This window comes from Daucus carota, chromosome 5 (assembly GCF_001625215.2).
Source record: "Daucus carota subsp. sativus chromosome 5, DH1 v3.0, whole genome shotgun sequence".
NCBI lineage: Eukaryota > Viridiplantae > Streptophyta > Magnoliopsida > Apiales > Apiaceae > Daucus > Daucus carota.
Window position 1 is genome coordinate 9,152,839 of NC_030385.2, and position 224,379 is coordinate 9,377,217.

Genomic DNA, 224,379 nt, shown 5'->3' on the forward strand with positions numbered 1-224,379 from the left:
ATTTCATATTTGCATGATGCATGACATAATATTCTCCTTTTAAAAGAAGGTAAAAGCTGGAATGAACATGGAAGATTGCTTGATCGGGTGCAAAGTGTAAAAGCTTTTTAAAACTTGCAAGTTTCTTAATTAAAACAATACAAATCTGAGTGCAACTTTTTACTCTCAGTAATCTGAAATCATCTCCAATGAGTTTGACTAAATTAGATGGCATTTTATAAAATTTACTCAAATTGTAGGACATTGTGCTTCAATGATATTGACTATATTGGTTGACTAAAATTTAAAAATAATATGTTATTAATATTTTAAAATTTTAAAATAGAATATTAGCTCAATATGGTAATAAATGATTGTGCTTACAGGCCTGTGGAGGTTCGATAGGATTGGTTAAAATTATACATAAGGGTTGGGTATGGTTGGAGTGTGCTTTTTTTAAGAGATCGGCTATATTTTTTAGTTTTGATATGGCAGCTCACTTTTTATAAAATTTACTCAAATTGTAGGACATTGTGCTTCAATGATATTGACTATATTGGTTGACTAAAATTTAAAAATAATATGTTATTAATATTTTAAAATTTTAAAATAGAATATTAGCTAAATATGGTAATAAATGATTGTGCTTACAGGCCTGTGGAGGTTCGATAGGATTGGTTAAAATTATACATAAGGGTTGGGTATGGTTGGAGTGTGCTTTTTTTAAGAGATCGGCTATATTTTTTAGTTTTGATATGGCAGCTCACTTTTTATAAAATTTACTCAAATTGTAGGACATTGTGCTTCAATGATATTGACTATATTGGTTGACTAAAATTTAAAAATAATATGTTATTAATATTTTAAAATTTTAAAATAGAATATTAGCTCAATATGGTAATAAATGATTGTGCTTACAGGCTTGTGGAGGTTCGATAGGATTGGTTAAAATTATACATAAGGGTTGGGTATGGTTGGAGTGTGCTTTTTTTAAGAGATCGACTATATTTTTTAGTTTTGATATGGCAGCTCACTTTTTAATTATGAGTTTTCTGTGATCGGAGATATTCAAAAAAATACAAAAACAAAATTTTTAAGATTGCAAGGTGAGATAAAATTCCCACCTGACGGAAAATCCTAATCGGGTTACCGCTTTTTCTCAGCAAGTATTAAAATATAATTTAATAAATTATTTTAAATTCTCTTTTAAAATAAAATTTTTATTTTTATTTAAAAATAAATTTTCTAAATATTAAATTGTGCAACTATATATAGTTTATAGATACCCGTAAAAAAACTATACATTAGTGTATAAAAATAAGTGTGACGGAGGAGTATTCTCCATCAAAACAACTAATATATCCAATATATCCTGCTTAAAGCGAGGTTGGGGTTGAGATGTACGGCCTTCCACTCAGTAAACAGATCAATGAAGAGGTTGTTTCTAGAAAAAAAAACTCAGCTTATGTGTGTGCGTGCCCAAACATGTAAAGACTAAAGAGTGTGAATTATAATATTATTATAAAATAAGATATATAACATATATGCATAAACACATAAATTGATCATATAATTTAAAAGTAAGCAAGACATACATGAGCGAATGATTCTTCACTTCACATGATATTTACTAATAATGTTAATTCCTCCGTCGGTAATTGTGCTTGACAATATACTAATGATAACTTTAATGCGAAATCCTTCTCACTTAATTAGTAGGAGATTATAATCATGAATTAGCACGATTAATGGCTCCAATACTAAAGAAAGAAAGAAAAAATACTCATACACCAGAAAACTTAGAGAAAAACACATATCAACAATTTGTATAATAAAACTATATACGCTACATTATTATCACACAAATGCTTAAAACGATTATAATAATGCAACATATATATATATATATATATATATATATATATATATATGGTGTGTATTAAAAAAAATACATGATTTTTTTTCTTCATTTATCACAAAATTGTTAATAGTATTATTCATTAGCAATAACAAGTATCATCTACAAAGTCATCCTAACAGTCATGCATATTGGGGACAAACCTTAACACATATAACAAGACAATATCAGACTCTCCAAACAAATAACCTAATTACACTATCTAGTATTCTAATTCATCACTTAAATACAGCACTTCCACGCACTCCTATCTAATATCATGTCTCCTGCAAGGTTAAAATTCCTCATATCTATTATAAGTAGCTCTTCTCAAGTCATTATTTGTCTCCCCCTCCTCCTCGACCCTGAAATCACCAAACTCCCAATCTTTCTAACAAGGACAAACACTCTTCTTCTTCAAACATGACTAAACCACCATAATTTGCCTTCTTTTTTTTATTTGGAAGAGGCAACACGTAATTGATTACGAAAGAAAATAATCGACAATCTATGAAACATAGCATGTCCACAAATCCATCTTAACATCCTCATTTCTGCTACCTCTAATTTTTGTTCGTGGACCTTCTTTATTGCCATCATTCTGACACATAAAGCAAAACTGGCCGAAATGCAGGATAACAGAATTACCTTTTAATTTAATAGAATCCTCCTTTAAATAATACTTATATAGCCGCGCTCGTTTTGAACCATCCTGACTTAATATGATAAACGACATCATCATTTATCTTCCCTTCCTTTTGAATAATTGAACCTAGATTTTTGAAATTATATTTTGGACAAAGAACTCGTTCGCCAATACAAACATTTATCTCTCCTTGTTAGGTTGAGTGCTAAAATTACACCATAAATACTCAGTTTTCAAATAACAAAACTATCTATTGTTGTAGTTTCTCGTTCACCGGTTACCTTGACTCAGAGACAATAATTATATAATCTGAAAAAAGCATACATCATGGTATATCCACTTGAGTCCCTTCAGTAAGGAAATCGAAGATAATCATAGAAAGGAACGAACTCATAACTCATCCTTGGTAAAGACCTATCCCCACTGATGGAGAAAAATAGCGAGGGTCAACAACAGGGGGTCTAACACGGGTTCTTACATATAAATATATCCCATGTATCGCCCCTAACATATATCCTATGCACTCCCTTATTCTTTAAACTTTCGGAATTTTTAGTTTCTTTTTTCTTCTTTTGAAGTGTTTAATCGTTTGGGATACAAAATTATAGTCTAGTGCCAATTCCATTGATCTTAAGAAAAGCGATTAAGGTTTTGTGAATTTATATACTTGGAAGTTTAATCTCTTGCAGAAAGATAAAAGTGACATGTGTTATCACTAGTAATATGTTGGCAAGAGGAGTTGGAATTCAAATAATATTTAAATATGTGAAAAAAGTGGGAGTTGTAAAGAAATTTATGTAATCAGTGAATTAGAAGATGTAATTAGGGATGAGTATGAGGGCACTTTGGGATCGGGGAAAATGCTATCTCCGCCCTCGAATTCAATACCGGTACCCCAACCCCGAATGAGGATTCTTTTCTACTCCGATCCCCGCCCTGAACGGGGGTCGCCGCGGATATTCGGAAAATTTGATTTTTTAGTAAAATAATAATAACTTTATAATATAAAATATATACCATAAATAAAAAACAATATACTAACTCGTAATATACTTATAAAATGAAATTGTTGTATAAGTTTGTGGTTACTGCTGTGTAGTTATCTAAGACCAACTCCAACCATAGATCCAAATTTGGATCACTAAATGATCCAAATTCAGGGTGAGATCCAAATTTTATTCCAACCATGTGATCCAAATATAGGTCCAAATTCACTCATCCTTATAATATTCATATACTTTGATTTTAAATATTTTAAAAAATATTAACTAATTTCATCATTAATTATAATAATACAATTAACGACTAGACAAAGATAAAATATTACAAAATAATTCGAAAAAGTTAAAACGGTACGTAAAAATAAATTAAAAGCATTAATGATTATATTAAAATACAAATTCTCAGAATTAGTATATTTTTCCCACAAATGCTCAATAAGTGTATTTCAACGGGTTCCTACGTTAAAAAAAAAAAAAAAAAATTTCAAGATGGGCAATATTTATCTTTGATTTTTCTGTAGGGATTAATAAATTGTTGAAATTTTAAGTTATAATTAATTGTTGTTTTAATTATATTCTAATCTTAATTAATCTATTTTTAATAACATTAACAAAATTATCAAATAGTAAAAGTAATAATATTTTAATGTTAAAAAGATTTGAATCAGTGAATAATAGTGATCCAAATTTGGACTTGTACTATTTATTGATCCAAATTTGGATCACTTTTTAGTCCACGGTTGGAGTGATTTAGAGCAAAACTGTCCAACATTTGAATTTTTGGATCACGGTTGAAAATGATTAAGATGATATCAATAATAAGAATTCTAGTTTAAGATCAATTGACTTTTAAGGACAAAAAGTTGGTAAGGTAAAATGACTCGCGAAACTGATACATAAATTTCCACTGATGATAATATCAGTTAAAATAAAATTTATAGAGATATGTATATCAATTATAAATGATAATATTAAAGAAATGTCATTCAAACATGACAGTTTGACGAAACTTAAAAATATTTAGGTTTGATATTTTCAAGTGTCACTCTCGTAAACTATGAGAATAAATGTTACTATTATTATTCATAATTCTACTCTATGAGAAGTGGGAAGTGGAAGATATGAAATATAGATATTTATTATTTCCTCTGTCTCGGTGATTGGTATACGTTCACTGTATGTATGTATTTTGGGACTCTTATAAAATTTAGTTTTATAAAATTTTATTTTTTGATAAAAGTTTAAACATCAAATTTTTATTTAGTAAAACAAGAATTTAAAACATATTATGACACCATCTTTAAAAGAGTCTTAAAAATCATGCCAAAAAGTAAACGTATACAATAGAATCAGACATAGGGAGTAAATAAGTCAAAGTGGAAGACTGATTGATTTTCTTTAACAAATATAAAAAGAAAAAGATACGTATATTTTGAAAAGAATAAAATATATAATCATCTGGACTTACACTGTTACACATTTGTGAATGACAGGAATAATACACTTATTAGATATCAGCTGTTCCAAATCAAATATTAATCGAGTATATAATGTGCGGGTGTTGCATATCAAATGTGAAGGTTATATATGCTAAATGGGAGTAACATAAACCTATTTCTAGATCGTTAACTATAATATTATTTGTTAAAAAAAATTCATTGATTGATCGAATACATGTCATCTTTATGCATTTTTTAATATTTATTGTGAGACACTGTTTTCTTTTCTCTCGTTTGCAGTAACTTGGAGCATCTCCAACCAGGAAAAACTCTTAACTAAAATTTTAATTAGCATATTAAAAATAATATATATAGTCAATTTTACAAAAAATCACACTCCAATCATACTTACCGCTTGTCAAACTTCTCTACATGTTTATAAGAAATCTGTAAAAAAATTACACATCATTTATTTTCATATTAAATTTATATATTCTATTTTAACTATCTAAAATATTGATTATACTATTTTTAAATTATAATCCGTCAATATCATTGAAGCACGAGCAAATTATATCTTAAGGTCCACTGTATCAGGCGGGCATTCTTATACTACGTCACTACTATTATTATAATTATAAATTTGACTTCTTTCCACTCCCAGGCAAAAGCTTGAAAGAAGTGTTGAGGTGGATTAAAGATAAACAGTGGCATAGTCACAGAGTTGCCGGTGCTGCCCAGCAGTTGATCGAGTTTGAATAGTTATGCTGTCTTCTTATGATTTGCTGCTTGAAAATCATAAAAAAGCAACATTGTTTGTTTTACTAGATTTTTTAAAGCGTTCTACAGCATAACTGGGACATCTTGTTATTCTGCCGATAGTAGATGATTAGGTTCGGTGCGAGTTGTGCTTTATTTGAATCACTACTATCCCCGGTAACGGATGGCGTAATAGTGCAACAATAGTTTACATCACTTATTGTTATACAATCTGTGCAAAAAACCAACAATACAGTACGTGCGTTCGTGTGTGTATGATAAAACAGTAGGCGTAAGGAGACAAAACAGAACGAAGGATATAGGCAATGCAAGACTTGTGCGCTACGCTTCACAATTAATTAAAACGCGTTTAATTAATTTACGCGGTTATAAATTAAATCCGAAATCAAATTAATTTAAAACCAAACAATTAATCCGAAATCAAATCGGAATTAATTTCAGTCAATTTAATTGAGCCCAAGCCCAGTGGAAAAATAAATTCAGCAAAACTAGTCCGTAATTCTTCGGGCCCAGATTTTGCTGCATTCGTGTCCGCAGGTCGCACACGCGGAAAAGCCCGAGGCTTGCGAAGCCACGAAATCCCACAATTTGCACCCCCCCTGCGCGCACGTAGGTGGTGGAGCATAACACACTAACACAAGTTAAACACTACAAGAGTGTTCTACTATATAAACCCATTAAAGGCCCATATTCTTTTCTATGTGGGATACTAGTTCTCTTTTCCATTTTTCCACTACCAAGGAAGCAACTTTGGATCATCACAACTCATCCATTCCTTAGTCGTTTTGAGTGAATAAACATGCGTTGGAAAGCTCTCTCGGAGGAGAACATAATCCAAGCATAACCCGCTACGAGCACGTAGCCGAGCCTCACTCAAATTGGTGCTCAAAATGACAAATTTCCAACACTTATTTCTGAAAATATATGTGTCAAATCATTTTATTTCTCTGAAATACATCCTTATTTTTTTTGTGAAATAACAAATATGAAACACGTTTTTAATTTTTATATCCAGAAAAATTATAAGACATTATATATTTTCATAAAAAATTACTGTAAACACTTATTTTTTGAATGCAATAGTGCTGAAACAGGCCTAATATCAATATAGGGCAATTATAAGCAGAGAAAATATAAGTCAGAGTAGCATAAATAAATCAAATCTGTGAAACAACAAACTGTAAACACCTAATACAATACTAACACAAACAAAGAACCGCTCCTGTAATAAATCAGAAACAGGCATCCAGGACGCAACAACAGCACAAGGCTGCACAACAACCTTTCCAAAATCCATCGCCTCTTGCCTGTGTTTCCACTGCTCCTGAAGACACTGGAAGTGCCTCGCCTTCTTTCGTCGGGTAGCCTGCCGGTGGCGGAGCTGAATATGGGAATTTCGCTACTGCTCCTGCTGCTAAAATCAACACAAAACAGGGGTACACAAATTAGTAAGTATCGAAAATTTAAATACTCACGCATTCTCGACAACTTATTAGCCATACGGATATCAGAACAAAATTGTTCAGATGAAATAGTAACAACACAAACCTTGTGTCTGATTTTGATCATTCTTGTCCATTTCTGGTCTACGAAGATTTTTAGATGCCAATTAATATAAGGGTGTTAAAATCGCCAAATGATGGTATCGAGAGAGAAATGAAAGTAAATTGTTGAACAAATGTTTAGAAAGGTCACGTTGCTGAGCTGATGTTACTATGGTATTTATAAGGTTGTGTTGTTTAGCAGGCTAAGGAACAGAGGTCGAGAACTATCAAACGGCAAATATACCGCGTGTATTTATTTTGGGCTTATACAGTGCTTGTTTGGCTCATGGGAGCAGAAGCTTCCTTCACCCGTTTGTGTAAAAAAATAAAAGCACTTTTAAAAAATTGACAATCCTAACTTCTCTTTCATAGTTTTTGTTTTTTTTCTAAATACTTTATTAACTTATTTACTTTTCACTTTTAGTCTACTTTTTAAATTTAATCAAGAAGTCCCTTCTTTTAAGCTAACTCAAATGACCCGCAATTTGTTTGTAAGCTTATCTTCTAGAGAGACGTACGAAAGCAGCCCAACCAGACCGGACCCCACGCGTTTATGCAAGTGCCGTTCTGTTCTTGTCGCCACCTCATGCTGTGCGGTGTTTTTTAAGTCAAAGCTTTGCTGTTTGCCTTGCCGTATATGACCTTGTAAAAGCACTTGTTTAGTTCTTTTCTTTTCTTCAAAGAAAATAAATTTTCTTTGTGCACCTGTACCCGTTTTCTTTCGTTATGTTCATGTATCATCTGTTATATCTGCCAGGATTTGTTGCCAGCTTGACATTATGCCGAATTTAATAATTTTCTTCTTTTAGAAGATAGTTTTATATGTTTACGTAATCAAGAAAAGAGGAAAGTTCTATGAGATCGCTATTTCATTAAAAATTTGGAGACTATGTATTTTCTGCAATCAAAATAATATAAAATATATTTTTTTGTGAAATATATGCAAAATGTGTATGTCCTGCAACTGAACCAATATTCTACAAATTAAACCTATTTGGTAAAACAAAGCATTTTGTAATGTTCTGCATGTAAAACATATATGATGTTTAAAATTTTGAACAAGATAATGATCTTTGTACAACATGATTCGCAAAATTATATGTTTTGTAATATTTTCAAGTAATATTTTACTTGCAGAACATAAATGGATTCCACGGTTTACAAAAAATAAATGGTCTCTATAGAACTTAATTCAGAAAGAAAATATTAATGCTGGATAATTAATATTTAAACATCTTTGATTATGGGTCGAGGATGAAATATATGTTCAGCCGTTATCAATTAGCCCGGCCTCGTTAATGATAGCTTTTTTACTTTTATAAAATATATTATAATATTTGTTTATAATTTTTATGAATTTTTATCAAAATTTTAAGATCTAAGTATTGAAAAAAAAGTAAATTATTATATGTAAATATTATTAATTAAATATACTTGTTACATATTCCTATTTTGTTAACAGATTGAATATTATCTTCCAACTGCAAATATATTACATTTTTCAAATATAAAAATTATTAAATATAAATATCTTCTTTCCGATCAAAGATTTCTCGGCATGATCTAACGGCCGGATGTTGATATTTAATAATACTAAATTAAAATATTATTATCACTCTAAAATTATAATATCAAAAAAATTCTCAAATCATTTATATTATTAAAATAATTGATAATACTATTTAATTTCTCATGATTCATATTATTTCAATATTTTTTATTTATAATAAATATAAAATAGAGTTAAGTTCTACGGGGTCCACAATTTTATTAGAGTCCTCGGAGTCCATTTTATGTCCATGCAAATAAAATATCTTGTAAAATGTGTTATCGAGTTGGGTTCCTTGGAAACCCACTCTCTTTAGAGTTGTTGGAGTCCTAGTTTCCTACCCTTAGATTCTTCTTAGAAGCAACAGCCACGATTTAAAAGATAATATTTTATAAATTGTTATAAAAAAACAATAAGCGCAACATAACTTTTCTTATCAAATTCTGTAGATTTGAAATCCTCATGTCCAACATCTTAGAGATCTTTACGTTTTTGAAGACCCAACATCATCCTAATCTTCTACTCAGTTTGTCGAACTGCTAGAGCAATTCAAGAATGGAGCAAAAGTCCCAATTGACATGTTTAGGTTTCATATGAATTTGGGGATCTAGTTGAGAAACACAAGAACCATCGATGTGAATGAAGGAATGTGATGGAGGTTAGGGGTGCAGGATATTTGGGGCATATTGTACTGCACATTGATTGAGAATGTTTTGTATAAATAACTGCAGGACAAACATCATCCTAATCTTCTACTCAGTTTGTCGAACTGCTAGAGTAATTCAAGCACCGAACAAAATTCTCAATTGACATGTTTAGGTTTCATATGAATTTGGGGATCTAGTCGAGAAACACAAGAACCATCGACATGAATGAAGGTATGTGGTGGAGGTTAGGGGTGCAGGATATTTGGGGCATATTGTACTGCACATCTGCGATTGAAAATATTTTGTATAAATAACTGCAGGACAAGCATTTATTAAAACTAAACCACATTAGAGGCTAGTATTGCGTACTGTACTGTGTAGCAATTCTTCAGTGCAGGATATTTTACATAACACACATCTGTAACTGCCCCATGATTTTAGCCAACCACGTGCATAAAACGTTAAAGGCATAAAATACGCGCCTAACCCATTAGCAAAAAAAGTTTTATTAGATTTAAAATTTAAAAAAACTATAAAAACCAACCATTGGATCAATATAAAACGAAGGGTCATGATCAGGACTCCAATAAAATATGGGACTCCACATAACTTTCTTCACGTGTTATCTTGCAAAAGATATTTCACAAATATCATTAATTCAATAAAATCTTACAAATGTCATTATAAACTTATTATATAATAAGCGTAATGAAGATAATTTGGTTGCATGATCGCATGGTCGTCTTACTATCATAAACTTATCATCCGTTCGATCGTATACGAAACAAATAAGCACTGTTAGATTAGATATAAATATTTCCTACCAGATGTTTATGATTCAAAATAAATATTTCCTACCAGGTTTAATTGTAGAAGCATATAAATCACACTGTCACAAAATTATTATTTTTTTCTATATATTTTCTTAAGCAACATACAAAATAAAAATAATATTATGCACAATATTAAAATTAATAAGCTGAATTTATGTGAGGAACAAACACAAAAACCTTTTCTTAATCCAAAAGAAGTTTAACTTTTGCTTGCATGCTTATGATTCATTTTCTTAATTCAAAACAAATTATGTTTACCAATTTTAATTCTAGAACCATATAAATTTTTAGAAAAATAAATAAATTACATTAGAGCATCTCCAACCCTATGCATCTGTTAGCTATATTATCTAGCTGGCATGCTGTATACCTAATAAGTCCAAAAATGGGCCACTCCAACGGGCTCACCTGTTAGGTATTTTTTTACCTAGCGCCAAACAAGTACGCTGAATGAAGGGGCGTCATCTATATTACATCCACGTCAGCTTCCTCACAAACTTATACATAAATTCTTATATTTAATAATTATATTAAGTATATTACTAGTTTAGTTTTATATTTAAATTTTATTTTAAATTTAAATGTGTATTTTAATAAATTTAGTTATTAAGTTAATAAAGTAAATATAATTATAACTTTTTGAAGTTATAAGAAAAATATTACATATATATATATATATATTTTAGATACAATATATATTTCTCATTTTTAAAATTTACATCAATTTTGAGCTATATGAAAATGTATTTTTTTATATGAAATCAATTTTATATGTTAACTTATCTAAAAAATAAAAAAGTTTATTTCAAAACAAGAATAAAAGGTGAAAACATATAAGTCGGTCATATAATATTATTTTAATTATCATAATTAAATATATATTTGTATAAAAAAATCAGCGTAAAATTTACACCACGTGTACACACTTGTTGGTACCTAATTTTTAAATTTATAAAATTAAAATAAAATTTTAATTAATTAAATAACATATATTCTTGTAGAAAAGCTTCACTTGATTAAATTCAGAAAATAATTTATTTATTAATTTTATTTACAATACATAACTACTATGTGAAATTTAGCTATTAAAATGTGAAAATAGTCAAATAATAGATTTTTAAATGATAATATCATTTCAATTAATTAGAATAAATTCAGAAAATAATTTATTTATTATATTTATATAAAATATTTATTTAATTGTATTTATAAGAAAGTCATTCAAGAAACTTATTCACAATAAGTAATTATTATTTAAAAATATAATTATTAGAATGTGAAAATAACAAAAATAACAAAATTTTAAAATATAGCTAACCATTATAGCTAACACCGCTGGAGCAAAAAGCTTACAGGTTCAGCAAATTTTTACCTAATCATTTATATTTACACTTTTAACTAACAGTTATAGCTATCTCCCTTGGAGATGCTCTTAGGTATCATAATTATGAAATCCCACTGTATCATAATCCTCCTGGTCATAGTATAATTCACATATCTCTTAATAGATCATATGATATGACATTTTGAACTGACAAGTGTCTTGAAAATTAATCATATTGACACTTATTTGTAATGTAAAGGTGTAATATCGACTCAAGAACTTGATTTGATGACTTGTATATGACATGATCGCAAGAGATTTTTATAATTGGCATGATTACTGTACATTTGAGTTTTTTACAAATGACAAAAATCCGAATTATCACAAGTTGAGTTGAAAAAAATAAATTGTGATATAATATCAAATAATATATAATCTACTTAAGATGTATTTATTATAATAATGTACTAAAAGACAGTAAATGAATAAGAACTATGAGACAATATTACCTCTCAAGTAAGCAACCCTAATGCAATGAAGTATTTTACTTCAACTAAGTCTCTAAACAAGTCCATTACATTTTTATGCAACATTAACAATATCCACGATGTCTCAACACATTTACAATAACAATCAGACGTATTTTCAATCAATGAATGACTTAACTTTATTAATCAACATAAGACGAACACATAGTACTTAATCATTTTCCGTCACAAAATCACAAATTGAAGACAATAATAACATTTCTACTTTGTCATTATTTTAGTCATGAAAACAAAAAACATAAACATCAGAACATTTTTCCTTAGTCATTGTTTCAATTACAAAATCAAAAATACATATATAATGGAAGGTTTTGATTTGGTCATTATTTCAACACAAAATCAAAATATATAGACAATATGAATATTTATGATTGGTCATTGTTTCATAATGAAAAAGATACTTAAACAACATAAATACGTTTACTTAAATATCATTTGTCACGAATCCAAAATACTTAATGAATGTGAATATTTTTATTTTAAACATTATTACAGTTAATTCTTTAAATAAATGATACATTTTCACTTAGAAAAACATTTCATTCATAATCTGAAATATATAGATAGCAAACAATTAAAACTTGACGAGATTCTTGATTTCTCAAATATATGTCTATCGAATTTTATTTAATAAAATGATAAAGACTATGAAAAAATTCAAATACCAACTAGAAACTTATAATGAATATATAATATAAAGATTTCATTCAAATTAAAGGTTTAGTCTTACATAGCTTTTATGCTAGTTTAAAAAAAAATATACATATATATTACAAATAATATTAAATAATCTAATATAAAGAATTATTCAATCGAGAATCTTAAGGTATTAGAGGAGAACTCTTATATGGATCTTATCCTTATATTTCTAACACTAATAAATACCGCACAAATATGCAATTTTATTTTAAGTCATTGAATCTTTATTTTCTATCGGGAGCAGAAATTCATGTTCATTTTATGCGTGTGTGAAATAATACCGGGTGGGGGTGCGGGCATATCCGTATAAATGTGATAACCGCGAAAATAGAAAGAAAAAAGATATTTAGGGTAAAAATCGAAAGTTTTAAACTCCATAAAACTGTGGTCAAAGCCCTAACTCTCAGAGAGACTGGGAGAAAGAGGGCTTTACTCGTGTAAATTCTCTTCTGTATGCATCAACAACAACAAATTACAAGACAAAAGTAAGAGAATCGAGGAATTTGAAGAAGAAGAGATTAGGGCACACTTCACTCTACTCTGTACTCTCTCTCTCTCTCTCTCTCTCTATCTCTCTGTTTTTATGTTCCTTTTTATTTGATTTGATCTTTAATTCTTATATTTATTCATATATATGAACCGCATTCTGGCCATTTTTTGTATGCGTGTGTAATTGATTTGTGTTCATATGTGTGTGTGTGGTGCTCAATTGTATTTTGTATTTGTAAACTGGTTTGTGAATTGATTTTTTTCTTCCCTGAGTGTTGTAAGCTCAATTCAATTGATGCATTTGTTAATTTTTTTTGTGGTATGATTCTGTACACTTATATATCAGGTAATTGGTAGAAATTGGGTATGTATATTAAAAGTTGCCAGCAACTACTAATTTCTTTTGTGTTTGGTAGAAGAATCATTTGAATTCGATGAAATGCTTAACTATCCATTTAGTGATTGATATAAATTAGGCTGTCATAGTGTCTGTTATCTGTTTGTTGTATTTGTTACATTTGTATCTGTTTGTGCTGATAGATAAATTAAGTCGTCAAAGCACCTATGGGATTTATTTCACACAGGATTTGTGGTTTTGTAAATATTATTTTTGATTATAGTTGCTATTTTTGAAGGTGGAGGTTGTTTATTTTATGGTTTTTGGGCAGATAAACCGGATACTGTTAATATATGTCAAAATAAATTATTTCCTTGTGGATGTTGTTGCTCTCTCTCTCTCTCTCTCCCCCTGTAATTTTGTTGCAATGTAGATTTTTAGTTTTATTTCCGCTGAATACATATCCTACATGACCTGCTTGAGTCTGAATGATATGTAGGTTTCCTGTGCATGATAAGACATAATTAGCAAGCTCGGTGACTGCCAATGTATTCAAAAGAGTCTGGTCAAGGTGATGGGCCAGTGCGCACAAGTGATAGAATACGTAGAAGTCCAAAACAATATAGCCGTTTCGCTAATTTCTATACAACACATAAAAAACATGCTAAGCGAAAGAAGACTAGAACGAGGACTGCGGCTTCTCAAATTGCAAAAATCATTGCTTCTGGGAATAGATCTGGGGTGGCTTTATCAGCAAATGTATGTCTATCTCTTGTTTCCTCTTCAAAACATTAGCTCATATGGGTTGTATATCAATTGATATTAATTTCCTAATTCTTTCTATAATATTCCATGGAGACATGGAAGACATTGCTGATGTCTATTGTCATTGGCTTCATATAGTGGTATAATCTCTAGGGTCTAAATATGAAGCTAATGTAGACATTAAGAGCATGCAACATGTGTATCTACTTCTTTGAAAGTAGCATTTTTTGCAAGTCTGTTGAAAAAGTATTTTTTTTGTTCTCTCATTACATACAGGAGTGTTGTTGAGACACAAGGCAGAATCATTAAATTTTTTTAGTCTTGTAGGAATTTCCTATTCAATTTTGTATTAAGATCTGGATAACACATGCATACTGTAGCAGCATGACTACTCTATGATGCATTGTATTACTTGTTATGCATATTTTCTTCCATTTGATGGCTTTCCCTTGTAGCAATATAACCATTCTTAGACCTAAACACCACATATTGGGTGATATTCTATCATGATGTAATCTCTGTACAATTCTTGTTAAGTGATTTTTGACGTGGTGTTATATCTGTAGAAGTAGTCAGATGCTGATGCTTATCCTAAAAATGATAATTAACTTTTTAAAACTATCCTCCTTATCTATTTCAGTCAGTTGCAACCAATCTTCGTCGTTCTACAAGAAAAAGGAGGATGACTGTTAATCTAGAAGACTACACTGATAGTTCTGGAACGGAGGATAATGATATGATGGTGAGATTATATCCTCTTGCAAGCATATAATATAAGTATGGTAATATGTCTCCATTGCTATTCTGGATTACATAAAAATAGTGGTTATATGCTGTGCTCTTTCATGCTTGAGGTTTCTCTTCTTGCAAGGCGTGGAACCCATGTTTTGTGGTTGGTTTTTAAGCACCATTGATGCAATTGTGCATACTAATTTCTGTATTGTAGTTTTATTTATGCATAGATCAGGCCTGGTCTTGTATTACCATTAAATTCAGGTATCAGGGTTGTTACAGCATCACGAGTGGTGATCATAATGTTCGGGGCACTAATTTTTCTTGATGATGTTTCTTCAGACTCCCAGTTTTGGAAGGTCGAGGAGCCGGAGCAATAATAGGGCAAATCAGGATCAGTCATTGCCTCGCCGTGAACCTCGTCGTGCAGGACTAAGACCTCGACGTGGAAGACCAGCTCCTAGAGAACAGGTAAATTTAGAATTTGTTGATGATGAAGAAGTTTCTTCAGAGGAGGAAAAGGTCAGCCAAGATGGGGAAGAAAACAGGAATTCGGAGGATAATGATGTTGATGACGGTGAGGATGAGGTTGATGGAGATGGTGACCGCGAAGATGAGGGCGAGGGCGAGGGCGAGGGTGAGGGTGAAGATGATGATGAAGGTGATGAAGGTGAGGAAGATGGTGATGATGAAGAGGGTGAAGAAGAGCAGGAAGGCAGGAGAAGATATGACCTTCGCAACAGGGCAGAAGTACGCAGGCATTTAGAGGAGAGTAAACAAAGGCCAAGATCACCTCGAAGAGTTCTGCAGCAAGGAATGGGGACTAAAGTTAGCAGGGATGCGAGGAGAGGTGGATCCAGAGTTCATAAACGTCATCGCTCAACCCGAGCTGAAGATTCAGATGACTCCCTTCTCGTGGATGAGTTGGATCAAGGTCCTTCCATGCCCTGGGGAAGAGGTGGAAGCAGGGCTGGGCCACCTTGGCTTTTGGGGGGACTAGACATGCACGGGACATCTGCTTGGGGTTTAAATGCTGCTGCATCTGGTTGGAGTCATCAGAATGATGCTATTTCTAATTTAACGTCTGGGATTCAAACAGCTGGACCTAGTTCCAAGGGAGGAGCTGATATTCAACCATTACAAATTGATGAAAGTATAAGTTTTGATGACATAGGTGGCCTTTCTGAGTATATTGATGCTTTGAAAGAAATGGTTTTCTTTCCGCTGTTGTATCCAGATTTTTTTGCGAATTACCACATAACCCCCCCAAGAGGAGTCCTGCTTTGTGGCCCCCCTGGTACAGGAAAAACACTAATCGCAAGAGCATTGGCATGTGCTGCTTCAAAAGCAGGGCAGAAGGTTAGCTTTTATATGCGGAAAGGTGCTGATGTGCTTAGCAAATGGGTTGGTGAGGCTGAAAGACAATTGAAGCTACTATTCGAGGAAGCTCAAAGAAATCAACCTTCTATTATCTTTTTTGATGAGATAGATGGACTAGCTCCAGTGAGATCTAGCAAGCAAGAGCAAATTCACAATTCCATTGTGTCAACCCTGCTTGCCTTGATGGATGGTCTTGACTCTCGAGGACAGGTTGTTTTGATTGGAGCAACCAACAGGATTGATGCCATTGATGGTGCCTTGAGGCGCCCGGGTAGGTTTGATCGCGAATTCAATTTTCAACTGCCTGGTTGTGATGCACGTGCTGAAATACTAGACATTCACACTCGGAAATGGAAACAGCCTCCTTCAAATGAGCTTAAGTTGGAGCTTGCAGCTAGTTGTGTAGGATATTGTGGTGCTGATCTAAAGGCTTTGTGTACTGAAGCTGCCATTCGTGCGTTTCGTGAAAAATATCCCCAAGTTTATACAAGCGATGACAAATTTGTGATAGACGTTGATTCAGTGGAGGTGGAAAAATTTCACTTCATCGAAGCCATGTCAACAATTACTCCTGCTGCTCACAGAGGTTCAATAGTGCAGTCTCGCCCTTTATCATCAGTTGTTGCCCCATGTCTACAGAGACATTTCCAGAAAATCATGAGTACCATATCAGACATTTTTCCAGTCGTATCGAGTTCTGCAGAACTAAACAAACTGTCTAAGCTCTCATACGGTTCTGGTGTTCCTCTTGTATACAGACCTAGGCTTATGCTATGTGGTGGTGACGGTGTTGGGCTGGTACGGTTTTGCGGAATTTAAGCTATTTATTATGCTAACTGGATTTGGCAACTAAAATTTCAACCTCCTGGATTTTTCAGGATCATCTGGGACCAGCAATTTTGCATGAGTTAGAGAAATTTCCTGTCCATTCTCTTGGTCTTCCATCGTTACTTTCTGACCCTAGTGCTAAGACACCAGAGGAGGCATTAGTGCACATATTTGGCGAAGCAAGGAGAACTACCCCGTCAATACTTTATTTACCTCAATTCCATCTTTGGGTGCAGAATGTGAGTCACCCTTTTAAGATTTGTAGTTTCTCTTCCATTGAATGTCATTATATCTTTTTTTTTTTTTGCTAAAAAACATCTAATGTCGTTAAATCTTAATGCAGTGAACAGTCTCGGATTTTCATATTTTTAGTCACTGCAAAGTTTATTGAGTGCATCTCATATATTCCTTCTATATATTTGTACTGTCAGGCACATGAGCAACTTAAGGCTGTCCTGTGGACACTTCTGGAGGAACTGCCATCCGATTTTCCAATCTTATTACTAGGAACCTGTTCACTTCCACTTGATGAATTAGATTCGGATCATTTCTCAGTATTTCCGCCACATAATGTGTATGTTTTACCTAATCCGACTCGTCTATTAATTGCTTGAATTTGGTGCTGTGTAGCTTTTTCCTGCATTATATATAATTTTTAAGACATATTTATATAAAAAATTGAACATATTCTTAATTGAACTTTGTGAAGTTGATCTGTGACTGCGTTCTTCCTATGCATGGACTTGAGCCTTAACTTCTTAACGTAGCTGCATGTAGCTATGAGTTTATTATGTCTGTGCATGCATATCAGCATATCAGATTTAGTTAAGGTTGTATTGTACATCTAGTCCTCCTTCCTGTTATTAATTGCTATATACTTGCTACTGCAATCACAGTAAAGCATTACCTGCTTATACTTCAATCTTTATAGATGGATAACTGAGCTGACTATCAACATCAAGGGAGGCATTTCCAATTTGGGTTCAGTGACCTTGATCCTCTTTTTTTCAGTTACAAGCAGTGTTTGGTCAAATTACTACTACTTTTACAACTTTTGAGAAATATAAATTTTTAAATTATGTAACATTGATGTTCACATATTATAAAAAAGTCATAATGTTAATTTGGTTTGCCAATTATTATTTATATTTTTTGAGCTTAAACTTGTAACATTATTTTACCCAAAACATGTCAACTTTTTGGGAGAAAACTGCTCCATGCTGCACTTTCCCCAACTGCTGTTTGGGGGTAGCAATGACAGATTGGCCCATGCTATCTTCTTTCTGTTTCAGAAGTTTTTATGCAGAAGAGCCAGCTTCAGTGTATGATGAATCTTGAATTTACCTTGCAAATTTTACTCTAAAATTCTAGAATTACCTGTCCATTTAGGCACTGATCGATCTATTCTTTTTACCTGTTACTAATGGCTTTTCTTTTGGAGTACTGTTATTCTTATAATATTTAGATCTTTAGGTTCTCCTTTTGGAGTACTAAACCATCTTTTCTCATTTTGAATATCTGCGTGGTATTTGACTCTTTGTACAATAAGGCTGCATTCTTAGGAAATTAAATGTCCTTTCAGCTCTCAAAATTTTACTTGGCACAGATGTATTCTGAACAATTTCCTTCTTCCTATATAAAGGGGAAAGCACACATTTTTTGAAGTTATCCAGCAATTTAATGGCAAACAATCAAAATATTGTAGAGACTATAAAACTACCTGTCATATGCGAAGATAGGTTGTTACTAGCAGGGGTAAACTATTATTTTAATCTTAACTTGTAAAACCCATGACAAGGTTCATATATTGGGTCCATATAGCTGTCACAGACTCACAGTTACAACATAGCTTGGCCGTGCAAAACACTGAGTTTGGTACTCTGTGTCGTTATTAATTTCAGTTAGTGTTGCCACTTAATTATTGTTAAGTTCTATTACTCTATCAAGTAGCTTTGGTAAGCACAAGCATGGTATTTCCTTAGGCTTATGCTTGCTAGCAGCTAATCAGTTGTTACTAGTACTTGTCTACCTGTTGTTATTATGCATCGGGTGGATTTGTCATACAGAATTCATTCAAAGCTTTCATTTGTTTGCTAATGAATTTATGTATCTTTTGCCTTAGCGACCTTTTTTTTCTTAAAAAGTGCCCGGACCTATTACAGTAGTTTCACTCTCTAGACCAAGAATTTTGATTTCAACTTGTGTACATTAAACAGCCATGTCGTGCACGTACCAACAGATGAGGACAGGTCTTTGTTCTTTGATCGTTTGATTCAAGCAGCGTTGTCAATATCAAATGATAGCAAAACAAAGAATTCTCGAAAACCAGATTCCTTGCCTGAACTACCCAAGGCACCAAAGGTGGACACTGGCCCCAAGATCTCTGAGTTAAAAGTTAAGGCTGAAACTGAAGGACATGCCCTTCGCCGGCTGCGGATGTGCCTCCGGGATATTTGCAATAGGTGAGCTTATTATGACTTCCCATTTTTTCTAATAATATGTTGTCTATTATTGAGCATTTATCCCTGGTATGAGTTTAGTATTACACAATCATGCAAAATTTGCTGCAATGTGGTATTAATTATTATAATGAGTTTTCACATAATTTTCCTGCACACAGTGGTATCGATATTGGAATTGGACATCTTCATATTCAAGATTAATGTGTGTACCAGATAATCACATGATATTCTGCTTGGTTATTAGATGGGCACTACAATTTAAGATTCTAATATTCCTAATTTATGTATTCATTGCAGGCAATAGTAGTGGTACAACCTTACAGATATGGAAATAATACAACATGCATTTGAATTTTTTCTTGTTTGAATTGATTGGAACTTCTGATTAAAAATAGTTTGGGTAAAGGCATGCAAGGCTAGGGTATCAGACATAAATAAGCAAAGGAGAAAAAGAGAAGCACATAAAATTTCCAACTTAATACTCCCTGAAGAGCCTCCTAACCAAGACTGAGATTAAGGACTTCATGCAACTCTAATACTCCCTCCGTCCTTCTCATTTCTTTACATATGAGTTGGGCACTGAGGTTAAGAAAAGTGTTTAAAGTTTGTATAAAGTAGCGTGGAAGAGAAAGAAAAGTGAGCAAGTGGTAGGACCAATCAAAATTTAATTGATAGATTTGAACAAGTGGATGAAAGCAGTGGTATGATTAATTTTTTATATAATAAAAATTTACTATTTTTGTAAAGTTTTGTAATATAAAGAATTGAGAGGGACATCCAGAAAAGGGAAGTGTAAAGAATGGGTTGGGACGGAGGGAGTATTATTATTATACAATTGTTATTCGGGAAAATTAATTCAATAGTCCCTGAAGCTGTTTGTTGTCTAGGTGCCTATCCTATTTTAATCATTAATAAGATCCTTAAACATTTGAACTTTTCTGATTAACATTTTGACTAACAGGCGTTAGTCAAGGTTTATGTGGCAAATGGAAAAAATTTTAATTGAAACATTAATACCTGATGTGTAACCTTATGTGACAAAGAAGTCACATGTTTCTCACATGATATCAATACTAACATTACAACACACACACACACACACATTACACACAATTAGAATCTAGGGTTCATGTATTATCTTACACAATTACAATTAGGGATGAAGGGATGGAAATGAAATCCTTGCAAGTGAACTTTCCGCCGTGATGAATCCGTATGTTCACATGGTTAATCCCATCTGCCCACATACATGCAGTTAATTATACTATCTAATACAGAGAAATGCATGTGTGTATATTGTATGTATGTATATACCTCATATGATGGAAGGGATTTTGTTTAATCGAATTAATTTGATGGAAGAATGAAAATCCTAATTTCCAAAGAACCCTAATTTCACCCGCACGCCACATAAGATTACAAGTTAGATATTCATGTTTTAATTTTAATTTTTTTTTTTCATTTACCACATATGCATTGACTAACATATGTTAGTCGACTTTTAACGGAAGGATGCGAACTAGAAAATTTTGAATATTTAAGGATCGCATTATTGGTACAAGTAGGATAGAGACCTAGATAATAAAAGGCCTATAGTTCAGGGACTAGTCAATAAATTTTCTCTTGTTATTATACTTATCCGCAGAAGACTTGCTACCCAACACATAATTATCATGATATTTTTGCTTCTGCTGTGTAGGATCTTGTATGACAAGCGATTCAGTGCTTTTCATTATCCAGTCTCAGACGAGGATGCACCAAATTATCGCTCAATAATTCAGAACCCCATGGACATGTCATCTCTGTTGCAGCATGTCGATAGTGGGAAATACATCACCTGCAAAGCTTTTTTGGAGGATTTTGACCTTATTTTGATCAATGCAAAGGTGTGTGTGTAGTGTGTATGTATTTTGGTGATTGTGCTTGCAGGTCGTTAGTGGTGCTCTTTGTGCAGTATCATATTGACATATCATGTATATACTAGAAACTGGAGTACTTTTTGTCAGTTCTTGGTATCTTCATTTCCTTAAAAGCACTTCTGTTATTTAGATAAGAAAATTGATATGCGCCAGATTAATTTTAGCATGCGGATATTACAAAACATTTATATTTTATCGACAAACTTTTATAAAGGAACATTGGGGCAATTTAATCTGCACAGAAAGGTTACTATTTATTTAAACCCTTATATGTAGTGCTAGAGAAAGGCCACGCCTTCCTTTTTTTGCAATAAAATGTTTGTTTTCTCTAAGAGAATATTAGACATTTTAATGCAGCAGTTAATTACGTGAGTAATAACCTAAGACAGATATAGTTACTGTACTTCATTTTGTAACTTCTGTGAACAATCGAAGGCACTTGTAATATAGCTTCTACTGAGATATTCCTTTTGTGCATCATCTGGAATCTTGTCTTGCGCGCAGAAATATAATGGAGATGATTACAATGGAGCTAGAATTGTCAGTAGAGCTTGCGAGCTTCGGGATACAGTACGTTCATGCTATAAACTGTTTTCCTCCTAAAAATTTGGAACTATTTTGTATAAAGATTTTTGTGGCCATGCTTTTTTCAGGTGCATGGAATGTTGTCACAAGTGGACCCTGCATTGGCTGCCTTTTGTGAGAAAATTGCTGCAGAAGGCGGTCCAGTTTCCTTGCCTGATGACTTGGGGGACTCTTTAATCTATCAAGCTCCTGTCGTTCAGATGGCAACTATGACTAGAGCAAGTGCCCGTCTTCGTAATGTCCAGCCAGAGGTTAATCTGGATCAGAGCTATGAAGCCCTGAAACGAACAAAGAAAACTTCTGATGTTGCACCAACAGGTATTACTCCCAGGCTGCTCATTTTTTTCTCACTCGCGCTTCTTGTTGATTACGATTTCAAACCCCTGATTTTTCATAAGAGCGAGGGGGATACCATTAGACTAACTGCTTGTTGCACATAATCAGTACTTCTGTTCTATAGCATCAAAAGCTACCTATTGGGTCATCAGTCATCAACTGATTTATTCTACCCCATAATAGGTTTGGCATGGCTATCTTGCTCTATTACCTGAATATGTATGTAGTTGAAGCGAATGGGGCAAAAAGTAACTATATATTTACTGAAACTTTCTTCTAGAAATAATGTCACTCTGACTAGCATCTCAATGTGTTAAAACTAAAAAGATTGCGCCTTACTGATTATTGCCACACAAAAGATTGTCTTGGCCTATTATTAGTAATTATGTGAGTTTTAAAATTGCTTGGTCATCTTAGTGCTTGTTTAGGTTACAATAACAATGTGTTAAACAATAAAAAGATTTCTTGAGCAAACTTGATTGAAAATTTGACATTTATCTTTTTCTGTTTGAAAATCACACCTAAAATTTAGTCTGTGGCACAAAATTGAGTTTCATTTGTGGTCTGCCAATGTTGTAAAATAGTCAACTGTATTTAGTTAGGTAAATGTGTAATCAGTATTTAGTTGCTTATCTTGTGAGTGATTGTTCATTTTGGTAGTTTTTGTTTGATCTTTGTTCATTGTGGACTATTGGTTCATAATAAGGCTGATAGTTGATATATATTGTCACTGGAGAATATGATTTCTTGGGATGTGAATCTCTATGCCACTGAGATTGGAACTGAAATTGACTAGCTGTAATCATACCCTAGTTCTTTTTGATATTAACTTTGATATGTGGAACTTATATTGGATGACAGTTGAAACTGGAGAAGAGAATTTAGTCCCCCAGGAATCGGTGCATTTAAAATCCCAAGAACCTGAAATTGTTGATTTAAACCAAAGAGTAGAGAGCCCGGATGCTGACAGTAATCGGATGGAAGCACCTCGTGAAGCATGTGAATCCAGATCTCCTGATATTACCATGTTTGAAGCTGAGGATACCAGCAAAATAGAGGATACCAGCAAAATAGAGTCCCTTAAGCAGCGTTTGGTGGAGCATAGTGCAGATTATGGCATTCCGCAGCTTGAAAGGCTCTATGCTCGGGTTATAAAAGGTGTCTTTGACGCTAAAACTGGTAAAAGTAAAGATGTTATTAAGGAATCAATTCTGAGCTATTTGTTCAAGTTTGTTGAGGACAAAGCAAATTTTTGATATGACAACAATTTTAGTCCTGATAGGAATTTATCTAAATTATAAACGTTGAATCTGGTGGTCAAATCATTCAATTTGTACATCTGTACCTGACCAACTGATCGGAAGTCATTACAAATATGGAGAACTTTTTTCATCTTAGTGTAGAATAGAGATGAATTATAAGATTGATAATTCGAATATTTAATCTTACCCAACGGCAGATAATTATTCACAACCAACAAGATGGAATTCATATTATTAAATACCTTAGCCTATTGGATATGACATTGCAAGTTTGCAACTTAATCAAGGGTTGAGGATACGAGAAAAGGGCATCAGAGACACAATTTGAATATACAATGCCCTCACTGTCACTGTCTAGGCCCTCATTGTCACTTCAAGTTGCGTTTTACATTTGAATATACGATGTTTTGAATGTCACTGTTAAGTCCCCCACTATCATATCAAGTTGTGTTTTACATTTTGCAATAAAATGCAACACGAAGTCACGTTTTGGTGTTTTCAATTTTTAAATAAGCAGTAACGTAACACGAAAGTTATGTTTTGATGAATAGAAACGTAACGAAGTTACATTTTAGATATTTATTTACAAAAAAGTATTTGAAATTAAATTGACTGACGTTTAGGGTTGAGGGTTTAGACTCTAAACATCGAGCCTAAACCTAATTAATTCTAGGTTTTAGGGCCGTGAGACCCTAAAGTCTAGGAACAGTATAATGAAGTTGATATTAGAACGTAAATTAACAGTTGTTAACATTTTAGAGTTCACATTTAGATTTTAGAATGATTTATTTATACTTTGAAATTAAATCGGATGACGGTTAGGGTTTAGAATTAAAGGTTTAGGCCTTTAGGCCCTAAATCCTAATTAATTCGACACTTTAGTGTCGTGAACCAAATTAAAAAATTAATTTAAAAACATTGATTATAATTTTTAATATTTTAGAGTTCATATCTGGGTTTTAGAATGATTTGTATATATTTGAAATTAAATTGGTTCAAAAAAAATTAAAAAAAAATAATATTCAAAACGCAACTTAGCTGTATGACACAACCTAAAATTGCGTTCTGACTTTTGAGGAGCCGAAGTTGTGTTTTGACCTAGACACAAGTCGAAATTGCGTTTTTCGGTGAAAGTCAGGGCCATTAGGAGCAATCGTGACATTGAGGACATTTTCCTTCCCAAATGTGACACAAAGGTCCAACACCTCGAGGATACAGGGTGTTTGGCCCTGGTTGTCACAGATCTTAAGAAAATGGCCCCAATGTTGGAGAATCGTTGTCAGCTATTATTTTACAATTCAGAACGCTAGATCGTCTAGCGTTTATCCCTCTTTTTCTTTTTAACACTAGATGATTTAACGTTTTTACATCCTATACCATGTAGCGTCTTACTTTCTGAACACACGATCGTCTTATGTTTTGTATGATTTTTCAAACCAAAACGCAACTATTTTTACTGTTACTAATGATATTTGAAGTCATTTTTTCCAACTATATTATTTTGGACATTACTTCTCAATTTTGTGATATGAGGCATTTTCTCGAGGATAGAATCAATTGCATCTTTTTCCAGTCCATTCTTGTATTGGCTTCACAAAGCCACAGACCATCACGAGAGGAAAAGGATCCCCTGCATCTGTAAGTAGACAATAACCAGCCCGGAACCAACGTTTGTTTCTGTAGCAAAATGAGTTCGACTCGGAGAGAACGCCAATTGGTCCAACAAGACCAAGAGAAGTAAGTTTCAGCAGTTTCATAAGGACTTCCTAACAAGTGTTTTAACTCAACTTTGTTGCTGCTACTGTTTTTACATTGACAATCATTATAGCAAAGATGCTCTGAAAAATATCGACATCACCAATGAGATTGATATAAAAGTCATTTTGTCCGGAGAAGGTTATAGCACTGAAAATTATGCATGAAAATGCTCCAGCAATTATTGAGACAGTGCTCAGTTGTTGCATCCAAACAACTAATTTCAGTTTAGTGATAATCATGTCTGAACTGAAAAGGCTAGTGTCTAGTCTACAACAAAGCACTATTAAACTCAAATGAGTGACTAGCCATATTAAACAAGCAAATCAGCTATTACAGCTTAGAATGTCCCGAAACACAGCTCTTGACTTCGAAAAGAGATTTGAATATATGGGCACAAAGTCCAACATTATCGACCCTCTACCTTTCATGGTAGGTAGGAGCGGGTCGAGACCATATCATCTATTCAGCCATTCATCCGGTGACTTCGCCGTCGCCAAAGCCCCAAGAAGCTGCCTAATCCCAGTCTTGTGATTTCACAGTTGAAGCCAACCCTTGAACTGTGCCTAATATTATTTTGTTTGCAACTTAATCACCAGCTTCTGCACATGATGCTACAATAAACTTATAGATTGGAAAATATTTGTCACTTTATATTTCCACAAGTGTTCAAATATTTTTTTCTAAATTCTCTAGAGCTTACAGAAGCAAAGTATGAGAGTGAAGGTTCTCCGTACACAGGACGGCTAAATGAGCTGCACACAAGTTCAAGACATCAAGCAGCTTCAGCAAAAGAGCAATATGAGCGCTTAAATTTAAAGGAAAGCCTTTTCTTACATGATTAAAATTTGAACTGAATCATAAAGCTAACATGTTCTTATGCCTTCATACAGTAAAGGTGTATATAAATTTGAATCTCTATGCTACAGGAGTTGATTATTTAAAATATCAATCAGCCGATAAGTTCATCAGCAGAAATAAGATCAAGTTCTTGCGGAAATAATTATATATAGTTGTTTGAGAATATAGGTAAAAATAGCCAAACCAAAATTCCAACCGACTACTAAGAGGAACTTGATTCTACGTGATCATGCTTCTTAACAATTCTGAAGCATCATGTGTAGCAAAGATACAAATTTACTAATACATTTACGGGGTGTCGAGGGTTCAAACCTTGTCAAGACAAGGCGGGTGTCTGAGTGTGTTTAATTATCTAAAAGAACTTAGACGTCACTAAAACATCAGAAGTAGCTCGACCCTTGAACCCTTTGATCAGAACAAAGGACTCCATGACTTAAAAACCTCTTCATCTGGAAGCCTAAAAGACTTGAAGTCTTTCTGTCTACAGTCATAAAAGAAGTGTATAAAACTATCTTTTCTAGCACAAAGCAGCCCACCACCCAATGACCCAAATATGAATATACCCATTTTATGTCATTGAAATCAATAAATTTCTGAATCCAAGAGACTCCTCCAGGATTGTTTTCCCAGTGTATACAGACTAATTCCTGATCCTGACCAATGACATATTTTACAAAATTATGACAACTTGGGAGATATGGTAAATATTGTCATTATCTGCTAACCAAGGACAACTTGTTTGATTCATCCAACAATGCATAGCCATTAGCTGTATTTGAAGAACAAATCCATTGATGGAAAGGACTAGGGATATAGATATAGCAAACTTCAAATTTAAACATACAAACCATACTCACAAGTAAATGTCAAGACATCAGGGTCTTCCTCTTATGAACAAAACAAACATCACAGTTTTGTCCAATCGTAACACATTCGCAACATTCCAGCATTTCTTGTCGCTTCCCAGTTCCCCATGCATGATCCTGCAGAAGATTAATAAAATGTGAGTGCAAGTGTGCAGAACCAGGTGGAATTATATTATTAAAACAGTTCCTAATTGACTAGTTCCTACAAGGTCTAGAAAAATGGCTCAAGATCATACAATATAAAAGGACATTTCTACGATGTATAACTTAATCACAATAATGAAAAAGTGAAAGAAAATCTTTTGAAATTATGGTAGCAGCTTTGAAACCAAAAAATGACTACACAACCAACGATCAACAATTAAATTCACTTCAGGATCATATATAGACTCTCAGTTCATATTAGGCTGAAACTAACAAAAGGAAGCATTGATAGAGAAGAAAATGACTAGGAAAGGGAATATAAACTTTTCTTAAGATATTGGTCAAGTAAACAAATTTGACATGCAAAATGACATATGCTAATGCTAAAGTCATAAAAACTAACCCGATGCAAAGAGAGTAGACTTTGACCACTTTATCAACTCATCTTGTTAATGATAGGCCAATTTCAACCCCGCTGTCTTAATCCATCCGGAAGTGATATCAACATTAGTGAATTTTAATCGTTACAGAAGCAAATCACGTGCACATGAGCAGCCCTCCAATCACTCTAACTGAGCATTTAGTCATTATTACGAACCACTCCATGCCTCTATTAATAATGCCAAGATGGCTTCTTGAAACATAATAAACACTATGAGAACTGCCAACTAATTTCAAGCAATGTGATTCCCTGAACATATTAGTTAACCGCACATTGAGCTTTTAAGCATTATATCCACCACACTGCACTGTATCCATAGTGCCAATATGAGTATATGACTGATTGAATCATAATAAGCAATTAGTAAATCAACCACCAATAATTTAGGTCAATTTAATTCTCGAACGCATATTAATATATCATATAAATCATGTATGTTCATTCTTCAGACTCATAAATCCATTCTACAATTCAGTAGAAGGCCTATAGCCTGCATCCTTCATATTTATACCTAATTCTTCCAGCGACGTGTATATACTGTCAGATTGAGGGTGCTTTTGATCTCTAGAAACAAAATAGTTTATGTAACCTGCAACATCGATCCAGCTGCAGCCAACTTCCTTACTCAAACCTTTTTCCTGCATCCCTTCTCTAACTCCATTAACAGACTCCCAGTTTCCTTCTTCTGCATAGATGTTGGAAAGTAGAACATGATAACCTGACATGTTATTCATTTTCTCAATTTCATAAAACTTTTTGGCAACAATTCTACCCAGTTGAAATTCTCCATGAGTTCTGCAGGCTGCAAGCAGCGATCCCCAGATTCCCAAAACATTACCCTCTTCACCTAAATCTGTGACAAACTTGTAGGCTTCAGCAACCCTGCCTACTCTCCCTAACATGTCCGTAATGCAACAGTAGTGTTCAGAGGATGGACGTATACCGTACTCTCTCTCCATGGATTCAAATATTTGAAGACCTTCATTGACCAACCCAGTATAACTGCAGGCAGACAATACTGCAACCATGGTTATTGGATCAGGACTAACATCATGTTCCCTCATTGAGAAAAATAAAATTAGAGCTTTCTCACCCATTCCATGTTGACCATAACCCAATATCATGTTCGTGTATGAAACAGAATTTCTTATAGGCGAATCAGCAAAGACATGTTCAGCATAGTTGATTGATCCTAGTTTAGAGTACATGTCTACTAGAGCAGAGTCCACAAAAACATTGTGGTTCAAGCAGTTGCGCATAGCATATGCATGTAACTGCTTACCAAGAGCCAGACTTCCCAATGGATTGCAGGCAGGAAGAATCGATGCCAAGGTCACTGCATTTGGAGCAACAGTTTGATCAAGCATCCGCCTAAAGACGATGAAAGCCTGCTCGATCAGTCCATTTTGAGTGTTCCCAGCAATCATAGCATTCCATGTGGCTAGATCTCTATCACGTGTGCAGCTTGTTTCGAAGAGTGCTCTTGCATTTTCAACTAATCCAGATTTAGAATACATGTCAATGAGATAACTTTCCATTCCTTCAAATTGAATTTCATGCCTAAGAAGATAGCCATGAGTTTGTTTACCAGCTTCTTGGTTTCTTAAATTTGATGCTGCTGAAAGCAAAGAAGTTATAGTCACATGATCAATCACAAATCCTTGCTTCTGCATCTCATGAACAAGCATCAATCCTTCCTCGTCCAAACCATTTTGCACCAAACTAGAGATCATAGTATTCCAGGAAACATTGTCTCTTTCATGCATAATACTAAATATCTTAAAGGATGTCTCGACAGAATTGCACCTTGAGTACATTACAACAATTGCATTAAATATCATGGTAGATATATCTGATAAATTCTTGATAGAATATGCATGCAACCTTTTAGCAAGACTCAGCTGCTGCAACTGGGAGGCTGCAGTCAGGGCTGAGAGGAATGACACATCATCTACGATAACAACATTATGCTTCTCTGACTTTCCAGAAGCTTCCATAAACAGCTCAAGTGCTTCAACTGGACGATTATTCTGAACATAGCCACTAATCATAGTGTTCCAAACCTCGGTATTCCTCTCCAAACACTGATCAAAAACCTTTCTGGCAGAATCAAGCTCACCAAGCTCAGAATAAACAAAAACCGCAGAACTGACTGCAAACATATCATTGACATACTCAGTACCCATTTTAATAAGCATCCCATAAAGAACATACACATCACAAACCTCCCTTATAGCCGGAAACACATTTACAAAACTTACAACAGTAGGCTTCAATCCCGTTTTCAACAACATAACAAAATGCCGAAACGCTTCCAAAAACCTCTCCCTTTTAACATACCATGAAATAATAATATTCCACGCAACCACATTTTGTTTCTTACGAATCGTATCAAACACATTACACAGCAAAGAATCATACATAGAACTCCCACAACAACTGCAACAAGTGACATACATATTCAACAAAGAATTACAAACAATTCTACTAGGCGGGTGAACGGAACGAGACCGTAAAATATGACAATGTACAGCTCTACCTACCTTAAGCTGTCGAGTTTCAGCACAGGCTTTAAGAGTAGAAGAGTAAGTATAAGAATCAGGCAATAAAGTAGAAGAATTCAGCATTCGGGCATATAACAGTATAGCTTGATCAGACATGTTATTACAAATAAACCCAATAATTATAGTGTTCCAAAGAACTGTAGTTGGGCGTGGAATTTTATCAAACAGTTGGTATGCAACATGGGGTTGGCCTTCTCTGCATAACTGGCTCAGCCGATAACGAACGGTCTTGGTTAGGGTGGTTTTCGGGGTTGGTTGTGATGAATAAGAGGGAGTGTTGGAGTTGGATGTGATTGAAATTGGAAGAGGGAGAGATGAAGATGAAGACATTTTAACCATTTTGTTCCAAATGATCACTTGAAGTTTCTGCTACTGCTAGCATGTGGATAGAATTTTCAGGTGGGAGATTTTGCAGCATTCATTGGGTACTTTTCCAAGGGAGTAAATAAAGTTAAAAAGATATTTGTCCCGCCTAATAAAAAAATTTATTTATATTTTGCATCCACTGATTTGGGCTAAAAATAAAATGTGTAACATAATTTGATAAAATTTAGTTCACATTCACATACTTCTAATCTCGCAGTAGATTGCACCTTTTTCGTCTATTTTGATCTTTACTATCAGTTAAACTTTATTCGCGTGCTGAAGTGTTCTTGAGTAATTTTCAATAATTATCTTTTCAAATTGAATCTTGCGCTGTATATTGTCGATATCCATCATCGAAACCATATAACTGATAATCAAAGAATGATCAATTTAAATTTTAATAATTGGGGATTTTATATTAACTTTTCAATTATTTGCTTTTAAATTTCAATAGTTTCTGATCTTCAAGAACGTAACCCTCATTTGACTAATAGTAAAAGTCAAAATAGACAAAAAAGGTGCAATCTGTTACAAGATGAAAAGTATGCGGATACAAACTGAATTTTGTCGAACTACGTTACTCATTTTACATTTAGCCCAAACCAAGGGAATGTAAAATGCAAATAGTCAAGAAAATGATCGTAAGCGTCATCATATACCAATCAAATAAAATTTAGGAGTTTTTTTACAAATATTCAAGTCTAGAATATTTTTTGTAAATTACTTTTTTAGAAAAATTGTGAAAATACAATTTTCAAAATATAAATTGTAAATACATATATTATTTTTCATTTTTTTTACAAATATAAGACAAGATTTGCAACCAGATCTGCAATCACAAATGTAATTTTAAAAAATTTGTTGAAAATTACATTTAAATGCACAATAAGTAGTTATAAATGTCTGAAAATGAATGTCCCTATAAAATCAATACTAATATAACAAAAATAACATAAAAATCAACTAAAAAAAATCAAAAAATCAAGCACCAAACTCGTTATACACTTTCTCCGTTTCTCTTCCTTTGTGTCTCTCCATCAAACATTTTTATCTTCTCTCCCCATCAATCATCGTCACAGTGATGGCTCCTCCGACCACCAACCACGTTCCAAACATCAATCCTAGTATCCTACAACTATTACTTCGCTCATACATACTCCCTCCGTCCCACCATGATGTTTTTTTTTTGCTAATTTCCGTCCCACCATGATGTTTACGTTCACTGTTTGCACGCATTTGGAGGCTCTTATAAAGTATAGTATAATAATGTTTTTTTAACTTTTTTTTTGAATAAAAGTTTAAACGTCAAACTTTTTTTTAGAATTTTAAAATATATATATATATATATATATATATATATAATATAAATATACTTTATAGGAGTCTTAAAATACGTGTCAAAAAATAACGTAAAGTGCACACCATGCCTATCAAAGTAATGCGCTGATAATAAAATTATAATTTGCAGAAGATTTAACTAGAGTCTTCATCTTCATCTACAATAGTCAGACAACCCATTACTTCACAAAACTTTAACTACCCGTGATTGTAAACCAGGAGGTTGTGATGACTTGTCTGACTATCGTAGATTGTAAGTTTCTAGATGCTTAACTATTTAACTGAGTTTTTTTAAACATAATCTCGCGTTCAGTTTTTTTAAAACTTAATTTCATGATTGTAAGTTTCTAGATGCTTAATGATTTAACTGAAAGTGTATTTCACTCGGTGCCGAAAGTTTTAGACTTTTAGTTGAGTACGGTTATGAAACACAGCACTAATCCCTCCAAAAAAAAAAATGGCAACTAGAAAGGATAAAAGTACTATTATGAAATTGCCAGACGAGAAAATCACTTGTAGGATGCAGATGCAGATCCCTAAAGGAGAGTCTAACATTAATGTCATCGACTTACATATGGGTCTGGGTCTTGAAGAATGCCATCCTGACAAATTTAAATGACTGCATAATGTATCAGGGAAACTGGTTATGCAGAACATTCGAGTTTTTGCTGCTTCAGCAATCAAAATAGCCATACAAATATAGGCTCAATGAAATCTACATAGACTTCTTCCTAGTGAATCTCCTTGTAGGCACCTTACTGAGCACACGAGCATCTAGTTTACGGTAATTATGCTGTAGCTGCCCCAGCACCTTGTAAATGAAGTTATCAATTTGGTCATCATATCTCTCATATAGAACTGGTAGGGTGTGGGCAGCAACAAAACCTGCATCAAAGAGTGATTTTTTATATAAAATAAAAGCATACTTACATGCTATAAAATGAACATATGACATGCTAGAACTACTGCAGGGAATTTCTTCACTGTAGTCATGCAATCTTGGAAAGATCCTAATTCCTAGCAACTGGTCCATGCAGAAGTGCTAAATCGCAATAGAAGATGCAACATACAATAGATATGACTGGATATCATCTAGTTTTCTCCAGACACAATCACACAGGGTCCTCGGATCAGTTCCAATCTATTTGCGTTCCCAGATCGTATGGGGGTTATTTCAGTCAACTCAGAGTTTTTATGCACCATAATATCTATACTATATTATTGAAGCTAAACATGCAAAAGTTTGGTCGTTGGTTTGTAGTACGGTACTATGCATTATAACCGTTGGATCACTTGAATAATATTGATTAAAACCATTAGATTAAATTTGCTATATTTATGCTACTAAAGGTGTAAGGTTGAATCCCATCAAAAACATATTATAATAATTATTAATTGAAACACACATAATAAAATTATTAATTACCAAAAACCATCTGTGCATCGCACGGGTTATAGGCTAGTATAGTATTATTTATAAATAAGTAAATATTGGAAAGTCCCAAAAAAAACCTATCTAGTAACCATTTCCGAAATCAAAAAGTTTTACATTAACATAATACAATATGCAACACAAAAGTGATATATGTGGTGTTTATTTCATTATTATATATTGACCAAATATCAGCATAACAGTGATTCCCGCAGACACGTTCTCAAGAGTCACTATAAGTTATGTCTGGTGCTCACAAGTCATATGGAAAATTGAACTTATTTAAATTGCTACATAACATCACTGCCACCATCTACATAGCTCTTCATTCAACAACTTAATTTAATAAAGATTTTATATCAGAGCCTGTGCTTGCGTAAACGATAGTATTTCTTACCAATATACAGAACAGTGAGGAAATTGCACCAGCTTCCAATAATGGCAGCAACAAACAAACTTCCTACAACCTTCAAAAGAGTATAAATGTCAAGAGTCTGTTATATCAAAATATATGCACTTGAATGGCAGAATTCTTCGTACATAAAGTGTATAAATAACTAGAAATAGAAGAAGCAGCTTAAGGGGTATCACATCAATCAGTATAAACCAGATTATTTAGTCAAGGAAATTTTAACAAATTTAATATATTGAAGATATATTATTCTCTTCCATTCATCAACACATTGAGGGGAACTTATGGTATAAATCCAAAAGCCCATATCACTTTTAGCTTATCTACACACAAATTTCCAAGAAATTACAACTGTCACCAGATTTCAGAGGAGGAATGTGTATCTAGAGGACGGTAATATGTTCCAAAAACACAATTAAAATTCAAGACTGCTTTATGGTGAAAACAAATCAAGACATACAGTAGCAATGACTATCAAGAAGCTTCTGCAGTTTGAAGTTTTGAAAACAGAGTGAAGAAAGGTTCAGTTGTGATGTTTAAGAATTGTATCAAGCTATTGAGAGAAGATTGACAAGTATACCCCAAGAAATTGCCTAATATCTCCTCTGCAAGCAACATTTTGAAGGAATCCCAATCCAACGTTGACCTCGGAGCCTACAAAGGAGCCGATGTTGACAAATACATCTTCAGGCAGAACCAAACGAGGAACTTCAGACGGAGATCTATTACCAATGATAAATCAACAAATAAATATGACCACAATTAGCATAAGCTAATACTATGAAGGAATTACTAGAAATCTGTTGTGTACCTGTTCAAGAGACCTGATGCATTTGACAAAAGAAACTGAGCAACCATACCAATAACCAGGGCAAAACATAAGAGAGAAAGAAAATTGTAATTGAGCCATTCAAAGAGCACCCAGACTACAGTAGCACTGGTTAAAACACTTGCCGAGATCTTCTTGTTCCTCCACAACATACAATCAGCAGCTACACATAGTTATGAATTTAAAATTAGAGAAGGCTGAATCATCTACAACAGGATAAAAGAAATAACTTTATGGCCTGTTTGGGAACTTGAATTTCATTCTGGATCTGACAAATGACATGTTTAAATACACAAAAAAAGTTGGACCGGATTTCATATGAAATCCATGATATTCAAATACTAGTATAAAGTTGAGAATTTGAAATGACACCCCAAATCATGTCATTTGAAATCCAAAATTTGAAATGAAAGGCATGTTCCCAAACGCAATCTTAGGGGTCTTGGTTGTGTCTCGGATCTACATACATGTATACCTGTTAAGGTCTCATAAAGATAATAACTACACCTTTATAGATGTTGTATGGAACACAATTGAGACGGGGCATATATATACTTAGACCCTCAAACATTTAAAATAGACTCTTCTGATAATAAAGAATAGATACAGTACGTTTTCCACCCCCCAAAACATGGTGAACGGGTTTCTGGCGCCCAAAGAGTTTGTTGAATTGAGAAGAGACTGACTTTGAAACCTCCTCCTCAAAAAAAGACCCAGATTTCTGTCTTGAAAGACCATCTGCAAGTGTGCCCATGACATTATGCAAGAGTCTCTCAGATGTTATCTCCTCAGGCATGGCTCTGACACTTCATAAAGGTAGTGAGATTACAGTTAGATAAAAAGTTCAGACTTCTGAGCTTTTCTCTTAAACTCTATATTTGACAAACAGCAAAGCACCTACACTACATTTTAAAAATTCAGCAGGGTTTATAGATATAAGTTATAATGACAATATCTAAAGACAAAGTAGACACAACCGGAAGCACAAGAACCTTTGATATATAAAGAGACGAAACCTAAACAGATAGGAGATTGCATTACGATATTTTGCACGGGTTTGTCTTTCAACAGTAGCAGTGAGCAAGCAAAAAGACCAAATATTGTCAATATAGTAGCTTAGACCATAAATTCATCTCCTACGCACCGAGAAACAAGTGGATGTCAGGATGGTGAAAGTCTTGATTTTTTGGACTTGCATAATATACTAAGCCACTAATTCAGTCGGATTTCTATAAGTATTCACTTCTAAATTTTTCAACAAAAGAAAGTACAAAGATCTATCAGGTGATAAAACAGAAACAAAATACATTGATTAGAACAATACCAAACAATTAGAGTGAGGTGAAATGTACAATTTTTATCGAACCACTACACTTGTTAACAGTTTGTCCTGATGCTGGAAACCAGGGAACCGATCCAGAAAAGAAACCAAGTTCATGAAATATAGAGAGTTCCACTATCCATAACACACACACACATAGAATTAAAAGTACTTGCTGAATCATCAATCATAGATAGGGCTACAATCAGAATTAAAAAGTGACATCGATAATTATGATGTGACCTGGGTTTGGGTACATGATAAAAAGGTGGAAAATGAGAATCAATTTATCACACTTTCCACACACACACACACAAAGCAAAAGCGCAAAGAGGTCTCCCCCTGGAAAGCTTAAAACTTTAAAACCACGCTAAGAGCACAAAAAAGTCTACTCATAATAATATGGGGGATTTGTTCCACTTATTATGTTCATTAGTTCAAAGAGTCGGAGACAACGAATTCGAAGTAAATCAGAAGCAAACTGAGGATCTAAACCAGACACAATAATATAGTATACCTGACCAATCAACACCAAAAATAATAAGAAATAAATAGCAAAAACCCTCATGACATCAAAGGTCAACTCAAGCAAATATTATAAATGGCCAATATAATACACACACATATATATAAGTCAAGAGAATAAACAGTACCAGAATCAATAATCATAAACGGGTCAAAGGTTCAGACACAAATTTACACAAGAAAGCCCCAAAACGAACTTCACTTGCAAAAAACTGACCCAAATATGTACACGCTCATAAATAGAAAAAAGAACACACAGGCAAAAACCAAACAATAAATATCAAAGCAAATCAAAGTCCTTTAAGAAAAGAAAAACGCTTTAATCATTAAAATCTGGCCCTTTTTTCAACTCGAAAAGAGTATAGATACAGATTCTAAAAGTTAAAGAAGCAAATAGTATTATAGAAAGCCGATAAGATGAACAAGAACTTCTCACCAAGAACAACAGAGGTTGATTAATCACCAGTGTTCGAAGGAAGATGTAGTAGATAGAAGTTCGAGAGCAATAATTACACACAAACTACGAGTGTTTTTTGTTTGTTGAATATTCACACACGAGCGGATTAGTGAACTGCTGCTGGGGAGTAGTATTTGTTTTGTTTTACATTTATTTTTTTAAAGACAAATAGTTTGTGGACCACCAAGGATTTCTTGATGTGTTTGTCTAGATTTTTTTTTCTTGATAATGTTTGTCTAGAATTTTAAATATGCCTTTTCATTAAAAAGGTAAGATGTGCTTCTTAGTTAATGCATTTAAATGAAATTTTAATGAATTTTATATAAAGGGAATTTTAATAAATTGATATTATTTTAGTTTTATGTGGAATTTAAATAAGCTATCATAGAAGTATGAGATTAAATACAAATCTCATAGATTTTAGTGATATTTCGTATAATTTAAAATTTATTGAACAATCTCATAAAATCTATCATTTTATGAAATTTAAAAAAATTATTAATATTCCAATATCAACAGATTTCAATAGACTTAAATAATTTCAATCAAATACCATTAGATTTAAAGTACAATTTAAATTCTTGATTGATTATCAACAGTTTTGTAACATAACTTAAAATCATAATTGAATATTCCAAGATTCTGATACATTTTATAAATTTCGAATTGAATATTCACGGATTTCATAATTAAAAATCTCAATTGAAAACAACTTTTACAGCTCCCGCGGTTACACCGTTAAGAACATTTTTTGTATTATGTCATGAGTCCATGTCATGTAATAGCTTTTTACAGCAATATTGGCATGGTATTTATTGGAGGAAGCATGATTATAAAAATTAGGATTCGGAACTAATTAGTAAATCTATGGATTCAGGATTTATTGAAGATTTATTAGAGATTTGTTTGATAAATTGAAGAAGTTTAGTCAAATTGGAATACAATTGATAAATTGCTAAAATATTTTTTTAAATTAATTGGGTTTTTAAAAATAAATCGGGGATTTTTAGAATACTAGACGGAAGATATAATATCTTTTTTTATGTGCATGATTAGGGTCAAGTTGTTTATCCACGGTTTAGACATTCATTCTATGATTTTGAATTAAATTTTAATGAATTTTATATAAAGTGAATTTAATAAATTTATATTATTCTAGTTTTACGCGGAATTTAAATAAACTATCGTAGAAGGATGAGATTAAATACAAATCTCATAAATTTAAGTGATATTTCATATAATTTAAAATTTATTGGACAATCTCATGAAATTTATCATTTTATAAAGTTAAAAAAATATTAGTAGTTCAATATCAACAGATTTCAATAGATTTAAATAATTTCAATCAAATACCATTAGATTTAAAGTACAATTTAAATTCGTGATTGATTTTCAACGGTTTTGTAACATAACTTAAAATCTTAATTGAATATTTCAAGACTTTGATACATTTTTTAAAATTCGAGTTGAATATTCTCGGATTTCATAATTGAAAATCTCAACTGAAAACACCTTTTACAGCTCACGCGGTCACACCGTTAAGAACATTTCTTGTAATCGCACAAGTTTTGTATTATGTCATGGGGTTATATATCAAACAGGCTACCCATTACATCAAAATATCTCACTTTAACCACTCATCTCATCGTGGACTCGTTTAAGCCACTATAAACCAAATATAAATCATTTTACCCACATCGCTATTCATACTTTTTCATTTAATCATTTATCAAAATCAACCGTTTATTTTTTTGCTACAAAACCACTTCGAGTAGCTTCATAATTGTCTCTAATATTTATCAAAATAATTTAGGAATTTCTAAAACAACATAGTTAGGGTGATCACATAAATATATACTTATAACTAAATATATTTTTTTGAATACATAGCTATGTTGCTTTATTAATTCCCAAATTATTTTGATAGATACTAGAGACAATTATGAAGGTACTCGAAGTGGTATTGTAGTAAAAAAACAAACGGTTAATTTTTAATAAATGATTAAGTAAAAAGGTTTGAATAGTAACGTGGGTAAAATGATATATATTTTGTTTATAGTGGCTTAAACGAGTCCCCGATAAGATGGGTGACTAAAATGAGATATTTTTACGCAATGGGTGGCAAGTTTGATATATAACCCTTATGTCATGGGACCGTGTCATGTAATAGCTTTTTACAGCAATATTGGCATGGTATTTATTGGAGGAAGCATGATTATAAAAATTAGGATTCGGAGCTAATCAATAAATCTATTGATTCAGGATTTATTGGAGGTTTATTAAAGATTTGTTTGATTAATCGAAGAGGTTTAGTCAAATTGGAATATAATCGAAAAATTGCTAAATTTTTTTAAAATTAATTGGGTATATTTAAATAAGAGTAGTGCTACATGCACAGAATTTGGTACAGAATTTTGCACAAAATGAGGTGGCAAATGAGGTAGAAAGTTTTAATTGGTGCTATTAATGCATATACATAGGGTCCATTCCAATCAAAAGACATAATCATTATGTGAATGTTTTTGTACCCAATTTTGTGCCTCTAGCATTTTTCTTTAAATAAATCAGGGATTTTAGAACACTGGACGGAAGATATAATATCTTTTTTTATGTGCGTGATTAGGATCAAGTTGTTTATCCACGGTTTAGACACTCATTCTATGATTTTGATCTTTTCGCAATAAAAAATTATAGACAATTTGTTGCCAAGAATCACTTGACGGATCTTCATCCTAATGTTAAACAAACAATCTCTTCATTTTCTTTTGTTGGTCAATTTTAATGTCATACTTTTTGTTTCACAATTTATTTTCATCAATTGAATTATAAAGTTTGTTACATCTTTTCTTACAACTAGCGATCTTGCCCGTTCTACGCACACAGTAAAAGTTATCATTTTAAATTTATTATAAACAATTATTTTTGACTATTCACTCAATCAATGAAACACAACTTACAAATTTTAATGCGTTTTTAGTTACATTCACAAACAGTTATAAGTTTTCAAAATATTTTTTAATGTTGATGTTTTTCAAGCTATAAAATCATCGACGAACAATGGCAAGATAAAAGATTTTGAAAGGCATATGTTCAGCCTATTTGTATTTAAAGAGGTACAACTCAATTCAGATAAGAAAGCTCAGTAAATAGCAAGTCATCGGAATCCGTACGAAGAACGTCAAATGATTTATGGGAATTATATGTCAGATAAATTCCAGGATGCTGCTGCACACCACTGAAAGAAGTTCATTAATATGTTCAAGCCTTAGTGCACAAATAATCTTTTGTGGCACGTCCAGGAGTTCAGAAGATATAAAGTTCTATACTTTATTTCATCAGAAGATTCCATTTAATGAAGATGTACTTACAAGACGAAGACTCGACGAACAAACCAAATTCTTAATGTTTATTTGACAGAGAATATTTGATTTAACTAGATACAGATGAACCAGACAGTACATCTGTGTATCAGTTATTCAAATTAAATATTTGAAGTCAAGCAGAAGTGGTAGTTCGATCGATCGACAATTCAAGAAGAAGTTATTAAAGTTTAAAGAAGACGGGATGCTGTACTACTGAAGATTGGGTGATTTAATATTTAATAGACTATTATTTCACTTCTCAAATAATTATATTAATTGTGTAATTTATTTATTAAATTAATTCACTCTCGAATTAATTTAATTTATGAATTTATATGATTAACTTAATTAAGTGGATAATTTTCTATTTTATATATATCTCAAAATTACATCATTTATCACCTAAATCACCTCAGCAAGACAATCTAAGATTGTCTTGCCGAGTGCACCACATTCTGCCAAGACAACTCGGTTGTCTTACCGAATGCATGTGTAAAGCAGCAAGACAATCTCAAAGAGATTGTCCTACCGACGATTCAAGAAAGCAGCAAGACAATCTCCAAGAGATTGTCCTACCGACGATTCAAGAAAGCAGCAAGACAATCTCCAAGAGATTGTCCTACCGAAGCAATTGCCTGCAAGACAATAGATTGTCTGACCGAGACATGAACTCTTGCAAGACAATTATGAATTGTCTGACCGATGGAAGGCTTCCAAGATAATTCTTGATTGTCTGGCCGAATGGTTCCTGCAGACAATTCTAATTGTCTGACCGAAGGTCATTTGTCTTGCCCTTCCTGTAAATTGTCTTTTTGCCATGCTTTTGGCTTGCTAGGCAATTGTAATTGTCTTGCCCTTGATAAATTGTCTTTTCTACTTGTAATTGTCTTGTCTTTGCATTGTCTTACAAGTACAAAGCTTTGCCTATATATATGGCTTAGCTTCTTCATTTCTAAGTGTTCATCACTTTGTAAAGAAAAGCATTTGTAAAGCCTTCAAGTTGTTTGTAACTTGCTTGATCGTTATATCCACGGTTTTCTGTGCTTTGATAACCCGGTTGTTTTAATCACTAAATCTAGAATATACCCTGTCGAATTTATTCTGCGAACTTTAGTGGACATTAAAACTGAACCATATTAATTATATAACGACTTCAAACATTGTTATATTAATTAATTATAATCTGATTAACAAGTTTTATTCAATCAGATTCACTTCCGCGATAATTTGGTATCGATTGTATTCAACCCCCCCCCCTTCTACAATCGTATCTGGACCTAACAGATTTTAAATTTAATTGTGAATCTCAAATGAAGTAATCGATACTGGAGTCTCAAGTAATATAAATAACAATCATTGTGAGATGAACTAAAGTAAGGCAACTTTAAAGGAGTTATTGAAATAAAGGAAAACATCATCCGAATCCAGTTTCAAAGATTAACAGCAACATGAGAAGCATGATCCCGCGCTTAAATTTAAACAGCTCAAGTAAGCACCAAGATAATGAATAACCTTGCAAAATAAAATCATAAAGAGGTTGTAAAAGAAGCTAACCATTTTCACTCTCTTAATAGTTGATTTTGATGTTCGTGGTGTCACGTCGCCTTCCGAAAGATTTATAGTAGAGGCCTAGATTAAAACATGTAATGCACTTATCTTGTAAGCGTTAAATGAGTAATAGTTATAACTTTTATATCATCAATGAAAATTGTTTGCGACAGACTATTAAGAGATTAAGTTGACGAATCAAACTCTCCTCTCCAATTGCGAAGGGTGTGCTGTTAGTTTTGGATGATGAACACATTGTAGAGGTAGAAGGAATTATATCACATGCATCACCAGCAAAATACAAGTTGCTCTTTGCTTTCACATTATCTTCATTAATCGATATTTTAAGCTTTAGCTCTTTTCCAGTTATATCTTTAATCACTTTAGGAAAATCATCAATACATTTATGGTTAAATTTTGTATAATTATCGTCCAAGTATTTAGAAATCATCTTAATTTTAGTAACCGGACCTTTAGCTTTTCAGAAATCATTTTTGTTGTGGTTGTACCAACCATCCTTTTGACTACTCGATCTATTTAAATAAAATTATATGCCTCAGTGGAGTCCTCGCCAAGAACTACCGTCCTATATCTGATGGACATACAAATTACGTAATTAGTTTTTAAACTCAATATTGGGTAAGTATAGAATTAGATATTTCTCATATTTGGCATCTAATATCACCTATTTTTTGTCACTGGAATACAATATTTTTAAGTATTACAGTTGAGCTTTCCATCTACTTGTTTGACCTCTGTCTCACAACCTTCATAACTATCATACCACCAACTGTTTTCTTCCACGCTCACAACTTTAAGTATGCAGTACACATGCTTTCGCGTCCAGAAATAAATGTTTTCTTAAATGGCTGCCAATTTTTGCATGTTCAAATCCACTGAAAATTGATGTAACTTAGCTCAACAGACCTTTATGTAGTATTTGTTAATCGTCTCGCTAAGTTGATTGAGTGTCATCATCTTCATAGTACGTCGCACAACTTTCTGTGTAAGTGTCGTTGCCTCGTCATCAGTAGTATATTTTTCTTCTTACAACATGTGCATTGATGTAATTCAAATTCATTATTTTGTGGCAATAAACATGTCATCAATATTATGTATTAGAGTATGAGTTTGATTTTTTTGTAATTACCTAGCTCTGACACATAACAATAACTGAATCAATGTCAAGTTTTATGTAAATTTTCGAAGACGGTTTAAATACTTGCAGATACATGGATACATACATACATACATATATACATACATACATACATACATACATACATACATAATACATACATGTGTGCTTGTGTGTGTTTTTAAATACCTTGGCGCCGACCAAAACTGAAATTGACTGGAATCTGTCTACAATCAAAAACTCCTTGACGAATGTTGGAACTGTTTGCTTGACTTGATCAATTCTTCGTTAGATTAATAAAATGATCATTCTCATTGTGTTGACGTTTAGTGCAATGGTCTGGTTCACAAACAACTAACACTGATTTTGATCTTCACATCTTCTTATGATAAGCGACATTGATCAGTCCATCTTTGGTTGTCTTTGCTTCATATTCTAAACACGAATAATCAGCGTGTTGATACTGAAATCTTCTGTTATTTGATATTGAATTGTCACACAACTTTCGTTCCTTATAACGTCTTGAACTTTATTCTTACAGAGGTTTGAACATATTAATGATCTTCTTTCAGTGGATTGTCGCTTCAGTTTGCTAGATTGCATCTTTCCGCATATATTGGATCTTTAACCTGTTGATCCTTGTATTGTTTCCTGGCTTTTTACTGTGTTGAGTTAACACTATTACATTATATGTAACGTTATGCTTTACAACCTTTATTTCACTTGTGAGAATTCCTTGTCTTAAAAATTTATAATTTGGCAACCTATCTATCTATATTATAAAGGCTGTTGCGTAAATACGCTTGAAATGACCATTTCACCCAAAAGTATTTACTTCTATTACAAAAACACCACAACATACGTATAATATATATACGATCCTCAGTATCAAAATCGTTCTTTCCTTCCCCCGTTACACGTGCCACTCATCCCTTCTTCTATCATTCTCTCACCCTAAATAATCTAATACATTTCAAAATTTCAAAATTGATTGGAACTGACGAACTGTGGCAGGTAAAGCTTCGTCCCCGTTTAGTTATGTGCTTCTCTTTACTCTAATCCAAAATGACTCCACTGATTGTATCAGTTCTTCGTTTTTGTAGTTTTTACGATTTGATTGTCTTCTTGGAGTGGTAATTGGTGGATTCTTCGGAAGAGATTCCTTTGAAGTCGCCGCCACCGGACTTTGGTAATTTTTTCAAACCCATCTCTTCCTTTTATAGTTTTGTAAAAGATTTGCTTTGTACATATTTTGTGCTCCTGTAATTACTGTTGTTTCACTATATTTGTTTTGCATCTTTCAAAGCTCATGTTGATAGAGCTGATGTAATTAGTGTGTTTCACTATATTGTTCTCACTATATTACTGTTGATTAAATATTTCGTTGATTTATAAACTAATTTTTTGGATGTAATCTAAAATGTGTGAACTCTAAAATATAGGAATTGTAATTTGCACTCTAATTGTTTGATGTAATGCAAAGGACTGATGTACTTCTGCTACTGATTTTTTAGTTTTGATACTCTAATCCATTCTTTTGCTTTCTTTTAGTTATCAGTACATTCGATAAAATTTTAATCTTTCAGTGTCCAGATCAGTGATACTTTAAATTTCGAATAAATTTTTAGCACCTCGAGCCATGGAGAAACGAAAAAACAGCACAACAATCAAGCTGAAGAACGAGGCGACGGGTCTGATTCTTACCTTTTGCACTTCTTATTTTCAATTGTTGTTTGTTGACTAAACCAACTAATACTCCGGGAGCTGAAGGTTTAATCTTTCACATATATTGCAGGGGTGACATGTTCAAGTGGCCTTCTGGGAAAAATGAATTGCGTCGTGACTGGCTTCTTCGTGACTACAATACAGGTGAAACATTAACTAGAGCTTCGAAGTAAAAACATATGCTGTTAAAAATATATGCCTATTTGTTACCTAATTTATAAACATAATATTTGGTAGATGCGACCCTTGAGAAGAAATTATTGATTCACTGAATTATTTTAAGACAAGCTATCGAGTTATTTATACACCAGTGTACACCTCTTCCCCTATGCACGCACAAATTTTCCACCAGTATAGTGGTATAAGCAACTAGCTTCGAATAAAACATAACTCCTCAACTCTTATTTCATTTGGATTCCAATGGCCTATTTTAGATTATGTGTATATCATTGGAAGATGGAAATGGTCCAGGTATTCACTAGCAGATTATTAGAGACAATGAGGAGATATGGAGGTCCTGAAATATGCACACAAAAGAGTATTAATTGTAACCAATTAAGGCTTCTGAATTTACATCATTAATTCTATTACAAAAACTGATCTAGCATTTTCATTATTTTCATTGGTTTAGTAATGATATGGAGACTGATAAGTCTTTGAATTAAAATGGCTACATCATCCTGGCCAAGTTTCCAATATCTGTTATTTGCTACATTAGTTTATAATATTACATCAGTAAGTTTTAGGATTGATTGTCAAAACTAAGTAGTATATATAGATTCTGCTTTCGAGAGTATAGATTTATGTTCTGGTACAGGTACAGTCAACACACAAATACCTATGGTATTGATGTTATTGTGGAATGTAGATCTTCCATGACAATAATATAATTTGAGGTTTAAATGTCTCTTCTTCTCTGTTTGACTAATTAGATTTGTAAACCAATTAAATCATTCTTAGCTCTAAAGTGCAAAAAAATTGTTGCTACTATACTTGACCAGACATGCACACACGTATATACCAGAAATCTAGGACTCCATCTGATATACGGGATATGCACATGAATTCCAATATGAAATTTATGTTGTGTCCTGATTGGTTGGTTTTATGTGTGAGTGCTTAATGAGGTGTTTCGGATATAGATTGACAGCAGAGTACTGGTTTATATTGTATATGTACACTATTATATCTTAGGTATTTTGGTGATTGTTTGACAATTTAGGATGACCACTTATATTAACAAGACAAAGTGGCCAGAAAAGGCTCCAAAGAGTGAAGAAAAACGGAAGGATTTTATTGCTTCACTTCACAAGCGAAAGACAGAGCTGTTTATGGTCCTCATTGAGAAGAAGTTGCTGCCTCTACGGCCTGGTGTTACAAAGTAAGCTACTGGATTATCTAATATCTGAATGTTAAATTAGATGCAATTGAACATAAGGATGCACTCAAGCATCGGGTGAAATTAATATTAATGTTTTCTGAAGATGATATTTACCCATACTGTTATTATTTTGTATGTTCAAAATAATGCTCATGATTCCAATTCTTATTTATACTTTTAAAATTTTTAATTTGATATTTACAATCAATGTAAATTATCGACTTTGAATCTTACAATGTAGCTTCCAAAATAATATTTGGTGCTCGGACTCCACCCAGACATCCAAGCCATGGAGTAAAGAATTCAATTCAAGCACCAGGTATTTAGCTTCTCAGATGCTGAAGTTATCGAAATGTCTGTTTTCTATGTGCTTGAGTCATCATTGCAGAAAATGGAATGTCAACATTTATTTCTTTTGAATAATAGTCTCTTGCAATAGAGGTATGTTAATGCACGTGCTGAAGCTGCAATTGAGGCACACAAGTTTACTGCCCATGTAAGAAATCATCATCCATCACATAATTGTGAGTATAGCTTAGTAATTGATGTCACTCACTCACCCATGCCTTCACATAAATTATTCTCACATTTGATCGAGATTGGACTATAGAGATTTCTGTGTGGGCCTGATGTTTTATTTACATGATGTAACAGAAAAAGTTTTACAAACTTGGGGATACAAGAAAAACTTGCCAACATGCTACAAAAATTGAAGGAACGATTCAGCCTTCTAAAAAAATGAAAGTGTAATGTGCAAGAAGAGGGTGAAGAGATTACCTCAGTTAAAGAAATGAAAATAAAGAAAGCGGTGATTTGAAAAGAGGTAGACTTCAAAGTGGCATATGGCTTCCCCAAAATGCTTTTACTCAATATCAAACACTTTGTCTAATTTTGTTAATGTCTTTGTCTAACTTTGACTAATTTTGTAAAAATAAAATTATTGATTAAATTTTATTATGTCTTTCAAATACATAATTTTGTACCAATCCTATAATAAAAATTATATTCATTATTGGTTAACACTAAAAAAATATAAATATGCATAGAATGTATATTAAATTCTTTATATTTCAAAACCAAAAACGGAAATTCTAATCGCAAACAAAAAACTCTTTGGCAAAATACAAAAAAAAAAGTTAATAGCAAAAAATAAACAAACAATTTATTAACATAGAATTTACTTATTCATTAATTAATAAATTAGATACAATTATAGATTTATTGTAAAAACTTTATTTTACAAATGTAATTTTTTTTATCGTATTGGAAAAAGAATTTAATTATTCCCCCCACAACGCGGCAAAACATACTAAATAAAATTTTCATCTTATAGAAATGAAAATTTCTATAAAAACATACTTTTCTAGCAATCCTATAATGAAAATTATATTCATTATTGGTTAACACTTAACACTAAAAAAGTATAAATTCTTGACATTTCAAAACCAAAAAACAGGAATTCTATTCGCAAATAAGAACTTATCTACACAAATACAAAGAAAAAAAGAGAAGATACAAAAATAATAGCAAAAAAACAAAATCTATATTAACATGGAAAGTATTCATCAATTTATTAATTAATTAAATATGATTATAAATTTATTGTAAAAACTTTATTTTATAGATATAAAATTCTTTTGTCGTGTTGGAAAAAGAATTTAATTGATTCACCTGCAACGCGGGCAAACATACTAGTCTTTGATATTCTTTGTTAATTTATTATCAACCAGCACATTTATTTAATTATGAAGAGTATCACACACGATTTGCCAAGTCTATAAATAATATTTTATAGAGTTACATGGTTCTCTCATATAAAAGACACAATCATCAAAACACATCTCAGTCCTAAATTTTTTACTAACGATTCTCTTGCTTGTTTCTAGTTTGTCGGTGGTATCGTTCTTCGGTAATGATATTGTAATCCGTTGTATTTCGTAAAACTTTTGTAATACATATATATTGAACAATGATGAGCGAATATGTTTTAAGAAGACACTTTCGTAATGGACTTGGATTCTTTCATACCCTTCATTTTCTTGTCTCCTTCGAGTTTATATTTCATTTTATTATACGCACATCTAGCTGTTTCATAGATTATTGAATAAAAATAACGTTTAATACACGTTCTACCAAGACGATGAATGTGTGTTAGAGGCACAACCATATGTCCCTTTCGCGCTCTAGAGAGAACCAAGGCTTAAAATAGAACCATAGAACCAATTCTCAATCGTCGGATTCATTTGGATTCAATGGCTCAAGATTAACGTAGGGAATCTTAAAAAATAATATGACAATCAGTATAAAATATGTACAATCAATTATAAGGATAGTGATGTAATTTTACATATATTGTCATTTATTGAAAATCAATCAAAATCAATCATAAACAATAGTTACAACTTAGCTGTATGTATTACTTTCAGATTGTTTTTCATATTTTTCCATACACTACATCCCGCGTTCTTTCATTTGGTACTCAATGGAGGGCGTTCATGAAGAAACACGAATGTATACTTACGTCTCTTTATTTTAGGTTCTGCTGCTGCACACCAATTCTTATATATTTTGACAATCTACGTGTTTATCTTACATTATATATGTTGAAAATAACGGATCACAATCTGCTACTCAGCATTCCATGGGAGACTAATGAGCTCAATGAAGATATTTATGTGGATTCGTACAAGTACACATCACCTGACGGAGAAGAATATTGGATACCGAAATGTGATAAGAAGTCCAAGCCATATGTTAATCAGATGTTTCCAGATGTTGAAGCTGCATTTGAATTTTATACTGAATATGGGCGACTATGCGGGTTTGTTGTACGTAAGAGCTCTGCAAAATACAAAGGTGGAGTCATGACACATAAATATGTAGAGTGTGGTAGCGCCGGAAGGTTTGAGGAGAAAACGATTAAACGTAGAATGACTAATACTCGTAACTGTGAATGTGAGGCTAAGATAATTCTCAAGAATTGTCCAACTGGTTACTATATAGGGACTTTTGTATATAGGGACTTTTCTACATGACAACTATATTTTTATACATCAGGACTTTGAGGTTCTGCATTGGATTTTAACGGTTGATGGACCTTCAACTACAATAACCACTCGTACTATAATTCTTACAAAATGAACTGCGCTAATTTTGGCAGCTCTATTATTCTTACACATTTCCTCTTCACGTTTTATAATCTCAGTGTACTTTAAATTTACCTTTACTTGATTTCTTTTTTAAAGTGAATATACACAAAGGTTCTGCTATGGAACCCTTTTTTAAAGTGAATATACACAAAGGTTCTGCTACAGAACCCTTTTTTAAAGTGAATATACACAAATGTTCTGCTACAGAACCCTTTTTTAAAGTGAATATACACAAAGGTTCTGCTACAGAACTCTTATTAATACTTGAAGATTTAAAGGGTTCCTAGACCAAGGTTTCTAAGAGGAACATGATCCCTTGTACCACGATTAGGTAATGAGGAATAAAATAAAAATCTCCAAACATAGTCATCCCACTATATCTATGATTCACAAGATCGAAGATACAAAAATTAATAAAGGTAGCTAATAGAAACTTGTAAGTTTCGCATCGGAAATTTAACTTTGGTGATGATATTTCATTCAAATGATCTGTAATGTACCAGTTTTTTCCCAATGAACACAAATAATCAATCCATCATAACTATGCTTAGTTATTTCGAACAACCAAATTGCAAACTTGGTGGATTTGACTTCTTATAGACAGAGGTTCAACATATGAACTTCAATGTTTGTACCACTTTTTTCCAATTCCACACAAATACTCATCCCACCATAAGTATGCTCAGTCATTTCAAACAACCAAATTGTAATCTTGTTGGATTTGACTTCCTATATACAGAGGTTCAGCATATGAACCTTTATGTGCCGCTTCAGAATTTTAGAATTGTACTAACACTTCAAATTGAACGCTCTCTACATTACAACCTTCTTTTTCATATCAACACCAAAACTTGTTGGTGTTGACTTCCAATAGATAGAGGTTCGTACTATGAACTTTAATGTTTGTGCCACTTTTTCCCCGATTCACACAAATACTCCTTCCACCATAACTATTCTCAGTCATTTCAAACAACCAAATTGTAATCTTGTTGGATTTGACTTCCCATATACAGAGGTTCTGCATATGAACATTTATGTAGCGGTTCAGTTAAGGTGGAGTTTTATGTGCCGCTTTATGTGCCACTTCAGTTATGGTGGAATTTTATATTTGTAATAACAATTCAATTCGAACGCTCTCTACTGTACAACATTCTTTTTCATATCAACAACAATACTCATTCCACGATAATTGTTTTTAATCACCTCCGACAACACACTTGAAAACATAGTGGATACGACTTCATCTAGACAGAGGTTCAGCATGTGAACATCAATATCCCCACTCGTAACTTTAGCTTTGTGATAAGACTTTCAATCGAACACCAACAAATTTTGGTAAAAAATCTAGTCTTAATCTTATCCATTGTGTTGTTATCGCACAATCTTCATTTGCACAGTTCTTCGTGCACTGCAGGTATAATCAATGGTTTCGTTAGTTCATCGACGAGTGTATGTATATATATGTATAAAACTGTTCTCACCTTCTATAGAGAAACTTGATTCGAAGATGCTGAAGATTTGATGATTCGAGAATGATTCGATGCTGCTGATGTAGTAGCGCTGGTGAATTTTGGAAAGTTGTCAATCAAATCAAAATTGAGCGCTGATTTTTATCTTAAATATTTTGGGTCTATAATGCCCTTGGCTATGTAACAAATATATTATATATTTTTTAATTTTAAAAAATTGTGGTTCTATGGTTCTATGGTTAGTGGTTCTCTCTAGAACATGACCCTGTCCCTTAAATATACGAAATAATCATCTAAAATGCTTGTTTGATGACGAGCTTTTATTAATCGTGAAAATCCTGCTAATAATAAAAAATTGAAATTATGAATGTTAGAGATCGTATCATTATATTCACGATTTTATTATATTTTTTAGTGTGTGTGATGGGTAACACTGACAATCTTTTCTTTCATATCCACTCTTTATTTTTTTTGTTTCATATTAAAATATTTTGATTATCAAAATATAATAATTATATAACTAAATATTTTTGATTTTAAATATTATTTATTCTAATATTATAACATTATGATAAATTTATCATACATGTCCAAAACCGGCCATCAATATCGAGGAATCAAAAACAGATTTGTCTGCTAGCAATTCTTATTCTTATTATCAAACATCATCTAAGTGATTATTAATTGGGATAATTAATTTATACGTCTTTGAACTTTGGTCCATTTTTGATTCGCGTCCTTGAACTAAGTTTGTCAATTTACGCATCCTCAAACTTTGTAAATTTCCAATTCAGGTCCTTCCGTCAGTTTTTGACTAACGGAAGTTAGTCAATTAGGGTTTTCAATTTGAGGGTTTTCGATTCGTTCATGGACTGATGAAATTGATAGTATGGGAAGTTTCGGGAGGTCAAACCGAACAGATTAATGTAGGTTTCAATGATGGAGGATTGCCGGAATGGTGGCAATGTCTCCGCCGGCCGGAAAATGGCCATTGATTCCGGCAATCCTCCGCCATTGAAACCTACATGAATCTCTTCGGTTTGACCTCCCGAAACTTCCCATACCATCAATTTCAACAATCCATTAACGAGTCGAAAACCCCCAAATTCATAACCCTAATTACTGACTTCTGTTAGTCAAAAACTGACGGAGGGACCTGAATTGGAAATTTACAAAGTTTGAGGATGCATAAATTGACAAACTTAGTTTAAGGACGTGAATCAAAAATGGGCCAAAGTTGAAGGACGTATAAATTAATTATCTCTTATTAATTTAAATTTAAATATCGTATAAAATAAATCAATAGTAACGGTATAAAATGAAATATAGAATATCCTCTTTCAATTGTTCCATTGCTGAGCATTTGTGATTTGCGGGTTTAGTTGAACCCTAAAGTTATAAAAAGTGAGCGGAAAGCACTAAACCCAAACTGAAGTCGCCGCTTGGACATAAACCCTAAAACTGTAGCTGCAACAAACGTATAAATTGTTGCGACAATACAGCCATAGATATCTCCCACCATTTCCAACAAGAATAGGATGACAAACAATCCTATTGGAGGAGCTACGAGTGAGGCGGCGGCTGAAAATGTGGAAGGAGATGTTGTTGTGCTTGGAGCGAATGGCGATGAGGAGGAGATGACGGATGTTGTTTTGAATTCGAATCGGAGCGGAGAAGAGGTGGAGGTTCAATTGATTGGGAAGAGTGGTGGAGAGGAAGAGATTGAGCCGAAAGCCACTGAGGTTGTGATTAATCGCGAGGTTGTTGGAGGAGTGATTAATCGAAAGATGGAGGATGAGGAGAAGGAGAAGTGTGGGGTAGGATCGAATGGGATGCGGAGTGAGGTGGAGGAGAAGGTGGAGGTTCAAGTGATTGGGAAGAGTGGCGGAGAGGAAGAGATTGAGCCGAAAGCCATGGAGGTTGTGATTAATCGCGAGTTTGTTGGAGGAGTGAGTGATCGAAAGACGGAGGATAAGGAGGAGGTCAAGTGTGAGGTAGGATCAAATGGGATGCGGAGTGAGGTGGAGGAGAAGGTGGAGGTTCAAGTGATTGGGAAGAGTGGCGGAGAGGAAGAGATTGATCCAAAGGCGAAGACGAAGGAGAAGGAGGAGAAGTGTGAGGCAGGATTGAATGGGGTGAGTAGTGAGGAGAAACTAGGTGATAAAAAGGGGGAGGTGGAAGGTAGTGATATTAGGGGTTTGGTTGAGGGCCAAGGCGGTGGAGGTGGTGCGAAGGTGACGAAAGCAGAGAAGAGGAAAAGGAGGAGGATGGCGAGATTAGCGGAAGAACTGACGAATGTCAAGAAGAGGAGAATTAGTGGGAACTACGAGAGAGGAATTAATGGGGAAGTGAATGATAAGATGGACGTAGATGCCGTTGAGGATATGGATTTGGGGAGTATCAAGGTGTCGGCGAGGCAGAGGCTTGTTCGGAGGTCATTAAGAATAGCTAGTCAGATTAAGCTGGGGGGCAAAATAGATTATACACAGCCGGATGGAAATGAGGGAGACTCGACTAATGTTGAAAAGCAGGTTGGAGAAGCTAGCGGGAAGGATGACTTGCAAGAAGACCGGGAGAAAGAAATTAAGGGGGAATTAAAAAATTCAAAACAACCAAAGCAGATAAATAAGGGAGGAAAGAAGTGTAGACCAGCTATGCAAAGGAGGCAGGAGCGTCTGGCGAAACAACAAGCTGCTCGAGATTCTCGGGCTAAATTAATATCTGTACTTAGACGGTTCGATGCTTCTGATGATCAAGGTGAATAGATATCCTGTTTAATTTATAAGGTTTTTTAAAAGTTTTTTCTCTGGGGACAGTATAGTGTCAAGTCAGTTTTGATACCATTATAATGTTCTCTTGTTAATTTCAAGTAAAATACTTCATGTAAATGATAAACAGGTTATAAACTCAGGGTTTTGGTGCTGTTTATTACTCCCTCCGTCCCCCTGAGTAGTATACATTTGGGGACGGGGACGCGGCACGGACTTTAATGCTCTTGTAAAGTGTAGTTGTGTAATTTATTTTTAAAATTTTCTTTTTCTGAATTAAAGTTTGGATGTTATATTTTTATTCAGAAAAAGAAAATCTCAAAAATAAGTTACGGAACTATATTCTATAAGAGCATTGAAATGCGTGTCGAGCAGTTGAAAAGAAACGTATACAATTAAATGGGACAGAGGGAGTAACTTGTATCCGTTTATAGAAATTCACCACAAGCTCCATCTTTAGATGAACTGTTGGCTAATAAATGAGTCGAGACAGATTGCACGACTAGGGTAAGTGCGTAATTCCTTATAGTGGTGTAAGAGATAATAGGAAGTATAACATAGGGGTGCATGGCGACCATATGATGGTTCTTTTACTGTTCGCATTGTGTTGTAGAATATCCAAAAGACCATCTGATGCTTTAGAGTAGATGAACAATTAAAATTCTAGTTATGCTTCTGGCATCTATGAAGTGCCTAATGGCCCTGATCTAAAGAGAACAGTTCTAGACTTCTAGGTTTAGTATTTCCACTATAAGTGCAAAAGTTTGGTAGAATCCTTTTCAAATGGATGTTGAAATATGTATGCATGATATATCATGCATACATTTTGGTTGGTACAGCATACCGAAATTGTTTCTGATGATTATATTTGGCAAAGCAAACTGCTGCCATGGAATTCTCAGATGATCACTAATGTACACGGGGATTAGATGAGGGATAAAATAGTAATACTGTATTTACAGAAGGATTTGGAGAGTGAAGATGTGGAATATGGTACCTATTAAAGTGTTGAAATACAAAATTAGAGTGTGCTTGTAAACATGCAAGAGCCTGTCTAATTTTCCGATTTGCAGGCTGCACCAGTTTTATGGATGTTCGCAATGAATGTTTAAGGAAGTCAAGGGGAAGAGGGCCCATGTAGGCATGACTAATTTTAGTTGGAGCGGTTTGCTTTTGCACGCCCGTTTAGAATAAATATTGACATAGTAACTTGTAAGGCTTGATATCTTAGTGAGGACACAGTTACTCATATGTCAAGGTAAATAAGCCATATTAGGTGATACTTACATTGTTAGTTATCTACTTAATTCAAACGAGTCTCTAGTCTGTCTCTTAGCTATCCTGCTTCTCTCCTAAGTCCTAAGTTTCTCTATATCTACTTCTACGTTATATCACTGTCCTCCCTTTGTTTCTAACATAAATGATAGTTGAATACATTGACGGAAATGATAGTGCTACTTGGTTTATGAGGTTTTCCATATTTATGACAGAATTATCATATCTGGTTACACTATTCTGTATTTTGAGTTGTTTGGTAAATGTATGCAGAGTACAGATTTGATGTCTCTTTAACAAGAGCGGAGCGTAGTGAAGTCCATTTGTTGTGCAGTAAGATGGGTCTGGCGTCGAGAAGCTCCGGGTGAGTAGTCCTGGTTACGTGTAGGACATATTTATGATACATAGTATATTTGTCAGCTATCTGACTGCAGTACAAATTGTAATAAACATAGTATTTAAGTATTTAACTAATTTTACATACTATAAACATCTCAGGAGTTGTTCTCAACTGTCTCTAATGTCAAGATTTTTAGCGATTATACTGCGGGTTATTAACCTTTATTTTTGTAGGAGTGGGCGTGGACGACGCATTACTGTTTACAAGCGTAGAGTGAGGGCTAAAAAGATAAGGGAGAATAATATCACTCGCTTTACGTTATCTGAAGAGGCAAAAGATGTTTCACTGAACTTATTCACACGGTATCCACCATATGATTGTGGATCGGGTGACAAGATGGTTGGGAAATTTGTTGAAAAAACGAGCAGAAGACAAGGACCAGATCCTTTTTTTAGCAGGCCTTTAATGAGCAAGTTTGATATTAAAAGGAAGGTGGAACTACTTACCAATAAACTGGAAAGTGACCCGAAATTGAAAAAGGTTGATATCTTTAAAAAAACTTAATTATGTTTCTTTATTACATCTTCGAGGTACAAAATGTTGATTACTTGTTTTTGCAGATTACTGAAAAGAGGACTAAGCTTCCAATTGCATCTTTTAGGGATGCCATCACATCAGCTATAGATTCTCATCAGGTTTTTGTTAATCAGGCTCTACATTAAGTTGCTTTAAAAAACAACAATAATAACTTTGAAATATATTTACACTGTTAAATGTTATAGCTATTAATCTGATTCTTTTTTTTGTGGCTGAATGGAGCTGACTAAATTCTAGAAAAAAAATTTATTTTCATATATATATATATATTGTTATTCATTCAGCTTATTTGAATTTAAACTATTTTTTCTTCAGTTTTACATAACAGCAGCACATTAGTTAAATAATGGTAATTGGAAATTGTCAATGTATTGATTGTGAAGTGTTATAATTCGAGAAAAATGGCTAGATGAATTCAACTTGGCAACTCATAAATTCTTTATTAAGCTGAGCAGATGTCCTATTAAATGCGCTTGAACTATATTGAATTTTAAGTTCACAGGATTCATGTTATGATCTATTTTTGATTTTTGATGCAGGTGGTGCTTATATCTGGTGAAACTGGATGCGGAAAAACCACACAGGTTTGGTGTTGTTTCTCTGTATCTTAATATAGTTTGCACTTTGCAACATAAATTAGTAGGCAGACCAGGATTTGATATTATATGGCCCTCAATGTATCCAAATTTACTGCACATCTAGAACTAACATTCACCAATTGAGTGATGGCAAGCTTTTGAGTTATTGAAATAGTGCTAGAAACCAGCCTTCATGGTTGAGTGTCGAGTTGGGCAGCATACTAATGTCCCATACTAAACTATAGTAATATCTGGTTAACTGATTACCATGGAACCATTCAGATATCATTTGAACATTTACTGTCTATCTATAGTCCAATTCGAAACTCCCCATATGAACATTCTTCCGTCCTTTGGTGTTATGTCTTTATCCATTCTTTCCAACACAATGAAAAGGTCGGGTCTTCTGGAGGAGAGTGAAACAATTGAGGAGAGTTTGTGCAGTAGATCATTGACTAGTCACTAGTGAAAATGATAAAGTTTTTTTTTATTATATAAAATCAAGTTATAGATTGAGGAAGCTCATGTGAGAATAAATGATGATTTATCAATTGCAATTTTGCCGAATTGAGATAGCGTGACTGATGAGCATTATCCTTAAATGGCAAACAACATAGCCCATAAAATTTAATCCATTCTTCTAGACAAAAAAGATGAAGAAATAAGAGTTCAAAACCAACTCTAATATTTACTAAATAAAGAACGTTGGTGATTAGAATTAGACATACTACAATACAGGGTGAGATTATAGATATCTTGTTAAAGTTTGAAATTCTACCATGATAAGGTCCATGATAGGTCTTAGGTTTGAGATTAGTGTAAATAAATAAGGGTAGGGTATTTGGCTTGTGAATGGACGAATACGTCGAAATTCAAGTTTGTGATTGAATGTTAACATTATAGAAGAACATAACTGTATTGGATCCAAAATGGAGCTGCTTGTGTGAACTCAAGATCTTTGTTAACGTGTTCGCGCCAAGATACAGTAAAATATGTGTGGATGTATAGACTAATTTGATTATTAGATATTTAGATAGGATAAAGGGTTGAAAATTAAGATACAGGAGGAAAGAGTTGAAAACAAATAAAAAAATTCTATTTCCTTCAAAGAAAGACACATAAATCCTCGCATTATTAAATATACATCAAGATAAAAAATTCTAAAATATAGTACAAATTTGTTGATTCCAACATGTTATATAGGAGTAATACCTTATTGGTAATTTATAAGAAGTTAAGTATTTCTAATAGATAACCTATTGCCATGTATCTATTAAATGGCTCTTGACATAAACTTAATTTCTACGATATTTGTTATAGAAAACACAAATATATATATATATATGTGTGTGTGTGTGTGTGTGTGTGTGTGTGTGTGTGTGTGTGTGTGTGTGTGTGTGATAAAGATGCGAAAACTGGACCTCAAGTTTGATGTGAAGCATAACTGAGAACTCCATAGAAGAAGATATGCATGAGAGTATGGCCTCAGATAATTGATGAAAGAACCTGCTGAAGCTAGTTGTAGATATCATTTATAAACTTGACTTTGTTTAAATATTTTTGGTATAACAAAGTCAATGTAGAGTGCTAGGGTAGTTTTTTCCACATCCACAGGTAGAGGCTTAGAATAGATTTTGCACATACTAACTTGGACTTCTGATTTTTCTTCCAAAATATCCTGGTAAAAATAATCATAGCCGTGAAGTCATTTTTTTGCCATCCTTTATTGCTTCACATGACATTTAGGGGTTATGTCATCTTGGTGCTGTCTACTCTTTTTTGACAAACCTTAGGCTTTACAAAACATGTACGTGGACACTCTGCGTGATAAATCTTGACCTTTAATATGTTGCCATATGATTGTTTACATTTTTTCTCCAATATCTTGTACCCCATGTCCCAATCATTAGAGTACTGTCAGTAAGATTGTTATATGCCTAAGAGCATGGATTAGTAGATCAAGTTGCAAATCTGAACCATGATTACTATGAGATTTATGCAAGAAGACACATGATTATGTTCTTTCTTCAATGTTTGACCTTACAATCCAAAGAGTATAGGTAGATTTTGGTTAATTGTGTATTTCATTCATGATATGTTTATGAGTGAAAAATGCCCTGGAACGATAGTGTTTTTAGCTATTTACATGAAAACGACATTGTATATACTGAAATAAGGGGATGGAGGATGTTCTGGTGTTCTACTACCAATGTGATGCAAGAGAAGGTTAAGAAAGGGTTTAAGCACAAAAATATCCTTAAAAGTTATCTAATATTATTCCATTTGCAGTTAATTAAATTTCTGTATGAACTGAATGATTACATCTCCAAATACACAAGCAAAACCTTTCTTTGATATATAATAAATTAATTCTTATAATTATCTAGATTTTTAATAGATGATTATTATCTATTACCATGTGATTTATTAAAAGAAATCATATTATCACTGTAAATCTGAATTCCTAATTGATAACTTCTACAATGAAGTAGAACATATAAAATTTCAGAATAATCATAGCAGATCATACAAATATATATTTCTGCAGTCTGCACACTAATATACATACAAATATATGTTTCTGCAACTAATATACAATATTTGACTAATTTTATTAGTTGCAGACTTGCTGCAAATCAGCGAGGCTAATCAACTCTCTTGACTGGTGTGATTAAAATTTTCTGATGCAGGTCCCACAATATGTGTTGGACCATGTATGGAGTAAAAGTAAGACATGTAAGATAGTCTGTACTCAACCACGGAGAATTTCAGCAGTTTCAGGTGAATAATAGCTGTCTTTGCATCTTCCATATATATTGTAAATCTTTTCAATTCCATCATTGATTGTCAACTATGTGTGAATCTTATATAATAGTGTATGTGTAGTTGCTGGAAGGATTGCTTCAGAAAGAGGCGAAAGTATAGGAAACAGTGTTGGGTACAAGGTAATAACTGCAGCTTAGTCTAGGTCTTGGTGTATGCTTTTGTTTCTGTTTACTTGCTCGGAAGTGGATATTATACTTACTCAAAAGTGGATATGATAACTGTTGTCACGTATGGTGTATGGTATATCAGATCATGATTATTAAGAAAAAAGGGTGATGTGAGGAATCACGTTTCTTAGCATCAATCTCATGCTAAATTTTGCAATGTTGTCTGTAATTGACTTTGGAAGATGTTGTATACTCCCTGATGCATTGCCGTGGTTTTTGCTTTGTGGTTAGCTCAGATAATTATTCCATTCATTGATTCTTTGATTATTATGTATTGACGAAAACGATAATTACAGCATAATGTTAGGTAACTATATTGTTTTTGTAACATTCCTATATAGAAAACAGAGTGTTTAGACATTTATGATAGTCATACTATTTTGATTACTCACTCAAGGTGACGAGAATGCTTAAGCTAGAGGTGCATATGTGAGTGCAAGTAATATTTTTCTTTATTTGCTTGGTCTTCCGCAACTGATTGACCTGAGCAATGAATAAATACTTTAATCCTGGATTTTTTTTCTTTTTGTATCATCATATATGTACACGAGCATGCAAGCGTACCTACTCACAAACATATATACTCATGCTATACATCCTTATCTTATTATGTATATTTCAGATTAAGATGGAGAGTGAAGGTGGGAGAAATTCATCTATAATATTTTGCACTACCGGAGTCCTCTTAAGGCTTTTGGTTAATATGGGAAGCAACAATCTAGGAAAGGAATCTTCCAAAACTAGGGATGCTATTACTGGGCCTGACGGCATAACACACATTATTGTGGTATGATAAATGCTGACTTTAATTGCACATCTCACTTATTTTGAAACCCCCTTGTACAACAAAATCTGGAATTTCTATCGTCGCTTTTTGTTAGGTGGCAATGACAATGGTTAGTGTCTGAGAGTTTTGCAATTTTTTGTTAAATTCCCTTTAAATTTTGTTTTTATGTTTAGTTCACTAGTTCTTGTTATTTTTACTCTAAAGCCTACTTCTGTTTGTAGACTAAAATTGCTGTATTATAAATCAACCACTTACATATACCATTAAAGTCCCTATACAAGTAGTTCAGTCCTACAATTAATTATACATGTTATCAGAGAAAGACTTTGTAAAATCTAGCCACAGTGAACATAATATGTATTTTCTTACTTACTGTACAAAGTGGGAAAATGCGAAAGTGTGATCACATGCCAATTAGCAGATAAGCAGAGAAAAGTAGGCTATGAGGTGTTAATCTCAGTGTTCTATGGTTCATGGGTCATTCGGGTACGTGGTACGGGATTAGGTATCTGGAATGTTACGATGATCCCTTTATAGTTACTTTTCTAATAAACATTATATATTATATAAATGTAATTGCATTTATAGTTAGTTATTATTTTTATATAATTAAAATATTCATTTTACCCAAAAATAGAAAATCTTACAATTACTAAGGTGAGGACTTTCAATATGTATTCTTAAGGGGATTCAAATGTGTTCCCATAATCAAGGCATGTCTCAGTTTATTCTCTTCATCTTCATCATCTTCCCAAGTCCTTCCATTTCTTACTCTTTTTAAAGTTTTAAGTTTCAAACATAATGTCAATCTAGATGGTATAAAGTATTTTCCTTTTAAAAAAAAATAATATTATCTTTATACTTCTCATTTAATATTGGCAGAGTTGGTGAAACTCACCAGTTCTATTAGTAATGTTCAAAACCAATAAGTGTTATACTCTGTCTCATTTTTCATGAATTAGATTTTTGTTTTTGAGCTAAAAAGCTGGGTGTGGCAGTTAGATGTCACCCTATGCATTATCGGGCTGCTTTTTGTATGCAAAACAATATTTCCAACATTTTGAAATTTCACCGAACTTCAGCTTCAGCTTCTTATCTGTAATTGATTGAACTCTAAGTTGGACCTAATGAAGATAAAGTAAGAAAAAAAAGAGGGAAAGAAAAAAGTTTGTGCGGCCTAGTTTTATTACTGGAAACAAGATCAAAATCTTCAATTGTCTATTTTTTCTTTTTCCCTGCTCCGTTGGTTTTTTAACGTGGATATAACCTGAATTTTTATTTGATATCATCTGTGTTTTAACTCCGCCGTCGAATCGATTTCCATTCCACACAGAATAGTCCACATGAGAATTCTCGATCATATATGTTTTTGTTACTGCTATCCCATTTTTGGTTATTAGCCTGGTTTTACCTTATTTGTTTTTTGATATTGTTTTCCGTGTTTATATAGTTCTTAGATTTTGCAGTTAAATTCGTTATGTTCCACACAGAGAGGCGCCCATAAGTCCTTGGTCCTTCAGTTTTTTTGCTCATTTTTTGTGTTGTTTCTTGGCCGTGGTTTCAATTTATGTGCTCCTTTTGTATTTGCTATTCTACTGTCATCTTCTGTTAATACTTCTCTTTGATGTGCTACAGTTAGATGTAGCGGAATAAAATATTCCACTGTTGCTCTTTGTCATTCATTTGGCCAAAATTTGAAGGATATGACCGATGCACATATTTCAATCTTTGTTATGTCCAATGATACCTGATGAAACTAGGTCAATATATACATGGAATCTGGTGACCAATTGGTTTTGGTAGTGGATATTTCCAGATGCACAATTGTTGATTTCAAAAGTTTATTTACTTTTGTCTAGTGGACCCAATTGTAAATAAACATGTCGTAGAATTTTAAATTTCTTTATTTTCTTAAAATGATGATTGTTGTTGTGCTTTTAACATGTAAGTCTTACTTTTGTTATGTTGATGTACGGTATTTGAAGTAAACATTGTGTTTCTATAGTCTTATACTTGATAACAATGTTGTAGGATGAAGTTCATGAACGTGATCATTTCTCAGATTTACTGCTAGCAATTGTCAGGTACAATTTAATCTATTGTCAGTTATTTTTTATTTCCATATTCTTTTTGTTCAAATGTTAAAAAGTATTCTGGTGCTGAAGACATGGTGTATCGATCTAATGGGAACTGAATGTAACAAATTTATACCAATGACAAAACTTGCTTTTAATATATATATATATATATATAGGCTCATGATCAAATAGAAACCACTAATTTATATATAGCATATCTCGCGGATATAAATATATATATACACATATATGCAACGTATATGACCATCATCTTCACCCAAATCGTGATAATGGACCTCTTACCACCATTACCAGACGTTTCCATGACTTGCCACCATTGTCTATCATCACCATTGTCTCTCTCTCTCTCTATATATATATATATATATATAGAGAGAGAGAGAGAGTCATGCTCCCCTAGAAACCTCCTTATCCTAGAAACTAAAAACCCAGCTGGATTATCACTAAACTCTAAGGAGATTATCACTAAATTATCCCACAACCCCACCTTCTCCTCCAACCCAACCTTCTCCTCTTTCACTTCCAGCAACTTCATGCTGCCACCTCATCTATGTCCGCCGCCCATCCATATCCACCGCCCCTCCATGTCGACAGCCTCCCCATGTTTGCCTCACCGTATCTACAACCAACGAATCCAACCCACCTCCACCTTCTCCTTCTTCATCTTCTCCTCTTCCACCACCTCCACCCGCAGCACCTCCACCTCCGTTGTCCTCACCTCCTTCATCTTTCTCGATTTATTCCAATTTTAAAGACCTAATTCTGTCTATTTATCAACAACTACAGAACATAGCAACCTATTGAATCTGCTGAAATTGTTGCTCCATTAACCCTTCCATGTCCACCACCTTCATCTCCACCCCCACCTCCACCATCTCCACCACCAGAATCAAGTACAAGAACAGATCTGCAGATTTTCCCCGAATTCTGGCAATTTTCACCAATTTTTGCAACACAGATCACTAAATTGTAAAGAGAATATCACTAAATTGTACTGAGAATATCACTAAACCTAATTAGTTTTTAGTTTTTATTTTAAGGGTGGTTTCTATTTGATCATGAGCCTATATATATATATATGTGTGTGTGTGTGTGTGTGTGTGTGTGTGTGTGTGTGTGTGTGTGTGTGTGTGTTGAACTGAAAAGTTTCTATTTTTGTTCCAAGTAAGCTTTTTATGTTCAACAAAGATATACCCATAGTGTATCCCTGCTGAAATTAATATATTCAGACCTTAAATAAATGTTTTTGGTACAGATTGAGTGTTGAAGGTTGCGTTTAAAACTTTTAAATTTTGTGATCGAGGGTGCAACTGAAGCAAGCAAATTTGTATTCCTTATTATTAGGCTTATGTATATATATAGCTTGGATAGATTAGTTGTTATAATTTGATTTTGTGGATTATGGGAAAATATTCTAATTTAATAAAGGTTATAATATGGAGAATTAAATAATTATGTTAGTAATTATTTTTACGTTAGAGGCTAATGTATGTGTACTAGATTTTTTTTTTCCTTCTAATTATCTATTAAGAAAATTAGAAAATGCAGATAATTATATTAGTATTATCGTTAATAACACCAAATTAATTTTATGATTATTTCTTGTTATATAGGACAGTGTTCCTAAGCGGAAATCATCTTATAGCAGGATGCTAGTTGTGCAAATTCAAGCTTTTTCCAAGATCCCCTCTATTATAGTTTTCCAAAATCATTTGGTGTTAATCCTCTTATTCTTTATACCCCTGATCATCCAAATCCCAACCTTGAAAAACCTTACCCTTTATACCTCAGGTGAAGTGCCGTCATATTTTTTCAATCACTTGGCAGAGTTATGGGGTTATAAGACTAGAACTTGAGCTAAAGCAAAGAATTTCAGATCGCCCAAGAACAAACTAGAGCAGAGAGAAAATAGGCTTAATACCATTTTAACCACTGAAGTTTACAGAGATATAAAGGATCAACCAGCAAAGTATATAAACGGCCGGTTCACTCATTAATGTTACAAAATGTACACAAACCATTATGGACTAGAAAATAAAGAGTGTGGTGCCTCTGTGGTTCTGTCTATGAGTGTGCGCAGAACTTGTCCAAACAAAAAGAATAGTAACACTAAGCCAACATTCATGCTTTGATACACACACACACACACACACACATTATATTTAGCCAGAATTATGACCATTGCCATCAAAGCATCTCGACGAACAAAAAATGGGACCTTTCTTGTCACACATGGAGACATATAGTAATCCTTAGAACAGCTACTTGGTAGCTCAAGAGTTGTACAGAATTGACCTGTTCTGGTTCTGAATGAAGAACAAATTTTAGTGAAGAACAGTGAGTTGACATCATCACTCAGTTCTGATACAACAAAGTATAGCAGCTGGCAGAAATTGTTTGATACCTTCTTTGTTGTTACAATGAGGAGACTGCGAATTGTAGTCTTCCTGGTCAGACCCTACACAGAGTCTTTATTCTTTATTTTTTTTGCGTATACTCCCTTTGTTTCCTCCCTTTTTCCTCAGATACTATACTTGCACCTTTTATTTCAGGGATACTATGGTACCATTGTATAATTGGCGTTTCCCAATGTTACCATCATATTTTTTGCGTGTGTCTGTGGTAACCTTGTACACTTTTTTTCTACTTATAATACCCTTTATGTTAAGTAAAATTGAGTAAAATGTAATAGAATTGATTTCGGACTGCGAAATAATTTTATATTTGAAATTCTTGAGCAAAAATACATGCAAAATCCCTTTAAATCATGTAAGACGGAGTGAAAATGAGTGAAATATATTCAAATTTGATAACCAAACTTTGACCATTATTATCCCATTCACTTTTACTCGGTTTTACATGATTTAAGGGTCTATTACATGTATGTTTTCACAAAGATTTCAGATATAGAATATGTTTTACAGTCTGCAATTAATTTTTACTGTCCATGCAATTTTTACAAATATTGTCCATGGTTCACTCAAGGTTATCATTACTGCCTTTGATTTCTCATTTCAACTTCTCTTTGGTATTCATATTGATATTGATATCCTTGTCGGTATGTCGAAATAAGAGAATGATGGAACAAAGAATTCAGATGTACAAAACCAAACTGTAGGAAAGTTCCTAAACGTTCCTGCCACCTTTCATCCTTTCTGCTGTAATTTCAATTGCTGGAAGGGCTAGGTTTTTTGGTTTTCATTCCACTTGTAGACCTAAAGCTAACACCGTTCTTCATTCCAGTCAGCCTTGTTTACTGGTATACATGTGCTTGAAAGTGATTTTGAGTTTGAGAAATTCCACTTAGTTTTCGATGTGAGCGAAATTATTCAAGACATTAAGTCTGAATGGATACACAGAATGAAAAATGTAGTTATTTATTTGGGAAGGTGGCAGTCCATAGGCAACCATCATATTGTAGTGGACGAGGAGAAATTCTTTGCAGCCTTAGGTAGCACCTCAAGCTTCTCAGCCTTCAAGGTACCTCGAGAATAGTGCTGCTTGCTGATCAGGTCACAGTGCTTTAAAATTTGTACATTCTGGATTTTAGAGCTTGTCATAATCTTGAGAGGATTTTACATGTCATTGGTTTGCTCAAGTGTCTGACACACTTAGACTTGTCTGAGTGTTACTTCCTCGAAAATAACCCCAAGCAACTTTTCAAGCTTAAGAATCTCCAATTTGTCAAGGGGTTTGCAGTTATAGAGCCTTCGAAGCACTCATGTAGCCATAAAAATTTATCTGAACTGGCAAAACTCAAAAAATTAAGCATCCTCACAGTTTGAAAGACTTTCCTAAAGAGGATTTATTGTAAAATTACATATATACATACATGGTATATAATGTAAATCATTATAAAATTTGTTGATAATAAGACATTTACAAGCAAAAATAAATTATCATAAATAATAAATCAACTGAACTCAGCTCTAAAATTCAAAGTCCATAATCATTTGAAGTCAAATTAACAACAAAATGCATAGCTAGTTCACTATTCTTCATTTTCATCTTCATGCAACACATGTTCGAATATATAATCACACATTCATATCTATAATCAGTATATATAGCTAATAGCTTAGTATAATCAGTGATATATAACTATATTTACCTTATTAAAGTCGTATATTGTTTAATCTATACTAATTAGTGACAAAAATAATAAGACGATAATTATGTGTGTCTAATCATTATATATAGTATCTGAGAGTGTGTGTGTCTATATGTAGTATACTTTGCATCAGTGCGTATAGCCATTATATAAAAATATATTAGTGTGTATATAGAAGAAGTCAGGAAGATGTTATATGTGTTTAGTCGCAGTTCGTATAGATGAAAGGAGGACAAGACTTTCTGTCAGCTGAGAAATAGGGCTTTAGATGACCCAGTTAAAGTTAAAGTCAACATCTGAAAAGTAGTGCTCTTTACCTGTGATTTGGAAGTGGCTAGAAGCCCCACAAGTGGACTGCTTTACTGAAGACCTGTCGCTTGGGAATAGCGATGTGCTTTAGCTGTGGTTAGCATCGCATCTCGTTTTGCTTATGTGAGCTGCTGATATAACTGCTTAAGCTTATTAAATGAACTAGGTGTATTTTATCGAGTTTATTTTGAAGGTTATATTTTGTCTGAACGAAGTTAGTCACTCATAATACTTGCGTTGACCACGTATATTGTATCTCATCCTATAATTCATTTTCTTTATCATTGTTAATCACTGGATAATAATCCCTTGGTCAATATTATGAAACACACACGGGAGTAAATAATTGATGGGACTGGCATACTCTTTGTCCCGTGAAAGAAAGATAGCTGTGTGGTTTTACAAACTTAAAAACCACCAGCCTCAATTTGATAAAACTTGATTGTTCTAGTAATCAGCAGGTCTAGTTGGTGAAGCTACCTTCTAAGCTTTAGCGGGTAATTTGCAAATCGGGGATTAACAGGAACATTGTTCATCATCAGAATATTAATTTAAGTTGGTTACTTATCAAGTCAATGTATTTGCAAATGTGTCCTCACCCTTTTATTTTATACTCTGCCATTTCAGAATTAATGAACTACCTTTTTTTTTTTTTGCACGCTCTTCAAGTTGTTTGAATCTTGTGTATTTTGCTTGGTATAGAGTTCAAGATCAATATTTTTCCTTGACAAACAGAAAGGATGAAATAAGATTAGTTACACGTACCATTTTCACATGCCACAAAGTCCATGAAAAAGGAAATGGCTCATTTATTATGGGATGGAGGTTGCATAACGCAACTGCACTGAACATGTGATTCATAATATCGCGTCCGAACTGTATGTGCGCATACTATGAGAATCCAAATTGATGCTCTTTTTACAAAAGGAGTTTATTTGAACTTGTGATTTGACCTTGTTCATGTAATGTTAGAAATTTATTATTTGCTTTAATCGATAGTACTACAAGAAAATATGTTACTATAGTCATTATCAGATGGATTGGACGGAGAGGGTAGTATTCCATCCTTTTGTGATGATAATACTTTTTGTCATACCCCCATTATCTCTTAGCTGCTTTTATCATATGTCATATCTATCATTGTTATATATGCTTTATACTAGTTTGTTCATTGGCATTGTTATTTATTATTAGCACTAAATTTTCTTTTGTCGGAAAAAATGAAAACATATGTTTTTCAACGTTTTGGTTTCGATCTTTAGTGCAATTCTTATATTCTGATTTATTAGCCGTCCTGAGAGATATGTACAGCATTCTATTAGTTTTGTCCCAATTAATGGTTACATCACATATGATATTTGATGGTAGCTGTTTTATCTGCAGAGATCTGCTTCCTTCAAAGCCTAACATACGTCTTGTAAGTAATATATGAATTTCTTTGTAATATATTAGTTACGATGAAGACTTCTTTGAAATAAATATCCCGCACCCCCTTTTAACCAGCTGAATCCTGGCAGGTACTGATGAGTGCTACAATTGATGCTGAAAGGTTTTCACAATATTTTGGTGGCTGCCCAGTCATAAGAGTTCCTGGGTTCACTTATCCTGTAAACTTTCTTCTCATTTCATGAAATGCCAACCTTCTCAATTTGTTTTCTATTTAAAGTTTTATTTTGTGTTGAACTTGTACCATGGTCTTCAGGTTAAAACATTTTATCTGGAGGATATACTTTCTATACTGAAATCCAATGAAAATAATCACCTTGAAAGTGCTTCAAGATTAGTTACAAGTGAGAATATCTTGTTGTCAGAGGAATATAGAGCTGTTATAGATGACACTATTACTTTGGCTTGGTCCAATGATGAGTATGAGCCCCTCCTTGACTTGGTTACAGCTGAAGTAGGGTTTAATATATTAGATTTTCAGCATTCAACAACTGGAGTAACTCCATTAATGGTCTTCGCCAAAAAAGGCAGAGTTGGAGAGCTTTGCATGACCCTTTCTCTGGGTGCGGATTACTCTTTACAAGATAATGATGGAGCAACAGCACTTGAGTGGGCCGAACGAGAGAACCAGAAGGAAGCTGCTGAGATTTTGAAGAAACACATGGAAAAACAAGTTGCGAATACTGAGCAAAAAGAGTGTTTACTTGACCAATATCTTGCAAATGTCAATTCTGAGCTAGTTGATTTTGTCCTCATAGAAAAATTGTTAAAGAAAATTTGCACTGACTCGACTGATGGAGCCATCCTTGTTTTTCTTACTGGGTGGGATGATATACAGAGAACAATAGAAAGATTAAAGCGAAACTCCTTCTTCAGTGATGCTTCTAAGTTTTTACTTTTAGCTCTTCACTCTAAGGTCCCTTCCATAGAACAAAAGAAAGTTTTTGAAAGGCCGCCACCTGGTTGTCGCAAAATTGTTCTTTCAACTAACATTGCTGAGTCGTCCATCACCATTGATGATGTTGTTTACGTTATAAACAGTGGTAGAATGAAAGAGAAAAGTTACGACCCTAGTATTAATGTATCAACACTCCTTTCTTCTTGGATTTCAAAAGCGAGTGCAAAGCAGCGAGCTGGACGTGCTGGGCGCTGTCAGCCAGGTATCTGTTATCATTTATATTCGAAAATCAAAGAAGCCTCGTTTTTGGATTTTCAAGTTCCCGAGGTTAGGAGAATGCCTCTTGAAGAACTTTGTCTACAGGTATTGATCTTCCTTTCAAATATAGAATATCTAATTATTTTCCAATTGGCACACTTGTGTTTGAATGCTCTGTATTATTGGTTTAGAGCATTGGCTGTGCAAACTAGCTTTCCTTTGTCTTCCTAGTTTAGCATATTTTTGGTTGTCGCATCTTGGTAATTATATTTTTTCCAGATTTGTTAGTAGTAGATGGTAAACTTTTGTAATTATAATATTTGGTGATAGCTGTATTATCATGTATATAAGGAATCTCATTGAGGTTTTATTGTTTTAATTTTCTTCCCTGGCAGATCAAGATTCTTGATCCAGCCCGCAAGATTGGTGAGTTTTTAGAAAAGTTGTTGGACCCTCCTGCTACTCAGAGCGTGACAAATGCGATCAGTATTCTTGAAGAACTTGGGGCCTTGTCACCTGATGAAGAACTCACCGAGCTTGGAAATAAGCTAGGTTCTTTTCCAGTGCATCCAGTACTGACCAAGATGCTTCTCTTTGCCATTTTATTGAACTGCCTTGATCCTGCTTTAACTCTAGCTTGTGTCTCAAGTTATAGAGATCCATTTAATCAACCCATGGATCCTATTGAAAAAAAGAAAGCTATATCCGCTAAATTGGAGCTAGCTTCGCTGTATGGTGGGCATGGTGATCAACTCGCGGTAATAGCTGCATTTGAATGCTGGAAGATAGCCCAGGAAAAGGGTCAAGGAGCAAGTTTTTGTTCAAGGTACTATCTGTCTCCTGGCATCATGAAAATGGTGTCCAGAATGCGTAAGAAATTCCTGAGTGAGTTATATAGAAAAAGGTTTATTCCCAAAGACGGCCCTTGTTGTAGCCTTAATGCCCATGACCCTGGTATACGCAATGCTGTGCTCCTTGCTGGTTTCTATCCAATGGTGGGAAAGTTGCCTCTGAATAAACGTGGACAGAAAGGTATTGTGGAGACTGCTGGTGGTGTGAAGGTTCGATTGACTTCTTCTTCATCCAATTATATGTTAGCTTCTGATGGTTCTGAACCATTAATCATATTCGATGAGATAATCCGTGGAGATGCGGGTTTGCTTGTTAAGAACTGTAGTGTCATTGGTCCGCTTCCATTACTGTTGCTGGCAAAAGAGATTATGGTGGCTCCTTGTGAAGAGGATGATAAAAACAAAGGGGGTACTGCACCTGAATTTTCTGGCAAGGACACTGAGGATGACAATGAAGTGCACAAGCATAAAGACTCCCCTGTAGGACAGACAATTATGTCAAGTCCTAGTAATATAGTAAAGGTAGTTGTTGATCGGTGGCTAACTTTTGAGTCGACAGCTCTTGATGTTGCTCAGATATGCTGCTTAAGAGAGAGATTCTCTTCAGCAACCTTGTTCAAGGTAATCTACACTGTTTGCCTATCTTTTTGTTCAAGTAAATTCCTTCAGAAACCTTTTAATTCTCATTGCAAGTTTTATGCTTTCTAGATTAGGAATTCATTTGGGACTCAGTCGAAGATTGCTGATGACTCCATACAGTCAGTAGCTCGTATTCTATCATATGACGGACTATCTGGTATTCCCTCAACATTAAAATATAAGAACCAGCAGACTTCAGAAACTAGTGCACCTGAAGCTGAACAGTCGGAACTTGTACGAGAGAAAGGAACTTCGAGCCAAGACTTTTGTTTAACTTCTCTTATGCAGCAATACCACTCACAGAATTGCATGCGTCATCAAGGAGATGAAGAGCCTCATCATGGAGTTAAAGAATCTAAATCCGCGAAGCCTCATCATGGAAGTAAAACATCTAAATCCAGGAAGCTTCACCATGGAGGTAAAGCGTCAGGGTCCATGAAAAGGGATAAGTCTGACCAACCTGGTTATTGTCACAAGCAACTACCACCTTCTGAATTGACAATACCAAAATGTATTTAGTATTTGAATCGGACTGCCAATTTTTAGTGACAGATAACCGGTTCAAACCGCCATCACCTGAATCTTGCAAACTCTGACATTTCTCAGTAATTAGAAATTCAGGATTTTTTAAAAAAATTTGTGGTTTGAAAAGATGTACCATCGAGAAAGGCAATTGAATGGTAATATACTAGTATATGTAATTGGATGCTCAGCCAATATCTTAAAGTTGGAGTGTACGTTTTTGAAGATGTTGGCTATAATTTTCATTTTTGATAAGCCAAACTAAGCTTTTAGCTAAGGGTTTCTCATGATTAGAGATGCTCTTAAAACGTTTTTGATGACCAGATAAATTTCTACAAACTGTGACAATCTATATATTGGGAGCATAGATTAATTAGGGTCTGCGGATTTTTTGTTTATACTTTTTTGTTTATACCGTATAATTTGACACCGTCACCCAGACAGTTGCACAACTGGATAATGCAGTAGTTGTATGATTAAATGGTCTATTTAAGGAAATTAATTATGATACAACCAGTAGCCTCCTAACTACCCAGCATTTATAGTACCCAATTATGGAACGGCTGCTTTTGAAATTTTCATCAATCAAATTTATTAAAATCTGCTAAAATCTGTACGTACACACATATATATATATATATATATATATATATAACAAAGTTCTATGTAGTTCACATATTTACTGTAGTACCGTAGACCACGTATGTTCTGCAACTATAGAATGGCATAAAAACATTGCAAAATGTGTTATTTTGCAAATCATGTTCTATAAACATCATTATTTTGTTAAAAATTTTGACAATCCTAAACATTCTACAAGTTAAATAGTGAAAAACACATAATTCTGCAAAACATGTTAAGTTTGCAGAACATATTTACATGTTACAGAACATATGTGTTCTACTTGTCGAACATAAATGATTTTCAATATTTTTCATGAAATAGTGATATTTATAGAATGTATTTCACAAAATAACAAGTTTCATACATTTTGCAATGTTTTTATGCCATTCTATAGTTGCAGAACATACGTGGTCTACGGTACTACAGTAAATATGTGGACAACATGGAACTTAACTCTATATATATATAACGGCTGCTTTTGAAATTTTCATCAATCAAATTTATTAAAATCTGCTAAAATCTGTATATATATACATATATATATATATATATAGGACATTGCTCAAAGAAGAACACCCTTAAAAGAATAACAAAAAAGAACACTTTCGAATCACATATAGAATCTCATTTAAAACTTGAATTTAATTCTAATTTTAAGCTAATTAACCTTTTATTATGAATAATAATAGTATCTAACATGTTTAACAATAAATATGGATTAAAAATAACATGATTCTATGTAATATTAATCGTGCAAAATATATATACATGATTCTATTCTGGATTCTGTTCAGGATTCTATAATATTTCATATTAATAATTTGGATGAGTTTGGATGTTAGATTTCATATATTATGTTTAATTATGAAATTATAATCTCAACAAATCATTTTCTATGAAAAATAAAGTGTTATGATAGTGTTTTTTGTTGTTCTATTTTAAAATGTGTTCTGCGTGAAGCGCAACCCATATATATATATACACACACACACATAGGGTCGCGCTCTATGGAGAACACGTTTTGGTGTTAGAATACTGACAACATTATTATTTTGCTATAGAACAATAGAACATTAAAAAAAACTGTAAAACATTTGTTCTACATTTTTTGAAAAGTACAGAACAACTGTTCTCATTGTTTTCACAACAAAATTGTTCTCACTTGTATATAACTAAGAATTTGTATTTAAATTATATCATCAAAAAATATAACTAATTTACTCTAAACTCTTCGTTTTCGGAAAAAATATTTATAGAAATGAAGTTAAATCTGTTTATGAGAGTCGGAACATGATAATAAATTAGAGACGAAGAGAATATGGTATACGCAATGCACAATAATGTAGTATTCGTATACGGCAATGTATAAGGACGTGTAGTATAAAAGTACCCATGGGAACATGTTTACTGTTTAGTGAGTTTGGGGCAGACTTTGAGGAGCGACAAGCTGGAAAATGGAGTATGGGGAAGAAGAGCCCGTAAGTCCTACCGGACAATACATGAGCAGTTCTGTGCTGAATTTAATCACACTTGCTTTTTTGGAGTTTCAAGTTCCCATTGATGATCTACAAATTTTGGATCTCATCAAGGATCAGTTCCTGCCCATTAATCCACGCTTTTCCTCTAAGATGGTATTCACTCAATTTTTCTTTTATCATCTTCATATGTGCACCATATATGTATCCTTTCCATTTCTTTTTTCTTTTTTGCCGCGTTTCCATTTCATTTTAATGATATTATTTCACATATATTTTTTAATGTTGTGATTTGTTCAATTTTTATAAATTATGATTACGTTAATTTATAAGAATACAACTCAGTCTCCCCTCATTTTATTAAAATTTTGTAGGTTTTGGTAATTACAAGTTTTGAAAATTATATGAATCAGTGATCGTCAACTTGGAAACTTATTTTAAATTTGTCTGGCATACAAAAGGGATTGGGAATTTTTTTTGATAAAGATTAAGAATAATCAGTTCTATATTTTTATTGATTATTCTTAATTAATAATAACAAATCTCGCGTATATATATTAACCTCTTCTATAAAAAAAATTTGGAAAAGAATATATAGGAGCCGTTTGGATAAACTTTAAAAAAGTGCTTTTCGTTTAAATTAAAGAAGTGGACAAAAAGAAATGAGAAGTAAATTAAGACTTGTATTAAACTGTTTGGGAAATATAAGTTTGTCTTCTGACGGTGAAAAATATAAGTTTAGCTTCTTGACAAAAAAAGCCAGATTCCTTGTTTGCCAAACAGGCACAGAATGATCCTAGATAATTGTTTTATGTACTCTAGTTAAATGCTAGATTATCGATTCTGAAGCAAGATCTGTGTATGGTATGAATCATGTGGCAAATATTTTTAGGCAGAAGACGAGAGTGGGCTGAAGAAATGGAAGCGGGTGGAAGTAGACCTCCAGGAGCATGTCAAAATTCCAAAATTTCCGCCATCAGAATTTGTCTATGATGAGTATTTGGATGAATATGTAGCAGAAATAAGCATGAATCCACTCTCAAGAACGAGGCCCCTCTGGGAAATTCATGTAATAAAGTACAAAACAAGCAATGCAGCAGCAACAGTGATATTCAAACTCCACCAAGCACTAGGGGACGGCTATTCTCTCATTGGAGCTCTGCTTTCTACACTCAAAAGAGCTGACGATCCTTCGCTTCCTTTGACATTTCCGTCCCGTCAATCGAGCTCGAAGGTGAACCAAAATAATGCTGTAAATATACTCAAACGGGCGACTAAGGTTTTCTCTGGTATTGTGGACACTGTGCTGGATTTTGGAGGTTTTTTGGTTAGGGGTGAAGATGATCCGACTCCGATTCGGTCAGGTAAGCAAGGGGTGGAGTTTCAGCAGTTGGAATACACTACTCTTACATTTTCTCTTGATCAGATTAGGCAAGTCAAGGACATCTTGAAAGTGGTAAGCTTCAAATCTTTTTTATATATTTATTTGTGTTCTAGATGTCGTATAACTATCAAGACAAGGGAGATATCCACTAGTTCTGAGATCTTCAAATTTTAGATCTTTTGGATAAATTTAATAGCCTGTTTGGGAACGTGGATTTCATTTGAAATTCTGGATTTGATCAAATAACCTGTTTGGGAATATGAATTTGGATTTCATTTAAAATCTAGAAATTCAAATATTAGTATAAATCTAATGTTGTGTTTGGTTGGGGTGAATGAAAATGGAGGGAGTAGAATGAGATTTGAACTATAATTTAGTTAAATGTATAATAATTTCATTCCTCCCACCATTCCTTTCCTACCACCCTTAACTAGATCTAAAGCCTTCCATTTTGTGAAGGAATGCTCCATTCCTTATGATACCTATTTTCTACCCAAATCTTATCATGCAAAATTTGTCCTCACTCATATTTTTCAAGATCCTCCCTCCTACAATCTATTATCTTCTTTCATTTATACTCATTCCATTCCATTCCATTCCATTCACCCCAACCAAACACAACATAAGAATCTGAAATGACAACTCAAATCTTGTCATTTGAAATGAAATGCATGTTTCCAAACACCCTCTAAGTTATTTCTGTCACATTTAATTATAGACGGTCAACGACTTGATAATGGGAATAATCTTGTATGGGATTCGAGTGTACATGAGAGGAGAAAAGCACGAATCCATGAAAGCAGCCGCGACAGCAATGCTGTTGTTTAATACGAGGAGCGTTGAGGGGGGGTACAATTCAGTTTCTGAGATGTTGAAACGTGATTCAGCAATGCCATGGGGAAACCAGATTACCGCTACTCATGTTAACATCCCCAAATTAATGGCCAAGACTAATTCCTATTCAGAGCTCGAAGAGTTTGTACTGAAAATACACGAATCAACCCAAAGAAAGAAGAACTCTTCGGCTATCTTTCTGACTGGGCTCTTTATTGATGGTGTCAGAAAATTTAAAGGCTCTGAGGTACCCTGTTTTATATTCATTTTGCAATCAAATTACTTGTTTAGACGGTGAAAATGCTTAGTCCTTAAAAATCGAATGTCAGGCTGCAGCTAGGTTCATACATTCGGACATCAGGAAGTCGAGCCTAGTTTTATCAAACTTGATCGGACCAATGGAACAAATGGCTTTGGCTGACCACCCTGTGAAAGGCTTGTACTTCACTTTTTCTGGTGCTCCACTGGTACGTGTTCATATATTTGCATCCTAAATCATATCATACAATGTAAACTATTGTTTTGTTGGAGAACAAATTGATCAATCTTAGGCATGGTTCGTGGTTGATAGGCATATTTGAAGTGAATTGATATCTCTAGTTATAATCACGGAACTGTTGATTTGATGCAGAGTCTAGGCATGAATGTTATAAGTTACATGGGGAATTTAAGGGTTGCAATTGCATCAGAGAAAGGTTTCATTGATCAACTGAAGCTAAAGGCATGCGTCCAGGAGGCTTTTGATACCATCTTTGCATCTCTTCTTTAGTAAAATTAACTTGTAATTGCGTTATTCGTTTGTTGTTGAATAGTAACATATATGATCAGTTTATGGTCTCCGCTGAGGCGCTGACACCTTCAGATTTTTGTTGATTATATAGCATGGTATGATATGAGGGCTCGGTTTTATATCAGTAGTCCTACACTCCTACTCACGTAGTCACATTTATTTGATTTAATTATGATCGTACAACCGTCAGTTTGAAGAGAGTGTTATGATCTTTTGGAGTTCTCCGCGCTTTAAAATTTTAAATGCGCTAGTCACTACACAGATGATTGCGGACTTTTTTTTTTTGAAATCAAAAGCTATTTTCTTATTCTATTATAAGTTAAAAATCAAACTACACTTATAGCTATCGCCAAGAGGCATGTTCAGAGCTTTAACTAACTATTTACAGACATCTACAGATTTTCTGTTACGTGTTGTTGTATTATCTAAGCGTATACAGCTTTGGCCCTGTGTCTGGCTTCAGATTGCCCTCGGGTAACTTGACCGCAAGGTTCAAGTAGGCGCTCTGTGGATGTGTGTACTCCTTGAACGGCAAAGCACTTAAGACCTCCACATTATGACGTGGGAGATGATCATCAAGCGAACCAGATTGAGGCCAGTCATTTAACTTGAGCATTTGGGGCCAGGCAGACAAGTGTATACCCTCTGTATAGCCTTTAAAGAACGAACATACACTATATTCCTCCTTGCACCAGCTCAAACAATTTAAGACAAGTGACATCAGTGTGGGACTTATCATGGATTGCTCGAGACATCACCATTGGTTCCCAGCTTAAACCATATGTACTGTCAAGCACACAATAGTAACAATCACTGGTTCCCCTTTTGACCAATGGGTCTGAAAATGCTTCCGAGTTCCGATCCCCGGCTTGAATGTCTATAGAACTTGGAGAGTACAAGTAGTTGTCATCAGAGTTTTCTCGAGGAGCGGCTTTCCTTATTTTCTTTGTGGCCGTGTTATCACGTGCCAAATTATAACAGGAGCACCAGTGTATGGGATCTTCTGACATGCCATCCAGATTATACAGTTCGTATAAGTCTTTAGCTTTCGATATCTTGTTTGAAAGCCAACCATCTGGCAAGACTTGGTTCAGCTTTAGAATCCCTTTACCACCACACCCACCCATACACTTAGGTGGACAAGAGATGCTACCATCCTTGTAGGTCTCCATCATAACAGTTTGCTTGTTGCACTTTGACATCAGCTAACGACAACCCTCGAATCTGAGCCTCCATCTCTTTTTCCAAAATTTGTTCTATGCTAATGGGAGAAGCTGTCTCAGGAGATACTTCGAGTAATATTTTTTGTCTTCTTTGCTGATGCTTGTTCCATTCTTAAATCCAAGCAAACCGAAGCCCCTGAGAAAAATAAAGACACAACTAAAAACATTATAGTGAAAAAAAATGAAGAAGCTAGTAAAAAAATTTAAAGGAACTATAAACCGGAAGCCCTAGTTCCGCGGAATGAAGAAGCCGTCAATCAAACCCCCAATTAAAGACCTCAAATTTGAGGGGAGAGGTTCTCCGATTTTACCTGATCGCTAGTGAGTTTATGCGGAGAAATGAGCTTTAGAGAGTGAGGTGAGTGTGGAGTGAGGCGAGTTTGTGGAGTGAAATGTCGGCGTGTCCCTAAGTGTGGAATGAAAGAAGAAAATGGGGAAACTTTTCTCTATCCAATGTTTAGTAGCAGGGCATGTATGGTTATCATGACAGTAGGTATGGATTAATGCCTCTAATACAATATAATTTTGCAACACTCGTGTTCATACCATTGCAGTAGACATAAATCGTCATCATCGTGATCTATTAACTCATCTTAAAATATTTAAAATATTTTGTAAGCGACGGGCTAAAAGTATACGACTAATTAAATCGCGTGAATCACATGGACTATTGTATAAAGCATGGGAAGCTTTGTCAAATAAAATTACCAGAAATGATTATAATAAATCTCAAGAGAATCGCGAAAGATACCTTCAGGACAAATTAGTCTGATGACTAGGGAGGTGTTGTAAATTTGAAGCATTTTCTTCATTGTTTGTGAAAGTAATCCACCTATGATATTGAAGATTGATATACACTGTGTTACTCCGGCGACCGTACCTGTATCGACACGACACGAGATACGGGACAGATTCGTCCATGAAAATCTCCACACTTCTTTTCTGCCGCCGGAAAAGTTGAAGATCGTCAAAGCATCTAAATCACAGCTCGCTAGAGATAAGTCATGTATTGACAAGAGATTAGATGAGGTTAAAGATCGAAAACAAGAAGAAGAAAGAAGACTGAAAGAGATGAACGGAAAAAGCAGATGAAGAAGACGATGTATATGGAGTATATGCGTGTGTACATATGAGCTCCACAAAATAACATAACGTATCTGGACTTGATTTAGTCCAGGTTCATTTTAAATATAAAGACCCAGCTGGCATCAACTCACAACTTACATTACCTTTTAAATTCATGTATTTTTTTTTGAAAGCATTAAAATGTGTATAACCCACACCACTTGGATATAAGCTTCTCACTAAGGTGGGGGTAAACGGGTAACCGGCTCCTAATTCCATCCACAATGGGGCGCCCCGCCAATACATAAAAATGGGACAATGGCCGTATTTAGAAGGCAGAGGTTCGGATGTTTCAGAGGTTTGGTCATTTCAATCCGCTAATGTTAGTATTTGATAATTAGCGGATTGAAATAGAAATTTAGGCTCAAAAAGTTAATTTTCAAAATTTAACCAAACAATTTTACAAGAAACCGCCGATGCAATCCGCTAGTCAAAACTTCAGTTTCAATCAGCTAGTCAAAACATTTAATTCAATCCGTTAAACTAATTACCAGACAACGCCGATGTCAGGGATTGATTATATTCGATGGGGGTGGATATGGTATTATTATATTTCACATAAGGATTCCCGTTCAGGATAATATTATTTATTTTAATATTCAGGATAATATTATTTATTTTAATATTTGTACAACGTATTATGAAATTTCATATAATATATTTATCTTAAGTTAATTTTTTTCAATAAAATAATTCGTTATATAGTGAGTAAATAAGATTATACATTGTATTGTATATGTTCATACTTCGTTTTTCATTTTTTAAATTATTTCAATTTAATTTTTTTAAAATTGAATTCTAAATATTAACAATATGAAGACTTAAAAGGCACACAGCCATTGCAATCCATTATCCAAAACACAAGTTATTTGTTACTTGTCATCAACAAAATATAAGTGATATTTTCATCACTGTCATTAACCAAATATAAGCTAAATATTTTAGATTATCAAATCTTAGAAAACTACCTCGTTCATCAGTTGCTAATACTAAGATAAAGGGAATAAATAAGCATCTTCGTCATACTTTTCTTCACTCGCAGTCGTCTCTTCCATTGCAATCTCCTTCCCCACTAAATCTGGCTCTGGCCGACTAAGTTGTTAAAATAAATAGATTAGTTAAAATAGGAAACATGTTAAAATAGATTAGTTAAAGAGATCTGAATTTATCTTATGATCAGTGTTTGACATATGCTGACCTTATTAGAATTTGCCATTAGAGATTGTTATTATCATAGGTTGTCAAAGCTAGTTTTTACGAGATGATTAATTCTGTTTAAAGAGATACATTTTGTAGAGATATGTAAGTTTCAGTTTTTTAGTAATTAGTAACTATGAATTATAGGATATATGCTGTAATGCTTAACTCATCGATATAAGAATTGATAGATAGTTGTGCATATATAAACACATATTAGGTATATCTTATAGGTGTTGCTTTTATAATATTATTTTTCGTGTAACCTAACAGTTCTGAAGAATATTTGTTCATGTCTTTGAGCTCCTATTTAGTGGACACAGCTTTTATTAGTTACTACTTCCGTCTCAACCATTTTTTACACTTTTCTTTTTTAGATGGAACATGTAATTCTTTAAATTTTAAAGCTTATTAAATATAGTAAAATTTTATGATATATAATTAAACCAACTCCACTGCTTTTCTCCATTATACTCATTTTATACATTAACTATCAAGTAGTCGATCACTATACTCACTTTTCTCACATTTTTCATCATCACTTTCTTTCTTAACCTTCCTCCCCAATCTAAATGTTTAGAGCAAGTCCAATAGTTTACCTAAATGAGTTCTTAAACTCATATTTCTGTAATGTATCACAAAAGAGGCACTATAACACTATTTTAGTGATTACCTAAATCACTAGCAATACTCAAATATCTTAGTTATTACCTATTTTTAAGTAACCTTTGACCGTTACCTAATTAATAATTAATATTTATGAATAAAAAAATGGGATCTTTTTAAAAATACCCATCTGTAAAATTATTTTTTTAAAAATACTACCATCTTTTTCATTGTTTTTAAAAATACCTTTTCATAAAAAAAAAATTTCAAAAATACGATTTGCAACTTTTGCAACCTCATTTGCAACCTTGGGCGGCGCAGCCGTAAAAGTTGCAAATGAGGTTGCAAAAGTTGCAAATGAGTTTGCAAAAGTTGCAAATAAAACTGGAAAGTTGCAACTGTTGCAACTGCAATTGCAACTAGTTCAACTGAAAACTGTAAGTTGCAAATGAGGTTGCAACTGCAGTTGCAACTTTTGCAACTGCAGTTGCAACTTCATTTGCAACCTCAGTTGCAACTAAATGCAACTGAAAACTGTAAGTAACAACAGATGTATGGTGTGCCCCTGGCGGGGCCATTAGATTACAATAGAATCAACTGAATGCAACCATATGCAACTGAATACAACCATATGCAACCATATATGCAATTACAAATCCTGATTTCAAGTTCCAGTTTTCAAATGTCATTTTCGGAAATGACATTTGAAAACTGGAACTTGAAATCAGGAATTCAGCTGCATATGAAGTTGCAAAAGAAGTTGCAACACGGCTGGCGCCGCCTGTAGTTGCAAATGAGGTTGCAAAAGTTGCAAACAGTATTTTTGAATTTTTTTTTTATGAAAAGGTATTTTTAAAAATAATTCTGGAAGGTAGTATTTTTGAAAACAATAAAAGAAAAGGTAGGTAGTTTTGTAGATTTCCCTAAAAAATTCATCTCCCTTCTTCTTTATTTGTCTTTTCCCTTCTTTCCTCCCTTCTCTTTCAAATTTGTTATTAAAATAATAATAGGAGAACAAATTTAGGGATTGCTATTAAATTTGACACTTAAAATAGATTATCTAAATCACTAATAAGACTCACTAGGGTTCATTATTTTATATTATTAATAGGTAATGAGATAGGTAACTTATTGGACTTACTCGTAGGGAGTAATATACAAGAGCAACCCTAATGCAAGCTCTCCTTACTCATATTTGGTCGAGGTGGACAAGATTTAAGAGTTAGGATCAAAAATCAGTCCTCCAACGCAACTCCCTGTCCCCTAAGGGAGAGAAAACTGATCCCCTTATTTGAGGGAGCAAAAAGCCACCCCCTATGATGCCACATCATCAATATTACCTATATTTACTCCAACTCTACCTCTTTTCACATATATTTTCTTAAATATTGAAAAAATATTAATTTTTAAATTATAGGCAACATGTATAGGTAAGAAAAAATGCCCATAATAATCAATTTTTTAATATTAAATATCCAAATTACAGATATTCGGTAAAAGTGTCCTTTTTACTCACTCACCCTCGCATCATGAGAATGCGCATACAAGAATGAGTAAATCACCTGTCTATCTTGTTTTTTTTCTTCTTTGTCTGATGGATAACTCTTCTTCTTTGTCTGATGGATAACTCTTCCATCTTCCTCTCTCTGTGTGGCTCGTTAAATGTATATATGCATTTACATCCTTTCTATTATCTAGAATATTTAACCTCAAACATATTTACAAGTGGTAGATTTCACACATATGTGTCACGATAGATTACCCATGCATGAAGGAATCATGTTTTGACGGTCCTGTGTTTTAACTGTTAATATAATGCAAGAGCACAACAACATCTATTAGTATGTGTATGAGCCTGATCCCACATCTCCTATATGTGTACTATAAATTATAGAAGGAACTTAATACACGCATGCTGGGCATGCATGTCCACAGTACTCGCATTATGTAAATGCGTGATCAAAATGTGCTCTTAGACTTGTAGTTATACGTATTCCTTGTATGCGTGTTTGTTTGGGTATTTAAGAGATGTTTTAGGTCCGTGGTTATTTTGAAAACTCTCGGTTCAGAAGTGGTTAGATAAGGCATTTACCCTATAGATAATGTCATTGGAGTAAAACAACTTTTTGCTTACTTATTATTTTAGGTAATATCAAGACTGTTTTTATTTTATTTTTCTAAACTTTTTCCCAAACTTCACTTAAATTTCTTAGAAAAAATTTATATCAAAAGTAAAATTTTAATTTCCGGAGCAAACACGTACGAAATTACAAAACTGATCCTCTCAATATAAAAATTTGCACCGGACGTAACATTTGTATATTTGAAGTTTTGGCCCCGCCGCTCCACCCGCCCGCCCCTGTTAATCCGAAAAGAAAATCTATCGGCAGTAGACAAATCCATGTCAGGGATAATGAAGCCGGCGAGTGGTATGACAATTACGCCGCACAAAGTATCCGTCTGCGTGCTGGTTCAAGTCTACGCGCCGCCGGCTCAAATCTCCGTGCCTTTCCCTTTCTCTTCTGTTTCTCAGCACAATCGTCTCGCTCTCTACTTGCTCTCTCTCATTAAGGTAACACTTGTTGCTTTTCACCTTAATCAAATCTCTTTCTTGTTTAATTAACACTCTACTCTTTGTATTAGTCGTGTGATGGCATCTTGGAGCCCACTTTGGATCAACTTATTACTCAATTGAGGCAAGTTGGGGGATTATTCAGTCACTGGATAACTGATCATTTAACTAATAGACTTGCTTCTTTGTCCTCCCCTGATGATTTGTTTAACTTTTTCACCGATTTGCGAGGTAATATTGTTGTCCTCTAACAAACTATGAATCTTTTTTTTATAGGAAATTAAGTGATAGGTGTTTTTTTGTGTTAGGGATTCTTGCTGGCCCCGATACGACTGTCATGGATGATGACCAAATCAACTTGGATCCGAGTAGCACTCTTGGTGTTTATGTCCGCCGTTGCTTGCTTGCGTTTAATTTAATGTCTTTCGAGGTACTGCATTATCAGTTATCACCTTGTTCTTACACCTGGAGATGCCATACGAATAATGTGGTTTTATTGCACATTGTGGTGTTTATGCAGGGTATTTGTCATCTGTTAATGAGTATAGGAGCGTATTGTAAAGAAGCCCTCTCTACTAGTGCTTCCTATGACTTGCCTCATTCAGATGATTTCAGTAATGCTTCTGAGGCTTTAGAATATGAAAACATGGACTTGGAGAGTTTGGTTTTTGACAAAGTCAATGAAGAAATCAAATCTAGAAAGAGGTCATATGAAGGAGTATCTTTTCATAATCATGCACCCCGAGCACTTTTTGGATTGGTTCAAGGTATAATTTATACACGCACAACAACTTAAGTATTAAATGAGAACATCAAATATTTCCTTTTACTTTATCATGTGTTCTATCTTTTATGTAGAATAACTCTAATTGATTGCAAAAATTTATTTATTGATAAACCGCAACTTTTTGAGCATTGTCTTAAACGTCTCTGTTAGCCTCACTATTTGATGTCTACCTTCCACATTCTGTATCTTTTTATTATTTTTCATAATATATGCTCTTTCATTTGAGGTTTATTTCCTAGGTGAGCAGTGTCTTAACTTGCTTAATGCCTCCGTTGGATATTCAAAAATACACTTCGAGTGTTGATATCTAGTAACACTTACCTAAATTGTGCAGATATTAATGTTACAGCTGAACCCAGCCATAAAAACATTGATAAGCCTTTGGAGTGTAGCCCAATATCGCAAAGTGATAAATTAGGGGTTGTCGACCCTTCCGGTGGAAATTTCTTACGTACAAACTGGCAGGTTCAGGGATACTTACTGGAGCAGGCTGATTTAATTGAGAAGTAAGTGACTTGTAGTTCTTATTGATCTTTGTAAATAAATTAAACCTTAATAATAGAAAAATTGAAATCTTATGTTCTGTTGCTTTTATGATCATTAAATTCTCTGGCAGGCAACGCAGCTCCTTTTCACTGAATGCTTTTGAATCCATTTTAAAGCAGCTGCAGAGACTGGCACCGGAGTTGCATCGTGTTAGTTGATGGATACACTTATATTAAATTTAGTTTTTTTCATGGTACAATGAGAAAGAAAGACGGTTCACTGAAGAGGATGACTGTTTCTTGGGTGTTTTTATCTGGTTATTGCAGGTTCACTTTTTGCAATATTTGAATAGCCTATACCATGATGATTATCCTCTCGCACTGGAAAATCTCCATCGTTATTTTGATTATAGGTATTTTGCAATTTTTTTGTTGAGAAAAAGGTATTTGGCATTTGATTGAAGTTGTTAAATGCATATATGAAGCATGTTATTTCTTCTGTGTGGATTTATCAGCAACCAATTGTATTCACAGTTCACACGACCCCATTGTTCATCCTAGTTGATATATAAGACTAAATTTAAAATGTAGAATTTCTGGCAGCTTTGTGTCAGGCTAAGAAATTCTTATTCTCCTGCATAACATAATTCACCCAAGTTAGCATGGATTGGGATTCTAGTTCCTACAAAGCACTTATTATTGTACAAAGGTTGCATCTGCCATATGGTAGTAAAAAGCATCAGTGCCTAAAATTAACAAATATGTGATGCAAGAATATGTGGTTAATAATATCTTGCATCACCAATCCAATCATGTTCTAATGTTATTCGTAATGCGGTGGCTAGAGTGTTTGCCAATACTTCTCCTTGTAGCCTGGATTAGTAAACGACCCCCTCTCCCCCAGCGCCCCTGGCCTGAGGTATAACCTAATTGTGGTTTTCACATATCTATGTTTTGGTCTTGTATTCATCCTTGATTCTTGTGCTTATCATAGAAATATATAACAATGGTCTTTTTGGCCTGGTCACTAAAAATTGTTGGCAAGAAGCTGTCACTTATGTGTAAGATTTTAGCCCCCTCCCTTCCCCTGTTTTAGAGAGTTAATTGAATGATCATAATTGATTTTAGGAGTTGCATGAACTAATTATTATACATGTGTGAATTATGCCGTAGACATATCCTCAGAAGGCCGACTCTTGAGTATATCCTCTACTCTGACTCGTTAACTTAAAAACTTATTAAAAGAAAGTTCTGCCGGTGCTTGACAAATGTTATGAAGTTCTTACAACTTTCTTCATGGAAGACACATAAGATAAAGAGTATGAAATATCAAAATTGCATTGTCAACATCTGTAAAAACTACCGTCTTTTTTTATAATAAAGTAATCAGATACATGGTGGTAGTAAAGTGCAGGGACTGAAGGATGTGAACTTGTTACCCCATCCACCGGCTGCAATAGCCTTGGCAGATATGAAAATGCTTTGTTATGTCTTGGAATGATGCATTTTCACTTTGGGCACCCAAAGCAAGCCTTAGAGGTAAGATGTGAAGTGCTATTTTACTCCAGCACCCACATTAGTCATTTTTGCAGTAAGCATCCAGCAATGAAATTACAAAAATCTTTCACATATTATAGGTCAAGCCATGTTTACACGTCATTCTTTTTTCAGGTCTTAACTGAAGCAGTACGGGTTTCTCAGCAGGTATTTACTTTAATGTAGCATTTATACATGCAACTTGATCGTAGTGTCTAATTAAAAGTTATATTTTCAATCAGTTTGTTCGAGTGTGGTCATATCTCGTTTAAATCCAGCAGAAAACTCACTCTAAGAATAAGTAGATATGCCTTTGCTCTTCCTGTAGTATCACCATATAATTTGACCAGTCTTAGAACATATGGCACGTAACTTGATGGTACCCTACCCTTGGTTCCTCCTTTTGTAATGTACTGATAATTGTTATGCTGGATCTGATACTTTTTGTAGCCAAAAGAACTTGTTGTTTTTACTACCTTCTCTCTCATTTGCTTGTAGTTATAAATTAACTTCTAATATTTATTTTGCGGATATAGTAGCCTGATTAAATGCCCGAGGCATTTATGTTTTCATGTAGTGGGAACTATTATTGTCTCTCAGAGTATTGTTACAAATTGCAGAACGGTGATGACACTTGTCTTGCTTACACAATATCAGCCATATGCAATCTTTTGTCTGAAATCGGCATTTCGAACACAACTGGAATCATTGGTTCCTCTTACTCACATGTGACGAGTATTGGCACTTCACTATCCATTCAGGAACAGTTATTTGTGCTCTTGAGGAGGTCCCTTAAAAGAGCCGAGTCTTTAAAGCTAAAGAGACTTGTAGCTTCCAGTCATCTTGCTATGGCCAAATTTGATTTGACGGTATCGGTTTTCTCATTTTTCTATTTTCTTCATTAATTTAATCTGGTATTTTGTGTCACATAGTGACTACTTTAGCTTATATGCTAGTTTGAGCTTTTCACTCTGGCACTGACTGATTGCAACATCACCCTGATAAGGAAAGCTATGTGAGATTGAATCAGTAACCTGTTCAATTTTTGCTACCTAGAGTAGGTTTGTCACCATTGTGACTGAAACTTTACGGAAAGTCATCCCAGAAAATCACAACAAATTAAGTTTAACTGTTTCGATAAGTTACCCATCATAAGAAAGAGCTTTAGGGTTCTCTACATCCCCATCCTCAGTCTTTACTCACTAGCATTCGGTAGAATGATACTGTGTTAGAGAGCCAGAAAATGAATACAAATGTCTACTCCTTTTCCGGTGAGGCAGTGACACTAGCCGGTACTTCATATCATCCTCACTGACCCAAACTGTAGTCTGGACATCACTTCTGTGGTCTCTCACAGCTTATTGCTGGATTTCTGGTACAAAACACAAATACTTAGATGAGTAGTAAACGCTGTACAAACACATACGCGTATGCTCAAGATTCTTATGTGAATATATTATAGGTGTTATATTGCTCTGTCTACATATGGACATAAAACTCATAGTAATATACTTTTCTCACTGCTTTGGTATTGCTATCACTGATAACTGCTCTTTCATCATATGCAGCATGTTCAAAGACCACTGATATCGTTTGGTCCCAAGGCTTCCATGAAGCTTAAAACTTTTCCTGTCAATGTTTGCAAGGTGAAGTCAGTATATTTATTGGTTGATTCAATATTTCAGTAGTTGGGTCGAATTCTTTTCAAACGGTCTAGTATTAATACTATACAATTTTTACAATGCATTTAATGCAGGATTTGAGATTTTGTTCTCGTTTGATTAGTGAATTTGACACTGAAAGCGAATTGACAATTACTGATGGTGCTATGAGTACCGTTTGGCTTGAGAATTTGAAGAAACCAATGGGTTCATCGGTTTTTATGCAAGATAATGGATCTGGAACCATTAGTGATTGCTTCAGATTCTGTGCACAACCTAGTTCTGTTCCTGCATCTGTTCAGCAGTTAGTGGGTTCCTCATACCTGGTTCGAGCTACAGCTTGGGGGGCATATGGCAGGTGAACATTAATGCATAAACTCTATCTATAGATAAAGAATTTCCAGTCTTATAACTTTTCTTAATCTTTTTGGTTTAGAAATATGTTTATTGTTGTGACCTGTTTTTCTTCATATGTTAAATCATAGGTGCTAGTAAAAGCTGATTATCTTGTGCGGTGTAAACTGAAAATGTAGTAAATGGTAGAGTATAAATAAAGAGAAACAATCTGATAATGAACTGCATGTTATATCAGGGCAATATACTTCTCTTAACCTGCTGCATGCACCTTGGTGGTGAAATTTTCATATTATGGATAAATCATATTGAGATGAAACTATCAGGCATACTTAATTTTTTAAAATTCCGAATCTGTTTAACTTGCAAAAAATTCTTCATGATTTTCTGCATTTCAGTGTGCACTAATTCTAAAAATGCTTATGGGTTTTTTAAGTATTACGTCAATTATATTTGAACTTCTTTTTCTCTGGACAGTGCCCCTCTTGCACGTATATCTGCTCTGGTTTTTGCAACTTGCTTTGCCGAGTCATCAAGGTAAGTCTTCTGTGGGCCCTGTACTTCACCTTAACTAAATTTGGCGCTGTTGCTTGTTACATCCGTATTATGTATGTTACTCTTTTTGTCCATGTATCCAATCTAATCCCCTATTCATTTATATGTACCTAAAACAGCTCAGAGGATGTCGCATTGGCATATGCCAAACTCATCCAACATTTAGCATTGTTTAAAGGGTACAAAGGTCAGTTTAATCTTATTGTGTAAATACTGTATGGATTCTCCTGTATCAAACAGCTTTTCTTTTCCACTAGTGGTGCCACATGACGTATGGGTGAAAATTCTGAATTCCCGCTTCTTGATATTTCTGTCTTGCTATTAATTCATTGGTTACCAGAGAAATATATTTTCCTCTACCTTATTTAAGGCGTCCCGCGTCAGACATCAACATGGAAGCATGATATGGCACAATTATTGAAAGCTAACATGTAGGAGTATATACAAGTCAATCTGGTCTAAGAATGTCCAACGAAAAGCAATTTCTATGTGCATCAAGCACATCTATTATTTTGGGGAAATAACTTGTAAAGGAGTTGGCATGGTCAATATGAAGGGAACACTTCATAATAGTGCTTCAAACAATACATTTTCTCATATATATGTGTGTGTGTGTGTGTGTTTTGAATTGCATTTGCTGACTAGTCAACATACTGTTAAACCATTTACTGACTAAAGACAGTAATATCATATGTTGAAGTATTAAAAGCAGTCTCGGGATTAGGTTCTTTTTGTGGAAAAAATTGTCTTACTATTTGGTAGGTAGACTCATAAGTCAATATTAACTTATGAGTACAAATTACCTTACAGAATCTTTGTCCAAATTTAACATACAGACTGCACAGCTTGGTGTAGTGAACTTTCTATTAATGAACTTATTTTTGCTGTTAAACTTTTCGAATATATTTGGATATTTAAATTCAGATGGAAGTGAAAAGTGACAATCAGCAAACTCCTCAGCAATTCCGACAAAGCTTATAATTAAATAGTTTCATTATAATAGAATTTACATACAAGAGACAGAGTTCATGGTCCCCATCCATTGCCTAAAAAGCCCAAGAAAGAATGTATCACCCTCTCCCCTGTATCTCCTTCAACGACAGGCACTCTTCAATGCCACTGAGTAGCTATGTAATTTTCAAATAAATTATCTATCTATTATTTATGCAGAGGCTTTCAGTGCTCTTAGAATAGCAGAAGAGAAATTCTTGTCAGTCTCCAAGTCACGAATTCTTCTACTCAAGCTGCAGTTGCTTCATGAACGAGCTTTACATAAGTAAGTTAATTGGATAAAAACAAAATGGAAAACACTCAGTTGTTCAAATGTTACATATTGTGTTTACTTAGGTTAGTCATCATGTAGGGGAAACTTGAAACAGGCTCAACAATTATGTGATGAGCTTGGAGTCTTGGCATCTTCTGCAACTGGCGTGGACATGGAACTGAAGGCAGAAGCAAATCTACGGTGTGCTCGGACATTGCTTGCAGCTAACCAGTATAGTGAGGTTATATATTTTGCATTTTTTCTAGTGTGTGAGTGCAACCAAGCAAATGTCAATATGAACAAAATTTCTTCATGCTATTAATTTACAAATGGTTTAAACAATTGCTGTCTTATCCCGTCTCTTGGAAAATATGATATTATTGTGTTGTTTTTGATCAAGTGTACTATGAGTATACCTCTGAAACTAAGATCTAAACAATGAACGGTGGTTAAGTTACTCGATTATTGATCTCATAAGATCGAGCAACCGAAGCTTTTCATATACCCCATTCATGATAATTGTGTTGTAAATACTTGATATTCCTCCTCTTCCTTGACATTGTGCTAGAGTAGAAGTAAATATTTTACTCGTGTTTTAGCTCTGCTTATCTGGAGCCATATAATACTCCTGATCAGTGTACAAATTCTCTACTGACAATTAACTTTACAGGCAGCTGCTGTTGCACACTCTCTTTTCTGCATGTGTTACAAGTTCAATATGCAGGTTGAGAATGCTACTGTTCTTCTACTGCTGGCAGAGATTCATAAGGTAAAATGTTACTATGTCATACTTTTACAGCTTTTTCTCAGGAACCTGTTCTATTTGTATTATTAGTCAACTAGTTTAGTAGATTCATAAGGTAAAATGTTACTATGTCATAGTTTTACAGCTTTTTCTCAGGAACCTGTTCTATTTGTATTATTAGTCAACTAGTTTAGTAGTGATGTTTTTATTTGCATATGACTCTCTATTCATACAAGGTGATAACATGCAGAAGTAACTGAACTTGTACTTGTCCTATTATATTTGTTTCTGTATATGCATTTAATTTCTGTAGTTTGTTGCCCTTTATGTAAGTTTACTATTATTAATGTCACATTTTGCATAAATATAATTTAATTAATCGGTATTTGTTTAAACGAAGGATTTCATGACTCAGTGCTGGTAAAAAGATCCTTCTCACGTTTTTATCATCTGTTTTTGCTTCCATATCGAGCATTGTTGTGACTTATGATAAAGTTCTTTATTTTCTGTACTTGTAATTCACAGAAATCAGGAAATGCTGTTTTAGGAATTCCGTACGTGCTGGCTAGCATCTCATTTTGCCAGGTGTTTAACTTGGATCTTCTCAAAGCCTCGGCTGCTGTGACCTTAGCCGAATTGTGGCTCTCTCTGGGGTCAACTCATGCAAAAAGAGCCCTAACCCTCGTACATGGAGCTCTTCCAATCATTCTTGGTCACGGTGGTCTGGAGCTTAGAGGTCGAGCCTGTATTGCAGAAGCTAAATGTTACCTATCAGACCCAAGCTTTTCAGGTGCTTTATCACTCCTTTTTATTGCAATGGAAATATTTTGTCAAAATCATATGCCTTTTCAGTGGAGGCTGAATCTACTATTTCCCTTGCTTATTCTCTTAACTTTCTATTCAGTTATTGATAATCCTGAAGTTGTACTCGATCCATTGAACCAAGCTTCCGAAGAGTTCGAAATACTGGAGGTGAGTAATTACAGAGTAATGTTTAGAAGTTGAACCCTTTATCTGAATAAGAGTATTACTGCAAGTTCATAAAAGCTAGAGATTTATGTGATTGTGTTGCCTGAGATTTTTATTACTAATTTTGGCTATCTTGGTTAACAGTATCATGAATTGGCCGCGGAAGATTTTTACTTGCTTGCAATTGTATATGACAAGTTGGGACTGTTGGAGGAAAGAGAAAAAGCTTCAGCTTCATTTAAGAAACACATGGTTGCACTCGAAACTCCTGTTGATGAGGAGTGTTTTCTATTTGACATGTTGTAACATTTACCATGAAATTTTTGAGTCTTGAGGTGGGTGGTAGACTTAGGTGCCTCACTAGTTTAGAAAGCGGTTCTTTTGTGAAATCTGTGGACAATTTTCAACTTGTGCATTTTAATATGTGATCTGTGCAGCTATGCCTATGATGTCCCTTGTCTTTAGTTACATGGCTGACTTATGTATATATGCATTACAAATTGTGCAAGTAGCTTCGGAGTGAGATACTGAGATATGCATATTGTTTGCCCTTGACAATTTCAAACTTATAGGTTAAATTCAAACATATAAAGATCATGAAACCTGAAGGTTTAATTCGAACATATTGCACAAGCGGGGATCATGAAAACCAAGGCCAAAAGGTACGGTCAAGGCTCCATTCTCAGACATGAGCCCCGAGCCCCCTGATCATGTACACCAAATCAAACAGGTCATATGATGGATCAGGATTGAGAACACAGTTCACATTATCCTACTCCATGTTGACATGATGGAAGAAGTAAGAAGACTAAATGAAAATACTTGACATGAGATGTTGACATGACTTAACAAGAACAGATGAGGTGTTTAAATAGCAATATATGTGTAAATGCATACCAAGGTGTTGAACAACCGATTGCACTTTGTAGACATTAAATTTAAGGAAATTAAGCTAGGCAAGTTTACTTATCCCTTCCGTTGATATGCTAAAGTTGTGCTGTTATTTTTGTTAAATATGATATTATATGATATTTAACTCTGTATTTAAAACCGCGATAATTCAAGATATTTGACGACTTTGAGAAGATCGTAAAGAGATGGACACATGAAGACTTTTCACTTTGTTCGGACTTTTATAAAAACAACCTATCTTCATAATTCGAGTCCCCTTATTGTTCGGATTGACTTTTATTATTTTGAAATATTAAATATCATTAAATTCAATTATTAAATTTTATCTTTATTCGGGATGTCTATCCTTATCTTGTAGTTCTTGTTTCATTACGGAACTTATATGATATTAGAATCTAACATATTCAAGAAGTTTTGCTCCTAGCCTTGAGTTATTATTTCATTATGAGAATAATTCAACTGAATTACTTCAAACCCCCGATTAATAGCTAATATTGTTATTCAATTATTGGAACTTTATTTCTAATTTTCTCTTCTTTACAAAGTTATATGATTTTGATTTTTTTTTTGATAAATGATTATTCACTCTATAAAATAGCTAAATTGCTCGATTATCGATTTCATCTTTCGGTTCAATTTTCTTATTCTGGACACATTCTTATTCGGATTTCTTGATTTCTTCATAATCTGAGAAGACTTTGATTCTGTATCACAAGGGTGCAGTTGTTCGCATATGAGAAGGAGGTTGGGAATTAATTTGAAGAGAAATGAGCTATCTTGTACGCTGAGAAAAATTCTTCTGGCCAAAACGAATGATTTGCATTCATGATAGAGAAGAAAATATTTATTACTATATGCGGGACAACTTTAAGGGTTGAAAATGATAACCTTATACTAGATTAGAGTGGGGGATCATTCAACAGTCATAATCATACTGTGAGGGTGTTCCATGATTGGTTTTCGCCTAATGGCGGTGATCGAGCCATGGGCATGGAGTGGAGCCACTAGGATGGAGACCGCTATTGATTATTCTTTCTTTTCTTGCAATATGTATATGTGTTTAATTGCAATTCCTCTTTTAAATATGCTTAAATTATTTTATCCAGTTTAAATTCTTTGTTAATATACTTTCTAATGTTTGCAGTTTAATTGTGTACTTAGTGAGCATTCAATTGCTCATTCTTACGACTTTTATTTCCTTTAAACAATAAAGATTGAATATGACACAGATAAAAAGGGCAGTGCGGAATTGCACAACAGCAATGGCAAAGGCAAGGCGTGAAATTGTTTCGAGACGAAGGGTGCTATGACCATATCCCATGATGAGGGTATTTTATATTTATCATATTCATTTGTAACAACCAACTTATTATTGATTTAACATTATGAATTAGTGGATTATCAACTCTGAACTTATGGGACGAGTTATGTGATGTAAGACAAATACGTCGGAATATTATGACGGCCGGAGTCCAAGAGATACGGATATCGAATACGAGGTTGTTATAATAGTTATATGAGACCATTTTTATGTTTGTTATTTGTTTGTTAACTATGTTTTTATATTTCTTGATTTTTAGTCATTTGTAAATCATTTTTGTTGTTATATAGCATTCCAATTTTGAAACGGAAAATCATGTAGCATGTTACACTAAAACACGGGCCGATATAGCGTTTAGATTTTTAAAAAATTTAGTGAAGTCACATTGGACGACGTAGCGTTTTTTTATTAATTCCAACACATTGGACGAAATGCCGTTAATGAGTGATATTTGGGACTATTTATTAGATTCATGATATTTGGGGCATTAATTTTCATTTTGTGATATTCGTGATATTTGACATCTCAGCATTGTCCAGCTACTTCGTGAACTAAACCAATACAATACAATCACATTGATTGCTACACAATGCTACACAGGCCCGGAAAGTATGCTGATAGATAAAAAATTACAAGCTCTGTCGAATACAACTCATCAGGGCACTTACCTTCAAATTTAGTCTGAAATTAATCACTTTTCAATCTAAACATCATGGCCTTGCACATGGCTTTCTATGACAAAACAGAAGATAAACGGTTAAATCAGGACTATTGATTAGTCTATCTTGCTAAACCTACCAATAATAGCACCGGAATGACTAGTTACTACTATTAGGAGTTTACTTGACTGTTTCTTTGTGAAGTTGCTCCCAATTATATTTCCTGATGATATATCAAGTATATTTGGGCCCAACATTGAACTTTGCTATAAAGAAACCAATTGTATCGAGTGATGATGATGGATCAAACCTTTGTACAAGATCTTCTTCACCTGGCCTTAACCATTCCCTGTATTAGAATATATAAGGATAATATTATCACTTGCTGCTATATAAACACACTATCATTATGGAAGAAAAGTTGGATAAAATATAATTTAATGGATTCAATTTTAACTTTTTTTTGTTTTGCAATATTTTTAAAGATCCGACAAGATGAAGATTATGTTCATCAACAAATACAACAAATTACATTTATAAATTGTAGCAGTATGTTCTACAATATAACTAATAAGCAGAACAATTATCTTAATGATTGTTTAAGTTGAAGGACGTAATGATTAATTGATAATGATATTTAAGATTATAACTAATATATAAAATTTTCTAGTCAAAGATATTATCTATGATTAAATTAGAAAATTATAACCGTTAGTCCAAGACTCCAGCATAAATGTGGACTCCATAGAACCTATCTATAATAAGGTCCTCTAGTAATTGATTTAATACTACCCTTTAGACAAAGATGTATATCACGCATTAGGCCAGTCAAAGCCCCTCACATCTCATCTCAACCAGACATATATAATTGATCTGAACTTAAGATTTATGATTAATAACCCAGCTTTATATTAGTCTGTCCAAACTGGTCGTTGTTGTTTAATCTGATAGAAAAAATTCTATATAGGTCAAGTTCAGGATCCAATTTGGTTCGAATAACTGATCTATTACTAAACAAGTGAAAAAGAAAAATGAGTCGAAAGACAACCACAACAGTACACGAATATGACAAAAAAACTTACTCAGCATATCCGTCTGATGATACACATCTACCTACAAGACCAGGTCCTCCAATTTTTGGATGCTGAAAAGTATAACCAACAATTAAAGGAAGTTTTATGACTTGCAGCAAGCTGTGGGTCTTATCAGTTTTAGGAAACTTGAAAATAGCTGAAGTTCAAAACAGTGTGCAGTTTTAATAGTTAGTCAATGATGGCAAACATGATCGGAATAGATGATTTCAGGCAATGAGTGCTAATCTATTTTTCTCTTAAGAAACAATCTGTTCCATAAACATACAAAAAAAAAAAAATCAACAGGGCAACTACTTACAAATCTTTAAATCAAGGGTAATTCCATTCAAGTGAACATTTCTAGTAAAGATGTTTATTAATAACAGAATGTTAAAGATTACCCCAGGGATTTTACTGCTACTATACACCACTAGCGAGCGAAAGAAAGCACACTCGTGCATACTTAATGAAGGATGCAGTAAAACAGAAAAAAAGAGAGTAAGAATTAAAAAAACTTTATAGTCAATATGTCATCTACAGCCTTCACTTTTGAACTTTCAGTAATAAATTTAAATGTGTCAGTAAATATTGTAATGTAAGTTGTTTTATCTTACAAAGATATAATTCAGAATACATAAATATTTGTGACAATTTTATCAGAAAATAAATGATGCACCAAGAAAACAATGTTGCTTAATGCTTAGTGCTTCTAATTTCTGCACCAACATAATTTTAAAAAATATCAACTAATATACTTTTCTATTTAAATATTTATGTAGTTAGCACATGAATTATATATAGTAACTATATTATTAGATACTGCAACCAAGTAACATATGATTTTTTTGGTTTAGCTATCCTGCCCTGTCACACACTTAAATCAATCACTTAATTTGTGTGAGATCCTCTTACCTAAATTTAAAAACTTTCACCAACTATGATTGATATGGGTTAGAAATAATATTTAATTATTATTAGATATTAAAAGCCCAAATATACGAAAGCCCAGTTAATTAGGGCCTGAGACACTTAAGTATTAATTAATTTCGTAATTAATTAATAAGGCCCACTAGTAGGTCCACGAGAGAGCTACTTGGACTGTCAAAGTCCAAGAATGAATTGAGCATCCAGCCCGCTCGAGGTTGGAATCCAGTAACGAGCCCGGTCAAGGCCCGAGTGTATAAATCCTACTCCGAGTAGGAAACTCGGTAGAAGGCTCTAGAAACTCAGCGTTATACGAGTATTCTAACTCTTCAACGATAAACGTCTAGAGACCTAGATAAACATCGAGTCTATAGGATAATTGTCTTATCCTATCGCAAGATAAGAAGCCTACTTCTACGAGGTTTCTGATACATGGAATCACACTTCCATACGGTCTCTAACACCGAGACCGCTATATAAAGGGCTCTACCCCTCCAACCTAGAACTACGTTCAGACTTGATTCTTCACACAGCTGGAGATACGTAGGCATCTCGAATCCCGAGATCAGTCTTAAAAGCACGACGCTTCACCTTCGTTTTTCGATCCATAACATTTGGCGCCGACTGTGGGGAAAAGACAACAACCATGGTTAGACCCGCGAGATTACGCTCAGAAGTCCATCCTCTGTCAACCGGAGACAACACTGCGACCCAAGATCCACCCTCCACTCACGTCACCGCTGGAACCTCCACTCAGCCAATTCCGCTCTCCACCCACACGGCTGGAACCTCGAATCCAACCATCACTGCTCCCCAAAGCACAGCTCCGTTGATATTCGACACGTTGCCCCCTGTGACTAGTCTTGTGGCGACCACTACCGTTACTGGAACCCATTACTCAACAGTCATGACGACCACAAGAGGACAAACGGATGAGTATGAAGTTTACACAGACAACGACTCCTCTGAAGAGTCGGAGAGGGACTATGATTTTCCCCCACGTAGAAGGAGAGACGGAAACCAGGGCCGTGATTTCCAACACCATGCTAGACAAAACAATCCCGAGTCCCGAGGACCTACACATCAGGAATATGAGGCCAGAATTCGAGCCTTCGAGCAACAAATCGATCAATTAAGGAGAGACATGGCCGCCCACCAGGCAAGGCAGCAACCTCCAGAACCGAGGGTTGAAACCCTTCAGAACACAGGTATGACCCGAATCCATCTATTGCCTCCCGGTGACCCGGACAATCCTGTCCCGCCGTTCACTGAGGAGATAATGGCAGCAAGGATTTCCCGGAAGTTTAAGTTGCCCACTATCAAGGCGTATGACGGAACGGGTGATCCCGCTAATCATGTACGGACCTTCATGAATGCACTGTTGTTGCAACCAGTCACAGAGGCCATCAAGTGTTGAGCTTTTCCTCAAACCTTGAGCGGGATGGCACAACACTGGTATAGTCGTCTACCCCCTAACTCTATATCTTCGTTTGCTGATTTGAGTCGAGATTTCATAGGTCAGTTCATTGGAAGTAAGACCCACGCTAAAAGTTCAGCTTCGTTGATGAACCTTCATCAGGGCAGGAATGAGTCCCTTCGAGATTACATGAACCGCTTCACCAAGGAGGCGCTCAAGGTCCCGGACTTGGACCAGAAAGTAGCAATGATTGCCCTGCAGCAAGGAACAACGGATGACAATTTCCGTCGATCACTAGCCAAGAGGACCCCGGACGATATGAATGAGCTCCAGGAAAGAGCCGGAAAGTATATCAAAGCTGAGGAGAGCTTGAAGAAGTCTCAAGTTGCCCAAGGGCAGACCTCGAACCCTAAAAAACGTGGAAACGATACCGAGTACAATGCAAATAGCAAATATTCAAAGACTGGAGATGATGATAAGTCTTCTACAAAGAAGAAATCAGGACCGAGGTTCACCGAATATGCGAGGCTGAATGCCCCTAGAAGTCAAATCCTGATGGAAATTGAGAAAGAAGGAGGAGTTAGATGGCCGAAGCCTATCAGAACTGATCCTGAAAAGAGAAATAAGGATCTATACTGCAGGTTCCACAAGGATACGGGACACAAGACCGATGATTGCCGGCAGTTGAAAGACGAGATTGAGTTCCTGATCCGAAAAGGCAAGTTGTCCAGATACACCAAGGAGGGGGATAAGAATACCCGAGGCAATGATGATCGAGGGAGAGACAATGACGATCGGAGGAATCAGCCTCGAGGACCTGTGGTTAACGTAATCTCTGGAGGACCAACCGCTGCTGGCACATCTAGCAACTCAAGGAAAGCATATGCCCGGGAAGTGATGAGTATTGTTGGAGAACCCCCGAAGAGGGCGAGAATTGAGCTTCCTCTGACTTTTAATGATTCAGAACTTGAAGGGGTGAAGTTCCCCCATGACGATCCATTAGTAATCACACCCGTGACCGGGAATTATTCTGTGAAGAGAGTCCTTGTGGACAATGGGGCATCTGTTGATATACTATTCCATGACGCTTATGAGAAGATGAGATATGTTGATTCACAATTAACACCTTCAGATATGCCTATATACGGTTTTAATAATGCGGAGACGAAAATTGAAGGAATGATCCAACTACCGGTAACAATGGGAGCCGAGCCTAGACAGGCCACATGTATGTTGAACTTTTTGGTCGTTAAAGCCTCATCAACCTACAATGCTATCCTTGGAAGAACAGGGATACATGCTTTTAAAGCAATTCCATCCACCTACCACTTGAAGTTAAAATTCCCGACTAGGAACAGAGTGGGAGAAGAAATAGGAGATCAAAAAATGGCTAGAAGTTGTTATGTGGGGGCTCTGAAATCCGGAGGAGTCGGGGGGCAAGTTATGCCCATCGAAGATCTAGATGTCAGGGGAGAGGAGGAACGAAAAGGAAAGCCTGCCGAGGACTTGATCCCCATCACCCTATATCCTGATGAGCCAGAGAAGGTTACCTTCGTTGGGGTTTCACTCCCCGAGGACTTGAAGGATAAGTTTGTTAAATTCCTAAGGAGCAACCGTGATGTCTTTGCTTGGACAGCCGCTGATATGCCAGGTATTGACCCCTCCTACATGACACATAAGTTGAATGTTAGGCCTGATAGGAAGCCGATACAGCAGAAGAAAAGAAATTTTGCACCTGAGAGGCAAGAAGCCATTAGACAGGAGATTGAGAAATTATTAGAAGCGGGGTTTATAGAGGAAATTCAGTTCCCAGAATGGTTGGCAAACCCGGTCATGGTGAAGAAAGCTAATGGGAAGTGGAGGATGTGTGTAGACTTCACAGACCTCAACGATGCTTGTCCAAAGGATTGCTTTCCTCTCCCAAGAATTGATACTCTGATTGATGCTACTGCTGGCCACGAGATGTTGAGCTTCATGGATGGTTTCAGTGGATACAACCAGATCCGGATGGATAAGAACGACGTTCCTAAGGTATCGTTCGTCACTGACTTTGGTGTGTTCTGTTACTTAGTTATGGCGTTTGGTCTTAAGAATGCAGGAGCCACGTATCAGCGTTTGGCGAACAAGATGTTTAGGCATCTGATTGGTAAGACCATGGAGGTCTATGTTGATGACATGTTAGTTAAGAGTTTGAACAAGGTTGACCATCTCAAACACCTCAGTGAGGCCTTTGAAGTCCTAAGGACTCATAAGATGATGTTAAATCCAACCAAGTGTGCCTTCGGAGTTGGATCAGGTAAGTTTCTAGGGTTGATGGTCTCTAAACGTGGAATCGAGGCCAACCCCGACAAGATTAAAGCTATCCTCGACATGGAACCACCTAAGACCATAAGGGACGTTCAGAAGTTGACTGGAAGGATTGCAGCCCTGGGGCGATTCGTATCTAAGTCCGGCGACAAGTGTTTGCCTTTCTTTAAAGCACTCAAAAAGGTCAAGAACTTTGAATGGACAGAGGAGAGCCAAGTGGCCTTTGAGGAGTTGAAGAAATACATGGCAGAGCCACCTCTTCTCTCAAAGCCAGTGGATGGTGAAATTCTATATGTCTACTTAGCCGTTTCAGAACAAGCACTGAGTGCTGTCTTAGTTCGTGAGGACGGGAAAGTCCAGAAAACCCGTCTACTATGTCAGCAAGGTTTTGCATGGAGCAGAGCTCAACTACTCCGTAATTGAGAAGTTTGCGTTGGCTATAATTACAGCCTCGAGGAAGTTGAGACCTTACTTCCAATCTCATAAGATTGAAGTCTTGACAGACCAGCCCCTTCGTAACATAATGCATAGCCCGAAGGCTAGTGGAAGATTGACAAAGTGGGCAGTTGAACTTGGAGAATTTGATATTCGATACAAGCCACGGGTGGCAATCAAGGCTCAAGCTCTAGCTGACTTCATAGTTGAATGTACCATTGGCAACCAAGAAGTCGGGGGGCAGGGGAATAAGGATGAGATGGCTGAGTCTAAGGAAGTAGAGGAGAAACCTAAAGAATACTGGCTATTGTTTTTTGACGGGGCTTCAAAAACAAAAAGTAGTGGTGCAGGGCTTGTGCTCCAAAGCCCTGACGGGTTCATAGTGGAATACGCAATCAAGTTGGATTTTCCAACCACCAACAACGAGGCTGAGTATGAAGCCTTGATAGCTGGATTGGGACTAGCTAGAACTTTGAGGGTCAAGAACCTTAAGGTCTGTGGAGACTCAAGACTTGTTGACATCCATCAACTCCCCGATTCCTTTTGCTATGTGGGGGATGGATATTCTAGGGCCGTTTCCACTTGCCAGCGCACAGAGGAAGTTTCTGATAGTTGCGATTGACTACTTTACCAAGTGGATTGAGGCCAAACCCCTAGCCAAGATAACCACGAAGCAGGTTGCTCAATTCTTCTGGGAGAATGTTATATGTAGGTACGGTATACCTCGAGTCCTAGTTACTGACAATGGAACACAGTTCAATAATGCTGAGTTCCAAGGCTACTGCAAGGACTACGACATAGAGCTACGATTCACATCGGTGGCCCATCCTCAAGCCAATGGACAAGCCGAAGTTGCAAACCGGATAATCCTCGACGGACTAAAGAAGAGAGTTGAGAAAGCTCAAGGCACGTGGGCAGACGATATCCTTCCGATCCTATGGGCATATCGAACAACCTGTAGGGTCACTACTGGAGCCACCCCCTTTCAGCTAGCTTATGGAACTGAGGCAGTGGTGCCCCTCGAGATCACTCATACTTCCCCACGGGTTGAGCAGTTTGATCCTCCAACTAACGAGGAAGGAATGAGGTTGGCTCTTGACATGATCGATGAGATCCGAGACCGAGCACATGCGAAGATAGTGGAGAACCAAAAACGAGCTTCCTACTACTACAACCTTCGAGTTAAGGAACGTTTCTTCCGAGAAGGAGATTTAGTGTTGAGGAAGGCTGAGGCTTCTGGTGTTGGTCCTAAGGGCAAGATGGCCCCAAATTGGGAAGGACCATACCAGGTGAAGAACGTCACAGGTCATGGCTCGTATAAGCTTCAGACCTTGGATGGAGTTGAAGTCCCAAGAAGTTGGCATGCAACCAACTTAAAGATTTATTATGTTTGAGTATTCTAAGTAGTAGAAGTTCATTCGAATAAGGTCATATAGACCACTGTCATTAGTAGTAGGAAGTATAACTCGTTTGCTACTTTGCAAGTTTTAATAAGATCTCGAAGATTATCTAGTATCCTTTATGCTTGTTTAAATTCTGTCTGCATGGATGTTTTCCTTATAGATATTACTTTGTGAATCCTAAGATCTGGACAGTAAATGCATGAAACATACAACACGAAAGCTAGAAGCTTGAATACGAAATAGTTATATTAATAGCTTGAGAGTTACGGTACGACTCTTACAACATAAGCTAAGTCAAGTTCATGAATGCCATGCAAGGCCACTAGATAAGTTAAACTAGATAGACAACAAGCCACGAAGGGCCAGAAGCAAACATAAATACTAATCTACTCCTCCTCGGAGTCTGATGAATCCTCTTCTTCCGAAGAAGTATCTTCCTCCTCGCTTGAAGACTCGGCCTGAGCATTAGCTCCCGATGCTCCTGCGGAAGAGGTCCCAACACCCGAAGAAGAGGCCACGGGACGGCCATAAGGACAAGGATAGTCATCTGGGTCAAAAAGACCGGGGCTCTGATTCACCACTGAGCCTGGTGCTTCGTTCCAGCCCCTAAATAGGTAGCTTGGAGCTATCTCGGCATCGTGCGCAATAATCAAGGCCTCGTACTCCTTCGACCCTAGATAACCATCGATCAGGTTCTCCCTATCCGCCCGGGCCTCGACCAAATCGCCTTGGGACTTAGCATACATTTCCTGATAATCCTTGAGTTGAGTATCCAGCCCCTTGTTCTTCTCCTCCTCAGCAAGAAAGTCCTTTCGGTGCTTATCCGATTGACGTTGCCACGCCTTGGCCTGCTCGAGGACGGCCTGGAAGTGAACATTGGTCTGGCACAAAACGTTTTAAGTTAAAAATAATAGAGTTAAAAATCGAAGGAGAACGTAACGGGAGTATGTAAATAGTACTTACAGCAGCAATGGATTGACAGCCTACTGCTTCAACCCTCTCCAGCTCTGTCCCCATGACAACCTCCTTCCAATCAGGAGGAGTAATTGAGTGCCGCGACCAATCCACGCAATGTTCGGTCGAACCTAGCACCGAGTCCCCTTTCCGAAACCCCCAAGTGGGACGGAAAGCAGCAGACTTGGGGCTTCGAGGCTTAGCACCAAAACTCGAAGAGCCACCCTCTTGGTGAGGCCGGAGGATAGAGGGGCCTTGCTCCTGGATCCTCGAGTCAACCGCCAACCGAGACCTCTTCAACCTTCCCGTCGTACCATCAAGAGGCAAATTCCAGTCATTGATCTCCGCGATCCCTGAAAAGGAACAACAAAGTCAGTATGTGATCAAACAAAATAACCAAGAGCGTTATAACATTCTGATACTTAAACATACCTCTAGCGTCGGCACGGGAAAGTCCAACCTTTACGAGCACAGACTCGTCTAGGAGATCCCAGGCCAACCTATCTTCTCCACCTTGAATCAATTGGTTATAGGCTAATTTCTCAGCCTTAGTCAAGACAATTGAGTGGAATCCACCATCTGATACTTTGGCGAAGGAGCTCCTAAAAAGGGTTCCCCAATCCCCGTCAACCCACTCTAGTTTCAGAAACTCATCCTTCCAAGCATAATTCTTCTCTGGAAGGGAGTAGGGGTTAAAAATATGAGGTTTCTTTGGCCTATGGTTGATATAAACCCAGCCTTGAATAGATTCAGGAGAATTCTTAAATTGGAAAATTTTCCTAAACAAAGGAACAGTGGGGGTGATCTCCTCTAGGAAGCAAAGAACTAGAAAACACAGAATCAAACGCTAACCGTTGGGGCCAACTTGACAAGGGTTGATTCTAACGTCAGCAAAGAGAACGGGAATAAATGGGTGAATTGGAAACCCAAGTCCCGCTAAAAGGGTATCCCTATACACATAAAGATGGGAAGGATCCCAATGACAAGTTCTCTCCCAAGGTTCAACAAATTTAAGAACGTATTCATGAGGAATTTTAAAATAATCAATATATTCACGGAGAAGCTTGGTGTCCCTAAAGTTAGAATGGTGACAGTACGATAACTCAACTAAGGATGGAAATTCCTCCCCCTAGATATAAGCATATCAGTAAGGCTAGAATAGCTAGAGTGAATGGAGATAGGCTTACCTTTCTTGCGAATCATGGCTAGCCTTGCCGCCTGACGGTCCACCACCTTCTTCGGGACATTAGGATCGCCGGATTCCGCCATTCTTGATGAAAAGCCTAGAAGGAGCTAGAAAATCTTAGAAGAGCTTGAAAACCTTAGAAAGAGCTTGAAAATCCTAAAAGGAGCTTGAGAAACCTAGAGAAAGCTTGAAAAGCTTAGAAGAAGCTTAAAAAGCCTAGAAGAAGCTTGAAGCTCTAAGAAACTCTTAACTTGAAAACCTTGAACTAGTGAGAACTTGGAAGAGAAGAGAGAATTTGATAAATGAGTTGTGAGAAATGAGGCAACCTCACTTCTCTTATATAGCACTTGCTTCCAGGTCGCTAGCAGGTTTTACGGGCTTTTGACCTGTAATAGCAGGTTAACAGGCCTAAAAAACCGGCCCAATAACAAGAAAAATCTTGAATTCTACAAGAAAATAAAGGGAAAAGAAAATAAAAGATCCTCCTAGGAGCTTCTAGAATTCTCAAGGAATTATATGAAATTATATAAATCTTTGAAATAGATTTTTATGAATTTCAAGGCTTGAAAACAGGCCACACAAGAGCCTAAGTGAGGACTTAATTTCAAAACTATCAGGTTTGATACTTGGCCAGGCCCGGTTGAGGTCCGAGAGTGAAATGATGCGATAACCACTTACCTTCTCATAAATTCGATATTTATGTGAATTCAAAAGAAGCATAAGTATATATGTGGCATCCTTAGTTTACAGACAAGGTGGCCAGACATGCATGCACCATCAACTTTTGTCATGAATTATACCACGAGTGGTGGACTAGTTCCACACCATAACCAAAACTTTTGATTAATTTAAGGCTTTAACTAGTGAAAACAAGAAAGTTGGCGGGGCCATGTAAAATGCATGCTTTTAAATACTTTTAATACATGTAACTCTCGGCCATGCATGTTATGCACCCTGGTTAAACAATGAAAAGTCAACCTGACGTTTTGTAATTATTAACCCCATGAACAGGCTGTTGATTCATCGTGTTTATTGGTAATTAAATATAAAATACCATACACACGAATCATCATAAGCTTTTTGACATACAAGATGTACACTGCATATTCATCCAGGTAAGTTTTTACTCGATTTTAGCTTCGAGTTAGGCGACAATTTTCGCTCCAATCCGAGCTCTTTTCAGCTCGGCAATATTACATAAAGCCATGGAGATACTTGAAAATATTCCGGATAAATTCCAGAAAATTAAAATTTAATTTTCAATTTGTTTTGAAAATTATTTAAAGGCTCGAATAAGCCCTGAAATGAATTAAAATTTAATTTTCGATTTGTTTTGAAAATTATATAAAGGCTCGAATAAGCCCCGAAAGAATTAAAATTTAATTTTCAATTTGTTTTGAAAATTATATAAAGGCTCGAATATGCCCCGAAAGAATTAAAATTTAATTTTCAATTTGTTTTGAAAATTATTTAAAAGCTCGAATAAGTCCTGAAATAATTGGAAGTTTAATTTTCAAATTATTTAAATCCCGGTTGGATTGCTCAACCTAGATAGCGATTTTACGACCAGTGGGCATCCCTTGGCTTTCAGTTCAAACTAAAGCTACATCTTGGACTTAAGCTCGAAAATACGCATCGTTGTAGTCTCGCAAGTGAACTAAAATAAGCTCAAGTCAGGATCTGGTACTTTCCTGACCTAGTTTGGGACTTTGTTTGGTGTTTTCCGTATATATAAATGCAGAAATAGAGTAACAGCAGAGAATTGAGATGAGAATAGAGAGAAATAGAGGTGAGAAACAGAGTTTAGATGAGAAGAGAAGAGAATTCTAGAGAGAGAAAGCAGTTATAGAGAGAGAAGCAGAGAGAGAAGTTTTTGAAGGCAAAAGCCAATTTTCATATCATAACAGAAAAAGAAGCTTACATCAGTTTATATAGACTTCCTAACACAACACAGCAATAGACAAAACTACCCTTAGTCATTCCCAGGCTTTACTACTACTGTTACTCAAATACTGCTACTTATTACTAATAGTCATCAGTTTACTGACAATCCCTCCCCCTTCAGTCAATCCATGTCCTCATGATTGCAGAATGCAGGAAAGTTGCATTGCAACAGGTCTTCATCTTCCCAGGTTGCCTCATCCACACTGCAACCTCTCCAATGTACCAGCCTTTGATACACCATCTTGTGATCTCTTAAAATGTTCCTGGTACCCAACTGCCTAAGAGGTACCAAATCAAAGGTCCCTTTATAATTTACTGGTGGCAACTGTTTCTGAACTTTAGCCTGACCAATAGCTTTCTTCAGTTGGGACACATGGAAGACAGGGTGAACTCTAGATCCATCTGGAAGAGCCAATTTATAGGCTACAGAGCCAATTTTCTCAATTACCTCATATGGTCCATAGAATTTAGCAGCTAGTTTCAAGTTCTTCCTGATTGCCACAGTAACTTGTCTGTAGGGTTGTAGTTTCAAATACACCATATCACCCTTTTGAAACTCTCTAGCAGTCCTCTTTGCATCAGCATAGGCTTTCATCTTAGCCTGAGCACTTTCCAACAACTCCCTCAGCCTTTCCCATTGCTGTTGCTTAGTCTCTAGCATTTCCTCCAAGCCACTGATGTTAGTGTGCCCCCTTTCCTGCCAAGCTAAGTGTCTGGGCTTCATCCCATATACAACTTGGAAAGGAGTTGACTTCAAAGTGGTATGATATGTTGTATTGTACCACCATTCTGCTGCAGGAAGCCAGGTAGACCAATTCTTGGGCACTTCACTTGTCATATTTCTCAGATATTGCTCCAAGCATTGGTTTACTCTTTCTGTGCTCCCATCTGATTGGGGATGATAGGCTGTACTGAAATGCAGCCTGGTCCCTGACAGTTTGAACAGATTTTGCCAAAATTCACTGAGAAATAAACTGTCTCTGTCACTTACAATCGTCTCAGGCAAGCCATGAAGCTTATAGATCTGCTCAAAAAATACTAAGGCCAAGCTTTTGGCAGAAATAGGGTGAGTTAAGGCAATGAAGTGACCATATCTGCTAAATCTGTCCACTACCACCCAAATTACCTCATACCCTTTTGATTTAGGTAAACCAGTGATGAAGTCCATAGCAATATCTCTCCAAGGTTCCTGTGGAACTCTCAATGGTTGCAGCAAGCCAGGGGACTTGACAGTCTCCCCTTTATTCTGCTGACAGGTGGCACACTCTCTTACCCAGTTACCAATGTTCTGCCTGATTGAGGGCCAATAGAAGTATTCCAGCACCCTATTAGTAGTAGCCCTCACACCAGAGTGCCCTCCTTGACTGTGGCAGTGTAGTTCCTCAAAAATTTGTCTTCTTAGGTCTCCCTTGCCTCCCAGTACCCATTTTCCTCTAAACATCAGCAATCCCTGTCTGAAATAATACTCCTGAGGACCTCCTTTGTCAACAGTAATGGCAGCCACAATGTCCTGAATCTCAGTATCTCCCTCATAACTGTCCTCAATCTGGTTCATCCACCTTGGTACCACCTCAGAGAGCTGGTGGCAATAACCCACTATCTCAAAATGATCTCTTGGAGAAATCATTACCTCCTTCCCTTGCCAGTTGAATTGCATGGTGCTATCCTGATAATTACACCTTATATCTCCTAACTGATACAGCCAGTCAATTCCCAAAATAAGATGCCAGTCTTTCAAATCAGCTACAAAAGCCTGCATTTCCATTTCCACTTGTTGCCATTTCAGTTTAACCTTAGGGCAAACAGCTGTGCTGGTGAATTCTGCCCCATTTGGCAGAGTCATAACTACAGGTTCATGTGGATGTACTTGTAATCCTAACTCTTCACAGAAATCCAAGGAAATCAGATTCAAAGAACTTCCTCCATCTACTAGAATCTGATAACTCTTTTCACACCAGTTGCAAGAGAATTGCATTGGTCCTTTGTTCTGAACTTCTTGAATGCCTAAGGCAGCTAGCACTACCTTTTGTTCTTGCCAGTCACACTTATCTTCATTAGGATCCTCATCAAAGACAGGTGTCCCTTCATAACCCTCTACATCATTAAGTTCTGCAATCATTAAAAAATTCTGTGGTTTTTTACATTCATGTCCCTTCACAAACTTCTCATCACAGTAGAAACATAAGCCCTTCTTCCTCCTTTCTTCTCTTTGACTGTAGGTCAAAGGTCTGGGTCTGACACTCACAACCTCTGTTCCTTTAACTGGAGTAGTTAATGTGGACTTATTTGTGCTAACATTAGTTAGTTCTGGGATCTGCTTGGCTGCCACTAGAGAGTAGTTGCTCTTGTAGGTGTTCACCTTCTTAGAGTGATTAGCCTGATTGTGCTCAAAAGACCTAGCTAATCTCAAGGCCTGTTCTAGAGTGGAAGGTTCCAGCAATCTTATCATTCTTCTCACTTCAGTCTGAAGTCCTCCAATGAAGTTCTCTAAGAAATATTCTGGAGTTAGACTAGGTATTTTCCTCAGCAGCTGTCCTCTGCTTTTCTCAAATTCATCAAAATATTCCTCCACAGTAGTAGTCTGTTGTAATTTCTTGAACTTGTCAAATACTAACTCAGTCTCTAGCTCCCCAAATCTGGCAAGAAAAGCTTGTGTAAACTGCTGCCAGGTGACCTTTTCCTTTCCCACCATGAAGGACTTGTACCAATACCTTGGGGTTCCACTCATGTGCATTGCTGCAATGGCTGACCTCCTGTAATCACTGACTTCAAAGATAGAAAAGTATTCCTCACAATCCCTTAACCACTCCACAACATCTCCTCCTTCTTTCAGTGAAGGAAATGTCAATTTCAAGTGCTTTAAACTTTGGAAGTCAGCTGCTCCCTCCTGACTGACTCCAGCTCCTCCATTATTGACTTCATTATTCTTCTTTGCGGTCCTTGCCTTCATCTGCTCCTCTCTTAGCTTAGCAGCATGATCAGGATCTCTAAACATTCCTTTTGACTGCAAGGTTAGATCAGCTTCCTCATCCATTTCTTCTTCAATTACCACAACATTTTCATCCTCATCTCCTTGAATACTCATAGCTCCAGTCAGTTGCTGCATCAACAATCCAATCTGTTCTTGCATTTTTTCAAACTTCTGGTCAGATCCTTCCAGAAATCCATGAAATTGTTGTTGATTCATTCTCCTTGTGCCTTGATCAGAAGTCTCAACTTGTTTACTACTACTTCTAGTGCTAATAGTCATACTTTCTTATTCCTTCAATAGCAGTAACTACAACTACCTGTAGTTCACTCAGACAATTACTCAAACACCTGATTACTAGCACTAAACTACAACACACACCAGAATCAATAGTCAAACCTCTCACAACAATTCTTTTGTACTTTTCTGTTATAATAAGCTATAGCAACTATCTATTACTGTAATCTATCCACAATCAACTGAACTTCACTCCAAATTCACAAGAACAACCTCACAATCACAGATCTGATGAGAACAGTCAAGAAAACAGAGTACCTGACCTGTCTAATCTCAACCTCCAAACTACACCTGCGATTCCTGTGATTCTACAACCGCACAGCTCGCCTTTAACAGCACAGTGATATGGAAGCAGTAGTTGATCGAAATTTACAGCTCTGATACCAATTTGTCAGGATCTGGTACTTTCCTGACCTAGTTTGGGACTTTGTTTGGTGTTTTCTGTATATATAAATGCAGAAATAGAGTAACAGCAGAGAATTGAGATGAGAATAGAGAGAAATAGAGGTGAGAAACAGAGTTTAGATGAGAAGAGAAGAGAATTCTAGAGAGAGAAAGCAGTTATAGAGAGAGAAGCAGAGAGAGAAGTTTTTGAAGGCAAAAGCCAATTTTCATATCATAACAGAAAAAGAAGCTTACATCAGTTTATATAGACTTCCTAACACAACACAGCAATAGACAAAACTACCCTTAGTCATTCCCAGGCTTTACTACTACTGTTACTCAAATACTGCTACTTATTACTAATAGTCATCAGTTTACTGACAAAAACAAACATATGTTTCATTATTTGATCACGCACTAGGTGAAAAAGCTACCGAGCATGCATGAATGTGAATAGAATAATATAAATTTAAGAAAAGAGCATGTTTTACAGCACGCTCAATCTCGTGGGTAATATAGGCTCCCATCTGAGTTGAAATCAGCCTGATATACTATGAGAATCTGCTTAAGCTCGCAGCTCACCTGCTGTTCCAACCATAGCTCAGGATGACATATTAAAAGTCAGAACAAGCTCGGTGTTCCTCTTTGGGCATGGCGTCGGCGTGGAGGCTGTTTTAGGCCTTAAGCCGACCTAAAACCACCTCAACGTCTTGCGAAAATCTAGCTCGCCAAGAGCTCCGACCTGGGTGTCGTTTTAAACTCTAAACCGAGCTCATTTCTACTCGATTTCAGCAACTGCGTGGAGGGTATCTCTGTGAGCTGGGATCAGCTCGATCACATACGTTCTAGCTCGAAAATGCACAGCTTCCGTCGAGCTCAAGAGAGCTAGTTCTTTACCCGGAATCCGCCTCGGTTTATTTGACGAGCTGGAGGGAATTTTATTCCTTAAGCTGACCCGAATCCAGGTCGGGGTTTGATGGGCATTCAGCTCGGAAGTAATGACGACGTAAAGGGAGTTTTTGAGGATAAACCGACCTCACTCCAAGTCGGCAGTACAGAAAAAGCGAGGCCAGGCATGAGGTCGGGAATCTCGTTGATGTGGGTGGCCTTTTTCGACCTTATCCGAGCTTAAACGAGTTCGTGTGTCCACCTCGGTTAAACTGACGAGCTGGAGGGTGTTTGCATGTGTAAGCCGACTTCAGTTGAGATCGGTAAAAGCCTGACAGTAAGAAAAGTTTCTAAAAAGCAAGCTCAGTGACTAAAAAGGAATCAACAGGTTTGTTAAAAAACCTGGAATTCTTATAAAAGTCAGAGTAAATTCGCAACAAATAAATTTAATTTTCAAATCATTTTGAAAATTATTTTAAGGCTCAGAAAAAATTCTAAAAGAATCGGAGTTTAATTATGAAAATTCCGATAAAATAGAATTAAGCCCCGAGAAAAATATAAAAGTGCTTGAGAGCACAATAAATTCGACAAAAGTGTTTGTTGTAAAAAAAAAAAAAAGAGGATGAATAAAGACTTGATAAGTCATATAAAGCTCTTTTAAACTTTTGAAAAATTTCTACGAAACTTATCGAAAGTTGGGGGGCAAATGATATGGGTTAGAAATAATATTTAATTATTATTAGATATTAAAAGCCCAAATATACGAAAGCCCAGTTAATTAGGGCCTGAGACACTTAAGTATTAATTAATTTTGTAATTAATTAATAAGGCCCACTAGTAGGTCCACGAGTGAGCTACTTGGACTGTCAAAGTCCAAGAATGAATTGAGCATCCAGCCCGCTCGAGGTTGGAATCCAGTAACGAGCCCGGTCAAGGCCCGAGTGTATAAATCCTACTCCGAGTAGGAAACTCGGTAGAAGGCTCTAGAAACTCAGCGTTATACGAGTATTCTAACTCTTCAACGATAAACGTCTAGAGACCTAGATAAACATCGAGTCTATAGGATAATTGTCTTATCCTATCGCAAGATAAGAAGCCTACTTCTACGAGGTTTCTGATACATGGAATCACACTTCCATACGGTCTCTAACACCGAGACCGCTATATAAAGGGCTCTACCCCTCCAACCTAGAACTACGTTCAGACTTGATTCTTCACACAGCTGGAGATACGTAGGCATCTCGAATCCCGAGATCAGTCTTAAAAGCACGACGCTTCACCTTCGTTTTTCGATCCATAACAATGATGAACTAATAATGCAGTAAGACAATGAAAAGAAAAAAGGAGAAAAAACGAAGAGCAGATGATGTCACGCCAGCATTGATGTAAAGACGTGTAATAATAGAAATATCAACAGTACATTTAAGAAAAAAAATTAGTTGCAAAGACTTTAACAGAATCATGCTTGGTTTGAATCTGATACTAAATTTTTGCTACAATATTATCCAATACTTGTTTATCAAAAAAATATAAAGTACACCAATCTTCATGTGTAAAATACAGGTAAAAGGAAATATTAAGTGCGACACTGAGTTCCAAATCGTACTCATATTCAACACTCCACACCCATTTCCGAGTAAATAGATGTTAGCTAATTACCCTGTCAATTGAGATATATTGAATGATAAAGATGTAATTTAGCACGGCTCAGTATATTGCTTTTATCAAAGTGGTGGTCTTAAATTTTTATTTCTATAATTATGCAAATCAAGGTTTAATGGTTCATACTGGGTATTTTTGCTCTTATTTGACGATTTATATCGTCATTTAGCCATCTAAAAGATGTTATTCTGGAGCCAAAAGGAACATACTGTGAAGGAGGTGATAAATAACCGTCATTCAGACTGATCTTGTCATAAACACAATTATGACAATAGCAACTACTAATTGACATCTAAAAGACTATTGCGTAACAAAAAAAAAAACTTATGAAAAGAAAGTAATAATTTTCATCCAGTTCTAAACATTGTTATAATGACAAACAAATTCATAGACTTTTAACAAGCTGCATAAAGCATAAATGATCTAACCTGTGATGCAAGGGAAAGAAACTTGTATGTATCCAGTGCGTAGCGGACAACTGCTTCATTCTCACCGGGATTTATAGTACACCTGGAATTTTAAGCACAGGTATCAGCCATACTACTATTTTCCCTCCTTTTTCTTATCAAATTATAAACTTCACCACAAAATGCATGTAAACCTTTTTGAAGTTAAACGTTGGCCGGTTTGATAAAGATTTGTCGTTTGGTTTGCGGGGTGATATGTGGTCGGAATCAGGTATTGGATTAAGGTGGTATGGATTCGAAGTATCATTTCCGATATCATGTGTTTGATTTAGTCTTGGAATAGATTTGTTTGAAGAAAAAAAAAAGGAATCATTAATTTTAAATTAATTTAAGTATTAACTTAATTCTTATTGTAATATATTTTTGTGCCATTGAATTAATTTTGTATTAAACATCTAAATTTAATGGCTTAAATATAGATGAAACTATTAGAAGTAAAATTGATTCCCATTCTGTGGAGAACCAACTTGAGGTCTGATACCATGTTAGGAATCAGTCCATCTAAAACCTTAAGGTGTCAGACGAAGGCCCCAAAGGATATTATGCTATATTTCAACACATACCCTCTCTCATACCCGCCTCTCCCTTGGGTATCAAAAACCCATATCTTGGGGGTTTGAGGTATAGGTTTTAAATTGTATTTTTTTCAACCATGGGTTTGGAATGGACAAAATCCATACCTAATTCCTGAATACTTTGAACTAAACGACCCCAATATGCAGCACCTAGAGTGTTAGTTCAAAAGGAGATGAATTCAATAGTTAAATAGGAGAAGAAAAGAATCTTATTAATCTTCTTGGTATTCATTCAAATACAAACTAATTCTTACTAGGAGCTAAAAACTGGGAGTATCATAGCAACAATCCTAATAATTTAGAGTCCTTTGAACAATTCAATTTTCTCAACTTCTCAGCCAGAGGATAAATGGTTGGAAGAATTAAAGGCCAAAACATTTGTTTAACTTGCAACAAAATACATAGCCAAATAATAATTGTGTTCATAAATTGAAAGATGAGGAATAATTGAAAGCAAGCAGAAATTAGTAGGAAAGCTTACTGACGTCGAATATACAATGACTCCACCAGAGCGAACAAGCTGAACAGCCTGATCGAACATCCGCCTCTGATATGTGGCATGTTTCCTCATTGATTCTATTGTTTCCTGGAACAAAATTTACTTAAATTCTAGACCATAAGAAATAAAAAGTAATAATATTTATCTGGTTTGCACATTCCTCTTGACCTCCTCTCTTCTGTTCCTGGTGTTCGCATGTGCAGTGAACATACAGCTAGTGTAAGTAGAAACTTTACAGGAAATAAATACCTCTCCAGAAGATAGTCGGGGCCTTAGGCCAAGAGCGGAACATGGAGCATCAAGAAGAACTCGATCAAAGCTATCAGGAGCAAAACCTTTTGACTTCTCAACTCTATCTCCTATAGATTTTCTTCCAGACCCATTTTTCAATCTTCGGTCAATCTTCCGTTGCTCTGCTTTGCTTGTATAAACCCCATTTTTTGCTTGCTCACGAATAACTGACAATATCAAGTATTAGTTAGATGTAAGATACACATGCACAGTATTAAAGATCAACTCAATCTGCCAACCATGATACCCAAACAACCACGTGTGATGACATAGAATTGCAGTAATCATGCATTTCAGCAAGTAATTATTAGGATACAGTATGAATATCACATCACCATGGCAGGGAATTTATATTTACTTCATAAAATTTTTATTGCATCATCACATCCAAACTTACAGTTGGTAATTACTCAAGGAAAAGCAATGAATCGCCCCCATAACAAAATCCATATATTCTAATAACCCACAAAGAACCTCTTCTAGATTCTCTGTATTAAACTCAGGATGAAATAGAATGCTTCAGGAGAAAATGACATTAGCACCATCCATCACATATCTATGTTTATTCATTTAAACAAATGATCAACATATTTAAAAATTAATCAATGAGTTGTAATTTAGTGAGTTCATGAAACTGAAGATACTTTTGGGGACAACTTGCCATTTAAAAAGCTCTTAAGTTGGACATTGATGATGATTAACTTGATATCATGGACATTGAATTTTTAATTGAACGAAAACCAAAACAACCCTCGAGTAATTTAGGCATAGGATTGGTTCATACATATGCAAATACAAGTACTTGTGTTGCGCACCATGATGTGATTGAGTTTCCATATCTTGTAGGACATCGGTAGATAAAGTGTTTGTCTTTAAGCTCTCTTCCCCTGAATTTTGAATATTTAGACATGTATCCTCTTTGGAGCAAGGACCCTCATCAATGCTTTGATCTTTTAGACGCACAGATTTTGTAGCATCCAATTTATGTGCGGTTACACAATGAACACCCATTTCGACAGCTAACTTCTGAATATCAAGCACCTGCAAAGTCAACAATAATGAAAATAAAGATACACAAGATAAAAAGAGCGGATATGTCCTTTAAAAAAGAGGGTAGGGAACAGAAAAGGTTCATTTCATATACATACAGGAAGCTTATTGGCTACAGAAAGGGAAAATCATAAAGAATAAGAGGCACGGTGACAAAAAGAATTATGAGGTATTAAAAATGAGAAGATGAAAGGAGATGAGCAAAATACGAGCAGTAGACCAATGGAAAACACACAAAAACACTCGACAAATGTCCAGCAATTTGAAAGCTATTATATTATCAGATTAATCATACAGCAAAAGCTACTAGGTAGTTATAGAATCTTCCAGCAAACACTAATAGGTGTGATGGTTATAGTAGTTTATTCTTCGTAGTTTCATCATAATATTAGGCATTGTGGATTGGAGATTAACAAGTCTTAACCACACAGCTTCTAGTCTCTACATGGAGTATAGTTTGTAGAAGATTTCATTTAATCTTCTCATAGTTATATATTTAACGCAACAAGTTCAACTCATAGCTACAAGATCAGATACCAGTAGTTCTCTTAGTTCTCTATTTTCTAATTGAGTAAAAATTATATAAAACAAACTCAACTCCAAACGAGGGAAACAAAGAAGAGGGAACCTGCCGACTACAACTACACACCATACAAACTGGTAAAACATATAAAACGAGTACAGTCCAAACAAAACCTGCCTACAAGCTACAAAGCATAGAAACTGCCAAAACAAAAATTACAAATATAGTCCATACTGGACCAACCAAGCCAAGCTAAGTACTAGTGGCTGTCTTTACTCACAAGTCACAACCAGCAACCAATATGTGTTTGGCGGTTTGGCCTTGAAACATAATGGTTATAAACATTGTACGAGATACAATAATAATTACATATAGTATATTGTCCATTGAATACCTTGTTGTGAGACCTATCAGCTGCAATAACCTCTCCTTTGTCCTTCATAAGAATTGCAATTGCAGTTGTTTTCCCACCCGGTGCTGCACACATATCTAATATTTTCTCTCCTTGTTGAGGATCTGAAATGTTACAACAAAGATTAAAAAGAAAGAACGACACAAACTTCAACTACAAAGTCTAAGCAAGCAGATAAGAGAATTGACAAAATTATATTTAAACAAAATTGTAAAAGTGAAAATAGAAACACGACAACACAGATGTTAATTTATATGACACGTATTTTCCCACAGATATTGTAAAGAACTCGCAAAAACCATAGAGGATATGTACCAGTGATAATTATGTGATCCTAAAACACTGACCCACGATAGCATTAAGTTTAGTGTTGAAAGTAGGATCTTAGTGAAGTGATATTCCGGTTCTTCAAAAAATATGATAACAAAACTTCAAAAGGATGTGCCTTTCAAACATATATTTATTGGATCTACAAGCCAACAGGCTATCACAATAGGAATACAGTAGCGTGCAATTGCGTGCTATATCCAACACAAATTACACATTATGACACAATGATTGAAAGGTAAAAGAGTATGGTTCGTAATAAATAAGTAACAGCACTTACCTAAAGCATGCGCTGTAATAATGCTCGGGAGATTTTGAAGAAAAATTTCCCCCTCAAGCACATCTGCAGGCAGAAAGGTCTACGTTAAGTGTTAAGATAACAAAATAAAAGACTTTCATTTCTATAGCGAATTGGCATATATTATTACACTTAAATACACCTTTAAAAGGAACAACCACAAACGGAGGAGGAAATGTCATAAGCGTACACGAGTACGCAAAAGTTTATATTTATCAACATAAACTTAGTTTTAAAAATACAAATGAGTTATACCATTAAAAGAAGGCAGTCTATAAACTCTATCATTCATATCCACAGCAATTCCCTGCAAGGCGCGAAAAATTCCAGCCCTTGACATCATGGTTTTCCCTTGACCAATATACAGGCCACTGCGCTCAATATAGTGAGGATCTACAGAAGCAAACCACAGGCAACTTAAGACGCAACGTCAATGAACATTTGCAGACATACCAGAATTATAGGGATATGATGCATTACTTTTGTTGATATACTTTATTGTATGTAATGAGGATGCTAAAACATCTCCTTTAATCTTTAGGGTACGACTCATAACATTTTGTTGATATATTATATAATACGTAAGCTTCACCAAGGGAACTTAAGACAAATTAAAACAGATATTTTTCATGCACAGGCAACTTGAATCTGCAGTATAACTTGCTCGGATGCTAAAAAGATACATCGCCAACTTTATTACAACATCTTTATATAATTTACAGAAAAAAATTCTATATGCTAGTACTTCTCTTTCCTAGAGGGTTAACTTGTACAAAATCTTTTTACATGAGGGAGCACATAACAAATATCAAGATTTGGTGTGAAAATTTAGAGATAACCACTTGAGACTGATAATACAATCAGTAGAGTTAATCCGATCAACAGCTATGGAAGGAACAAGTTATGAACAGAACACATGAACAGAAAAACATACAAGGATATATTAGTGATTAGCAAAAATTTATGATCTGCACTATGAAGTGTAATTTACAGTCTCTTAGTCATCGGGATATATATGCCTTGACGACAAAGTATCAGAGCATAGAACAGTTCTCCATGAAAATGTATCATTTGCATAGTTACTAGTGGATAATAATTAAAAACTTCTTGCCTGTCTGAAGGCCCTGCATTACAGTCCCACGTGTTATACCAGTACCCCATTTACCCTCAGAGGTAGACTGTTCCAGAGCAACAGAAACAGCAACTACATCCCCTTCTTCAACATGAGCAGAGCAGGCAAGTACACCAGGAACAAACACCTAAGTATTTCTTGCAAATTAGATAAAGATTTTAACAGAAAAACTAGAGCCGCACAATAGAATTATATAACATGAATGCAAGTAATTAAAAGAATATACCTTAAAGTATAATATAAATATATAATTATATAGAACATGTCTTACTCCACAAGTTAAGACATGTTCTTTTAATGCCTAGATCCTACTTCACTGATCTCTCCGAATATCTTCCTTTTTTTAAGAGGGGAGGGGAGAAAGCTGAAGTGTAGCCATATAAACATAATATATACATTAATATGTGTTTGTACATGCTGAACTCCAGGAACTCAAAAAATTATAATGCATTTTGCATCTCCATATCCTAATTATGCATAAAGTATGGCTAGAAGAACCCAAAAAGGACCATGTAGGATGACTCTGATTGGAGGAAATGTAGTTTGTAAAATCCAAATCTTTACAGTTAAAGAAATCAAGAGGCAGAGGAACAACTGACCAAGTCACCAGTAGAAAAGAGGAAGCTACAAACAAATACAAGATAAGAATACTCTGGTGACAAACAATTAAGCATAAGTTAAGCAAGCAAAGAAAGTGACTACTTAACAAACAAAAAACTAACAGAAAGAGTATAACCAAGTCAGAAATAGTTGGACGGTTCATCTTGATGATTATAGTTATGAATAGATATTAGTAAAGGAACTGGACTTGTGTACACCATGCTGTAGTTTGAGTGTACCTGAGCACCTCGAAGAACTGCCTCAGCACATTTACGGCTCACAATAACCTCCTTAAGAGGTCTGTCCTCTGTGAACTGGTATGATATATCATGGGGACCCGAACCTCTTACAAATAAAACATAGTCTAGCCCAGGTAGTTGGCACTTGAAAATGGGGCCTATTTGTGCGTCGGCCTTGAAAAGATCATTATGTTTCCCAACATCATTGGGTACCCCTGTTTCTTGTAGAATCTTGGAAAGCTTGTCTATAACTGCATCAGTTGTTGTCTTAAGTGTATTGACACGAATACAAGAATAGCAAGACGGCTGACTGAGCAAAACAAGGAGAAAGTGATTTTCAGATTGCTGCATTTCGATCCTAAATATATAAAGTATCACAAAGTAAACAAATTTAAACCGCAATTACATTCACAAAGCACATAGATAATTAGAAAATTAGACAATCATTTAGCAGAGCAGTCCCGGTTTACAAAACCTAATTCGAATTTAACGAGTGTGAAACAAGAGTATGAAATGCAAAAGCAAAAGTTACGTCAAGGCTTTGGAGATTCGAGCGAAGTGGTGAGCACCGTAAGCGTTAACCAAGTAGGCCTGGACCTCAGGATTCCAATGGAGACTTGGATTGAAGCTGTAACGTTCTGATTCATTCATCTGTAGAACACAATTCATCAACTACATCAGATGAGATATATGCACCTACACTATATCGCTTTTTTTTTTTTTGTTTAATTCGATTCAGTGTGTGTTTGTGTGTGTACCTGCTGCCGGCTGCTTTTGCACAGGGTTTTAAGTAAATCTCTGCCTTTCTTCATTCAAACAATCACGCTGCCGCCAGGTGAGTCAAGTTAGTCCAAGGTTTGGTTTGGATAGATTATCATCTCCGTATAATTATTGTTTATCTGTAATTATTGTTTATGGTATATTTGAAAAAAAAATACACTCTCAATATTTTTCTGAAGATAATTGAATTAAATTTAAAAAATAAAATAATAAGTATATTTGATTGAGAATTTAAAGGAATTTTTTATTTATGAAATTTGAGCATATTTAATTCAGATTGTAAAAAATATATTAGAATCTTTAATTATGATTTTAAATTATATTATAAAATTTGGTGGTATTTAGTCAGTATTTTAAATTAGACCAGTGACGTAAAGATTTATAAACAAAAATTTTATGTCTAAATCGTTCAATGATAGAGTATCTTTGGACTTTTTTCGGCTGGAAGAGTGATGATATTGATGTAGTGCTAGTATTGCAGAATTACACAAATTGATAGTTTTAAAAATTCGAGGTTATTTAATTCAGATTTTAAAAATGTATCAGAATCTTCGAGTATTCAATTAGGATTTTAAATTATATTATAAAATTTGGTGGTATTCAATCGATATTTAAATTAGACCTGTGACATATAGTTTTAGAAACAAAAAATTTACGCCTAAATCGTTCAAAGGCAGAGTATCCTTCAGACTTTTTTCAGCGATAAGAGTAATTAGAATGATGTTGCTAAAATTGCACATGACACAGATTGATAGTTTTAAGTACTTGGGATTTATCATATAGAATAACGTGGATATCACTGAGGATGTTACGCATCGTATTAAGGCAGAATGACTTAAATGGAGGGCTCCCTCAAGAGTGTTATATGAGAAAAAGGTATCTTTGAAGCTAAAAGGTAAATTTTATAATATAGCAGTTAAGCCTGTATTATTGTACAATTCTGAGTGTTGGCCAACGAGAAAGGTAGAAGAGCGTAGATCAGAGACGGCAGAAATGCGTATGTTACATTGAATTTGTGGCCGTATAATGGTGGATCACATATCAAATGATATTTCACATGAGCGTTGAATGTGGAATCAACTTTCAATAAAATGAAGGAGAGTTAAATCAATTGACGTCTACGGGCATGTTCGTCAAATACGGACCATAACTCTAGTGAGAAAGATTGACAACATATCAGTTGGGACATGGGGGAGGGATATATTGAAACATACATGGACTAATCAACTAAGTATGGACATAAAAGTCTTAGAGGTCGTTTGGTTGACATGTAAATATCCAAGAAGTTGAAATTCTCAGGAAATATGTAAAACTAAAGTTGTTTGTTTGACAAAAAGAAAAGATATGTAACTACCATGGAAGTGTAAATACCCACAAATAATGAGAAGTTATTTACCCACCTCCCCTTGGTTACCAGCATTTCCTATAGGAATTTAAAATGCTGTATACTAACCAAACACAAATATCAACTTCCCGTTTATTACAATTTTCACAATAAATTCACATTACATTGGAAATAACTTCTCATTGTCAACCAAATGAGCACCTAATTCTCACATGTGATATGACTTTAGATAGGAATGTTTGGTGACGACATATTAGAGTAGTTGAGTATAATTCTTAGTGGTATACGATGAGTTACATTGTACAAATTTACTGCTTTCATGTATCATTTTAGGTATTTGTGTTATATTTATATATCGCACTCAACATATTTTGTCATCCACTAAATTGAAGGTTATCGCACAAATAGCATCCTTACTATTTTATAGTTGCGTAAATATTACACTTGTCATATCACGTTTTAAAGCATGATATACCAGAGGGTGTTTGCGCCGGTTATCACAATGTCGAATATCATAGAAAAATAACGCCGAATACCATTTATTAAGACTGCATCTTGTAGCGGTTGGATATTGATCAAAAACGTTACATCGTCTAGCATTTGTTGGGGTTAAAAGAACATAACGCTATTTCATGTAGTGTTTTGCTGATTTTAGAAAAAAAAACGCTATATGATATAACATCTTGACGGGGGTTGAAAAACCAAATGTTACTTCGTAAAATGTTTTAATTGGACAAAAGAATAAAATGCTACATAATTAGGTGTTTTATTCCAAAATTAAAATGCAAAATATTCTACTCTTAATGAATAATATTTGAAAACATTTTCTCTAATGTGTTATTGTGGCATTACATGCGTGTTTTATCTTTCTCTCTTTGTTTTTTTTTACCGAAAAAGTTTGATTTTATTTTTTTTATCCAACTCGACCCATGGTACCAATTATCAAACGTACATAATTCTCTATTTGCGTTTTCTGTTGCTCCCTCCGTCTCTTAATACTTTTCATGCTTATTTTATCAAGTTTGTCAATACACAACTTTAATCATTAATATTTTTAATTTCATATTAGTATTAAGTAAAAAAAATCACCGTATTAAATTACTTATGAAGGCAAATCCAACAACATCCCTCACGACTATATTTAGTCCAATAAATTAGACGTAAATTAATAATTTATCACATTTTATGAAAAATCCCGACATATCAATGAGCAAGTAAAAGGACCCCGAGGGGGCACACACTAAGCACAAAATTCAATAAGTATGATGGATTTTGATTGGCTTTTACTTCTTTACGGTGGTGAACCCTCTTGCAAATTTACCAACCATACCAATAAAAATCCACGAAATTTATGAAATTTGATGCTTAACATGTGCTCATGGGCACACACTAGTCACCCTTATTTTATTCGGCACCTAGACGGTTGTACAGAAAAGACCCAAGCATGACCAAGATAACGAAGATTCCCAAAAAACAACAAATCCCTCGAAACATTACAGCGAAACCACACGCGAACTTTCCTCCCACAAAACTTACATAAACTCAACATACATATATTCTGAATGGATTAACTGATATTTAGACAATTTCAGTTAAACAGGAAACGAAGAATCCAAAAGCCCAGAAGACATACAAAACCAACAAGTGGATTAACACAATGGGCAGTAAAATAAAATTGTTGGCATCAGATATGATAATGTCTTTGATGTGGGTTTCTTCCAGTGTTCTTATTAAGAGATTAGTTTTTAATGTCTTGGGGTTTGGTTCAGATGCCAAAGGTGAAGTCTTTAAATGTGGAGTATCTATTCTCAACATGTTTTTCTTTGCTTGGTTGAGTAAGGTCACTAAAGGTGGGGCCTATAACCCTCTTACTGTCTTGTCACCTGTGTTTTCTGGTGGTTTCAGCACTTTTCTGTTCACTGTTGGTGCAAGAATCCCTGCTCAGGTTAGTTGTATGGTTGTTTATTGATTTGGTTATTGTTATGTTTGTAATGGGGTTGGTCTAAATAGTTTGATTGTGTTCTTGGTTGATTTAGTTTGATGGGGGATTATTGGTGAGCTTGAATTTGATATAGCTTGACATGGTTGTTGATAGCTTTTGTTTTCATAAGGGTTTGGTGTTTGACTTTCCGAATTTTGTCAAGTATTGTTAGATTTTCATTCGTGCTTGGCGATATGTTAAGTGTCTAATTGATATCCTTTGGTTTCTAGTTTAAATTCTAAACGCAGAAAAATAAGGCTAAGATTGCCTGCAGATCTTTCTCAGATCAGTACAGGTTCGTATCATAGGTGACGTCTGAGTACTTGTTTTTTGTTTCTCTATAAGTTGTCAATGCAGAAGGATTGGCGGATACCCTAGTGGTCAAATTCTATCTAGTATCTACATTCTACTCCCCTCGATGACATGGTAATGGGTTCATAGGGCCTTAAACAATCTTGCTTGCCTTTCAAAATAAAATTGCTGTGAATCTCTGACATATTTGTATTCATCTATGCCCTATCGGTAATACATTTTTAGTACGGTTTAGATATGCTCAAGTAAGTTTGAAATAGTAAAATGGTTTCCAAGTCTAGTTACATTAGTCAAGACAATGGTTTCTGTTTTAAGTGATATACTCCTAGCACAAGTCTCATTGTTGAAATTTTAAAAAATAATCTTGATTTCAGGTTATTGGATCAATTGCCGGTGTTAGGCTAATGCTAGATACATTTCCGGAAATAGGACGTGGTCCTCGACTGAATGTAGATATTCATAAAGGAGCACTGACTGAAGGACTTTTGACGTTTGCAATTGTGTCTATATCACTTGGGCTAACTGTAAAACTTCCTGGAAGTTTCTATATGAAAACGTGGATCTCTAGTTTCTCCAAGCTCACTCTTCATATACTTGGTTCTGACCTCACAGGTGGATGCATGAATCCTGCTTCGGTAAGTAATTATGTTAGTTCTTAGGTAATGGATTTTTTTTATAGTATCCTTTGTGCTTATATATGTTGTCTAGTGTCAGTAGTTCCACGCCGTTTTGTATTGGCGGGCAAAAGAATAAATTTCAATGTATCTTTTCCTTAAATTTATAGGGTTCTAAATTAAGCTAAGCCAATAAATACTCTTTTGTTGTATTTATTATTATATTACTAAGATATATGTTGACTCTAATCTGTAAGCCTTTTGCATTTCTAGGTAATGGGATGGGCTTATGCTCGTGGTGACCATATAACGAAAGAGCATATATTTGTTTACTGGCTCGCCCCTGTAGAAGCAACTCTTTTGGCGGTATGGACATTTAGTTTGATATTCCGGTCCCAAAAAGGAGAGAAGGCAAAAGTAAAGGCTGAAAAATCTGATTGAGATCCATGCCGTTGGACATGATTAAAACTGAAAGTTTTTCAAGACTTGCTGTTTGTCATCTATAAAAGTATGCTATCCATTATTCAAACGTGTCCTATCTCCAGCCAAGATTTTTATCAAATAGATTTGTAAATATGTTTCTTTTTTCATTTTAAATGCAATGTGTTTCCTCTTTCATGAATAAATGAGAGGATCAACCACATCTGCATTTAAAATTTAATTTCTCCTTACTTTCGCTTCTCCTGCCTACCCTGCTCCGACCTAAAATAAGCTGTTTCCGCTAATTTAAGAAATTAAGTGTCCATAATGTGAATACTAAAATTGCTATAGCATGCATATGTGAAGGGAAATGCAAATGTGAAGAGGATTAGATGGCAGGTTGATTGAGAAAATATATGGCATAAATCATCCTGTTATAGCTCTATCATGGTATTTTCAGTGAAACGAGTAGTAGTTGGACCGACTCCAGCAGGCATTGTCTTTATATATACACAAAATACCCGTCTCTGGCGCAGCCCTTGCACTGTTATAATTAAAATGGGAACTGAACTCATGCAAAAAGAAATGAAGAGAGGCTCCTACTAGCTACCACTGACGCCTTGCATATTGCATCCCAAATGCATTGTCACATGAATGAGCTAGGCAAATTTTCAGTTAGGGATCTGAGAAGCTGAAGCATCTGAAGACTCCAATAGCCTCTTTGGAACTACTGTCCCTCTGCAAGGCCCGGACCTAGCTTGGGGAGGCCAGATCAGTCATGTCCTGGCACAGTCGGGACATGACTCCATGAATGTCATCACGTTCTCGAAGCCAGTATCCAAGCCCCTGTGGGAGCAGAAACTCTTGCAGCAGAGGGTCAAGGAGAAAGCTAACCAGTTGGCAGTCTACTCCATCAAGCAAGCATATCTATCGAGAAGCCAATAGTCGTGCAAATGCTTTGAGTGACATTGTCAATAATCTAGTTTTACTTTGACACACGTTTTTGTAAATGAACAAAATTATTCTTAATTCATTCACTGGCAGAACAAATAAAAAGGGCAAATTATATGAAAAAAGAAAAACACAAAGCACACTTGTCTTGCCTCATTTGCTCTGTGATTCAAGAAAATTTCAATAAAATTACATAAATACAATGGTGCACTGCCATTCAAAGAGTTTTCTCGGTTTTGCTTACACTGCTTTCTTCAGGACAACTATGACTACATATACATAAAGACCTTCAAATAAGATCAATGCTTGTGCAAAAAGTAATCTCAGTAAACAAGTTGGGTTTCAAACTCTGCAAGGTCAACAGAACCAGAGTCGATGGGTTTCATGAGATATGCAGCCAAGAGCTCAGAAGCCAGTGCTGCAATAAGTGGAATCCTTTTCAAATTCTTCAAAAAACCACTGTCATCGGTATCACCAATTGCTAGAAGTTCTGTGTTGATCTCCACCATCCTATCCAATTTCCTCTTAAATTCAGGATTCTCAACATCAAGAACAGCTGGGAAAATTCTTGCAGTGGTGCGGTTTGTCTGCAGGAACACACAAAGCAAATATTCATCCTTAGGTACACTTGAATCATACATTATTCTATTTCTACGTTGTCTACTTAATTTTCATGATTAGAAGGCACTTGTCTATTGACATTAGGAGGGAAAAAAACATGCTTGGAGCAACGAAATAGGGAAATGGATTAGTTTACATATGCATAATAAATTATAAGCACTCCAAATCAATAATGAAGATTCTAAAGATCAGATTTCAAGCACTTAAAGAGAAATTTATCCCTGGCAGAAGTATAACACTAACCTCAATGATGACATGCATGTCAAATTCCTTTGCGTCAAGTCCAATGCCTTCATAGAAGGCAGATCTCTGGCAATCATTTAGATACATTGTGACATAAACCTGCATCCAAATCTGCTGATTAACATATGGAAAATTTCTAATATTTGGGTAACTGCAGGACAGTAAGTGGTCACTGGATTAAGACATTAACTGTCTAACATCAGTTTCAGTCACATAGTTTGTAGTAACAAGAATGATTGTGGCCAGCGAATAACTAAGAATGGACTTCAACTAACCAAAATACCAAAAAAAACAATATAAAGATTACCGATAAGCAGAAAAAGCGTGACCACAACTTTGCCTTCCAGTCGTTTAAGAATTGTGGCTGTGCCTTCATCAATGCTGAGAAGAAATCCCCATGTCGATTCTCATCCTGGCACCAGTTCTCAAAGTACTTAAAAATTGGATAGAGTTGGTACTCGGGGTTGGTCTTGAGATGACGGTAAATGGTTATGTATCTCCAGTACCCAATTTTCTCAGACAAATATGTTGCATAGAAAATGAACTTTGGTTTGAAAAAGGTGTATTTTCTGGCCTTTGTCAAAAATCCCAAGTCCAGTGCCAGGTTGAAGTCTGACAGACCCTTGTTCAAAAACCTGGCAAAACAAATATGTAGCAACAAAATAATTCATTACACAAGGCCTACAAACAGCTCAGAAGTGAAGTAAAATGATGGAGAATGTGTGGCACCTACCCAGCATGCCTGGCTTCATCTCTTGACATAAGAGAGAAAATCTCAGCTACCACAGGGTTAGTTTTCTGCATAAAGCCAACAAACTGTTAAGTTCTGAATTCCTCACACTGTGCTACCTTACAAACTACTTGAGTGCGCGTTTACTATACATAGCTTAAACAAATTAGAATTAACCCTTTGTCATCAGTTAAATCTCAGCTGAGGACTTCAAAATAGCTGTACATGGTTAATATCATCAATCGGCGCATGTAACTTCTTATAATTTTTGCTAGCATATTTTTTAATATACATCACCAATTAAGCAATCAAAACAAATAATAACTTGCAAGCAATATTACTTGAGAACTATCAAAAAAATGCAATAAGTTGCAGACATTTAACTTCTTCAATCATGCAATTGACATTAAGTGACAACTAACAATTAATTTTTCAAGGCAATCCAAATAATCAAGAATAACCTTCTGGTTGAAATGACAAAACCAATTTAAGAAATAGACAACAAAAAGTGACAAAATTTTAGAAGTACCTTGAGTCTTCTTCCAAGCTCCTTGTAGAGAAGAAACCCCGAAAACTCAGCAGTGCAAGACCTCTCCAAGAACTCAACAAAAATTTGACGCATTGGGCCTTGTATTTTATCAGCAGCCTCCTTAAAATCCTTGTTCCTCACAAAATGAGTCTGGTTATAATCAGTCTTGAATTCTTGGAGCAACGCTTCAAACTCAGCCTCATTCAGATTCTTGTTGATATCAGTGTTGAAAAGTGTCTCCATTTCATCGAAATCAGTCGTATAAAACCTTGGAGTCAAAAGTGACTCCTTTATTCCTTTCTTGGGACCTTTGTTTGATGAACTCTTTGTGGTGGGTGTGGAGCTAGTGGTTGACATACTAATTCTGAAGAATTTTGTTTGTGGAATTCTTGGTTTTGGGTAGTTCCCTAGTTTGGAAATTGAAATGGGTTTTACTAGAGCCATTTCTGCTGCCATTTTTCTGGTTAGTCAAGCTTCAGCTATGAGCTGAATATATGTGTGTGTTTATATATAGTTGAAAGTGGAGAAGGATCAACTGAAGTGAAAATCATGTGTTTATCTATATTCTATTGGTTATGTATTGCAAAGGGATTGAATCTAATCTCATCTAATGAAATCTATCAGTTGAATGGGATCTTGACAAGTGTCAGGTGGTAATTGGAGCTACTTGATTTTCAGTATGATTGACTCTGAAATTTGTGGTCAGTTAGTGTCATCTGGGAAATAGACTTTTTTGTGGTCTGTATAATTCATACATGGAATATTTATTTCAAGGAAAAGCATAAATTTATAGGAACAAATTGTGTCCAGACCTACTCCCCAGTAAAGGTTTTATAACAAAAGTATTTTAAACAAATGCTCTTGTTCTGGTCTTTTCACATAAACTTGCGAATTTTGATGAAATTAGCCTAAAATACAGAACAGTTAACACTACAGATTATTGAAGTGAAAGCAGTATATTCAAATGCGAATTGGGGTAGCAGCCAAAATTCCAAAGTGCATTGGCCATGACAGTAAGCAGAAATTCTGATTCTGAGCAGAACAATGTTAATCTTGTTCTACTTCTTATTCGAACGGAGACAACTACATATTCATCAACTAAAAATTGGATGAACAGAGACAACAAGAATTCTACGTACTCATCAACTAAAAATCTTTCATAAATTATAGTATCTACACAAACAACGATGTACATAGAATCAGTAAAGCTGTAAAAACAAAAAGGAAGGTGGGCAAGAACATGAAGGGGTGATGAAATCTAGTAAACAACAATGTTCATGATTATTTGTGAAACCGTGTCTTCCTTCTGTCGACTTACCTCTGCGTTGATGTGCCTCAATCCCAGTTAAAAAGATTCTTTGATGTTCTTTACTCGGCTTTTTTTCCCCATCAGTTCTTTTAATACTTAAACCACCACTTATGTTTGCCCTTCTATGCAATCGATCAGATTTATAAAAGACCTCTCATTTTACCTGTCAAGCAAGATGCTGACCTCCATTTAAAGGTTATATACACCATTTAAGCCTACCTAGAAGTAGGAAAAAAACCAGAATCAGCAGTATTAATAAAAGTTTTAATTGCTTAAAGAATTATATGTAAGACTGAAAGTAATGACAATATTAACATAAATCATCAATGGTGAATCAACATTAAGAGACCTTGACATTATACATTAATTTCAACATAGTCAAGTGAATCTTTCATAGCTATTTACATCAAACCAAGGTGGTAATGTGTATTTGCACATTCAAGGAAATCACTAATACGTTTTGCTGTGATTTCATAGTGATGTCAGTGTATTATAAGTGATGATGATTTATTTTAGCTTCTAAACAACTGCTGGAATAGCTCAGTTGGTTAGAGCGTGTGGCTGTTAACCACAAGGTCGGAGGTTCGACCCCTCCTTCTAGCGGTTTTTACTCAGCCTGAGTTGCAGGCGGTTTTTACTCAGCCTGAGTTGCAGGTTGCAAAACTTTAGGTGTTAAAATAGTTTTCCAGATTATAGTTTCAGATGTGGAAGTCTTACGACTTGCAAGTCACAAAGTTAAGGTGTTCATAGAAAGAGATAACACACTACAAACTTAATTTTTCCCACCTGAATGTTGCCTGTACACCACAAGTTCTGCTTGCCGTAATATACCAAGTCATGGCCCAATTTCTGGAAAGACTTCCAACCTGAAAGCACTGACAGTCTTTTTACACACAAAATATCCTTAAGTTCGTCATCAGCAGTAAATAAACACTTTTAAATTAGTTAGACAGAAAATGATACACTGGCAAGAAAAAGGAGAACATGATTTAATGTTGCATCACTTCTTAATATTGCTTCTTGATCCAGATTTTATTCGATAAGGTAAACATCTTTATATGTCGATACGTTTTTGTGGAGTAGGAGTTACGCGTATTATTAAGCATGTAAGAGTAATTCACCTTCACATATAACTGGATGATGATATATTTCGATGGAGCATAGCATCTTCACTACTAAGGTCTTCGTGAGAGGAAGTTTCTCCAGTGAAGGAGTTCCACTTTTTTAGTCGTGGTTCAGGATCAAGAGGAGCCAGTGAACCTATTTCAAAACTTCCACCTGTATTTAACTCCTTCCCTTTCCCCTTCATGCTATACCTTAACTCAATGAGACTTACTTTCTTCGAAGCAGAATATACATTCTTACTTGCATCTCTGCTAAGCGGTTCTCTTGATCTAACAGAATCTGTACATGAATAATCGTCTTCAAACACCACTTCTCGAAAATTTACCAATGGTGGTGGAATCTTAGTGAAAAATACTTCTTTGAGATTGTTCAAGACACCCTGACTGTAAGGATTCTTCTTCTTATCATGTTGTTTCTTGAAGCTCTCATAAGTTGTCTGTAAAAAACGGAGTGAAGGGAGGGGATCAGAGTAGTGTTTTGAACATTAAGTCTGAACAAGATAAACCATCAACAAAGTAAGCATATTAGACAGCAGAACTCATAGCATCTTGTACATTAAGGAGAGTGTAATAGTGACATCGTCTAGGAAAATCTGGAAAACAAAACATGGCGTCCTAAGCACGTAGGAGAACTAGTATAGATAGGATAGAAACCATTATGGTCAGCCATCAGCATATCTTCTTTCTGTTCATCTAGATATGCATTGTATATTACATACACTAGCATCTATATTCTATATATATGTGTAAACACAATACAGATACTGTACAAAGTAGAGTAAGTACTTGTACTTACTACCAAGTTTTAGCATTAAAATGGTAACCTGATTTCTGCACATCAGATACAAATGGAAAACAGTAAGCCCACCAACGAACCATATGGATACGAAGCAATACGCCAATATCACGATGGACAAAATATCTCCCGACAATAATCTCCAAAAACTTCTTTTCTGATTAAGGACGTGTATCAATGTGAATGTGAAGACGTATGTGCATAACATCGTTGAGGATGTCACGAATAGGATGAAAAACCGGTAATTACGCTGCAACAACATATATATAAGAAGAAAGGATTCAGTCTGAAAGAACATTATTCATGAAGGAACTTTTTAAATTAGTCATAGCATGTACTTATTTGTATATGAAATGGGATTTTGCTACATGAAAAGATGAAAACATAGAGGCTATGTATAAATATATATGGATCAAAGATATAATCTTGTATAATGAAATGCATATATGCTGCTAGATAAAGCAACTTATGTAACCCTTTATACTGAGAGTTGTAACTTGTAACTAATACTTCGGACATTCCTTCTTAATGGCACTATTAATTAAAGATGGTCCTAGAAACAGTGCAACACATTTATTAATGTTGAAAATTTCCCTACATTACATTATTGTTCTTCATTTTTATTGTATATTTCACATAGAGAGCCTGCCTAAATGACTATTCCCTTCAATGTGTTTGACTGTAAGTCTTATGTCAGCAACTTACGATTCCAATACACTGTCCCACCCATGGGCAATGATGATCAAACTTCAACACACAGTTGTTGCAAACTGAGCAATGAGAAGAACGTGGTGGACGGTATATCCAACATGTATCACAGAACTTCACTCTTACAATTTGGCCGTTGATAATTTCCTCTCTGGTTCTTGGCATTTTCCGACTATTCATGGAACCTTTCCCCCAATCCGTAGATGCAACAGATGATGTCTCTGACTCACAAGGTCGTGGGCACCTTGGTACTATTCCAGGATCACTTGCACATGTTATGAAGAGGAAAATGAAATCCTGCAAGATTCTCACATTGTCAAAATTGCTCATAGTGAAATGTCCATAAATTTAATTTTTGCAAACAGAGAACCTACCAATACTAAGAGGACAATTCCAACGATCACCACGCTATAGCCGTGTGAGGCGCTGTTTTTTGATAAGTTAAGATACATTTTAATGCAAAATACTATCGATGGAATTCCAATCAGGGAAGCAGATAATGCTGCTGATGGCCCATCAGGACCAAAGACCAACCTCCCTCCACAATTAAATCTCTGACATTGTATTAGAAGTCATGGAGCAGACAAATGTAAATCAATGTATTAGCCTTCACAAATGGTTGTAACATGAAAACAAATAGCATCCACATGCAGTTAAATATGATTTGCCATGATCGAGTAGGCATCCAGCTAGGAAATATTAACTACATGGAACAATATATATTTTACTCGAGTCAGTTCACATGCTGAAAATGCCTCAGAGAGATTGAGATGGCATTAAACCAGGAAAAATGACTAGATATTATAGTAGCAACCAGGGTCCAGGTTACCAATGTTGAAATTTATTTATAGCAATTTTGATTCTGATTCACTAAAAAAGACAGATTTTAATATGACCCCTATTACTCCATTTTCAGGCTACGCCACTGGCAGCAACTATATTAAGTTACAACTACTACGCAAGATAAGAAAGATTGTGTAACTGAATTAGATAAAAGGGGTCGGACTTAGAAACATGGTTCTCTGCAGCTTTAGTTTTCACAGCACTTGGTTAAAACTACCATAATACACTGCACTTTGGACAAGAAAGAAAGACTCGTTAATCAAACAGAGCTGGAACGTCTATTCCTAGCTCTATATCTGAACACCCCCTAAAGGGAAAGGTATACATCTGTCTCTTTCAACTCAAGCCTGAAATCGTTTCCCTGAACTAATGTTTCGGTCTCCTTCTTGCTCATTGAATATACATTTTGTTTATCAGTTTTGCAGGCACAGAGGCAAGCATTGTCCCACACGCATTTAAACAAACGAGAAAAACCTCCATCACCAACAATTATGATATCGCGAATCACCAAAGGCGTAATCACCACCATGGGGGCGTCTTAGTTAAGGTTTGTTCGAATTTCCCTTATACCTCAGACATCCTCCAACCACAAAATTACAATGCAAATTGAAAGAAAAATCACAACATGATTAAAATCCAACATCCAAATTCGACATGATTAATAAGCCAATACGAAACCAAAATCACAACAGCAAAAATGACAAAAAATATATTCATATTAATACAAAAAGAAAACTTACATTATAGCCCTTCCAAACTTGATAAAGCCTGACCCTTGATCTAAAACGAGGGTCCATGGCTTCAATGCTAGCTAGGAAGGAGCCAAGAAAACAGTGCAGAATTGTAAACAGTTATTATGGGATATAATTTCCTTGAAGGGAAGGAAGGGGGATGGTGATCATGCAAGATGCAACCCCCTCTATTTTTTTTAAGCACCCCCAAAGAAACAAAACCCTAATTAAAATTTTATTTTTTTCCCGTTCTAATCTTTTGTATTGCATTTTGTGTTCCAAGGTGTCAAATTTACCGCGGGAAGTGTAACGAATAACCGGTCACTTATTTCTTCAGTCCTATTTTAATTTTCGGATTTTTACATGTAATTGAGGAGAATCATGAAATTATCAAGTTATCACTATTCTCGAAAGTATTATTTTACGTGAGGAGGTCAAAAATAGGATTTTTACTATGCAAAAGGACACTAAAGTTCTGTCACATGAAATTATTCTAACAATAAACCAAAACAAACCAAACATATTCAGCATATCCCGCTTAGAGGAAGGTAAGATGTAGGATAAGATGTACACAGACCATACTCCCCTTAAAATAGAGAGGTTGTTTCCGTGATGACCCCTGGCTTAGTGCACAATAAATAAAATTGTATGTGATATAATAGGATTATAATACCTTAGCCCATGACCTTAATCACACTGGACTTATCTAAACATTTGTGTTTATCGACGATGGGTGATAATGATCTGAAATGAAGATATCAAACAGAATAACAACCGCCATTGCACACCTTCTTGAATTATGTAATTTTGTATGTGAATTATTGAGACACTTATCTCTATTTTTTGAAAATATAAATAGGTTTTTTTAATAATATTCAAAAATCCACATTGCGTATGATAAATTCACGCTTGGGTCCTGATTCAGTTTCCATAATAACATTCACTTCAAGATTAATGTGTTCTAGATTTCAAGAAAGTCAACACCCGATTCAATTTCCACAATAACATTCATTTTAAGATTAATATGGTTGCAGATTTCAAGAAAGACAACAATATAAATAACATCCAACATTCACAATATAAATAACATCTAACATCCACAGTACATCTGTTAATACATCGTAACATCCACAATACAGGACTTTTCTTTCAATAAAATTGTGAACCAGAGTCGTACATTCAATAAATTTTTGAATCAGATACGACATTCTTTCTAGACTTTGTTCTTCCTTTTGATTTATTTAAATCGTTATCATGTTGTGAAACTACAGTATCACAAGTAACTTTATAAATCAGTATATATTTATCATGATGTATCACTTGTAAGAAAGCCTACTGAGAAGATGAGATAATTAATGAAGAAAATGGTCATAACTACTATTACACTAGGTAGTTTCTTACAGAAAAGGATCTGCAGACACTTGAAGGCTTAAAAATGTCAAATAAAAAACTGTGAACAAACTGAACTTTATGAAAGTCTCAAGCTATTTGCAGCTACATGAAATCGCAAAAGTCTATAACACAAGGTTCTCAGCTATAAATTAAACATGACATCCATGTTAACTTCACACATGCCAAGCCTACTGTTCCCTGCTTTGTGTTGGAGCAAATTCCATTAAGCCGCACAACAATTTCCTACCACTTGACCGGCACCACTGATTTTCTGCAGAAAGAAAATGCTACACTCATAAGAAATCCATGTCAAGGTTCAGATACATTAAAAACTTCATTTGGTACAGAACACCACATTACAACATGAGAAACATTAACAAGCTACATTAAGTTGCTATAGTTCAAAAAGTGAAAACTAAGGTGCAAGTTCATAAATCAAAACATTAGCCCGTTTGGCGGAACTTAAAACTCTGACTTATAACTTAAAGCAATATAACGTAATAAGCTAAGAACTTAAATTGTATGTGGGTAATTTTGACTTATCAATGACTTATGGATTATTAAAAATGTAATAATTAAAATAAAAGTGATTTATAGGTTATCACTTATGAGCAACTTTTATCTAAAAAAAAAGTTAAAAAAATTTTAAGTGCAAAAGTACCTCAAACTAACTTTTGGCTTTAAATCAGTTTATGGCTTATTCCCGACTTTAAGCCGACTTCTGGCTTAATTACACAAACATACGTTTTACAGCTTAAAGTCGAAAATGACTTGAAACCCGGACTTTAAGCCCAGGCAAACAGGCTTATTATCAAATGTCCAGCACTCCAGCCAGGACAGTAACAAATTAATCAATACTCAGATATACATGTATTATTGATGCCTCACATCCAATATTCTCTTACCACTTCCGTATACTCTGGGACTGTGAGTTGAATGAATAAATCGATGAAATCAAGAATTAATCAATACTCAGATATACATGTATCTTTGATGTCTCACATCCAATATTCTCTTACCATACAAATTGCACTCTCCTGACCATTGTGTCGGGAAAGAGATGCTTGTTAATGTAACTACTTTGTCCTGTAAACCCCCGCAGAAATAAGGTTGTTTCTCTAAGGATAAGTAACTATGAACTACATTCTTTAGTAATGCTACAACGATATGGTTAGACTGATTAGTGAGCCTATAAGGACTCTAGTATTTTAGTATACTGATTTGTGAGTGTGTACCATTATGACAAAGTTTTGATTATAAATGTCTTATATTTATGAAGTACAATGTTAAACATAATATGCCATGTAAAAATGGATATTACTTACTTTCAGTAAATCTGCACTTTGCACATTGCACTAAAGCTCCAGGAGGCTCCGTCAAAAAAAAAAAAAAAAGAAGCTCCAGGAGGCCTTTGGGCTTCACCGAGCACAATGCGCGTTAAGTAAAATTGTAAATTTCAGTCATGGAAACTTTTCCCCAAAACTAAATAATACCTCATGCTTAATGTGTCAAATTTGAAAAGATACAAGAGAGGAACTCCTGACAACTGAGATGTCATACAACTTAACTTATCTTTTTTACAAGGTGTTCACCGATTCCCACAAAGAAAGAAACTGAAGTGCAAAATAACGACCACCGAAACCAAAATAAACCGTCATCCTTTAATGATGTTCTCAGCTAAGTCATGACTAAATTAAAATTTACCATACATAATGCAATACAAAATCCAAAGAATGACATCATATTAATTTTAAACTTGCAGTTGATTTCTACTAAAATTGCCATAAATTAACGAAAAAAACAAATTGAAATTAAGCATTAAACCTATACCATGAGCATATAAAAGAGCAGTGAAATAATACAGAAAGTTTTCAAGAAAAAAGGACTAACCTGTTCTCCTATGCATCTTCCAGAACTTATAAGGATCCTCATGGTCAATAAAAATAACCCTTACAATCCAGAGACCCACATAAGCATACTTTCTTTCTCTGCTCAGCTTTGTCAGACTTGGGAATCCCATAATCAAATGTTAACTCTTGCATGGGAGGGATGTGTCCAATGGAAAAGAAAGCAACATGAAGATAAGTTTTCTCTCCATTATCTCTCAAAACTGGTTGCCAGAAAACATTGGGAGAGCAGCTATGGTTCATGAAGCGAGCTACATTTCCACTATTCTTTGCACTAATAACAAGGGGAAATGGGACTTCTGCAGACCCATCAGAACTATAATCTAGTGGAGCATACATACGAGTAGCATCAAAGATAAAGTCCTCGTGTTCACTCCCAAGCTCCATTGCACTGGATGTGTCAATAACATCTCCAGCATACTCACAAATAAACTGTCCACTGCGAATAGGATCCCAAGACCTAAGTCCCCAACCTTTATCTTTTGTCCGGAACACCTCTAGACGAACTTTTAATCCTGCCTGGGACATCCGGTTTCGGCAGTTCGGAGGGCATAAACACGAAGGGCCACACTCATGTATCAGAGCTTTGTAATTCAGAACTACGCCAAGCGTGTTGTAGGGAAGAAAACCACCATTTCTTTGAACACACGGGCAGTTGGCATCACCAGGTTGGCATCCACCACGGCATGAGCAATTTGACGAAGGAATGGGTAAATCAAATGGCTTATCATACCTGAATGTAGATGTATATGTAAACTATGCAGAAGCAATATGAAAAAGAAATAAGCAAATTAACTGGTTTATCATACCTGAGAGTAGATGTATATGTGAAATATGCTGGACCCTTTTCCTCATCTACATCATTTACCAGAGAAACTGGAAGACTTTCTACCCCTGAAGTAAGGTCAGGCAGGATAACCCCACTCCTTGTACCAGATCCCGCTTTCCATTGTTCTATTGATTTCCACAATGTAAATGCTTCAGGCTGACCAGGTACTCTAACAAATTTATATTTAAAAACATTGAAACCATTCTTTCCTTTCTCAGCCCAAGACTCATGTATTTTATAAAGACCATCATAAAGATATATCTTTCCTGTTCCACTCATGACATCTTTCACCCCCCTTACAACTCTTACAACATTAGCCCGATGCAAGCTCTTTTCCAGTGCAAGATTCCCCCTGACAAGTTTCTGATCACAACCTTGCCCATCTTTAACTCCACCATGCCCACTATATATCAAGACATCCCCATCGTCACCCTCATCTTCATATGCTCCAGATGAAACAACGCTGACAGCCACGGGTTCATCATCAGCAGAAGCTTTAACATTTAAATAATCTATCCCAGCCATAGTCGGGGCATGCATTCCTACTGTACACATTTCTATCCTGTAAAAGAAAATATCACCAACTTCAATGCCAGGTACATTTCCAATCCTCTTCTGGCTATTAGTTTTAACCCCATTAGTCATTAAAGTTGAAGAAGACTTTAAGTCTGGACGTATATTAACTCCTGGAGTACCCTCCTTTGCTTCGCTAATTTGAAATAGCCTTCTTCGCAGCAAATTATATGTCAGTACCATCCGTTCAACTAAATCCCTATTCCCATCAGCTTGTTGATATGGTTCCAACCCTGTCAGTTTAAATGCCCGCAAAATCTGATTAACAGTATCATCAACATTCACTTCAACTGAGAACAGATTGATTGGACCTTTGGCTCTCTTTTGAGAACTCCCTCCTTGCTTCTTTCCATCACTGAAATCCTCTACATCTACACCAACACTAGGGGAATTGTCTGTGAAAACTTGTGCAGTTCTATCCTTTCGAGGCCTGCCTCGTCCTTTTTTTGATGTGCCAGCATCACCATTTGAATATTGTGACTTCGGAGTTCTGAAAGAATTCAACGGAACTGGCGATGGTATGGTGTTCTCAAAATCAGAAGTCCCTTGAGACTGATTGGTGAAAGCAAAAGGGTAGAAGGGTGCCACCCCAGGTGGAAACGGACCCATTGGAGGGACACAAGTAAATGGAGCAGATTGAGGAGATGAAAACGGGGATGTGCCCATTTGAGATGGGAATATTGGTTTAAGAGTTTTCAATGGCTTTATATCCAACACCCTTGACTTGTCAATAGGGTCAGTAGGATTAAACTCCGAACCTGGCTGCATTTTTATGACCCTTTCTGAGCTTCCAAAGCCAAACTAAGCTCCTTAAGACCCTTCAACAGCCTTATAAACACTGGAACACAATAAAGAATGAAACAAAACACATAAGCTCAATAATTAACCAAAACAGAAAGAGTAAAATTCAAGGGAGTGTCCAAAATTTCCAGAGTTTTACAAAATACTGGCTGATTTTCAAAAATGACAATGTTGTGGCTGGACTTTTCTTCCACCTTTTAAAACAGTGGCTGCCGTCAACTCCCCACTAACAGGAGTAACAGAGCTAGGGCTAAAGTGGGATTTTGGGTTAATGTCCCTCTCTGCAATCGAGCTAAAGTAGTGATTCCAGGGCTTTTGCGGAGGTTAAGAGCCATGGAAACTGAACATGAGAAGCATTTTCTAGTAATCACTGCTCCTCATGTACAGTTTCCATGGCTCTTAACCTCCTCAAAACAATATAACAAAACCAAACACAATGCGAGCCATCCATTTTCTAGTAATCTAACGGAAGTTGACGGAGGCACTGTTTTAAAAGCCACCATTTTAAAAGGGCAGAAGAAAAGTCCAGCCACAATGTTGTCATTTTTGAAAGTCAGCCCCTTTTTCGTAAAACTCTAAAAAGTTTGGCCACTCCCTCAAACTTTATTAAAAAGAAGATATCAAAACAAGCTAACATCTAACCAACTTCATCAACAATATATGATACAAAACTTTGAAGAAAAAACACACAGAACATCTGAAAATCACATACAGGCCAAGAATTCATGAACAAAACACAGCCCTAGAAATTGGCAACGGCCCATAAAAACTTACAAATCAACAAAAACATAGCACAATTACATAGCATCAAACCAACATCAGTAACAAATACATCCTAAAGGTGCAATCTTTGACCTAAAAACTACTTCCTCGAACAATAAAACACACACAAAAAAAAAATCCATCTAACAAATCCCTTCAAAAACAGAACAAAACCCTAGAAATTAGTCGTACCCCAACATAAAATACAAAGAATACTGTCCAAATCAACCCAAATAAATGGCACAGATGGTAAAAGAACAAGAAATTCAAAATAATTTGACAACGAAAGGAAAAGAAGATGTTTTATACCTACGAGCTTGAACACTTGAGTTGTGTTGTTGAGAGAGAAGCACAGAAGCGAAATGAATCGACCGATATTTGAACGAGTATTTAAAACAGAGTAGCTCTATTTTCTGCCTATAGATCTGCCCATTAAAACCCTAAAATTTAGGATTTTCTGCTCATAAATTTCCAGATTTTTTTAAAGCCGTTTTCGAAATGATTAAAATAAGAGCATATTGCACTTTGAACCCCAGACTTTAGCTCATTAACAAATCAGACCCCGCACTTTGAAACATGGTAGTTTGTAACCTTAAGTTTCAACTAGCTTTCAGTTTGTAACCCTGACCAACACATTCGTTAAAAACACCCGTTAACTTTAACTGTTTGAGAGATAACGGTGTGTATATTTGTTTCTAACAGCTACTTTAGACCCCTCAAAGATTATGTATTATATTTTGAAATTATTTCTGAACACACAACAGTGTAAAAAATTTTAAAATAATTTTTAAAATATGTATTTAGATTTAGAATCTGAAATTTTATTCCTTTTACATAAAAGATGTAACTTATTTTAAAATTTTAAAATAAATACTTATTTTTTTTACATAAACGATGTAACTTATCATCATCTAACTTATAATTATTAGAAAAAACTCCCTCGCCATATTAGTTGAAGAAGTAGGTGTCGGTGGAAGAGGTAGTGGAAATTCTAAATTTTTTTGTTAGATATCCGAAATAGTACTATTAAGCCTACTAGCACCACTAATTTTAGGTTGTACAATATTAGAATTTTTTATTTTTTATTTTTTTGACAGAAAATACACTTGCTCGTATCGATATACGCCAATACTCCGAGGAGTTTCTTTCATTCAAAAAAGCTTATCATCCAACCGAAAGACATGAAAATGTCTCCGGAAGTTTAGACAATAAGACCTTAATGTCCGAAAAGAAAACGTCCCAACTTGTAAGATCATGCTACCTGAAACAAATACGATTCATTAGTAAAAAGAAAATAATAATAATAAATTTAATAATTAAAATCAGTATAGTTTATCAAAAGATGGTAAAAGTAAATGAAATGATAAATATAAAAATAATTTGACAAAAGGAAGATAATATAAGAAAAAAACAGAAAATATATATCTAACCAAAGGGAGATCCTTTGGCTAGATATATAACAAGATAAATAATTATTAGGAATATAATTAATAATATAAGTATTAAAGATAGTTCAAATATAAAACTCTAAACTTCAAAAAATATCTGAAATTTTAAGTAACAAATTAGATATAATAAACAAGCCAACAAAATGGCACCAAATTGCCGTTTATCAGGCCAAGAATCTACGCCATCAATTATGGCCACCCATAAATGGTACAAATAAAAGCCAATAATCAAGACTATAAATAATTATACACCAGTTAACGAATTGCATTTGAACTCTAGTCAAAGTGGATTAAATATTAAGAGCATATATTTATTAGCAATTACTCGAGAAACAAAACAAAAATCAAAATTCAGCACCAATCAAGCAAATCAAATAAAATTCAGAAATCAGCACCAATCAAGCAAGTCAACTAGCGATTTAATATAGCCAAAATTAAAGCCAACATTTACTACTATTATGCTGGAGTGTTTGTTGGTGCAGACTGCAGTACTAATCCTCCTTTTAGTAACGAAGTCCAAGTTACGGCTGATCAGAATAATATGCTAACAGCAGAACTTTCGTTTGATGAGTTCACTGAAGCTATTAAGAGTATGCACCCGGATAAAGCAAGTGGTCCAGATGGCTTAAACTCAGCTATCTTTCAACATTTTTGGAAGTTATTAGGAACGGAGGTGTTTAAATGTTGTCAACAGTGGTTGAATGAATGCAAATTTTCAGCTGAGGTAAACGAAACAATGCTAGTCTTGATTCCTAAAAAAGAAAATGTGGAAGAATTAAAGGATCTTCGACCAACAGCCTTGTGTAATGTTCTTTACAAGATAGTCGCAAAAGTGTTAGCGAATCGGCTTCAAAAAATCTTACAAGTGTTGATTTCAAAGGAGCAGTCCGCCTTTGTTCCAGGACGAAGTATCACAGATAACGTGTTAGTAGCTTTTGAACTGCTACATTACATGAAGCGAAAAAGTACTCAGGAGGAGGGGGGAGTGGCTCTTAAGCTAGATATTAGCAAGGCATATGATCGTGTTAGTTGGGGTTACTTGGAAAACAAGATGCTCTTGATGGGTTTCTCAAATAAGTGGATTAAATGGATGATGCTCTGTGTGACCACGGTTTCGTATTCGATCTCTTTTCAAGGTTCTACAATTGGTACCATAATTCCAAAACGAGGTCTCCGCCAAGGAGATCCCCTATCACCATACTTGTTCCTTTTGTGTGTGGAAGGGCTATCTCTGGGATTGAAGCAAGCGGGAGAGGATAATCGAATCACTGGATGTCGTGTGGCCAATTCAGCACCGTTAGTCACTCACTTGTTATTTGCAGACGATAGCTTCTTATTTTTTAAAGCAACAACAGCTGAGGCAAATGAAGTTAAAGGCATTTTGAACTCGTATGAAACTTATTCTGGACAGGCAGTTAACTTTCAGAAGTCAGTAATCTTTTTTAGCTCAAATGTCCGTCGTGATAAGCAGACAGAAATCAAGCAGCCGTTAGGAGTTCACAATGATATCGGATGCACCAAATACCTTGGCTTACCATCTCTAATTGGGAGGTTTAAGAAGACGGTTTTTAGATACTTAAAAGACAAAGTTTTTCAACGCATTCAAGGATGGAGCACAAAGCTGTTGTCCAGGGCGGGGAAGGCAGTTATGATAAAGAATGTCGCCCAGGCTATACCATCCGATACCATGTCGTGTTTTTTAATTCCCAAAACATTATGTCAAGAAATTGAAAGACTGATGAATGCATATTGGTGGCGCTCTAGTTCTTCTGCGAGTAAAGGTATCCGTTGGCTTGCTTGGGACAAAATGTGTATGTCAAAGAAATATGGTGGGATGGGTTTTCGAAACCTCCACGGCTTTAACTTAGCGATGCTATGTAAGCAGTGCTGGAACTTGATCAACAGGCCGGATGCTCTAGTTTCAAGAGTTTTGAAAGCTAGGTACTATCCTAATTGCCATATTCTAGAGGCTGAGAGGAAGGGTGGGTCGAGCTACACTTGTTCAGGGATTTGGGAAGCGAAGGAGGAGGTGAAGAAAGGCTTACGGTGGGTTTTGGGGGATGGCCAATCCATTAGAATAAACCCTGATAGATGGCTGAGAGGGAAGGAAGGTTATTGTGTTGCCCAGGGCCGGTTTTTGAGACGTGCAAGGTGGGCGACGGCACAGGGCCCCAAAGCTACAGGGGCCTCAAAATTTAGAAATTAATGTTTTATTTAATAAAAAAATTTAAAGAATGAAATTGAAAATTAAAAATTTTATATTTATTTTCATTCTATTTATTTATAGATAAATAATTACATAATCTGATAGATTAGTTTATTATGTCTATTTGCATTTTAAATTCTTTTGTGTTGTATCTTTACTTTTTTTATAATAATTACTCTTTTATTAAATGTTTTCATAATGTTTTTTACATATGATATTTTTTCATATGTACTATAAATTTCATTCTTTTCAATGAAATATAGATATATCTCAAATAAATTTATACATAAATTTTGTTTAAAATACTAGAATTACTGATTATTTAATAACATTATTTATATTATTTTAAGTGACTTGTTTTAATTTTATAAAAAAATAATATTTTTATTATTTATTTACTTTTATAATATACATATTTTTTTTATTATTTGGGGCCTAATTCATATTTTAGCACAGGGCCCCAAAATTCTCACAGACGGCCCTGGTGTTGCCACTGGTGCAAATCATAATGCTAATATGAACTCCAAGGTGTGTGAATTCTTCACGGATGACAGGAAATCGTGGGATGAAACTAAAGTCAGGTTGCATTTTAGTACCGCGGATGCAGAAGCCATTTTGAACACTCGTATACCTCAAGTGTGTACTAGAGACAGGATTGCCTGGGTCCATTCATGTGATGGACAGTACACGGTGAAAACGGGTTATCAACAATGGTATCGTAGTCATGCAGGCGATGCAGGAATGCAGCATTCTAAAGGATGGAATAAAATCTGGAATTTAGAAATCCCGCACAGGATCAAAGTCTTCCTTTGGAGATTCTGTCGTAATAATGTCTCTGTTCGGATACTGCTGCGAGGTAGAGGTATTAATGTTCCCATTGGATGTGATATGTGTGTTGGAGAGGTAGAGCATATGTGCCATCTTTTTCTCGACTGCAATTTTGCCAAGGCTTGCTGGCAGTACGTTGGCATGGTTCATGACATGTGGGAAGTAGAATATGTGTCTGAGTGGCTTCTGAATAAATTAAGCACTGATTCTAATGATAATCTCGTACGAATTGCTGCAGTGTTGTGGGGTGTGTGGTATGCTCGAAATCAAAAAGTTTTTGAACGTAAAACTATGTCGCCTGCTGCAACAATGGACTGGAGTAACAAGCAGATTAATGACTGGGCTGCGGCAAATAAACGGAGGAAGCAGGCTTTTAAAAACTTAGAGGTGAACACACAGCTGCATAAAGCTAAATGGGAGAAACAAACTCCTGGAGCACTCAAAATAAATGTCGATGCCTCTGTGTTTGAGGGGGAGGATTCGTTTTCTGTGGGCATGGTTCTAAGGGACCATCACGGCCAGTATATTGCAGGTAAAGTGCTGAGATTTTCAGGCCGCGTTCTGGTTGTAGAGGCACAAATGGTGGGCATTCTTGAAGCTCTTACATGGACAAAGGAGATTCCAGTCACAGACATTACAATTGAGAGCGATTCACTAGTGGGTGTTAATGCAATCAGCTACAACAGGAGCAGTTATTTGGAGATGGGTGACTTGATTGCGAGCTGCATAGATGTTTTAAGGAACATGAATGGGGTCTTGGTTAGATACGTTAGAAAGCGGGCAAACAGGGTAGCTCATAGCATAGCTAGAATCCCTTGTGAGCCTAACAGCTTCATTATTTTATCGTCTCCTCCATTATCATTGTTGGAGACTATCTTGTCAGATGCTTTGATGGTTTAATTGAAATGGTTTTGTTTTTCAAAAAAAAAAGTGATAGCACCATCACATCATAACCGACATTGAAGCACCATAATCTCGTTATTGTCACAAACAAAACGACATACAAACTCTAACCCCTACAAGCTCAGAAACACAAATACAAATAAACTTGTGACTCGAAATAAATCTGAAAAAAAGACAACAAATCATGCACGTAATATACAAAATAAGTTTAACTAAATCTCACAAACATTTCTGATCTTCTAGAAAAATCAAAAAGACCAAAAAAAAAGAGAGTTAGAATTGGAACATACACGAACTATCTCAATAATTCAACATCGACAAAATTCACACAAATCATTGGAGAAATTAGATGAAAAAAACAAGTGATCACAAAACCAATTATATATTAATCAAATCAGAATAATGATCATAAGGTGTAAACTAGCAAGAGTTAGAGCACAAGAAACTTAAACTTTTAACCAAGAAAATCCAATAAAATATAGACTCCAAAAGGCTATAACAAATAATCAAAATAACAACAATACTAATCTTAAACATCTCATAAAAGAATGATCGAGAAAAAATAACAAGTAGCAAATACATGAATTCAAGACTATCAATATTCATGCCTACATCTAACACTTATAACCCAACAAAATCAATATTATAGTAAATCTTCAAAAGTTTAAGATAGCGTACCTTCGTTGTGGCGTAAATACACACAACAAACATTCATAAAATAACAAAAGTGAAAGGCCTTATTCAAAGGTATATGTCTAATCCTATTTTGTACAACCAGTGATAACTCAACTAGTGTCTGATAACCACTCAACTTGTAACTCAACCTGGAATCATCTCTGATAAGTTATGTCAGTAGATAGTAGATAGTTTAGTTGGAATCAGTTCAAGAAAGTCTAGTAGATACAAGAATCAGAATGTCAGAAGAATTCCAAGATATCAGCTACAAGCCACTGGAAGAAGTTCATTCCATATGATCAAGCCTCAGTGTTAAATAAACTGTGTAGCAGTTCAAGGAGTTCGAAAGGTATGAAGATTCAAGTATTTATTTCATAAGAGATTCCATATGTGTATTGAAATGAAGAAGAACTAGAAGACAAAGATTCGAAGACCCGACCACAGCTCAAATGTTTAATTGATGGAGAATATTCAATTTAGTTAGGCACAGATGAACCAGACAGTACATTTGTGTGTCAGCTATTTATATTGAATATTTAACATCAAAGGAAGGTGGTCGTTCAAAGCCGAGTGATGATCAAGACGAAGGCTCAAGACATTTGCTTTCTGGAATATAGAGTTTTTAATTAATTCTTTGTTAAATAATTAATCTCTATTAATTTATTTAGTTGTTAAATTAATTCAATTAGAATTAATTTGATAATTAAGTTTATTAATAAGTTAATTGATTTAGAATTAATTTACAAAAAGAAAGCGAAAGAAAGAAAGCCAAAAGGAAGGACAAGGAGACCGCTGCTCAGACCTGTCTAGCTATGGGAAAAAGAATTATCCCCAACGCAATGGAGTGTGATATATTCTTAATGCTGGAAACCCGGTTGGAATTGATTTATATTTTTCAAAGCAAAAGGGATCCGGTTCCAGACCCACAGGAGACCGAATCTTAGACTTGTCTGACTATGAGGAAAAAGAATTATCACCAACGCTATGGAAAGTGATATAATCTTAAAGCTGGAACCCCGGATGGAATTAAAATATTATTTGCAAGGCAAAAAGAGTCCGGTTCCTGGCCCTCTAGAGACCGCAGCTTGGACCGTAAAGATTTATTTATATTAATAAATATTTTAATTAATTAGAAAATTATATTTATAAATGTCTAATAATATTAGATATTTATTTATATAATTTCTGGATTAAATTAAATATTTATTAATTAAAGATTATAAGCTGTGCGGGATTAAAAGCAGTTCTAAGGGCTGGCTAAAGGACGAAAGTTTATAAACTAGCGTACTGCCGAATGTTGAATGAAGCGCAAGACAATTCAAATGTTTGTAAGACAATCAGATTGTCTTATCTTGTGACTTGATTGTCTTGCCCCCTTTGATATTTGTCTTGCCCATGGAGAATTGTCTTGCCCTTCTTTATAATTGTCTTTCTGGCTTGTTTTAGGCTTGTTAGGCAATCCAGGATTGTCTTCCCTTGCCTTGTAATTGTCTTGCCCTTCTTGTTTTGTCTTTGCAAGCTTATTTATCTTGTCTTTTATTTGTCTTACAAGTACAAATGGCTGCCTATATATATGGCACTCCATTCTTCATTTCAAATGTTCATTCTCTTTGATTTTAAAGCATTGTTAAGCTTTCAAGTTGTTCGTAACTTGCTTGTTATATCCACAGTTTTCTGTGCTTTGATCACTCGGTTGTTTTAACCACTAATCTAGAATACATTCTGTCAAATTTATTCTACAAACATTAGTGGACATTAAAACTGAACCATATTAATTTAATAACGACTTTCAAGTTTAAATAACTTTTTACTTGAACCTTGTTTATTTAATTAATTAAAATCTGATTATCCTGTTTTATCCAAATCAGATTTATTCCGCGCGAATTTTTGTGACGATTGTATTCAACCCCCCCTTATACAATCGTATCGGGACCTAACAAAAAGGCTAAAGAAAAAACATGTTAAAACATCAATCGATAGTCATGTAGCAACATCGCCTAGTCACCGTACTCTGCAAAATCGAGATCTCGCGCTTGATATGATGAATCAGGCCGCCTTTGAGAATCTTAGGATGACTTCGAAAAGAACGGACAATAACAGATGTGGCCGGAGTGCCGCGAGGTAACTATTGTTTCCAACAAATGTAAAACTCAAGTATACTGTATATTAAAATACTTGGCGATAATTGAGCTTTACTCATAATGTTACTGTTACTTGTGTCATATGATTCGGTAGTTGGAAAGGGATTTTATGGGGTGATCATTTTCCTAAGCTGCAATTAGTACAATATTAGAAATTTTGAGAGTATATATATATATATATATATATATATATATATATATATATATATAAGATTATGTAATAAGTTTAATTAATTTTGTACATAAAGAGCATGATCATATGAAACACCTAGTTAACACATCAGAATATTGTCGCAACATATTTTCTAAACCTTCCTTTCTCATCTCGGGATCAAGAAGACATGCAACACTGTAAATATAAGGAAATTCTGTAGAATATTCTATCCACTTAACTTTCATATACACAATAATATTACTTGGAAAAAGGATTTTCTTCAAATTAATGTAAAGTAGTAACAATACTAACACATTCAATAATAACATGATGTATATTTGCTTCGTAAACATAAGAAAAAATCTTAGTACTATGTGCACAACATTCAACTATATCACGTACGTTAGTTGCCAACACCTATTGAAATTATCTATTTAATCCATCCTCGTGTTGGTTTCTTAGGTTGGAATTATATAACTCGGCGATAACTAACTTATATTTTATTTCCTCATTTAGTAATTTATGAGTCGAACTCCATCTCCTGAGATAATTAATACCCCACTTCTTCCAAAATTAACTTGTTTTCTCGACACAATTTTTTGTATTTATATTTTAATGTGTGTGCTATACTACTTAACTATTTTCTTAATGGGTTTCAATATTTGAGTTATTTGTTTAAAGGGCTTTAGCCAACCAAGTCCGACTATTGAGACTGCATACTCAACTTCATTATTATCGTTTGAAAGTCAAGCTTCATTGCATGCTCTACAATAAACCATTTAAGACTAAGCATGCGACCAATATTCTTTTAGATCTTCTTTATTTTAATCTTATTTTTTCTTCTCGGCGTGTTGCATTCATATTATTATCCTGCCCCCGATTTCTTGGTCGTCAATCATGAATTTGACTAAGAAGACAACAAGTTTGTGGGATGTAATGCCCGTTCTAGGCTTGAATTTTATGTCTGAATTCTTCGATCACTATTTCTCATTTGATCAACCTTTTTCTAGCTTCGTAGTTGTTCACGATATCCTTTAATGGCTGGTCCTTCCAATTTGTGTGCTTAGAAGTAAGGTCTAAGCTTTCTTAAAGTTGTGATCAACAATGGTGGCAACTTCTAAATTTTCGAATAGTTAAACTTTGCACCATGAAAAACTTGGCGTACATAGTAAATGGGCTTCCGAACCTTGGACTCTTCATTCACAAGTTTATGGGTGGATGAGATCAAATGGACTTTTGGTTGCTCTCAGCTTGCTCTCAACGCTCGATATGCCCACAATGTGCCTACGTACCATGTATTCATAGGGATCAAGTCATACGTATTTCTAGGAGATCTAGGAAACCTAATACCAATCGAAGTAGGCCTCCTGGAGATAAGTCCACCAAGACAATGACTTATAATATAATCTTCTAAGGTCTACTGGAGTCTTCTGCTAAGGCGGTTCCAATATGCTCGGAGGGAGAGTCCTACTCCACTAAGGACTAACCTTGAAGCCCAATACCTGACTCCCAACCCATGTACATCACGGATTCGGCATTACCCCTAACTATCGGTGGTAATAATAACCGCTAATATATGTATCATGGAAGGAACCATCCTTAAGGTGTAAAGACGAGTCCTTACCCACCAGTGAGGATACCCACCAGTATGTAGAGCGGGGTCTCCTTTTAAACAATCGGTATATACGATCATACCAATCCTCTAATGAGGCTAACTTACTAGAATACAAGATCTAGACATGTGACCGTTATTCATACCATCCCGGAAGACCTTTAATAAGAATTCCGATGACCTCAAGCCCTCGCATGAGGATGACTCGGCAAAATACATGATTGAGGGTTGTAGATTACGCCGGATGGGCTCTGGGTGCCTAGGTCTTCATATCCACGGAGTGGTGATCTTTGTATTACCCGGAATGGTAAGCCTTCATAAAATATCGCAGGAAGGGTTATTTCATAGCAACAAACTCTCTCCATAAAAAGAATCTTCATCACATTTTGTCAACACAATATCCTTTTAGAGCCAACACTACACCATAAAAGGCTTATGAGCTTATCACACTGCCATCCTCGTGAATATTGCTAGATTATGTTAACCTAGCTATACCACTTCTACCCTACCATACCACAACATTATGTTTTTGATGTTAGCTTAGCCACAAATGTAATGTTGCCTTAGCTAAACATGCGTGAAGTTGCAACATTCAGGCAAATATGTTAGCTTAGGCTAGTAGAAGGTTTATATACTATTTTTTTTACATATAATTAGATATAAAAATAATTATTATCAAAAATAATTATTTTTATGAAAAATAATTATTTTTATTTAAAATAAAAATAAATAAAATTCGTGTCATCATAAAAACTAAATGTATTTCAATTCTATAAAAATATCTTTAAAAACATAATGTGAAGCGTATTTTTCCATAAATTATTTATCAAAATATTTATTTATAAGAAATAAACTAATAAGACAAGACCGGTGTTCTAAAATTCGGCGATTAATCATTGTTCGGGCGGGTTCTGTCTCGATTAAGTGTTAATCGGGTCAAAAATCGTTTTTTGAAATGGATTAATCGATCCAAAATCGGTAAAAAGTCGGTCAATTATAAATATTATTATTTTTGTTTTTTTATAAAATTGAAAATTTAAAATTAATTGAACTAAAAATTAAAATTAAAATTAAAGACAAACCTCCACTTATAGTAGGACAGAAGAGAACACATGCATGCAGAACAGACTAGAACATAAGCTTAAACACCCTGAGACATGACTCCTAATGCTAAATATTGATGAACTACAATAGAAGGAAACTTGCAACTAAAGACACTTAAACATGATCAACTGGAGACACTTAAAACACGAGCAACTGGAACGGAGGGAACTAAGCAGCACAACCAACCCTTATCGTCACCCAGTCATCATCACTGGATTATCTCTTTTCTCTTCTTCCTCAATCTTATCCTCATAAATGAGGTCATGAATCTCCATCTCGCCCGGGATCTCAGCATGCTGCACTCCATGAATCCCAGCAGTGTTCATGAACTGAGCTGCGTGTCCTGGGCCATTTGGGGCACCCCACCCTTCCTCTAAAGCTTGATCAAGCAGTTCCATCTCAAATTCATCCATTGGAACTTCTTGGTATCTAGGGTCATAGAATCCCAAACCTATGTCCATATCAATCAATTCCGCCGCTCTTCCCAGAGGCTCAAAGAACAGGATGAGACGAAAAAAGAGATCCGCACCCAGTAGTGCCAAGTATGCAGTCACCCTGTTTCGTCGTGGGTAAACATACCCAATCTTACACTTCCAGGAGTTATCCTTCTTCAGGATCATGAGCTGTTGGATTATGTTCCTTGCTTCAGTTGAGATACCATTATGTTGAAACTTGAGCAGCCCGAACGCCTCCAAATTGTCTGTTTCAATGATGATGTTCTTGCATGATTCCTCATAAGCCCTCTTCATGCCGATGTGAATGGCAGCTACTGGTTTTCTACAGAATTCATGTTAGGGATAGTGCCTGCAATTTCACTCAACAGACTACCATTTGCCCTACGGATGATGATGCCCAGCCCAATTGTATTTCTGTTTGCTGCGGGAATGGGAAGAGTGGCTCTGTGGACATTCACTTTGACAAAACCAACTAGAGGGGGGATCTAGTGGATATCCATACTTGTGAGAAGAAAAGAAAGGTGAAGAGAAATAGTTGAGAGGAGATGAGGTGCAGTAAGGAAGGGGTGCTGTCAATTTATACTCCCAGACTCCAGGTACGCATGCTAGGGTTTCTATTCCCCATGCGTTGGATGATGGCAAAGCGCGGTGATTCATGCTACAACCAACGACGGCTTCATGTCCCTCTCGCAGCTTCCCACAAAAAGTTTATCTGGGAAACTCAACCCATGCAAAAGACGTACCAACAGAAGTCATTATGACTATTATTCCTCTATAACCTACCTACAGCATTTCTTCGAATTTTTTTTAGGCTATAATTAGAAGAAACCTTCTATTATACTGCATTTTTTTAGCCCGTGATTTGCCAGCATATCAGCTTCTCCATTCCAGGCCCTATTTATTTTACAAGCCCAAATATTTCTTAATGCAGCCCCTTGGAATTCTTGGCCCAGCCCCGCTGCTCTTAGAGCAACTCCAATGCAATGCTATACTTGGTTCTATTGCTATATTATAGCATTAAAAGCAAAAAAACTCAACTCCAAAGGAGTGCTATATTTGGATGCATCCATGCATATATGCATCCTTGGTTCTATATTTGAAACCAAGGATGGATCCATCCATGTTGCCACATCATCTTAACATTGGAGATATTTAATAAAATTTATAGAAGTTAGGTAAAAGTTAATGAGTTGGTTAAACTAGCTTTATAGCCCGTGCGAGGCACGGGCATGCTCTAATTTAATTTATTACAAATTTTCAATGTAAATCGAGAGATAATTTGTTTTTTGAGCGTTAGCTTCCTCCATACCATATAGTATAGTGTCATTTACCTTTCGAAACACAACAAATACGTTCTTATTTTAGAATTGTATTTTCTTTTTGATGATTGAGGACCGCACCTTACAGGAATTTTATAAATTTAAACAAAAAAAATATAAGATAAAAGAACTCTCATGCCCAAATAAAAGATTTCTCCAAACACACTCCAATAAATAAACACAATGAAAATCTATAAAATAATTAAAGTCCAAGCAAACTTACGTGGCATAGAAAATAATAAAACAAATCCTATTAGAAGTTGCCACAAACCAGGAGCAAGATAATAAAAAGCACAAATTGCACCTAGAGAAGGCCAACTTCGAATGAAACCTACTCACAAACAATTCCAACTCACAAGCACAAATATTACGCCGAGGAAAATTACAAATCAATCTGTGTAACCAGAAAATAACGCCTCTGAAATTTAAAACCTCAAAACAACCTCACCACTTAGACAAAGAACAATCTCCGAGATCAGACCTTACAAGCAAATTTCTTAGGAAGCAACACAGAAATTTCCACATTTTAAAAACCCTGCATTAGCAGACCCAAAGCCCTTCTGTAAAACCCTCACCAAATAAACAAATCAAGCTTTGATCTTACTGTACTATTTACCTGCAGACTACTTTAAGAAATAACAATTCCACATATATTGGAACACCACATATGAATGCCCCCTGAGCCCACACCTCTGCAGAATTTATCCTCAATTAATCCACCCCTATGTGCACCAAATGCCCCCCTCAACTTATGCATAAACCCCTGTTGGCCAGCAACAAACAACTTTTGACAAGAAATTTTACAATAATTTCATGGCGGAGGGGAACCATTACAATATCCTATTAGATAAGATCTCATTTACATTACATTATTTAACATTATAAATTTAACGGGTAAAAACTCGCTGCATATCCGTTATCAAGGCAAAAAATTAGTAACAGCAATACTATAAAAATCTGGAGGAGTCTTACAGAAGCCAAACTATAGACCACCTCAAGAGGGCATCAAATTTTCATCCATTCTAATCTTCAAGCCTGGTCCTCCTACGAGGTGCTGCTGTTGTGTCCTCGTTCCGTTCTTTCTCCTCACTACTATCCTCCCCATTGTTTGAGGCCTCGGTTACTTCTTCCTTCTCCGGTTTTACACTGACCTTTGGTGTTGCCTGTAATCATGTACAAGTTGCCCGGTAGTGAGAAATCTCCAAATTAAATAGAAGCACTAAACTACTATAGAAAAGTTTATAAACTCAGGTTTCTCTCGGCCGAATAGAAGTTTTATCAAAGCAGTGAAAATAACCACGACAATGGATACAAGCACACCAATTGTAATGTTTGGTTGCCTTTCTGCTTTCTCAATGAGATCCTTCAAGACAAAGTTTAGTAGCAATATGTTAGTGACAGACAATGTTAGGTACTTTCGACCCGGTGTACTGCAGTACAAAATAAGATTTGCACGAGAACTTACCAAAATTTTGAATTTGTGATTCTGCAAGACATGAATGTCTGCACTCTGCAGTCTTGTAGAGTTGGTCATGATATTACACCTAAAGGAATAAGCCACGAGAATCTACACCTAAAGAAAAAAAGAAATGCAAAACACTAAATAGATTAATTACCTGAAAACCTTTCAGACTATCTGAAACACAGCTTGTTTCTTCCTCGGCCTTCTGTTTCCCTTTCTTAACATCAAATTTTGGCTTCCATGCGGTCTGTCTGTATGATTCTGCAACCTTTTCGTCATTTGCTATCAATATATTATCAAACAATATAACATCTTGAATTTGTTCGAATTTCAATGCCAATAGCAGCAATAGGCTCAAAATCAGGTTCATCGAGCTCAAAGTATGCAGGGTTCGTAATTTGCTGAGGCTTCCATATAATAGCATCAAGTTTAATCTATATACAGCTTCATTTATATAATTCGACCAAAATTGGATACTTAAAAGATTTAAAACATTATCCTGTTTTTACAAAAATCTGAACATCAAAGACAAGGCGTGAAACCTGACGAGCAAGTAGAATATGTTCCTTTGTTTGAGGCATTGGCCCATCTGGAGCGGATACAACCAAGATACCTCCCTCCATTTCCACTGCTCCAGCAATCATGTTCTACAATTTCAGTATTTCATATACAATTCTTTGCCATGGTAGGTTCAAATACTTAAGTTATGGAATGGACAATGCCAATGTGCAACAATGTCTTGGTTCTGAGAAAGTACCTAGAGAAGTCATACCAAACTTGATTATGATATTATCCAGCAAGCCTTAATATAAGTGAACTAATAATGATAAACACAAATGATCGGGAAAACTGGTCATTAGCTATCACTCTGGACCATTTATTCTAGCAGAAGAAGAGTAATCTCAGAGTAGTTCAATAGTTGGTCATTAACTATGCTTTATATTTTACAAAACAATGTGCAGTTGTGCTCTACTACACCTATGAGTCGTAGTTATATTTTACCGACCGATATAGAGTTGTAGAGAAACATATAGTTTATAATGAATGAAAGTGGTTTCTATCTAAATAAATGTGAAATATTGAACATATAGACTCCACATTTTGTTGCTTTCTTGACTAATTTTGATATATTTATATTCAAAATTTTCAGATATTGTATCCTGTCATCAACACATGAGACTATGAGGGAACATGCCAGAAAATTATTTTAAGAGCAAGACAACTGAATATATATGCCTTCCAAAGTTTTAAAAATATGTACATGGAGAAGAAAGGAACATAAACTGGTCTAAAATTTCTATATAACTTTCAAAGTTTTACTAAGTGTCTAAGTGGGAGCTTAGCAGATAAATAATTATCTGCAAACACAAACAATAGGACTAAAGGCCAAATATCATCTAGCAAAAAATGATAATAATCTTTATTCTTGAAGTGCATTAGACTATCAGGCAGAAGATTTAACTCCAAAATTGACAAATGCAAGTCTTATCATTTAAACAGTAGGGAGAATGACATACATAGATGAGACACGAACGACTTAATATAAGTTTGACTAAGTTTTAGGAATATTACATCTGATTATATAGCAGTAAAAACAGAGAGAGAACAGCCACACAGGACAATACCATTGCAACCATCCAACCTACTACTCTAACCGACATACCAGAATGTCCAAAGGGAGAGCTGGTGCATAGATAAATAATTGGCACGCAAGTTTGCGGACCTCCTGAATGAGGAGCAGACAACTATATTGTTTTGGGGAACGACCGTGCAGGAATTCCACCTCCGTAAGATAGACCAGATGAATCAGTAGATCCGTAATGAGATGGCCCACCCACATTCAAAGACTAATATGCCAGTATTATAAATATTCTTTAATCTTGTAGACTTATACACCTGTAGTTAAATTTTAAATATATAGAGTTTGGTTCAAAGGAGAACCACAAGAGGTGTTTGGTGGGATAAAATTTGTAGAACACGATACGAAATAGCTATATACATTGTTCTCACAATTCTCCTAATCCCATTTATACCTTATCCTAATTGTACAGGGTGAAATTAGACATGTCCACTGGAACAAAATTTGTAACAACCACCAACGAAATAAAAAAAATGCATAATTTTAATAAATAAATATATAAACCTTGAGCTCTATTTTAGAAGGATGATTAAATCGACAAGTAGCACCATAACCGCACATTCCGGTCCTGAGATAATATAAGCAATTCAGTTCACCGGGACGATCCGGAAAATGCTTGAATCATCATTACCAACATCGTCCTCTTTCTCACTAACTCTCAGTCTCCTCATAGCTTCTGTAGTAACATATAGCAACCCATTCGTAAGAACTAAGAAGTAAGAATTATATGCATGATTACATGTATTTAAATATAAAGTATGAAAAAGGAAGCTTACAAAATGTCAAGACTCAAGAGGATCGATTGGGTGAAACATTTTATCAAACACCTTGTTCTTCCTCCAAAATGAATAGAATTGGTTGTAAATTAGTGGTGAATCCGATGACAATAATAACACCCGCTAGTCGCCCCTTTCATCTTCTAAAGCTCGCACATCATGGTGACACACAAACACAAAATGCCTCATAACATAATAGATGTCGAATCAAAACATCAAGATATATCTCGTTTATAGTCCACCAAGGTATTGCACGAGATGGGATTGAAGAGAGGATGCGAAGGGTTGTAGGCAGGTGCATCAAACATTCACACAGAATAAGGGGACAGAAGAGGAAAAGTTAAAAGATAGAGCAGAGCAGTGTATAATGTACTGTATATGCATAAGCAGGGTAAAAGTGTAATTTCACATGATTTAATTGGCTCCTCAAAAACCCATGTTGCAGTATTATATATATAATAGATTTGAAACTAGCTATAGAACTTAGCATTGGAGTGCAAGTTTTATTTTAGCACCAAAAAACACTTTTTGGTGCTATATTATAGCAATAGCAATAGATATATAGCATCTAGCATTGGACTTGCTCTTAACCCAGAACCATTCACTTTTGCTTCCTCAAATTTTTTAACTGCATGAATAGAATCTGAACATAGTACGCTGCATTTCTCAGGCCACCTTTCCAAAATTTTCAGACCCACATATTTCATGGCCTCGATTTCGAAGTCCAAAGCGGTATATATGTCCGATACAAGGGCCATAGAGAATAAAAGTAATCTCTTGATGTCTGTTAATTACTAAACCCCCCATCCCCCATGTGATTAAACCATCTGCCTTACGTACGCTTGCACCATTGGTAAAAGCGATAATTTCATATTTGTGGAAGAGCATGGACATAAACCGCTCCTTGCCTTGTCTCTGGAAATTGTACGTAGTAGCTTTTGGATCAGAAGACCACATATTAGCTGAATTTTGAGGAATAACCTGTGCTAATTTGCACCAATCAAAAGCTCGCTTTTTTGCCTGAAAGGGGATTTCATGGGCATCTGACTTGTTTTTGTTGAAAATCCTGTTGTTCGTTCTAAACAAATTGACCATAGAACAGCTGAGATAGAAATTTCCCATGCTTGTTTGCCTTTTGCGTCCGTCACCAGCTTCAATAAGAATTCCAGCAAACTTGTAGGAGTACTATGGAATTGTATCCTTATACCCCACCATATACTGAAATTTGCCCATATAATGACCCCTCCTTGGCACTTCCAAAAGATATGGTCCTGATCTTCTATTTCTTGATTACACCAGTTGCAAAGACCATTGTCCACATGCATTCTAAAATGTAAAGCATAATGTAACGTAAATGTAATTACGATAACTCAACACAACAAAAGACAGGAAACAATACGTAAGTATAATACAGGAATCTACAGGTTGGAGATTCGATACGAACAGACAAAGACAATCAAGATATCTGAGACGAGCATCCGTCCACTGAAAGAAGTTCATTAATATGTTCAAGCCTCAGTGAAGAATAAAGTTCAATATGTTTCTGCTATCAAGATTGACTGAAGATCAAGTATCAAAGACCAGAAGATTCCAGTATATTTAATTTGATTATTTATAATCAAATCTATCGAAGCAACATCTAACCCGGAATGACTGATCAAGTATGTTATCAAGCAAAAGGATTCAAGGAATTATTTCAGTTCGAGTCGTTCGTGAACCAGACCAGTGCACAGGACGTCAGAACATACGAAAGTATTAAGTGAATTCGGTCAACGAATTAATTGATCAAGTCAATCGAGCTGCTCCAGAAAATTGTCAAAGAACTTATTAATATATATCTGTATATATATGTATTAATTGTGAATTACTTGAAATTTAATAATTCAAGAAATTTATTAAACACAATTAATTATACATATATATATATATATATATATATATATATATATTAAATAAGTAATGCTGGAATGTGATTCATGAAATTTTCTAAGTACTCCACTACACCAATACACTGAGAAGGCGCAAGATTTGACCAAATAAAAGTCAAAAATCGCGCTACTTACAGAGAAGACAGTGGGAGCGCAATGTTTGACTTCAGTCAATGCGCAAGTTTTCTTAAGGGAACTTTTTTCTAAGTGTTTATACTGGGAGTATGGCACTTGGAGAAGTCAAGCGCAACATTTGACCATTCCTGGTCAATAGTTGCGCCTCTGACTATATCAAACTCAGTTGGCGCAATCTTAAATATGTGAAAATATTTCTAAGTCATCTGGTGAACTCACATACACTGAAGGGCGCAACTAGTCAAAGCGCAAAGTTTGACCAGAGAGTTGCTATTGGTGTTTAACTTAGAATTATTTTCTAAGTTATACATTCTCAGGGATATATTGATCTGGGCGCCATCTTTGACCACATGGGGCGCCAACTTTGACTCCTTGACAACAGGCGCATCTTTGGTAAATATATGGAGTTAGAATTATTTTGGTGAAACGAATCCGTCCTGGACGAACTCGTTAACCATGGTTAGTTGTTGAAAAGTCTATAAATAGAGCTTGGAGTTTTCATTTGAAAACCAACTACACACTTTGTAAAGTGCACACACTATACACATTCTCGAGAGCAAAAGTTAGAATATCATTTTAGTCGAGAGTTTGTATTAGAGTGGATTGTAGTCTCTGCAGCCGACACTTGTGTTGGAATTTGTAGCACCCGAGGATTATTTCTAATACAAGAATATTCCCCGACTTGCTGGAGTTATTTATTTACGATTGATTTAACATGGACTGAAACAAAGATTATCCGCAATTAAATTAAATCGAAGAAATTGGTAAGACGTATTCAACCCCCCCTTCTACGTCTGATTGGACCTAACAATTGGTATCAGAGCTTAGCTGATCGATATACAGATCTGAGATCCGTAACCAATCTGAAAAGCTAGCTGTCCGTACAATCGTAATTTTATCTGATAACAATGTCGACACACAAGTTAGGAATCAAAGTACCTCCATTTGACAAAGATGACTACAACAACTGGAAGATGAAGATGTTGCTGTACATCAGAGTTGCTAATCCCATGTTCATTGGGATTCTGGAAAATGGTCCATTTGTGCCTATGAAGATTATTCCTGAATCTGTTGAAAATGGTGTTCGTATTCCACAGAAGTCTGTTCCCAAAGAGAAAAGTGAATACACTGACACTGATAAGGAATATGTTGCACAGGATCATAATCTGCAACTCATAATTGTTGAATCAATGACCAAGACAATGACACATCTGATACTAAGTCTGAAAACTTCAAAGCAGATGTGGGACACAATTGAGGCATTAATGGAGGGATCTGAAGAAGTCAGGGAAAACAGATACGATATGCTAATTGCCAGATATGAAGCATTTCAGGCAATACTTGGAGAGAACATTTCTCAAATCTATGAGAGGTTCATGTTGTTACTGAATGAACTCACCCTGCATGGAAAGACTTATCCACAGAAAGAGATAAACAGAAAGTTCTCATTTGTGATGCCACCCCATCTAGTTGTTAAGACAGAGACCATCCGGGAAAGAAGCGACTTCAGGACTATGACTTTGGAAAAGCTGTTTGGAAAACTGAAGACGTTTGAGATGGAACTTGAACAGAGAAAGATTATATATGGTGGTGGATCAACAGAATCCAAGAGTATGGCCTTACAGAAGACCACTGCACTTATTGCTGATCAACCATACTTTGGTTATCAACAATTAGTTGAATATGGTATCAATGATCACACTGTTGCTCAGAGTGATTGTTCATCCATCAAAGCTGACTATCCTTCTACCATTACTGAGATTGTAGAAGCTGAAGTTGATGAAGTTTCTGATGAACCGGAGGATGAGTTTTACACTCAAGAAGAGCTGGAGCAGCTGAAAGATAAGTCAATGGCTTATATGGCTGCAAGGTTCAAGCATATCAAGTTCAGGAAGAACCCCCGGTACAAGAAAACTTCAGGGAACAAGTTTCAGGGTAAAGGAGGATACTCAGGCTCAGGGTCAAAGAGTACTGGCAGTTTCAAACCAAACATGTATGACAAGAGCAAGGTCAGATGCTACAACTGCAATGACTTAGGGCACTTTGCAACAGAGTGCAGGAAACCCAAAGCAGCTCCTGTCAGAAACAACTCATATGATAAGAAGAATTCTTATGAGGATCTGAAGAAAGAAAATGAGAAGCTAAAAGCTAAGTTGGAAGCAATGGTGGCCAAGCACAAAGGAAGGGCTTACATTGCTGAGGGAAAAAGCTGGGATGACACAGATTCTGATGATGAACCTGTCCAGAGCAATTATGCATTTGCACTAATGGCTGACACTGTCGAGGAATCTCCATCTCAGGTATCTCCTGAAATTTCTGTTGATGACATGACTACTACTGATTATAAAAAGACTATAAATGAACTAGGTCAAGAGATGTATAACTTGCACACTAGTTTATTAGCTTCAGAATCAGATAACTGTAGTCTTTCTCTAAAGATAGCTAAACTTGAAGAAAGAGTAGATGAATTAGCTTTAGAGAAACTCATAAACACTAACCTTAAAGATAGAATTGAATATCTAGAGAATAAGGAGAAGTGTAGTGCAGAAATTGAGGAATCCCTTAGGTCTCAGATTGCTGACCTAGAAACTAAGCTTAGGGCCTATCAGAATTCTGCTTTTCTACAGAAAGAGATCTTGGATAGTCAAAGGGTTGATAAGAAGGTTGCTATTGGCCTTGACTATAGTTCTTTGGAAAGAGCTAAAAGAAAGAAGAGAAAAGAGAATGAAGGCATATTTGTTTCAGCAGGAACTGAGAATGCTCCTGAAGGAACAAATATACCTAAAATTCTGAAGAACACCAAGACCCCTATCTTTAGAATGGCACAAACAGAACCTCTGATAGAAGAAGACCTTGTCATCAAGGAAGAGTTGAAAAATGAGGAAGTTGTTAAGCCTCAAGTAAAACAGGAATCACCAGATGTACCTTCTAATTCCCATGTCAGAGATGACTCAGATAAAACTGGATTAGGAAGTACTAGTTCCAACAAAAAGAAGAACAACAAGAATGGCAAGTTAGATTCTAAGGACACCAATTCTAGGAATTCTAATGCTAGAAAGGTTTGTAATAATTGCAATTCTACTAATCATCTTACTCATGCATGTAAAGTGATTAAAGTAGATAATTCTGTTTCTAGCATGCCTAATACTGTTAACATGAATGCTGTTCATTTGCCATGTGGTAGAGTAGGTTGCATGCTATGTGCTATGAATATGATGTCTGCATGCTTTACCATGTTGAATGCATCCTTTTCTGCACCATCTACCATGAATATGAATATGCCTGCACCTTCTGTTGCCCCTGTGGCAAAGACTGCTAGTCCTTCTAAGAAGAAGGAAACTCCCAACTCCAAGTCTAAAAGCACTTCTGCTAAGACTAAAAAGGAGAAGAGTCCAGTCACCCCTGAACAAGCAAATGTTAAACCAGTTTCTGTTGATAATCCTGTTTCTACTAAATCACCTGGACCCAAGAACGTCTGGGTACCAAAGAAAGTTTAATCCATTTGTGAATGCAGGGCACAGGAAGGAAAAGTAAAGTTGTATGGGTTCTTGATAGTGGTTGTTCAAGACACATGACTGGAGAAAAGTCCCTGCTCACAGATGTGGTGATGAGAACCGGCCCAATTGTAATCTTTGGAGATGACAGCAAAGGTTTTACAACGGGATATGGTAAGCTGAAAGTTGGAAATGTCATCATTGAAGATATCTCTCTGGTGGAAGGACTCAAGCACAACTTACTGAGTATCAGTCAGTTCTGTGACAAAGGATACGACGTAATCTTTCAGAAGGAAGTTTGCTTAATCCAGAACCGGAAGAACAAGGATCTTACACTCCGTGGTGTAAGAAAATCAAGTTTGTTTATAGCCGACATAGACTCAGCAAGTAAGGGGGAGGTCAAGTGTTTCTACACCAAGGCCTCTGCTGATGATAGTTGGTTATGGCATCGGAAGCTCTCACACTTGAACTTTAAGACTATGAACTCTTTAGTCAAAAGGGAACTTGTGAGAGGATTGCCACAGAAAGAATTCTGTCAAGAAGGACTCTGTGATGCATGTGAAAAAGGGAAGTCAAAGAAAGCATCACACAGGAGCAAAGGCATGACTGACATTGGTTCACCCCTTCAACTGATTCATATGGATCTGTTTGGACCAGTCAACATTCCTTCTATATCAAGGAAAAGATATGCTCTTGTGATCGTCGATGACTACTCAAAATACACATGGATATTATTCTTACATTCAAAGGATGAAGCAGCACTCGTCATCATTGATCATATCAAGAAGATTGAAAAGGAAGCAGATCTGCCAGTAAGGGCAATCAGATCAGATAATGGAACAGAATTTCGTAATGCTGTTCTTAATGACTTCTGTACTGATAAGGGCATCTCTCGTCAGTATTCAGCTCCAAGGACTCCACAACAAAATGGTGTCGTAGAAAAGAAGAACAGAACCTTGATTGAAGCAGCAAGGACTATGATTAGTCAATCAAGACTTCCAATCTATTTCTGGGCTGAAGCTGTAAGCACTGCTTGCTACACTCAAAATCGTACCCTGATTAACAAGGATTTGGATAAGACTCCTTATGAAGTAATGGCCAACAGAAAACCATCACTGAGTTACTTTCATGTGTTTGGTGCAAAATGCTTTGTGTTAAAAGAAGAGCATTTGGGAAAGTTTGATGCCAAAGCTGAAGAAGGCATATTTCTGGGTTATTCTTTGGAGTCTAAGGCCTACAGGGTTTATCTGATCAATGACGACAAGCTGATTGAAAGCATCAATGTAAGATTTGATGATACCAGACTCCCAAGTCTTCAAAAGGAAAAAGAATCTGATTCTCTGGAGTTTGAGAATTTAGAAGACATCTACTTAGGAGAAGATGAACCTGAAGCTGATATAAGAGATCCTAATGCAAATGAAGAGAATGCTGATCCTGAACCATCTAGAGGAAGTATTGGCAACAATACAAATGATCATCATGGTCACAGTGGTCAAAGTGGAGGATCATCAAATAGAATCTACATCAGCTCAGGGGGAGTAAGTCAAAGTGGATCCACTAGTCATCACACTCAACACAACTATGATTTTGGTGAATCATCAAGATTGAATCTGCCAAGACAAAGGGTATGGAGTAGAGACCATCCTGTTGAACAAATCATTGGTGATCCAGACACAGGAGTGCAGACTAGAAGAGCAACTCAGAATGAATGCAACTTTGCTGGATTCTTGTCTCAGACAGAACCAAAGAAAGTTGAAGAGGCTCTAAGTGATCCAGATTGGGTATCTGCAATGCAGGAAGAACTCAATCAATTCGAAAGGCAGAAAGTATGGAAGCTGGTGCCAAGACCTAAAGCAAAATCTATAGTTGGCACTAGATGGGTTTTTAGAAACAAACTGGATGAAGATGGTATTGTTACGAGGAATAAGGCAAGACTGGTTGCAAAGGGTTACTCACAAGAAGAAGGAATTGATTATGATGAAACCTACGCTCCAGTTGCTAGGCTTGAAGCAATCAGGATGTTCTTAGCATTTGCTGCACACTCCAACTTCAAAGTATATCAGATGGATGTGAAAAGTGCATTCCTGAATGGTGATCTGGAAGAGGAAGTCTATGTTGAACAACCCCCTGGGTTTGAAGACAAGGAATTTGAAGACTTCGTATACTTTCTCTTCAAAGCACTTTATGGCCTGAAGCAAGCCCCTCGAACTTGGTATGACACTCTTTCCAAGTTCTTACTTGAAAATGGTTTCACCAGAGGTATCATCGATAAAACTCTTTTCCATAAAAAGCATAAGGATGATATAATTCTTGTACAAGTATATGTCGATGACATTATATTTGGCTCTACTAATGATCTTTTGTGCGAGAGATTTGCTAAGTTAATGCAGAGCAAGTATGAGATGAGCATGATGGGAGAATTGTCCTTCTTCCTAGGACTTCAAGTCATTCAGAAGCCTGACGTTATTTTTATCTGCCAATCTAAATACATCAAGGATCTTCTGAAGAAATATGGAATGGAAGAAGCATCTACTGCCAAAACCCCTATGCCAACTGCTGTCAAACTTGATCAGGACAAATCTGGTAAGTCAGTTGACATCACGAAGTATCGAGGTATGATTGGCTCTCTCTTATACTTAACTGCTAGTAGACCAGATATCATGTTCGCAACTTGTTTATGTGCTAGATTCCAGGCTGATCCTAAAGAGTCACATCTTATAGCTGTTAAGCGTATTTTTAGGTATCTTAAGGGAACCCCCAATCTAGGGATTTGGTACCCTAAAGATACAGGTTTTAATCTGGTTGGCTATACAGATTCTGACTTTGCAGGATGTAAGATTGATAGGAAAAGTACTTCAGGAAGCTGTCAGTTTCTTGGACGAAGGTTGGTGTCTTGGTATAGCAAGAAGCAACACTCCGTGTCTACGTCTACAGCGGAAGCTGAATACATAGCTGCTGGAAGTTGCTGTGCTCAAATCTTGTGGATGAGGAATCAACTACAAGATTATGGACTCATGTTGGATAAAATTCCGATTTTGTGTGATAACACGAGTGCCATTGCCATTGCCAACAATCCTGTTCAACATTCCAGGACAAAGCATATTGATATAAGGTATCATTTCCTTCGCGAGCATGTCATGAATGGAACAGTAGAGTTACACTTCGTACCTACTGATCAACAAATTGCAGACATCTTCACTAAACCACTAGACGAATCCACTTTCTCTAGACTGGTTGGTGAACTTGGGATGTTAAATATGTCTAATTAATTAGACAAGAAATAACTGCAATTTGTTCGTAAAGTCACAAGTTTTAAAATGTCCATATTTTCAGGACTTGTGAATTTACAAAGTGCATCCAGTAGTTTACATAGCTTTATGATAATTAGTTTTAATTATTTGCCATGATTTATATGAATTGCATGATTATGTGATTATTTGCTATGTGGTAGATATTTAGAATTAATTTTCTTGAATTATTTAAGTGCTTATATTCAATTAATGAATATTAGTAGTTATTTAATTCATATTTTAATTATATTTGATTAATGGATTTGAAGCAATTCAAATTATTTTAAGTTTTCCATTAATTAGATTTTAATTAAAATATTTGCAGCATTATTAATTAAATATTGTTTGACTAAAATTAATTTAGTTAAAACTTTATTTGATTTAATTGTGATTTTTTTTGTATCAAATTATTTTGCTCTTAATTAGAATAAATTTGATACAAGTGAAATTCATACGTTTTTGGAGTAAAACTCTTCAAAAACTCCCTGTACTGTATACATGTGTGCTTTGGCGCAACCTTTGACTTTCTCAAAGTCAAATGTTGCGCCTCTACACTGTAGAATGGCAATACAATTCTTGTGACTTAGTTTTTGGCTAAGTCCCTCCAAATGTTGCGCCACTTATACACTGTATGTGTATAAGGGGCAAATTTGACATTTCAAATGTCGCGCCCAAGATGTTCACTGTGTACAGTATAAGGGGCAACTTGGTAATTAACCAAGTTGCGCCCTTCCTCCTTTGTGCGTATATGTAATCCCCTTAGCATTTCTTTTCTTTTTCATCAGACTCAATACACACATATACATACACGTTCAACTGCTCTCCACTGCATTCAAAATCTCTCGAACTCGAGATGGTTTAATCGAACAAAACACCACCAAGATCTTGTCCATTTGTTTTTCTGAAACCAGTTTTAGAATCCCCTTGACGAGAGCTTTCATTACATATAAATCTTTTCACGATCCGTCGTTGTTTTTCGTTAGGGCTTTTTCGAAACTTTTCACATTCAAGGACTGTTTTGTACGTGTTTTTGGCATCGATAATTTACGAAACCGATACCATTATTCTTAGAATTTCAGGGAGTATAACATACTTTAATTTCATCAAAATCTGAAATTCTTGGAATTAGGGTTTTACGGAGCGTTATTAATTAATTATTTTCGTAACATAAGTTGAAATTTGTTCGTTATTTTTCGTGAAACGAAATTTATAATCATTTTTAATTCAAATTAAAAATGGCTGCAAATTTTGAAATTCCGAAGACAAATTTCACAATTGTTGAGAATAATAATTTAATTACGCAAGCGAATTATCGACGCTGGGTTCGATATATGTCAGAATTTTCTTTTGCTAGATTTGCAATGACAGAATCAGTTGATCTTAACAAATCTCTTCTACGAGAGTTTTTGTCTTCTCTTTCTGTTGTAAATGCAGGACAAGTATTTGGACTTACTTGCACAATTCAGGGACGTACACTTTCTATCACTGAGAATACCCTGAACACTGCACTCCAGCTACCTACAGAAAATTTTGAAGCTGTTCCTGACAGAGCTGAACGAGCTAATTTTTTCTATGCTATCCACTGTCAGAGGGAGCCAAATGGTGATCTTCCAGCGAAGATGTATGTCAAGCACCTGCCTAGGGAATGGAATTTCTTCTTTAATTCCATCTCCCATGTGTTTGCCCCTAAAACTGGAGGATTCCATGGGATTACCAACTTCAATCAGGAGATTGGGATTGCCATTGCTCAAAACTCAAGAATTAATCTGGGACATCTGATTATGGGAGCTTTTCAGGACTCTCTGAGGAAGAACAGACATGTACTTCTATATCCTCGTTTCTTCCAGATTGTGCTGAATCAGATGTTGACACCTGCTGAACGTGCTGTCTATCCAAATATAGACAATGTCATCTGTTCCTTCATGACTACAAGGGTGATATCAATGCTGGAGAATCATCAAGGATACACCAACAATGAACCAGTGGTGATCACTGAGGCCATGCAAGCTTTTCTGAATCAAAATGTGCCTCCACCACCAATTCAACCTGTTGCTGCCCCTGTTGTTGCTGAAGAAGTCCCTGAAGAACATGATGAACCAATTCCTGAGCCACTCATCCAAGAAAATGTTCCTGAGGCTCAAAATATTCATGTAGAGGAAGAAGTGATTGTGGAAGATGCTGCAGATGTCTCCTCTGAAGCTAATGATCAATCTGATGGAGAGGATTCACTACAGGACAACTCTACTGACTCTGAGGATGAAGCAAATAGTCCTGTACAATCCACTGTAGCTGCACCAACTGATGATGTGATGGTGGATGTTGATGAGCTTTTCTCTAACACTTACAATCCACTGCTACAGTCAGGTATCCATTCTGATTCTGACAACTTATCATTTAGTGCACCTGATTGGGTTCAGAATCTCCTGGATTCCAATCAGCTCTCACCTCCTATCACAAGTGCCAATGAATTTGAAATCCCACAAATTCATAACCAAGGCACCACCTCACAAACAACTGAAGCAGAAACTACTCTACCCCTCAGCCAACCACTTACTATTCCTGAGAGCGAGGGAGAAAGTGCCTTTAGTGCACCACATAAGGAGATTGTTTCTGAAACTGCAGCTCTGTCTCCTAGTCAGGAAAGGAGAATAGAACCTGAGACAACTGCAGATATGTCTATTTCTTCACCACCTCAGCCAAATACTATTCCAATGCACAGTGAGGTTGCACACACAGTTGAAGAATTGACGGTTGCGAACACTTTGTCGTCCATGTCAGGGATAGACACTGTTGTTTCTGATCCTTTTCAGGGTCAAGTGCCTTCACAGGCTTCTGGGGGAAACTTGGATGAAATGCCACTTTCTACATCCTTGTCTACCCCCCTGGGAGGAACATTCCCAGATCCTTCAAAGGACTCTTCACCTCTCGAAGGTGAACGGCAATCTGTTTCTGAGCCCTTCGTATCAGGAAGTGTGTCAGTTATAGAGGACTTGTCACAAAGTCTTTCGCCGTCAAAGGCAGTTGTGGGAAACCAGGGTGCTTCGCCTGTTCAAGGATCACATCCTTCGAGCGCTGTGTCTACCCACCCTGAGATTCCAACTCAGGATCCATCAAAGGACTCACCACTTTCAAGTGGTCGGCAACTTGTTTCTTATGACTCAGATTCATCTGACGAGGAAACTGAGGACGAAGGCTTACGAACCTTCATTGCACCTTCTGTGACCTCTCTAGAAGAGGCTAAGAAGATTTCTTCTGCAGGTACATCTAAGGATGCTGGAATATCTTTGAGTGAGAGGGAAACACCAACAGAAATTGATATACAGAAACCCTCTAACCAACTGAGTGATCTAGTCTTGAGAGAAATGAGAGAAACACCTGCAGAACGTACTAGTGAGAACCCCACATCCCAACCTACAATTGAATCTGCCATTCCAACTGTATCTGTGACAGAATTTGAAGCTCTGAAATTCAAAGTTCAACACTTAGAAGCTGAGAATCTTGTTCTACGGGAGGAGTTGGTAGAAATCAAATCAACAATGGAACAAAGGTTGGCTGCCCTGGAGGCTAAGTTGCTGGCATCTCAACCTTCCAGAGAGGATTACTCAACTGAGGGGGAGAGAGCAGCAGAAAAAGCAAAGGGAAAGAGGGTGATAACAGGGGTGTCTGAAGAACTGATTGATTCTGCTCTTAGGCATCAATTCAGTTACAGTCATGATGAATACATCCCTGAGTTTGTGGATGACAGGGTGATTAGGATGGTTGGTGCTGAGAATGAAGATCTTGAAGAAGGAGAAATCCCAGACGCTGAAGTCTTTGCTGATGAACTTGCATATCACAATGACATCTTTCCTGTTGAAGAGTTTGAAATTGCAAATCCACAAGACATTGCTAATGTTGCTAGGGATTATGCTGAGCAAAGGAGAGCAAGGGAGAAGTTAGAAAACCAAAGACGGATTCGAAGGGAAAGGAGACTTGCCAACTTACATAAAGATGGAGCTGAATGGGATGCTGCTAGATCTGTGTTTGATTTCCCAGAGGTCACTCAAGACAATGATGATGACGAAGTAAAAGATATCTTTGACTCCTTCAGGAACAACTACAAGGATTTACATGATTATCACGAGGTGTTAAATGATATCATTTCTACTGTGTCTGTTGCTGTTCTTCCCAGGAGAGGATGGATGGTGAACATATCATTTGAGCTACAGAGAGAAGGCCATGGACTCAAGCATGTGTCAAGTCAGTTTCTCAGAGATCTTTCTTTAACTGAGCTGTTTGTGGTAAGAAACAAGATCATCTCAACCGGCAGAAAGCATAATGAAATATTCAGAGATATGGTGGAAGGTTGGATATCTGATATTGGAGTTGAAATTCATGACAAGCCTTCAGTTATCAAGTATTTCAAGGATGGTATGATTCAGAGTATTGGACTCACTGATGAAGCATTATCAACATACAATCCTCGTATACTGAAATATCTGGAAGCTCAAGTCAGGGAGAAGTGCTCAAGGACTAGCAAGGGAAGACTAACTGCTGAATTGTTATATGCTTATCGTCTGAACTTTGCTGCTCTGAGAGACTTAGACTTATCAGCCATCAATCGTCAACCACCATATCTACTGCCTCCACTCAACCCTGAAATTCCTGAAAATCCAAATGCACCTGTTGTCACTTACAATCCTACATCTGTACTATTCAAGAAGAAGAAAGACTCTGAAGTCACTGCTATACCACTCACAGAGATTGGAAAACTCAATTCCAAAAGAATCACTCGTGCAGTTGCAGCTGTTAAGTGGTCAGTGGTAAAAGAAGATAAGAGTGTGCTCAAAGATTTGATTGATCTTCTGGAAATAAGAAAAGCTGTAGAGACTGTTCACAACACTTCTAGAGTTCGTGCTCATCCATCAAGGATCATTATGAAAATTGAAGGAATGGAGATGAATGTCACTTTTAAGAAGTTAAAGAAGATGGTTCACCTGCAAACTTTAGAGAAGATGAAGAAAAATCTAGAGCAACCTCCACCTGAGAATACACTGGAGCAAGTGGCACTGAGTACCATTACAGCAAGGATTGAAGAGATTGAAAACAAGCTTACTCAGAAGAGAGTAGAGGAAGCTGCAAAGAGGAAAGCTGAGCAGAAGCTGATTAATGCAAGAGCCAAGAAACCAAGGAAAGATTAGTTCAGGCTAGAGGAACAATGGCTGCTTGTATTTACTTTTGATTTCTGGAAAATGTAAGATATAATCCAGACTGTACTTAGTATTACTTCCTGTTTAAAATAGTATGCTTTTTCATTGTGTCAGTTGAGTTATCCTCTTAAAGGATTTGCTTGTCGAACTCTAACAATCAAATAGGGGGAGATTGTAAAGCATAATGTAACGTAAATGTAATTACGATAACTCAACACAACAAAAGACAGGAAACAATACGTAAGTATAATACAGGAATCTACAGGTTGGAGATTCGATACGAACAGACAAAGACAATCAAGATATCTGAGACGAGCATCCGTCCACTGAAAGAAGTTCATTAATATGTTCAAGCCTCAGTGAAGAATAAAGTTCAATATGTTTCTGCTATCAAGATTGACTGAAGATCAAGTATCAAAGACCAGAAGATTCCAGTATATTTAATTTGATTATTTATAATCAAATCTATCGAAGCAACATCTAACCCGGAATGACTGATCAAGTATGTTATCAAGCAAAAGGATTCAAGGAATTATTTCAGTTCGAGTCGTTCGTGAACCAGACCAGTGCACAGGACGTTAGAACATACGAAAGTATTAAGTGAATTCGGTCAACGAATTAATTGATCAAGTCAATCGAGCTGCTCCAGAAAATTGTCAAAGAACTTATTAATATATATCTGTATATATATGTATTAATTGTGAATTACTTGAAATTTAATAATTCAAGAAATTTATTAAACACAATTAATTATACATATATATATATATATATATATATATATATTAAATAAGTAATGCTGGAATGTGATTCATGAAATTTTCTAAGTACTCCACTACACCAATACACTGAGAAGGCGCAAGATTTGACCAAATAAAAGTCAAAAATCGCGCTACTTACAGAGAAGACAGTGGGAGCGCAATGTTTGACTTCAGTCAATGCGCAAGTTTTCTTAAGGGAATTTTTTTCTAAGTGTTTATACTGGGAGTATGGCACTTGGAGAAGTCAAGCGCAACATTTGACCATTCCTGGTCAATAGTTGCGCCTCTGACTATATCAAACTCAGTTGGCGCAATCTTAAATATGTGAAAATATTTCTAAGTCATCTGGTGAACTCACATACACTGAAGGGCGCAACTAGTCAAAGCGCAAAGTTTGACCAGAGAGTTGCTATTGGTGTTTAACTTAGAATTATTTTCTAAGTTATACATTCTCAGGGATATATTGATCTGGGCGCCATCTTTGACCACATGGGGCGCCAACTTTGACTCCTTGACAACAGGCGCATCTTTGGTAAATATATGGAGTTAGAATTATTTTGGTGAAACGAATCCGTCCTGGACGAACTCGTTAACCATGGTTAGTTGTTGAAAAGTCTATAAATAGAGCTTGGAGTTTTCATTTGAAAACCAACTACACACTTTGTAAAGTGCACACACTATACACATTCTCGAGAGCAAAAGTTAGAATATCATTTTAGTCGAGAGTTTGTATTAGAGTGGATTGTAGTCTCTGCAGCCGACACTTGTGTTGGAATTTGTAGCACCCGAGGATTATTTCTAATACAAGAATATTCCCCGACTTGCTGGAGTTATTTATTTACGATTGATTTAACATGGACTGAAACAAAGATTATCCGCAATTAAATTAAATCGAAGAAATTGGTAAGACGTATTCAACCCCCCCCTTCTACGTCTGATTGGACCTAACATAAAACTAGGGAAGGATTTTATGTGTATTATGTGTACCACCTTCCATAAAAACAGTCGAATTCTCGGAGGTATTTTAATCTTCCATATTCTGTCCCAGACACTCCCTCATGCGTTACTGTTAGATAACTTAGCATATCTTTATTTAACAGAGTATTCTCCTCCGCTGTGAATCCAAGCAATCACGTCGTCCCATTGGTTACAAAGTTGGTATAGGTGGCGGACGCTGTTGTATATATATCCGAATGGAAATGGAAGAGAAAATGACTCAAATAACATATTTTTGAATGACACATGTCCATAATATCAGTATTCAAGAAAATTGTCCTTTTTACCTAATTGTTCCCGCATGTCTGAGATGCGCGTACATGCTTTCTCAATCTATTGCATCCCCTGCTCATGTGCTGTACACCTGTCCTCTCATCTCTTCTCTTTCCTCTTTGTCAAGCATCTAGTTTATGTGTTGAGAATTTGAGATCCTTCTTTGCTTGGCATCATCTTCTTTATGATACACGCATTTATGTGATGCGCACCTGTCATACAAGAATATTCCAGTGGCATATTCAACACGCATTACTAGGATGCGTAGTCAAAATTTTGCTAATGGATATACGCAAGTACAAGATGCGTATTCTTTGTTATGACCACGCATGTCTAGCAAGCGCATCCGGTTGGTTATTTTGGGCAGTCTCTTCCGCCTATAGACATTTGGGGTATTCTTGTTTAAAATATGGATATTTTGGTACTTCACCCGAAATGGAACATGTAAAAAAAGTCTGTTTTATTCTTTTGTTTTACTAGTTTATGACCCGTGCGAGATTATATAATTTTTTTAAGTTTATTATTTATTAGAAATTTAATATTTTTGATATATTTATTTAAATTATTATTGTCGAGATACAAAACTTGTTACGTTAACGTACTCATATTTAATTATGTTTAAATTTCATTTTTCAAAAATAATATTCTCAGAATACATGTTATGAGATGAATTTATTTCAAAATAGTACGTTTTATTTTAATATAAAATCCTAATAACTATAGAACTCGTCTTAATTATAATATCTTAATCAATTCATGAATATTATAAAATCCTCACCAATATAAGTCTTTTAATGATAATACAATACTTAAGTGTATAATAATAATAATAATAATAATAATAATAATAATAATAATAATAATAATTAAATATTACATAAGATGACCAAATTTTGGTATTTTTGATATCGATATTCGACCGAAACGTGGTTTCGCTTTATAATAAAGGGTATTGATCGACTGTAATTTGAAACAATACAAGGACTTTTGTCCCTAAAGTTCTTAAATTATTTCTCAGTGTCAGGGTATATATTCCTTGCTGTGTGACGACGGACCACCAGTAGACCGGACCAACTCACATCATCGGAATCGCCATTGGTGTATACAAAAAGATGGTGCGTAACAGAGGCTGAAAGGTACAGGAGATGCCCTTACCTATATATATATCCGCCTGCCAGGCTGCCAGTGGCATGAGTGTAATATATTCCACTCTATTATTTGCCAGAAGAATGCAATGCTTATACCATCAACTACCTATGTTGATTAGCAGCTGGCTCAAGTGTTTAACCTCCTCAGCAACCACTTGTAATATCAAAGTCTTTGAGAAATGTATCAAGAAGCTTATCTGCTAATAAGCAAAGGTTTGGAATCACTAGAGAGAATCTTTGAGTACCATGAAAGACAATTATCACAGATTATTTGGTAATTTCGACATTCCTTTTCCAGCTTGTGCAACATGTTGGCATATGTACTAGCATAGGGGGAATCTTCGTTCTATGTTGGAGGCCTAGTCATAAGCTATATAGTACCAGCAAGACAGTTCCGTGACTAAGTTAAAAAAAAGACAGTAAAGCTCATTGATTTCAGGTCTACATGATATATCAACAAAATCAGTGCATAGGGAGGTTTTGACGCTCTGATCAACAGAGCCAACCATCGCTGACAATGCTGGGTCGATGTTTCAAGCAATCCAAGATGTCAAATGCGTTGTCTGTAAGTCGGGCCTCTTAAGAAATTCACTGCTTTTGTTTGTTCTTCACATTAAATCATATGTCTAACATGCCTACATTTCCCCTGTATTGTTGGACAGATTGTGGAACTATTAGTCCATATGGATTGTGAAGGATGTGAAAAAAGAATAAGAAGAGCAATCGCCAAACTAAACGGCAAGGGCACAATTCTACACTTCACTACATCTCTGTGACTCTGTTCCTGGTCACACTTAGTAAATTGGACAAAATCTTAGTGAATTTAGCATGATGCAGGTGTGGATACCTTGGAAATTGACATGGACAAGCAAAAGGTAACTGTCAAAGGATACGTCGATCAGAGGCGGGTGCTGAAGATTGTGAGAAGAACAGGAAGAAAAGCTGAGTTCTGGCCATACCCGTACCATGATGAGTATTATCCTTATGCATCTCAGTACTTTGATGAATCAAATTTCACATCCAGCTATAATTACTATATGCATGGCCACAACGAAAGCATTCACGGATACTTACCCACTGGCCTTCCTAACTCCACAGTCATTGAAGATGAAGTTGCTGATCTTTTTAGTGTTGAGAATGTCCATGCCTGCAGCATAATGTGACAGCACTGACCAATGGAGTCTATCTCTCAAAACCATTTTGCTTCTTTTCTTATATATCTTAATTAGTATAACAGAACATCATGATATTTGAATTTAAAACATTTACTCAAGTAGCAATTTAATACATGATGCAAAAATAAACTAGTGTAGCCATGATTTATAAAATTCTCTGGTGCCATCTACATTCTAGTCTTTCTCTGATCTCCTGCGAAAAAAGAACGGAAGCAGTTGTATAATAATCAGATGAAAATGTGAGTAACCTTTTTTCCCTATATAAATAGTCAAAGTCTAAGCCATTCACATCAAAATAAAAAATTAGATTATCAGAATTTCCAGGTGGGGTATTCGTGTAAAATAATAGGGTTGAGCAGAAACCGAATTGAGTATGTGATCAGATTGTTTTTCATAAATTCGAACTAGAATGCGGATCCCTATCTTTTATAAAAAAAAACAGATCTTCGGAGAAACCCGGCTTTACTTTTCATTACAAAAAAAATTTAATTTTATTTACGATAACTAATAAATTTATTAATTATTAATAACAAATAATGAAATACAAACACAGGAAAATAAAATAGTAAATAATTTGTTATATAATTATATTTATCATTTATTTGTTTTATAAAATGATTTTTCTGAGAATTACAATATTTTGGAATCCGTATAAGAATATTATAGCTAAAGTTTTGTTTAAAAAATCTTATAAATTTGCAAGACAATGTGTTATTAATTATTGTAAAAACTTGATGATAATTTCTATGCACCATGTTCGTGATATTTGCCCGGGGTGAAACTGAGTCGAGTCGAATAGGTACCACAACTGTAGGATCGTATTTGACTCGAATTGTCAGATATTTGATATCCGTTTTAAAATTTTTTTTCAGAATTTTTTTTCCCAAAAATAAATTATGACCGGGCCTAATTATTCGCAGCCCATTTAAATCCAATAACCAGCCCAGAGCTTCTCTACAAGACTGCAACATCCAGTCTTTCACTCTCCTCCATCAAGATCTATACATACATAAAATACAAAACTAATGCTCCAACTGTTTATATATTCAAAAGCCTAAATTTTCAGGTTTGGTTTCCTGAAACCTTAAACTTTTACCCATGTTCTGTCTTAGTTTTAATTTTTAAAGGCCTTGAACTGTAGCTGTATGAACATATGTTTGCATATGTATGTGTCTGCTTCAAGTTTATAATATTGGGTCCTTCATTTATAAAGTTCATGTTTTTGTATGTGTTGGTATTAATAGTTGTTTGGGCCATTTGTATGTAGAACATTATTTTCTTCTTGTATATGTTGCTACTTGGTAGTGTAGACTCAAGTTCTTCGATTTTGTATTTATGCTTGTTTGAGTTTTTTTGTTATCAGGGTATTCAAGATTTTAGCAGATAGGATGGTGGGGTATCTCAAATAAGTATTGGTAATAATATTATTTTTTGAGGTTTCATTGATAACCTAGTGGCAAGGCTTCTTCCTGTTGGCTAAGGTTCATGAATTTGAATTCTCATCCCACTTCTCCGTGCACTTATAAAGTTAGTGTATCGAAAATTGTATCAGATTTGAAATAAATTAGTACCTTCTACCATAGGTTCCGTTTGGTATGGCGGGTTTATCTTTTGAATAAACGTCTGCATCAAGTGATGCTAGGATCTTCAACTATGTGTCTAGGGGGTCTTCAGAATAGGTCACACAATACTAACTATTTGAAATTGTCAATGGGTTTTAATTTGTGAATTGCGAAGAAATACTTGACAAATCATGAAAAGGTTTATAACCATCTAGACGCACCTATAGATTTTTAGAATCTTGATTGAAATTTATAATTTTGGAGGAACGTATTAATTTAATACTATATATACCCTATGAAGTACATACTTGGATACGACAACACGGGACACATGGATTCGCTAATCATCGAAGAGTCTTGGATACTAGACTCGACAAATAATAATATATGTACTTCTAAAAATATATAGGTTAATGATAAAATTTGTATTTGTAAAACACTTAACAGATTTTGTATTTGTATATGTAACTATCCATATTTCTCAGCATAAAATTAATGATACACATTTTTGTAGTATGTAACAAGTTTTTTAAGATGCATGTATGTTTATTTTATAAAACTATGGATTCCGTTGATGCATATATATAATCAAAATCTCATCGACATAAAGTTAGATTTCATTTTTAAGAAATTATTGTTTTTGCTATTTTTATATAAATCTTAATATAAAATTATGCCATTTCAGGGGGTTGGAACTTGGGCCAAAGTTCATATATGTGTAGCCCATTTTAATTTTAATATTGTGGTCACAGCCAAGCCGCTATGCAAAGGGGGAACATTCTTCAATAAACGAGGCATCGGAATTTGCTCTCCTATCCCAATAGACACCAAGCTAATACTCCAAGTGATTACAATTCCGAAGGCGTATAATTTCATGTAAGATTGAACTCTAATTTTCGACTTCCAAAACCCTAATTTATTGTTCATACAGTATTTCCTCTGTGAAACCAAGCTTTGTTAAGGGTTTGAATATGAAAGGCCTTCAATTTTATTTATATTATGTCTATCAGTGTATTTATATGTTGCAAGTGGTTGGTCATTGAACTGTTGCATGCTTATACTGCGAAATTTTTCTGATTAGCTTAGCTATATACCAAAACAACTGAGTAATTAATTTGGTATGTTTGCAATTTAGTGTTTTGTGATTTACGCCCAGTCCTTCATTGTAAAGTTTATGTTTTGCCTCTAGTTTTGGGTGTCTAGAGCTATGTAGGTAATTAAGTATTACAACAATTTCATATCGGTAATTATTTGCTAACTTAGTAGATGGAAAGAATAAAGAGTCAGCAGAGATGGTACCACTAGGAGTTAAGCTATTTGCATGTGGAGTATACATCATTTTAGTAGAAAACGTAGGTCATCTCATCTGCGCATTGGTAAAAATCTTACCTTTTGGATAGTCTTATGGTAAAGCTCCTTCCATCTCCTATCAATACCAATGGTTATAAGTTGGAAACTTGGAATCTACATGCCCCTTCCTGTATAGTTCAAAACTTTTTGCATTAAAAGATACAGGAAAAAGATCCTTAAAAGATGATATATTACCTTCTATTCTAGGTTCTGTTTGGTACGCCTAAGATATCTTGTAGATGAATGTCTACATTGACTAATGCTAGGATGGCACTAGGGGTCTCAAAGATGTGTCACATAGACACAACCTCAGAAGCTTCAGAGTATAAACACACCATATGAATTCTTTCTGTGTCGTTTTGTTTCACTTACAATATTGGGGATTTCAGAACATTAATCTTTTTATATTTGGTATTAATTTTTTATCAAATCTGTATGACCTTTCTCAATCTGAAAGGTTGATGTTTTCCTTGTTTTTCTAGCTCCTTTTATTTCCAAACAATAGGTACATGTTACCATGTTGGTTGTTCAGAGTTGATTTATATAAGAATAATTATTTTAAATGTTCACTCTTAAAAATGTGTTGCAGGTATTTTGAATTCTAGGATTTCTGAAACAGAATGAGTGAAGACATCTTTGATGGACAGATATTGGCCAATAAATTGTCAAAACTTAACAGCTCTCAGCAAAGTATAGAATGTATCCTTATTGGTGGAGTATTGGTTCTAAATTTTGGAGTAATGTGTTATCTGTAGCTGAAATTCGTAGAATTAGGTTCATGATTAGCTGGTTTTTCATTTACTTATTTAGAATACTTGATCTGTTATCTTATTAATTTATGTTAATATCACCTTCTATCCAAAGTTTATGGGATTAAGAATAGAAAATCATAATATATAAAAACACAAGAAGCTTAAAAAGGTAAAATAAAATAGTTGTATAAGGATGATGTTATTGTACTGTAGTTTTTATTTTTTCAAGGAGACTGTAGTTATATCTACATGCGACATATATTTTCGTACTTTAGTATTCATGCTTGCAGGTGGTGGCCAGAAATTTCTCTGTTAGTTTACACATTTTGACACATCATTTGCATTTGCTCCTTCTCTGTATGCAGAATACTAGGTAAAGAAAATATATGTGTTGCTTATGTAGACTTCATCATGCAAGTACATGGAAAGTCTCACATTAAAATCTGTGTTACTTGTGCTCCATAAAAGTTTGTAGTTGGTATAGACTATATGTATTATATATGGAGTTATTTGCACTTTGCATCCCTCAGGTTTGAGGCAAAAGCACTTCGTTACTTTTTTTTCAGTAATTGCATATTACACCCCCACAACTTCTATTGGTGCTCCGGAGAATATCCTTTCGACTGAATTCTGTGTATTATTGTATATATATGCACTATTTCTGTACAGCTTTCATAAAAAAAATCCGAGTATTACTGTGATTAAACAATTCTGCTACAAATTCTCCCATCCACCTATTCTCTCTTATCTCTCCCTCCTTTCCATCCCCTCTTAGAAAAAATTCTAAGTGCCAAACAATTAAAAGTACAGATGTATAACTTGTCAATTCGCTAAAACAAGCAATTATAGAGAATAACCGATTTTCGGAAGAAGCTTGGCACAATAAATTGAATAGATAATGGCCTGATACCATGAAGAAATTTGGCATGCATCATGGATTTTTAATGCATTCTTTTACATAAAACTTACCACCATCTCGTTCTGTGGAAATGAATCCCCCACACTATCAGAGCGAAAAATGTCAACTAAACAGTGTTCCTTTTTATGGACAATTGCGTAGTGTGTGCATCCACTCATCATTGACATTTTAAGACAAATCTAACCGCGTCTTGACAGATTGCATATGTTCTTCTGGATGATGTGTAATGCATAACCTGCTATGAATCTGAACTGATTTTTTTTTTTTTTGAATTTGAAAATTTTCTACATACATTCTGAAGTCCTCATCCACATAGAAATCCCATTTGAAATTTCCATCACTATTTCCTTTATTATTATTACTAGCCTTTAACCCGTGCGAAGCACGGGCGGGTGTAGAATTCGTAATTTATTAATTATAATTTAAATTTTAACATCATCTTATTAGTATTTTAGTATTAATGAATTAGATTTTAACCAGATTATATTTACCAACTAATTACATTTTTTGGACGACTACGAATTATATCAATATCGGTTTATTATAATTATAATATAGTATATAAATAATATATAAATTATATTTAAAAGAATAATGGTAGAGTTTTTTTTATCTTGTATTACATCACAAGTGTTTGTAATTTGAACGGTATAAAACTCTTTAATATTGTAAGAGTAAGAGAAGTCTACATGTGACCGACTTGTAGTTATAGAGGAGATGACCAAACCAAAATTTTGTACGACTACAAATTAAACTTATGTTGGCTTATTATATTATAGTATAGATAGATTATTATTATTATTATTCACATTGAAAATTATTCTATCCAAATAAATCAAAAGGCCTACTTAAGATCATCAATACTTAAGATCATCAATATAGACATGGTTGGTATTTCACTATCTGATGTTTATATTGACAATGATGTCATTTTCGTCATGTTTCAGTTAGTAGTTATGATTTTTGCCATGGATTGAAGCAGATAGTGTGGAAGTTAGGTATCTAGGTTTTGTGTTTGGGGGTTTTGCATACTTCATTTCTGAGAATCAAACAATGACTTCTCTATATATTGTCTCTAATATACACGTTACATCTGTCAAATAGGCGGTAACAGTCAAAAGACTCAAAATAGACGGGATTCAGTCAAAAGGGTGTTTTTCTGTAGCGCCAATAAAAGTTGGTGGATGTGATATGTATAACTGGAAATATGAGTAATTAAGTGTTTTTTCTCAAAACCTAGCTAACCCTTATTATAATTCTCTGTCGCTGATATATATAAATTATAATTTAATAGAAAGGTAATATATTTCCAAGTATAAGGAGTTTATAATCCATCTTTTCTCTTTTTTTTTTTTCTTGTCTATCATGCAAACAATTTTTTCTTTTGTCTAGGAACCAAAAACCAGATGAAATAGTGAGAGACATATGTCTAGAGCATGCATGCTGTTCTAAAAATTATATTTCTTTGCATATGCTCTAAGTCTTCTTGATCAGCCGCAGTGGAGTTTGAAATTATATTTGCCTTAGGTTGCAGCAAAGTGGGGTAAATCATGGCTGGTCCGAGGATATATTCTTTGTCCAGATTGAAGTTCTGTTTCCACGGCATAATGTCTTCTATCTGTTCACAATATTTCACCAGTAAATTAGTAAATTATATTGTGCAATAAATTCTGAGGATGTCGTCATTGCATACGGTTTTCTCCATTAGTTTGGGTGATTATTATGAATTTTTCTGTGTTTCTTTTAACAATTAATCAGCTTTATCCCGCTGGTGCATCACTCATCGTAAGAAGGCGAGGCAAATTGTTGAGTCATGGGATAAACAATTTAAATCTGCTCAGAGGGATCAGCGTGTTTCTTTTCTATACTTGGCCAATGACATATTGCAAAACAATAGACGAAAAGGCAACGAGTTTGTAAATGAATTTTTGAAGGTCCTTCCTGCAGCTCTGAAGAATGTCTACGGAACAGGTGATGAAAATGGAAAGAAAGCAGCCTCCAGACTGGTATGTCTCTCATCGATACATGAGATTACTATGTCTTTGTAGCATAGATACTAGAAAGCAAATCATGAAATTATTGTTGCATCGATATGGTATCATTTGAAGGCCATTTACATATCAGTTTGTCACATTTATAGAACTTATAGATGATAAAAGTCTACACCGAATGTGTGATGAAACTACAAGTATATTATTCGAATCATCATATAGCCTTTGGCACTAAGGAACACACTGTTTGGGGGACTAGATATCAGTCTGTGTCTTATTGTCCCGCTTGTTCGAATAAGAAGTCATGATTAGACATAGCTGAAGTCCTTTGGATGTTAGTCTTAATATAATGCTTAACCAAAAGTGACACTTATTAACAGATTAGTAAGGCTGTATCTTCAAGTATATTTAGTTTTGATAAGTTTTTCATTATATAGGTACAACATTTATTTCTTCCAGTACATAATGCAACCGCTCGACTGAGATATGATAGTGGCATATGATTTTAGTTTCAAGCTCCTCTATGATGCAGGGTGTTAAGATAAAATATAGGACCTAACTTCAAATAACTATACAAAACATAAGAGAGTTTGTTATTAATAGACTTGGTAAGGAAGGGGGATCTTCTTGGAGACAAGAATGATAGGTTAGACATGATTGTGCGAATGCATCCTAATCCTGGGCATGATGACGTGCATGCTTGGTCTTTTACAGCTGAAAGTTCGATTTATAAGAGTAATCAGTTTTGCTCATATTACTTGTTGAATCTTGAGTGGGTTACTATTCACATGAATAGGTTGCAGTTACTTATGAGGGTGTAATTTACTAAATTTTGGGAGAGAAACTTTTGATCAAAAATCAACCCAATAAGCCTCCTAACATTTCAAGATGTCACTGGACCAACTAATAAATTTTTAAGGACCAAGAATTGATTGGCCAACTATAATGCATTTTCTGCTAGACACAAATGCTTACTTAGGTACATGGTAAGCAAATCAATCATGCTGACAATGCAATTTTTTTCTAGACACAAATCTTAATTAGGTACATAGAAGAAAGAATATGCACAAAGGAACTCTGCTGAAATTGACATCCCTTGTGCACTTTTTCTTTTTAGGTAGAAGGCAAATGTTTTATAATTCATTAATCTGTAAATAGAGAATGGAAGTAACTGAAAAACAGAATCACTTTTGTTACACTATCGTCTTTATTTGCATAGCTTGGTGTGACTTGCATTTAATGGTGAGCAAATGTTCGGTTCAGTTCTGAACGAACTGACTTGGAAAACTGAAAACCCCAAATTCAAATTTTTGGAAACCAAACTGTTTAAGTACCTTTGACACTTAGCTGAGTAATCAAGACACTATAGCATATTAGTAATATATATATATTGGTGGTGTTTGGCTTAACTTATAAGTAACTTATAAGTTGGAAAATGTACGTCTTTTTACCCTTAGAAGCAGATTAAAAGCCTTTTCAAACACCATGTATCATCCGTATAGCTACGCTATCACACATCAAATATATGTGTATATTCATAAAAGTTCAATTGGATCCTTTTTTTTCCCGATAAAATTAAACCCTATGTTGTTTTGCTTCGAACAGAAAAAATCGAACCAGACGCAAATTTGCTAAAAATTGAGTTTGTTTCAGTTGTTCAGTTTCGGTTTGCTGTTCCCACTTGCATTAGTGGGTGTTCCATATATTCATTTCATTATCAGTTATTTTTCATTTCTGTTTGGCCTTATAATAATTATGATAACTCGTCTCTCAATTTGTTTGTCAGGTTGATATTTGGGAAGAGCGGAAGGTTTTTGGATCTAGGGTACAGAATTTAAAAGATGCAGTTCTGGGTAAAAATCTTCCTTCAGATCCTGCAGTGGCCAGCAATGTAGACAGTTCAGATCCTATTAAGATAGTGAAGAGGGATGCTCATTTTTTAAGAATTGTAAGTTTGTATTTACGTTGTATTCTATGTTACTCGGACTCAGTTAGAAGTTTCCGACATGGATACATGTCCATGTGTTGGACTCGGTACTATTTTGAAAGATGTACATGTTTTTGGCCTAAAATAAGTGTCCGAGTCCAAGTTTCCATGTCCGAGTGTCGAGTGTCCGACACAAGTACTTCGAGGCAAAATGAAAAGTCCGAGTAACATAGGTTGTGTTAGGCTTGTTGGCATTAAATTATGCTATATAATTAAGTTTTTAACTGTGATTTTGTTTATCTTCTTGGTTATCTTCAACTCAGAAATTGGCTGTTGGTGCTATGCCTGAAAAGATATTAACATCATTTCAAACAGTAAATGATCAAAATGTTAATGAGCAAGATGCCTTTAACAAGTTTAAAAGTGCAATTCTCCGTGCTGGGGAAATTGAAAGAAATGCTGAAGGCATGTCTTCTCAAGGTATGTCCCATGGTTTCATTTATCTATATCCAATTTAACAGCACTGGAAAGATAAGTCCATGTACATGAATTTTGTTGTTCATCTTATTTGGTTTTTTGAAGATGTCCCGCTGAATTTGTTTTTCTAGCCATAAATATGGATAGGAGTATCAAGTATATCTAATGTAATCTTGTATGAAAACAAATGACCAAAATAACACCAAAAGAAATATAAGTTCCTTAAATTTCACTATGAGGTCCTCAGCACAAGAATAACAGATGTTAATATTCATGTCTCTTAACATTCTTGAGTATCATTGCTGTTACTTAAACAACCTAAGATTTAATTATTTAATTATATAGGAATAATGTATGTCCGTATCTTTGTGCAAATTTATTGAGGGTATAGATTTTATCGAGGGTTTATAAAAAATGGCTATCACTCATCGCATGGTCTTGTTACATAGGAAACGAGGGAGAGGTGAGTCACAACAAGGGGATAAGGGTGATAATTCACGCAAATATATATTACGTTTGACTTTGACCCACTAATGCCATGTTGCAACTGTAACATAATAGTTGTTGCCACTGTAACACAGTAGTTGGGATTAGATTTCATTTAACCCTGTTATATGATCACATCTTGTCATTACATTAACAAATAAAAGATTAATAAAAACAAGAACTTAATCAGGAAGTTTAGGGTGAGTTGTTTACTCTAGAATAGTTTAGGTTAACTTTTTACTCTAAAATTTAGGTATTAGTTGGTGTTAATTGGTTTTTTTGGCATTAAAGCAAGTGACTTTGCGAACTTGTGACATGCTAGGCCTTCCAAGGCGACATATCATTCACAAGGTCCCTGTTTGGAAGATGGATAAGGTAGTTTTCAATACATGAGAGTGAACACTTAAAACAATCTCATAGTAAACTGTCTGGTCTTGTTTTGTGGCTTTTGTTACTTGTGTAATTAAGTCATCACCTTATGTCCTCAGACCATCAAAGCCCTCACTTAATGTCCTTGAACCATCTGACTTGGGAGTCATTTCCAAAACAAACTGAACTTGCTAAGGTAACCTAGACAACCTAAGAAAATGAACATTGCAGTCAGTTAAAAAACTGAAAATTGCACCAGGGAAAAAGAGAGGAGGGAAAGGCGAAATTGGCTAGACTATTGTTTTGATAGAGATTGAGTGTTGGAAAGGAGAAAATAATTTATCCATAGACTGATTACACAACACACCTTGAAAGTCTTCGTAAAGTATAACTAGGGGAAAGTGGGGACTTTACTAGGAGAAGAGTCTTGATGGCATTTTTTTTTTAATTGATTGACATTATTGAAACACTAAAAGTGAGAGTGAGTTTCAAATAGCTAATATAGTTTAAATATTATAGGTATATTTCACTAGTAGAACTCCTCTTATATAGATCGTCAACGAGTTTAACGGGTCGGTACACCTGAAAGTACCCTTGATTCCTATGGCACTGAGTGCATGTTTTTCTTCAAGCTGGATGATGAGCTTGGCTTTCATACGTGGGAATTCAATAGCTTATTTTATTATTATGTTAATAATATATATTATTTTATATATTAATATATTATTCCCAATTTCTGCTTGCTTTTGTGTTTTTCTGTTGTAAAGACTGCCAAGTTTGCTCATCAAACGGGGAGAATTGCACTAGGTGATGAATCGAGTTGCCAGGAGGATTATTATTATAAATTCAGCAAGAATCATCTAAGAAGGGAACGATGAGCAAGGGCATAATAACAAGGATTATTGCAAGTACATAAGTAAATATTTGTAATTAATTTTCACTTGTAATGTTTTTAAGGAGCCAGGCCTCTTGTATATGCCAGTTTTACTTCCTTACTTCCATAATTTGTTTTTTTCCCGTGTACCCAAACTTGATCAAGTTTAAGTTTGTCTTCGCTTCCTAGAAGAGTTTTTCTTGTATTTAGAGGCTCAATTAAAGGGCTGTTCTGAATAGACATGAATGTGCGGTGCACATAATTTTATACATAGGTTTTACTAGTTACTTCCAATATAAAAGACGTTGAATGTTTATAGGATATTGAAAATATTAAGGAAAACATTCAAGTCATATAAAAGCATTAGCACCACATATTCATGTCTATTAGGCAAATACATCTGCCCCTTGGAACAGATTTTAAGCATCATCGAGAAAATAATGATATATATACAAGAAAAACTCATACCAAGAAGTGTCGACTTTTTTATTGAATGGAAAACTTTGAGTACATCGGAGAAAAACAAAATATACTAGAAGGAAAGAGAAGTAAAAAGTTGCATTTACAATAGGCTTGCTCCCTGTTTATACTAAAACATCACAAAGGAAAATCAACTACAAAGATTTTCTTATTTATTTATAATTTTTTTTTTCCCATTCCCTTTTTGTGATTAAGTGCTTGCCCTGCTTTCCCTTCTTGATTGGTTTATAACTCTGTTTGACTCACCATCATGTGTCATAATCTTTGATTTTGGTGCAGATCTTTCCTTTTAATGGGCAATCTTTATAATAATTGCATAATCTAATAAAACACAAGCAATCATAAAATGTGAATTGGGGGAAATATTAAAATGTCCACTGCATTGCTGGGATACAAGCTATTAATAAATAATTTAAATACTTCTCTATTCAACCAGACTCCACACTTAACTATTATATATAGATTTTTGTCTACTGACTTGACAAAAGTATATAGGATATATAAATTGTTTTACACTTGTGTCCCCAGACTCCCCACTATTCTCTCCTTGTCGGAGAAAACTTGACTAAGAGTTTTGTAGATGGCAAGACCAATGGCCAAATAATATAGTCTTTAGGTTAATTATATGTTGTAGAGAGTTCTTACTGGGAACAAGTTTTAAGGATTATTATTAATTTAAGACTATTCAAGTATTTTTCTGGAACAATTGAACATAATCTGACTACATCAACCCCAGTTGAAAAGTCTTTATGGTTGTATTCTCTGTTTAGAGATAATAGTTTTTCTTTTTAATATTATTTTAGTATTAGTTATTATATGTTTCCAAAGTGCTCCTACTATCCCTAATAGATTATTAAATTTGGATGTACATATGAGTATTGTGTTTGACTACTAGGGGCTAGTTTTGTACATCAACTGAATGCGCTCTCTCATATGCATACACTTTAGCACATGTTGAGCATAGCTAACGTTAAATATATAATTAAGCTTGCCCCGATTGTTTCTTTAATAGTTCGTTTTAGCATTTAAGTTCTTCAAGCATTTTAGTAAAACTGGAGTTGATGAACAAAGGGGCAACTGTGAAATTTTTTAACTAAACAAAGTACATCTGCTGAAGATTCGTTTACAATACTTTTAAACCTAAACCTACCGTTGTTAAATTTTGTTCTGTCAATTCCAGCGAATATGCAGGGATCACATTTGGTAAACGATATTCAGGAGCAGGAAACTATACTCCAGCAGTGTATCAATCAACTTGAAAGTGCTGAAGGAACAAGGAGTGCATTGGTTTCCCAGCTTAAAGATGCATTGGGAGAACAGGTACCATTTGTTCTTAGAATATGGGCATAGAGGTCTGTAAATGATGTCTGTGCACTGACCTTGATTTTTTCCAGGAGCCAATACTGGAACGTATACGTGCTCAGTTGCAGGTAGAGCCCTCTTTCTCTCTCACTCCTTAGTTGTTGAAGTGTGAAGTTTAAGTAGTGATTTTTTATGTGCTTATAGCTGGTAAGATATTTGAGAAGATCAAATGATTATGTTTTACTTTTTAGTAATTTAAAACTTGTTCGATTGAAAATCTCGATGAGGATATGAGTATGTAATGGTACTTTTTAGCATATATTTGATAATTTAGCTATTGTAAATTAATGTGCATAGTTGTTTTAGATTGTCCACTATTATTGCTAATCGAAAACTTTTCTTGGTTGTGTGAAAATAATCTTCTCATAATAGGAATAGATCAAGTAATTCCAAAGATAATCACTTGATTTTATTAGTACAACAGTCAAGCTTGTGAACATAAAAGTTGCAATTTGGTAATATATACAAAAGAAAGAAGATGAAAGCGTGATACCATTTATAAGTTATCCACTGCATTAGATGAGCTTGCACTACTACAGCTGTCATAAACTATCAAAACCTTCAATTTGTATTCATAAATAAGAATCTCAGACTAGTATTATGGGGAATTTGTATGTTTATATATCTCCATAACAGACTCCAAGTTGCTTGTTCCCCCTTATTCACTTTATAGTATCTTATTCATTAATATGCTTTTCGGCCACTCTAAAACCACCCTAACGATTGTAATAATGAAAACCTATGGGAAATGTGTGGGAACAAAGGGGACCACTGTATCATGGTGTCACGTCCCTTTCTGATAAAGACAATTTATTCTTTCTGCCATTCTCCCCCAAAACCCATCCACTTAAGACGGTTCAAGATAATAAGTCCTACTTTAGTTTGTAAGCAACACTCCGGTAACTTCACCTGAAAGTGTAGTTTTAAGTCATTATTATATAATACAATTACATAATTTGATTAATCTGAATGAGATGTAGGATATTAAATTTTGATAACAATATTCCTGCTCATATGAACACTTGTGTGAAATATCTTGGCTTTCATAAAATTTAATTTATACACTATCATTATAATATATGTATTTTATGTGGGGTGCTCAATTTCAGTGCAACAACCTTTGGGGCCTTTCTTATTTCTCTAATTTTGTGTGAACATGTACTTACAGAGAATAATTATTTTCCGCTCAATGTTTTCATGTTGACATCATTGGGAATTTGTAATGCAAGTTGAATCGCCTAGATGTTAGCATCAGGATATAGTGGCCAAATTAACTTAGATTTAGTAAGAGGAATTGTTGAGGACCAAAAAACAGTTAGCATAGGTTTTAATAAGCTAACAAGAAGGGAAGGCTGGTGGGAGCATTCAACTACTACTTATCATTTGCAACTTTTTCTTTAAGAGCCGAGACCTCTTTCAAGTCCATTTGATCTTTATTTTCCCTGCAATTCACCGTCATAATTTATTTGGTCCTTGTGCGAGGGTAATTGATAGTTACTCGTTATTCAGTTATATTTTAAGGTTTTTAGTAGGAATTATCGCCCCTGATCTGTTTGGATAGAGAGGAATTATCGCTAGAGAGAAAAGTCAGAAAACTAATCAACCAATTAATGGGCAGATGGAGGACAAGGGCTGGGAAAAGGTAAAAAGAATTATAATGTCCCATGTTTGTAGAGTATTGGTAGAAACACAATAAATCAGCAGTTTCAATACATATAAAAAATCAATATATAATATCGACTGGAATCCAGTAATGAAAAGTTTACAAGAGTTTATGTTGATATATTTTTACTTGAAAGCCAGGTTATTTCCTAATGATTATGAAATTCTTATGAATATTTACAACTGTGATTAATGAAAAGGAAAAAAAAAATCTTTTTATGAATTTTAATACCGTAATCTACAATGTTCCTTATAATATAACCCAAATAACTAATCAATTATAATTAATTTTATTACTAAATAATAACGGATAGCATATTTGAATTTTTTATTGATTCCATGTCCCGCATCATTTTCCTCTCTACTTTAAATAAAACTCGACAACAAGTTTTATAGTGAAGAAGAATCCAGAATCCTAACACTCGTTGAGTATGAATTTGCAAGCCATCGAGACATATGATGTAAGTTGTTTTAAAACTCTCCTTGACATCTTCAAGAAGTGACTTTAATTTATTAATATCCTCATGTATTTCATCATCAAGTTGATTACAAACGAGTTCTTCCTTTTGTACATCTGAATCATCTCCTGAAGTGTTCTCATCTATAATCACACTAACTTGTGCCCCACAATACAGTGTGTTATACGCTCTGTCAACTCGAGGCATAACTCTTCAAAGAGTTTTATTTCCTTAATCATACGATTGTTCACGTTCTATATTAAGTTTTTTGTTCCTAACAACGGCTGCTGAATAGTCGGAATCTTGTGGATATGATTGTTCAAGGATCTGTGTAATAGCACAAAGTAAACCATCAAGTTCCATCACTTGAACCTGGATTAGTCGCGATTCTATATAAGAAGACATGTATTTAGATATTGCCAAACTGTTGGGACTTGGGACTAGTGGTGGTTGGGTGGTGTTGGTGGCTAAATACGGCTACAGCTGGTGTCTCTCAAACCACTTGTCTAACACAAGGGCATTTAAACCCATAGATTCAAATCATATAAAATAATTTGCATGTTCATATCTATATAATAATGAAAGATTACAAAAGTTCATATAGATACACAATAACTTGGAAGCCTAGTGATATCCTAATGATAACAAAACTACATCTGACAAATATCTACAACTGTAAATAATTGAAGGAAACAAGACCGTAATAATGTAGTTAAACAAAGGAAACAAATCTTGTATGATTCTACTATTATGATCTAGAATATACTTAATATAACTAACTAATAAATTTTAATCAACTTCATTCCTTAATAATATAATATAATATAATACAAAATAAATTAGTTTGTAAGTTTCTCTATTTCGCATCAACTGGCATGAGATATTTCTTATAGAGATAAAATCTTCATTGTCAATTGTCGAAACTCTGTTGTGGTATTCAGTTCACAACTAATTAACCAGGGAAGTGTAAACATTTAGGATCAGGGCAGCAAAAGCATTACTAGTGGGGAACAAATTCAGGACAAAGGCTATACTAGCCACTAGGTGTTCGGAGGAGGCTTTACATGGATCCCACCATTTTCTTAAGCCTAGTGGCTGCTCGCCCCATGACTGATATGAGCTTGAAGCTTCCTTTGTAATTTCTGGAACTTCTTTGTAGTGGCCCCCTTCCATGCCTGATCTCATTGGGAACCACAAAGTGGCATCTAGACTGAGAAGGCAAGAATTCAAGTATTGTACACATCATATTCGATCCTTTGTAGGAACTCGTAATATTAGGATTCTGCTGATCCCAATTAGTCCATCTCCATCATTGCATATTGCAATATAGAAAGTAAAGAGGAAAAGGCATGACCAAGGATGTGGTATGTCCCCTAAACCAATTAGCTTGGAGCAGGCAATGGCTTGACAACACGAGTGGAGGTAAGGAATCAAATGATTAACTAGAGACGGGGCTCTTTTGAAGCTGGGCCTTATCTATGACTAGTATAGGCCCCATGTACTAATTTCGGTCAAAATTTAGACGACGCTAGATATCGACTATGAAGGCGCTATAGGAAAATAAATGGAAGGAATTTGCTTCTGTTATGATGACAAGTGGACAATGTGTTGAGCATCTTTCCTACTGAGATGTTGACAAAGAGAACTATCTAGTTAGAGTGAGGCCACATGATACTCACAGTGTCAAGAAGATTAATAGATTGGCTTATTAAGGATATGATGGCAACTTGCATAATGAAGCTTTATTTCTCAAGCCTCGTATAAGTGGTGAAGAAACAAGATGCCAACTGACATTAATGAAAAACCATTACTGATAAATGCCCTATTCTGGTATAGACGAATTGTGAGGGGCATATGTGTTTCTGAAAGTAGACTGGGAACCACCAAATTCGTGTACTTACAAGACGGCATCCTAAACAGATTATGAGTACTATGAGTACTTGGTCAATGCATTCAAGTTGACTCACTACGTGACAACTTTCCAGTTTTGAATGAATGATGTTTTCGCTCTTTGTGCGCCAGTTAATTTTCATCCTTATGATGATATACTCTTGTGGAGAGGACTACGAGGATCATACAGTACACTTCGAAGGAAGTATTGCATAGCCTGGCAGAAGCATGATTGAAACTTGGCAAGTGAAGTTAAGTCGAGTCGATGGTCCTGCGACTAGGAAAATAAATAAATAAATTATTATTGATATATAATATATATCATGTAATTTAGGTTTCTAACACCTATCACAAAGTTCTATTTCCGAATCCTAGAATCAAGTAAAAAGAGTTATATATACTCTGTCCCGTGGCCACTGGCCATAATTATTACTTTCACTTCAAATTTTAGAGCACTAAAACAGCAATAGCAGTAGCCAGTAAGTTGTAGTCGCCAAGAATAACACCTTAAATATTTCATAGGATCTTATTAGAGGGGTAAGGTAAGCCTCCCAATGACCAATGACTAGTAATCCCTGATAAACTGACATTGTGAATCGGCAGGTATAAGCACTTCTTAACCATCAAACATGCTCTTGAATCTTGTGATCTAGTTTGTGTCATTTCATAGTATCTTTTATAGATTCTTGATAGGATGATTCACTGTATTTTGAATTCTGATTTAATTCTCTTTTTACAAAACACATGTAGAACTCTGCTTAGACCTTTGATAAATCAAATTTTACTAGTCAAGTTTGAAATAATTCTTGAAGGCTCGGCTTCATTATTTTCTTGTCAAATTTGGGAACATAATGGTTGGTAAATATTTTTGTGACAGTTTCATCCATATTTCATTTAGGCAGATTTGCCTGAACTCGTATTCATTTGCTAATGTGGGGAGCTCAGTTGTTTCTAAATTTATTATTTTTGAAGGACATCTTGCAAATCTATAGGTACTAGAGAAATTTAATGGGTCTCCCTTCTTATTGTTATCTTTTTATGTCTCAGTTCCATAACGATGATTGTTGTTTGTCAGTATTTTCTATACTCTCTTAAGAGAATAAAATGTCGGCTATGTATACTAGGAGCATCTAAGTTTGTCTTTGTGGTCTATTTCGTACTTGATTTTGGTACGGAAATGTAGCTAGTGTCATTATCATTTTTGGTATGAAAATGCAGCTAGTCACATAACTAAAAGCACATGCTTGCCCACTTGAATTGAGTAGTTTATTTTTCAATCTCAGAGCTCCCTTAGACCATCTCCAACCCACAAAACCAGCTCCAAACCATTTACACTATATACTACACTAAAAAGAATCTTTTTAGTTTTGTCTATAAGAAAACATATCTATCTAACCTTTTCAAAAGTAATTGTTTTGTTTGGATGTAATAGGATATATATGGGACATGGAGGGAATAAATTTGTCTCTGTCAAAAACATGAGGGCATTCTTGGACTTTTGAAAAGCACCAAATTTGGTGTAAAACTTGCACCAAATGAACATTTCACGCCAAATTTGGTGTCGCATGTCGCACTATTCATTTGGTGTAAAATTTACACCATTTATGGTGTTGCTTTGGAGTAGGTTTTACACCAAAACATGCACTGTCTTGGTGTTTTGGTCAATGAATTGAAGATGCTCTTAGCAGGCAAACGATTCAACTTCCATATGCTTTTAGCCATTGGTTTGCATTTCTGTCATGTGACTCGAGTCCCTATTTGAATTTAGTATATTCTTATCAAATGGAGTCGATTTCTACTTGCTACTCCCTCCGTCACCCTGAGTTATATACATTGGGTGACGGGGACCCGGCACGGACTTTAATGCTTTCGTAAATTATGGTTCTATAACTTATTTTAAAGATTTTTCTTTTCTGAATAAAAGTTTGAATGTTATATTTTTATTCAAAAAAAGAAAACTTTAAAAATAAGTTATAGAACTATATTTTATAAGAGCATTGAAGCGCGTGTCGAACAGTGAAAAAGAAACGTATAGAATTAAATGGGACAGAGGGAGTACAAGTTATGTACTACAGTTCTCTGCAACATAGGTTTTTCATATTGGGTGGTAAAAAACACATTACTTTTGTTGATGTCCTGGCATAGTGCCAATGTTTGCAGAAAGGACTTTTATAAAATTTCGTAATTCAGGATTAAAACCAATGGATATGAGCATACTAATGGTAAAATATAGGGTCATGATTAAATTAGGATTTTGTATATATAATATTTCAATTATCGGATTCTATTGTTGCTATTGATTTTCTTTCACTCTTGTAACATATAATCATAATTCATAATTGTTCAATTCAGTCATCTAGCGTATCAATGTTCAGCATTATTCTTATAGATTAAAATTTAAAGTGACATAATAAGTGGGCATATATGCAGGTAGCTCGAGGTCAGCTTGATCAAATGATAACCTTGAGAGGAAAATTGATGTCACCCCCGACAGTAGCTCCTAATGCAACCAGAACTACTGAAGCTACCTTTTCTTTACCACTGGTAACTAATGTTCCTCCAGCAGCCCAGACTGCAATGTCTGCAATTCCTAAAACTATAGAAGATGACAAGAAGGCTACAGCAGCTGCAGTTGTTGCAAAACTTGCTGCTTCTACGTCCTCAGCCCAGATGCTCTCTTCGGTTTTTTCATCCCTTGTTGCTGAAGAGGCTGCTTCTATGAGTACTGGCTCAAATTTATCTGGATTTTCTTCTGGTTCATCCATGTTTCCCCCAGAAAAAAGGCCTAGATTGGAGAAACCAATGTCTACTCCCAATACCAACAATTCTGAAGTTAACAATCCATCTTATTTTACATCTCAGCAGCCATCAAGTGCTCTGCCAGTAACAAGTATGCAGCCCATCTCTCAGTCGGGCCATATGCAATCGCCATTTCCTCCTACAGCAGCACCACCACTCCCACCTGGATTGCCTTCTAATGCACCTACAAATCAGTTTGTTCAACCTGGTAGCCTCATGCCCTACGGATATGGTTCTCCTAACCTCCCACCACCTCCGCCTTTGACTTCTCATGTCACAATGAATACAGCAAGGCCAACACCACCTCAGCTGCAACAGGCACCTCAAACTCAAATGCAGCAAGAAAACAACAATGGCGGGTACTATCGCCCCCCAGGGATCGGATTCTATGGGCAAAGCCATCAGCCAACACCACCTTCCGCCCAAAGGCAATGAGATGATCTGGTAGATCCAGAAATTAATAGGCATGTGACCTTTGTATATTAATAGGCATGTTCCAGAAATTTGCATAGTTATCTTAAATGTTCACCTCCAAAATCCCCGTCTATTGTTGCATGAAAAAACCTCCCCGTCTATTGTTACATTGGGGGCTCTGCTAAGATTATAAGCCATTTTAATAGATCATGACCAACTCAAGACAAATTATTCTCTTCAATTTCCCAACATAAATAGTTGCTGTAAGAGAAATGAGCGAGTTAATACCTATTATCATGGTTGTGAAAACTGAATCGTGATTAATCGGTGTGGGTGATGATCAAGGATTAATAAGATGACGGGTGATAAATTGATTAAAAACGACGATATTTATTTTAATAATACTTAATTATATATTTTTTTGTCAGGATTAATATTTAATATATATGTTTAACTTGTATAACAGAATATTTATAATGATTAATTGGATTTGTAACAGAAAATTTATAATGATTAATTGGATTTTAAAAATTGATTCGGAGGAACCTTGCATGAGATTAACGGGTTAAATCGGGAAATTTTAGAATTATACTAATATTCTTATAAATTTAAATAAAACATTAAACACTAAATCAAATATGAAGTAATTAACGTGTTAAATCAGAAAATTTTAGAATTATACAGGTATTCAGTCACAAATTTAAATAAAACATCAAACGCTAAACCAAACATGAAGTTTTAAATGAAAATTTGAATTATTCAGTAGGTCATTTAGGCACCAACCAACTATGAAGTTTTTCATGTTTTAAATGAAAATCTCAATTACTTTGTAGGTCTTTTAAACCTCGCGCTTACGAGTTATAGACGTGTTTTACTCCAAATCAAATCAGATAACAAATAAAAAATTATATAAATATGTGTAAATCTTCTTACTTTTAATTGTTTTCTATTCCCAGTAAACAAAAATTATCATGTAACTAATATAATATAGATAATATTCTTTTCTTATGCACGAAAAAAAATATGAAAAATATAATTTGTAATTAATTAATAACAAAAAAGAATGTAAAACTATTGATCATATATAAACAAATATTGTAAATATTCATCTAAAATTCATTAAAATTTGACGGTATTCAAATTTGATGAATATTTTTTGACTTTCATTTTAAGACCAGGTCCGTCTCTCCTGTGATCATCTATTCATACATACAGAGACATGTGATAAAATTATCTATTCAAACTGCTATATATAAGAAGCGTCACCAAGATAACACCCACGTTCAAATTACTCGCTCCTTCTTGCAAGACTAACAACAAACTAAAGCTTCACGAATTTGTTGGTGTAAGTTGTGCAACTTGTCTCATTTTTTTTCATTCAGTTGTCTTGTTTAATGCAAACGAAGTTTCTGGACATCATCTGTGAGTGTATGTATGTAGTAATAAGTTTTTGTGTATTGATTTTATGATATTTGTTACTGATTCAAATATCACCTTTTAGTCTCTTGTGGGTTTCAGTTTATTAGCTGTATTGCTTAAAGTGAAATTCTTTTCTAAGGCCAATTCACTGGTAGATACCTTATGATTTGATAAAATTTCAAGGTGTAATTTATTCTACAAAGAAGGTCATTTCTGCAAGGTTTTTAAGTTTAGTGTATAAATTACGTACTATTGCTCCGTTTGGGGAATGAGGTAGGAATGGAACGAAGAATCATTCGAAGGTGATTAAGGAGGGAAGAGGGAAAGGACATAAATACCGCAGAGTTTTAGGAAAAGATTGTGAAGAGAATGATAATCATATTTATTTCTTCAAAAATTAGTTAAAAAGTCCATTGCATTTAATGATATATTATTTAACCACAAGGAGAACAATGGATTTGATGCTTGGGAACCAAAACTAGGTTGCCAATTGTACTTCTGTATCACGGTATGTAATCTTAATTTCTATGAGTTTATTGCAGATACAAGTAAGCAGACATGGAAGGAAGTATGAACGAAAATTTGCTGAGAAAAGTTCAAACAGCAACAGATGTTGAGGAGAAAGTGACACTTAAAGACAGAATATGGATCGAGACCAAGAAGATGTGGATTGTGGCTGGTCCTGCCATATTCACGAGATTTTCAACAGCTGGAGTTACCGTCATTAGCCTAGCTTTCATTGGCCACATTGGATCCACAGAGCTTGCTGCCTATGCTCTGGTGTCGACTGTTTTGTTAAGATTTGCAAATGGCATACTGGTACAATTGCTATATCCTATTCCACTTTTTGTATTGTGTTTTACTTAGATAATGGTTAATGGATCCCTGCAACCTGGTCTTCAATTCAAACTTTGAAACATGCACTTATTGTAGCAATAAATATGATTACATTCTCAATCCAATTTGAAAGCCATCTTTATATTTGAAGGTTAAGATGATAAATTTTTTGTCTTGATGTGATATCGACTAGTTTAAGTAGCTACTGCTATTTGGTGTATATATTTTCACAGAAGTGAAGCAACTAGTCTACATTAAATTTCACATTAGGAAGCACATGAAGTTTTACAGCAAGGTATAGCGTAGTAACAGATGACATCTTTTGCTTGATCCAAGAGGTGCTTCATAAAATAGCCTGAATTTCCAGTATGGTAGTGGCCTTCATGTAAAAAATTGGTGGCAGGAAAGATATGCTATTGCACTTGGACAGGTCATCTTTTTAGCCTAGCCATTAATTACCTACCTGGCCAGAAGTTCTTATCAACTAATGTATTGTAAATAACCTGCAGTGACATTGATTTTATTAAAATGAGATCTAATGGCAATCATAAATTCTTCAATTGTTTTGAATTTAAACCTTGCAGTTGGGCATGGCTAGGGCAATTATAAATTCTTCAGTTGTTTTGAATTTAAACATTGCAGGTGGGCATGGCTAGTGCATTGGAAACACTATGTGGCCAATCATATGGTGCCAATCAATATGATATGCTTGGTGTATATCTTCAAAGATCATGGCTTATCCTGTTCTTATGCTCAGTTGCCCTATTACCAGTATTTATCTTCACAACACCAATTTTAATAGCTCTGGGACAAGATGAAATAATTGCGGAAGTGGCAGGAACCATTTCACTCTGGTTGATCCCTGTGATATTTTCCTATGCTGTATCTTATACCTGTCAAATGTTCCTCCAAGCACAGAGCAAGAATATGATTATCGCATACTTGGCATTACTTTCACTGGCGACCCATGTTTTCCTCTCGTGGTTTTTAATTGTAAAATACAATTTTGGACTTAGTGGTGCCATGATTTCTACAATTTTGGCATTTTGGATTCCGAATATAGGTCAACTAGTTTATCTTTTTGGTGGGTGGTGCCCAGATACTTGGAAAGGATTTTCAATGTTGGCCTTTAAGGATCTCTGGCCTATTATCAAGCTTTCTTTGTCATCTGGGGTTATGCTCTGGTAAGTCTAATTCACCCTTTTCCAACTAATTTTTCTTTAAGTTACTGATTATGCAGATGATCATGTAGACCATGTAGTGCTTTTGTTGAAACTAATTTCTCTTTATGTTTCATTCTAACATTTTTTCAGCCACAAATTCTGGGTGCTGATTTTAGAACTGTTCCTACTTTTGCAGCCTTGAACTCTGGTACAGCACAATACTAATTCTTTTAACAGGAAACATGAAGAATGCGGAGGTTGCCATTGATGCTCTTTCTATTTGGTACATATTTCTACACGATAATTGCGTAAATCTGGCATGTTCATTTAATCTATATGCAATAAATATTTTATTCCTTTTGGCAGCCTTAATATTAATGGTTGGGAAATGATGATAGCTCTTGGTTTCCTGGCTGCAGCAAGGTAGTACCAACCTTGTTATGGTGTATCTTTTGTATCTTTTTCAGAAATATTAGGCCATATATAAGTAAAGGAAGAATCAAACTAAGACAACTGCATTTTCTGTCACTTTTATACATATTGGTTTTTGCATAAAACATCCAGTGTACGAGTCTCAAATGAGCTTGGAAGAGGAAGCTCCGAAGCTGCAAAGTTCGCCATCTGGCAGATAGTGCTGACATCATCTGCAATTGGATTTTTACTGTTTCTTTTTTTCTTGTTCTTTCGGGGACGGTTGGCTTACATATTTACAGAGAGTATTGACGTTGCTGCTGCAGTTGCTGATCTGTCACCTCTACTGGCTTGCTCTATACTGCTGAATAGCATACAACCAGTTCTTTCGGGTAAGATTGTGTCACAGTGCTATGTTAGTTTCAAGAACTAAGGGATAATGTATTTTTTTTTTTAATTATAAGGGGTGATTTTTTTTTAATTTAACCTGAAGACCGATGTGCAAATGAATAAGTGATTAACATGAGCTTCAGTTGTGCAGGTGTCGCTGTTGGGGCTGGTTGGCAAAGCACTGTAGCATATGTGAACATTGCATGCTATTACTTGATCGGAATTCCAGTTGGGGTCGTGCTTGGTTATGTTCTTGACTTGCAAGTTAAAGTGAGTGTTTTTATACCCATCTGAGTTGCTGTAATATGTGATGAAATAGAAAGGAACTAAACAGCATGAGAACAACTCCAAGCCTTGTTTACCAAGTGTCGATGTATTCTCCTTAATCTGGTTGAAGAACAAGCATCTAAAGAAAGCAATCTGAAATTATTGAAATACAACCATAATTGGATAGTCTGTTGACAAATTCAGAGTTTTGAGTGATTACAATTACATATTCAAGACATGTGCCATCACCTTGTAGTTTAACCATTAATTTTGGCTAAACATTTTAAATTTGATTGGTGGTTGCTATTTTTCAATTATTCTGTATATTCTTCACCATTATTTTACATTACTGATTCTATTGAATCTGTTTCATAGGGTGTTTGGATTGGGATGCTGTTCGGCACACTCATTCAAACTATTGCTCTTATGATAATTACTTGCAAGACAGACTGGGAGAAACAGGTGAAGCGTTTATCTATGTCCCATTCTGTTTACGCTGTTCCTGGTATTGTATATGCTAATCAAATCTGATATAATTCCAGGTATCGGTTGCTAAACAACGTGTTAACAACTGGTCTGTTGACTCTAGCCAACAACCTAATGCAGACGAGCAAAATGCATGAAACTGGAAGGTTTTACTTATTAATTGTATTGCTGGGAGAGTTCCCAGCTGAGATGCACACTGATTTGATTTAAAAGTAGCAGTGTCAATCACAACATGGTAGGGTGCATTTTTTTTACAGATGAAACAGTTTTAATGTGGAGTTTTAAGATACAGATGAAGTGAAGTTTAAATGGGCGATGATATTTTGTTTGAACACCCGAAGTGTCATACCCAGAGTATATTATTGTCATATTTGATGGAGATTTTCAACAGAGGTTAACCAAAATTATTTCTTTAAGATGGATATGGTGTTACTAAAATAACAACACAAAAAACGCACTAAAAAGCGGTAATCGGATTTAATCGGTAAGACGCAGAACAAGGATTAATCTGGATTGATCGGAGATTAATTGGATGAATAATTGAATGATCGGAGATTTAATCAGTTTACAAAACAGAAATTAATCAGTGATTAATCGCGATTAATTACCGATTTCTAGAACAGAGAGTCGAAAACAGATAAATATATTGTTTGGCTAAAAGCAGGTTACCAGCTTACTTAAGAACATGGCCATAATCTACACGCAAGGTAGCAGGCCAGGAAAGAAAATTTGCATAAAAATGGTAAAAGGGTATAGGGACATTGGTAGCATAAAGTGAATAAACAATCTGTGTGGTGCTGCCTAGCTTAATGGTAACTCTAAATAGCATCAAACATCGTTTGTTACACAAACATTTCAAGAAAAAGGCAAAAGCTAGAGAAGCTTGGAGAGTTAAATGTAAGTACGGACAGATCTAGCTGCATGCATAGATTCTGCCAGCCTGGAGGGAAGTATCAAGGTTATACAGGGAACATCCTTAACTATATGTAGATGATGCAGAGAAGATAGCTAAATATTCTGTTCTAAGACTAAACTTTCAGAACAATTTTTCTTAAAAAGGGAGATAAAATGAAGCAAAATAATCAAGAACACACAAAACCACATCCCTGATCACCTTTCTAATATTTACTGTCATGGTAGTACTGCAGCTTTCTCATCCCACCGGTTCATTCAATATCAGATCAAAGCTCACTTGTTTTCATCGCAAGTTTTCCTCCAAAGTCTCATCTAATGTTCCTTCTACGTCGTTCATAAGCAGTTCTCATCAACCTGATTACCCTGCCTCACTGTCACCTCCGGCAAGTCAGGTACTTTGAATGTAATTAAACACGGTCAAAATTTATATAGACATTAATAATGATAACATAATTAATTACTTGTCATCAGAGTGTAGCAGCAATAGTTTTTGGCGATGCATCACATTCAAGACTCTATCCGTTGACAAAGAGAAGATCTGATGGAGCTATTCCAATAGCGGGAAACTACAGACTCATTGATGGAGTTGTAAGCAATTGCATTAACAGTAACATAACTAAGATATATGCATTAACACAGAAAAATTCCACATCTCTCAACTCCCACATCTCAAGAGCATATTCTGGTGCCTGCCTTGCCAATGAAGGTTTCGTTGAAATGATAGCTGCTTATCAGAGTGCCGATGACAAGGACTGGTTTCAGGTTCTTCTCTATTCCTTATACAAGTTTACTTGAAAATTGAGGCCTGCTTGTTATTTTTAGTGCTCCTAAATCAATTGGCTCGAAGAAACTTAAGGTTATGTTTTACCTAGATAATTATTAAGGTATATCATCAAGTTCATATACCTAGTATATAATTGATTATTAGGGAACTGCTGATGCTGTGAGAAGATGTTTGTGGGTATTAGAAGAATATCCAGTAGCTGAGTTTCTGCTCCTTCCTGGTCATCATCTCTACAAGATGGACTACCAGAAACTTATAGAAGCTCACCGCGACAACAATGCTGATGTAACTCTTGCTGTCTCGAGTAGCATGAGATGTAGGGATCCATCATACGTGAATGTCAGAGTAGGTAAAGAAAATCAAGTTGTCGAGTTTATAAAATGTCAAGGAAAACCACCCATTCACTCTAAGGTGACTTTTTCATTTGAAAAAATTCTAATTTCTTGTTATACTATTATGCCGTTATTATTTTTTGATGAGCTAATCTATGAAACTAGTATCTCCAGGCAGAGTGGATATAATATCTTATAACCTTTAAACTCTAATTTTTAGCTTGAAGAGTCAATAATGGTGATTGATGATGCACATGATACTTTTCCAAGCATGGGGATCTATGTCATTAACAGAGTTGTCATGATAAAACTTCTAAGAGAGTACTTCCCCAAATCAAATCACTTCAGAAGCGATGTAATACCCGGTGCAATAGCTTTAGGCTTGAAGGTAACCATTGTTTTGAGTATCAAAATCTCAGAATCACATATTCTCCAGTGCTTGATCTTATAATATGTTAAGGTGAATATTTTTTGTTTCGGAAAATTGCAGGTTCAGGCATATAAATTTGATGGGTATTGGGAAGACATGAGGAGCATTGAATCATTCTACCACGCGAATATGGAAAGCACAAAGATGACAGACATGCCATACAAGTGAGTGTATTGAATATGTCGGTGTTGTTTTTACCCGATGCAGAGCAAGTCCAACGCTAGATCTGCTAAATATCTACTGTTATAATTGCTATAATATAGCATCAAAAATTGTTTGTTGATGCTAAAATAGAAGTGGCACTCCAATGCTGGTTCTATCGGATGATGTACAATGTAACAATTGGTTAAAAATTGTTTATGACATTCGGTCTTATAGAAATTATCTTTGATTAGCAGCTTCTATGATAGAGACTTCCCTCTTTACACTCTGCCCCGGCATCTGCCACCGAGTATAATAACTGATGCAGCCATAAAGAATAGCATCATTGGTGATGGATGCATTCTCAGTGTAAGAAACTACAGTTTTTTTTATCAGGCTTAAAGACTGATTGACATAAGAGTTGTTAAATCTTGTTCATGGACAATTGGTGGGATGATTCATCCAAAAAAGTTTGATATTTCTAAATTCAGAACTGCAGAATCAAAAACTCAATCCTTGGTATGAGAACACGGGTGGGAGATAAGGCTATAATTGAGGATTCGGTGGTTATGGGTTCTGATATCTACCAAGTAAGAGTCATTACTACGACTACAAATCCTTTTGTTCTTTCCTATGCAAGTATGTGTAACAGACCATATATATATACGTGCAGAGTGTTACTGATGACAGGGAGGGTACAGCTACGAGTATTCCAATTGGCATCGGGGAAGGCTCACACATAAGGAAAGCTATAGTTGACAAGAACTCAAGGATAGGCAAAAATGTTATGGTACTTAACTTAATATGCATAAATACTTTGCTAGTGCAGTCCACAACATGTGTAAGTACATCTTAAGAAGCTTAAGTAGGTTAAAAGTGAGGTGAATATCTGTTTTGTGGTGTAGATTGTAAACAAAGACAATGTTGAGGAAGGTGGCAGTGAAGCAAAGGGCTATATCATTACAGCGGGGATTGTTGTGATACTAAAGGGTGCAGTGATCGAAGACGGGACTGTCTTGTGAGCATTAGCTAGGAAGCGACTCCTTAAATTATGGCCTGCTACTCGTATTTAGGAACAATAATACCATTCAGAGCTCAAAATCAGAGATCCCATTCTTTTTATCAGAATGTAAAAATATACATTAGAGGAAATGCATTATCCCAATCAAGCTGATTGAACAACAGCTGATTGACATAAGAGCTGGTGAACTTGCAATATTTCTTCAGGGTAGGTATCTGATGAACAACCAATTCAAGTTTAATCTCGAAATGGAAATCAAGCTTAATATGCTTCATTTGAGCATGATACACTGGACTGGAAGTAAGGTCGACAACGACTTTGTCATCGCAATATAAAGGAACTAGGCCATTGTAATTAACCTCAAGTTCCTGTAAAATATTGAGAAACCATATAACTTCAGAAGAAGCATCAACTAAAGCTTGGTACTCTGCTTCTGCAGAACTCTCAGAGGTAACCTGTTACTTTTTAAAACTACATAATGGTGACCGGAGTTTATTTCCGCCTTTTAATAAGGTGGTGGCCGTGAACCTCCGTTAATTTTTCTCCATTAACTTCAAGAAATAAGAGTGAATGACAAAATGGTGATGTAGTTTTTCAAATTTTAAAGAATATTGGCTGGATTTTAAAAACTACATAATAGCGGGTAAGATTGAAGAGAGGCTCCATGAAGTGTGTTGAAAGGAACCGATTAAACTGCTTTTCTCCATAGAAAGGCCAATAGCTGCTTGTGAATTAATGGAACATAGCATAATGAAGTATAGCAATCGATTGGCGATATCTGTGACCTTCAGGGCCGTGCCTGAGGGTGTGCGGGGTGTTCCACGGAACAGGACCCATATTTTTTAGGGGCACAAGTATATGTATGTATTGTTTGAATTGAAAAAATATTATCTTAGTAAAATTAAAAAATATTATATTAGTGTTAATGATAAAGTAATTTATAATTTTTTTAAAATAAAATTAATTAGAAAAATATGTAATAAGAATATTAATTTGTTTGATTAGTAATTTAGACTACTGATTTTAATAATCAAATGCAATGGTCAATATTAGTTTTAGTTTAGACAACTTGTACATTATATTATTTTTAATAATTTAATTTTTTGGATATCTAATTTATTTTAAATTAGGTTTCTATTTAATGTTTATATATTCAATGAAAAAGTAAAATTAGAATTAATTAATTAATCAGTTAGTTAAAGTTTTACATCAAAATTTAATATATTTTACATTTAAATTAGTTTTTGTATGATTATTATTTTTTATAATTATTATAGCTTACTATTTTTGTACTTGTTTTTCCAGTTTTTTAATTTTTTATAATTATGTTAAAATAATAATAAAATGATTATTGTTATTATTTTATATAATACTATTATCTTTTTATTGTTGGGGCACATATTTTAATTTTGCACAAGGCACCTGAAATCTCAGGCACGGCCCTGGTGACCTTAAATGATAAAAGGTAGATTATAGCTCCAGTGATGAGAGGAAACAAGACATGAGCAATCACAGGATTTAACCAACAGGTAATATATCCCAACATTCCAGGGCCTACAACAGTGCCAATAACCAAACCAACAGCACTCCAGAAACTCTTTTCACGCGTCTCTTGTTGAACTCCTTGAGTTTTTCGAGTTCCAGGCTTTGAATTGCTTGAAATGGCTGATCTAGTTCTTCCATCACACCTATTTGCTTTATCAAAAAATTTTACTGGCCTAGATTTATTCAGGATTAAATTATGGGCAATGGAGTAACATCGAGACGGGACAATGTGATAGATGAGAAAGGCTTGATTCCGAGCCGAGAACAACTTAAAAATATAGGCAGGCAGTGATGGGACTGGGAATAAGCCTAAAACACGTATTTACCCTTCATTTTAAATTTTTAATTTTTTTTTGGAATTAACCGGGAAAATTAACGGAGTTTCACGACCGCCACCTTATTACAAGGCAGAAATAAACTCCAGTACGTAGTCTTTATAATCCAGCAAACATTTTGTAAAACTCAAAAAAACTACCTCTACCACTTTGTCATTTACTCTTTTATTTTTTGGAGTTAACGGAGTAAAATTAACATAGATTCACAGCTGCTACCATGTTAAAAGGCAAAAGTAAACTCTGACCATTATCATGTAGTTTTTAAAATTCAACCAAAATCTTGTAAAATTTGAAAAACTACGGCTATCACTTTGTCGATTACCCTGTTATTATATATCAAAATCAGTCTGAACTCTTTTTTTCTCTCTGATTATTTTTGACAAAGTCAACCTATACTCTTTCAAAATCATAATATAAAAAAAACTCCTAACTCACTGGTTTTAGGCCATCCATCGTTTTTAGATAATTAATGTATCTTTTTGTTGTTAGAACCCTTTTAAACTTTGTAAAAGTCTAATTATTATGTTTACATTTTAGTTGGCATTTATTATAGAAAGATGTTGTCAATTAATCTTCGCTCATTCATCAAGCAATCAAATTAGAGTCATTCACAATGATGCAGACGGGTTTGTTAATCGACAAATAACGTATATCCCCACACTTGTGCTCTAGTGAAATGTATACCCCAGTCAATAGAAAATAAGTTGCCACTAATTAATATCATCGATCAGTCCTCAATATCAACATAGATGACATTGAATCTATGCATTTTTAGGGTTTTCGGTACGGAGTAATTTGTATACACATCTTATTTTAAGTTCATTTTATTTCGTCTCCTTTCACAAGTTTTTTTGAAAAAATTACACAACTTAAAAAAAATTAGTTGAGTATTTGATTTCTTGTCTAAGCCTAATAAATATACTGTATTAAATTAATTTATTTGTATATTTGTAATAGTCAAACATGGAAACTTGTATTGAAAGGGTATTCTTTAGAAAAACATTCAAAAATTTGCCTCGAAAAGAGAAATATGACAAGTATTTTGAGACAATTTTTTTTTAGGAAAGAACATGTAAAATGGGACGGAGGGAGTACAAGCATTAAATCTGTGCAGAAACACCTATAAATTTAAATTTATTATTTATAATTTATGTTTTAACATCAATTTATTAGTGTTTAATTATTGATGAATCGGAATTTATTAAATTATATTAGCCAATAGATCGACTATATCTCTTTTGAAAATTTAGGTTTTACAATATTCTTTTATATTATAAATCATTAGTATACATACTTAAATATTTTTATTATCTGATTTGCGAATATTTTTCTAATATTAATATGATAATGTGTTTTTTAGTTAGTTTTAAATCATATATTTTTATATTTCATATGTATTCATCTATAAGAAAAAAGTTTGTATTAGAGTAAAAAAGGTAACATGATAGTTCGGGTTTGTATTGAAACACGTGAAGAAGAGAGTTATATGATTGTTTGTATTTGTTTTCGAGCGGAAGACTTTATAATTAAGGAGACATATTTATATATAGAGACATGATCAAATAATTTTTTTTTTAATTTACAAACTTACGAACTTCTTTTTATAATTTTTTTATTATCTCAATTTGTTAATCCTTAGTTATAGAAAATAACAATGTTAAAAATTATTGAAAAAACATCACAATTTCTAAGAATAATGCATAAATTAATGTGATTTGAAAATATGCTTGTATTATAGTATATACAAGTGTTTTTAGTCTTTAAATTATCTCAATTGAATCATGACAAAGAAAATCTATTTAAGAAAATAAAAAAATCGTCCATATAATAGGAAAACTCTTACCTAATTTGAAGGCTATAGTTATAACATTAAGGCTTAGTTGGGGTGTAATCTGCTAGTAGCCGGTACTAATCGTTACGGTCAATTTCAAACTAATGTTTTTGTTTATAAATGCATCAAATGCAAGGAACAAAATAGACTGAAATATTAATGCACTTGGTAATAAAAACGGTGGCCTTAACTGATAGCAATATAATCAAATCTGAAAGAGATTGATTAATCCAGATATTAAGTCCTGAATGGCATGGCTGTAAAGAGTAGTCCGAAAGTCAACATATGTGTCCTCAAAATTTAGTACGCAAATTTATTATTCATTTATGTAGGGTTTCGACTAAAACATATGCTTGTTAACGAAGGAGAGTTCGGGAAATAAACAATATTATATCGGATATAGTTGTTATAGAAGTAAAGTAGAAAGGGTAGTTCACTTGATGATATAGCCCCTGTTTGAGCAACAAAGTAAATTACTTCTATTTTTCTAAACCCGTTCAAATAAATTAAGAAGTTGGAAATAAAATATAGATTCAGGTCGTCATTAATCATTTGATAGAATATTTCAGTATGTATATGTATGTATATACGTATATCTTTTATACGTATATCTTTCATCTTTTCGGAAGTTTCAATGGAAGGATTCTGCTTCTTTTCCAAACACTTTAATAACTTATAATATTAATTTATTTCTCATTTCTATTCCACCTCATTACATAAAGCAAGTTAACCCAAACATCATAGACATATCTTTACAACAAATATTTATCATAAAATAAAGGGTCTAGAACTCTTGCATTAGTATTTGGGTTTGTCTTGTGTGTCCATAGACAAATGCTACATGCTAAACACTAAATCTTTAAATTTGGTGTATTTCGATTAGTGTGGTTGTTGTGAATTGAAGGAGGATCACCGTCATTAAAGAGTGTACGTAAATTAATTAAACAAGATAAACTTATCAACTTTTGTATTTATTGTGTTCTCATGAACACATCATAGAAAAACCGTTAGTATTTTACTCGTCTTTCTTTAGTGAGGAGAAGTAGATATAAATGAGGCTGAGGTGCTATTCAGCGGTTAGTGTTGAGTAGGCAGAAAGAGAGAGACAAGCTGGTCCATAAGAGCAAGTCCAAGAGTGCCTCAAATTGTTGTCCTAAGTTAAAATTTAGGGCATTTGATAAAAAAGACTGCTCCAACAATGTCCTAGTGATGCCTTATATCACTAGGACAACTCCTTCAAGCCCCATATTTGAGGCACTCTCTCTCCTTGCCCTATTCCATATTTTATAATAAATTTCTATCTACAGTCTCTTTCTCTCTCTACTTTATATTATGTTTTAATGATGAAAGTGAACTTTTAATAATAAAATATTAAACAAATAGAGAAAATAAGGCACATTGTTGGAGTTGAAGTTGGTTGAATATGTCCTAAACTACTTGGACATAATTTTTTATATTATATTTAGGGCTTCAACTAGGACACTGTTGGACTTGCTCTAAGAAACTCTATTAGACAGACTAAGATCATAATTATGCGAGCTAAAAACTTGGTGCATAGACGGAGACACACAAAAATGAGAGGAGAAGAAAATACATAACAATAAAATATACGAGAATTAAAGCAAGTAGAGTTAATGCGATTGCTTAATTATACACCGAAAGGTGAGAAGGAGGTCACATGCATCAAGCTTGTGCCAAGTTTGGGTTCGTTAAAAGATGGAGAGGAATGCTTATATATGTGCGGTGTTTGTTGAAGCCAACTGTTAATCGTGTGTATGTATGTTAATGATTTGCCACCTTCTTTGTTTGTCGATCGCGAGACTTTCGTGATACTGTACACCTGACTCCTTGCATACACTGACATGCACAGACAATAAGAGCTACAGGCTTAGAAGTTACTAGGGCTGTTCACGAACCGAGCCGAGCCGAGTTTTGACCGAACCGAGCCGAGCTTTAATTTTTTTTCTGACGAGCCGAGCCGAGCCGAGCTTTTTTATCGAACAAAAATTGTGTTCAAGCTCGGCTCGTTAACTAACGAGCCGAACACGAGCTTGTTCGCGAACAAATACAAGCCGAGCCGAGTCGAGTCGAGTCGAGCCGAGCCAGAAAAAAAATAAAGACAAACCGCTAGTTGACTCTTAAAATAGCTAACCAAATAATTTTAATTTTTTTGAAACTTTGTTTATATCACTAAAATGTATATATGTTAACATCCATGAGGTTGGATCGGTAAGAAATATTTTTTAAAAAATTGAAACACTAATTTAGGATTAAACACTAGTTTGCGGTACTAGTTAACCTTCTACTTGACTGTCAAAATAGCAAACCATATAAAATTATTATTTTCCGAAATTTTGGTTACATCACTAAAATATATATATATAAATTATATGTTGAATTCTGAGTTCAATAACATATATAAATTATAAAAAAAAACCCCAAAAATATTACATTTTTTCGAGCTTTAACGAGTCGAGCTCGAGCCGAGCGAGCTCGAGTCGAGCTCGAGCCGAGCTCGAGCCGAACATACTAAAAGCTCGGCTCGAGCTCGTTTACTTAACGAACAATTTTTTGTGTTCGAGCTCGAGCTCGTTAACTTAACGAGCCGAGCCGAACGAGCTCTTAACGAGCCGAGCTCGAGCTTGTTCGCGAACAGCTCGGTTCGTTAAACAGCCCTAGAAGTTACAGCTAGTGTGTTATTACAAGCTCAGGTATTATGGGCTGTTTGGCAACAGCTTAAAAGCCGACTTCTGGGTTTATAAGTCAGAAGCACTTATTTCGTATCGTTTGTGTAAAAAGTCAAGAAGTACTTATAAAAAGCCAGAAATGCTAGCTTTTGTTTCAGGACTTCTACTTGCTTCTCAAACACTTTAATCACTTATAAGTCTTAACTTGCTTCTAACTCCTACTATTGCATTTATTATAAGCTCACCCAAACGGCCTCTATACATTTTCAGATTATTTTATGGAGTAAAATATAATATCATAATATCTAGCACATAATATATTTGGTTAACATAAATTTCTGGAGCATCTCTAATAATGGTGCTTTGAAATGATGGTTAAAACTTTATAATATGATATTTTAAATTTATTGTATTTCTAAGATACATTAGTATAATATCTCAAACCTCCGTTTAGATGCATGCAGCATCCAATAACTCATCACGTCGGTCAAAAATTCTAACAAATTAGTATACATTACTTATATATACTAATAATAATATACAAATTATTAAATACAAACACAAATTATTCAATACAAATTTTGAAGACAAATCAAGATAATCCAGACTTATATGCCATCACTCGCTCCTACATATTATCATCCATCCCGAAATGACATCACCTACCCGGGACCATCTCCGACTCTACTCAATCCATTTGAGTTGCCTAAAATTTAAATATAGAAAAATGTGATCTAAAATACGACTCCAACTATATTTTAGTACCTAAATCACTAGATCGCGCACTCAAATTTAGCACACATGTTCTTAGATAATCACGAGTCATTCCTTATGTATTTTTAACACATGAATTAGTAGTTAAATTATTAGGATTCTTAATTCTATATTATACATGGGAGATATACTAGATAATTGTTAGACTTGTCTTGGTGATTCAGGACCACTAATATTTTGTACGTCACTGCAACAACAAACAATCTGTGTATTCATTCATCATTTTTATTATAATAATATATTTAAATTAGTAAAGGAAAAATAATTGAGACAAATAATAAATAATGTATAAAATAGTGGGAATTTCTTGTAGAAAAGGTGGGAAATAAAATTTTTATTTAAAAAGAAAAAAAATAAGGATGGCTAATGCATGGTCACTTAAAAATAGGACATAGCTAATAAACTTGCGGATATGTAATGATTTAGAGAATCATCAAACACGGTTAGAATCGTATTTTAAATCAAATTTTTTATATCGAGTTTAGGAGCTCGTTTAGAGAACAACTTGATCTTGCTGTCGGTATAAGTTGAGAAATTTGTAGAGTATATATGTACTGTATTCATATGTTGAATTAGCAAAAGAAAAAAAATACGCGCATGAGGAAAATTGGATTAACCCTAGTATAAAGTAGATGGCAGCCGGTTCGAACGGTAGTATTACACTTCAAACAGGGAAAAAAACACTTTCAACAGAAAAAAGTTACAGGAATATAAAAAATCAAGAAGACATCATTTTTCTGAAGGAAGATTAAAAATGCAGAATAAGTCATTTTTCCGCTAAACAATAGTGTAGTTAAAAAAAAACTGCTAATAATTGTCTACAGTCGATTCACTATTGCAAGAAAAATACGTAAGAGCAACCAGAAGGAAGAAAAACACATGTCCATCAAATACAAATTTAAGTTACAAACACTTAAGGATTCCAACTTTTCAGAATTCCCAGTAAAACAAAGTTTAATTAATTAGCCTCCAGATTTTATTACCTCATGAGTTTGTGAGGGGATAAATGACCGAAAGAGGTTTAAAAATAATTAATAAATTACTTAAAAAGTGCCCAGAGCATTTTGCTCTGATTTAAACAATGCAAGTTTTGTGTGATCATGTAGAGAAAATCGGAGGCAATTCCATCATGTCCTCGGTTTGAGCCGTTGTGGAGGCTTCTTCCAGGAGCCATTTTTCAAGAAACGATAATGGAGGTGGAGGCGGAGGAGGAGGATTATTCATACTCATGTGATCATAATCGGTCACTTTCTTGGCTAATTCCCCATTATCATGCTTAACCTCGTCGTGATCATGGTTGTCATCGTCATGATCATCAGCTTTGTCGGAGTAATGATGATCATCCCAGGAGGCCATGTTACTAGCACCAGTGTTTAAGTTATCTAAAGATAAGATAGACTCAAACTCTTCATTGGATATTAGGTCTTGGGTGCAATATTCTTTGTGCTCATCAGCCTTTGGCCTAAAGCCAAATATGGAAGTTCTTGAGGAATCATCATGAGTACTTGCATCCATCTTCTTCGTTGTTGGAGATGATCTCATCCATCCTTGAAGAAGCCTTGAAATGTTCTCTGTGCTGGAGGCATACACTGTGTTAGAATTACTGCTAGAAGAGTTACTGGCATGGTCTAACCTGAGAGTGCTCGTGGTTGTCGAAGCTTGGTCTGTTATGTGATTTGCTTTTTCAGGAGTGCTGAATAATTTCTGATCATCTGAGGAAGATCCTGAATTTTGTAACTTCTTGATGACTTTCTTCTTCAAGTGAGTGTTCCAGTAATTTTTTATGTCATTGTCGGTTCTCTGGGGAAGGTACGAAGCTATTGCGGCCCATCTGCGTTTGGTTTGTTTAGATTATGGAGTGATCTGAAATGAATTGATGGCAGTTGTGGAGAATTTGTCAGAAATTAAGAGGATGAACGTACTTGTTACCGAGTAAGGATTGGAGGTGAATGATCATGCCTTCTTCATGAGGGGTGAAGTTTCCTCTTTTGATTCCTGGTCTCAGGTAATTGGTCCACCTCAGTCTGCAACTTTTGCTACACCTCATCAACCCTTTAAAAACAACAGAAGATTAAATATATGAATTCAGAGAGAGAGAGAGAGAGTGTGTGTCGATCGGGAGGGAGAGAGGGAGAAAGAGAGAGAGAGAGAGAACTGAGAGAGAGAGAGGGAGAGAGAGAGAGAGGGAGGGAGGGAGACAGAGAGGGAGGGAGAGGGAGACAGAGAGAGAGAGAGGGAGAGGGAGAGGGAGAGGGAGAGAGAGAGGGAGAGAGGGAGAGGGAGAGGGAGAGAGAGATTACCAGTGTTTGTAGGCACAGATCTCCAGTTACCAGGACCATGATCCTGGACGTAGGAAACAAGAATGATATCCTCTTCAGGAGTCCAAGGCCCTTTCTTGATACCTATTTTGTCACAGCATGGAGGCCTCCCCATGCCCTAGCTACCACCCTATCTAGCTATTTCCTCTTCCAACTGATGAGATCTGCAACTCTGTAGCATCTACAGTTCTACTTGTATATATCTTACTGCTTTTGCACACCTTTATGAATTAATAAAGTGACACAGTCATGTGAGTTTCATATATGCACCCACAGCAGTTGACCCAGACAAGAGGAAACCCAAGGTAGTTCTTTCATAAATGTTCAGTGCAGATCTTTATATACACTATATATCACAAAGAAGCACTCCTATATATACACACAAAAGATCTATTCACCATACACCAGTCAAAAGATATTAAACTTCTAATACGATTTTTTTTTCGGGTTAGGCTACTGCCTACTAGCACACTCATACCCCTAGCATGGTAGCCCACTTACTTTGGGAGTGCCCAGAGATCGAACTCGTGACCTCAGGGGGTAAGCCCTAAGCGCGTCCAACCACACTCCATGGGGTCAATATAGTAATCAACTTCTAATACGGTTTTTAAAGCACTATGAACATCAACCATAAGTTTTCCAGGAAAAAGCGGAAAAGTTATGTTCCACTCAATTCTATATATTTTCTTAATTGTTTGTCACCTATTTTAATTAACACTTCTATAAACTTTAATAATGCAACTCATTTTTAAAATTTTTTATTTCTCGATAAAAATTTGAACAATATATTTTATTAAGGAGAATAAAATTAGAACAATTTGTAGAATTATATTTTATAAACGAAATAATATTGAAGCAATAACTAGCAATGAGCTGAGAGTCCGAGGGGGGCATACTTTGAACAGTTATATACTTCCTCCGAAATATAAATATATAGCTTGATTTTTATGTCCTTTGAATGTATAGTTAAACTCATTATTGTTAAAATTTTATTTTTTCAATTGTAATATTAATGTTATATTTTCATTCAAATTTGTTTTCAAATAATGACTTGGCAAAAAATATTACATACTTAATATTGCAGTCAAAAAATTTAGAAGTCTGTGCTAAAAAATTTACATTCCTGTTTCTTCTTTTTTTAGAATAGAATATCTTCTGTTCTTAACATATTTCTTTAAATATATTTGATTGATATAAGAGATGTTGTTAGGCATTTCCCAGAGTAATGCAACAGCTATAAAATTTAGATGCATGTCCAAGGTATGTTCATTGCTAAATTTAGCTATAAAAATAAATGGATGTGTCCAAAAAAATTATTCCCATCAGTGTTTCGTATACTACGAGGGGTGTATTGGATTGGGATTTTAAAACATTTTTTTGCATTCATGAAATCCGAGGGTATTCGATTGGGATTGTTTGAAATCCATTAAAATCTTGAGGTATTCAATTGGGATTTTAAATTATACTATAAAATCTGGTGGTATTCAATTGGGATTTTAAATTATGCTTTAAAATCCGATGGTATTCAATTAGGATTGTTTAAAATCCATTAAAATCTGATGGTATTCAAATGCTGATGGATTTTTTTTCATTTCATAAAATGATGGATTTTATGGCATTCTTCAGTGTATTTTAAGTTTTTTGAAATCCCACCAAATTCAATGGGATTTTGAAGCATTGTACCTAAATCCTATCAACTCTGCGACATTTCATCGAAAATCCGCACAAAATTAAAATCCCATACAATCCATTAAAATTCATAGACTAAAAACAATGCATTAAAATCCCAATCGAATACACCCCTGTACATTTTCTTACATATATGAACATCAGAACATGAGTGACTGCAAAAACTCTCAACATTGATGAGGGGTGGTGAGAAACTAGTCGAAAAACATGAGCAAACACGAAAAATCAGAATTAATTGAGGACGGCAATTAAATGCAATTTCCTTTCACTTTCCATTCAGAGTCACATGCCAAAGTTGCCACCCTTCTTCACTCTTTATCATTTCTGCCTCCTCAACCGGTCATTTAGGTGCGCCTCACTTCTGGCCACTTTTTTTGATCGACCGCTTAATTATCACTCTAAAATTGATGAATTTATCAATTAGTCACTAAAATTTTGTTCGTTTTCGAATAGAATGGAACGAGAGAAAAATGAGTTAGACAATTAGAAAAAAAATTTGTGAAGAAAATAATAATATGGGTGAGTTTATATTTTCTGTGATAAAGATCGTAAGAAACGTGATGTTAAAATGGAATGATTATTATCTTTATAAGTTCGATTTCTAGCTCAAATGATTATAATAAAATAATTGAAAGATTAAAAATTATATACCTTTTTTCTAACCAATCTTGATTTAGAATACAAATTTCATTTCATTTCATTTTTTCTCATATCATTTCAGACGCTAAACAGCAAAAAAAAATACCATAAATCAGCTCTAGACAGTGGATTAAGTGGCTTCAATTTATATTCTATTATTTGCTCTTTTTTAAAAAATTGTCATGTCAGGCTACACTAAGCTTTGAAAGAATTTATTAGAATGCTGCCTAATTTATTTATTTTTAAATAAATGTTGTCAAAATAGCTTTGAAAGAATTTGACACGCGTCTATTCCAGACGAGTGTCCATTAGTGTGCTGAAAATCGTTTCGGGGATATTAGAATATGTGCAAGATATGTTATTGATAATATTTTAAACTTATATTTGGAAGTTGGCCCCATATAGAACGTTGAATAAAATTATAAAAAACAACAATATTACAATAATTTTTTAACATAATCATTTAATTTTTATTTTATCATACGTAATATTGGATATATGTTATTGGAAATGGTTTTATAATGCAACCCGTTTCAGTAAGAAAAGTATAAGGAACAAAGTATATATAAATCCTGCATTTGACTATAGAGTTTAGACTGCCAATAGTGAAACATAGTGTAGATTTTAGATTCCACGTTTACCTTTGAAGTGCCAACATAACTCATTCTGAAACTAACAGTAAACTTGTACTCCTATAACTGTCATGATCAAGAAGAAAATGCTGCAATAGGAAGCCATGGTGATTTCAGCTTTTAATCAACTTAAAGACTGTCTAAAAGATACCATTTCCAATGTAGCTTTCAAGCATCGACTGGCTCTGAGATGGCTTTCCAGATAAAACTCTATAATTTCTATACCTTCAGATCTGATCTGCTTGCGCAGGACAATATCAAATTCTAGCAAGATAATCATTGAGTATAAAACATATCTACTTATACAAAAATGCAGTTGCAATTTTTACTAATCCTCAGGGGGTGCTGGTTCTGCGCTGTCTTCTTCTCTGGCTTCAGGAACATCCGCTGATCCCTCTGATGCCCCGGATGGTTGCACTGATATAGACTTTGCAGGTCCTGGACCAGCCGATACTTTCACCATTGATGGACGTAAGAGCCTGTCACCAAGCTTAAACCCCTTGCGAAATTCTTGAAGTATAATGCCTTCTTCGAACTCGTCAGAATCTTCACGCATGATAGCTTCATGCAGCTTTTACAAACCAAAAGAAAAAGAAAACATCAAAACTATCATTAAGCATTTTAGAAGTCCAACTTACAATCAGTCAGTAGCATTCCATTATCCACCAACACATTATTATGTGATTCAAACATGTTTCCCCTCCTTTGATTTCCACCACCCTATGACACTACACAGACATGAAGAACTGAAGAGGAATAGTAATCTTTCCATTATAAAGTAAGGTTTTTACAAGGTTAGGTCCTCGTGGTACATTTTTGCTCATGCTAACTCACCTGAGTTGGCTCAAATCAATCAAGACATGGTTTAAACTAAATGCATATCAGATCTTCTTAGAGCCTGATTTAACTCTATTCACCATTTGAAATAGTTGATTAAGTAATCGACTGAATTTGGAGCCAACTCGGGAGCTTGCCTGCATCAAGCCAATGATTGAAGGGACGAATCATTATGAGCACCAGAGGAATATGTAACTTATTCACTGAAGTGAAAAGCACATGCTTCGATATTTTTCTGGAAATGCATACATTGCATAAATATTTAAATTTAAAATCTATATAGCAGAACATAACTTTGTGAAGGAGATAAAAGGCACGTAGGCATATCTGACCTAGGAAACATATAGTACAGTGTAAATAACTCGGCTTACCATGGGATCGAAGGGGTTCCCAGTTGTCTCAACAGGTAAAACGCCAAGAGACCCTAGAACCTCCGCAAATTGCTTGGATATGCTCTGATAGCTATTGTTGATTTTCTCCTCACCCTCCGTCTCTACCTTGATCTGGGATTTGGCTCTTTCAAAATTGTCTAAAACAGGTAAAAGACTTTCCACGACTTCCCCTTTCGCATTTGTTAGAAGCGAAAACCGTTCCCTCTCAGTTCTTTTTCGAAAATTTTCAAAGTCTGCACTAATCCGGAGAATCCGATCTCTCTCATATGAAATTTCTGTGGACAAACTCGCCACTTTGCTTTCTAGAGCATCTTTCTCATCTTCGAAAGATTTTAGAAGAGCTTCTATCTCAGCAATTTTGGCCTCGTCAGTGTTTGCAATTGCCTCTTTGTAAACCTGAAGCGAAGCTATGATGGCTGAAGCTGGTTCTTCTTCCTCACTAGTCTCATCTTCAGTTGCGGTCTCACCATCGTCCTCCACCGCAGCACTGTCTGCATCATCCTATTAAATATATGTATAAACAATACAGATTCAGTTAAAATACTTACTATAGGGTATATGGACTAAAGCACATGTAAAAAACATGTCTGCAAGGTGACATACAAATTTTACAAACAATTACATTAATGAGGGATACAACAGTTAAACCAACCTAAAAATTTGTTTCCAAATAATACTCATGACTTTGGATTTGGATATTATCGAATCTGATATTTTGGATTATGACCCGAATGGATTTTATCAAATCCGATATTTTGAATTTGGATTCATTTTTCAAACCCAAAAAAGTTTGGATTTGGATATTAGGTATTACGAACCGAAACCTGAAACCCGAAAGAAATACAACATACATATATATAATATGCTTTTATATTTTTTAAAAATTTTAAATTTTGATTTTACTTAGTTTTGTTTATAAAATATACATGTGTGTGTGTGTGTGTGTGTAAATTCTTGGCTGATGGTGTCCTTTTTTTTTGAATTAATGAATTCAAAATAATACCAATAAACAGCTTAAACCCCAAAGAAGAAGACTGCATCTTTCTTGAAAAATTGACAGAACCTTATTAACCTAAAATTGCACTATATTAGCTCTTTTCAAGAATATGGCCAAGTTTAGCATTTCAGACCTGCCATTCTCAAATGTGTATTAAGATGCAGTTGGTGCCGATTTGCATCTCCTCCATCTCTTCCCAAACATACCCTAAAGGTGTATCTAATGATATTATATAGACATAATTGATTGTATAGCACTTTTTATTTCCATCTTTTCCCCTCATGTCGGCATACACCATTACCCATCTGTACCCCCGTTGGTGCAAGTTGCACCGTGCAACACAAGATATATATGTATATATTGTATCTATCCATACGAGATATATGCATGTATGAGTAGGGTATTTTGTTTTAAATAATACAGGATACTCCAGAGAAAAATGAGTATCCAATGTCCTAAAATATTTTCCTATGTGGATACTCCAGAGCAGAATGCGTAATACAGTAGTAAATTAGTAATACTCAACTACATAATGTTTATGCTACTTTTGTTCATGATACTGAAAACAGTTATTTTTGTAGACTTTGCATAAGAGGTTAAAGTTGGCCTTCACCCTCTCTTTTTCTATTTTTTATTTTGGCAAACCCAAACTGTATCATATTTTCAGCTAATTTGGTACTTAACATTAAACAAAACACTTGCACATCTATTATATATACGTACATGTTTTACCCTCAGTCAAATGAGAAATAGCCTTAAGTTTTACAGTAACATATAAAACCGGAAACAAGAGTTGGGACGAACTAAAAGAGTTGAAGGCTTAGATACCTATGAAAAGCTATGAAGCTGTTAAAAACCAAGAAATCCTAAGCTGACACTGAAACTTAGATATAAGGAAGAATCTAAGCTGTAACCTTCGGTTGACAATTAACTGAAGCCTCTTCTTTATGAGCAAGCTTTAGCCTTCCAATAAAACCCGGCCAAATTGAGCTACTGCAGTCTTAACAGTCTGATTTGATGATTACATTGATGGCAACTGTTTAACAAATAATGTCAGGTCAACTTACTACTACACTTTTTTAGGAAAGTGTGCTTCATGGCTCAGTCATGGTTCTCCAGCCCGTAGGCGGAGACTTCCTAAGTTACTAAGCTTTTCAAAACAAAGTGAAGACCCATTAGTTCGCTCTGTTTTGAAGTTTGATTATTTTATTCTTTTATGAAGTAGACATATACCACCTGAAGAAAGGCACCCAATGAAACAAGTACCATACAGTGAAAAACTGATACTTATTATTCCCTCCATCCCACTTCTTTTGTCTTGTTTGACTTTCTATGATCAGATTGACCAAACTTTGACATATAAGAGCATCTCCAACGGTGTTGGCTATAATCGTTGGCTAAATTGGATCTGTAAGACATTATGTAAAATTTGCTGAATCTGTAAGACATTTTGCTTCAATGGTACTGGCTATATTGGTTGGCTATAATTTAAAAATAGTATGTTATTAATATTTTAAATTGTTAAAATAGAATATATTACTTCAATATGGTAATAAATGATGTACAATCTTCCTACAAATTTTCTTACAGACCTGTAGAGGTTCGACAAATTTAGCCATCCATAGGAGGTTGGCTAAATTTATAGACAACAGGTGAGCATGGTTGGAGTTGAGTTTTTGGAGCTTTTGGCTAATTTTTTTTATTTTAAGTATGCTAGCTCACTTTTTAGCCAAGGGTTTTACATGGTTGGAGATGCTCTAATAAGTAATTATTCTTACATGATCTCTAAAAATCGAAAAATACATCTTCAAGTAGAAAAAATGTAGATTTTAGTAATATATTTTTATAATTTTTTTCAATTATTTAATATATGTAAATTTCAGTCAAAGTCTAGTCAATTTGACCACAAGAAGTCAAACAAGAAATATTATAATAACAATGACATGCATATAAAAATATCTAATATTGTTAAGTATACTGAGTGTGAAGTGGAGTCCATAACTCAGCAAAGTATATATATATAATATACCGTACGCATGTCCACATCTATAATTCTGATACATTGTGTAAAATGCCATTCCCATATCAACCTCAACAATCAATCCCAGTCTATTTAAGCACTAAAAGTATTTAAGAATATTATTTTGGCAGATGCTGGGTTGAGCATCTCAATGTATTACATATACAATGAAACAACCTCATGTGAGAACCTTTCCTAAAGTACACTCCAGCAAAGAATCCAACATTATTGTCAGCTCATACTAATTAGTTGTTTCTCTAGCAAGATACATATATTACAAAGGGGGGAGCATACAAGAATAAAGGACTAGCTCTTTTGCAAGAACAAAGAGCCTCAGAGACAAGATTCCAATCCCTCCATGCCGAATATGAGCACATGAAAAATGATAAGTTTGCATATTTTCAAAAAAAAATAAAATTACCAAAATTTTCAGGTGGCCAGGACCTTTTTCCATACTCTAGTCAGGTGATTAATAAACTTTAACTGTGCTGTTATAATTTCGTAAAGCATCAAATTTTGTACTAAAATTTCTAGCAATACTTGAATATGTAAACATTTTAATGTGCTGCATTAAGAAATAAGGGCCACTGTATAGTTCAACATTCATGGGAAACCCTCATCTGCCACCTCTTACTAGTCTACCACTTCCATAGGGAAATTGAACAGCTTCAAATCATTCTTTTAATAAACTAAATTGGTTTAGTTGTGGAACAAACTGAACCTTATACTGAACAAACTGAAACTTAATTTATATATTACAAAGCATTATGTCAACAGCCACTACTGTGCTGTCCTGATTAGTATTAAGAATAGCTGAACAATCTCGGGATTGTTATATAAACAATGACTAATATTCCAGAGAACAGTATGTGATTTTTTCAAGCAAATATTATCTTTTTGATTACAAATCTCAGCAGCAATCACAGAAACATCAAGTTAACGTGATGTAAGACGTGGTCAGATACATAGTTTCCTGTTATTAATTACCAGCAATTTGATAAAGTAGTGCTTGCCCCATCTATTATCCGTAAAGGGGGGTCACATCCCTAAACATAAATATTCAAATATCTTCCTACAAATCATATACACAGTAAAAGTACACACCAAATTATAATCACAACAAATGATTTCTTAAGTGCAACAGCTTTACAGTCTAAATTACTTACTAACAAATGTTTTGCTGATTATACAAGATAAGCCAGGTCTAATTCTACTTAACAAGATAGGACTTAGAGAAAAAACTCCGGCTATAAATCATAACGTCTTAGTTAGCTCCTCCCAGGGTTCTGCTATTTCTAAAGACCCTCCAGGCTGAAAACATCATATGCTGAAAGCCACTAATATAACACAATTTCTTAAAATTCGACTAAGAAAACTCACACACATATACTTAAAGCTTAAACCTTTGATATCCAGATATAAAATCAGGACTACCCCTCCCAATGAACAATCATACTTACCCAAAAGAAAATCATTATAAATCTCAAACTACCATTTATATATAAACATAAATACAATTCCTGGGTGTTCAGCCAATGTACCTGAAGCTGAGAATCAAAAACCTCATCTTCCACTTCTTGGGTCTCAACACTCTCTCCGGATGAAGCAAAACCCACAGAACCAAGACCAAAACGATGTCTTTTCAACACTTCAGGACAGAACTTAGCAGAATTGAACTTGATACTTACAAAATGACTTCTTGGCCATATTGGTTTTCTTGTTGACATAAGAAAGCTTACAAGTTTAGGAAAAGAATTGTGATGTGGGTTTGTTATTGAAGCTTGAGGGCCACCAAGAATGGCTGTTCTTAGCACAGTTGTTGCCGCCATTGATACACACAGAGATATTTAGACCGGGGTGTATATATTATTGAGGATAAAATGACCAATGAATATATTCTACTGGATTTAGGGAGGGTCGGAGCCTCGGAGGGATATGTTCTTAGCACCGTGTGTCTGCTGATTTTACTTATGGGCTAAATGGCGTTTTGGTCACTCAACTCACCGGAAATTTACAATTGGGTCATCCAACTCAAAAAGCTGTCAGTCACATCATTATACTCTTAAATATTTTCATTCAGGTCACTGGCCGTTACACTCCGTTAAATATTTGACGGAAAGCTGACTAAGCGTCATGACTTGGCTTAAAAAAATCCACCCTGGCATGTACAGTCAGCTGAATTGGCGATTTCGTCACTCAACTGACTAAAAACTTGCAATCGGGTCATCAAACTCAAAAAACTTTCATTTAGGTCACTTATCATAATATCCGTTAAAAATTGAAAAAGGAAATAATTAAAAGCTATCATGTAACACCTTTTTTTCTCTCTTGAAAATTTCGAAACTTATTAACAAATGAAACTAATACACACACATAAAATCAATAGCTTCACCCACAAAAACTTAATCTTTGTTTATCTCATCGTTGTATATATCTTGAGGTCATCTTGAAAAAACTCGTTAAATTTTTTATGGACTTTTTCACGATGACCAATAAATATTTTGAAATGACAATAGATTTACAAGTATGAAATTTTTCCAAAATGGCCTTAAGATATATAAAACGATAAAAGATAAATAAATATTAAGTTTTTGTGGGTGAAACTACTGATTTTATGTCTGTGTATTTGTTTCATTTGTTAATAAGTTTAAAAAAATTTAAGATGGAAAAAAGGTGCTGCATGATAGCTTTTAATTCTTTCTTTTTTCAATTTTTAACGGATATTATGATAAGTGACCTAAATGAAATTTTTTTGAGTTTGATGACCCAATTGCAAGTTTGTAGTCAGTTGAGTGACCAAAATGTCACTTCAGCTGACTGTACATGCCACAGTGGATTTATTTAAGCCGAGTCACGATGCTTAGTCAGCTTTCCGTCAAATATTTAACGGAGTGTAACGGCCAGTGACGTGAATGAAAATTTTTAAGATTATAATGATGTGACTGACAGCTTTTTGAGTTGGATGACCCAATTGCAAGTTTCCGGTCAGTTGAGTGACCAAAACGCCATTTAACCCTTTTACTTATTTTTTGCAAAAGTTTGTATCGATATTTAATTTATTTAATACTCTGCAAAGCCCCTCATTTTACCCATTTAATTTACCTGATTAAAAATAATCGGCTTTTGAGATATCTTGTATATCGAGACCCGACAAAATCAAAAGTCCTTATAAAGCAACTTATAAAGCAACTTCTGTTATATTATTTTTACTAATTTAATATAATCTTAATACTCACTAGCGAAACCCCTCATTTTACCCATTTAGTTTACCTAATTAAAAATAACCAGCTTTTGGGATATCTTGTATATCGAGACCCAACAAGATCAAAAATCTTTATAGAGCAACTTCTGTTATATTACTTTCACTAATGTAGAATAAATTTTGTTAAAATTTATTTAATTATACATTTAAAATTAATAAAAAATATAATATTTTAAACATAACTAATGGTTATAATATTTGGGGTTGGTCATGGGCGGCGGTTATATTGAGATTCGAAAAATCCAACCAAGTACGAGTGAGATTCGAAATATCCTAGGTAATTGATATTCTTTGAGACCTATGATTAGGTCTCATCGTATTATGCCCTACCAGAATACATTCTTCGAGGCTCATGGCTAGGTCTCATTGTATTATGCCCTGCCAGAATATATTCTTCGAGACTCATGGCTAGATCTCATTGTATTATGCCCTTCCAGAATAGTGGTTGTCGGCGGTTATGTTGAGCTTGTGAGAATCCAATCAAATTCGTGTGAGATTCAAAAAATTCTGGGTTAACTGATACACTTCAAGACCTGTGACTAGGTCTCGTCGCATTTGACCCTTTAGGAAAGTGGTTTCCAGGAAAATTGAGCGGACATGAATTACATATAGCTTGATCCGTATAAACAGGGGTACGTGCATGAGATACCTCGAGAAAAAATTTACAATCACGAACCCTGACATATAATCACATCCATCACTACAATAACCACAACCCCATTAATAAAAATTCCAATAGGTCGTCACAGTATAATTTTTATTACAATCTCAAGTTTGTTATATCCTAGATTCTTATGTTAACAATAACCGATCAAAATAATTTAATTTCCCAATATATTATCAGCTGTGAGGATTTGATCATCAGTTTAAGTATATATGTGTTGTATTCTTTGTCTGATGAGAATGTTAAAAATTCAAACCTGGGTTTGCACACCATTTTATTTAGCAAACCTCCCTCCTGAGCAATAAATTACCTAGCTCCGAATCCGAATCTAACTCCGAACCTACCTCCCTCTCATATATATAAAAAAATGTAAATAATAAGACTCGAACCAAGACCTCTACAATAGAGATACACAACTCAAACCACTTGAACTACACAATCAATTACAGTGTCATTCAAGAGCATTAAGTACATACATGAAAACTGTTGTATTTATATTCTTTTCAATATCTTATTTATTTGAGATAAATTATTATATAAGCTAAGTCTTGTATATTGTTTACGTAGATTAATATCTATAAATTAATCATTTACGTAAATAAATTTAAAATTAAAAAAGAATCTGAATAATCAGGCTCGAAGCCTCGAACCATGATTCAGATTTCTAAAAATATATATAATTCATATTCGAATAAAAATGAACGAATTCAAATCTAACTTAATAGTTTAAACAAGTACCAATACAATATTATAGAAATTTTAAGTCATGAATGTGATAAATAAGCACAAAAACTGAGGTTTTAGTGAGCATCTTTGAAAGGAAAAATTGATGGACTTTCAATATGGACTATGTCATATTAATTTTTTTATTATAAAAGGTGATTTGTAAAGAGATTATAATATTTTGGAGAATATGAAATAAGGTAACTGAAAGAATATTCCTATTTAGATTAGTTTTTATTTTAAATTGTTGAATTCAGAATTCGACGTGTAACTAAATCTTTTGAAAAAAATTATAGATATAAGAATAGTGAGAAAGACATCAAATTTGATGTTAGAAAATATATCTAAATGATGTAATTTTGATGATATATAAATTTGAAATATT

At 35.0% G+C, this 224,379-nt stretch overlaps 18 protein-coding genes, 2 long non-coding RNA genes and 1 other non-coding gene across 46 annotated transcripts; 11 read left to right on the forward strand and 10 right to left on the reverse strand.

Annotated features, from left to right (window-relative positions):
• Window positions 1-6,858: 6,858 nt before the first annotated feature.
• LOC108222006 (protein CYSTEINE-RICH TRANSMEMBRANE MODULE 9) lies at window positions 6,859-7,519 on the reverse strand. 2 transcript variants are annotated; one of them, XM_017395882.2, is made up of 2 exons: window positions 7,291-7,519; window positions 6,859-7,153 (listed from the first exon to the last, which is right to left on the reverse strand). In XM_017395882.2, exons 1-2 carry the CDS (start codon window positions 7,319-7,321, stop codon window positions 6,975-6,977), a joined length of 210 nt encoding a protein of 69 aa, XP_017251371.1. In that variant the 5' UTR covers window positions 7,322-7,519; the 3' UTR covers window positions 6,859-6,974. The 2 variants fall into 2 exon arrangements, with proteins under 2 accessions (XP_017251371.1, XP_017251370.1); XM_017395881.2 differs by having other exon boundaries at window positions 6,859-7,156; window positions 7,291-7,513.
• LOC108222007 (uncharacterized) lies at window positions 7,050-8,101 on the forward strand. Its single transcript, XR_001806902.2, has 2 exons — window positions 7,050-7,190; window positions 7,783-8,101. It is a non-coding gene; the product is annotated as an uncharacterized LOC108222007 (long non-coding RNA).
• Window positions 8,102-13,262: 5,161 nt separating this feature from the next.
• LOC108223153 (ATPase family AAA domain-containing protein At1g05910) lies at window positions 13,263-24,116 on the forward strand. Its single transcript, XM_017397268.2, has 11 exons — window positions 13,263-13,428; window positions 14,212-14,471; window positions 15,118-15,219; window positions 15,552-17,387; window positions 17,468-17,656; window positions 17,849-17,991; window positions 19,634-19,879; window positions 21,579-21,765; window positions 22,303-22,368; window positions 22,452-22,701; window positions 23,581-24,116. The coding sequence occupies exons 2-11, from the start codon at window positions 14,259-14,261 to the stop codon at window positions 23,973-23,975; spliced, it is 3,627 nt and encodes a 1,208-aa protein (XP_017252757.1). The 5' UTR covers window positions 13,263-13,428; window positions 14,212-14,258; the 3' UTR covers window positions 23,976-24,116.
• Window positions 24,117-25,862: 1,746 nt separating this feature from the next.
• On the reverse strand, window positions 25,863-31,121 carry LOC108223627 (pentatricopeptide repeat-containing protein At3g22150, chloroplastic). Of its 8 annotated transcripts, none has more exons than XM_064094312.1 (4): window positions 28,011-31,121; window positions 27,455-27,580; window positions 26,440-26,491; window positions 25,863-26,302 (listed from the first exon to the last, which is right to left on the reverse strand). In XM_064094312.1, exon 1 carries the CDS (start codon window positions 30,950-30,952, stop codon window positions 28,514-28,516), a length of 2,439 nt encoding a protein of 812 aa, XP_063950382.1. In that variant the 5' UTR covers window positions 30,953-31,121; the 3' UTR covers window positions 25,863-26,302; window positions 26,440-26,491; window positions 27,455-27,580; window positions 28,011-28,513. The 8 variants fall into 8 exon arrangements, with proteins under 8 accessions (XP_063950382.1, XP_063950381.1, XP_063950383.1 ...); XM_064094311.1 differs by having other exon boundaries at window positions 25,863-26,338; XM_064094313.1 differs by lacking the exon at window positions 26,440-26,491.
• A 1,661-nt stretch (window positions 31,122-32,782) lies between these two features.
• Window positions 32,783-37,454, reverse strand: LOC108223799 (reticulon-like protein B8). 4 transcript variants are annotated; one of them, XM_017398219.2, is made up of 6 exons: window positions 37,273-37,454; window positions 35,603-35,796; window positions 34,973-35,153; window positions 34,742-34,883; window positions 34,147-34,216; window positions 32,783-33,202 (listed from the first exon to the last, which is right to left on the reverse strand). In XM_017398219.2, the coding sequence occupies exons 2-6, from the start codon at window positions 35,784-35,786 to the stop codon at window positions 33,033-33,035; spliced, it is 747 nt and encodes a 248-aa protein (XP_017253708.1). In that variant the 5' UTR covers window positions 35,787-35,796; window positions 37,273-37,454; the 3' UTR covers window positions 32,783-33,032. The 4 variants fall into 4 exon arrangements, with proteins under 4 accessions (XP_017253708.1, XP_017253710.1, XP_063949840.1 ...); XM_017398221.2 differs by having other exon boundaries at window positions 35,603-35,790; window positions 37,273-37,414; XM_064093770.1 differs by lacking the exon at window positions 34,147-34,216 and having other exon boundaries at window positions 37,273-37,432.
• A 14,951-nt stretch (window positions 37,455-52,405) lies between these two features.
• On the forward strand, window positions 52,406-71,761 carry LOC108222761 (DExH-box ATP-dependent RNA helicase DExH6). The gene is made up of 14 exons (XM_017396659.2): window positions 52,406-53,822; window positions 55,382-55,472; window positions 55,682-55,988; window positions 56,069-56,143; window positions 56,585-56,629; window positions 59,314-59,404; window positions 59,510-59,568; window positions 60,239-60,403; window positions 62,435-62,487; window positions 68,306-68,339; window positions 68,440-68,529; window positions 68,625-69,629; window positions 69,920-70,996; window positions 71,084-71,761. Exons 1-14 carry the CDS (start codon window positions 52,604-52,606, stop codon window positions 71,531-71,533), a joined length of 4,761 nt encoding a protein of 1,586 aa, XP_017252148.1. The 5' UTR covers window positions 52,406-52,603; the 3' UTR covers window positions 71,534-71,761.
• A 1,651-nt stretch (window positions 71,762-73,412) lies between these two features.
• LOC108223625 (wax ester synthase/diacylglycerol acyltransferase 4) lies at window positions 73,413-76,767 on the forward strand. The gene is made up of 5 exons (XM_017397965.2): window positions 73,413-73,791; window positions 74,528-75,091; window positions 75,738-76,100; window positions 76,183-76,320; window positions 76,485-76,767. Exons 1-5 carry the CDS (start codon window positions 73,615-73,617, stop codon window positions 76,620-76,622), a joined length of 1,380 nt encoding a protein of 459 aa, XP_017253454.1. The 5' UTR covers window positions 73,413-73,614; the 3' UTR covers window positions 76,623-76,767.
• A 6,340-nt stretch (window positions 76,768-83,107) lies between these two features.
• On the forward strand, window positions 83,108-92,168 carry LOC108223817 (anaphase-promoting complex subunit 5). The gene is made up of 20 exons (XM_017398243.2): window positions 83,108-83,366; window positions 83,438-83,597; window positions 83,675-83,796; window positions 83,887-84,133; window positions 84,488-84,659; window positions 84,770-84,848; window positions 84,966-85,051; window positions 86,048-86,177; window positions 86,310-86,342; window positions 86,795-87,043; window positions 87,743-87,820; window positions 87,931-88,193; window positions 88,667-88,726; window positions 88,864-88,931; window positions 89,915-90,020; window positions 90,108-90,249; window positions 90,679-90,777; window positions 91,279-91,543; window positions 91,658-91,725; window positions 91,867-92,168. Exons 1-20 carry the CDS (start codon window positions 83,196-83,198, stop codon window positions 92,026-92,028), a joined length of 2,760 nt encoding a protein of 919 aa, XP_017253732.1. The 5' UTR covers window positions 83,108-83,195; the 3' UTR covers window positions 92,029-92,168.
• Window positions 92,169-94,554: 2,386 nt separating this feature from the next.
• Window positions 94,555-119,752, reverse strand: LOC108223279 (rRNA (cytosine-C(5))-methyltransferase NOP2C). 4 transcript variants are annotated; one of them, XM_017397443.2, is made up of 13 exons: window positions 119,628-119,752; window positions 119,402-119,520; window positions 118,870-119,179; window positions 118,010-118,157; window positions 117,154-117,291; window positions 116,881-116,943; window positions 116,256-116,377; window positions 115,104-115,329; window positions 114,247-114,455; window positions 113,984-114,084; window positions 112,885-112,966; window positions 95,697-95,758; window positions 94,555-94,963 (listed from the first exon to the last, which is right to left on the reverse strand). In XM_017397443.2, the coding sequence occupies exons 1-13, from the start codon at window positions 119,679-119,681 to the stop codon at window positions 94,849-94,851; spliced, it is 1,749 nt and encodes a 582-aa protein (XP_017252932.1). In that variant the 5' UTR covers window positions 119,682-119,752; the 3' UTR covers window positions 94,555-94,848. The 4 variants fall into 4 exon arrangements, with proteins under 4 accessions (XP_017252932.1, XP_063949546.1, XP_063949547.1 ...); XM_064093476.1 differs by lacking the exons at window positions 94,555-94,963; window positions 95,697-95,758 and adding an exon at window positions 103,291-103,480; XM_064093477.1 differs by lacking the exons at window positions 94,555-94,963; window positions 95,697-95,758 and adding an exon at window positions 112,431-112,454.
• Window positions 119,753-122,434: 2,682 nt separating this feature from the next.
• LOC108223187 (probable aquaporin SIP2-1) lies at window positions 122,435-124,572 on the forward strand. Its single transcript, XM_017397307.2, has 3 exons — window positions 122,435-122,939; window positions 123,662-123,922; window positions 124,175-124,572. Exons 1-3 carry the CDS (start codon window positions 122,652-122,654, stop codon window positions 124,340-124,342), a joined length of 717 nt encoding a protein of 238 aa, XP_017252796.1. The 5' UTR covers window positions 122,435-122,651; the 3' UTR covers window positions 124,343-124,572.
• An 868-nt stretch (window positions 124,573-125,440) lies between these two features.
• LOC108223184 (magnesium-protoporphyrin IX monomethyl ester [oxidative] cyclase, chloroplastic) lies at window positions 125,441-127,972 on the reverse strand. Its single transcript, XM_017397304.2, has 5 exons — window positions 127,396-127,972; window positions 126,870-126,934; window positions 126,444-126,771; window positions 126,137-126,235; window positions 125,441-125,859 (listed from the first exon to the last, which is right to left on the reverse strand). The coding sequence occupies exons 1-5, from the start codon at window positions 127,849-127,851 to the stop codon at window positions 125,596-125,598; spliced, it is 1,212 nt and encodes a 403-aa protein (XP_017252793.1). The 5' UTR covers window positions 127,852-127,972; the 3' UTR covers window positions 125,441-125,595.
• A 552-nt stretch (window positions 127,973-128,524) lies between these two features.
• Window positions 128,525-132,704, reverse strand: LOC108223185 (probable protein S-acyltransferase 1). Its single transcript, XM_064093801.1, has 7 exons — window positions 132,501-132,704; window positions 131,800-131,886; window positions 131,330-131,629; window positions 130,653-130,874; window positions 129,826-130,265; window positions 129,491-129,570; window positions 128,525-128,923 (listed from the first exon to the last, which is right to left on the reverse strand). The coding sequence occupies exons 1-5, from the start codon at window positions 132,702-132,704 to the stop codon at window positions 129,828-129,830; spliced, it is 1,251 nt and encodes a 416-aa protein (XP_063949871.1). The 3' UTR covers window positions 128,525-128,923; window positions 129,491-129,570; window positions 129,826-129,827.
• On the forward strand, window positions 129,234-129,307 carry TRNAN-GUU (transfer RNA asparagine (anticodon GUU)). Its single transcript has one exon. It is a non-coding gene; the product is annotated as a tRNA-Asn (tRNA).
• A 1,554-nt stretch (window positions 132,705-134,258) lies between the features above and the next one.
• On the reverse strand, window positions 134,259-139,649 carry LOC108223388 (histone-lysine N-methyltransferase, H3 lysine-9 specific SUVH1). Its single transcript, XM_017397620.2, has 4 exons — window positions 139,480-139,649; window positions 137,015-138,445; window positions 136,189-136,938; window positions 134,259-134,569 (listed from the first exon to the last, which is right to left on the reverse strand). Exons 2-3 carry the CDS (start codon window positions 138,373-138,375, stop codon window positions 136,233-136,235), a joined length of 2,067 nt encoding a protein of 688 aa, XP_017253109.1. The 5' UTR covers window positions 138,376-138,445; window positions 139,480-139,649; the 3' UTR covers window positions 134,259-134,569; window positions 136,189-136,232.
• Window positions 139,650-152,426: 12,777 nt separating this feature from the next.
• LOC135152949 (uncharacterized) lies at window positions 152,427-154,788 on the reverse strand. Its single transcript, XR_010292315.1, has 3 exons — window positions 153,481-154,788; window positions 152,632-153,378; window positions 152,427-152,550 (listed from the first exon to the last, which is right to left on the reverse strand). It is a non-coding gene; the product is annotated as an uncharacterized LOC135152949 (long non-coding RNA).
• Window positions 154,789-173,297: 18,509 nt separating this feature from the next.
• Window positions 173,298-174,451, forward strand: LOC108222548 (heavy metal-associated isoprenylated plant protein 45). Its single transcript, XM_017396459.2, has 3 exons — window positions 173,298-173,671; window positions 173,769-173,844; window positions 173,944-174,451. The coding sequence occupies exons 1-3, from the start codon at window positions 173,624-173,626 to the stop codon at window positions 174,267-174,269; spliced, it is 450 nt and encodes a 149-aa protein (XP_017251948.1). The 5' UTR covers window positions 173,298-173,623; the 3' UTR covers window positions 174,270-174,451.
• Window positions 174,452-175,207: 756 nt separating this feature from the next.
• On the forward strand, window positions 175,208-194,308 carry LOC108223989 (uncharacterized). 8 transcript variants are annotated; one of them, XM_017398496.2, is made up of 9 exons: window positions 175,208-175,347; window positions 176,529-176,719; window positions 177,783-177,892; window positions 180,623-180,870; window positions 182,642-182,803; window positions 183,106-183,262; window positions 186,649-186,788; window positions 186,863-186,898; window positions 193,271-194,308. In XM_017398496.2, exons 3-9 carry the CDS (start codon window positions 177,814-177,816, stop codon window positions 194,072-194,074), a joined length of 1,626 nt encoding a protein of 541 aa, XP_017253985.1. In that variant the 5' UTR covers window positions 175,208-175,347; window positions 176,529-176,719; window positions 177,783-177,813; the 3' UTR covers window positions 194,075-194,308. The 8 variants fall into 8 exon arrangements, with proteins under 8 accessions (XP_017253985.1, XP_017253987.1, XP_017253986.1 ...); XM_017398498.2 differs by having other exon boundaries at window positions 175,215-175,347; window positions 176,596-176,719; XM_017398497.2 differs by lacking the exon at window positions 175,208-175,347 and adding an exon at window positions 175,352-175,446.
• Window positions 194,309-195,313: 1,005 nt separating this feature from the next.
• Window positions 195,314-199,360, forward strand: LOC108222214 (protein DETOXIFICATION 21-like). Of its 3 annotated transcripts, none has more exons than XM_017396123.2 (9): window positions 195,314-195,398; window positions 196,015-196,291; window positions 196,952-197,493; window positions 197,669-197,755; window positions 197,839-197,895; window positions 198,037-198,275; window positions 198,425-198,543; window positions 198,916-199,002; window positions 199,083-199,360. In XM_017396123.2, exons 2-9 carry the CDS (start codon window positions 196,031-196,033, stop codon window positions 199,161-199,163), a joined length of 1,473 nt encoding a protein of 490 aa, XP_017251612.1. In that variant the 5' UTR covers window positions 195,314-195,398; window positions 196,015-196,030; the 3' UTR covers window positions 199,164-199,360. The 3 variants fall into 3 exon arrangements, 2 of the variants coding, with proteins under 2 accessions (XP_017251612.1, XP_017251611.1); XM_017396122.2 differs by lacking the exon at window positions 195,314-195,398 and adding an exon at window positions 195,450-195,774; XR_010292044.1 differs by lacking the exons at window positions 195,314-195,398; window positions 199,083-199,360 and having other exon boundaries at window positions 195,451-196,291; window positions 198,417-198,543.
• A 344-nt stretch (window positions 199,361-199,704) lies between these two features.
• On the forward strand, window positions 199,705-202,797 carry LOC108222456 (inactive glucose-1-phosphate adenylyltransferase small subunit 2, chloroplastic). Of its 2 annotated transcripts, none has more exons than XM_017396374.2 (9): window positions 199,705-200,333; window positions 200,413-200,703; window positions 200,870-201,136; window positions 201,278-201,445; window positions 201,548-201,651; window positions 201,883-201,997; window positions 202,120-202,218; window positions 202,302-202,418; window positions 202,534-202,797. In XM_017396374.2, exons 1-9 carry the CDS (start codon window positions 200,160-200,162, stop codon window positions 202,648-202,650), a joined length of 1,452 nt encoding a protein of 483 aa, XP_017251863.1. In that variant the 5' UTR covers window positions 199,705-200,159; the 3' UTR covers window positions 202,651-202,797. The 2 variants fall into 2 exon arrangements, with proteins under 2 accessions (XP_017251863.1, XP_017251864.1); XM_017396375.2 differs by having other exon boundaries at window positions 199,707-200,333; window positions 201,886-201,997.
• Window positions 202,798-210,688: 7,891 nt separating this feature from the next.
• Window positions 210,689-212,487, reverse strand: LOC108222064 (transcription factor MYB60). Its single transcript, XM_064093009.1, has 3 exons — window positions 212,122-212,487; window positions 211,744-211,873; window positions 210,689-211,652 (listed from the first exon to the last, which is right to left on the reverse strand). Exons 1-3 carry the CDS (start codon window positions 212,252-212,254, stop codon window positions 210,920-210,922), a joined length of 996 nt encoding a protein of 331 aa, XP_063949079.1. The 5' UTR covers window positions 212,255-212,487; the 3' UTR covers window positions 210,689-210,919.
• Window positions 212,488-215,294: 2,807 nt separating this feature from the next.
• LOC108220495 (uncharacterized) lies at window positions 215,295-221,287 on the reverse strand. Of its 2 annotated transcripts, none has more exons than XM_017394279.2 (3): window positions 220,887-221,286; window positions 216,308-216,829; window positions 215,295-215,670 (listed from the first exon to the last, which is right to left on the reverse strand). In XM_017394279.2, exons 1-3 carry the CDS (start codon window positions 221,172-221,174, stop codon window positions 215,428-215,430), a joined length of 1,053 nt encoding a protein of 350 aa, XP_017249768.1. In that variant the 5' UTR covers window positions 221,175-221,286; the 3' UTR covers window positions 215,295-215,427. The 2 variants fall into 2 exon arrangements, with proteins under 2 accessions (XP_017249768.1, XP_017249769.1); XM_017394280.2 differs by lacking the exon at window positions 215,295-215,670 and adding an exon at window positions 215,847-216,073 and having other exon boundaries at window positions 220,887-221,287.
• Window positions 221,288-224,379: the final 3,092 nt, after the last annotated feature.

Bases quoted from the DNA above. Each gene is read 5' to 3' on its own strand.
- LOC108222761 (XM_017396659.2), top strand. From the start codon at position 52,604: ATGACAAACAATCCTATTGGAGGAGCTACGAGTGAGGCGGCGGCTGAA. The intron at 56,144-56,584 runs GTTTTTGTTAAT...TTTTTGATGCAG, and splicing joins CAGCTATAGATTCTCATCAG to GTGGTGCTTATATCTGGTGA. The intron at 62,488-68,305 runs GTACAATTTAAT...TTTTATCTGCAG, and splicing joins TTACTGCTAGCAATTGTCAG to AGATCTGCTTCCTTCAAAGC.
- LOC108222548 (XM_017396459.2), top strand. From the start codon at position 173,624: ATGCTGGGTCGATGTTTCAAGCAATCCAAGATGTCAAATGCGTTGTCT. The intron at 173,672-173,768 runs GTAAGTCGGGCC...ATTGTTGGACAG, and splicing joins AGATGTCAAATGCGTTGTCT to ATTGTGGAACTATTAGTCCA. The intron at 173,845-173,943 runs GCAAGGGCACAA...AGCATGATGCAG, and splicing joins AGCAATCGCCAAACTAAACG to GTGTGGATACCTTGGAAATT.
- LOC108223799 (XM_017398219.2), bottom strand. From the start codon at position 35,786: ATGCCTGAGGAGATAACATCTGAGAGACTCTTGCATAATGTCATGGGC. The intron at 34,217-34,741 runs GTATACTTGTCA...ACTCTTTTGAAG, and splicing joins ATATTAGGCAATTTCTTGGG to GTTGTAGGAAGTTTGTTTGT. The intron at 33,203-34,146 runs GTAAGAAATACT...TCTTTGATGCAG, and splicing joins CCTCACTGTTCTGTATATTG to GTTTTGTTGCTGCCCACACC.
- LOC108223625 (XM_017397965.2), top strand. From the start codon at position 73,615: ATGGAGTATGGGGAAGAAGAGCCCGTAAGTCCTACCGGACAATACATG. The intron at 75,092-75,737 runs GTAAGCTTCAAA...ATTTAATTATAG, and splicing joins TCAAGGACATCTTGAAAGTG to ACGGTCAACGACTTGATAAT. The intron at 76,321-76,484 runs GTACGTGTTCAT...GATTTGATGCAG, and splicing joins CTTTTTCTGGTGCTCCACTG to AGTCTAGGCATGAATGTTAT.
- LOC108223184 (XM_017397304.2), bottom strand. From the start codon at position 127,851: ATGGCAGCAGAAATGGCTCTAGTAAAACCCATTTCAATTTCCAAACTA. The intron at 126,772-126,869 runs GTAGGTGCCACA...TTGTTTTGCCAG, and splicing joins GATGAAGCCAGGCATGCTGG to GTTTTTGAACAAGGGTCTGT. The intron at 126,236-126,443 runs GTAATCTTTATA...ATTTGGATGCAG, and splicing joins CACGCTTTTTCTGCTTATCG to GTTTATGTCACAATGTATCT.
- LOC108222214 (XM_017396123.2), top strand. From the start codon at position 196,031: ATGGAAGGAAGTATGAACGAAAATTTGCTGAGAAAAGTTCAAACAGCA. The intron at 197,896-198,036 runs GTAGTACCAACC...TAAAACATCCAG, and splicing joins GGTTTCCTGGCTGCAGCAAG to TGTACGAGTCTCAAATGAGC. The intron at 199,003-199,082 runs GTGAAGCGTTTA...ATATAATTCCAG, and splicing joins AGACAGACTGGGAGAAACAG to GTATCGGTTGCTAAACAACG.
- LOC108223185 (XM_064093801.1), bottom strand. From the start codon at position 132,704: ATGGTGGTGATTACGCCTTTGGTGATTCGCGATATCATAATTGTTGGT. The intron at 131,887-132,500 runs GTATACCTTTCC...ATACAATGTCAG, and splicing joins TTGAGTTGAAAGAGACAGAT to AGATTTAATTGTGGAGGGAG. The intron at 131,630-131,799 runs GTATTTTGCATT...AGAATCTTGCAG, and splicing joins TGATTGGAATTCCATCGATA to GATTTCATTTTCCTCTTCAT.
- LOC108223989 (XM_017398496.2), top strand. From the start codon at position 177,814: ATGAGTGAAGACATCTTTGATGGACAGATATTGGCCAATAAATTGTCA. The intron at 177,893-180,622 runs GTATCCTTATTG...ACAATTAATCAG, and splicing joins CTCTCAGCAAAGTATAGAAT to CTTTATCCCGCTGGTGCATC. The intron at 180,871-182,641 runs GTATGTCTCTCA...TTTGTTTGTCAG, and splicing joins AGAAAGCAGCCTCCAGACTG to GTTGATATTTGGGAAGAGCG.
- LOC108223388 (XM_017397620.2), bottom strand. From the start codon at position 138,375: ATGCAGCCAGGTTCGGAGTTTAATCCTACTGACCCTATTGACAAGTCA. The intron at 136,939-137,014 runs GTATGATAAACC...ATCTACATTCAG, and splicing joins ACATATACATCTACTCTCAG to GTATGATAAGCCATTTGATT.
- LOC108223627 (XM_064094313.1), bottom strand. From the start codon at position 30,952: ATGGTTAAAATGTCTTCATCTTCATCTCTCCCTCTTCCAATTTCAATC.
- LOC108222006 (XM_017395881.2), bottom strand. From the start codon at position 7,321: ATGGACAAGAATGATCAAAATCAGACACAAG. The intron at 7,157-7,290 runs GTTTGTGTTGTT...TGTTGATTTTAG, and splicing joins TGATCAAAATCAGACACAAG to CAGCAGGAGCAGTAGCGAAA.
- LOC108223817 (XM_017398243.2), top strand. From the start codon at position 83,196: ATGTCAGGGATAATGAAGCCGGCGAGTGGTATGACAATTACGCCGCAC. The intron at 87,044-87,742 runs GTATCGGTTTTC...CATCATATGCAG, and splicing joins TGGCCAAATTTGATTTGACG to CATGTTCAAAGACCACTGAT. The intron at 88,194-88,666 runs GTGAACATTAAT...TTCTCTGGACAG, and splicing joins GCTTGGGGGGCATATGGCAG to TGCCCCTCTTGCACGTATAT.
- LOC108222064 (XM_064093009.1), bottom strand. From the start codon at position 212,254: ATGGGGAGGCCTCCATGCTGTGACAAAATAGGTATCAAGAAAGGGCCT. The intron at 211,874-212,121 runs GTAATCTCTCTC...TTGTTTTTAAAG, and splicing joins ATCTGTGCCTACAAACACTG to GGTTGATGAGGTGTAGCAAA. The intron at 211,653-211,743 runs GTACGTTCATCC...AACCAAACGCAG, and splicing joins CAATCCTTACTCGGTAACAA to ATGGGCCGCAATAGCTTCGT.
- LOC108222456 (XM_017396374.2), top strand. From the start codon at position 200,160: ATGGTAGTACTGCAGCTTTCTCATCCCACCGGTTCATTCAATATCAGA. The intron at 201,998-202,119 runs GTAAGAAACTAC...TTCTAAATTCAG, and splicing joins GTGATGGATGCATTCTCAGT to AACTGCAGAATCAAAAACTC. The intron at 202,219-202,301 runs GTAAGAGTCATT...ATATACGTGCAG, and splicing joins TGGGTTCTGATATCTACCAA to AGTGTTACTGATGACAGGGA.
- LOC108223187 (XM_017397307.2), top strand. From the start codon at position 122,652: ATGGGCAGTAAAATAAAATTGTTGGCATCAGATATGATAATGTCTTTG. The intron at 122,940-123,661 runs GTTAGTTGTATG...TCTTGATTTCAG, and splicing joins GTGCAAGAATCCCTGCTCAG to GTTATTGGATCAATTGCCGG. The intron at 123,923-124,174 runs GTAAGTAATTAT...TTGCATTTCTAG, and splicing joins GATGCATGAATCCTGCTTCG to GTAATGGGATGGGCTTATGC.
- LOC108223153 (XM_017397268.2), top strand. From the start codon at position 14,259: ATGTATTCAAAAGAGTCTGGTCAAGGTGATGGGCCAGTGCGCACAAGT. The intron at 17,388-17,467 runs GTACGGTTTTGC...TGGATTTTTCAG, and splicing joins GTGGTGACGGTGTTGGGCTG to GATCATCTGGGACCAGCAAT. The intron at 17,657-17,848 runs GTGAGTCACCCT...TTGTACTGTCAG, and splicing joins TCCATCTTTGGGTGCAGAAT to GCACATGAGCAACTTAAGGC.
- LOC108223279 (XM_017397443.2), bottom strand. From the start codon at position 119,681: ATGAAGAAAGGCAGAGATTTACTTAAAACCCTGTGCAAAAGCAGCCGG. The intron at 117,292-118,009 runs GCAAGAAGTTTT...TTGCTTCTGTAG, and splicing joins AATGCAGGGCCTTCAGACAG to ATCCTCACTATATTGAGCGC. The intron at 95,759-112,884 runs GTTAGATCATTT...TATACTTTTCAG, and splicing joins TTCTTTCCCTTGCATCACAG to CATCCAAAAATTGGAGGACC.
- LOC108220495 (XM_017394279.2), bottom strand. From the start codon at position 221,174: ATGGCGGCAACAACTGTGCTAAGAACAGCCATTCTTGGTGGCCCTCAA. The intron at 216,830-220,886 runs GTACATTGGCTG...TATATTTAATAG, and splicing joins TTTTTGATTCTCAGCTTCAG to GATGATGCAGACAGTGCTGC. The intron at 215,671-216,307 runs GTAAGCCGAGTT...GGTTTGTAAAAG, and splicing joins GGAACCCCTTCGATCCCATG to CTGCATGAAGCTATCATGCG.